Source organism: Vulpes vulpes, chromosome 10 (genome assembly GCF_048418805.1).
Source record: "Vulpes vulpes isolate BD-2025 chromosome 10, VulVul3, whole genome shotgun sequence".
Taxonomy (NCBI): domain Eukaryota; kingdom Metazoa; phylum Chordata; class Mammalia; order Carnivora; family Canidae; genus Vulpes; species Vulpes vulpes.
The window spans coordinates 35,968,380-36,256,737 of record NC_132789.1 but is presented as its reverse complement, the minus strand read 5'-3'; the positions used below and the strand labels follow the sequence as shown (position 1 = coordinate 36,256,737).

The 288,358-nt window shown below is 43.8% G+C and overlaps 3 protein-coding genes and 1 long non-coding RNA gene across 9 annotated transcripts; 1 reads left to right on the top strand and 3 right to left on the bottom strand.

Moving 5' to 3' along the window:
- Positions 1-48,840: 48,840 nt before the first annotated feature.
- PTEN (phosphatase and tensin homolog) lies at positions 48,841-137,391 on the bottom strand. Of its 4 annotated transcripts, none has more exons than XM_026014797.2 (9): positions 137,165-137,391; positions 112,668-112,752; positions 86,837-86,881; positions 81,020-81,063; positions 78,887-79,125; positions 64,022-64,163; positions 58,356-58,522; positions 55,079-55,303; positions 48,841-52,339 (listed from the first exon to the last, which is right to left on the bottom strand). In XM_026014797.2, the coding sequence occupies exons 1-9, from the start codon at positions 137,241-137,243 to the stop codon at positions 52,154-52,156; spliced, it is 1,212 nt and encodes a 403-aa protein (XP_025870582.1). In that variant the 5' UTR covers positions 137,244-137,391; the 3' UTR covers positions 48,841-52,153. The 4 variants fall into 4 exon arrangements, with proteins under 4 accessions (XP_025870582.1, XP_072579682.1, XP_072579684.1 ...); XM_072723581.1 differs by having other exon boundaries at positions 58,356-58,468; XM_072723583.1 differs by lacking the exons at positions 112,668-112,752; positions 137,165-137,391 and adding exons at positions 135,375-135,465; positions 136,081-136,292.
- Positions 137,392-149,399: 12,008 nt separating this feature from the next.
- LOC140594167 (uncharacterized) lies at positions 149,400-167,616 on the bottom strand. Its single transcript, XR_011994739.1, has 3 exons — positions 167,461-167,616; positions 150,067-150,289; positions 149,400-149,481 (listed from the first exon to the last, which is right to left on the bottom strand). It is a non-coding gene; the product is annotated as an uncharacterized lncRNA (long non-coding RNA).
- A 4,172-nt stretch (positions 167,617-171,788) lies between these two features.
- ATAD1 (ATPase family AAA domain containing 1) lies at positions 171,789-216,668 on the top strand. 2 transcript variants are annotated; one of them, XR_011994738.1, is made up of 11 exons: positions 171,823-171,892; positions 175,215-175,386; positions 188,497-188,595; positions 190,545-190,665; positions 192,923-193,123; positions 197,445-197,551; positions 203,394-203,483; positions 206,293-206,343; positions 213,039-213,172; positions 214,929-215,919; positions 216,428-216,668. XR_011994738.1 is itself a non-coding variant. In XM_026014779.2 (10 exons), the coding sequence occupies exons 2-10, from the start codon at positions 175,225-175,227 to the stop codon at positions 215,047-215,049; spliced, it is 1,086 nt and encodes a 361-aa protein (XP_025870564.1). In that variant the 5' UTR covers positions 171,789-171,892; positions 175,215-175,224; the 3' UTR covers positions 215,050-216,668. The 2 variants fall into 2 exon arrangements, 1 of the variants encoding a protein (XP_025870564.1); XM_026014779.2 differs by having other exon boundaries at positions 171,789-171,892; positions 214,929-216,668.
- Positions 216,669-220,786: 4,118 nt separating this feature from the next.
- PAPSS2 (3'-phosphoadenosine 5'-phosphosulfate synthase 2) lies at positions 220,787-269,710 on the bottom strand. Of its 2 annotated transcripts, XM_072723580.1 has the most exons (13): positions 269,557-269,710; positions 239,756-239,873; positions 236,496-236,731; positions 235,727-235,865; positions 234,852-234,970; positions 234,617-234,730; positions 232,882-232,993; positions 229,846-229,860; positions 227,401-227,606; positions 224,456-224,591; positions 223,050-223,318; positions 222,509-222,738; positions 220,787-222,102 (listed from the first exon to the last, which is right to left on the bottom strand). In XM_072723580.1, the coding sequence occupies exons 1-13, from the start codon at positions 269,581-269,583 to the stop codon at positions 221,961-221,963; spliced, it is 1,863 nt and encodes a 620-aa protein (XP_072579681.1). In that variant the 5' UTR covers positions 269,584-269,710; the 3' UTR covers positions 220,787-221,960. The 2 variants fall into 2 exon arrangements, with proteins under 2 accessions (XP_072579681.1, XP_072579680.1); XM_072723579.1 differs by lacking the exon at positions 229,846-229,860 and having other exon boundaries at positions 269,557-269,709.
- Between the last annotated feature and the right edge of the window lie 18,648 nt (positions 269,711-288,358).

Genomic DNA, 288,358 nt, shown 5'->3' with positions numbered 1-288,358 from the left:
TGTGTGAAGCACTGTGACCCCACAGGCTCGGAAGGACTTCTGCAAGTCGTAGTCAGGGCTTCGTGGGGTCTGAGAAGTGACTGGATCCCAACTCATTCTGGGAGATTGTAGGGTTGCTTTTTAGTGGATCTATTTCTTACTCATTTTGATCCCCCTCCCTGAGTTTTCTGGGAACTTCATATAACAAAGTCATTGCACTTAAGGACACCGGCGGGAGGGGTTGTTGCTCAGCAGTGGAGCGCCTACCTTCAGCTCAGGGCATGACCCGGGGTCCCAGGATCGAGTCCCACATCAGGTCCCTGCAGGGAGCCTGCTTCTCCCTCTGCCTGTGTCTCTGCCTCTCTGTCTCTGTGTCTCTCATGAATAAATAAATAAAATCTTTTAAAAAAATGCAAAGTCATTGTACTTAGCAATCATTGCTCTAAGATATAGTGCCATAAAAATAACCAAAACTTGGGGCGCCTGCGGAGCTCAGTGGTTGAGTGTCTGACTCTTGGTTTCAGCACAGGTCATGATCTCAGGGGTGTGAGATCGAGCCCGGTGTCAGGCTCCACGCTCAGCAAGGAGTCTGCTTGGGACTCTCTCCCTGTCCTTCCCCAGGCCCCACTTGTGACTCAATCTCTCTCTCTCTCTCTCTCTCTCTCTCTCCCTCTCTCCCTCTCTCTTTCCCTCAAATAAATGAATAAATAAAATCTTGAGAAAAAATAGCCAAAACTTAGAAACAAGCCAAATAATTGGGGAGAGCCCCTTCCGAGGCCAGCCAGGGCCCCTCCTCCGGGCGAACACGCTGAGCTTGTTGGTTGACGCGGTCGCGTCACGCCGCCGCGTCAAGCTCTCCAGAGGCTTTCCAACACTTCGAGGATAGAATTTAAGCTCCTCTCCCAGCTGCCAGGTGCCCTGGGGGCAGCTCAAGGGCTAACTGCCCAAGCTCGTCTCAAGCCTTTCCCGGCCTCGCTGGCTTTGCCCCAGCTCATCTCAGGTGTCGCGAGTGTCTTCAGACATGCTCAGCATTGTCACCTCAGGGCCTTTGCACTCGCAGTTCCTTCTGCCAGAAGAATCTCTATGCGTTTCCCCCTTTCTTCACAAGCCTGGCTTCTTCCTCTGATTTTAACTGAAATTTCGCCTCGCACGATGGTCATCCCTACCCATCCTTCCTAAAGCGTGCCTACCATCATTCCGTCTCCCAGGACCCCGTCCCTTTTCCACCCAGCACTGCCAGGATGGGACTCAGGGCGACGCAAGGTCCTCCTGACTTCGAACACATCCTTCTAAAGACAGTGGCCAGGAGGGTCACAGGCATCACCTCCGGGCTGCGTTCAGGAGACGCGTGATGGCAGGTGCCCTCGGCCAGCGCAGGATGGTCGGGACCCTCCTCAGGGGTGGACAACAGCCCTGCCCACCGAGGGCCCAATGACACTGAGACCCGGGGCCATGTGTGTAGCTGAGGGCTGGGTTTGGAGCAGATGACAGAAAAGACCAAATGGACTTCAAGGGTCTTTGAACAGCAGGATGGGGAGAGAGGGTCCCACCGAGGCCAAGAGGCCCAACCGCACCCCGTTTGCTGCAGGGCATCAGATTACAGGGCTCCCTCCAGTCTGGTTCCTCTTTTAAAAAATATATTTTATTTATTTATTTATTTATTTATTTATTTATTTATTTATTTATTTATGAGAGACACACAGAGAGAGGCAGAGACCTAGGCAGAGGGAGAAGCAGGCTCCCTGCAGGGAGCCTGATGTGGGACTCGATCCCAGGACCCCAGGGTCACGGCTGAGCCATCAGGGCCACAGCTCCATTTCCATGTCCGTGATCGCGCCTCCCAGGCACCCCCATCACTTGTGCAAACGCCCCATCCCCTTCCAGATCCCCCCCGGGGTCCCTGGGCCACGCTGCCTGGGCTCCGGCCTCTCGAGGAGAGACGCTTCGAGAGCGATGCCCCCCGGAGTCGTGCACTTGCCTGCTTCCTCCTTCTCCATGTCAGGGACAGGGGACAGCACCGGCCAGGCCAGGGCAGCACAAGGAGGGAAGGCCCAAAGAGGTCTCGCTGGCCGTGGAGCGGCCCGCAGCTCGGCCTTGCGATCAGACCCTGGGGACGTCTCCCCCCGAAGTCCTTGCCCTACAAGGCTTGCGGCCGACTGTAACACTGAGGCGGGGGTGCCAGTAGGGCCACCTTGCTTTGGGGGAGAAGATCACCTGCAACCCAAGATAGGCTTGGGACGGGCGAAGGTCACCTGTCCCAGAATGTTTCCCTTTCCAGGTGCAAAGGGCGTCTTTCTGCACGGCCGCCACCTGCCTGTGTGAAAGGCCCAGCTTCCTGGGGCCGCCCCCACCCCGAACCCGCACGGGGACCCCCGAATCCATGCAGGAGGGCCCCTCCTATCGCTCGGACAAGCACATCCGAGGGGCCGCTCCTGCCCCGTCCGCAGGCACATTAAACGCTTGAAACGTCTTCAAACTCACCAAACTACACCCATGAACTTGTTGCCGTGCTTTGTTTAATCTTTTTTTTTTTCCCTCAAATATTCTCGTGGCCAAAAATAGAACATTTTCCATTCTGAGGAACAAGCAGCATCCATGGGAATTAAAAGTAGTGCTTCATGCCGGCCCAGAAAGTTCCAGCCAGACACGCACAGTCATATGCGTACACGCGGCCTGCAAGTTCTGGGAGGCCGCCTTCATGGGTAGCGGCCGTGGGAGCCCCGATCCTCGCGCTCCAGTCAGTCCCGGGGGAGCACCGGGCATCTGCAAAGGCTCAGGGCGCCCGGGCCCAGCAAATTTCTGAACACAGCCCCTTTGTCCTCCATCCCCAACCAGCATCCCAGGATCCCCCCGACTCGCTGCCCTCAGCCAGGGTTCAGGGGCCCCCCGCCACACTTGCTGCCCTCAGCTAGGGTTCATGACCCCACCCACTGGCCACAGGCAAGTCTCTATGGTCACTCCCCCGGCGGAGCTGGACTGTGTGGGGTGCTGTGTTCAGGCCTCAGTGGTGAGTGGCATGTCCTGGAAGAGGCAGACGCAGGGACACCTCAGCATCCCCAGGGCGGACAGTGGGGGGCTGTGCCCTGGACCCCCCTACGGGCAGCAGGTGCGCTGCTCAGCAGGAGGAGGAGAGCCGCAAAAGGGTCATGTGGTCTCAGGACAGGACCAGTAAACAGCGGGGGTCCTAAAAGTGCATGTGGAGGGGTGGGGGGGGACAAGGAAGGGAAGAGGAAATGGGGCCAGAGGGGAGGCCGAGCGTCAGCCGTCCACCAAGGGTGAGCGCAGCAGTGGAGCAGGTGGGGGGTCCACGGGGGCGGGGGCGGGGGGGTGGCTGGACAGGCCAGCAGGGCCACAGGGACAGAAGGGACCCAGCGGGAGGCGGGGCGTGCATGCTCCTTGCCCAGCAGCAGGGCTGCCCCAGGCCCAGTCACTGCCCGAGCCTCGACCCCTTGTGTGTGGACGGAGGTCACGGCGTGTCGCGGAGGCCACCGCAGGTCACGGGGCTGCAGGCGGAAGGCGGGGCTCACCCACCGCTCCACCACAGAGCCGTGCACCTGCCGCCACTCCATGGGGGACACCGAGCGACACCCTCCCGACCTCCTGGCTCAGCCCCCACCGGCAGCGGGGAAAGAAGGAGCCCCGGGGTCACAACCCGGATGGAGCCCTGCGCCAGCCCCCACGCTGCGAGGAGAGGGCCCCGGCCGCCAGCGGGCCACGTCCACACGGGGCCACGTCGTGGGCTCCGCGCCCGGCTCACCAGCGGCCCGCTGTCAGCCAGCGCTGCAGCCTCCTGCTGGCCTGGCGGGAGCCCTCGCCGCCCCTCGCCCCTGCGCCCCGCACCGTGGGCTGCACCCCGCCACCCCTGCCCTTGCTTGTCCGCTCGAGCGCTGACACTCGCATCTCCACGTCCAGCAAACACTAGGCAGCCTTCAGGCCGGTGCGGGGGCCTGTGTGCCCCTCAGCCCAGTGCCCTGGCACGCGCACAGTGAACACATCCTGCCGCGGGGCACCTGTGCCCTCCAGGGCTGGCACGCGCAGGTACCCCGGTGCCTAGAGGCAGACATCCACGGAAGGAAGACCTCGTGAGGGACGCAGGGAGAATGTCCCGCGAAGCTGGAGGGTGACCGCGGAGGAGCACCAGCAGCCGCTGGCGCTGCGGGGAGGCACGGCCGGGCTGTCCATGGCCCCCAGAGGGCCCGGCCCGGCCAGCGCCCTGACCCTGGACTCCTTGCCTCCAGACCACGAGGCGATAAAGCTCCAGGTGATGCGGCCTTGTTAAGGCAGCCCCACCGCAACGTGCGAGGGGAGGTGCGGGAGGGGACATTGAGGCGGGGGACGGAGTGTCACCTGACTTCGGGTCCCCGGGCCTCTCACGACAAGATCTGGCTGTGAAAGGATTTCTAAACCTTAAATTCCTACAGAGCAAAGCAACCCTTTAAGGATTCAAAGTCTAGAACACAGGCAGCAAACTGTGGCTCGCGGGTCAAGTCCAGCCCATCCTGCTTGTCCCGGTAAATAAAGTTTTATTGGGACACAGCCGCACCCGAGTCGTTGATATTTTGTCTGTGGCCAAGGTCACACTGTAACGGCGGAGATGAGTAGTCGTGGCAGAGACCACATGGCCCACAAAACCTAAAGTGTCTCCTCTCTGGCCCTTGACCACAGAAGTTTACCAACCCCTGCTTGGTCCAGAAGAAAAGCAACCTCGACAGAGCCAGGGAGTAGGACAGCGTCAGTGCTGCGCTGATGCACAGAGAGCGCAGGGGAACCCAACAATGACGGGTTGCAGAGAAATCTTCACAGAGAAGGGGACATTTGGTAAATGAGGGATTTTACGCGGAAAAGGCAAAATATTTGCTCTACTCACTCGCTGCACCACCTGGACCAATCGCTTCTGCACTCCTGGCTGTACGTGCCTACAGGTTGGAGCTGGAGCCGGCCTGGCGGGAATGAGGGTGGGCGCTGTCCTCTGCACAGTGAACTGGACTTGCCAAGGGCACACCTGAGAGGACGTGTCCCACCCCAGACCCTGCTGAGAAGCCGAGGTGGAGGCACAGATTTGGGATTGGATGCAATGAAGATTGCCCAGGGGGAAGCCGGGAAAGGAGCGGAGAAGACGGTTGCCCGTGAAAGTCGTGAAAGTCGGGGGAACTTCACAGCCTCTGTGGCAGGCGGAAGGAGAGGAGGAACCCCTGAGGGAGGAGGGACAGGAGGATAGGCACAGCGGGGAGGCAGGAGGAGGTGCCGTCCTGGAGGCCCAGCCGTTCTGGGCCCCAGGAAGTGCACTCACCCAAACTGAGCCCCTGGAGGGGGCAGGTGGCAATGACTTGACCCCGAGGTGGAGGCCAGGCCTGCCCGGGAGGAGGGTGTCTCAGTGCAACCCCACATGGAGTCAGAGTCTCCATCTGCAAGGGGCCCCCTCCCTTTCTTGGGGACAGTCTCCCCAGGAAGCACGCAGCATGTGGCTTTGGTCTGGGGTCTGGGGCCAAGACCTCGAACCAAGGTATTTGCGCATCAAGATACTGTGAGGGGATCCCTGGGTGGCGCAGCGGTTTAGCACCTGCCTTCAGCCCAGGGCATGATCCTGGAGACCCGGGATCGAGACCCACGTCAGGCTCCCCGCAGGGAGCCTGCTTCTCCCTCTGCCTGTGTCTCTGCTTCTCTCTCTCTGAGTCTCATGAATAAATAAAATCTTAAAAAAAAAAAAAAAAAAGATACTGCGAGGGAATTATCCCTGAGACCTGAAATCCTCGAGTTTTCCGAATTCTCTGGGATGAGTCTGTATTATTTTAGATGAATAAAATGGCGTGTTTGCAAGGAGGCAGGGTCCTCCCTGGAGGGTTAAAGTGAATCGAGCCTGTGAATTTCAGTATGTGTACTTTTTTTCTTGATCTCAGACTTTTAAAATATATATATATGCAAATACTTCCACTTGAATGATATCACTACTAAGTAGAGAGCTTAGGTTCGTTACAAATGCACCCCCTTCGGAGGATACGCCGTGCCCACCCCTGGCGTGGGCGTGGTGGAGCCATATGGCTTACGATGGAGTTCCTTCCTCTTGGAGGACTGTCTTCATGAACCGCGCTACTCACCAGCCACCCCCAAAAAAATCAGCCTCGTTGCTTGACAACAGTACAGTGGGTGTTTTGCTTTTATTGATCTTGACCCCCCGCTCACCTACCCCTCCATCCAGTCGGATTTTACTCTGAATACCACTGAAAGGCCCAAAACATCTAATTCTTCCTCAAAGGATTACGCTTTTTTTTTTTTTTTAATTTCCTCCCTTCCTTGAGGATGTTCAAAAGACTCTGACGGCAGTTTCAAGAGAGGAGGCCTGAAACACCTTGAGGGATGACACAGCTCTGAAACAAGTGCTCGACCACCTCGAGTGGCTCCTTGGAGAAGACGAGGCTTTTTCCATAGCAGCACCGGGTGTTTGTTTAAAATAAGATCCACCACACAGCTTTTTGAGCCCCTTTAACGCTCCACATAATCCTCTAGCTGCAATGCCGTAGGTTGTCTGTCAACAGCTTCCGTTAAAAAATAACAAGACTTTAGAAGTAACTGAGTCAGACTTTGTACTTGTAGGGACAGTCCATCTCCTCCTGTGGATAAATGCCAAATGGACGTGATGATGCCACGAAAAGCCATCGAGATCCATAGAAGCTAAAGAGGGAGGGGGGGGGAAGTCGCTGGTGGAAAACTCGTTGCCAAACGATATGCACCACCCGGGATGGGTCTTCGTCTAACACCTGATAAATGGGGAGAGAGGACACTACACAGAGTGTAGGGAAACGGCTCCGTCTTAGTCTTGCAAGTGATCCCAATTCTGGGAATCTGTCTCAAGAAAATAGTCAGAACTGTGGGGAAACTTCTGTGCACAAAGATGTCATCACAGTGATACTATTTATTGACAAGGACAACGGGAAGAGGTTAAGTGCTCAACACTGGGGACATGGTTGCGTAAACTGCTACATTTAATGTTTCTGAAGACTCTATGACCATGAGGAAAAAGACTCAGCCATAGTGTTGAACGAGCTAAGCAGGATCTGTGGCTTCATGTCTGATGTGAGGTCAGCAACGTAAAAACACACACGGGCCATGTAAGCACTAAAAACCAAGAAATGTAATGTCACCAACAAGCAGGGCGTCCTAGAGTAGTGAGTTAGGCAGGGTTTCACTTCCTTCCTCTTGACTTGTCTGCGTGCTCCTGACTTGCCATAATGGAACGAAGGTTATAAACTTTATATTATGACAACTGGAGGAGGAGGGGGAGGAGGAAGACGGCAGTTGTCCCCTCGCTCTGGTCTCCGAGGTCATTAGAAATGACAGATCTGAGGCATCGTTGGAACGGGGCGCCAGGCCACTAAGACAGAGGGCAGAAAGTCAGCAGTGTGAGGAACGGACCTACATGAACACGTGAAAATGAAGGCCCAGGGGTAACCGCAATGAGAACTGGCAATCGGGGAGGAATTTTGAAAGGTTCGCCACTGTGATTTTCTTGCATTTCTTTGCACCGGCTCCTTCTCCGATTTCGTCTGCCGGGTGCTCCAGGGCACTTGTTCCGACCGTACGGAGAACCACAAGTCTGTTCTTGGCTTGGGTTTTAGAAGCCAAAGCCTCTGAGGAGCTGTAAAACCTGGACATGGAAGTAAGGAACAGGCTCGCTGGCTCTCCGGATGAGAAGGCATTGCCCACACCCAGGAGGACAGGCGAGACGGTGGAGATCATCAACGGTGGGACTGTTGCCCCACCACCTGCCCCCCCACCCCACCCCACCCCCCCGTCAGGCGAGGACAGGCCGGAGGACACGTGTGCCTCTTGCCCAGGTGGAGGCAGAGCAGAAGGGTGGCATGGCACGTGGGAGCAGCCAAAGCAGCCGTGGGGGTCCCATCCAAAGGGGTGCAGAAGAGACGCTGGATTCCCACATGTGGAAGAGCAGTGGAGAGGAGTGGACTCCCCCCAGCTCCAGACCCAGCCCCAGCCCCCAGCCCCAGCCCCCAGCAGGGGCACAATGCCCTTCATGCTCCAGAGGGCCCACTGTGAGCCCCAGGGCCTCAGCATCCGCACAGGTGAACCCCAAGCCGCTTAAACAAGCAGAGAAATCCACCCAACTCTGAAAGAGCCCCGAGGTGAGAACAGAAGGGACCCAGTGGCCATCCACGGGCTTGGTGTCCAGGGTCACACATGGCCACCTACGTGGCTGCCCACACACACAGAAAGTCACGCTCAACAAAGGCACTGGCCTCAGTCTAAACGGTGGCCATGGACAAGCCCCCAGGAAATGCAACGTCATCATGGGGCCGGGGGATGCTGAACGGACAGAAGTTTAATTCCCAGCACCCAAGGGGATGGGAACCCAAATGAGAAAGCGGCTATTTCATTGATACCAAGAAGCCATCGATTGTAAAATGCATCATTAAATTATGTACCGCTAAGGGAGAAAGATGCCAATTAGTCTATGAAACAATGCTTTCTCATCACGCAGAATTGGTATTTTATGCTTGCTGAAGACGCTTTTCTAGACTTATTGGGACATAGACTTTTATTATAGATCACCCTTGTGGACGCAGGGAAAAGAAAATAAATTAGTTAAGTTCCAGAAACCATCTTTGCACTCAGAGTTTAACCATCCTGAATCAAGGCTCACGTTTTCCGTACAGTATAGTCCTCTGTGCTGATGACACAGCATTTCCTACAAGGATCCCCACTATTGGCTCCAGTTTTCCCTTAAAGATTCCCCCCCCCCCCCCCGTCCTCAAAGGCCTCCCGCGGGTGCATTCTTGCTTGACGTGTGAGGACCGCCGATGCCTTTTTACTGACTCAGTAACAAAACCTATCAGCGTTTCAGGTAACCCGGAGCAAATCTACCCTAGTGCCTCGTATGAGCTTTTCAGTGACCCCAAAACACAAAGATCTGCTTTACGGGTATCGTGTTTACACCCACCGCCCTGCTTCCCAACCTCCCTGTTAACTCTGACGTCTCACTTCAATCCTGGAACTTGGGATGGTTGCTCTGGGAACGTTTCAAACGGTGGCGCATAGAACTCAACGGAAGGAGCAGTAAGGTGAATGCCTAGGACCGAGGTCACGCATGCCCGGGCAGCCCACGGGCCCGATCCCCTGCCAGTGGCCGCCAGTCAGCGACGCCGTCGGGGGGAGGACCGGCCTGCACAGACGCTAGCCCATGAGAAGGCAGGTCTTAGAAGGACTGACACGTGATCTTCCGAGTTAAAGAAGTATTTCAGGTACGTACCTTGCACACCTGAGCTGAAGTCAAGTCATGCCGGTGCACAGGCCTAGTGGCGGGGGACCTGGGCGCAGTTCAAGGGCACCCAGCCAGGAGGGTGCCAGCAGGCCGGCCCCACGGTGAGTTCAGGGTCCTTGTCCCCCACGCGGCCTCGGGGGCCTGGCAGGAATCAGCTCAGCGGGGCAGCAGCCCTGGCGGCGCACACGGGGTGGAGGTGGCCCGGTCCCCGGAGGAGGGGTCACACATCCTCGCGCCGGGCCCTTCGGTGACCCACTTGTAGCCCGGCCCTCACTGAGTGTCCCTGACAAGGAGCCGACCACCACCTCCCCTCACGGCGTGGCTGCAGCACGGGTAGCAGACGAAGCAAATGACAGGACACCGAGGCGGCCCAGGGCGTGACCCCGGGGTCCCGGGATCGAGTCCCTCACCAGGTTCCTGCAGGGAGCTGCTTCTGCCTCAGCCTGGGTCTCTGCCTCTCTCTCTGTGTGTCTCGTGAATAAATATATAAAGATCTAAAAAATAAAAGGAACAAGTAAGCAAATAAATGTACAATTACATCTGACAAAGTGTTCCAAATGTGGGGGAAACAAAAGGAAAATCATGATGCTCTCCAATGGGGGGAACGAGAGGCAGTCCGTGGAGAGGGAGCACCCAGGACCACCTGCCTGAGGAGACGGTGATGAGATCACTGTGGTCTCCATGCGCCTCGTCCCCTCCAGCGGACTAAACACCTTCCGACGGCGTCTGGCCGTGTCCCCATGCACACGAGCTGCTCAGTCAATTCATCCACGAGGTGGCTGCCTTTTTGTTCTCCGGAGAGCGACAGCCCAAATCTGGGTGTTAATCTGGGTGTTGACCTCGTCTTTGTTTTTCTCTTCCACCCACCTCGGGGTCCCGGGGGCCTCGCAGACAGGCTCGATGCTTGTGGTTCCCCACAAGCTGGAAGACACCGGAGGGCACTTGGTAACTGCCACCTGTTGCACGCCAGGAAGGTTGGCAGGATGGTCTCCTTGGGAGTGCTGTCCGTAGCTTAGTCCTGCTTTATCCACTGTCTTAGATCGAAAGAAAGGAAAGAAAGAAAGAAGAAAGGAGAAAGAAAGAAGAAGGAAAGAGAAAGAAAGAAAGAAAGAAAGAAAGAAAGAAGAAAAGAAAGAAAGAAGAAAAAGGAAAGAAAGAAGAAAGAAGAGAAAGGAAAGAGAGAAAGAAAGAAGAAAAAAGAAGAAAAAGAAAGAAAGAAAAGAAAAGAAAGAAGAAAAAGGAAAGAAGAAAGAGAGAAGAAAAAAGAAGAAAAAGAAAGGAAGAAAGAAAGAAGAAAAAGGAAAGAAAAGAAAGAAGAGAAGGGAAAGAGAGAAAGAAGAAAAAGGAAAGAAAGAAGAAAAAGAAAAGAAAAGAAAGAAAGAAGAAAGAAGAGAAAGGAAAGAGAGAAAGAAAAAGAAAGAAAAGAAAGGAAGAAAGAAAAAAAAGGAAAGAAAAGAAAGAAAAAAGAAAGAAGAAAAAGGAAAGAAAGAAGAAAAGGGAAAGAAAGAAAGAAAGAAGAAAAAGGAAAGAAAGAAGAAAAAGAAAGAAGAAAAGGGAAAGAAAGAAAGAAAGAAAGAAAGAGAAAGAAAAAAGAAGAAAAAGGAAAGAGAGAAAGAAAAAGAAAGAAGAAAAGGGAAAGAAAGAAAGAAAGAAGAAAGAAAGAAAGAAAGAAAGAAAGAAAGAAAGAAAGAAAGAAGAAAGACAGAAGAAGAAAAAGGAAAGAAAGAAGAAAGAAGAGAAAGGAAAGAGAGAAAGAAGAAAAAAGAAGAAAAAGAAAGGAAGAAAGAAGAAAAAGGAAAGAAAAGAAAGAAGAGAAGGGAAAGAGAGAAAGAAGAAAAAGAAAAGAAAGAAAAAGAAAAGAAAAGAAAGAAAGAAGAAAGAAGAGAAAGGAAAGAGAGAAAGTAAAAGAAAGAAAAGAAAGGAAGAAAGAAAAAAGGAAAGAAAAGAAAGAAAAAGAAAGAAGAAAAAGGAAAGAAAGAAGAAAGAAGAAAAAGGAAAGAAAGAAAGAAAGAAAGAAAGAAAGAAAGAAGAAGAAAAAGGAAAGAGAAAGAAAAAGAAAGAAGAAAAGGAAAGAAAGAAAAAGAAAGAAGAAAAGGGAAGAAAGAAAGAAAGAAAGAAGAAAGAAAGAAAGAAAGAAAGAAAGAAAGAAAGAAAGAAAGAAAGAAGAAAGAAAGAAAGAAAGAAAGAAAGAAAGAAAGAAAGAAAGAGAAAAGGAAGAAAGGAACCACGCTCAGAGTCGCTATTAGAAAACGAAGCAGTGATAACGCTCCAGAGACACAGACGTTTCACGACAAGGAAGCGTTTCAGGGGAGAATCCTGAGCTTTGACACGGGCCTGCGGCCTCTGAGCCCCCGAGAGCTGGGAAGGGCCGCAGGAGGGGCTCCTTGGGCCACCGAGTCAAGCCTCTGGCCCATGAGCCCTGATGAATCCGCGTTCACTCCGGGACTTGAAACTCCCCACGCGCTTACATTTCATCAGCTGCTTTGAGTTACTTTTAAAGAAACACATTTTTAGTGAGAATTTTTGACAGAGAACGCGGAGCAGATGTAATTCTTTGGAATAATTACTTCCTTTGTTGACAGCTTTTTCTTTTTCTTTTTTTTCTTTTTTTTGTTTCCACAGCACCCACTTGCAATTAAATAAAACAGTAATTAAAACCTCTGAATTCGCTAAGAATCACTGTCCCATTGGTCACCTCCAGAGATCCTTCAAGTGTCCTTGTGGAAAAAACGTCTTGTCGCAGACCCCGTGTGCTAGGACAGAGGGCTTGGAGTCTTCTGATTTGTGGTCGTAAACTCATAATATTCAGGAAATTTTTAACTGACTGGAAAATCATCACAATGAACGTGAAAATCCAAGGCTAGAGACCAGAGGGGAGCTTAAGTCTCTCGGGGAGGGAAAGGAGACTGGCTTGGCTCTGTTGGTTGGTTGGGGTTTTTTTGCTTTTTTTTTAATGCAAGTTTCGAGCATGGGGAGGGATGTAGTGCCATCTGTGTTAGAGACGTTGACCCACACGCTGCCCCCGGTGTAGACGGGAAACCCTGGGTCTAATTTAGCCTTGACCGAAGTGAGTCTTTTTGAGCCTCCCCCTGAGACGTGGGGTGTTCAAAGCTGATGGGAAATCGTCGGGCGAGTCTTGGGGGGTTTTAACGTGGTTCAGGCAGGGCCTCCCCTGTCCCTGCTCGCCCCGTGCCCTCCCCCTCCGAGGGCACTTCTCACCTCTCCAGAAGGCACCGCCGTCCCCTCCCAAGACAAAGCAAGCCACCCCCGGGAGCGGCCCAGGCGGCCTCCCTCCCTGGCCCACGCGAGTCACCCCGACACCCCAGCCGTGTCATCCTTTTATTAGGACAGCACCCGCACCCCGGCCTCTGACTTCCCCACCCGGGGGGCCCAGGCCGAAGCGGTCTCCTGTTCCCGTGACTCTGGGGCCCATTTGGCCCAGCCGCCGAGCCCTCCAGGATCCAGCCTCAGTTTCCCCGCCTGTCCTCGGCCATCCGTCTCCCCCGAGCCCTCCATCCTGCCACAGGGGATGCCGCTCCTCTCGGGTGCAAGCGGCCGACTCCTGTCCACCCTCAGGCCCCGTCTCAGGAAAGTAGCTCAGAAGGGCCGGTGGGGCCTCGGGGGACCCGGGACAGTCAAGCCACCGTCGGGCCCCTCCCGACAACCAGTTCCCACCTCTGTTCCCTTGCTATTCTGTTTGCAGAGCCTGGAGGGAGAGTCAGGGGGCGGCCGACCAGTCCCGGGGAGGCCCCCCTCAGGCTGCCCCACCTGCGGGGTCCTGGGGGGCCAGCGCTCAGGCCCCCCGCCCTGGACGTTCTGGCCTCGCTGTCGTCCTGCGGGTCTCCGGGAGGGCGCAGCCTGGGCCGAGGGCATGGAGCGCTCAGCGTGGGGGGACAGGTGGCCGGCGCTCCCGGAGCACCCGAGTGTCCAGATGAGGCTCCGGGATCCCAAGGACCCTGGGCACCTGCCGGGGCCACAGCCCGGAAACATCGAGAACGTGGGCCTTGCTTAGGCTTGGCCTGTATTCTTGGCACAGCTGCTCCCCTCCCCCCCACCCTGTCCCTCATCCCTGTCCCCTCCCTTGGGTGTTGAGGGCCCGGTTCCCCTCGAGCTGGGGGCTTCGGGTCCCTTCCCCACCTGCCCGGGTCTCCCCCAGACCCCCGAGAGCAAGGCCACCGGGGCCTAAGTGAGGCTCCCAGCAGCCGGAGGCGGTAGTGGCCACGGCCCGCGGTCGGGGGGCCACTCAGTGGGAGGGCTGCGGCCCGGGAAGCGGGAGGCCTGCAGGTGGCCGAGCCGGCCACCCTCCCAGCTCTGTCCCAGCCCCCCCATCCTCCCCGGGCCGCGGCCACCTTCCCACGGGGGAGCCCCAGAGAGGCCGCCAGGGCCACACACACTCCCGGAGGATGGCTCGCCGTCCGGACGGCTGAATTCCTTAAAAAAAGAGAGAAAGCAGAAAGCAAGCTGTCCCCACACGGAAGTCATCAGCCTCCATGAGGCCCGAAGGGTCGGGAGCTGCCTGTGCATGGAAAGGCGAGCCCGGGAGCGGGGCGCCCGCAGGACAGGCACCCGCCTGCGCTGGGACCCCGAGGCTCAGGCCTGGTGCAGGATTCTCGGAAATTGCCAGACATGAAGTCCTGCAGAATCCAGCCTTGCGGGGGGTGGGGGGCGTGAACTGGGCCCCGTGGCCCTTCCCGTTCAGGGCCCAAGCCGACCCTGCAGGGCCACATCCCCCCGGGGCCGGGTCAGCCTCCTGGGGCGATGCAGACTCACTGCCACGACCAGAAACCACGACAACGGCAGCGAGGTGACCAGGCCTCAGTTCCACGCGTCGGCCGTCCTCACCGGCGGGGGACGCGTCGCTCAGCGTCTTGCTTTGGTCCCGCTCTGCGGTGACGGTCGGACACGACACAAGAAGTCCAAGCGGCTGGGGAGGACACTGGCCTCTCTCCCTTAGGAAACGGACTTTCTTACTCCTCTACGTGGAGGCCGAAAGGAATTTGACAAAAACGCAACATCAACGCTTAATTCTTTAAAAAAAAAAAAAATTGCTTAGTAATGTAGAAATAGAAGGAACAAAAAGGACCCAAACGAGACAGAGAACGTGTGGGTAAAACCAGCAGCTGGTACGATACGCGTGGTGAGAAAGGGAGGCCTGTGGACATCGAAAATAACAGCGAGGCGTCCTCCCTCACCATGTTGAACGTGGTCTGCAGCGTCCGGTCGCGGAAATAACGAGGAAAATAGCGAAGATGCAGCTTTTGGGAAGGAGACAAAATTGTGGTTCGCATACAGTATCACCGCTGGTCTAAAAAACCCAACACAATTAACTAAAAAAATAAAAATAAATAAAAAATAAAACTACCGGTCTGAAAAAAGAGACTCGAATGGGGCAGAAAGACCTAAGATAGACATCGTCTTTCTCCTCGGTTCCGCGCCCTCCAGGTGCGATTAACGGTTCACGGGCAAACCCCACTCATGGACTCATGCCCAAAGGGAGGATACTTAGAAATCGGGTCCTACAGAATAGTAAGAGAATACACTGCTGTGACCGAGGACAGTGTCTCTGTGCCCGAGGTACGGCCCGTGCCTGTAACTCCCTACGTCGTAACAAATCAGAGGGACAGCACAGGCGCTGCCCACACTTCAATACGTGGTCCGATCCTCAGAGGGAAACGGCCCTAGAGAAAGAATAAAAGGACATTTCTTGACGTAAGAAAAGACACAAACGGACAAGGGAACACTGGAGGTTTGTCTGACCTCACCGGGGCTTGGGAAAATGCAACGCAAAACAATAAAAATATGGCTTCTCCCTAAGATAAAAGGAATTTAAAAGATCCATCTTGGGGCACGTGGGGGGGCACAGCGGTTTAGCACCACCTTCGGCCCAGGGTGTGACCCCAGGGTCCTGGGATCAAGTCCCGCGTCGAGCTCCCTGCAGGGAGCCTGCTTCTCCCTCTGCCTGTGTCTCTGCCTCTCTCTCTCTCTCTCTGCGTCTCTCATGAATAAACAAATAAAAATCTAAAAACTAAAAAAATAAAAGATTTATCCTATGCCAAATCAGCAAGAGTAGGACATGATTCACGACCCCTAATAATTTATAACTCTTGTTTTGTTTTCTCTTCCAGATATTTTGACCCTATTAGGATGCCCCGGGGCAAAGGCTGGTTCTCCGAAAAGCCGTTCCTAAAGTGAGGCCCTGAGAGCAACAGCGTCCGCTTCTCTGGGAAACGGGCCAGAGACGCCGATACCTGGTCCCCACCCCAAAACTAGTGGATCCGAATTGCTGGAGGTAGGGTGGGAGGCACACCGATATTTGAGAGCCAAGCACTCAGGTCGTGATCCCGGGGCCGTGGGATCGAGTCCCACATCATGCTCCCTACATGGAGCCTGCTTCTCCCTCTGCCTGTGTCTCTGTACCTCTCATGAATACATAAATAAAATCTTTAAGGAAAAAAAAAAAGAAGCGCCAAGCAGTGCCTCGATTATCTCCCTTGTAAGAGTTTTGCACAAGATCGCTTGTGGGGACTTGGAGCCCAGCGGTGTGTGTTTAACTCGTATGGCGGTTTGACCATAAAGTGTGGGACACTTTGTGCACGTACGACCTCTGGAAGCACACCCGGCACCCACGTGACAGGGCCACGCCGCACGGGGCGTTCTCGGGGCAGAGACGCAGGTCCACTCCCCGCGGGTCCGTGCACAACAGTTCCTTGAGCTCCTGTTACGGGGCTGATGGTATAGGTGACGTGGCAGGGAACCATTTCATGCACAGACCTGGTTTTTGGGTTTTTTTGTTTTGTTTTCCCCTGACTTAATTCCATGGGATGAATCTCCAGGCCTGGGATAACTGTGCGGGGCATAAAGAATAGAAGCATCTGGATAGTTCTTGCCGCGTGTCGCCGTGCCGCTTTCCAAGTGGGTTCGTCCTCAAGTGATGCCAGCTGTCCTGCGAGCCGCAGCCCCACCTCCCCACACAGGGCATAACCTTCTATTTTTATGGGCTTAATGTGTCGCCCCAAGGCGGCTCGATTCTACTTTCTTTGTTTTCTAACGAGGTCGGAGATTTTTCCCGTGTGTTCCTTCGGTGCTTGCATCGCCTCTTGTGTGACTCATCTGGGGAGGATTTCTTGATTATCAGAGATGCCACTTCAACGGAGCCTCACTCGAGAAGGTCCTGGAAACAGAATCATGTTCCAGGTTTGGTTCTAGGTGAATGGAAGCATCGGGAAAAAAAATAAATCAATAAGGAATCCCTCCTCTGGAGCATTGGCAGAGCTTCCATGGAAGGATCCGCTTGCACTGCTGCAGGGCAGCCTCTAGCCCATGGGGACGCGGCGTGAATCGGAAAAAAAAAAAAGAGGCCTCTTCTCCTAACTCTGGGAAACGAACTAGGGGTGGGGGAAGGGGGGGCGGGGGGGGTGACCGGGTGATGGGCTCAGAGGGGGGCACTTGACGGGATGAGCACTGGGTGTTATTCTGTATGTTGGCAAATTGAACACCAATAAGAAATAAATTTATATTTAAAAAAAAGAGGTCTCTTGCTGGGGCTGCGTCCCATGGCCAGGGGAGTCTCCGTCTGCACTCGCTCCCTTGCCTATGAGCTCCTGCACCCTGGCCAGCCCGCCAGCCCGACTCGGTCACCCCTGGTTCCAGCCCAAAAGCCCCCATTTTCCGAAAACCACAACAAAGCAGCAGGAGGACTTCTGCTCCTTCCTGCTTCTCCGGCCTTTGCTTCTTGCCTGGTGGTTTTGGATTTGAGGAAGGCCCCGCCGCTTCCCGTGGACTTTTCCGTGGTTTGCAAGGAAGCCCTGGGCTTACCCGGGGGTGGGGGTGGGGGCTGAGGAGGGGGTTGGAGGGCACCTCCCGCCGCTTCCTAGCAGCGAGAAGGAGGGGAGCATGTCCCTGAAGTCATCCCTGAGAGACCCCCTCCCTGCTGGCTTTGGCACCTTCGAAGAACTTTCTGGCTCTGCCTCGCCTGGTCCCCTACCGTCGAGCTCTCGGTAACCCTCCGTGTCCTTCCAGATGTTGACACTCACTCGCACCACCGGCGACACGCGCCCACGCGTTTCCAGCTCACAGGACAAGCCCCGGTTCCACGCAGCCCTTCCTCTACCGCCTGCCACGCTGCTTCCTCCCCGACCGCCGACCTTCCGAATGAACCGTGCCCACCCGTCTACGCTGCGAACCTCCCAGGTCCTGCCGAGCCGCGGGGTCCGGGCTGCAGCCCAGCAAGCCCTCCACAGCCGTCGTCACAGGCCTACCGGCTGCCTCGCCGAGCCCAGGGGACACTACCCAGTCTTCATTGCCAATGGAATAAATTAAATAATCAAATAAATAAATAAACAATACATATATGTTTGTACCACATGGAGGAGTATTCCCGCCTGCCAACGCCGGCGCTAACTCACCCAGAGTGGGGGTGACTCACCTTGCACAGAAGTCCTCAAGCCGCAGTCAAGGCCCCGGCGACCACAGCCCTGCGCCTACGCGGCCCACTCCGGCCTACGGCGCGCCCACGTGGTGCGCGATCCTAAGGATGTGAGCACTGCTGAGTTTGGGGGTAACGGGGACGTGCCACGGATCCCTGAGGGCGGTAACGGCGAGGGGCTCAGACACCACTCCCTCAATTTCACGTGTTTGCAGTTTCATGACCAAAGCATGTGAAGGCCGGTGCTTCAAAACAATCAAGTCCTGCTGGTGTTTCTTGGGATTCTCCTGCCCGTGCCCCCCTCTACTCTCTACCTTCATGCTTAAATGAGTGATTTCCTGCCTTCGTAACTTGGTGCCTCCCAAACACCTATTTAAATCGCAGGCCTCGGGCAGCCTGGGTGGCTCAGGGGTTAAGCATCTGCCCTCAGCCCAGGCCGTGACCCCGGGGTCCCGGGATCGAGTCCTGCGTCGGGCTCCCTGCATGGAGCCTGCTTCTCCCTCTGCCCGGGTCTCTGCCTCTCTCTGTGTCTCTCATGGATAAATAAACAAATAAAATCTTTTTTAAAAAAAGATAAATAATAAATAAAATAAATCTCAGACCTCCTTGCTGAGCCAGATCTGTATGGCCAACACCAAACGCGTCCTCCTGCGCCCGCTGCGCGTGTGGTCCCATGGGGAATGTCACCGTCACCCGACCCGTCACCCAAGTCAGGACCTGAGAGTCACGCTGAGCCTCTCTCACCCCCCAGGCCACGGGGTCCTGCTTGTTCCTCCTTCCCCCGTCCCCTCGCACGTCTCCATCCTTGCTTCCGCGGCCCTCGCTGAGGCCTTCACGTCCTTCACCCCGACCTCCTGTGTCCCTGTGGAGGCCCGGTTGGCCGAGCCTCGGGATTGGCCCAACTCACCAGGACCCACGCGCGGAACAGTGCAGGGTGTGTTTCTAGAAAGTGGGGATGCCTGTGCGCCTGGCAGCGCCAGCACCTCCCAACCCGGTTCCCAGGGTCTCCAGCCAGTTGGCCAAGAGGGGGAGAAGCACCCAGCCCAGCGCAGGGAGGGTCCCAGGGGCGTCACCAGGGTGCCCCACAGCTCACGCCCGCCCCACCACGGGGATGGGAGCAAGGCCACAGGCCGCACGGGCAGCTGGGGGGGGGGGGTGTCTAGCCGTGGGGGATCCTGGAAAACCGCTGGGCTCCTGGCTAAACAGCGGCTATTTGCTTGAGCTTCGCTCTGCTCCCCACGGGGTCTGACGTGCAACCTGCTGACATGTGGCAGGAGAGCGAGCCGCGAGCGACAGGGGCGTCTGCAGAGGCCTCCTCCGACCCCTCCACAACCCCGGCCTGGCTCCAGCTGCTTCCTCCAGGAAGCCCTCCCCGACCCAGGCCCAGGTAGAGGCGGCTCCCCTGGGAGCGACGTGTAGGCCCCAGCAGTCGCCTGTCTGGGGCCCAGGGCCAGCCCGGGGGCACCGCGGGGACTGTCCTGTCACCTGCCTTCCGTGGGCCGCCGCCGGCAGGTACAGCTCCGGCCGTCTGCACCTCGCATCCCACTAGCAGCTGCCAGGACACACGGGGACAGAGAAAACACGAGGAGGCAAATAGAGTTTGGGCCCCCAGGGTGAAAGGCCCCCACGCCCAGCGAGGCTCACGCGGTCCCCTCACCGTCTCCATCAAAGCCCTTACAGTGGTGCCCCAAGGTCACGGCCTCCCCGCGCCCTTGGCCTGGCCCCGGCCTCCTGCCTCGGCCTACGTGGTGCACACGTCGGGGCAGCTCCGGGCCGGGTGACAGTCCCCCCTCCGCCGGTGGCTGGTGGCCCAAGCACCAGGGTCCCCGCTCCGCCCGCCCGCTGCCCAAGGCGCCCTGGCCCTGCCTGAAGCTGGGGCCCCTGGAGCCGCACCCCATCTCTCATGGGCCCCCCTGCCCGCCCCTAACACCCCTGTTCCTGAGGAAGCAACTCAAATAGTATCTTCCTTCTGGGGCCCCTGGGGGCTCAGCGGGTGAGCGGCTGCTTTGGGCCCAGGCCATGACCCCAGGGTCCTGGGATCGAGTCCCGCACGGGGCTCCCCGCAGGGACCCTGCTTCGCCCTCCACCTCTGTGCTTCGTCTCTTGCTCTCTTGCTCTCTTTCAAATAATAAATAAGATCTTTAAAGAATAATCGTAATATCTTCTTCTGAAGCCACCCCGGCGCACAGAGGTCCTACAACCTGCTCCTGGAGGGTCGAACCCCACGGAGCTACCTCGACACCGGGTGCAGGGCAGTCCTGTTCATGCACTGGGCCTGGTGCCCAGGGGTGGCCTTGCTCGGCCCACGCTCACTGCAATTTGCAAGGAACTTGCCCCCTTCCTCCGGGGCTGGATGCGGTTGGCCCGTGAAGACACCAGTAAAGGTCCCAAAGCTGGGAAGCCAACCGAGTCAAGACACCCCCACCCCCTCCGCCCCACCCGGCCTCCGGGACGCTCCTGACAATGTTCCTTGGCCACCCCCCACCCCGAGCCCACCTCCATCCCCCGCCCAGGTGTCCCCCTGCTTCCTGCCCCCACCGCGCCCGGGCTCCTGGACCCCAGCAAGCGCCCCCCACCCCCGCTGCCCTGGGCCAAAGGCAGCTTCTGCTCCTCCTGAGCCCCGGGGGGCTGCCCAGCCCCGACAGCCCCGCTCCCCCCTCCACAGGTGACAAGTCTCCGCTGTAAATTCCGCAGGTTTAAAGTACAGAGTGATGCTGTTTGGGTGAGCGCACCCCGACTCGGCCGGACCACCTCTGGATCCAGGTGCTCGAGGCAGGACGGGGGCTGCGACCCACCTAGTAAATGCTCGTGCTGAGGGCGAGCGGGGCCTGTGGTCGGTGCAGTGGCCAGAGGACAGGGGGGTGCGGGGACCCTGGGAGCTGGGACCCTGGAGCGCCCGCCGCCCGACCCTTGGCCTTCTGCCCCCGGAGGAGCAGCGCCGTCGCAGGAGAAGCTGCACCCACGAGGGGCATATTCCTTCCCTGTGATTCACGCACCCAGCAGCCTCTGGTTTCCCGGAATTCGCGCTAAGTGGTAGCTTTCAAAGATGATGATGTTTGCCAACAATCCCTGGGGCACCACTTTACATTTTCCTAAAACAAAAAGGGGATTATTCTGTCCATATTTCTTTCCATGGCGTCCGCGGACGGCAGCTCTTCCCGCTGGCATCAGGGAACAGTTGTCCTCGGTGCGGGAGGACAACCCGGCTTGGGCTTTAAACGCCGTCAGTTAGGGTCGACAAGCCAGCGTCCCCACCTCCTCGGGCCTTCCCGCCCGCCGTCCTGCCCTCAGTCCTTGCTGGTCACGGGGAAGAGGGCAGGAATAGACGCAGGGAGCTGGGTCCTCGCCAGCTTCCCAGCACCCCATCCCAGCACCCCGTCCTAGCACCCCCTGCCCCTGTCCCAGCACCCCATCCCAGCACCCCCTATCCCAGCACCCCCATCCCAGCACCCCGTTCCAGCACCCCATCACAGCACCCCCTGTCCCAGCAACCCTTCCTAGCACCCCCGTCCCAGCACCCTGTCCCAGGACCCCATCTCAGCACCCCCTGTCCCAGCACCCCCGTCCCAGCACCCCCTTCCTAGCACCCCCGTCCCAGCACCCCCATCCCAGCACCCTGTCCCAGCACCCCCATTCAGCACCTCCTTCCCAGCACCCCCATCCCAGCACCCCGTCCCAGCACCCCCGTCCCAGCACCCCCTTCCTAGCACCCCTGTCCCAGCACCCAGTCCCAGCACCCCATCTCAGCACCCCCTGTCCCAGCGCCCCCTTCCTAGCACCCCCGTCCCAGCACCCCCATCCCAGCACCCCCGTCCCAGCACCCCTATCCCAGCACCCCATCTCAGCACCCCTGTCCCAGCGCCCCCTTCCCAGCACCCCCTTGCCAGCACCCCTATCCCGATTCTCGGCCCCACACCATCACCCGGAGCAACAAGCTCCGAGGCTGCATCAGGGACACTGAGGCCGCGACCCTGTGGATCTAATCAAGTGGAGTGGAGCAGTTCCCACTGACTTGCTGTCCCCCTCCCCAGACATGGGCTGCCCCCCTGGCCCAGGGTCCAGCCCCCCAGCAAGGCCCTGTTCCCCAAGAGGCCTGGGGCACCCTCCTGCCAGCCCCAGTGCGGCTGTCCCGGGAGCCTCTTCTCCTCTGCCTGGTGCTGCACCTGCAGACGTGGCCTCCACAGGCCCCGGGCAGGGTCCCCACCCCATCCTGTCACGTCCCGAGTAGTTACCGAGCTAATTCTTCAAGATCCAAAGTCCTCAACATCTTGCAAGCGCTGGTCCTGACCGAGCGCAGCCTCCCCAGGCCTCCCCCACCCACGTGTGTCGCCCCATGTCACTGCTGCCTTGGGAGAACTCCGGGTGATGGTCATCGACGGGAGCGTCGCTGGGCCTGCAGAGGTGAGAGCCAGCACCAGAGACCTTGCAGCCACCGGGCCATGCGCACACGGACTCAGCGCAACTGTCCCCGGCTCTGGCCGCGCCGTCGGGGCTCCCGTCGCTGCCTGACAGCAGCAGGGGCCTCCGGGGTTACAGCCACTTTCCTACCTACGTTCCCTCAGGGTCACTTCCCCTCTGGGCCCATGGGTCACGGTGGGGGAAACCTCCTCCAGCGACAGGCGCCGGCCGCCTGGCTGGCCCCTTCCACGGAGAACAGATGTGGCCTGGAGCCCCCGCAGTGCTTGTAGCACCGTGAGGCTCCTAAAACACACTAAAGGTTTCGTGGCCTGTGTGCTGGTCACCGCCCATCCCTCGAGGACAGACCGTCTCTTGACTAATATTTGACGTGAGCGTGAATTCGCTCACCTCCCCCTTGGCTTTTTTAATCATCCAACAAACACAACCTCTTTGTAGAAAGTTATATAAATAAAAGGGAAATATTAGTGATTACAAGCCCCGCCACCCAGGGTACTAAGGGGGGCAGTGTGATGAGCACTGGGTGTTGGACGTAGGTGATGAACCCCCGAATTCTATTCCTGAAACCAATATTGCACTGCATGTCAACCAACTAGAATATAAATAAAAATTGAAAACAACAAAACAGAAGGCCCCCCCAAAAAAGAAATCCCACCACCCAGGGAAATCACTGTAGTCTCCATCTTGCATCATTTTTACCATAAAAATATCTTTGTATACATGCAGATTTTCCAAATAAAATTATATTACACACGTGACTTATTTTTAGGTAAAAATGTGTTATCTAGGGTTCCATGGACTTTAAAGAGAAGAGGGGGTTTTGTTGCAAAGAATAAAATGTGTTATATATTTAAATAAATTTTATTAATTTCTACTATTCATCTGTGATCATAGATACTTCTGGTTGGGTAAAAACTCAAAGGAATCATGCTGATGTTTCCTTCCAGTTTGTTCTGATTCTTTTCCTCACTCCCCAAATAGATCTTGGGTCATGCATTTCGATGCTCAGCGCGTACAAGTGCATCGCGGTGACTCTACCGGCGTCTGTGTGTCGACAGTCCGACGGCCATCTTCCATCCTCACTGTCCCCTTTACAAGAACACAAGGAGTCATCGTGTTAAAATGGCCCATACGCGCTGGGCCTACTGTGTAGGTGCCCGGGGGACACGTGGGGAACCAGCGGGAGGCCCTGCACTCGGAGCTGAGGCCACCACCTGGGCCGGGCTTGGAGGCCCAGAATGTAACAGAGCCTCCCGGGAGCCCGAATTTGAGGACGTGGCCACGCTGCTCCCAGGTGCCATCAACCCGGTCCCTAATGCATGTGGGGCCTCTCTGGATGTCTCCCATGGGGGAAGCAGGCGGCCCCGTCCTGGGGCTGGACACCGGTCGCACGGCTCCACCCATCTGCCTGCCCGCTGCACGTCCTGGACGCTCCTCGCAGGCCCCGCGCTTGTCTGTCCCCTCAGTGCCCAGAGCACCTTAGGCTTGCCGCTGCCTCGGTCCTTGCTCCCTGGGGTGCTGACTCTGCTCCTGGGTGCTTCCAGGCTGACCTAATTTCTCCGCGGTCCCACCAGCCTTGCACTCCAGCTCACATTTCCCTTCCTCTCGCTCCCATCCTGCTGTCTCACCGTAACGCCTCATATCTCTTCTTCAGAGATACCTTCTTCTTCCCAATTTCCTCGGGGCCCTGAGAGTGTTCCCCAAATGCTCCCTGAAACGCCATCATCTTTCCTGAGATGCACCCATCCTCTGGTTCTGAGAGCCATGGCCATCCTCTGATCCTATGCAGCAGAGGGTAGTCTTTTCATATATCCCATTACTGTCTTATTCTGTGGCTATTTGCTAATTTTTAAAATCATTCATTTAATTGGAAAACATATTCATTGAGGAGCTCCAGAGGGCAGGCAACATTACCAGAAGGGTAATGCTGGAAAAAAAAAACAAAAAAAAACAAGCAGTAGCTCACAGTCTCGTTCTCTGCTGCGAAAAAGACTTTAAACAAGTAAGAAAACAAGTATCTGGTAGGAATGGGGCAAGGTATTAAAGAAAAAGAAGGAAAAAAATAAAGAAAAAGAAGGGAGTCCTACCAGCAAGAATATTGGAGAGAACCCGCCGTAGAGCGGATGACCCTCCAGACCTTTTGGGAAGTGCACTGAAGGTGAGAGACAGAAGATGAAAATGAGCAAATCCATATGAAGAAAGAGGGAGGCGTGAGCCAGGAAGGAGTGAAGCACAGCACGTGCAAATGCCCTGCGGCCTGAAACCCTCTTGCTCGTCTCTGCCGCCAACACACCGCAGCATCTAAAGTGAGAGAGACCCACAAAGCCGGGTCACGCCCAGGCTTGGCCGCTCTTGGAGATGCTATGGGAGGTTACTAGGACCTTCAAGGAAAGGAGCGCACAGTCTGACCAATGCCTTTAATCCCCTGTGGCTGCCGCTGGGAAGCACGGGGTGGAAAACAGTAGAAGCGGGAAGTCCGTTAGGATGCAGTCAGTGAGCCGGGTGAGAAATCGTCATAGCTTAGATGTCGGTGAAAAGGATTCAAGATGTATTTTGGGATCGGAATTTTGGATTAGGCAAACTGGGTTAAACGCGGTGCAGAAGGGGGTTTGTTAAACAAGAGGAAGGAGGTGCCGGGCTTTGGGCTCCAGCAACTGGGTGGACAACACTGCAGTTGCTGAGACGTGCTAGCCCAGCAGGGAAACAGGTGTAGGACTGAGAATAAGCAGTTCAGTTTGGGACAGGAGAAGTGTGTGATGCATTTGAAGAATAGACTAGATCGAGGGGGCCCCTGGGGGGCTCAGGGTTGAGCGTCTGCCTTCAGCCCAGGGCGTGACCCCGGGGTCCCAGGATCGAGTCCCGTGTTAGGCTCCCTGCATGGAGCCTGCTTCTCCCTCTGCCTTGGTCTCTGCCTCTCTCTGCATCTCTCATGAATAAATAAAATCTTAAAAAAAGAAAAAAAGAAGTCTACAGAAGACTGCAAAGAACTGAGGCGAGTGGGCCCCGGTCGGACTGCATGGGCTAACCTGTCTGTCGGTGGCTTCCGTCATTCCTTCTGTCCCAGGAAGGCGACTTTCCACTTCGGTGGGCTGGTGGCTTGGTGACCACTCCCAGTCCGCCGGCCCATCTGGAGCAGCCCCTCTGGCACCCAGGCCAGCCCCGGGGGGCGAGGCCTTACCCGCCTCCTCGTGAAACCCTGAGTTACTCAGAAGATGATCAGAGAAAATCCCCGACTCGCTTTTCACGGCCGTGAGCTCCGTGTCCTCTCCTTATTTTAGCCACACCGCCCATCCTACCCCGCAGCCCTGAGCCCGGTGACTTAACGGGGCTGAGAGGGCTTCTAGGATTTCCTTCCTTCTCTGTCGCTTCCGTCCGGTCCTGCTAGCGCCGGGCTTAATAGAAATTCTTTGAATTTTGTGGAATGTGGTTGGCACCGTTCCCCCGACTTCAAAACAGATCGGTTGGGGGTGTTTTATTTTTGTTTCTTTAGTGTCTTTCGGCCATTCCCAATTCTGAGAAAAGCTTCAGAGACTTATACATACGCCGTCATCTTGGCCAAGAGTCTGTGGCAACTGGCATGGTTCCTTGATTCCCCTAAATGTGCTTAATTCAGATCTAAATATTCTTGGAAAATGTGTTAAAAATAGGCCTTTTCAAATCCACAACCTAAAAAGGCCTTGTGTCTTGGTGTCTATTTGATGACACCGCCTGGCCCTGTACCGATGGAATCACACAACGTGAACAAGGACGTTTAAGGTTCTAATGCAAACAAGTGGTACATGCACACGATGGAGTATTATTCAGCCCCAAAAAGGACTGAGGTTTAACATGGATGAAACACGCAACATTACGCTAAGGGAAAGTAGCCAAACGCCAAAGACCACGTATTATATGGTCTCGTTTACATGAATGTCCTTTACATAGATCTAGAGAGACACAGAGAAGGCCAGCGGTTGCCAGATGTGTGAAGGGACGCGGGAGCGACTTCACACGGAAATGGGCGATGGAAAGGGTTTGGAATTAGCAGGTGGTGGCTGATGTTCACACAACTTTCTGAACATACTGAAAACTACTGATGCTTCATGGTACGCAAACTACATCCCAATAATAAAAAAAAAATTCTCATGCAACCTCCATGGGCTTGAAACCTGTCGAAAATTTTCAAGCCGGGGATCCCTGGGTGGCTCAGCAATTTAGCACCCACCTTAGGCCCAGGGCCTGACCCTAGAGTCCCGGGATCGAGTCCCACGTCAGGCCCCTTTCATGGAGCCTGCTTCTCCGTCTGCCTGTGTCTCTGCCTCTCTCTCTCTCTCTCTCTCTCTCTCTCTGTCTCTCATGAATAAATAAATAAAATCTTTAAAAAAAATAAAAAATAAACGAGATGAATGGAATAACCACTTAAAATAAATTAAAACTAAATAATCTTTGCCTACTTATGGTTTAGTTCATATTCACAAATGCAATCGCTGACTACAATTGTGGATTTCTCTATTTCTCCTTTCCATTCTATTGGCTTTTGTTTCGTATATTTGAAGCTCTGATATTACATGTACACACATTTTAAAAAAGATTTATTTATTATTTATTTGAGAGGGAGAGAGATAGAGTAAGGGGAGGAGCAGAGGGACAGGGAAAGAGAATCCCAAGTAGACTCCCCGATGAGCGGGGAGCCAGACGTGGAGCTCAATCTCATGACCCTGAAGTCACGACCTGAGTCGAAACTGAAAGTCAGACACCCGATCGACTGAGCCACCCGGGCCCTCCCGCGGGTACACACACGTAGAGTGATAATGACTTCTTGATGAGCTGACGCCTCTTACGTTAAGAAATGTCCCGGCTGCCCGGGGGGCTCAGGGGTTTAGCGTCTGCCTTCGGCCCAAGGCGTGATCCTGGAGACCCGGGATCGAGTCCTGCATCCGGTCCCTGCATGGAGCCTGCTTCTCCCTCTGCCTGTGTCTCTGCCTCTCTCTCCGTGACTCTCAGGAATAAATGAATAAAATCTTAAAAAAAAAAAAAAGAAAGAAAAGAAATGTCCCAGTTTACCCTTTGTAAGAGCCCTTGTGTTTAAGTTTGTGTTGTGTTTGCCTTGTGTTAAAAATCGGTTTTCCAATTCAACAATCGTGTTTCCCTCTACATCATTTAGCAGATCATAACATTCATACTAAATACTTTAGGATTATTTTCTATTACCTCTATTATCTCTGTTACTTCCGGATCTGGTTCTCTTGGTTACTTTTTTTAATAGCGTTTGTTAAAAAAGTAGTTTCCGGTTCACAGCAAAACTGAGGGGACATTTGCCACATGCCCCCTGCTTGGACAAACGTGTAGTGTCCTCCACGACCAACATCCTAGGCCAGAGTGGAAAGTTGGTTACACTCAATGAACCTGCACAGGTACGTCATTGTCACCCAAAGCCACAGTTACAACTAGAGTTCACTCCTTGTGTTCACGTTCTACGGGTTTGGACAAATGTATGATAATGACACGCATGTGCCTTGATACTACCAAACAAAATAGCTTCACTGCCCTAAAACCTTCCTTGCTCCACTGGATCATCCCTCCTTCCCCCTAACTCCTGGCACCCACTCATCATTTAACTGCCTCCTTATTTTTGCCTTTCCTGGATGCCATATAATGGGAATTACACAATATGTAGCCTTTCCAGCTTGGCTTCTCTCACTTGGTTCACACATCGACGGTTCTGCTATGTCTTTTCGAGGGTTTATATAGCTCGTTTCCTTTTAGTGCTGAATAATGTTCTCTCACCGTCGGGCCACAGTTGATTGACCCACCTACTTGCTGAGGGACAGCTTGGTTGCCTCCAAGCATTGGCAATTCGGGATAAGCTGCCACACACATGTGTGAGCAGGGGCTTGTGTGGCCGTAAGTCCCAGCTCCTTTGGGTAAATCCCAAGGAGCCCAGTCGCTCGATCACATGGCAGGACTGTATTAAGCCTCGTAAAACACCGCCACGCTGTCTTCCAAAGCAGCTGCACCACTTCACGTTCCCACCGGCAGCGCCTGAGAGCTCCTCCTGCTCCACATCCTCACAAGCATTTCGTGTTGTCAGTGTCTTGGATATTCCCCGTCACAAACGCGTAGTGGTGTCACATCATGGTTTTAATTTGCAATCCCCTAGACGCACATGATGTGGAGCATCTTTTCATACACTTACTTGCCATCTGAATACCTTCTTTGGCGAGGTGTCTAGTTGAACCTTTACCCATTTGATTGTTTTCTTGTTCTTGAATTTGGGGTATATTTTTGTATATTTTGGATAACAGTTCTTTATCAGGTGTGACCTTCGCGAACATTTTCTCCCAGGTTGTGGCTCATCTTCTCCTTCTCTTGACAGTGTCTTTCACACAGCGGAGGCTTTAACTTAATGGCATCCAGCTTATCGATTATTTCCTTCATGGATTGTGCTTTTGGTGCTCCATCTAAAAACCTGTCACCCCACCCACAGACATCTAGATTTCTTCCTGTTATTTTCTAGGAGTTTTACACTTGTACATTTTACACTTAGGTCTACGAACCACTTCTAGTGAATTTTTATGAAGGGTGCGAGGGATATGTTTAGATTCACGTTTTGCACGTGGATGTCTAGGATTTCAGCACCATTTGTTGAAAAGACTTTTTTCCACCCCATTACCTTTCTATCGGTTGAAAATATTCATGGGGGACTATTTCTGGGTTCTCCAAGCTGTTCCACTGGTATATTTGTTTATTCTTTCACCAACAGTACAATGTCTTGATTGCTGCAAATTTATAGTGACTCTTGAGTTTGAGTAGTACCAGTCCTCTAGTTTTGTTCTTTTCCTTCACTTTTATGTTGGTTATTCTGGGTCTTTTGTTCTCCGCATACAGTTGAGAAGCATTTTGTCAATATACACAAATTGGGATATTGAATGGTATCGCATTGAACAGCTAGACATCTTAATATTGAGTCATCCTATCTTTGAACATGGAGAATTCCCCCATTGACCTAGTTCTTCTTTGATTTCCTTTGTCAAGCTTGTACAGATCTTGTCACTATTCTTTTAGATTTATATTTAAGTATTTCCCTTTGGGGGAAGGGGGGTTGTGATGTAGGTGGTATAGTGTATTTAACTTCACTTCCACTGGCTCATTGCCAGTACTCAGGAAAGCAACTGGCTTTTGTATATCAAACTTGTTTCCTGCAACCTTGCTATAATCAGTTATTAGTTCCAGGAGGTTTTTGTTGTTTCTTTAGGATATTTTTTTAAGATTTTATTTATTTATTAGAGAGAGAGAGAGAGAGCATGAGTGGGTGAGCGGAGGGCAGAGGTAGACAGAGAAGCAGGATCCCCACTGAGCACGGAGTTTGACACAGGGCTCCATCCCAGGACGCTGGGATCATGACCTGAGCCAAAGGCAGACACTTCACTGGCTGGGCCACCCAGGTGCCCCATTTCTTTAGGATTTTCTCCATAGACAATCATGTCACCTGCAAAAAAAGACAGTTTTATTTCTTCCTTCCCAAACTGTACACCTTTTTTTTTACTTTTTTGTCTTATTACATAAGCTAGGACTTCCAGTATGATGTCGAAAAGAAGGAGTGACAGGGTTCATCCTTCCCTTACCCTTGATCTTAGTGGGAAAAGTTTTTAGTTTCTCACCAGCCAGGGATAATGTCAGCTGTAGGGTTTTTGTAGACGTTCTTTATCAAGTTAAGGATCTTCCCCTCTATTCTTTGTTTGCTGGGTTTGTTTGTTTGTTTGTTTGTTTAATCACAAATGGGTATTGGTTGATTTTTCTCCTGGTTATGGGTCATAGTTCCCTGCTTTTTGTGTCCTGACTATAATCACAGGCCTGGAGCCATACAAACAGAAGGGCTATTTGGCAAATAGCAAGCTGTCCGGGGTGACTGGAAAGTAGGATGCAGGAATATGAAATGGCAAGACAACAGCAGCCAAACCATGGAAGTATCTGTAAGCTGTGCTGATGACTTAAGGGCTTACCTGGAAGAAATACCCAAGCGTGAGTGTGTGGTCATGGGAAAAATCAAGTACAAAACGAGGAATCCTGTCATCGGCGAAGAGGGAGAGTTTGACTTCTTCTTTGCCAATTTGAATGCCTTTAATGTCTTTTTGTTGTCTGATTGCTGAGGCGAGGACTTCCAGAACTATGTTGAACAGCAGTGGTGAGAGTGGACATCCCTGTCTTGTTCCTGATCTTAGGGGAAAGGCTCCCAGTGCTTCCCCATTGAGAATATTTGCTGTGGGCTTTTCGTAAGTGGCTTTTAAGATGTCAAGGAAAGTTCCCTCTATCCCAACACTCTGAAGGGTTTTGAACACTCTGAAAATGGATGCTGTATTTTGTCAAATGCTTTCTCTGCATCTAATGAGAGGATCATATGGACCCTGAAATGTATGGTCATCTAATATTCGATAAAGGAGGAAAGACTATCCACTGGAAGAAAGAGAGTCTCTTCAATAAATGGTGCTGGGAAAATTGGACATCCACATGCAGAAGAATGAAAATGGACCACTCTCTTTCACCATACACAAAGATAAACTCAAAATGGATGAGAGATCTAAATGTGAGACAAGAGTCCATCAAAATCATAGAAGAGAACACAGGCAACACCCTCTTTGAACTCGGCCACAGTAACTTCTTGCAAGATACATCCACAAAAGCAAAAGAAACAAAAGCAAAAATGAACTATTGGGACTTCATCAAGATAAGAAGCTTTTGCACAGCAAAGGATACAGTCAACAAAACTCAAAGACAACCTACAGAATGGGAGAAGATATTTGCAAAAGACGTATCAGGTAAAGGGCTAGTTTCCAAGATCTATAAAGCACTTATTAAACTCAACACCAAAGAAACAAACAATCCAATCATGAAATGGGCCAAAGACATGAAGAGAAATCTCACAGAGGAAGACATGGACATGGCCAACATGCACATGAGAAAATGCTCTGCATCACTTGCCATCAGGGAAATACAAATCAAAACCACAATGAGATACCACCTCACACCAGTGAGAATGGGGAAAATTAACAAGGCAGGAAACAACAAATGTTGGAGAGGATGCGGAGAAAGGGGAACCCTCTTACACTGTTGGTGGGAATGTGAACTGGTGCAGCCACTCTGGAAAACTGTGTGGAGGTTCCTCAAAGAGTTAAAAATAGACCTGCCCTACGACCCAGCAATTGCACTGCTGGGGATTGACCCCAAAGATACAGATGCAATGAAACGCCGGGACACCTGCACCCCGATGTTTCTAGCAGCAATGGTCACAATAGCCAAACTGTGGAAGGAGCCTCAGTGTCCATCGAAAGATGATGGATAAAGAAGATGTGGTCTATGTATACAATGGAATATTCCTCAGCCATTAGAAACGACAAATACCCACCATTTGCTTCAACGTGGATGGAACTGGAGGGTATTATGCTGAGTGAAATAAGTCAATCGGAGAAGGACAAACAGTGTATGTTCTCATTCATTTGGGGAATATAAATAATAGTGAAAGGGAATATAAAGGAAGGGAAAAGAAATGTTGGGAAATATCAGGAAGGGAGACAGAACATAAAGACTCCTAACTCTGGGAAACGAACTAGGGGTGGTGGAAGGGGAGGAGGGTGGGTGTTGGAGGGGAATGGGTGACGGGCACTGAGGTGGACACTTGACGGGATGAGCACTGGGTGTTTTTCTGTATGTTGGTAAATTGAACACCAATAAAAATTAATTTAAAAAAAAATAAATAAAATAAAAAAAAAAAACAAAAAAAAAAAAAACGAGGAATCCCTGACCAAAGAGATGAGATGATTGAAGAAGAAAAGGTTTGAAGCAAAAGAGAGAGCATTTGGGCAAGACGAAGAACTTGGTCTTTGAAATAAGCAGAAAGTTGTCCGTTTTATTGTAACAGGAAGAAAGTCAGAGAGCGTGGGTCTGACTGTGAGAGGTCATTCAGTTCCGTGGTAGGGATGTGAGTGCTAGCACACAATGACTTCAATGCTGTCCACAAAATATAAGCTTAAGTCACTGATCAAGACTATAGAGGTTTGGGGGATCCCTGGGTGGCGCAGCGGTTTAGCGCCTGCCTTTGGCCCAGGGCGCGATCCTGGAGACCCGGGATCGAATCCCACATCGGGCTCCCGGTGCATGGAGCCTGCTTCTCCCTCTGCCTGTGTCTCTGCCTCTCTCTCTCTCTCTCTCTCTCTGTGTGACTATCATAAATAAATAAAAATCTAAAAAAAAAAAAAAAGACTATAGAGGTTTGAAGAGTGAGAAGGTATGAAGTAGTCATCCTAGAGAATGACACAGTAAAGTTGCCAGGAAAAAAAAACAAAAAAAAACAAAACAAACCAGAAGGGCTGCTGGGTGGCGGGAATGTTTGATTGGTGGGAATTACAGCCCTGGAGAGACACCAGAAAGCACAGTGGGGTCCTACCCGCCGTGTTCTGCTGCTGAGGTGCAGACACAAACGGATGATTTGGAATTTGCCGGGCAAATGACTGAGGAAGAAGGTGTCAAGGAAATCAAGAAGGTGCTACTTAAGACTCATTATAATGAAGCACACAACGGGGATGAATACCCCTAAGGACATAGGAGGGAAATTAATAATAAAAAAAAAGCGGTAGGAAGTCTTATGGAGCTGAAATCATGCTGAAGTAGGAGTGGTACAAGGATGTGTGTGTGCAAGTACTGGGATCATACAGAGCAGGATGCTTGAAACCAGAAATTTGGGCGACATTGGACGATTAGAACTAACGGGGCCAAGACCGTGATCACACGAGCGGCTGGTTGAGGCAGACGAAGGAAAACAATGAATGGAAGCGACTGGGTCCGGGAACTGCGGCTCCACGGGACTGGACAAATGATCTACCAGAAATCCCAGCAGGATGAAGGGGAGGGGGAGACAGCAGGCTGGACACTGGAACCATCAGAGAAGAAGAGCAGCAGAGCAGGGAGTCGAGGCCGGGAAGTGTTGGATTGTGTAGTCTAGTGGTATGGACTTCAGGGGGGACGGCTGTGTGTGCATGCACCCAGGACTGTGAACGTGTGTTTATTCTTGTTATTTGGGTTTTCGGACAAGAGAGGTAGTAATGAGGAGCAAGAGCCATACCTATCCCATCATCCCACCCTATAAAATCTTATAAAGGTAAAATCAGCTTCCACTTGAGACGGCTACAGGGGAAGCTGTGCCTTTGGGGCAGGGGCAGCCGGGTATCAGTTGTAAAGTACTGATAACAGTGAGTGTCATGAAACCGAAGAAATCACCCAAGCAGTCTGTTGGTACAGGCGAAAGGAGGGAGAAGGATGGAATCATGGGGAACGTTGACGTCAAGATCGTACACATAATTTTTAAGTATTAGTGTGAAAAATAACATAAGCACGTAATTTAAAACTTTAAATAATACTAAAAAGTTTACAGTAAAACAGATTCCTAGCCCTACCCCAGTCCGTGTTCTGAATGCCCTAGAAGGCCGTGCCCCATCTATTCTCGCGTATGCTTGTCTCCTCTGGTATCATCTCTGTCTGTCAAACTCGACATCCTACTTTTATCTCTTTATCCATCAATTTTAGATAGTAAGTGATAGGCCTAGACTTCCTCACGGTGGGAGGTGAGGACTCAGCTCTTCCACAACTCACCCCTCTCATCCCACCACACCACACCCCCAGCACCTCAGCAATTTCTGGTTAAATCCCTAATCGGTGTCCACACTCTAATAATGTACAGAGACGCTTCTGAGGAACCCGACAGTCATTTGTGACCATACACCCAGTCTCGTTGAACACTTCATTTTTTCCTAGAGTTGGTAATTACCGCATGTTTTCATTCTTTTTTCTTTCTTCTTCTTCTTTTTTTTTTTTTAAAGATTGTATTTATTTATTCATGAGAGACACAGAGAGAGGCAGAGACACAGGCAGAGGGAGAAGCAGGATCCATGCAGGGAGCCCGATGTGGGACTCGATCCCAGGACCCGGGATCATGACCTGAGCTCAAGGCAGATGCTCAGCCACGGAGCCCCCCAGGCGTCCCATTTGTTTGACTTTCCATGTACCTCTAACACTCTGACACATTTTTTCCAAGAGTCTCCAGCGTCTCCCTTACCCACCCCCTGGTAACTTTTTGCATGCACTCAAAACGCACTGGTTCCATTTTTCCTCCCAGAGACCCGAGTCCTGCACAGGGCTCCACATTTCGGTTTCAGTCTGGACTGGGTTTTTCTCTCGGCCTGCAGCGTAGTTTTATTTTTAGGACTTCCTTTTGCTGTTCTCCCTCCCCTTTCCCAGATCCCATGTCTTCCTCTTTCTTGGTTTACTTCTGCATTTTCCTAGAATATGTTGTCCCATTCCTTGGCAAGAAACGTTGCATAGGTGATAAAGATCCCGGATCGCTGCATATCTGAAGATTTGAACAGTCTACCTTTATACTTGGTTCGTAATTGGATGAGGTCTAGACCATTCCTAAACTGGTGTATTATTCTACGTGTCATTCTTTTTTTTTAATAATAAATTTATTTTTTATTGGTGTTCAATTTGCCAACATACAGAATAACAACCAGTGCTCATTCTACGTGTCATTCTTGAACGTGCACTTACAACTAAATTAATATGGTAAATATTGTAAATAGACAAATGAGTGCATGAGATGTGAGTCAAGGCAAGGGTAGATTCTTTTTTTAAATTTATTTTTGAAAAGAGAGGAGAGAGAGGTGGGGGGATGGGCAAAATGGGCAAGGGGAAGTGGGAGATGCAGGCTTCCAGTTACGGAATGAGTAAGTCACGGGAATACGAGGCAGAGTGTAGGGAATAGAGCCCCTGAAGGTGTCACTGTGTTGTGTGGTGACAGAAGGGTAGTGACCCTTGCGGTGAGCCCAGCATTAGGTACAGAGATGTCAAATCACTATGCTGTATGCCGGAAACTAATGTCATGCTGTGTGTCAACTATACTCCAATAAAAAAATACATTTTAAAAAGTAAAAAAAATTAATACAAAATAGAAGAGAGTGATACCCAAATAGAGTGCAAGATAAAGAAGGTTTTCTTTTTCTCCGTTTACTAAAAAAAAAAAAAAAAAAAAAAAAATTGGGAGGGACTTAACAGTATTTAATAGACTCTAGGAAATGACCCAAAGGAGATTAAAATGGCAAAAATAAGATAAAAAAGAGATAATTCAATAAGACAGGATCTAGGTCCTGGGAAGGAGAGGACTAAGGACACGGTAGAAGAGTTTGCCTTAAAGCAGAGGAAGACTGTCTCTCCTGTTACATCACAGGAGGCGGATTGAAGTAGGGAGAGTGTGGGTTGGTGCTAGAAGGACAGGAAGTCGGGAGCCTTTATTTATTCAGTAAAAGGCCAGGGTAGGTCTGGGTGAGAGAATGGAGGAAGTGGGAGGGATGGAATGTGCAGGCGGAGAGGTTTTGTGGAGAGGGAGGGAGCTGGACCCCAGAGGAGACCAGGACTGCCAGGCGGCTCTGGTTTAGAAAAACAACCTCTACCCATGGCCCAGGCCCAGCGGGAATCCTGAGCCAGCCAGCAGGCACACAGGTCAGCTCCCTGCCTCCCGGTCCCATACTGCCAGGCTGGGGTGTGCAGGGCTGCCAAGGGTGCCCCTTCGGTGGCTCGGCACCCAGGGGGTCTTCACCGTGTGTGGGGTCCACTTCCCCGCAGGAGGCTCTTCCACAGGGAGACAGATGGCTGAGGGCACCGGGCAGCATCCGGACCTGCTGCAGGGCCCGGCCCCAGGGAGCTGCTTCCAAGCACGCGGGACAGTTGGCGACCACATGCTCAACGACGTTGCATGCAAGGTATCTCAGAAAGGGCTCGCTTTCTCTCGGGACCGGTGATGTGCACGAGGGCACTGCCAGATCCGACTCGTGGCATGCCGCCTGTGCAGGGAGAGCCAGCATACTCTCTGATTGCACCTGCCCAACTCACCTGGGAGCACCTGAGGCAGCAGGTGGATAAGGAAGTCACAGAGCTAGTAAATGGGGCCCTGCAGACCCAGCCTGGGGCCTGCGCAGTCCAGAGCCTGGATCTTAAACCATCAGCCCCTTAGCCTGAAACACCCACAGATGTGGGTGTTTGTGCGGATTTGTTGGACCCATTCCTTCACTCAGTCAATGCACATGGAACAGTTTCCTGCTTGGATAAAGGAAGAGGAGAGGAAGACTCCCGTGTCCCTTTTCGGGCGTCCCTTCGGGGCCTTCAGCCTCCCTGTCACTGACCGATCCTGCAAGCAGACCTAGTGGGGCCCTAGCACCCAGGGAGACCCAGACTGAGAACACAGTACAGACCCTACCGAGTCTTCTGTGAGGCTCTCCTATCAAAACTCTGGCCCAGGCTCTGCTTGCAAACCTCAAAAAGAAAAATTAAACATAAATTTAGGTTCTGCTTCAAGTTATTTCTCTTTTGTTGGAAACTCTTAGCTTCCACAGCACTGTCCAGTAGAAATATAATCCCAGCCATACATGCAATGTTAAGTTCCCTAGTAACCATCTATTTTTTAAAATGTAGATGAAACTCATATTTTAACATAAGCCAATGTAGCCAAAGCTTATCTTCTTAACAGGTAATTGACATGATTCTGTATTATTATATAATAATTCCATATCATTCTATATTCTATATATTACATTCTATATTATTATATAATTCTATATTATAATATAATATATATAATATAGAATTATATATAAATTAATTATATAACCATATTTATTATTAACATAATTGGTATAAATATCAATGATTAATCGATGTAAATATTCTGTTATTTGATGCATTGATTAGCATGTGATTAAATTGATATATAATTGATGCATGATAAATAATTATTATATATTGATATAAAACACTGTTGATGAGGTATTTTGCGTTCTACTTTCATACTAAGTCTTCCAAATCCGGTGAGTAACTTAGGTTTGGAGCAAATCTCAGTTTGGACTGGTCCTATGTCCAGGGCTCAACAGCCATGGGCAGCACGGAATGAGGAAGGCACACTGTCCCGTTCGAAGTTCCACTTGTCAACCCTGGTTCTGCTCCACGAAGTGAGGGGTACGACTCCATCCCTTCCTTCCGGGGCCTTAGCGTCCTACATCCCAGATGGGAGCATGAAAACTGCAGTCACTTGCCCAGGGGCATCGGCTAAGTTGGCGGAAACCAGAGGAGCTCCTATCAGAGACTCAGTCCTAAGGCTAGGGCCCTCGGGGAGGCCGGCTGCTTCCTCTGGGCAGCCAGGCCTCAAACATTTCCCACCTGAGCGTGCCCTGGGCATTTTCCCAAGGCAAATTCTTCTAGTTTCCCTCCTACGTGTCCTCGGACCTGTCACCCCCGACCCGGGCACAGGGACATCTCCTCATCCAGGGAGATGTGCCAGGGCGCCCCGCGGGACCATGCACATCCTTACTCCACGCTCTTTCTGTAGCCATCCTAACACTTCAGCGTGTGGAGCGTGGTGTCAGGCGATCGCATGGGAAAAACGGAATTTGAGGTGACCTCGCAGGCCGCCAGCGTCTGCTCGATTCTGCAGTGTCCTCAAGTGCCCGCTGCGGACCATCTGGTGGTCCTTTCCGGGACTCGCGTGGCCGAAGGCATCCCTCCGGGGGCCCCGCAATCCTCCTCCCTCCCACACGTCTGAACTCTCTCCCACTTCTCCTAACGTGTCCCAGAGTACTGCGGGCGATTCTGAGAATTGTTCAAGTTCCTTAGACCCCTGAACCTTAACTTGTTTGGACCTTTAGGTAAAATCTGTCTTATCTGCTTCTCCCCAGAGCGCCCCACCAGGGCCCCCACGCCCTGTGGGGTATGGAGACTCTTTCCGGAGAACAACCAACAACAGTATTTGTTGTCGGTGATGAAATGCAAGCTTTTAAGTAAAAATTGGTATTTTAAAAAACTTGTCTCTGCTGCTATGAACTTGATGGCTTCCCAGTATTTAAAGACTTTCCTGACGAGCTCAGGGTGATATTAGCAAATTTGATTTTTCTTTTTTTTTTTACATTTACAGTGAGATGTGTCAACATCAGCGAGCCAATATTTTCCAAATAAGCCATCCATAATGTCACAAAATTATACGTGGGTAAAAGATCATTCAAAGAACAAGATACACCAGCATATTTGAATCGACAAATTTGAATACAAAAAGTTCATTGAGAGGGAAGCCTGGGTGACTCAGTGGTTGGGCATCTGCCTTGGGCTCCGGTTGTGATCCCGGGATCCTGAGATCGAGTCCCACATCAGGATTCCTGCTGTCTCTCTCTCTCTCTCTCTTTGTGTCTCTCATAAATAAATAAATAAATAAATAAATAAATAAATAAATAAATAAAATCTTAAAAAAAGAAAAAAAGAGTTCATTGAGGGTTCCCAATCCCACATTGCAAAGAACTTTTAAAACATTACAATTGAGCTTGGTAGTATCAAGTAGGAATACCTAAAATTATATAAAAAAGCTCTTAAAATACTTCTCCCTTTCTAATTACATATCAGTACAGAGGCCATGTTTCCTTCGTATACTACAACCAAAACACCATATCACAGCTGATTAAATGCAGAAGCATATATGAAAACCCAGCTGTTTTGTATTAAGCCAAGTGTTAACAGATATTTGAAAAAATATTTGTTTTTTTAAAAAGCCACCCTTGGGGATCCCTGGGTGGCGCAGCGGTTTGGCACCTGCCTTTGGCCCAGGGCACGATCCTGGAGACCTGGGATTGAATCCCACGTCGGGCTCCCGGTGCATGGAGCCTGCTTCTCCCTCTGCTTGTGTCTCTGCCTCTCTCTCTCTCTCTCTCTCTCTCTTTCTCTGTGTGACTATCATAAATAAATAAATAAATTTTTTTTTTTAAAAAAGCCACCCTTATGGCTAAAGCCTTGTTCTGGAAAGCATACTTACCTTCATTAAAAATGTTATTGTGTTAACATGTAGTGAGTTTATTGTTATTTTTCATTAATAAGTATTTCTCGGGGAATAATGTCTCAGGTTTAATTTCGAATAGGGTAAAATATCAGTAGGTATGAATAACCCACACAAACACAAGCTCTCTGAGATCCTTTAAGAGTTTAAAAGAATCCTGGGATCAAAAACTATGAGCACCACTTCTTACACCACGGTTCTAGCCGTTGCAGCTTCAAGACTACGCCCTTTAAAAGGAAAAAAAAAAGTTCTCACTTAGTTGTTACAGGAAGTAATGGGTTTACTAACACAGTACACCTCATAGTGTTTCTCCGCTGAACAGTGACTGAGCATTTCCGTCTCCCCCGATTCTTCAAAGGATGGATGTGGTTGTGCTTCCCGTCTTGGAGGAATTAAATGGCAAACACTTGTTAGACTCTCAAATCCAGAATTATCATCACTCTTATAAGAATTTGCACTACCTTTAGAGAGTAATGTGGTGCTAATGTAACAATGGGAAGTACTCGAAAGCCTTGAAATTGTCTTCCTTCATCAGGAAGTCATTTTTCCAAACGTTATACGAGTTCAACTTTTCTCCAGACTCCCCTTAATGATGTCTCATAACAGATTGCTAAGTACTCGCAGCATTAAACATTGGTTTTTGTTGTTGGTGGTATGAGATTGGAAAGCAGGTATTATGCCTACAGGATAGGCCGGGGTCCACGTGGCATCTCTGTAATGACACCCATACTTGGGGAAAGGCTCTGGCATAGAGGCCGCATCAAAGAGTCAACGTGAGCGGGCGAGCGAAGCAATTTAGCAGGCACGCACTCCGATGGGGAGCTTGGCAATTAGCTAGTGATGACTCTCTTATGTTTCAAAATCGCTTTTACTGCAGGTACGCAACTTAATGGACCCAGTTAGGAAACTTCTCTTTGTCAGTGCATGTGTCACCTTGGACGTTGCAAGCTGCACAGCGTATGTGGCATGTTTTTGCAGACTGAGCCCGTATGAAACATGGCAAGAGAAACTTTGCACGATCCTTTTTCTTTTTTTTAATTTTTTTTAAAAATTTATTTATGATAGTCACACACAGAGAGAGAGGCAGAGACACAGGCAGAGGGAGAAGCAGGCTCCATGCACCAGGAGCCCGACGTGGGATTCGATCCCAGGTCTCCAGAATCGCGCCCTGGGCCAAAGGCAGGCGCCAAACCGCTGCGCCACCCAGGGATCCCTACTTTGCATGATCCTCACGCTTGGACCTGTGGGAATGCCAATTCCTTATTCAACATCATTGACAAACAGCAGGAACGTCTTCACATGTTTCCCAGGGAGCCACGTGTAAGTACTTGGTTGAATACCACGCGGAGGCTTCCCACACCTAAATACATACGGTCAGACCCATTTTGCTTTTCAAGGCCTCATCCACCTTTAAGACTTCAGAGTTGTCATTAAAATTGGACACTTTCAAGTTTGCTGCCTCTTTCCTGTCATTTCCATTTTTCTCCTGCCCGCCTAGTGGTTTTTATTTGCAGTTCCAGATATGGGATCTTTTGCTCTATAATTTCCATGAGGCCCGTCCATCATTTGGTTCTGTGCCGAGAACTTGTTTCTGCTCAGTTCAAGGGCGTTTCTCGTCACCTCCCAGCATGTGATCATGACAGTTGCTCTTACGTCTGATATCATCCCAACACCTGGGTGGTCCCGACGCTGGCATCTCTCGATGGACTTTTCCTTGGAAATCGTTCCCATTTTCCTGGTTCTTCCCACTCCAGCAAATTTGGATGCTGGGGCTGTACCGACTTTGGGCCTTCTTAAAATTCTCTGAGAAATACATTGTTCAATCAACCCATCCAGTTGGGCTCAGATCGCAACTACTCTGTCACCTCTGTGAGTGGAGGTTCCATTTCATTTCTATTTTCTGTCTTGTACACACTAGCTCTGGGGTGAGCCCAGGACTTGGAGAAGTTCGTATACACAATGGGGGCCCCGGCCAGCTGTCCCCGCAGCGCATGCTCTGTGGCCGACGGGACATGCTTTTCCTGGTGTCCTCCGGCCAGCAGCTGCTCTCTCGGGGGTCTCAGCCGCCCGTGTCTGCAGTGCCGGGGGCCCCGGCGCAGACCTGCGAGACAGAAGGAAGGGAAGCGTCCTCATGCAGGTTGCTCTTCCGAGGGTTGAGTCTCCTTTTTTTTAAAAAAAAAATATTTTTTAAAATTTTTATTTATTTATGATAGTCACACAGAGAGAGAGAAAGATAGAGAGGCAGAGACATAGGCAGAGAGAGAAGCAGGCTCCATGCACTGGGAGCCCGACGTGGGATTCGATCCCAGGTCTCCAGGATCGCGCCCTGGGCCAAAGGCTGGCGCCAAACCGCTGTGCCACCCAGGGATCCCTGAGTCTCCTTTACAACCTGTCTGCTCGGGTTTACTCTTCTGAGTTCGGAGGTATTTGCCTTTTCTTGCATTGGGTCCGGAAGCTTTCCGTCGTCGTCCACAGCAGAAACGAGCGTGGGTGGCTGTCCCCCGCCTCGCCTGGCATCGGCAGTCATCCCGTCCACTTCTCCAGGGTTGATTTTCTCTGCCCTCCAGGCCCCTCACCGTGCTCTAGCCTCTCTTCCCGGCTTCCTAAAGCGCCGACTTGGTTCTTGCTCTTCCCTCTGCGTAGGCCCTGGTCCCCGCTCCATAGTGCAGATGACCCCGCTTCTGACCCCTACGCCACCGTCATTCCAAGTGGACACGCTAAGGGGCCCAAGCCCCGACAGAGGGCTGGTTGGCCTGCTTAACGGAGAACCAATTACTTGAAACAGCATCGTATTTCTCAGTTCAGCCTATATAGGGGACCAGTTTATTCAACAGATTTAAAACCAAACTAGCAAATTTTGCTCTCGTTCTGAGTCTTGATATAAAAACAGGTGCCAACACCTCGCCATCTTAGCCATCAAGAGCTTTGCAAGATACAGGGTTCCCTTTCATGGTGCAAACAACTGTTAAATACTTCTCTGTTCATTTGGCGGGACTTAAACCTTGTAACTTAAAATGTGCTTTTCCTCTGTCAGTAATAAGGGATATTGGCATGATTCCATTGTTGATCCGTTGTCTACACTTCTGTTGTTGGCCTTGTAAATTGGATTCTGTGTAAGAGGTAGTGTGGTATCCTAATATGGTAAAAACCATAGCGGAATGGGCTCAAGTTCAGTTCCCTACTTACTAGTTGTGAGGCCCGGGCAATTTAAATACTTTTTCCGTTTTGCATAAACCGAGGGGAAACCACCCTCCTCGAAGTGTGGGCAAGTAGGGCAAGCGTCTACCATGGCGTCTGGCACAGAGGACGGGCCCCAAGTGCCCTCCTAGCTGCCCTCCCATCCTAACAGGTAGCTGGGGCTCCCCAGTTCTCTTTCTTTCCCTTCCTTCTTCGACTTCTCTCTGCTCTGTGTTTCGGTCTCCAGGTAGGTGACTTAGCACAGAACTCCTGGGAGTTTGTATCTTCAGGTTTTCTGAGGCAAAACTGTGTAGAAATTTTCTTAAAGAAGGATTTGAGTTCTTGAAGAAAAAAAAAAAAAGGCGAGCAGCTCCGTGCCATGATTTTACCTCTGTAGATCATGAACATGGTGACATTTCTATCTTAACCTTACTGGATTTTTCTATGGAAACGATGGCTTCACGTCTTCTCCAAGGACATCAAAACACACTGAATGCTGTCTGCTGAATCTGGCAAAAGGGAGATGGCAACCGTGCCTCCTCTTTTACCAGAGACTTAAAGTTCTCCTCCCTTTCCAACATTTGCCTGATACACGGTACGCACAATCCTGAGAAGACCATGCGTTAGTCACATGCACTGTGATGGCACCGGGAGCAGAGCATTACTGGGTGATGGCTTGGAGAACACTCGCAGCTCCCTCGTTGAAGACAGATGTGTAAAACGCTGGGCTTCCCTGCCAAGGAGATCTACATGGAAATACGAACATGAAGAAGCCAGCTAATGGTCACACTCACCTGTAAAATTTAAATACATTTCTCTTCCTTACAGATAATAAGGATCGTGAAATTATGAGATCTGTAATTTCAAAAACCTGATTCTAACTGAAAAGAGAAGCATAATAATGACTCTGATTTGTTATTTTTCCTAATTTACAGGTCACACGGTGTGTTCAAGTATCAGTTGGACTGCTATAGCCAACTTTAAATTCACAGATAGTAGCATCATGCTTAGAGTTATTTTTACAGATATTTTTGATAAGCTTCACAATCTCTATATGTCACATTTAACTGAAGATTATTATTTTTTTTTAAAACCTATTCCTTTTTTTTTAAATTTTTTATTTATTTATGATAGTCACACAGAGAGAGAGAGAGAGGCAGAGACACAGGCAGAGGGAGAAGCAGGCTCCATGCACCGGGAGCCCGACGTGGGATTCGATCCCGGGTCTCCAGGATCGTGCCCTGGGCCAAAGGCAGGCCCCAAACCGCTGCGCCACCCAGGGATCCCAACTGAAGATTATTAAATAGAAAAATAAAACTCAATCTTTTTCCAAGTCAGATATTTCAAGAAGAGTAAAAACATGGCTTATTTTCTTAAAAATTAAGTATGAGGCATATTAATCATCACTATTGGAATGTACTTTCAAATTCTGATGAGGTAGGTTTAAGAGACATGCTCGATCAGTAATGTCTAAACTTCAGGCCAAGGATAAAGGATGTATGCAATATTTTTTCTGAATTTACATAACAATTTTCCTTACATTGGAGAAACCTATTATTCCACTACCTTTTTTCCTAAGGCAAAATAAAATGTAAAAAAAAAAAAAATCTAATCATACTTAGAATAAAAAGAAAATGCAAAATTGCCACAGGAAGTTGTCCTTAAAATCACTTGGAGTCATATTTTAAATTTAAATTATTAGCAAAAGCTATTAGTTGATATTTTCTTTCAAAATTTCCCCCTGATGGGAAGAAGAAGTGATCAGAAGCAAATACTAGATAATAATGCCACAATAAACAAAAATTTGCAAGTTTCTATTGTATCAAATTAACTCAATTACACTCTTTGCCCTTTACCACAAAGTAAATTTCTTGGATCTTGAAGCATGGTAGAAGGAGAGTTTCCCTTTGTGAAAAAAATTTCTTCTACTCTTTAGAAATTAGTCCTTTTCAAGAAGTATTTGCTCATGTGAGTTAAGAATTAAAGCATACAGCACAGGCCATAAATTTCACCCCTTTTGCTTCTTGAGTAACTCAAAATTTATAACTTGTTTCCCATCGATAAATCATAAATGACATTTCCTTTCAGCTTTACAGAAATGTTTAAGGCCATAACAGAACTTTAACTTCTACAGAAAAGCCAAGGTATCAAGTATTTTCAAAGCACACATACATACACACAAACACACACATTTAGTAAGAAAAATTTAAAGATGAACTCAACGCTGAAAATGAAGAGGAACATATTGATTATGTGGATTTCTGTCAGACCAATCTAGAAAACAAATTGACTTAGAACACTGTGACTACTTTGGGTGGCATCCTCAAAAATTATCCCTAGATCTACCGGTAATAATCTAAAAAACCCAGGAATCAAAAATAAAGAGTTGTAAAAGGTGAGAATAAAATCTTATGAAGGGTAACGAGTGCCCCTTGCTGACGGATAGGATGAAAGAACATTGTAACAGCACTGACTCAGGGGCTGCCCAGTCCTCACCTCCCCAGGGAGGACGGTTCCAGACCACCCTGGCCTCTCCACGCCCGACCTCCCCTACCCACCCTCTCAGCCCGCCCGTCGGAGCCCTCTTACCTGGGAGGCTGGCCTTGCTGCTTACCATGTGGCTTCCCTCGCTACAACAGAAGCCCCAGGACAGCTGGGATAGGCTGTTCGCCCGTTTCTATCTCAAGGATCTAGAACAGTGCCTGACAGATGATCAGGAACAACTGACTTGCAATTTCGTTTCTTGATTGCATCACGTCGTTGGTTTTAAGGTGTCACTTTTCCTTTTGGTTGGTTTTACATCCCGCTTCCCTGCTGCCTTCTCAGGACCCTTCCAAACCACCAGTCAGAATGTAATTAATTATGCGATGGTAACAAACCGTCCCGAAATCTCCGTCTAATTTAATGTTTGGTTTTTGCTCATGCTAATGCCTAACGTGTTCAATCTGAGTAAGTTCTGCTCCATAAAGTCACTCAAGGCTGACAGAGCTGTACCTCCTGCAACACGTCCAGTCCTTGGTCCCTGCCTGAGAAAGAAGCCCGAGGAGTCCACAAGGGATCTGATCTTGATGCCTTTCCTCAGGAGTGTGACATCACCTTCCCGCTGGCTCACTGGAATTAACTAGTCACAACAGCCCTGAGGAGGTGGAAGCCCAGGGGAGCCGATGCAGTGCTCGGGGATCATTACTAGGTCACATGCAGATCATATTTCACAGCACGTATCACAGTTTAATAAAATCTACTTCCTCTTCTGGAGTGGAAACTCCTCAAGGGCAAACATTTGTTACACATAGCAGGGACTTGATAAGTACTTGTTGAATAAAAAATTTAATACCGAATATACAGGGGCACCTGGGGCTCTGTGGTTGAGTGTCTGCCTTCAGCTCCGGTCATGACCCCAGGGTCCTGGAATCGAGTCCCACATCGAGCTCTCCACATGAAGCCTGCTTCTCCCTCTGCCTCCTGTGTCTCTGTCTCTCATGAATAAATACAACTTAAAAAAAATAAAAAATAAAACCAAATATTCAAAATAATTCACCTTTTTAATTTTTTAAAGAAAAAATACTCTCCATAGGAAAGCATTTCTGTTCTTACGTACATCAGTAACCACGTGGGACTTGGTATAAACATTTCCCATACACCAACTTTGGTTAAATATACAAGTTTGAAAATAACTCATTTGATGCACACATCAAGATGCTACTAACAGATTAATACCCAAGATTCAGCGCCGTATGTCGAAGGTCATCCAAGGTTGACATTAGTTTCATTACAATAAACTGTGAGATTCCAATCTATGAATCACACTATTTAATCTCTGGAATCTAGCACTCAAAAATTTAATTCCCCCACCCACCCAACACACATTTATAAACTGCCCAAAAGGACAATTTAATGGAGAGGAGAAAGTAAAAATTGAAAGGCATTTGTAAACATGGGATATCATTTGGACAACTGTATAAAGCAGGCAGAAAATCCTAAAGGTGCACATCAATTAAAGCCTGTAAATGACAGGCTTCAGGAAGCCACACCTGAACATTTGCAGAATTACACTGCAGTAAACAGCCAACAGCCTGCAACACTAGAGCCTTGCTCCATTCCAAAAACCTCTAACCATTTCAAGAACAGATGAGAATCCACATGAAACGACATAAAAATTTTTAATTAAAAAAAAAAGAAAAACCTAAGTCCTTGTTAAATACTTCAATTTTAAAATATGCAGCTTTATTTTAAAACCTGGTAATGCTCAACGATGGCAGTTGACTTCACTCATATATGTAAAATCGTTCTTAAAATAGCAATACATTTCTAAGTGATGTAGTGCTCTGCCACTGATTTTTTTTCACCAAAATTCTCAAAAAATTATCAAAGAAGAGTTGCATGTTGTGTTCTAAGCCCTTCATTATACTAAACATGGTCAAGTTCCAGAGCTGAAGGTGAACCACTCATGAAATACTGTCTTTGAGATGCTGGAAGTCACAGGAGCACAGAGATTTTAAGATAATTAAGTGATAAGCAGTAGCTTTTCCTTTTTTTGCAGGTGTCAAACCCATTTGGTCTAAACTGAACAACTGTTTGGGAGCTATAAAAACTGAGAAGCTTGTCCTTCTTTTCTAACCTCCAAGGACACCGAAAGGCGACAGTGAAACGAACTACTGCATGGTGTCTTCACATGTTCTAACCACTTAGCATGCAATTCCAAAATGCATGTTTAAAATGGTTCTTGAGGAGTTGAGACTTAGTGTTAAGCTTGTTTGTGCTAAATAAACGTTAACTGTCTTATTTACTTGGACACTTACCATCCTCATGCTAACAATATCTACACATCCTCATGAACCCAAGGACTTGGAGAGGGTTCTCGGTAACTGCGCTTGGTCTGTGCCTGTAGCATGAAATTCAAGTCACTGTTCACTGTCTAATGGGACTGAACACTCTACAAATACAGGTCACACAAGCTAAGCTTAAAAGTTTTGAGAGTATGCATAGTACAAATTTCATTTCTTAAAATATATAGATGAATATACAGAAAAAATGATTATATAGTCACAAGAAGTACCCACAGAGGCCATGTCTCCACGTGGTGGAACTATGAGTGATTATTCTATTATTGTTATGGCAAAGTATTCTCAAACAGCTAACTTAAGAACCAATGGGTATTACCACCAATGAAATTGTCCTTTCCGGTCTTGACGTTACCTACTTTTAAAGCCACCAACCGATATGAATTTGCCAAGAGTGGCTACCTACATTTTGATACTTATAAGAAGGAAGCTCCTTTGAAGGATGGAAAAAATAGCAAGATCATGGCTATAAGGGAATAGGCCTTCTCCAAAATTAAAATTAAAAAAGAAAAACCTAATAAGCAACTTAATCATTAGGTTTCCTACGGCTATACAATTCTATAGAAAAATCAGTCTCTAACATTTCATATTTAAAAGCTTTAAAATATTGTCCTTATACCAATTTGGGCTAATTATTTATTTCCCTTCAAAACCATTTCTCTCTGTGCTGGTTAACAGGACTGCCAATCAAAACTTATCCTTCAAGTCATTTAAGACCAAGTTTCAGATGAGTGGCTAGTTATCTGGCAGGAAAGAACAAAAAGAGTTGGACGTTAGCAGCAAATTCACAATATTTAAGGGTCTGCTTTTGGAAGCCTGCATGCTAAACACGGGTGACTTTTTACTTCCCGGTAGAAATGGTGGTGGCATTCACTGAAGCAAGCTAGCTCAAGATAGTGTAGTGAAGACACAAAAGAACAAAGTTGTCACTAAAATCCTATGTTTCAGACATTGCCAAGATCTTCTCATGAAACACAGTAACTTAAAACTCCAGGATGGCTTTCAACCATAATATACCAAACAATAAAAAAACAAAAGTGCATGTATAACCCACACACTTTTCATACTTCAGATGATATACATGATTCACATTTACTGTTTTTAAAGTCAAAATGTAAACCTGAAATGACATCAAATCCCACTGTTACATACATGGTCTGCTTTATTCTCTAAACACGCGCACAAGCTATGCTGTCACTTCCTGGATCTTCCAATGTTCTGTTTAAAGGAGGATATGCCTTCATCTTTAAACTTTTAGGAATATTAGAAATAACAAGATTAATTCAGGTATACAAAGTCTTTTAGACTATTCACAACCATCAGTTTTTACATGGCACAAGTCACAATGAGTGGATGAAGCTTTCCATATGCTGTCTACAGAATCATAAAGAATGGAAAAGTCACCAAGTTGAAATCTGAAGTATCAAATCCATGCAGGGGAATGATCTTCAGATATCTGGCTTGTGGGGGGTGGGGGGGGCAGAGAAAAAGCAATAATTCAAGAATCTTGAATTTTTCAGGATTAGGATGTTATTTAATGTGCTTGAAACAATTTATTAAGTGTTGACTAAAGCCCTAAGAAAAGTGCCTCTCAAACACGAGTAAACTAAAAAACAAAACAAAACAAAACAAACAAACAAAAAAAACACGAGTAGACTGATACTCTACTCCCGAGCTGACAAAGGCTCGTGTTTTTATAAGTGCAGGTTTTTAAGCACAGCAGGGGAAAAAAAACCCCCACAAAACTTAGAGAACTTAATCACATTTGGCTGCCCATTATTTAAAATGTTAATAAATTTAAACAATTTAAATACTCTCGTTTAATAAAACACCCACACAATGACAAGAATGAGACTTTAATCAGTTTTAAGTGGAGTTTATAACACTAAGAGATAAAGGGCTGTTAACAAACACAATAACAAATGGACATCTGATTGGTATGAGGCATTATCCTGTACACATCATATGTTTTTGTGTATCCTCAGGGCATAGCATTTACACACAGAGCCACTGCTGCACAGCACAAGAGTATCTGAAGAGGCTGAATCAGAGGAAGGCTGTTTAACAGACTGGAATTTTTAGGATATATATTCTATATGAAAACAGATTGAACTTTTGAACTGGCAGGGTAGAAGGCAACTCTGCCCAACACTGCATTAAAGCCCCCACGCAGGTGCACAGCTCCACCCCTTCCATCTGCATGCATGACACATTAACAGTATTTAAAGGTAAACGAGGCACTTTGTGGCAACCACAGCCATCGTTATGAACATATTGCACAAATTTTCTAGAACTAAACATGTAACTTGTACCCTACTTTTATTTTTTAAAGCTGAAACATTTGATGCTGCCGGTAAACTCCACTTAAGTTTATAACCTGTGCCACAGCAAAGAATGGTGATGCTATTTATTCAACTGCCCTGTAGTAATTATGGAAAAAAAATGTTTGAGGGGAGCTACAGAGGACTTGGGATGGCACAGGGCCCAACTGTAAGCTTTCTTAAAAAGTGATGCCTTCAAGTAACTTCAGACATGTAAGCGGCTGCACATCCAGAAAGTCTAAGTAAGAAAACATTCCAGAAACTCAAAGAGATTACCTACAGAATGCATTTCAGGCTAATTATGAATACTGTCATAAATAAAGTTTTAATTAGGACTCAAAAACCTTTCAGTCATAGCAATTCTTGTCAAATTCTATGGGGATGGTAACTGAAATAAAGGAGAGTAGTATGTATAATATATATTTATATATATATAATATATATATATAATGCCATATCTCCATTTCCAATGACTACACCATAAAATGTAAGCAAGGCTTCTCAAAAACATTGAAACATTCAAAATCAAAACCCTCATTCAGACCTTCACATTCCAAAGGAAAAATATAACAGTGCAAAAGCCCATTATAATGTCATTATTTATGACCTGGCCCTCCATGTTACATATTGGAACAACACAAGTTATGTTTTAATATACTGTGCCCAAAACTGTAACAAATAACAGTATTAATAACTATCGTCAAAACATGAATAGTTGATTTTCATTTTAAGTCAACAATTTTCAGCTTTTATGAAAGATAAGGTGGCATATAAATTTCAATGCTGAGATCTTAGGAACAGTTGTCTCTACCAATTTAACTTATGAGCAGTCAATGAATTCTCTATATATATCAATGTTTAAATACAAATGTGTAAATCCTAAGAGCTTTGTTAAAAATTTAAAAATTTTACTTGTTGAATGAAATGGATGAGGTATGGAAAACATGTCAACATTATTTACTAAGAGTATTTTAGATGAAGTTCTGCCTAATTTATTTACCATCAAATTCTATAAATGCTGCTCTAGTAGGTCTTATGCAATCTGTATTTGTAAATTAACTAGGTCAGACCACAGCTAGTGAACAATTTCAGCACCAATAAGTTATTGAAAATGAGATTTTACACCATTAAGAAATAAATTGGCTGGATATTTAAATGTCTCCAGGTCAAGGTATAATTTGAAATACACCAAATTTCTGTGGGGGAAAAACTTCTTTTAAATAGTATCTTCACATTAGCTTTACAATAGTAGTTGTACTCTGCTTAGAATCATATGCAGTCTGGGCATATCAAATATATGATATTTAAGAAGTTAAATTGAAGCCCTAGTCCTAACTCTAGCACTATGAAGAAATGATTCAACACTGCACATTTAAAAAAAAAAATCTATTCTTTCAATAAAAACCGATAAAAGCGTTATGTGGGACAATTTCTACTGAAAAAGTAAATGCCTTATTATTTGTGCAGTGTTGAAAATTTACTGCAACTCTAATTTCCTTTTTAACACAAATAATGTTCTTTTAAATATAAACATTATATGTATTCAGTATTCAAGTAAAATTCCCTAACAGTTAATGACATTTAAAAAATGTGCAAAACTGCAAAACTCATTGTAATAGAATGTGTAAGGTCAAAAGGGCGGAACGGCTGACAGCTATTGGATTGAGTAAGTGCATCATAAATCTTTAAAGAAAAAAACGCTTACTGTAGAATCTCAAATTGAAATTTCCTGTGCAGCATTACAAAATATTTTATATTCAATTGAGAAAAAAGAAGCTTGCAGGCAGCACATGAAGCATCCACAGCAGGTATATGATTGAAAACTAATAAAGTTAAGTGTAGGTTGTTGACTGATGTAGTACTAATAGCATCTGACTTTTCGCACTGGCCTTGATTACACAGGAGATGGAGCAGTCATTACAACTGAAAAAAATATATTTAATAGATCATTGTCAATTTTTGTAATGTTTCAAGCCCATTCTTTGTTGATAGCCTCCACATTTATATGGTTAAGTCATTGTTGCTGTGTTTCTCATCTATGACCACATTATTTTTAATATCCCTTCATTTGTGGATTCTTAAGAAGAAGTTGTGGAAGGTTCATTCCTGTACCCCAATACAGATTCACTCCCTCTAGCTGCCTTTTCTAGCACCAATATGCTTTAAAAAAAATAAAATGCACAAAACGACAAGCAGTGACAGCGGCCAATTCCTCAAATGTCCAGATTAATAACTGTAGCATGCTAAAGAAAGGTGCATGAAATAGCTGGAGATGGTCTATGGTCCAGAGTTCAGCATGACAGATCTCCCTTTCTGAGCACTCCCTCCATTCCCCTAACCCAAATACATGCATTAGAATGTAGCAAAACCCTCAAGAAACTCCTCTTAGCCAACTGCAGACTTATCTGTTGCCACAAGTGCAAAGGGGTAGGATGTGAACCTGTATATCACAAAACTCTTTAGCCACTTCAGTTGGTGACAGAACACAAAATGAGAAATCCCTACGTATACACATCAGTCTGTCTCCACTTTTTATAAAACTGGAATAAAATGGGAAAGTGCCATCTTTATTTATCCTAATTGAATTTTCAATGTCCTTTTGACACAAAAAGGTATATACATGACACAGCTACACAACCTTTTTTCAACTGGACAACAAGTGTCAAAACCCCGTGGATGTATAGGGCAAAACGAGATTGGTCAGGAAGAGAGAATTGTTCCTATAACTGGTAATCTGACACAATGTCCTATTGCCATTAAAAAAAAAAGGTCCAATTTCAGTTTATTCAAGTTTGTTTTCATGGTGTTTTATCCCTCTTGATTAAAAAAAATTCAGACTTTTGTGATTTGTGTGTGCTGATCTTCATCAAAGGGTTCGTTCTCTGGGTCAGAGTCAGTGGTGTCAGAATATCTATAATGATCAGGTTCATTGTCACTAACATCTGGCGTCACAGAAGTTGAACTGCTAGCCTCCGGGTTTGATGGCTCCTCTACGGTTTTTGTGAAGTACAGCTTCACCTAGAGAAAAAAAGGCAAAGTTTAAGTGGAAAATCCAGGAATCTGACTCATCTTAAATTACTTGGCAAAGATACATATTTTTAGCAGGTTCGTTTTTAAAAGTGCTGTGGCACACAGGATCTCGAAAAGGCAGTTGTCTTTTCAATGACCCTCTTCTTCAGTTTTCCTCTAGGTTTTCTTGTTACACACTGAAAAGATACACGAGTTAACATACTCATCTTTAATAAGCGGAAGCTGCAAGCATTAACTAATTCCACAAGAGATGCACTGAGTTCATCAACCGTTTACAAAATGTATTTTCAATCACAAAATTCAATGAAAAACAGCTGAGTTCCAAAAGAATGTTTCGCTTACTACCTGTCTGAATCTTTGTGCATTTTCTGATACAAATAATATTAAACAAATACAAGTATTATAAAAACACTGAGCAACAATAATGTTTAGGATCTCATTAGCCCTCGAGGTTAAGAACAGCATACAATGATCTAAGGGCCTCTGCAGGCGGTGCTGAGTAACCTGTCAAACAACTCAACAAAGCAGGTATTTCCATCTGCGAGGACAGGAAGCTAAGGCCCAGAAAGGCAAGTGGATGTGAGGCTTTGATAGAATCTGCCATGAAACCCCTCCCCTGTTTTCCAATAATCAGCATCAATTCCCCTCATCTTACATCCAGCATCCCGTTCCATCAGTAAATCCTTTCAGTTCCACCTGCAGAATGCCATCTCCACCCACTCTGATGGCTTCTCACTGCCCCACTAGCGCTGCCACCGCTAGTCCAAGCAACCACTATCTCCCGTCTGGAAGAGACCACTGTAGCAACTTCTTACCTCACCTCCCAGCTCTGTTCTTGCCTCCTCTCCCTAACTTTCCTCTCCAGTCCACATTTTAAAAAATATTTTATTTATTTATTTGACAGAGAGATAGAGAGCGAGCATGAGCAGGGGGGAGGGAGAAGCAGAAGCAGGCTCCCCGCTGAGCAGGGAGCCCGATGGGGGGCTCGATCCCAGGACCCTGAGATCATGACCTGAGCCAAAGGCAGATGCTTCATGGACTGAGCCACCCAGGCGCCCCTCCAGTCTACATTTTAAAGACAAAATTCAGATGACATCCTTCCTGTGCTGAAAACACCTCAACATCTTCAGACTCCGATTGCCGCGCTTTAGTCAAAATGACTGCGTATCTACTGCTCCCCAAACATGAGAATCATTCCTGTCTCAGAGCTCTCATCCCAGGTATTTGTACAGCTCACTCATCTCATTTAGGCCTCCGATGAAATGTCACCTTCTCTTAACTACCGAGCTAAAACATACACCAAGGTCATTCTCTATCCCACTTCTACTTTCTTTGTTCATAAGTACTTACCATCATATATCTGCTTACTGATAATTGAAATAGTTTTTATTTGTAAACATAAATATTTAATCTTATTAAAAAAGGAAACAAAGTAGCAGCAGTCACACTTTAAAAGCTATTAATTAAGGAAAATGCAGACTTAGGTAAAAGATAGTAATGGAAACCCACGGATTCTAAAAGATACTTCTAACCACTTAAGAGAACTGTAAGAAGTAAAGGCACTTAGTACTGGACTTACTTTCACTTAAAATATGTAGCCCCCCCCCCCCCTTTATTTTTATGATTACTTGCAAGATTCTCACACCTATCAGCTCGGGGTAGGCTTGCCGCATGTTCTAGAAAGGGAATGAGGCAAAACAAGTAAGAGAGAATGTTTGCAAAGAGAAAGGAGGAAGGTATGGTGAAAGGAAGGGGGGAGGTCAGAGAGAACAAGAAACAGGAAAGGGGAAGGTAAAAAGGACAAATTACCAGTGGAAAACATTGACAAATCACATTTTTTAACCTGGAAAATTCTTATCAATGCACAGGAATAGAAATACACACATCACATATAGACATAAGTAATGATCCAAATAATTCCATTATATGAGGAAGCAGACAGAGCTTCAGAAAGGGAGTAACAGGAGGATGATGGGAGAAGGCCTCTCAGAGCACCAGGCCTGAAGCCAGGGCTACCACATGGAAGGGTAGCCAAATGCAGGAACGGCAAGGGAACGGGGGCAGGTGGAGACGTACAGGGAGAGGAAAGGAGAGCTCAGCCTCTGGCAGAACTGAGGAGAGACCAGGATGGGTGGGTCTCAGAGCAGCAGGTCATGGCGAGAGCTCACGTAGGAGGAAGGCCTGTGCTCAGTTAGGCAGGTCCTTATAAGTCGTATCAAAAAACCACAAGGTCTTTAAAAAGTATAAAAAGGAGTGACACAATGTCTATTTTAAGATCACTTTGAGGAGTTGAAAATAAATTGGAAAGGGACAAACTCAGAAACAGTTAAGAACATCCCATATGAATCATTCACAAATGATGGAGTTCCCTTCTACCTCTTTCTTCCCCCATTCCTACTTCATATCCCATAAACTGAAGTTACCTTCCCAATCCCTGCCCCACATGTCACCAAACATAAGCAGCGAAAGAGGTTTTTAAAAAAGGGGGAGGAAAAAAATAAAATAAATAAATAAATAAAAATTAAAAAGGGGGGGGGCAGCTTTTTGACTTTTGACTCTGTGTGCACATCCTTATTAGAAACTCAAGTTATTAATACCTAAATATTGCTTCTAAATAATACTTAAAACTCACTCATTCAAGTCCTTCACCAGCTAGACACCTAAACCCCCCCCCACACACACACACAAAGAGCCACCCACCACTTCCTTAAAATGTCTTGAACCGACCTTAAAATTTGGAGAAAAATATCGGTTGGCCTTGTCTTTATTTGCTTTGTCGAGATCATTTTTTGTTAAAGTGAGTACTAGATATTCCTTGTCATTATCTGCACGTTCTATACTGCAAATACTATCAATTTCTTGATCACATAGACTTCCATTTTCTACTTTTTCTGAGGTTTCCTCTGGTCCTGGTATGAAGAATGTGTTTACCCAAAAGTGAAACATTTTGTCCTTTAAAAAAAAAAAAAAAAGACAAATTTTAAATTGTTTTGAAAGAAGAAAACATATAACCTATATTCAACATTTGCCCCAAGAAGTCAATAAAATAAGCCACGTGTCATTTGACAGTTTGAATAAAGACAAACCTACAAATACTTGGCAATCTGTGGGTTATCTGTTGCATCTAACTCACACATGTTTATTCTTTTGTTCAAATTTTAGACCAAGAATGTGATTCCACAAGTTCTAAGATAACTTACGTTTGTTTTAAAACCAAAGTAAAATATTTCCTTTCTTGTCTAATGTTAGCTTTAAAAAATGTTTTGAGTTTGTATGTATGTGTGTATTAAACAATCAGATATGGGTTTAATGCTGTTTCAACAAGTTAACCATTACAAAATTTACTTTAACAAAGGTTCTTGAAATGTCAACACAACTTCCCGAGGAAGCACGGCAGATACATTTCTACTTCAGAAGCAACAAGAACACTAGTGGCTTCAGTTCCTTACACGACAATGCATGTGTTTGAAAACATTCAGTCTTGGGAGTTATACTATATGTTGACAAATCGAACTCCAATAAAAAAATATACAAATAAAAGAAAATGTTCATAATATGGGGGAAGGAGACAAGCAATTCTGACTTTATGTTATAAAAAAATGCCTATTAAAAAATTACTTCTTATTAATAATCAAAAAAAACACAACAAATGTTCATCACTTCAAACCCTTCCTGACCAATACATAAAATGTTCTCTCTTTCTCTCTTCTTCTAATGACTGGAATTTGGCCTGTATGGGTCACCTGACAGCTAATGATGTGCAGCTTTGTGACATCTTATTTACCTGGTGCCTTAAATTGCCATTAAATCTGTTATTCTAACTTACCTTTGAGTTTTGCTATTTTCCCAGGAAGATGGTAAGACCCTTAAATATCCTACGTTTAACTGACTTTTTATCTTTTAACAGTACCTAGTAATCCTGTATGTAAGTCTTTAAAAAAATGTATTTGTTAATTTCAATTATTATAGCAAAGTCACTGAGTTAGTAACTGTACATATCTTTTACTTAGAGTCAAAAGAACATAAGCCAGTAATATTTAAATCTCCAAAAATGTGGATTCTGTTTAGGTACTGATTATATTAAACCTGTTTTTGTTTAAATCATAGCAACATTTGTAACAGGCAGGGGAAATCACATAAAATGGCAATATATGTAAAGTAATCCCAGTTAATGATATATTACAAATATTAATCTAATCTTCCATTTTACATGTATTAGTAATGTACACATGGTAACTAAAAGTGAGAACTTATACACTCCTACTAAAGATACAGGGAGACAGTGATGCAGGCGTCTGTTTTAAATATAAAATATAAACATTTTAGAGGCACCTAGCTAGCTCAGTTGGTATGTACTCTTGATCTCAGGGTCATGAGTTCAAGCCCCATGCTGGGTGTGGAGCCTAATTAAATAAATAAAAATTTTTTTTAAATAAAAAAATAAACGTTTACATGTACCAGTCTTATAACAAATAGAAAAGAAAAAAATACCTTAATTTTAAACACTAGCTAACACTTCCCGGGCTACTGAAAAATTATTTTCCAAAGTTATCAAGATATATTTAACTTTCATTTATACAGAATAGGCAGGAAATGGGTTTCTGGTGAAAAAAAAAAAGAGTTTAACATTTTGTAAATTTCCCAGCTATGTGGATTCTGGATATAGAAAATAATATTTCTTCACATAAGTCAAGGTAGAGCTTAAAATTTTTGTAATAAATGAAACTTTAAAAAAAAAAAAAGCTAAATATTGGGAAAACTAAATCAGTCCTATTACTGAGAATGTCTAAAGACTGGCAATATACTATGTGGAATGTCTATTGAGGCAGTAACAACATACAAAGCTAGTATTTTTGTTCATTACTATGCCACCTAAGGTGCATTCATTTTACTTTTATGTTCACACAATATTTTAAATCAAGAGAGTTTAAGAATTAGCTCTTGGGATCCCTGGGTGGCTCAGCATTTAAGCGCCTGCCTTCAGCCCAGGGCGTGATTCTGGAAACCCAGGATTGAGTCCCATGTCGGGCTCCCTGCGTGAAGGGAGCTTCTCCCTCTGCCTGTGTCTCTGCCTCTCTCTCTCTCTCTCTTTCTCTCTCTCTCTCTCTCATGAATAAAGAAATCTTTAAAAAAAAAAAAAAAATTAGCTCTTGAATTACCTAACTATGGCTCAGTAAGACGCAAACCTCACTTTCTAAACCTGCACATTTAATACATTTTTTCATTCTTTATTACTTCCTTTGCATACTTATCACTCTCCTAAGCTAAAAATCAAACTATTCGATAAATTTGAGGAAGCTAAATATGATATGATCTGGTCTCGAGAAACATAAACCAAAATGGGGGGAAAGTGTCATCACACAATACCACCATGGGACAGAGCTTATTTATACATAGAGACCGAATCTTTTATAAACTCAGGGTCCCTTGCTAACTTTTCCTTGGTAATTGATCATTCTTTCTCAAAGGATTATAACTTTTTAAAAAAAGATTTTATTTATTTATTCCTGAGAGACACAGAGAGAGAGAGGCAGAGACACAGGCAGAGGGAGAAGCAGGCTCCATGCAGGGAGCCCGATGTGGACTTGATCCCAGGACCCCGGGACCATGCTCTGAGGCAAAGGCAGGCGCTCAACTGCCGAGCCACCCAGGAGTCCCAGATTATAACAGATTTAATGGGGTATAGAATCTTTAACATTTTTATAAAACTTCTCTGCATAACCTAGCTTACAGAAAATTCATCTAAAATTACAATGCCATAAGGACTTTTCCCCTAATAAGATTTGTTACCATTATAATGGCTCATCAATGCTCAAGTAAGCAAAGCGGGTGCAGATCAAACAGAAAACCAATTACAATTCACCAGATGGTTAGGCACAAAATATAGCCTGTAATCTCTCCTTACAGAATGATTCCTGTCTACCTAAATATTTTAAGCAAAAGTTCTGAGGTTACTATTCAAAATACAGTGATTTGGGATATTGTTCCCAATAAAAGTACAAACCTTTTTTAGCATCTTGTTCTGTTTGTGGAAGAACTCTACTTTGATGTCACCGCACACAGGCAACGGCTGAGGGAACTCAAAGTACATGAACTTGTCTTCCCGTCGTGTGGGTCCTGAATTGGAGGAATAGATCTTCACCTTTAGCTGGCAGACCACAAACTGAGGATCTGCACGGTTAAATACACGTTAGCATCATTTCACTGGAAATGCCTTCAAATGTCAAACTGTCAAACACCATTTTAATGGTTAATATTAGCAAAACACATAATATAGTAATTCTGAGTCTTTCACCCAGATCTAAAACAAATCAATGAAAAAGAAAAGTTCGAAAATTATAATCAGTACAAAAGTTTCTCTAATTTCAATCTTCAACGTAAGGTTCTATTCACTGGTTCTACTTCACAAATACTAACTCCCCAGAGTAGACTCTGGCACTACAATAACAGCAAAACTTTAACATTAAACTGTTAAAAATCTAATATAAATTAGATTTATAATTAAAAGGCTAAAATAATTTTCTGGTATATCTATGAACTGCAAAGAAAGTAACTGTAAAAAAAGATACTTGCTGCAGTATTTTAAAGTCTCTACCATGTAACAAAACCCACAAAATACAAATCATTACATGTTCACAAGACACATGAGAAAATAATTTATAACAAGATTATTAATAAATCCTATAACCACAAGACTCAATATTCATAAAAATATCAACCATTATTTATTTTACCTATAGTTCACATTTTATTTCTTAAAGTTATTATAAAGCCATCATCCTAAGAAACAGGAAGAAAAAGATTTGAAATGTCTGCAAAGAAACAGAACAGACTCAAGCACAAACTGTAGCACAATCTTCCTCCCTCCAAAACACACTCCATTTTCATTACCAAGTATTTTGGCTGTGGCCCCTGTCTGTTTTAAAGTAAAGTAAAGGGAAGGATTATATTGTGCTAGTGATTAACCTTATGACTAAGTAGTGGGTCTTGAAAGAAATATGCCAAGACAATTAAGAAATACAATTCTAAGCTTGCAAAAAGTACATGAAAATTTTCATACATACATACATACATATATGTATATATGAAATATGCACACATTTATAAACAGGCATAAAATCCTCAACACCAAAAGGCATCATCCTTAAAGATGCAAAAAGAAGTATCACATTGTTTATCAACATGCCCAACAAGTGAGAAAAAGGCAAAAGGCTTATCCAATCTAGATGCATTTTTCAGTTTAATACAGATGTGCTGGCTCATCTGTGAAGTATCAGCATCAGCACTCACATAATAAATAGGTTTGATAACAGCCTAGTGGGTTTTTCTAATATGAATTTGTGAGGCATTTATCATGAGAAAAAGGGTACTTCAAAAAGGGGAAACATTACACTAACAATCTGTCAATCATTTTCACTTCCTTGACTCAAGGTTCAAAGTACAGTGAGCCATTTTATAAGACTGTGATTCTGAAAATTTCACTAGGAAATCTAGCTTGAAGAAGCAAACAAAAAGATATGATTTCAAAGCTTCGATAAAAATCATCCAGGATGAAAATGACTTGTAATCTTATTAATCCAAACCACACTAGTTCAGAATCTGATAATCCTGATTTCAAAACTTTCAAAAGCATATTAACTGTATAAGCCAGGTATCAATTTAACTACATCTAAACTGTGTTTCAGGAATTCTACAGTTGTATGATCAATCCATAAGCTAATTACAAATCAGTATTACTTAGAATTTACCCCAAAAACTAAGCTAAACGGTTTTAATAAAAATAAGTGGGAAAGATTTCCTCAAATCACTAGAGAAAATAATTTCCTTTACAATATGCATTTCCCATCTTAGATCTCTAAGACCTAACTAATCAGAAGTCCAACATCAGCATGGTTCTGCTGACTTCTAAGACACACAGTATTTTCTCTTTGATATGACTATGTTCTAAAGAAATGTACGTCAATACCTGATAAACAAAAATCAGAATTAAACTGTTCTGATATATGCATATTGATATACTGTATTGTGTATTGAAAGAAAATCACACTGATCATCTTTTACTAATGTTTCAACCCTTTTAGATGTAAAGAGTAAACTTTTTCTTTATTTAGGAATATTAGGACTATAATCCAGTAAGAAACCAGCTGCTGACCCCCAACAACTTTGCAGAAGCTTCTTTGTCTTCCTCACTGCTCCTGATCTTCCTCCTGAACCCAGACTCAGAACCCACCATGTCTCAGTCCTCCTGTTCTTTTTCCCTTCCCACCCTCTAGCCCCATACCTGATTAACACAGAAGGCTAGTTACTACTTTGTCTGTTGCCTGGTGCTTTCCAAAATACCAGATCTCTCTCTCTCACCCACACCTTCGAGAACCCACTGAGGATCTTCACATCAACAGCTCAACTGCACCTGACCAAAACAGGTTTAAAACCAAAAACATTCATGTCTCCAAGTCTCAGTGAGATTCATTTTTCTTCATCCCTTTTCTGAGAATTATTCACATGGCCAGAATCAAAACTGACAATATATTTAGATATAAACGGCAAAGGAAAAAGCAATCAAATCCCATGTGAATGCCTCAGCAAAGCACATCTGGCTTATGGCAAGTCCCATAACCGGAATCCTTTCTACCACTAGCCCCGCATCTTGCAACTACCACTTCCTACACAGCCAGACTTAAAACAGAGCCCAAGCCTCTAGAATGGTCACTGATGCCACAGTATCTCTCAAATCAGGTCTGATATCCCAATTCAGGGTCCTCTGACAGCCAGCCACACATCCCATCCTCTTCTGTTCTGTGTCCAGCTCATTTCCTACTGCTATGCTTTAAGTCAGGCTACTTCCTATTGCCTGTAATCCTTCAGTTTCAATGCCAATTTAACAGTATACTTCTCCACTGCTCAGTAAAGAGCTGGACCCCCTCCATGAAACTATCTGACAACCCCCAAAACTTTTATTTTTTTGAATATACCATTTATAATTTATAATATAGCGTCCCATTCAATTATGTATTATTTATAATATAGCTTCATTACATAGTATTAAATCACAGTGCATAAATGGAGAACTAGAAAATTAGTAATGGAGTTTTTTTTTCTTTTTTTGAGCCTCGGTGTCCATCGAAAGATGAATGGATAAAGAAGATATGGTCTGTGTATACAATAGAATATTACTCAGCCATTAGAAACGACAAATACCCACCATTTGCTTCCACGTGGAGGGACCTGGAGGGTATTATGCTGAGTGAAGTCAGTCAGTCAGAGAAGGACAAACATTGTATGGTCTCATTCATTTGGGGAATATAAAAAATAGTGAAAGGGAATAAAGGGGAAAGGAGAAAAAATGAGTAGGAAATATCAGAAAGGGAGACAGAACATGAGAGACTCCTAACTCTGGGAAACGAACTTGGGGTGGTGGAAGCGGAGGAGGGCGGGAGGGTGGGGGTGATTGGGTGATGGGCACTGAGGTGGGCACTTGACAGGATGAGCACTGGGTGCTATTCTGTATGTTGGCAAATTGAACACCAATAAAAAATAAATTTAAATTTAAAAAAAGAAGAAGAAAAAGTTTTCAGTAGTCAGTAATTTTTAGTTTAAATGCAATGCTAAGAGGCAAAACACAAAAACAAAAACAAAACAAAAGCCCCCAGACTGTTTAAGTATAGGCAGGCAGAACAGAACTGATAGATTTTTTGCTAGAGAGGCCAAAGTGGGAAAAAAAAAAAAAATCACACTAGATTCAAAGACGATTAAATGGAGTGTTTTTTTCTCTTATCTCCCTAAGATGTTGTACCTTTCTTTTGGCCCTTACACCTGGTACCTATCCTTTAAAACAAGCGAGAATTTTCCCTTTCTTTTTCCTTCTATGAATTTGTAAAGTTCCCATGTCAATCATCTCTGTTACTCCAGTGCCTTGCATCTAGAAGTCTTTTTGTTTATCCAAAATCTCATTATTTTTTGACATATAGTTGACACACAATGTTGCATCAGTTTAAGGGAAACAACCCAGTGATCCCACAAGTGTATACATCGTGTTGTGCTCACCAGCAGTGTAGCAACCACCTGTCACCATGGGGTACTACAACAGTGCCAGGGACCACAGTCCCTTGTACTGTGCCTTTTTATCAGCACTTTTAAAACTTGTACTGAGAGATGGGGATCCCTAGGTGGCTCAGCGGTCTGACGCCCCGCCTTCGGCCCAGGGCATGATCCTGGAGTCCCGGGATCGAGTCCCACATCAGGCTCCCTGAGTGGAGCCTGCTTCTCCCTCTGCCTGTGTCTCTGCCTCTCTCTCTCTTTCTCTCTCTCTCTGTGAATTTATTTATTCATGAGAGACACTTTTTTTAAAAAAAATTTTTTTAATTAAAAAAACTGTACTGAGAGGACGAAACCATCAATGAGGTCTCCTAGAAGCCTATAACATGCTATATTAATAAATCTGTGGCCTATGATAAAGTTGTCCAGCTCTCAGAACACAAGCAAGATACGATGAAGGGGATTATACCTAAATACGAAAGATGAAAACCACCAAGAAATTAATTTCCTCAGTATAGGTTAATTTAAGTATAGAAATTTGTTAATCACATAAATCAGAAGCAAAGAAGCAAAACTTAAAGATAAAACTGAAAATCATTAGCAAATTACAAAATCTCACTGAAATACTATTCGAGGAATTAGAAGAAATACTATAGTAGTTTCTTATCTACAAACTACAAAATTGCCTCTAAGTAAATGAAACGTATTTCTTAAACAAGAACACATGACTGATCACTGCCAGGAAGAAACTGATATAAAATTCTGTTACAGAAAAAAGCAACAATAGTCTGGTCTTTTACTGGCTGGGTATGACTTCCTTTCATACATTCTCTCTTGACTAACTGCTTTGGGTCTAGGTATCAAGTATGAAAGCTTCTATCAATCTAGAATAGAAGAGAAGCAAAACAGGACAGGGGCAACTGAGGGAGGCTCAGAGAGGTTAGGGTAAGAGGGAAATTAGTGCGAGGCAGGCATCACTGACATGACCTCTATTTAGTACATATCTAGAAAGTTTCAGATTTCAAAGTATCTTCATTTTACTGACGAGCAAACACAAAGACAGGTAGATGGTGTATCTGGGGTTACATAATCCAGTAAGGACAGAGCCAGGAGGAACTAGGATCTACATCCAGGTTGTCTCTAATACACACTTTGACTCAACCCTATTCACTTGACAGACTTCAGCTGGTCACCATGTCTTATAATTTCTTCCTCTGTATTGATTGACCCTGTCACCATTACTATCAACATCTAGTTGTCCTAAGATAGGAAGGAATTGGTCCCTGCTTCCACACCAGGAAACTAATGAATCCCACTGCCACTCTGATGCTGGATCTCTAATGGGATATAGGTTTTTTAGTCAGCTGGTTACAATTTAGGCTGCATTTGGTAGAGGCAGCAAAGAATATTTTTTTCATAAGTATAATTTAGCTTCTAAGGCATTAAAATCCATTGCTCTTGGCTTCCTTAGCCCAATGTGCTAAACTAATGAGCTACTTAGTTTGGATACTTCAGAAATATATACCCCTAGATAATTAAGTATGGTAAATTTCTTTCTAGATTTTAATGTAAACTTCTAGATATGTCTAGAAAAGTGTTCCATGTACTGGAAGGATGAAAATTTAGAGCACTTACTGCAAGTTCCGCCACTGAACATTGGAATAGTTTCAAACATCATCTTGTGAAACAACAGTGCCACTGGTCTATAATCCAGATGATTCTTTAACAGGTAGCTATAATAATACACATAGCGCCTCTGACTGGGAATAGTTACTCCCTGGTGGACAGAAAAAAAATAAAAATAAAAAAGAAAAGCCAAATTCAAAAGAAAAATTCCATTATAGTTATTTCACTAAATTGTTATGGTAACTGGGTTGTACCCACTGAAGAACATATATACATTAGAAATTTGACCTTGAATGATTAATATTTAAATCCAGCTTAACAACAGAGTAAATCAGAGCAACATTAGTACAAAGGAAAGTATCAGAGTAACTTTTCTCCCTTAAAATATAATTACTGTAATACCCTCATTTATACAATGGTAACAACAATGCTCCAACCTATGAACCCAATAAGCAAAGGCCACAGCATATCCAAAATAACTGTCAAAGGCATCTGCACTACAGCTGTGCTCTTTACACATAAGGCTTCCTGCAAAAATTTATGGACTTGTATTGAATACATAATTCCTCAAAAGCTTGGTTACTTATTTTTCAGGCAAACATGTCAGAATCAGAACACATAAAGGCAAAGTACCTCTAAGAGACAGAAATAGCAGCAAAAAGTGATGGCCTTAGACCCCCTCCCCCCAAAACAGGAATATGTAGCTGGCATAAATGTATGCAGGAGTTCCGTAACAGAGGTGCTTAAGAGATATCCCTGAGCTGCACAGATCTCTTTGCAGAAGAAAACAGGCATACACAGAATGTTTAGAGAAAATATAAGTATTACAAATGCTAAAAAAAAACAAAACAGAAACAAAAAACAAAAAAACGTAATTCATGTGCTATTAAAAAAACAACCAACCCTATCTTATCTAAAGAAAAAATCTAGTGTGTGCAGCCATGCATTCATTAATGCTGCTGAATAAATGAGGTATGAGGTCTCCTTCCCTAGGACATGTGTGATTTCAGGAAAGTGTAAGCATTTGACTTAGAGATAGAAGGTAAATAGTAACATGAAGCCATCTGACAGTTGAAAGTTACTTGCAGAAAACTTAAAAGTATATTCAAGAGAAAAAAGAATTTACAATATTTTAAAGTTATTATTGGCATGTGAATCTCTGCATGTGTTTAAAGACTCTGGACACAAATGCTTTTCTTCCCTGTAGTGAAAAGTATAAAGTATGTTAATGTGACTTTAAAGACTGATATACAGAATGGTAGGTAAAGAGGTATTCACTCTAGTATCCTTAGGTTTGTTGGGGGTTTTTTTTGTTGTTGTTGTTTTTTGTTTTTTAAGGGTAGCATGAGGGGAGCCTGGGTGGCTCAGTTGGTTAAGCATCTGCCTTCAGCTCAGGTCATGATCCCAGAATCCTGGGATCGAGCCCCACACTGGGCTCCCTGCTCAGCGGGGAGCCTGCTTTTCCCTCTCCCACTCTCCCTGCTTGTGTTCTGTCAAATAAATAAATAAAAATCTTTAAAACAATAAATAAAGGGTAGCATGATTTCATTACAATTAAAAAAATACATCAAAAACGGTATAAAAGCCATTTCAAATCAGGACAAATGAGTTAAGATTCTGGCTATAGGGCAAAGACCACACAATCAGAAGACTTGGAGTTGAAAGCTGACAGTCAAAATACCAACTCTGATTTGTTTCTTCAGGAAAATGAAGACAATACCTACCCTGTCTTCTTCACAGGATCCTTATGAGGAGTAAACAATAAATGCATTTACACAAAAGCTTGCTAAATCTACAAAATGTTACACAAATCCTAAAATTAGCAGTTTTACAAATCCTATCTACATTTGGAGTATAATTTTGGAAGAACTGGAATTTTAGTTCTGTGTACAGTATTTTCTTAAAGAAACAGTAGTAAATAGTGTTACTGTGAAAAGCTCCTATAAAAAACTAAGGTTGAAAATCATTATTAAAGTCTGAAAAGTGCTTAAACTTAAAATGACTTATTATATCACACTATTTAATACTACTTCAGTAAACAACTTATCATTCACATTAATCAAGATAAAGCACAGAATTGTAAAGCAGGTAGGGGGAGAATAGCAGATGGATGATGGCTGGAAGGAATCCTTTTTGAACCATATGAATTTATGATTTAGTCTAAAAATTAAATTAAAATTCAAGAAATTAAATCAATGGAAGTCTGTAAGACCAAGCTATCAAGTGGTCTATTGGGGTTTAGTGGAATGATAGATGATATTTTCCTCTTTATCTTCCTGGTGTAAGTTTGTACGAATAATTAAAAGGTTTGCAAAGCTTTAATTTTTCTCAAGTAGCAAGCGATTGGTAGCACATCCATAATGCAGCTATTTATATATTGAGTTAATCTCTGCCAAAAGGGCAAGGCAAATGTATAGAGAAAGAATATATGAACCTACCAGATGTCAACCCTGGATGAATAATTTGTGTGTAAATATAAACTGAACCAAATTACTGACACAATTCAAAGAGAAACACTGGAAAGTACAATTTAAATTTAATTATTTTACTATCAAAATATGCATAATTTCACCTCTATAGTTTAACTTTGCAATTCCTACCAAGCACTACCTCAAATTCCATGTATTAAACTTGCAGAAATAACAGAGTTGGAAGACTCAAATACGTATGGACCACGGGCTTCAGTTGTGTCCTTCTCTAGTCTCATCTCTCATGGCCACAATACACACTTACTAAAATTAAATTAACAGTAATAAATCACTGTTATTTAGATTTTGAAATAAAAAGAATAAAACTTCTGTACTGAATTGATATTGCAATTTTTACATTTCAAATATTTCCTGAATGCATATACTGAAAACAACTGTTTTTACCTACTGCATTTTGACGATAAAGACTAAAATCTCCTAAAATCTAAGAAATGAACATGTTAATGATCTTCAAAAATTTATTTTATACATGTGAAAAGAAGGCTGAACTTCAAAGCTCTTACAGATTAAAAGATGACTACATGTTTTCAAAATTTCCATTCTTCATTCAAATTAGCCAAGAACATTTAAGTTAAATTGGTCTGTGACCATTTCCCCAAAGTATAGTTCTACCCTCTACCACTAATGACAATCTTATATTTGTAACCTTTTTTCCTCAAATGTAACTTTTAAAACATTCTAATCTTAGTTACACTTGACATTCTTCAGGTTGACTTCACACCACCTTGCTGGCCATCATCTCAAAAAGCAGCCACTGCTTCTTTGATTCCCTCAGGTTAACAGACCAGGAGGAAAGGCCCGGGAAGATGTGTGGTGCTCCTCCCAAGGGCTACTGCCTTTACTCAGTCTCACCTACTACTTCCAATCTTTCATTTCCATACCTTGTTTTTCTGGTACACACTTATTAAACTCTCAACCGCCAGGACTGCAGCACTATGTTCACAATTTTTTAAAAAAATTTTTTATTTATTTATGATAGTCAGACAAACAGAGAGAGAGAGAGGCAGAGACACAGGCAGAGGCAGAAGCAGGCTCCATGCACCGGGAGCCCGACGTGGGATTCAATCCCGGGTCTCCAGGATCGCGCCCTGGGCCAAAGGCAGGCGCTAAACCGCTGCGCCACCCAGGAATCCCCAGCACTATGTTCAAACCACCTCTCTTCCAATCCTGTCTCAGACATCATCCTCAGTGAATTTAGCTCCTACTTTATTGGGAACTCTTGAGGTTATCCAGTGTGGATACTCTCAAAATTCCCTTCTCCCATCTTAAAATTTTTTTCACTCCTGGCCATTTTGTAAGGAGTTCATGTCAACTTAGGTTCCATTTTCACAAGTGCTCTATTAATTAACCTCTCCCTGGCATTTGTCTTTGTTCTACCTGTCTCCTTCTAATAATCAGCTCAGGTAACCCTTATCCTTTATCCAAAACAATTCAAAGACTGAAAATGCACTCTCTCTCCAAATCTCGTATCTCTCTCAAATTGTCACCCTCCTTCTCCACATAAATTCTCAAAGGTAAGCCTCTGCTCCTTAACTCACAGGAGTCTGTTATCATGAGTCTGATTTCTTAATGGTCAATAGTTCTAAATGGTTATTTCCTATTATTTGCTTAGTCCCATCCTGTACCCTTTTTCATTGCCTTTTTCATTTGCAAACAGTAAACCACTTCAACTAATAATTTCAAGCACTGATTGTATGAAAATGCCAATCAAATCAATAAATCTCTTTTAAAGCTCTTTTCCAAGGAACAAGAAGAGAAAGGGGAAACACAAATTATACATTAAGTTTGAGAAAGTTCTCTGCCTCTGTGATAGGAGATATTCTCTAAGGTTTTCTCCTACCCTTACTATCTCTTCTCATCCCTAGCTGTAGGCACAGCTCAAAAATCTGACCTGAGCAAGCCCTTCTTTATCAATCCCCTTTGTTATAGTAGTTTAATTATCAATCTTATACATTATCTCCAAAGCCTGTATCTCTCAATATGACTTTATTCCCAATTCCCAGTCCAGAATTTCTAACACTGGAATGGACATTTCCAGCTGGAAATTTCAGAAACACTTAAAATACAACATATCCAAAAACTGAAGCTTTCCTATTCTTGCATGGACCAACCTCTATTATTTATATTAAATGATATTCACTGTTATTTCCTGGCATCTGAGCCCCAAACCTCTTTGAATACCACCAGCACCACTGTTGACTGAACCATTACCATGTTCTTCACATTGTTCTCAGTACTTTAATAAATACAATTTAGTACTCATGAAGTGGGTATTATTGGTAACACCATTTTATAGATGAGTTAAGGTCACACATCTTGTAAGTAACTGAACTAAGTTTCACCCCAGTACTCCCAACTCCAGAGTTTACACTCAACCACTGATACTATCCTGCCATCTTCTTCCTGCAAGAGTAAAGGAAACAACCTGAGAGGCAACAGTGAACTACACAGGGTTACAGAAAAGAAGGGTAAAGAAACCCCTGCACTACAGCAAAGCCCCAGGCAGCAGAGTAAAGACAGAGACTGGTCAGCAGATCAACTGCCTGGGACATACACAATGCACACGTGCGCACACGCATGCACACACACACACAGGATGTACAAAATGGAAAGCACACTAGAGGTCAAAATTCATTTAGAATACTCTTAGTAGATTTCTTCACATCTATTCAGATGCCAAAATCCAGACTTTGACATACCTCTCAAAATACCAGTTCTAGTTTTGTGTGGTAATTCTAATTCAGTCACCTCCTGCAATGTTGCAATAGCCAAATGATTATCGGCCTCTGATTTATCTTCTCTCCAAACTATTTTTATACTACTCTTTGATTAACTTGATAAAAGTCTAAGATTAATCATACTAACAATTCATAATGCTATATGGTTTCTCAGTGACTACTCAAATAAGAAAATGTATCACACACTGTAATTCCAACATAAAAATACAGCCCAACCTCTTTTCCACTCATACCTCTCACAACAACCTTGAATGTGCTTTTACTTTTGACCAAACCAAAGTACTAATTTCTCCCATATCATACTTGCTGTTTTTTTTAAGTATGCTATCTTTATCAGATTAAGGACATTAATCTGCAAGCAGTTATCTGGAAGTCTTATATATTTTCTAACACCTAGACCAACTAGATAACAGAATTATTTGATACTTCCAGGCTGGATAGCAGCCACCTGAAATACAATTCTGATTAGGTACATGTTGAGGGCTCCTACACATTTTCATTGTTGGATAGTCTGCTCAAATTTTGTATTTCACCTTGAAGCAATGATGTTCACTGAAAATTGCTTATTTCCCATTGAAATTTTCAAATTCATTAGCACAGACCTAAATTTTGTTACCTCCACACTGTAGTTGTCACCTTTCTCAAACTTAATGTATAATTTGTTTCCCCTTTCTCTTCTTGTTCCTTGAAAAGAGCTTTAAAAGAGATGTATTGATTTGATTGGCATTTTCATACAATCAGCGTTTGAAATTATTATTTGAAGTGGTTTACTGTTTGCAAATTCACAATCTTTATTAATCCCTCTTTCCTACTGGTTATTATCTTAATAATCTCTAAAATATATTTGTATTTCCCCATTGACCCAAAATTATGTAAGTAACTGGCTTTAAATTTCCAAATGGTTGATTTGATTTAACTTAAAAAAAAAAAAAAAAGTCTCTAGCTGGGGACGCCTAGGTGGTTCAGTCAGTTAAACATCCAACTCTTGGTTTTGGCTCAAGTCATATCTCAGGGTTGTGGTATCAAGCCCTGTGTCAGGCTCCTCATTCGTGCAGCATCTGCTAGAGATTTTCTCTCCTTCTGTTCCTCCCCTGCTTGCATTCTGTCTCAAATAAATAAATACAATCTTTAAAAGCATAGGGAAAAAAAAACAAAATTATATATTTTAAAAAAATGTCTAGCCATTCCGAATTATAATCAAGGAATGGGGTTGACGTATTTCTACTTGGGAGATGAGATTTTCTTTGCAGCTGACCTAATGAATTATTAAACTTGGTAACTGATTTCTGGATGACAAAAAAAGAAAAAAGATACATTTTGTGGGGTATTTTTATTGTATTATTCAAGCCATCTATATATCTTATTTTGAACCTTCTTGATCTTCAAGTAAAGATTCCTATTACTGTTGCTTTTCCACCAATTTTTTTCTCCATTTCTTCCAGCTTTTGCTTACTGTATTTGATGTTACATTTAGCACATAAGAGTTCGTAACTGATAAATCTTCATAATCTGGAGTGTACCCTGTGTTAATATAAACTGACATTCTTGATTTAGTTTTATACATTTTGTTGTAAATGCACTCTGATAATGATATCCTGTCATCTTCTTTTAAAATTTACATTTGCCCGATGTATCTTAAATGAACCACTTATTTTCTAACCTGAGTTGTTCTATGTAAGTCTCTTGTATATGACTAATCTCTTTAAAAAACCCAGAAACTTAGAAGTATAGGTTATACACATCTCTCAAACCTAGAACACTGTCCTAGTACTTCCAAGCCAGAATTCAACCTGGATACCACAATACAAGATGTGAAAGGTTTTGCTCATATTCTGTACCCTTGAATCATCTTCTCTAAAATGATTACAATCCAGATTCATCATTTAAAAAAGTATTTTTCTACTTCAGTAAACTTCACTGGCACTTCCAAACTCAGAAATAATGTCAATGTTTTAAAATAATAGTGTTTGCTTGAAGCTTGAAAATCTATGTTTCAGAATGTTCACAACAAGATTATTACAGGAAAGTAATTCAACAAAGGAAGAAGTATAGCTCTTAGGAATGGTCACCATTACAGTGACTACATATAACAGTAGTTCTTATATATTAAGCTAAGTGCCAGACATTTTACATATACTAGAACTTTGTAAGACAGAGACTATCACTTCTATTTCAAGGATAAGAAAACAGTCCTGGTGCACATAATTATCCTGTTCAAAACCCAGACTTGAATCTAAATATGACTCTGATTCTAGAACTTTAAACTCCAATGTCCTGGGTTTTACTAACAGCACACAAACTTACAAGGTAATGCAAAAGAAGTCACGACCTGTTTGAGCACTGTTTTTCCCATTTATGAAGAGTCTCCAAAGTTTATTCTCGTGCTTTGGTTCCATGAAACTTATTGTAAGTAATGTATCAACAACAGTGCTGCATGAACCACAGAATCCTTCCAACTAATACAGAGCAGACCACTGGCACTGTTGTCTCTGTACCTCATCCTTTCCCCCTTGGGAAGCTGTCATTCCCCCCGTGGTTTTGTGGAGGTGGGATGGGCTCTATTCTTCAGCATCAGATATATGTCCCAAGCCTCCAGCCGGAATGTTTGGTTCAGGGATGGGTGCATACTCGAATCCAGGTAAATCAGAACCTAATCTAGGAATTTCTGCTCTAATTCTAATTCCCCTCCTACTGCAGTTATTCAAGTAGACAGAATGTAAACCTGGAACGACTAGGAGTCATACCTGGCTATTATTTGCATAGTGCCTCCCTGAAAATAAAGCATAGAGAAAATGGGAGAGCTGAGAGAGATTACCCACACCTGTTAGGCATCTACGTCTGGGCCAGAGCTCTTTAGGCTATATAAGCCAGTATAAATGTCTCCTGTGTTTATGCTCCTTTGAGTTGGGCTTCTGTGAGTGGAAACTGAAAGAGTTCTAATGCATTATAATATAACTACTTTTTTTTTTTATTTCTACTTTGGGGATCAAAATAATAAAGAGTAATAATTGGGACAAGAGAACAGAGCACTGTAGAAAGAATACTAGATTTGTGGTTAAGAGACAGTTTGAGTCATTACACAGATAGATGAAATGACCTCGGATAGACTGATCATCACAGATTTATTTGATCATTATATCAGAATAGGTCTGAACTAAATCATTGCTAAAGTCCTTCAAGATATAAAAATCTTATAATTTAATGAATATGTAAATTGTATAAGAGGCTTAAATACCATGTATTAGAGGAACACAGTTTAGCCCAAAAGAATTAATGTGTTAGAAAAAATAAGAATGTTATATTAGGAGTTGTTCTTTTTGTTTTGTTTTTATTGAAAATGAGAAGAATTAAAGTTTAAGTAAGGAGAAAAATGAGAAAATTTTAATAGGTTATCATATGGGGAAATTTAGTAAGTAACTAGAAAACATAACCTGACTATATCTATCAGGACATAAAAATTCATTCCTCAGACAAACTAGAAAATTTCCTCTTCTTGGGATCACTCAGAATAAAGTTAATATTTATTATTTCTAGAAAGTTTAAGTCTTCATTACAGATAAGCTAATGAACTCAATTACAGAGATCATAATATATATGAATTTTATCTCTAATAATTGCTTTGAAAACAAAACAAAAAAGAAATCAAGAGCTCAATTTTTTTCTCTAAGAGTTTAATCAAAGAAAATAAGTATTAATGCTTACTTTACTTGCCACCATTCTAGAAGGGTGAGGGAAGGCAACAGAAAGAGAGGAGTAGCAGAAATTCTGGGTAAGTTTGTCATGTAGAAAGTATGCCTCTTTGAATTCAGATATTCGGGGAATCTTGCCAAAATATATACTTACAAGCACTAGCAGGATGCTTTATCTCTTTCATTCAGTTTACAATAAATCCTGTGGGTTAATGATCATTCTGATACGTAAGTGTAAGTACAGACAGTGTGAGGCATAGGACTTGCAGGAACCAGCTCTGCGAGCTGCCCTGCACCAGGCTCTTTGGAGGCGGGGCGGGGGTGGATGTGTACAGGGAACTGCTGACAGTGGCTTTTACTCATAAAGTAAAAGGATCAAATCTGCAAAGGAATGACTCTTAGGGAAGTGTAACATTGTTGCCTTCTTCTAAATTATTGAATGAAAGAAGGACTCTTCCTTCTCACAAGCAGTTAGTGTGCCTTCAGAAGCCATGCTTCCTTAGAGGAGGTGTCAGTTGTGCTCTGGCTTCTGCGCAACACTCCAAACTTGAAGTATTATTGGGGTATTACTAACACAAGGCACACTGTCCGGTCCGCTGGCACCAACCACTCGGCCATCTCATCTGTACCGAGCCTGCCGAGGGAATGGCAAGACTGCACCAGATGACTCTGAGAGTCCCTGCCAAGTCGACAAGTTCTCCGCTAAAACAGGACAACCGGCTCTTCTTTCTTCAAAACAAGAGTGGGTAGGAGTAGGGGATCAGGAAGTGGGAAAGGGTGAGGGGGACAAAGGAGGGATGTGGAGAAAGAGAAGGAGGAGAAGAAACAATATCCTCCGATATCACTGTCACCAGAACACAACTTTCTTCTGAATGTTTCCCTATAGCTGAAATTAAGGATATAAGCAAAGTCACATTAAAGACAGTTTTAATAATATTAAATGCCATATAAATGGAAAAATTGATAAAATGTATGTATCTCCTATAATAATGGTTCAGTTAAGATACTTCCCTGGAAGATTTCCACAGTTGTGTAACAACAGCTTTACCATGTTCAGCTTAGCTCATTTCTCATGATGAAACTATACTTATTAAAGGTTAAAAACATATTATTTCACCAGCACCCTAACCATTAAATAAACATGTGATTTATCTGGAAGTTTTCAGAAAATTAAATTGTCAAAGATTTAAAGGACACCCACAGCACTGTATTTACAAGACTAACAACTTCAAGCTGCCTTTATTCTCCTTAAGTTGGGGCCACTAAATGCCTGAGCGTCAGTAAAAAAAAAAAAAAAAAAAAAAAAAAGGCTATAAACTGAGGAGCCTTGTCAAAATAGGCCTATTTTGGGAGAGCGTGTCCTTGTACAAGAGATTAATTCTGAACAGTCTCAAAGTTCCTTTGCAGCTCCAAGATAGCAGAGAACAAAGTTCAACAATGTGCAGGGGACTCAAATTTTACTCTGAATGCTATCAGTCACTGTTTGATTAATCCTAATCAAAGCACTTCATCTTTCTGGGCCTCTGTTTTATCATTTTTAAAATAAAAATTCCTGCCAAAAAAGGTTAATAATCTTACACCCATAATCTTTATCCCTTTAATCTAAGCTTTCTAACACTGTTTCAGCATAAAATGCAAATGGAACCATCAGCAAAATATAACCTCATCAACAGCATCTGCTCATAAATTTCTTTTTGTCTTTTTAAATATCCACAGAAATAAAGGTAGGAGCACATTAGGATACTGCTTTAGACCACAGCTGAAAAAAATTCCTCCAAAAATGGTCTGGGTATATTAATTAATCATGAACTAAAGCACAACAGATCTTAATGATTTATTTGGACTCCAAGATGCTAAAAGTGATCAATTTTGTCTAAATTACTGAACTCTGAGTCTTTATATAAGAGCTAAATAATGTAACAATTTTACTGAGTACACACAGAACTCCAACCTCTGTTAGCCTGTTATCTTCTACTTGGGGTAGATTCAAACCTATGAGAGGAAGAAGAAAGCAGTGTGCCTGAGCATTGTACAAAATACAACATCCTGCATTTGATTTTCATAAATACTTCTCTTACTATCTTTTCACTCTGGCCCCTAATACACAACAATATCCCACGGGCCTTGCCAGTTTACCAAATCTCTCTTCACCTTTACAGAGAGATAGAATTGACCATATTTGCAGATTGTGAGGGCTACAATATCTTCCCAATGACAAATTAAAATATGTCCTCACTTTTTGACTATGAAGACTTTTCTTGGATCTAACAGAAACTGCTTATGCACCATTGGGTTTTACTTATATCCCTGAAAATGATGTGAAAGACAATCCCAAGTGCTTTTTATATGGCTAGTTCCCACTATCAGAAGCATTTAGCGAACTCTCCTGAAGCAGCATCTACATCAGAGTGTGTATGTGTGTAGGTGAGTGTCTATAAGAGGGAGGGAAGGGGGGGAAAGAGAATGTGTGAGAGCACAGCACAGCTTAGTTAGGAAAGGTTACAGACTACTCTAAAAAAAAAAAACCTTACCCCCCAACTCAAAATCCTGATTAAAACACTCTACAAGTCTGTTGGTTGTAATGCCCAAGAAAAAAAAAGTTGCAGCTGAATGTGGTGAAGGCAAATACTTTAAAAATGGTCAAACGTGTGTGTAGCTTGCAACAGAAAAGTTAAGACTGTTGTAGTATCTCTAACAAACAATCCTGTGCATTCCAGAAAAACCAACCACTTTCTCTAAAACTATGAAGCAGGGCATGAAAGGACTGGAAATACCACTTCCCTTCAGTGTATGATGACAGCTTCTCAGTTTAGCCAGCTACTAGTTTTCATCAAATACATGCATGGTAACATAATCAAAGGAAAATACTTATTTTGGAGTCCTCTTTGGAAACCTGAGGGAACATTAACATCTTCAAAATGCTCCCAGAAAAGTTCTCCTGAAGAAATCTCAGTATTCTGTAGATAGAATACCTTAATGTCTGGCAAATCATCTGGTTTGGTTGCTTTGGTAAAGATAGATCTCTCCATGTCACTGTGACTCAATCCTTTGTTCATCATTATGTATTGGGGTGCAAGACTCTATCATTGATCCTGGGAGAAAGCTTATTTATTATTGTGGAAGTATTCTACTACTTCATGAGTGCCAAGCCTTGAATCACAGCCTGTACAAGAGGATTTGTCATGAAAAATCTACTGTTATGAAAATAGCCAAATTCAGGAAAGCCAAGACTTTCAATCAAGAGCTTCTCAAGAGGTTTTTTCAAGAAGTGGGAGCAATTATGAAATGTTTCGCTACACATAAGTTCACTAGTTTCAGAAGGCATTTCTACGGCCAAGATTTTAACCGCTGTTAACTGGATAAAATACAACTTCATTTACACAGTTTAACTCTTCAACCTTGAAACTAAAATATGAAGTCATAATCCCTTCCTAACATAGTATTATGCCAGGATCTTGCCAAAAATGATCTCATTAACGGCAAAGAAAATGATATAAAATTAACTTATCTGAAGAATCTTAGAGAATTCTTATTTTTTGACATAAACCTACTTTCACCTGACAAAAGAATCTATAGATTCCATTTGTTCTTTCATGAGATAGGGTTTTAAGCACTTATTTTCACCTAAAACAAAGTCAAAATGGACTGGACATCAAAGATGACATAAAAGTTGTCAAGTCAAAGACAATGGCTTTTTAGTTTTAATGTATCGTTTAAAACCTAGGACCACCTGGGTGGCTCAGTTGGTGAGGCGTCTGCCTTCAGCCCAGGTCATCATCCCAGGGTTCTAGAATGGAGGGTCGCTTCTCCCTCTGCCTCTGCCCCTCCCCCTGCTTGTGCTCTCTCTTCTCTCACTCAGTCTTTCTCAAATAAATAAAATCTTTAAAAAAAAAAAATCTAAATAATAGCAGCCCTTTCATTAAAACTTACTATTGGGCAGAACTAAACCTTAACTTTGATTAATTTGTAACCATTTAGATTTATTCACTATCTTCAAGTAGTGGCCCTGCTTTTTCCATTAAAAAAGGGGACATAATTCTTATTTTCCATGTTAAAAAAAATTTAGTGTAATTAAAAACTGTAAGGAAAATTTTATGTTCATGTATATCATGCACATTTTTAGTGAGAGACTATTTATAGCTTTCATATTTTTAGAAGGTATGTAACATAAATACTTTGAGAGCCATGGACTTAAATCTAATGTTCTGGCTCCATATTACAGAGCTTCTCTATTTTTACTTTAAATTCGTTTTACTTGATTTCTTTCCCACAACTACAATGTCTACTGCTCATCAACCCTGCTCTAAACTCCTCCCACTGCTTCAGCAATTATACTGGTTTTTTTTCCCCTTCATTCTCTTTTTCCCTGTGCTGCCCTGCATTTATTCTAAGTGTATAACAAGTGACTTTCTAAATTTTTAATCAGTAAAAGCAACTGTTTCCTCGAGATGATGAAACAATGAGCCACAGTAAACACCTCAGGCCCAGGCCCCTCTAGAATCCACTCCACTGCTATCATCCCAGGGTGTTCACAACATAAAGAAATATAAGGCAATCTATATTAATCAATATTCACTAAAATCAAGTATGAATATAATATTCAGTATTATAAACTATCGCCAATATACAGCACTTGGCATCCTTAGGTGTAATTTTAAAAAGTCACAAAGAGGGATCCCTGGGTGGCGCAGCGGTTTGGCGCCTGCCTTTGGCCCAGGGCGCGATCCTGGAGACCCGGGATCAAATCCCGTATCAGGCTCCCGGTGCATGGAGCCTGCTTCTCCCTCCGCCTGTGTCTCTGCCTCTCTCTCTCTGTGACTATCATAAATAAATAAAAATTAAAAAAAAAATAAAAATAAAATAAAATAAATAAAATAAAAAAGTCACAAAGACAAAACAAGAAATGAGGAAGGAGAAAAGGAGCCAGGAATCGATGCAACTACTCAGCTAAGATGGTTGAAATGATCACTTATCTTTGTTTTGAAGTTGAACTAAAAAGAAATCAGCCTAGGAGCACCTGGGTGGCTCAGTCGGTTAAGTGTCTGACTCCTGACCTCAATTCAGGTCTTGATCTCAGGGTCATGAGTTCAAGCCACATTTCCTTCCAAAAAGGAAGGAAGAAGTGAAAGAAGGCAGGCAAGTTATTGGAAGAAAACTTTCCTGATTCTAAACACTATGAAAACTAGAATAAACTCTGTACATAAAGTTGTGATGTCTCCCTCAGTAGCGTTCTCTAGGTGAGTTTCTCTATCTGGAGTGGTTTGGGTTTCTCCTTCTCAGAGACAGAGAAATGTACAAAATCTCTTCGCAAGAAATATAAACATATTTTGTCACACTTGCCATCCAAAGAAATGAATCCCTTGAAAATCACTGTGAAAGTTCTCCCAAGTTTACGTTTTCCACTCAAACATACTTACACAGATTAAGTTTGTCACTGATTTTCAACATAGTTTTTATTAGTCTTCTGAATAAGAGAACCTTTGACGAATCTTAATATAACTACATTCATGAATATTCATATCAAAGAATAATTTTCATGTACTTATACAAGTAAAGATCACACTTTACTAGGTAATAGCATTCAAGTTATTATCCAGACACTTTATTCTCAAGCAAGGTTCAGAAATATCAAGCTTACTTTTGATCAGTGTACTGCTTTTTTAAACGTTTTTTCAGGATTTTAGAGACCAAAATATGCTAGACAGTTAATGGGTAAGATTTACTGGCATGATATGAAAATGCTAGCATGAACAAAAAAATTAAAAGAATCAGTAATTTGCTAATATGACAGTTAAGGTAGTAAATGATTTAAATGTTCAGAATAAAGAAATAAGAGTTACCACAGTAAACACCTCAGGCCCTCACTCTAGAATCCATTCCACTATCATCCATCTTTTTAAAAAACCTGTTTTCCAATAAATTCTCCAAGAAAGAAAAAAAAAATCAAATATAACTTACCTTTTTGTCTCTGGTCCTTACTTCCCCATAGAAATCTAGGGCCTCTTGTGCCTTTAAAAATTTGCCCCGATGTAATAAATATGCACAAATCATTACACCAGTTCGTCCCTTTCCAGCTTTACAGTGAATTGCTGCAACATGATTGTCATCTTCACTTAGCCATTGGTCAAGATCTTCACAAAAGGGTTTGATAAGTTCTAGCTGTGGTGGATTATGGTCTTCAAAAGGATACTGTGCAACTGTGGTAAAAAGATAACCTCACAATTAGAAAAAAGTCTTTCCTGAACTGTTTATTAAAAGTAGGTTAACTTTAGAAACATTGCATGTAAGCTTAACAGATGTTTAAAAGAAAAACGGAACTCCAGAGAAAAATAATTTGCTGTCTGATAATTTTCCAATTTTTGAATAGAAAATAGTCTCTCATTAATTCTTAAACCTACCACTAGAGAGAGAGAGGCTAAGCATTATTTTCCCCACTTTAATGAAAGAGGAAACTTTGCAATGGAGAGGGAGCACACGTCAATATATCAGAGGGAAGAGACAAACTCAAAATGAAATGTCACACAGGTTTCCTATCAGGGCTCTCAATGCATTTTCTGACAAAAGGAGTCATAACATTTATAATACTACGTCATCACAAAACATATATTCCAGAGAAAGTATAAATAACCGATAAATCAACGATGGAAAGGATTGATTTTACACTTGATATAATAAAAATGCTAAGTGTGTTATTTAAGGATGGTCTGGCAAATGTTAGTGTTGTATACTATGGATTTTTAAAGGCATTTACAAAAGAAACTGAGAAAACTACTTACAAAAATCTACATAGTTGTAGTAAAGTTTATCTAATGAAGTTTCAGATCTTTTCATGTGGATAGTCATAAAAACCCCCAAATTTCTCTGTTCCCTATAGTCAGAGCTAAGCATTTTCTTTTAACCTGCCTAGAAATAGTTTAGCTATATATATCACTATTAAGTTTCTTCTTACTCGTCCCTGCCTCGGTTCCACTCTATTAAAATCCTTTACTGACATTTACTATATAGAATTATCCTCTGTGTCATCTAAGTATGTGAAAAGTATGCCTTCTATCTTCCATCAAGTCACTGATAATGTGGAACAGGACTCAGTTCATTAGGTCCTCTGTTGTGTTGGGTGAGCCCGGGTGGCAGATGATGACAACTATCACGAGGAGTCTCCGGGAAGGCCTGCACCTCAGCCTCGGCCCAGCTGCACTGGCATTCCATCTTCATCTCCCCAGAGGCACACAGAAACATCCCAGGAAACATTGCTCAATGTCTATTTACAGCTAGATACACCCTGACTAAAACACACTTCGCCTGGTAAGGAGCAGCCTAAATTCACAAAAAAGGAAAAATTCTTAGTGGATCTGTACTGGCTCTCAACCATTAATGCTTCTAAATTCTCAAAGCAGCTGTCGGAAAGTCCGTTCTGGATTTCCAGAAGGCATCAATGGCAAGCACATCAACATGTAGCTCACGGCATCCAGCTTCTCTTTCTGTCACGGTAGCATCTGCCGGGCTTCTCTCCACTCTCCAGGTCTCGTATGGCTCAAAGGGTTCCACAAACACAGATGGAAGTTCCTTTGTGGGCTCTCAGAGGAATTCACTATCCCTGGAGAAGAACCCATTCAAAGTAGCTCCTGCTCTCATCTGTCAAGTTCCTCTTATCCATATTTGTCACATACCCTTCTCCCTGACTGGCCCCTGTCACCGTTCCACAGTTCTTAAGTAGCTCTGCTTTCTCTTAATCTCTTACTGCTACTCTGCTCTATCTATAATTTCTTACTGTTACACCAAATGCCTCCAACAGTAGATATTATAACCCTCTCTTCATTTTATTGTTAGTCTAGACATTTTTCCTAATTCTTACAGTCTACTCTGCTATTTAGTATTCCTACTAGTACTGGCAGGTTTATATGATAATTGCTTCCTACAACACAACAACAAAATTACATTTGTTTTCCAAATTGTCTAAGACCATCTTTAAGACAAATATTTATTTACCTCACTTAATAATTGAGATTATTCATTACTGCTATGACTGTTAAGATTTAGTGTATTGGTTTTAAGTTATATAACATAATACATTACTCAGCAGTTAATACCTACCTCTGCAGTTAAATTTGGCGGTATCATAATGTCTTTCAGCACACCTAAAAGAAAAGTTTAAATGTGACCTAGTTATTTTTTGCACTGGCAAAAAAAAGTAACAAACATTTTCTGAACTGTTTTAATGGATCAGGCATCACACTGTTTTGTATTAACTATTTCTTTCAATCCTACAAATCCTATGAAGTAGGCAGTGTCTTTATCTCCATTTTACAATTAAGGAAATCAAGGCTTAAAATGTTAAGTGTATCAATCATACCTTAGCTTACACACGTGCTTAAAAACTTGTGATGCCACGAATGCACAACACTGTAAATTCAGTTGCTGCATCTGCACCTTCAAATTTCATTTATGGCATTCTGCATGCTAAGGGAATTTATTTTTGATTTCACCAAGTATATACAAACAACTATTTTCAACATTGTCTTCAACTCAGAGTTGAACATAGTTTTCTCAAACTATTATTTTAAAAGCTATTATTTTTAAAATAGTAAAATAAGAGTAAAAAAAAGTAAAAGAATCTACTCAAAAACACTCACTAAAAAATTTTTAGGCCAGACCTTTCTCTCTTTAGAGAAGCCAAAGGTCATCTTTTTCAATAATCTCTCAGGTTAACGAGTTTTAATTAAAGTCTGAGAGTAATTAAAGAGTAATAAGTAAAATAAATCTACAACAGTAAAATGTTGACTTAGCATTACATATAGAATACTAAAATTTGTCTTTTTTAATGGCAGTGACATGTTTGTCATCATGTACTGGTTCACTCATGATTAATAGGTGTATTTATAAATATTAATAAGGCTCTGAAAGGGATCCTGTACTTCAGTTTGTGGTCAGCAAAATAATGGTAACTACAGCTACTAACCAAGTGAGATGTTTTTTAAAAAATTATTTCAAATAAAAAAATTATTTCAAATAATAACTTAGCATTTTAAAGCAAATAAAGGTCTACAATCCCTTAATCTCCAATTCCAAAATCCCAGAAGTTTGAGACATCTAACATTTTATGTTAAACTATGACAAACTCAATTGTAGCAGAACCTGAGTTTATGACACTGTATGCACTCTTCATCTAATACACTTAAAGAGTCAAACACTTCATGCTAAGTACTGCTACAAAGCCCACTGCTGTGTTATGTAATACAAAGCAGTATATGCTTCCATATTACCCTTCTGCAAGGGGAAAAGTCCCGAATGCTGAAACACAACTGGCCCTAAGAGTTTCAAGCAAGTGATGGTGGTAATATATTTTACATTTAAGAAATTCTAAAAATATCTGTACAGTTCATCTACTTCAAACAGTTTTAAATCCAAATCCATATGAAAGCTGAATCATAAACAAATTAGAATCCACCAGTTTCTAACTTGTCAGACCTGAAATAAACTGACTTTCATACTATTGCTTAAAACAAAGATTTTCCCCTTTTTTTGCATATTATAATTTAGTATATTGAGTTTTGCTCAAAAAAAAACTTACTTAGTAATGCCATATGCACATTTATGTATCTTTGCTAAATAATTTCATACTTACTCATACACAGAACACGACAGGTAAGAGGAAGACTGACCAAGAAAATAGTCATGTTTTACACTTTCTTTAGTACAGATTAAAGAAGAGGTCTGATTAACAGGGAAGAATCCATAACAGAATATTTTATAAGGAATCATATAAAGATAGGATTCAGAAGGTGAGGGAGAAGGAGTAAGCTAGGAAATAATTCTAAGAAGCTGGTCTCATGGCAGCACAACAAAAAAAATAAACATTCTGACTTTCATGCAGCTTTAGTTCTCTAAAATTCCCATGCTTCTTCAGGAGCTCATGTTTGGTTTGATAAACACTGCTTAAGACTACCATCATAAACTGATTCTCAAATATTACTGGTAAGAGGAGGAAATGGAGGAGAAGTGGAAATGAGCTATTCCATGTCTACTAGATGTACACACGTTACAAAGGAGTTTCCATGTTTTTAAATTTCATAGTCACAACCATGTAACAGAAAATATAATCTCCATCTTATACGTGAGAAAGCTAAGATTTAGAAGAGCATTAAAACCCTTGTCCCAAACTACAATATGCAAGTGGAAGGGACAGGACTCAAACCCAGTACCTCTGGTTAAAAAGTCAAAGTTTTTCCAGCACTGCTCCATACTTCCCATTTAAAATAAAAAATTGCCACCAACAGTTTAAAAAAAAAAAAGCAATAACAAATTCTACTCAAAATCAGCCTTCCTACAAGAGTGGCATTTGGCACAAAAGATAGAACAAAAAGTGATCATGAAAACATGAAAAGTTTATGAAAATCTCTACAGGTATGGATACTGGGGCCAGTAGTGATGGAAGTGATCTGGAGGAAGGGTTGCTGGGGTAAGAATGATGATGCTTCTTAACTGACAAGCCTCTCAACAAGTCTTCATTACAAACCAAAATTGAAGATACATAAATGGAAAATGGGATTTGACTGAGACAAGTATTAGGTAGATCTGACCATTTATACTTCCTTATAATTAAAATTCAACTTAAAAGATACCACTTTAAAAAATCTTCACCTTATATTGGCTTACATGAGACAAGAGAGATGAAGAAGCATTGAAAGAGTTTTTAATGAAGCAGTAGACAGAGGTGAATGAAGAGAGAAGACTACTAACAGGAAAAGCTTCCAGAGAAATGAGACTTGCCAAAGACTCAGCCAGATAAGTAGGTCTCCTCTGTAACTCTCTTCAACATCACTAGCCCAGCTTACAAAAGAAAACTTAACAGGTAAAAATTAACAGCTAAAGGTTCATCACCTAATGACCGAGAGCTATATGCCAAACAGAATACACGATGATATACAGTAACCCTTTTAAAACAAATATCCAATGATCATTTAAGCTTCTCAAAAAGAAAGGCAAGAACTGTATTACACCTCTATCCCCATCCCCCCTTCCTCTACCCCCACCGGCCTAGAGGTTATAGAGAGGAACTTACAAAAATGCAATACACACACTTGCACAAAACAAACTAATTTACTAAGTATCATCATACACGAATTTAATTAATGATATGATGCTAATTTTGTCCTTTCTTAAAATAATTTACTAAATGTTTGATAATATAAAGACATAAACAGGTAGTCAATTATTAAAAGTCCGTATTAAGAACTGTTCTTCATCCACATGTTATAACTGTCATAAAAGGTTTAATTTACCATTAAATACATGTCTAGTGTACATATCTTAAGACCTTTCAATTTATATATGTTTGCAAAGGCACACATCACACGTAATTAACATCCCCAAAATAAAAGAAATAAAATAGAAACATCTGCTGCTTGCCAGACCCACCTACCCAGAGCCAGAAATACAAACAGGGTAGAAAGAAGGTGAAGAATGAAACATCAGAACTCAAAACATGCCACAACCTGGTAGTTCCAGAAACTTCTGAAGTAACATTTCCGGGAGGTTAAAACAAACAATGACAACGATGATGACAACAAAACCAGAAAGGGAAGACCGGCAGAAACAGTGAGTGGTCTGCTACCATATGTACCTGTGTGACCTTGTTCAAATCACTTAACCTCTCTATAGGCCTCAGATTCCCCATCTGTAAAATGAGAAGGTTGGACTAAATGATCTCTTTCAGGTACTTTCCAGTTCTGAAAGTCTATGAGTCCGTTTAGTGGAGTGGGGAAGGGGAGCCGAAGTATGTGTGTATATATATATATATATACACACACACACACACACACACACACCAAAAGCTACTCTCCGCTAATAACCAGTTAATTAACTCTGGGGTCCAATGTTTAGAAATACAAAAACAAACGGGCAGCCAAGTTCCCAGACTAGCTCCCGATGCCACCTTTAACATGATAATGTTAACTGAACCACAGAAGTGACAGTGCAACCCTGCGTCCTAAATTCTGGAAGCAGGAAGCCACTGAATACAGGAATGAAAATAATTTCCTTCCCTTTCTTTGGATATAATGTTAAACTTGAATAAAATTTTTAAAAAGGTAGAATTTGTCTTTGTATCTTTCTACCCTTCCTTCTGGGACTCTAAATGCCTCATCTTGAGAGTCTGAACCTGACATGACTCACTTAATGGACTGCAGCTTTTAACAGTTTTTGTCCTGTGCTTTATTTCTTTTTTTAAACTTAACTTCTGAATCTAGTTTTTCAAAAAGTATAAAGCTTTGTGGTTTTTATTTTCCTCCACGAAACATTCTGGCATCTGCAACAAGGTTTGTCAAAGGAGGTTAATCAGAATGAGAGGAAGATATATGCACGGATCATTTGGACCTGGGGCCCATCTACAGTCACGTCTCTACAGCACCTTTGTCTTTCACTTTGTTCCCTGTCACCAGCACAACCTACACACACACACACACCCCATAATCTGACCATCACACACTGATTATCTGCCATATTCTAAACACTACAACATGCCAACAAGCCTCTTCCATGCCATCCACTCTGCCCACGATGCCACCCCCTTCCCCACTGGGAGGCCTGCAGGACAGCCTCTGCAGATTCTTTCACCCCAGCTCCAACATGCCTTTCTTTATTGAAAACTTTCCTACAGAATACAAGTACTATTTCCACTGTTCTCTGCACAGCTCTCTTCTTTACAACAGTTCCTTCTTCTGCAACACCATGTCCACCTATCACATCAGACTATAAACTACCACAGACTGAAACTGTATCTTATTCACCTCTGTACCGCCAACAAGTTTTACAATGTCTACATATGGCAAACACAGCATTATGTTGCATTATGTATAATGCAGCATTATACAGCATTAATGTTTGCTTCTTTGTGAATCTATGGAAAATTAGTGAAAACTCATCAGGAGAAACAATAATGGTGTCTACCTCACTCTCAGGTTTTCTAAGGTCTTACCAAGTCTTATCAGAACCAGGCACATACAACCTTCTATCCTTTTTAGTGATGATTTAAATGCCCCATGAAGGCAGAAGAGAATCTTGCTCTTACATTGGATAAATAAATTCTACAGAAACTGTGACAGTGAATCAGGAAACATAACTTCAGATTAAAATTTTTCCTGTTGCATAATTTACAGACATCATATAGGAAAAATAAAAACCAGATAGAAAAATAACACATTTTATATATCATTTTTTAAAAGGTAGAAAATGGTTATTTTGGGAAGGAATAATAGTCTTTAAAAGGCAAAAATGATAAAAAATATTTTCTTCCCATTTTTATTTTGTTCTTTTTTTTCCTTTTCACTTCCCTACTCACAAAGTCAGAAAGAAAAACAAAAGGTTAAAGATAAGCTAGCTGTACCAAAGCAGGCAATCCTTACATCCCTGCGCCAGACAAGACAAACCACCCAATTCAACAATTTTACATAACTTATTCATGTTATATACAATTAGAGAATAATTTATGTTATGTTATATATGTCATTTCAATCAAATGACCCAAAGACATTAACAAAGAATAAACAAAACTATACCCACTCTGAAGGGTACCTCCATGGAAGATGTTACTACTGCTTTAACAGAAAAGCTCTGCTGTGAATTACACTTCAAGTTACTGCATGGTTATTGGCTCAAAGATGGGCTAGATGCCAAGTCATTTAAAGCAGATCAAGTAACTCGAATGTGTGCCAACATTGTTTTGACCTCATCACTACACTTTCAGAATGACCTAACAATGCTCTTAATCAGACTTCTTGGACTAATTGTTTTAGGAACACAATTCTGTTAAAATGTATCTTTAACTCTACCTGATTCTAACAAGGAAATAACTTTCACTTAATAGTTATTTTAGAAGATATTTGCAAGCATACAAATAAAAAACATACTTACAGATTGTATATCTTGTAATGGTTTTTATGCTTTGAATCCAAAAACCTTAAAACAAAACAAACAAACAAAAAGCCACCATTAACAAAAATGAGCTAACATTTGAAATTACATTTATACTATTGAGAAAACCTAAAAAAGATTCCATTTTTCCTAATCTCAAATACCATTTAAGAAAAATATATAAATAAATTCCAATAAATATTCCCTTCATGGGCTTACTCTAGTAATCAGGTCATCCTTAAATAATTATTACATTACACAGATTTATACAATCTGAAGTAAAGCCAGAGCTTTTCATAGAATAAATATTTTCATAACCTTCTTCTCTTCGTTCTACATTATGAGGTTGAGTATTAAGAAATAAGTTATTTAAAAGGTAGCGTTAGCACTTAGCTCAAGTTCACCTAGCTCATACAGATGTGTGAAAAACAGTCAGGTGCAATCGAGTAATCTTAAAAATAACCCTGAAAATTAAGCCATCATTTTCTTTCAAACTAGAAACCTTTTCACATTTGAAAGATGCAAGTAGTAACTATTAACTCTATACAAAGTTCATTAAGTACTTTCACATACATCTTCTCAGTCGACACTCACAAATATCTGAGAGACAGAGTGTATCCACATTTTACAAATGAGGAAGTAGGTGTCAAAGAAATTACAAAACTTGCCCAAGGTCATACAGCTAGTTAAGTCAGAGAATCAAGACCAAAGACCTCTCCCTCCAAACAGTTAAGAAACTACACCAGAGCAACAATTACAGCCAACAAAAGTACTTCCCACGTGTTTTTTTTACCATATTCAAGTCCTTTACACATATAAATTCGTTTACTCTTAGGAGGTAGGTAATGGAGGAGAGGATTAGAGAACAGAATAAAAAGACAAAAACAAAAGAAAAGATTTAAAAAGATTTAAAGTCCAGGAGTTTCAACACATGAATAGGAGTTCCAGAAAACAGAAAACATAAGGAGAAGAAATTCAAGATACAATTTAAGAATAATACCCTAAACTGAAGGAATTTCCAAAATCAAAGATACAATGAGTATTCAGCAAAAATGATGAAAATAGACCCAAATACAGGCATCTAGAGCTCAGTGAAATTTCTGAATACTGAAGAGATAAACACAGAACCCTAGAAGAAGCGGGAGAGGAAAAAGGTTTCATAAAAAGAATCTGGACTATAAATCAAGTGTGAATATATAATAAAGGCATCTTTAAATGAGAGAAGTCTCAGTAATTTTGCTGCCTACATATTCTCTCTCAGGAAGTTACTAGAAGATATGTTCCACCAAAACAAGGGTGGGAAACCATGAAAGATGACGATTCCAGGAACTGAAGAGTCCAACTCATGAGAAGGGAAAAAGGAATCCCCAGAATAATGGTGAAGGAACATCCATCCCAAGCAGACAGTCACCTCAAGCCTAGTGAACAACTGACCCAGATCAGGATGGATCAGAAGGCTCCTTCTGAAGAAGATAAAATCAACATAATGCCAAATGTGCTGGAACATGTTGAGAGATTTATACAGTTTAGGGTTAAAGTTAAGAACATAGAAACTAAAGAAGCAGAGAGAGAAGGAGAGAGAGAGAATTTTAACTCCAAGGATAACAAAATGTTCAGGAAAAAACAGTTATACTACTTCACTTAACTGTAAATAGCATTTATCTAGTAATAATCACATAAAAACCCAAATCTGATATAACCAAAACTACAATACTACTAGAAGGAGGGCTGAAAATATATATGTAGTTGGGTAGAGTGGAAAAAGAGTTCATAAATTTGGATGTGAAAAATCATGCCATACAGTAATATGCGCATTACTTGTAATTTGCCACTAAGTGAAATGATGTATTTTTAGGTCACTGTATATAACTATTGCAAATGTCAAAATTTATTTACAATCAACACTTTAAAGTAAGTCCTTAGACTATAAATAGACTTTGTTTAATGTGTTAACTATAGTATTTTATCAGATATTTGCTTTTTAATATTTTCTGTACGATTATGACCAAAATGAATGTAACAGTGACTTTCTCTTATATCAACAAAACATTCTCTAGCGGATTTAGTATGACAAGATGAGTTCCTCTTATTTCTGCAGAGTCAGGCCCTCCTTTCATAAACCACTCAGCAGTTTCTAGAACAGGCTCTTTCCTTGCACGAGCACTGTTTCATCAAGGGCTTCAGGTCACTAGTATTTTTTTTTTAATGGTATGCTTTCATGTTTTCATTCCTTGATACCCATTCCTATCAATATTATCTTTTATTTAAATTTATTGAGAACATGTATTAAGTACCTGAAATTGCTCTTGCTTCCCTAGAATAAGATGATTTATGAACTACTGTCTCTGCTGTCAAAGTAAGAAAAGAGTAATCAACTAGATTATCAGTGAGAATAAGGTTTAGCTGCAAGAAACAAAAGGGGGGGCTCATAAACAAATATGCTACTAAATATACTAAATACACTACTCTCTCACATAAATTTCAGGATTAGTAGTCTACAATTGGTTGGGTAGATTTGTTTCGTCAAGAACTGGAGCCCAGGACCCTTCTATCATATGCTCAGCCAACATGATAGGTAGTCCATGGTCCAAAACAATGTGCCATCATATACATAGCAAGAGCAGACGAGAAAGGAAAGTTCCTTCAGGAACTTCACTTCTACTTAAAAAGAACAGATCTCAAGTTATTACATTATCAAATCCAGCCACAGGGGAAGCTGAAATTACCATGGGCATTCTGGGAAAACATGTACACAGCAAACAAAACAAGCGTTCTATTAATGAAGGGGAAATGAAGATGATCACTGATTTTCTCTAGTTTTTCTATTCTCTAACTTCAATTATCTCTAATCTTGATTTCCTTCTGCAAAACAAAAACAAATGACTAATATTAGTATAACAGGTGTATTTCTAATCCTAACTTAAAATCACTCTAAGAAGGGAGTCCATTTGCCAAAAAGGGACAATGGTATAAAAGACTAAGAATTCTTGCTAGGGGCAGAGGGAAACAAAGGAAATTACTACTTTGTGGTTCTGGTGGTGGTGGAGAATAGACCCTAGAGAACAATGTTTCATTCTAATATTTCACGTGTACTTTTCTTTAAATATTTAAGGTATGTGTCACTTTTTACGATTCTTTTTTTTTTTTTTTAAGATTTTATTTATTTATTCATGAGAGAGAGAGAGAGAGAGAGGCAGAGACACAGGCAGAGGGAGAAGCAGGCTCCATGCAGGGAGCCCGACGTGGACTCGATGCCGGGTCTCCAGGATCAGGCCCTGGGCCGAAGGCAGCGTTAAACCACTGAGCCACCCGGGCTGCCCTGATTCTTCTGTTTAGCCCGCTTCTTCACTAACCAAAGCAGCACTGATTTCTGCTAAGACGACTTCGATTCAACTATGAATATATTACAGAAACAAGTGGTGTTACACACTCTTGGACTCTTGTCTTGTACCCTCTTATCAATCCCTAAGCCATTTGTACTTTGGGAATTTTTCTTTAAACTGAGATAAAATTTATACACGGTGAAAACAGATCTTAGGTATACAACCAACTCAATCAAGACACAGAATACCTCCACCACCCCAGAAAATTCTCTCACGTCCATTTGCAGTCAAACCTCACTAAGCTCCCAAGGCAGCTAATATTCCCATACATTAACCTGTCCTATTCTTGAACTTCATATAAATGTAATATATGTAATATATATGTAATATATAATATGTAGTCTTTTGTAACTGGCTTCTTTCATTTAATCTAATGTTTTACAGATTTATCCCTGTTACACGTACCAGTAGTTCATTCCTTTTATTCTAAGTATGATTCCATTGTGTGGCTACACAATCATCTGATGGATATTTATGATGCTTACAGTTTGGGGTTATTATGAATAAGTATATAAACATTCTTGTGCAAGACTTGTGGGGACACACATTTTCTTTGAGTAAATAAGTAATAACTCGAAGTGGAGTTGCTGGGTCATAAGGTAGATAGGGTAGGTGTATATTTAGCCTCACAGGAAACTACTAAAGAATTATACCATTTTACAATCCTATCTGCATTTTAAGAGTTCCAGTTGCTCCACAGTCTCATCAATATTTGGTGCACAGTCTTTCCAATGGATATAAAATGGTATCTTTCTTTTTTTAAGATATTATTTGTCAGAGAGAGAGAACACAAGCAGGGGGAGCAGCAGGCAGAGGGCAAAGCAGGCTCCCCGACGCAGAACTCAATCCCAGGACCCTGGTATCATGACCTGCACCTAAGACAGACACTTAACCAACTGAACCACCCCGGCATTCCTATAAAATGGTATCTTATTGTGGTTTTAAATTTCCTTTCCCTGATGACTGATATTAAGCATATCTTCATTTGTTGATTAGCCATTTTTATACCTTCTTCTTTGAAATGTCTGTTCAAGTCACAGGCTCCTTCCCCATCCCACCCCAATTAGATTAACTGGTTTTTTATTATTGATTTATAGAAGTCTTTTATATATTCTGGGTAAAGGTCTTTTATCAGATATACACATTGACATAAATATTTGCTCCCTATCTATGACTTGTCTTTTCATTTCCTTAATAATGTGTCTTGATAATCAACAATTTTAAATTCTGATAAAATCCAATATATTAAATTTTTCTTTTGTTTAATATTTTGTACTCTAAGAAATCTTTCTCTATCCCTAGAGTTCATAAAAATACTCTCTATGCTTTCTTCTTGAAGCTTTATCCTTTTAGCTTTTTCTCAGTTTGCATTTTAATTTGGTTCAAAATTCAAAAATTTAGATAAATGCTAAGGATAACTGGGATAACCGAGACAAGAACAAATTATCTAAAGAACAGTGACTATAAAATTCAGAAAACAACAACTCATTGCTAAATGCCATATCTTTTCCTCCAAGGGTTCTTGTTTTGGGGGGGGGGGGGGGAGAAAAAATGAATAAGCAGGAAATGATCTGCAAAACATAATTTTCTCACAGAAAGCCTACAATTTAAATGTGAGCAGAGAAAAAGGTGTTTTGAAGGATTAAAATTCACTTTTAGTTCATTCTGGGTCTATAACGTTAAGTAATCCAAATACATAAATAAGTAAAGATACACACATCCTATAGCCCAATCCAGGGAACACGATTCACACGTGGCAGGCCTGCACACATTCTGAAGTGAGGTCAAAATACCAAAATGGACACAACAGTTATCAAAAGTTCTCAGGGAGAGATGGAGGCTTTCACTATACACCTTCAACATTTCTGCAACTGTGCTGTCAAGACTTAAGTGTACACTACTTTCAAAAGAAAAAAAAGTTTCCTGTCCTACTGTATTTCCCAAAAAAATACAGAATTGGTGAAGTTATATATCACATTATTTTACCTTCAAAAAGTGGGCTTGATGAGCTTAGAAATCCAACTGCTTTTGAACAGTATATTTTAGTTTACCTAAATATTTTCATATACTATTTTTTAATTAGAAAAATATGGAAACCAGGTTTTTTTAAGTGTGAAAACAGTCCTCGAGAAATAGTTTTAATGAGATTCATGCAATTCTTGTTTATAAAGACTCACAAGGCTTTTTAAAAATTATATCTTCATTCATACTGAGCCTGTCCTGAGGACATTTAAAAAAACTATTAGCATATACTATCACAAAATCGCAAATCTGATCTCAGTGAAAAACAATGATTAACTAACAAAACAATTTGTTAAAATGCCGATAAATGCTCTTTAAATCCCTCATACAGGCACAGCCATAAAATAAAAAGCCCAATTTTTAATTCCATCATGACACTTACTGTGTTACTTCAGGTGCCTAAAATATTATATTCAAACCCAGTTTTTCATTCTCTTTTAAATTACAAGTATTATTTATTAGAGGCACAAGTGCTGAGAATTTCTGCTTCCCACTCCTACATTTTCCTACATTCCACTCATGAAGTACTGAGAACTTACTAAATAAATAGCCTTAATGATTTCTTTTAACATGCATTTTTTAAAAAAGATTTTATTTCTTTATCCATGAGAGACACAGAGAGAGAGAGGCAGAGACACAGGCAGAGGGAGAAGCAGGCTCCCTGTGGGGAGCCCGATGCAGAACTTGATCCCACGACCCCGGGATCACGCTCTGAGCCAAAGGCAGAGGCTCAACCACTGAGCCACCCAGGTGCCCCTAACATGCATTTTTAAAAAATCACCTTAATTCTAGAGGTGACCTTTCATAAAATTAAATATTGCACAAAATAATACTGATTGGTCTAGTAAACAGAAATACACTAGAAATGGCAAATAGGCAGCTAGGTGGTGGTGGTGGTGGTGGTGGTGGTGGTGGTGGCAGTGGTGGCAGCGGTGGCGGGAGTGGCTTGTTGGTTTGCAAAATCAAGGCTATAAAACAACATCCAGGTTGGAGGCTGGGGAAGAATAAGAAAATGATTAGCAATATCCACCATCAGTCGGGAAGAGAGAATATGTAAAACTTTTCACCTGTTTTTGCCATTTCTGGAAAAAAAATTAATACAAATTTATGGGTAAAATTCAGTAAAAAGCAGAATTTAAACATTATAAATTATAATTATATATATAAATATATATATATATAAATATAATTATAAATTATAAATTATAAATTATAAATTAAGTATATAAGTTTATTGTAACCAAATTACAGGTGTTAAATAAGTTGGCTCTTAAAATCTTTTTATATTGATCTTCAGTATAAATGGGTCATCTATTATAAATTTTCTTGTAGTGGCATGTATATACTTTTGACTATTACAGAGTATCTGGAACAGGAATGATCTTCTTGCTACAAGCAAATGTAAAACTGGGCAAAATGTAGGAGGTAATGATTTTAGGCACTAAACAGAAGGCAGCACAAGTTTGTGATCTTTCAGAATAAAGAAACAAGGTAACTCCCATGACTGCCTTACTTTCAGTGTTGAGGCTCTCTTCTGACACAGCAGAAGGCAACAGAACAAATGGAACAAAGGTTTCACTGAGGTAAAAGGCAGAGATTTGAGTTTGGGGTGTTAAGGCAGCTAAAGTTTGTGGAACAGAATAGTAGAGAAAAGGAATTGAATAGGAGAGCCTCAGAAGTCTGTAGAGAAATTCACCTCTAGTCCTTGGCCAAGGGTTGGGATGCATATATGCAGGATCTGAAAGCATAATGGAGAGGACACCAGAGATAGCAGAGCCAGGAGGAGACGTTTTTGGCCCAGCCAGAATGGAGAGACTTCATTTTAAGGACTCCAGGTATTCAGCTGAGACCCCAGAAAGGCCACACCTTGGAACTGAGGTTCATGCCATGCCCTAAGACAAAAGACAAAACTGAAATAGGCCTGCCTTAACAAAGAAAAACCAAGCCTGACAAAACCAGAAGATTAATCGTTAATTTAAAGGACTGCCGGGATCCCTGGGTGGCGCAGCGGTTTGGCGCCTGCCTTTGGCCCAGGGCGCGATCCTGGAGGCCCGGGATCGAACCCCACATCAGGTTCCCGGTGCATGGAGCCTGCTTCTCCCTCTGCCTGTGTCTCTGCCTCTCTCTCTCTCTCTCTCACTGTGTGCCTATCATAAATAAATAAAAATAAAAATAAAAATAATAAAAATAAAAATAAAGGACTGCCAAGGGGATCCCCTGGGTGGCTCAGCGGTTTGGCGCCTGCCTTCGGCCCAGGGCATGATCCTGGAGTCCCAGGATCAAGTCCCACATTGGGCTCCCTGCATGGAGCCTGCTTCTCCCTCTGCCTGTGTCTCTGCCTCTCTCTTTCTCTCTGTGTGTGTCTCCCATGAATAAAGAAAATCTTAAAAATAAAAAAAAAAAGGAAACAAGTGGATTCAGTCACATTAAAATAAAAAAACCCTACACAACAGACAAAAACGCAGTAACAAAAAGAAAATAAATAAATAAATAAAAATAAAGGACTGCCAAAATGAAACTCAACAACCAATCCAGACTCCCTACAATGTATCAGTCACGACATTCAACATACAATTAAAATTTATTAGACATGCAAAGCAGAAAAACATGACCCATAACCAAGAGAAAAAAGCAGTCAACAGAAACCAATTCCATGATGAATCAGATGTTGGAATTAGCAGATATGGACCTGAAAGTAGCTATTATAAATACATACACGAATGTAAAAGAAGATGATTACAATAAGTGAATGGATGGAGAGTCTCAACAAAGATACAAAAACCATAAAAGACAGACATTCTAAGCCTCACATGTTCAGTGTCTGGAAAGAAACATCTACTCTTTTAACAGAAGACTGGGGACTGCAGAAGAACAATGTGGCCAACTGCATTTTTCAAGAATGACTGCATCCTGCTTCCCACATCCCACATGGCTCTCCATTCAACCTAATTTAACACTTTTCCCATCGACGATTTTTCAAGAGCTAAGAGATCAATCCACTGAAGGGCTTTATGTAGACTAAATCTATTCTAGTGAATTAAATTCAAGTCTTACGTTAAAGCTTGAGAGTCATTCTGTTTCTTGAAGGCGAACTGGTATATCTCTGCTTGGTGCCAATACATAATGATACAAAAGCTTATATTATTAGAGCATTAGATTATTTTCAAAAGCTTGGAGAATTGATAAAAATTCATCTTACAAATATTTATTGAGTACTTCTGTGACAAGCACTACTGTAGATACAGTGTAGTACTGGCAACTACAATCATAATAACAAATGCTCCTAGCAGTTTGAGAGAAACCCAGAAGCAAAAGCTCTTTAAGGTACCTCATTCAGAAAAGAGCCTAAGAATACTGGACAGTCCCTACTAATCCAAAAATAGATAAAAAAGAAAAATACAGGGATCCCTGGGTGGCGCAGCGGTTTGGCGCTTGCCTTTGGCCCAGGGCGCGATCCTGGAGACCTGGGATCGAATCCCACGTCGGGCTCCCGGTGCATGGAGCCTGCTTCTCCCTCTGCCTGTGTCTCTGCCCCTCTCTCTATCTCTCTGTGACTATCATAAATAAATAAAAATTAAAAAAAAAATACAAATTTGAAAAGAAAAAAAAAACAAAATAGCTTATTTGCTACATTTTTCTGTAGCTAACTACTTGGCACCATATTTACTTCTGCTGTATTCATGTTAAATTAAACTTTGCTCTTAGAACTCCAATATACCTACAGCTGCTACTGCTACTACTAAAACATGAAGTTGGGTTGCTGCTTTCCTTTTCAACACAGGAGTCATCTTTGCCTTAATCCCATTAACACAGGCAAGCTCCAAACATTCTAATCCGTAACTATTTTCTCCTAGTCATCTTCAGGTTGTCAAACTTAAAATCAGTTATATATCCAATACAACTAAAATATCTTGTTAAAAATGCACTCTTAACACTTGCCTGCACAGTATTGCCTTCTCTCTTACCTCAAGATAAACAAAAAAGCCAAAGTATGAATTTTATATTAAAATCTGATCAAAGACAATGATCCCCCAGTAGGAAAGAAAATCTCTCTCAAAAGAGGAATAAAACTAGAGAGAAAAGAAACAGCAGAGGAAGTGAACTATAACCCACTGAAAAAAAATTCAGAAGGCTGTTATTATGAATAAAAAACTGCCAACCATTTCTCCAAAGAAGTTGTATCATTCTGCACTTTTACCAACATGGATTAGCGTTCCAGTTGATCTACATCCTTGCCAACCCATTAGCCCCTTAAATTTTAGTAATCCCAGTAAAATATGAAAAAGTGCCTCAGTATCTTACAATTTTCACTTTCCTGATGAGTGATTTTGAATGTATTTTAATATGTGTATGTATCATTTATGTATCTTCTCTTGTAAAGTTTCTGTTCAAATCATTTGTCCTTTTCTTCATGGGGTTGTCCTCTAATGAATTTGTAAAATTATCTTTATATTGTGTTGAATTCAAGATACTACATATTTCAAATACTTCTCCCAGACTTGCTGTTTTTTTATTTTATTAATGATGTCTTTCAAACAACATAAGCTTTAAATGCTGACTAAGTCTAACTTGTGAATTCTTTTACATAGTTAACTCCCTATGTACTAAGAAATCTTTGACTAAACCAAAGTTTGCAAAGATTTTCTTTTTTTTTTTCCACAAATATTTTCTTCTGTTTTAATCAATTAGTTCTATAGTCTTACATTTTACTTTTATGCTTCTATCTACAATCTGTCTGCATGTAACAGGAGATTTTTTATATCATGAGAAGTAGTCAATGTTCATATCATTTTTTAAACTGACATGCAGTTGTTCCAAAGCCATTTGTTAATATGAGTATCCTGTTCCCTGTGAATTCTCTTGGCATCTTTGTCTAACAATGTATGCGTTTTCCTGTAATCTCTATTTTGTTCCATTAACCTAAATACATATACTTTTTTTTTTCTTTTAATAATCTTATTAACCGAAAGACCCAGCAATTCTTTTCATGGATATTTAATTTAACCAAAAGAAATAAAAATATATGTCAGCAGAAGTCCTGGACATGAATGCTCATAGTAGCTTTGTTCATAATAGACCCAAATTTGTAACAACCCAAATGTCCGTCACAGGTGAGTGGATAAATTATATGATAACCATACCATGGAATACTACTCTGCAATAAAAAGAAACAAGTTACTGATGCAAGCAGCTACCAGGGTAATTATGCTAAGAGAAAGAAACCAGACCAAAAAAAAGTACCATACTATGTAACTGAATTCATATAAAATACTAACACAAGCAAACACTTAACTACAGTTAAGATTTAGAAACTGCCTAGAACCAGGGTTGGAGGACTGACTGCAGAGGGCCACGAAGAAAACTTTTATGGCAATAAAAATGTTCCAAATCTTGACTGCGGTGATGTATATACATGGATGTATATACATGTCAAAACTCACTGAACTATATACACTTAAAGTGAGTACATTTTTACCGCATATAAATTATACCTCAATAAAGTTGATTTTAAAAGTAATTTGAACATAACTACAAATATGTAAAATGCAACCCACCTCAAAATATGTCTAATGTATTTTGCTTAATACTAGAGATAGCATTAGAAGGAGTGTACCATCTTCAGGAGTGAGAACTTTTTAGAATGAAAAGCACAATGACACTAAGAATAACAGCACTGCAAAACAGAACTTTCCACAATGATGAAAATGTTCTGTATCTATGCTGTGTAGCACAGTAGCCACTAACCATATGTAGCTAGTGACTACTAGTGCAAATGAAAATCAATGAGTAAACCTAACTAATTTAAATTTAAACATAAATAGCTCTATGTAGCTAATAGCTAACATACTGGATAGCACAAGTCTAAAACAGGTAGATAAAAAATCCAATAGACTACAATACATATGTCTTAATAAAGTAGTGGAAATGGATATATTCTTGGAAGAGGGAATAAAATTGAAATAGGAAAGATACAGTAATAACTGGGACTTAACAACAGTCAAAATAACTACTAAAAATATTTTCAACTATATGCAGTTTTCTAACAAATTCCTGATATGTTTGATTAATTTTATCAGGAGATTAATAAAATAAAGAAGAAAACTAAAACTCTGGAAATATTTCTAACCAAGAATGAGGAACAAGTTTGAGTGGAAATGCCAGGAAACAGGGAGAAAGTGTTCATATAATTTTAGAGTTCACGTCAGACAAGGAAGGAAATACTGGCATAGTTAGATATGATACAGATCAGTAAAACAAATTTCAAAAGCTTCATTTAAATAACAGGCTATGAATTCATAACTCAAAATCTAGAAAGACTACAGAGAGACTTTATAAACTAAAATTCTATATAAACAATCACAAATGATAGTAGCTTTAAAAAGGCAAGTGAACAGAAATTATCTTAGAAAACCAATCAATACAGCTGCAGAGAATTTACTCACAAGGTTCAGATTTAAAAGCTTTACAACCAGGAAAAAAAGGGGGAGGGGAATAATCCTAGATGAATACAAAAGAGCGTAAATAAAGGGACATAAAACTGGTAAAGACAAAAGAAAGGGCTTGGAGTGAGGAAAATGTCTGGATCAAAAAGAACATTAAATGAGGTAGACTCCACAGAGTAGACAGCTGTATGACACCAGAACCAGAAAACAAGCAGAACTCCTTAAAAAAAAAAAAAAAAGTTTAGGAGCCACTAAATTCCCTTTCACTTCCATCATCCCTGTCCAGGAGAATGTTGCTCTCATTTAATAACTCAAGAGTGGGTTTGTCTGGATTAAGAGTGTTTCAACTTGCTACTTAAGCAAGGTTATTTCTTAAAGAGTATTCATTCCTTAACAAACAACTATCAACAAAATCTTTGACATTCCATGATTATACATATTAGTAAAGCATATAGTTAGCAATCAATAATTCAAAACAGGTAATAAATATATCAAGCTCTTTGTAACAGCTGCACCTGAATCTTACAGGTATAAAATTCAAAAGACTAGTGAGGTGGGGCATTATAAAATTGTCTGAACAAAGAATACCACTAACTTCCTTATTTTTCAAAGAGTTCATAAAAACCATTTAGGGAAAAAAGATATGACCAATAAACATCACAAAGTTACTTAATCTCATAATTAAAGAAATGCGATGAAAAATCATATTACCAATAAATGCAAAAAGTTTTAAGTTTGATAGTACTCAGTTTGCCAAGATTGTGAGCAGGGGAAAGACACTCTCATACAAGTTGGTAAGAACACAAAATAATACTGTTTTTGAGGGTAAAAGTTTAATCCATGGACACACTGGTCTCAGCAACTCCACTGCTAAGAATTTACCTTCAGTAAATACTTAAAAAAGGACACCAAGATACATGTGTGAAAATGTTTATTAGAGTGCTGTTTTCAATAGTAATAAACTAGAAATAGCCTATATGTACATCAGAGGGGACTGTTTATTATGGAATGATAAATAAAATGGAATAACAGCCAATAACAAAATCAGTTCCATCTCCATGCTGGTATGGAAAATTCCTAAGTATGTTAAATGAAAAAAAGCAAGATGCAGAAGAGCATGCAATATGTTCCCATCTATTTTTTTTTAATTTTTATTTATTTATGATAGTCACACAGATAGAGAGAGAGGGGCAGAGACACAGGCAGAGGGAGAAGCAGGCTCCATGCACCAGGAGCCCGACGTGGGATTCGATCCCAGGTCTCCAGGATCGCACCCTAGGCCAAAGGCAGGCACCAAACCGCTGCGCCACCCAGGGATCCCCCCATCTATTTTTCTTAAACAGTAGATAAAAGATGGAAAAAATATCTCAAAGAACACCTGGAAGTTTTAATTGTAGGTATCTTTAGGAAGAGAGTCTGAGGATAGAAGATATAAAGTAAGAGAAGTTTGTAGGAGATCTTCGTCCTCCTTAGGTTGCCCAGCATCCAAAACCATTCTAATCCAGAGACAGTTTCAAGAGATGAGAAGCAAATTCTCCCTTCCCCATCTTTCTCCTCATGTGCTCAAGCATAAGACCAATCAGGTCCTCCTGCTCTGGACAGTGAATCCCAGGTGGTGAACAAGCAAGGTGCAGAGGAGTCAGATCCCTCAAAGAGATCTCCAGAAGAGCTGAAGGCTTCCAAGCACAGTCACCAAATGCAGTCATGGCAGGAGTACTTTGGACAGTCAGTATCCAAGCAGCAGAGTCCTAAGCAGAAAGCCCTTACTGTAACCTCCTGACCAGGCCTTGCTTCCTTCAGCTTCTGCAAATCCTTCCAAGCCTGGTTCTCTTAGCTATAAGCTATCTAACATTTTACTTTTTCTTTATTTATTTATTCATAAGAGACACAGAGACAGAGAGGGAGAGAGAGACAGAGACACAGGCAGAGGGAGAAGCAGGCTTCTATATTATATACAATATATATAATCTATATATAAAATCTAGGTTATATATTCAACTATATTTTCCTAGAGTTGTTCTGCTTTATTTTGTTTTTTTGCTTTTTGGGTTGTGGTTTTTCTGTGTGTGGGTTTTTTGTTTTTGTTTTTGTTTTTGTTTTTGTTTTGAGTGAGGTTTGGTAAAATATTTTTTGTGCTCCCTTAAATACGTGAACTTTACAATTTCTTATCTAGCACTTTGGGCAACAGTGAGACTGGCAGGAGAATAAACAATCTATTTCAAAGAAAATATCACAGCATTTTTTAAAAGGGGGGAGGGTAAGTCCTCTAAAGAACTTGAATATTACTTAGGAAAACATTCACCATGGCTGCCCCTCCCACTTCCTCCTCTCTCCTCCCAAGGATTTCATGCCCACAATTGGCTCATTGCCTTATAAATCTGATACAATGGAACAGCGGAAAAAAGCAAGAAAACAGCACTTTCCAAAGGGAAATGGGAAAATTTAACTGTAGATACTTAGAAAGTAGACTAAAAACTTAGACAAGAGCAAAGAGATAATACCCTCAAAATGTGGGAAATCTAGAATACAAATCTAAGACAACTTCAAATAATTTCAATATATAAAACTCAGAATTCATTAAGACTGCTGTGAGAATAAAGTCTTTATTTTTTATAAGTTTTCACTTTCTTCAAATAATTCCTATGAGCTAGTTCTAAATAAGCTGAAAAGGTACATTTTAAATTATTTTTGTCAAAAATATATAAATATATATTTCAAAAGCCATATAAAACTTGTAATAAAAACTCAGCTGAGGGAAGACAGCAGCATAGGAATCACCAGGAATCCATCTTTGCACCTAGACAACTGTACTGGTATAATCTGACCCGTGTAACTATTCTGGAACCCTGGGTCTATTCAAAAGCTTGCAGCTTCCAGGGGAAGGCTGAGACAGTAAATCACAGTCCATTTCAGTCAATTTCAACTCTTAGTATGGAGCAGCTACCCACCCACGCCCAGCGCCCTCAGCTCCCAGCAGGCAGCCACCACACATTCCCAGCACAGCCTGCACCAGCTTATAGGACCTTGTACTCCAAATATCAGAGATCTGTTCTGATCACTGACTCCTCTGATTACAGACATGCAGACACAGAAGCAGGCCACCATTGCTGAAATCCCCACTTTAAGGCTTCCAGGGGACTTTAAGATCTAGAACCTATTTTTTTTTCCTTCATTTACCTCCCTTTTTCCTCTTTTGGGAGCCAGGCATTTAAGACATGACATCCATGCTGGTGTGAACGTAAGTTTTCAACTCTTTTGGGTAAACAAAGGGAATTCAACTGCTCGATTTTATGGAATAGATTTCGTTTTGTAAGAAACCACCAGCTCTCTTCCAAAATGGCCATACCATCTTGCACGCTGTGGCTATTTCACATACTGCTGTTACTAGAGTTTTGTATGCATAGGATTTCACCTATATGACATTCTAGAAAAGTCAAAAGGATAGAGATAGTAAAAACATCAGCAGTTGCCAGAGGCTGGGGTGGGGGTGGGGGTATAAATAGGCAGAATGCAGACTAGTGTGAGAGCAGTAAAACTACTGGGTATGCTCCTGTAATGGTGGACACATGTCATTAAATGTGTCCAAGTCCATTCGACACACAACCAAGAGTGATCCCTAATGTAAATTATGAATTTTATATGATAACGATGTGGTCAGTACAGGTTCATCAATTATGACAAACAGACCACTCTAGCAGAGGGCAATCATAACGAAGGAGACTACAGGTGTGAGGGCAGGGGGCATACGGGACACTTTTGTACCTTCTACCAAATGTAGCTGTGAAAGGGAAATGGCTCGAAACACTAAAGTCTATTTAAAAAAAAAAAAAAATTCAAGCAGCCCCGGTGGCTCAGTGGTTTAGTACCACCTTCAGCCCAGGGTGTGATCCTGGAGAACCAGCGTCAGTTCCTGCATCAGGCTCCCTGCATGGAGCTTGCTTCTCCCTCTGGCTGTGTCTCCGCCTCTCTCTCAGTATCTCTCTCTCTCTCTCTCTCTCTCTCTCTCTGTCTCCATGAATAAATAAAATCTTTAAAAAAAAAATTCCACACCATAGTTAATATGATATGCGATAGTAAAAGACAAAACCTTTCCTTCAAGGTCAGTAACAAAACAAGAAGTCTACTTTTGCCACCTCTATCCAAAAACGCATCCATATTGCAAAGGAAGAAATAAAATCGTCTCTGCAGATGACATGTTCTTATATGTATGAAACCTTAAAGATTCCACAAAAAAATGGTTAGAATAAACAAATTAAGCAAAAATTAAGCAGCAGCATACAAAATTAACATGTAAAAATTGGTTATATCTCTATGCACTAACAATGAACAATCCAAAAAGGAAAATCCCATCTATGATTAGCTGAAAAAGAGGATCTACAAATGAACTTCATCAGAAGGTGATACAGAGAGAAAACCACAAAACACTGTTGGAAAAATGAAAGACCTAAATAAATGGAAAGACATTCCACATTCATGGATTGGAAGACTTGATACTGTTAAGACTTCAATACCACTCAACAAAATCTACAGATTAATGTCATTCAAAAATTTCCAAACCTTTTTTTTCTTTGCAGAAAAAGAAAATTCCATCCTAAAATTCATATGCTCTCTCAAAGAACCCTCAATGGCCACAACAATCTTGAAATAGAAGAACAAAGCTGTAAAACTTACAATTCCTGATTTCAAAAAGTTACTATAAAGATATAAAGTGTGGTACTGGCATGAAGACAGACATATTTGGCAATGGACTAGAATTGAGAGCCCAGAAACAAACTCTTGTATATATGGCCAAATAATTTTTTGGTAAGTGTTCCAAGACCATTCCATGGGGCAAGGACAGTCTTTTTAACAAATGGTGCTGGGAAAAGTAGCTATCCACATGTAAGAGCATTAGGTTGAACCCTTGTCTTACACCAAAAAAAAAAAAAAAAAAAAAAAAATTACTAAACAGGGATTAATAATGATCTAAACAAAAAAGACTGAACATTACAAAACTCTTAAAAGGAAATATAAAAGCTTTATAATACCAGTTTAGCAATGGTTTCTTGGATGTATCACCAAAGGCAGTCAACAAAAAACAGCTAAACTGGACTGCATCAAATTTTTAAACATTTTGTGCATCAAAGGACAGTATCAACAAAGCAAAAAGGTAACCCACAGAATGGGAAAAATATATGCAAATCACATTATCTGGGATTAATACCTAGAATATATAAAGAATATATAATACCTAGAATATATAAAGTCCCAAAACTCAACAATAAAAACATAAACCATTCAGTTTATAAATGGACAAAAAACTTAGGCATTTCTCCAAAGATACACAAATGGTCAAATAAGCACATGAAAAGATGTTCAACATCAACAATTATTATGGAAATGCAAATCAAAACCACACTGAGGTATCACCTTACAACTCTCAAAAATGTCTGGAATCCAAAAGACAAGAAACAAGTGTTATTAAGGATGTGGGAAAAAAAGGATCCCTTATGTACTGTCAGTGAGAATGTGAATTGGTGCAGCGACTGTGGAAAATAGTATGGAGGTTCCTCAAAAAATTAAAAGTAGAACTGCCCTATGATTCACTAATTCCACTACGAGGTATCTAACCAAAGAAAATGAAAACACTAATTCAAAATGATACACACACCCCCAGTTTACTGCAGCATTATTTACAATATCCAAATTATGGAATCAGCCCAAGGGTCCACTGACAGATCAATAAAGAGGAGATAATACACACACACACACACAGGAATATTACTCAGCCATTTAAAATAAAAAATGAGATCTTGCCATTTGCAACATGGATGGACACAGAGATGTCAGAGAAAGACAAATACCATATGATTTCACTTATAATGTAGAATCTGATAAGCAAAACCAATTAATACACAAACAAAAAGTAGAAATAGACCCTACAAAGGGAAGCAGGTAGGAGTATGGACGAAATGGGTGAAGGAGAGCAGGAGATAAAGGCTTTGTCATGGGGATGAAAAGTACAGCACAGGGAATATAGTCAACGGTATTGTAATAGTGTTCTATGGTGACAGATGGTAGTCCACAATGTCTAGAGTTATCCAATCACTACATTATAAACCTGAAACCAATATAACGTGTGTCAACTATATTTCAATTAAAAAAAAAAAAAAAAAGATTATGTGGCAAATATTACAAAAGTAGAATCCCCAAAGACCAAAAAAATCGCTGGTCATTTTCTTGGTTCCTCTGGAACTTGCACTAAACTTGTCTAGACTCAAAAGAGGAACAGAGGGAAGGAGGGATGGAAGGTCTCCTAGTAGGTGGTCAAAAATGTAAGACACCTGAGTGGCTCAGCTAGGTTGAGTATCTGCCTTTAGCTCAGGGAGTCCCAGGTTCGAGTCCCACATCGGGCTCCCTGCATGGAGCCTGCTTCTCCCTCTGCCTGTGTCTCTGCCTCTCTCTGTGTGTCTCTCTCATGAATAAAAAAAAAAAAAAAGTAAAACTGAATCTACTAGATGCTTAAATAGGCCTTTCAGAAGGGAGACTGTAAGGCCTCAAATTTAGACTTTGGAAGTTGTCTCAAGATAATTACAGTCATTGTAAGCGTGTACGCTAAAAGTACTGATGTGTCCAATGTGCACATTTTAAACACCTGTTTCTAAAATCCTCTTTTAGCATTTCTTCATTTTTTTAAAACACTGGGCCTGGGTATATGAGAGTGGCCAAGCGGTTAACATGGATTTCCCAGAGTTCTGGTTCCTAACAAATGAAGCAATTATCAGCTATCACACTCCCGAAGTAAAAAGAATGGGAAGGGAAGATCTTGGAAAGTTTCTAGCGAAAATAAGGGTTCTTTATGCTTCGTCCTCTTCTTCTTGTTTTGGGGGAACGGGCTTTGCAGGAGAGGTCAGTTACCAAGGCTCATAGGGAGGGAGGGGTAAGTTTCCCAGGTCTCTGCTTCTATAGCTGACGTGTGCGATTTCCCCAAGTTACACTGGTTTAAAATAACGATGGGGCAGGGAGGGGGAGAGACACACAATGAGATACACTTCATACCTATTAGGATGGCTCTATTAAAAAAAAAAAGAAAGAAAGAAAGAAAGAAAAAAAAAAAAAGCCCAGAAAATAACAAGTGTTGATGAGGATGTGGAGAAATTGGAACATTTGTACTTGCTGGTGAGAATAAAAAATGATGCAGCTGTTGTGGGAAACAATATGGCAGTCCCTCAAAAAGTAAAACACAGAATCATCATTTGACCCAGCCATTCCCATTTCTGGGTATGTAACCAAACAAACTGAAAGTGGGGCCCTGTACAGATACTGATACACCTATGGTCATACCAGCATTATTTACAATAGTCAAAAGTAGAAGAAACCCAAGTGTCTCTCCCTGGATGAATAAACGGAATGTGGTATGTATGTACAATGGAAGAAAATGTGGCCTGTGAGGCCACAACATGAATACATAATGCTAAGTGAAATCACATGCTATGCTAAGTCAGTCACAAAAAGACAAATATTGCATGACTCCACTCATATAAGGTACTCAGAATAATTCCATGCACAGAGACAGAAAGTAGAACAGTGTGGTTGCCAAGAGCTCAGAGTAGGGAGAATGGAGAGTTACTACAACATTTCAGTGTGGTAGGAGAAAAAAACGTTTTAGATGTGACAGTGATGACAGCTGTGCAATGCAAATGTACCCAACACCACTGAAGTACACATTTAGAAATGGTTAAAATGGGGACACCTGGGTGGCTCAGTGATTGAGTGTCTGCCTTCAGCCCAGGGCATGACCCCGGGGTCCTGAGATCGAGTCCCACATCGGGCTCCCTGCAAGGAGCCTGCTTCTCCCTCTGCCTGTGTCTCTCATGAATAAATAAATAAAATCTTGGGGGGGGGGGGAGGTTAAAATGGTAAATTTTAGGAGCTCAGTTGACTTCAGCTGAAGTCATGATCTTCTCAGGGTCATTAGATCAAGTCCTGCATCAGGCTTCACACTGGGCATGGAGCCTGCTTAAGACACCCCCACCCTTTGTCTGTCTCTCTGCCCCATGTCTAAAAAAAGGGGGGGGAGAATTTTATAGTATATATTTTGTATGTATACATATAACCTATATATATAATTTTACCACAATAAAAAATATTATTCACTTCTAGCTCTATTCATCCTCAAACCAATATCCTCACTTCTTCCCCCATCATCAACTACTCATTTATTTTTTTCCTGGATTTAATTCAGCATTTCTATGTTATACATACAACACTACTTCTTGAAGATTTATCAATTACCTGCATAGCTTCCGCCACAGTAGATGAAGCCTACAAAACCAGTACCACCCCCACTTTTTACTTCTCTTATTCCTAACCTTAAATGGCAATACGACGATTCTGGGTTAGGCCATCCAACAGATATTAGTTATTTGCTTCCTATTCTAATTCACCTATTTTTCAAAGAATCTATTTCCCCAAACATTTCAATATCCATCTATCAGTTCAATTTTTTATTTTTTTTCCTGAAGCCCTCTTTCCTACTGCTCCCATCAGAATTGCTTGCTCTTCAGCTTATAACACAGTTGTCATCTCTCGACTTTTCTTTGTTGCTTCTGAGTTGGATCCACTGTTTACCAAAGCCCCTTCTCTTTTCTTTCTTGGTTTATTCTCTCATTTTGTTAGGGTGCACTCTATAGTGCTTTCCAAAGAAATGCTGCATGGGTACATATTTTTTGGTTGTTCTTGCATGTCTTTCTCTCCTACTTTTGCACTTGACTGATGGTTTGGCTGGATGCAGAACTCTAAGCTGAACAGAGAACTCGTACAGCACTGCTCCTCCATCTTCCATCTTTAACTCTTAGGTGCTGAGAAGTTAGATGTCATTTATATTTCTAATCCTTCTTAAATGATCCTGCAAGCTTTTGAGACATTCTCATTATTTCTGGTGTTCCTAAAAAAATGTCATAACTGCCTGGCACTGGCCTGTTTTCATTCATCACACTTGGCACTATATATCTCTTTTCAATCTGGAAACTCAAATCTTAAATAAATTTTCTGGCATATGCCTAAATATAGCATCTACCTCTGGCATATACATGTATATGGTACATTTCATCTTCTAATAGATATGGCTACTAAGAAAATCAGCTTGGGAAAATGACAGACTGGATGTGACCCTTAGCTCACTATTATCAACTGCAGCACTTGGGGAAGGTAATCTCTTTTAAACCATATATGAGGGATCCCTGGGTGGCGCAGCGGTTTGGCGCCTGCCTTTAGCCCAGGGCGCGATCCTGGAGACCCGGGATCGAATCCCACGTCGGGCTCCCGGTGCAAGGAGCCTGCTTCTCCCTCTGCCTCTCTCTCTCTCTCTCTCTCTCTCTCTCTCTCTCTGTGTGTGACTATCATAAATAAATAAAAATTTTAAAAAAATAAAAAATAAACCATATATGAAATGGGGACAGGTGTACAGTAGAGATTTTTAATACAATGAAATATGTAAACTGCTTTTGCAACAGCAGCACATGCATGTGAATAAAGTACAATGTTACCTACCTATTATTAAAATTTCAAAAACTGGATTGGTATAGATACTATAAACACTGTCCAATCCATTAAGGTTCTGCTATTTGTAATAGAACTAATAGAAGTGGGAGGCAGCCAATGGGTATAGGGTTTCTTTGGGGGTGATAAAAATGTTTTGGAACTTGAGAAAACTGATAGCTACAAAACACTGAAGATACAAAATGTCACTGAACTGTTCACTTTAAAATGATTAATCTTATGTTATATACTTTTCACCTCAATAAAGAGAAAAAAAGGAAGGAAACAGAAAGGCAATATGAAGGAAGAAGTCAAAAGTTGTTGAAAAGGGAGACTGGAATTGATACTTTTTCCTGTAAATTACTGTGAAATTTTCCTCTATATACTCGCTTTTTAATTCTTTGAACTGAGTAGCCAATAATGGCAATGTTGGGAAGACAAACACTTTTCCTTTTGTATCAAAAACCAACACGTTAAATAAAGTTGATTGAGAGATCAACATATAATTAAGAGAAGATTATCTGAAGTTTTTTCAAGAAGAAAATATGTAAAACAGGAAGTTGGAAGATAAATATATGAATAAAAAAGCTAATAGTAAAGAAGATGATGGATTAAGTCCTTTAAAAAAAAAAATCACAATATATCAGAAGACTAAGCTCTAAGCATTTCCTCACAATAAATAGGGCAATCTACCCAAATCTCAAATCTTTCCAATAAAAGGGGAAGTAAACTGTGTGCTACTGATTGCAGAGTAGGGGGAAAGAAATACTGTTATATCCACCTTTTTTCATTTTCAACATTTCCCAAATTGCAAGGAACACTGTTTAGAGAAATGCTATTCAATACAGTACAAAAGAAAAGAAAACAGAGAAGGGGTGAGGGAGAGAAAGAAAAAAAAAAAGGAACAGGAAAGCAGCATATTCGAATTTCACTCTTGAGAGATTCACAAGACACAGCAGTGTATTAAAGGTTCTGCAGTAAGAAAGCCAGTTCACTTCTATGAAACCTACATCTGTCTGATTTATTAACTACCAAAGAGTTCTTAAGCTATATCTGTCTGTTAAACACATAATGCGTCGTTTTGTTAAAGACTGCTTTGATTTATACCCGATAACATATAAATTAGGGTAACTTCAATATTAGCCCCAGGAATAAGATTACCACACATATCCAAGAATAATCAATTACCTGAATAAAACATTGTTTCAAATTACCAGCTAGTCAGAGCAAGAGCTCAGTGGCAGTAAAGGAGGGGGAGAGAAGGTGGGTATAAGAGGAAAAGAAGAAAAACAATCTGGGAACAGTTAGCTCTTCAACTTCCCTTGTTGAGATGTCCTTGTCCTTGTCCTGCCCTGTCAATTCTGATTATTAAACAAAACATTTACAGTTTAGATAGTAAAAAATTTCAGCTTAGTTCACTTCTCCCCCACTTTTTGTTTATTTACATTAATTCCTGATCCTAGGAGGTAACCTCAAAAAGAGAGGTTAAATATTTGTCACCTGAGTACCTCAAGTATAAAACTTCACGCTGCCATAACAATCCATATCCCAAAAGAGTTGAGTACTGCATAATTTAAGCATAAAGGCATATGCACTTTCAGTTTCTTTTACTCAAAGACATACAACACTAACAAAATCTGAACCTGGCACAGCATTTCTTGTCTGGGGGGAAAATCATAGAAAAAACAAGGATTTACAGAAGGAAAGGTAATTTTAAATATTCTTTAGCTATCCCAATAGGGGGCAGCCCAGTGGCTCAGTGGTTTAGCACCGCCTTTGGCCCAGGGCGTGATCCTGAAGACCGAGTCCCACGTCAGGCTCCCTGCATGGAGCCTGCTTCTCCCTCTGCCTGTGTCTCTGCCTCTCTCTCTATCTCTCATGAATAAATAAATAAAATCTTTAAAAATAAATAAATAAATAAATAAATAAATAAATAAATAAATAAATAAAGACATCCCAATAGGTAGGGCTAAGGAAAATCCCAATGGAAATACCTTTGTTAAGAGAAAACTGGTAAGGAAATAAAGAAACATTTTTTCATTGAGATGTTATCATCTTTGAACCAAAAAGGAATCACTACTGATTATTACTACTGTGTCCAATATTGTGGGAACCGATCAAGGAAATCAATCATTTAGGTACTAGAGACAGTAGTACCTAAGTCCCTTGGAGAGGTTAATCCTCACAGGAAAATTACCTGAAGGTTATTTATTTTATTTTACTTCATAGGGAAAAAGCTAGAGCTACCTTTGTGGTCACTGTTCATCCTTTTTCTTGTAATAGAAGCGAAATAGAAGCGAAATGGCAAGTGAAGCCAACCTCACTAGCCATAAATCCCCCCAGTCAAAAAATGGGGGAGGGCAAGACAAACTAAGTATATCACAGCTATTACACTCTTATAATTCTTCATTATTTACATGCTACTGCCATTGCCATTACCGTAAGGGTCACAAGATCAATTGGTCAAATAACAATAACTATTAGCTAAATAACAAACCATATTCACAAACCTTTTTTAAGGAGTAACATTTGAAAAAAATCAAAAGCTAGCTAAAATAAACTAGACACACTAAAGCAGACAGAATAAACTTCAACCCTGGTTATTGATAGCAAATTAAATGCGTGAATCTTAATTCAGAGGCACAAAGGTGGGAGATACCAAATCAGAAGATGACAGATCAAAACACTTCCCAGCACAGTATTTTCTTGGTGAGATTATTATAGTCTAAGGTCTGAAAATGAAATGTGTAGATCCAGAAACCAAACTTATTAATAACCGAAAAGACAATCAATCACTTTCAGTGACTTTTCACTGTCATAAGAGAGCAAAGAGCAGGCAAAGCACGACCAGCCCCCAGGTTAACTTAGCACAAGGATGCCCTTGCAGTGACTAGAAAACCTGTCCTCTACCCACAGTATTCATACTCTTCTTTCCTTACGAGTACTAATCTGATTTGGTTGAATTAGTACTCGGTTGAATACAGAATTATACAGTAGTAATATAAAAGAGATCAACCTACAAAATATTTCATCTAAGTCATAAGGAGGCCTGATTAAACACTCCTGCGCCACAGCAGAGAATACATGTGCAGTGACTGCACTGCTCATTTTCCAGATTCTCCCATCACCCTCGATTCAAAATTTATGCCCCTCATTCTGTTTTCCATCCCCTACTGCATTTTCTGTAGATGTGTATCACCACTGACGAAGCTGTATCATGGATCTGTGATGTTACCCATCCTTCCAACTGTGTCCTGCCCAACCATGAGAAGATACATTTATTTTCCTATTTTTACACTCTTAAATAGTACTTCTGACAGACCCATGTACCTATCATTGTAACAGAAACTACAAAGAAAGTAGTAGTTTGGGTTTTTCTGTAGTTTTTGTAGATACTGACATTTAATAATTCTGAACAGAATATAAACACTAAAACAGTCCAACTGGACACAATACTGCAAAATGCAAATATATACATCAGTTCAAGGCAAACTCCTAAAAAATTAACCACTTAGGAAAACAACTTATGGCTAGCTCATATAAGAATATAGCTAGCCTCATATGCTTAGACAACTATTATAAAAGGATTCTACATCTGCATAATGCTTTGCAAAGTGCTCTCCCATTATGAAAACATTAATTCTCCCCAAATATTTAAATTAAAAGTCTCCAAGAAAGAGATTTCTGAAAGAGGATAAAGGATATACTCCAAAAATATAAACTTTAAAAACCCATTAAATTTTCTGCTGACATTTACAGTTAATTTTTCATGCATATATATTTTTGCTTTGGAGTGAGAAAATATATTAAGACTGCACAACAGATACAAATTCCTTCTCTCATAAAATATATCATGTACTCAGGTTATAAATGTATTATATTATTTAAATTAGCCTTGAAAAATACTGTTTTGAATCAAATAATAATTATACTCAGAAAGTTACCCAAGTTTATAAAAGAGACAAAATTAGGCTTTCATTTGTCCAGCAATTCCTGTCCAGATCCTCTGTACAAAATACTTCTTCAAATGCACGGTATACTTATGGCTCATTACAAACTGTTCCATGTAAAAAATAGATGGTATCAGTTATCTCTACCTTAGAATGAATAAATTTAAGTGAATGAATCCACTCAAGGATTCTAAACCTAATCCCCAATTCTGAAATAAAAGACAAAAATCATAGTGCAATGGAATCCAGGAATTAAAATTAACTTGATAAGAAGCATTGAAAGGAGTCCACGAAACCGTATCACATACACCTGATCATGTCAAAGGTTCTTATAAAATAGGTTGTATCCCACCGAGGTCCATTAAACAAACAGAAAGCAGTTACAGAGCACCAACATAATAAAAATAGAGTTTACATCTCAGAGTACGTCATTTTCCACGATTTAGAAATCTTCTCTAAATGAAAATACAGCATAAATACATCAATATTTGAAACAGAAAATAAGAGTTCTTACCTTACTACATCATCAATATTGTTCCTGTATACGCCTTCAAGTCTTTCTGCAGGAAACCCCATAGCAATAATGTTGGGATAAATATCTGAGTATTTAAGTTAAGGAAATATCTGAAATATACAACAATGCAAACTAACACATACATGTGGTAAAACATTAGTTGATTTTAAAAATTAAATGGTTGTCCAAGGTATTTATAAACCACCATATGTAATTAAGAAACACAGGGGAGTACATAATTCCAAAAAAAGATCCTCAAAATAATCATAAGGCAAAATAATTTTCAAATCCCTCTACCTAGTACATTAAAAACACCTTCAAGGAAAAAAGCAACTTCCAATGCTTAGACATGGGTACCTGAAAAACAAAACCACAGAGCTTATAAATCACAGAACTGAAGTCACGTTGGGACACAAACCAAGCATCAAAATAAAAACAAAAATAGCTACACAACTACTCATTTTTCATAGTTATATACTGCACCACAGCACAGAGAAAAGTACAATTAAGAATTAGGAAGCCAGATTTAAGAGCTGGCTATGCCTCCATCCAGTTGTATAATTTGGACATGTAACTAAACCTTTTTAGGCTTCAATTTCCCATTCCATGCAATTAGGCTGAGACAACCACAGTGATCTCCAAGTTCTTGGTATTTGTGTCTAATACTGAACTAAGGTAGAAACTTACCATCATTTACTATCAAGGTAGTCAACACTTAGCAAGCCGTTCTATTCATTTATGTTACACACTACAGTTGGCATAAAAACAAACTTCTGTGCTCCAGAAGAATCTGTATCAAACTAACTAAAAAGAAACTATCACCAAATCTACATTCCTATGCATTTTGTCGATCGTAGCAGCTCTCATTTCCTCTTGAGTGCCATCATCCCTCTTTCTAATCTCATGATTTTGGGAACACAGACCTTCCCAAATAGCCAAGCTAATCTGCCTCAAGCCTCCTATCAACACCATCCCTGAAGTTCTCCACCTGTCTACTCCTGGACCCCCCACTCGTTCTTCAAATACAATCCAAAATTCACTAAATCCAGTGCCTTTTTCTAGATCTTATTTTTTCACTTCCTGCTGCATTCACATTATTGAGCTGATTTCAGTATTAGTTTCAATCCAAAAATAATTATCAAGTTACCGAAGGCCTTTATTTTAGTATTATTTTTTAAAAGGTTTTATCTATAGTTTTACCACACACTGATTGGATAGACCTAAAAATATTTTAAGGGAAAAAAAAAAAAAAGCCACACAGAACAGCATATACAGTACGCTAAGTTCTGTATTAAAAAAAAAAAAAAAAATGTTCCTTTGGTATAAAATGAAGAACTCTTACACATATAGTTGCTTGAATTTGAACTTCTCAACATACACGTGCATGTGCAGACACACACACACAGATGATAACTGAGAAACAAATAAAGATGATTACTTCACAGGGAAGGAGAGGCAAAGGGGAGAAGCATACACTAAAAACAGCAACAAACCCGATTAAATTTTTTTTTTAATTTTTATTTATTATTTATGATAGTCACACACAGAGAGAGAGAGAGAGGCAGAGACACAGGCAGAGGGAGAAGCAGGCTCCATGCACCGGGAGCCCGACGTGGGATTCGATCCCGGGTTTCCAAGATCACGCCCTGGGCCAAAGGCAGGCGCCAAACCGCTGCGCCACCCAGGGATCCCACAAACCCGATTAAATACCAAATTGATAACCAGGAGACAGGGCTTATCTTACAGGAGTTATTTGGACATTGCAAGTTTACTGTACTTCTTGGTAGGAAGCACTCTAAGAACAAAAAGAACTACAAAGAAAATTTAAACTTCTTCTGAGAGTTTGTTTTTACTATTTCAGTGTTGATATCCTCAAGCTTTTTTCTATATTGTAGAAAAAAACTGCTAATTATGCTAATAATTTTAAGATTCATGATTACAGGTATAAAAGAGAGACCATTATAAAATCAAGAAATCAAGTAAAAACACTAAAACATCATCATGAACTCATGTTTGTAAGAATTTATGTTCTCTAGGTGTTTTCACTGACGTGGCCTAAAAGCATATCAATCCTAGCAGTAAACAATCCCTGAATGCAGATTTCATCTCTAATATATAATATACTAAAAGATACTAAACTCCTTGGAATAACTGATGCCAGGTCTGGGGCAGGAAGATACAGGAAGATCTTTCTGTGCCAGAAGACAAGGAAGGTATTCAGAGAGTAATGGTGTCTATCAGACAGATTTGGAGCTAACAAGAAGACATCCCAGGGCCTTGCATTGTAACAATCTGAGTATCAAAGAAAAAATTTAAATGGTAGTAAATTAAAATACCCTAAATAAAATTAAAACCATTGAGTCTATAAGGATACTCAGAAGAAAAAAAGAACTAAATCTTTTTCATTTATCACCCTTTTGAAGTGGCTATTTTAACAGTTCTTTCTTTACTTTGAAAGTAGGTAAAGGGGGAGATTAAGTATTGATGCTACTTTTCTTTTTTTTTTTTTTTTTAATTTTTATTTATTTATGATAGTCACAGAGAGAGAGAGAGGCAGAGACACAGGCAGAGGGAGAAGCAGGCTCCATGCACCAGGAGCCCGATGTGGGATTCAATCCCGGGTCTCCAGGATCGCGCCCTGGGCCAAAGGCAGGCGCCAAACCGCTGCGCCACCCAGGGATCCCGATGCTACTTTTCCTGTAGGTTCTGTATTTCAGGGCAACCAAATAGCCGTAAAGATCTACTTTACAGAAAAACGCCAGTTAATAAACACAAAAGAACAGAACTTTAAAAATGGTATTTTGCAACCCCTAATAAAATTACTGATTTAGGCAAGGATCAACAACTGGTTCTACACCAACAGGTGACTGGATGATGAACTTTCTTAGAGAAACAGTAACACTGCACAAAATACTAATGTAAGGAGACAAATACAACTGAACAGCAGGCAGAAAGGGCCACCACCACCACCCAATTTCAGGGGTCCATCACCATCACCAAGAAAATTACACAGAGATCCTATAATACAATACAATACAAATACAATACAAAGGACACAGCATCATCTATAATAACTAAGGTATCTTCAATCTGAGAATCCACCAAGCATTTAGATATAAATTTTAATTTACAATAAATACAATAATTTACAGTAAATAAAACAAAGAAAACAAGCTAAATGACATGTGAGAATTAACTGGACAGATTCAAAAGATCTGTAGCACATGACCCAGTCTCTGCTCCAATGTCTTTTAAAAAGGCAAGGAGGGTAGCTATCCTTGATGTAAAGACTTAAGCATTCTATGGGACGCCTAGGTGGCTCAGTGGTTGAGCGTCTGCCTTCGGCTCAGATCATGATCCCAGAGTCCCGGGATTGAGTCCCCATATCAGGCTCCCTATCACGGAGCCTGCTTCTCTGCTTCTCCCTCTGCCTGTGTCTCTGTCTGTCTGTCTGTCTCTCTCTCTCTCTGGGTCTCTCATGAATAAATAATAAAATCTTCAAAAAATAAAAAGACTTAAGCGTTCTAAGAGCCAAGTTCATAGGTACAGTACTATTCTGGATATTGCTCTGGACAAACCGGCCATAAAGAACATTTTTGAGCCAACCAGAGAAATTTGAATATGATCTGGGCATTAGGTGAGATGAAATTTTACTGACATGGAAAAGCAGACATTACTAACAAAAAAAAAAAAAGGTTTCAAGAGAGAATATACAGCATTATGCCACACTGGCATAATAATGCATATATATCCATATAAACATGTAGATGAAAAGATCACAACTAATCATCTATAGGTGGTGGAAATATATATTTTTTCTCATTTTTGTCTTCTATTTTCTGTTGCTGATACAATGCACCTGCACTATTTCTAAAACATTTTTTGAATTGTTTTATAATTATCTACAAGTCTATTTACTGTCATAACAAAATATTGTCTTGTCCCTCATGACTTAAATTCAGCTCTGTATATAGTTTAAAAAAATGAATTTCTATCAAAATGCATATATGTATATACACATACACACAAACACACATATAATGATAAAAGACCATCTAATTTTTGTCACTTTAAGAGTACATAAATTCACCCCCAACCTCAAAGGGTTCTTTTACTATAAAGGCTCTAAAACTCTTAGGATTATCATTTTTAACATTACAAATAATAGTTGTCATCTATTATTCTCACATGAGAAAGTAGTTCCACCTAAAAATGTAGCTCAAAGACCTATGTTCAATTACCAAAATGTTTTAGGTAGTATGTCCATTCATGAGAAAAAAAAAAGAAATTGGAGGTTCAAATTAAGCCTGTAGCAGTATTAATTCCTGAAAGTGAATAATCTTTACCTTGTAACTCTGTCTTGGGAGCACCAACATATAGAAAATGAGAAATAACACTCAGGAAAAAAATGAGGCAACAGTAAACCCAAAGCAGCTGCCACCAATCCAGAATTCATACCTAAGAAACTATGAATACATGTCAGTCAAGAATATAAACTGAAGTCACCCAAGTTTTTTTTCTGAGCAATACAACAGAGAAATTTTTTATTCAAAGAAATAACAATTACTGCTACTAACAAACTTTCCAACTGAATCCTTCATTTCAGTGAAGATGCTAGTAGGATTTTAGCCTTGGAGAAAAAAGCACAGTAGTACAAAGCCCCTGGAAATGCAGTCATTTTAACTGGGACTAAACTCAAATGTAACTATTAGTTAGCACTATGAATGCTAACTAATAAAGTAAATGAGGTTGCAAAAGACTTAGTTAACTTACTTTAAAAAACCATAGGCCTATAACTATACATAAAAAGGGATGTTATGTTACACACTCATTAAACTCACTTGGCCCCCTCTTCCACTCAATTAGTCAGACACAGAGCAAGCATTCTGTGCAAGGGGCACTGAGGGTAGAAGCCTAAGTAAGCAAAGACTACTGCACTGGAAGAGTTCCTACTCTATCAGGAGAGGCAGACACATGGAGGTGCAACGGTGCCACAGGCTCTCCTGAATATAAGACCAAGACATTTTAAGAGACAAAGAGAGAGGGATGAATCCTGCAGGGGCACAGATAAAGCTTCACAAAGTGGGTGATGTTAGATAATTCTTAAGAAGTCAGTCAGACATCAGCAGGACAGGAGAACGAACAAGAGCAGTTAGAACATTCCAGGCAGAGGACAGAAGAGGGATACGGAAATACATACAACATCTGGAACACACAAGCAGTCTAGCGCGACACACACACAAGGCTGTATGCAGAATGCAGGACTGAAAACTGGGTCTAGTTTTAAGGATGCTGTGGCAGGGACTGTGATTTAACCAGACAGATAAAGAGCCAAAGGCCACAATCAGCCTGGGGGGTCTCTTACAGAGCAATAATCCAATCCTTCCTTTACACAGAACCTAGGCATTTGGTCTTTTTAAGATTTCATTTTCACAGAGGCTCTCTCACCTTCCTTATTCATAGTTTGAGCTTTTACCCAAGACTTTAGCATCCATCATAAGTTAGAAGGACACAGAGAGCATGTGCCACTGTACAAGAAATACATTCCCATTTAATCTTAAAGATCCTACAGAGTTGATACTTCCATTTCATGAATGACAAAACTGAGGATGAAAAAGACTGGGTAATTTGCACTAAGTTCCTCAGTGCTGAGGAACTTAGTACTGAGCTATGATTCAAACCAGTTAGGTACATAACCCAAAGCCCAGGCTTGTTATACCATGCTGCCTCATAAAAGGAGATGAAGGTCTCTTTTATTTCCAAATCAATAATAAAAATATAAAAATTTTCAGAGGAAGCAGGTTCAAATGAAAGTGAATCTACTAATCAGATGTTAAAACTTAAAAACTTCTTGGGGATCCCTGGGTGACGCAGCGGTTTGGCGCCTGCCTTTGGCCCAGGGCGCGATCCTGGAAACCCGGGATCGAATCCCACGTCAGGCTCCCGGTGCATGGAGCCTGCTTCTCCCTCTGCCTGTGTCTCTGCCTCTCTCTCTCTCTCTCTCTGTGACTATCATAAATAAAAAAATAAAAAATAAAAAAAACTTAAAAACTTCTAAAAGACAATACAAAACTCCACTGGCTTTTCCAGAACTGATGTCAGCAATTAATAAGCACTGAATTTTGAGACAAATATTCGTTATGCCAAGAATTATACCAATAAACACCTAATATATGATTTTTTTGCTTCCCAATGTTAAAAATTTCTGATATGCTTTTTTTAGACAATGTAAACCAAATAAAAATGACTGAGAAAAAAATATATATATACAAGATTTCTAATACAGAATAGCCTTAACCTGCACTTACTGGATATACTTTTGAATAACAAGTAGAGGGCTTCATATGAAATTCTCCTCTAATAACTTATAAATGTTGAGCATAAAAAATTAGAATAACTAGGTCACTGAAGGAAGCCAAATATTTTTACCATCTAGTGATCTACTTGCAGGCAATGTGGCACCGTGGTTAAGAACATACGCTCTAGAGCCAAGCTGCCTGGACTTGACCTCCAGCTTCATGTATTAAAAAATCTTTTCCAAGTTTACCTGTCTTCAGTTCTCTGTGTAAGATGGGACGGCTCAAAGTACTTACCACACAGGGTTGTTTGTAAGGATTAAACGCATCAATATATGGAAAACAACTAGAACATAGTGACAGCTGTCCATCAATTGAACAAATGGTACAGACCCAGACTGTAAGGGCTTACCATAACTATTTGGGTTTTTTTTTTTTTCCAATGACACTGACTTACTATTGAGTAACCAACCTAATCCTTCTAAAGAGCATCAAAGCCTAACAGAAACCTTAACTGTGTGAAATCTTAACTCTAGCAACCTGCCTTTTAAGTATTTAAATTAAGAACAAATGTAAAATATTCCCAAATTTCCCAAAGGAAAAAAAAGGTCTTCTTTCCCCACATTATCAGTGGCTACATGCAATAAGTGGAGAGGTAAAAGAAATGCATGTATGTGCACATGTGGTACTTCTTGTCATGCCTAAGGTGGATGGCCACCATTGCTACAGGAGATCTGGAGATGAGATACATGACGTAACAGCAGACAGCCTTCTTTCGCCTCCCCTTGGAGCAAACATGTCCAATTTGTTTTAATTAAGGCAAAATTTACATACAAGATCTTAAGTGATTCACTGATGAGTTTTGATAATCGTACATATCATGTTGGACAAACAGTCTTGATTTAAGTGCTACAACAATCCCATCTCACACCACAGAATACTGTAGACTGAAAGAAAAAAAAATGGTAATTAAGTTCTAAAGCCAGTCCAGAGAAGTCAATTTCACCAATAATATAACTGACATATTATAAAATAATGTGGCTACTATAGGAGATAAATAAATTTCTACTGGCTATTCTAAGCATCCAATCATGACTTAAAACGCTAGAAAGTATATTCTAAGTTACATCTAATTAACAAAATACCTTTAGAAAAAAACATGTGAGCTGAGAATTCATATCTACCTTGTCTTAAAATTTTACTTGAACCTAAATTAACGTGGTTTATGTTACAAATTTAACTAGAATTTTCAAACAGAGGATAACAAAAAATAGCTTGTTAAGCCTTATTTTAGAAATGTGTTTCTGAATATAGACTGAATTTTTAATTATGGAAAATAAAGCAGCTCTGAAGTTTCTTTGTAGTACTACTCAATATAATATACATACTTATCCCCAAACAACTTCTACACTACGATACCAGTATACAGTACTAGTATTCAAATCAGTAACACTTTTTTCTTGCCATGATTTTTAAGAAAAATTATATCCACAGATCAAATAAAGAGATTCTTTAAACTCTAGTTAGCTGGAAGTTAACAATATGAAGCCATAACATACATGGAGCATGAATGGCAAATAGAAAGGGACATACAGATTTACAGAGGTAGTGACCAAAAAGCATCAAAAGCCAATCTGAAGTCACCTGGCTCACGAGAGGAATGAACACTGAGCTTATCCGGCAGCAGGAGTGAAGGAATAAAGTCAGACCAATGAAGGAAGACACGGAAAATGAAAAGCAAGTTAGCAAATACCAGGACTTCACCATTTAATTCTATTTTCCAGGAATTTCTGGAGGTTTTCCCCTGCTTTCTGTCAGGGCTATCAACCAACAGATACTCAAGGATCAGGTGAGAGGAAAAATAATTCAGCCACTGATTCATAAGCTACATCAGGTCTACATTTTTTTTCCCGAAAATTTTTAAGAAGTTTAAATTTAACAAATAGTTTCCATGCATGTCACAGCTATATCCATAGTGTCTTTACTAATCAAATTATGCTTTAAATAATTGCCACACTCACAGACTTCTGTCGGAGTCTCATCTAATGAAACATTTTATATTTCTTACTAGATTTTATTTTTCCCTATTAAATGTGTAAAATGTTTGTATCTGGTTTCTAAATTAAAGATTCATATTGGTAGGAAAGCAGAAATAGGAGTTCCCTGAATTTTCCAGTTGATGAGGTGCTAATTGCTCATTATTTGAGAACAATTTGTCCTAACATATAAAGCATATAATCATTCCTGTAAAGAGCAAATTAATAAAGCCTAAAATCTTATTTTCTAAAATGAAATGGGTGCCAAAACTTGAACTACGGATATATTAACAGAAAGAATGCTTGAAAAATGGGGATTTTAAGAATAAAGAAGAATGGTCAGAAACACGACAGGACACAGGAATATTTAAATATTTCCTAGGTGTCAGGCCTTGCACTAAAATATGTAATGCGTAATGTCATTTAATATAGAAGACCAGAATTCCATTCTCCCCTTTCAACTTAAAAGCCTACGGACTGCTGGTAAGTTACTAAATCTCTGGGCCTCAAATATTTTTGTTTCTTCTTTCTGCAAAAATAATGATCCTAACAGCTGCTCTAACTTCTTCACTGGTTGTTTCAAGGATCATATGAGATATCTGGACATTATCTTCAATTCCATAAACTGCAAAGAGCTCTACTATTGTAATAAGACGTTATTATTTGAGGTTGCATGAAAGATGCAACCTAGAAATGCCCTGTTATTTAATTTTAGTTTAAATGTCTCTTTACAAAGCAACTTAATATGATGTTTTTATAAACAAATTAGAAAAGAATTCCAATATATTCACTTAAATTCACGGTAGCATAAATTTTAGGTTCCTTTTAACACTTCTAAATTAACTGCCCACAGTGCCAAACCAGAAAGGAAACTGACTGCCAAATAATTTATGAGCTCTACTGGAGCTTTCTACTCCTCCAAACAATTAGGAGCTCACAACTTTCTCTCAAATTGTTACATTATACCAACTTGCCTTGACAGAAAAGTTTACCCATATTTTTGCTTTAAAATGAAGTTTTAGATCTCACTTCCTAGACGTCGTCTTCTTTTTAAATTTATTTTTTATTTATTTATTTATTTTTAAACTTAGGCTCCATGCCCAGTGTGGGGCCTGAACTCACGACCCTGAGTTTAAGGGTCCCATGCTCTACCAACCCAGCCAAGCCAGGTACCCTTAGATCTCATTTTCTAAAGGAAAATATCACATTCTTCAAAGGTAACATCAAGAATTGCTAGTAATTCTTCTACTTAGTAGCAATACTATAAATTGGTTAATTTGGCAAGAAATCTGCAATCTGTATCAAAGAGCTATGAAACTGTTTTACTTTTTATTCCAAAAACTCCACTCTAATAATGTACTCTAAGAATAACAAAGTAAACTATTCAAAGATAGTCACAACCAGTGCTGTTTATAAAGGAAGAAAAGGGAAATACTCCTAACACAGTACAGTAAGCAAAGCATGGTATCTAGCTCGATGAAATATTAACTATCCAGCTTTAAAAATGACGACTACCCACGGACAGATAAAAATTAAATCGTGAACAAATACCTAAGTATGTAATTATGAGTATACATACATTAACAAAAAGGGAAAGATAATTTCCAATAAGAAACACCTGACATAGAATTAACTTTTTTTCTATTGTTTAAATGGAAGATTACGCAGTTTTAAACAAATACTTTTTAAAGGAACAATCAAGGCCTTCTGAACTTGATTTAAATTTAAGCAAATTAGAACCACATAAAAGTACCTTATCAGGTCACTGATAATGCTAGCAATACTCTAAAATCCAAAGTACAATATTTTTCATATATCAGCTGAGAGATTATTCCCCTCAACAAACTTAATCAAATTTTCTTCGGAGCTCTTATGAAATAATGCATCTACAACTGTTCAGACCTACATCTGTGAACCTCTAAAAATTTAAGTTGCCCAACTAACTGGTTTTAACGAGCATAAGAAACAATTACCTTCTTCCTAGATCTCTGGATGAATACGATAAGGCTGATTTCCTGTTTCAGAACTCTGCTGCTGTTAAAATACACACAAACACACACACACACACACACACACACACGCACGCACACCCCACCCCACCCCCTCTGGTTTTTGTTCGACTGACTCCCAATGACAAATCAAATATGGTTGTAACTTACAGAACTTTCAGAAAGATCGTCAGTTCAACGTGCATTAGACATACTTGTCAGCATTATATACCTAAACTAAGCCAAATGCTTACTCTCATTTTCTACAGCAAAATCATAATAAAATATATTAAAAAATCAGAAAAGTTAAAATTTTAACACTGATCCAGCATTACTATAAAGTACATAGGAGTATCTTTTATGCTCTGATCTTCACATTCAGTGTTAGGTTTATGTTACTTCTGTAATTTATTCCATTATAAAAGCCATGCTTTTTTATCATTTTACCAGAGACAACTATCTAAAACACTAGGTTTTGGCTGCTCTGTAAGGCCATTAACTTTTACAGAAAAAAAGACACTCAAACAGGTAAGACACAGAAGATGACAAAGTATGTGTCAACAGTTTGAGAACAAAGGCCTAATAATATTTAGCGCGAATTCACTCAATATTAGGAAAATGCACAAAAAAAAAAAGATTCCAATATTTCCAACTGTACTGATCTTTTAGATGCAACCACGCGCTAAGTCAAAAACTACTACACACATACGGTACTAAGAAAAAAAAAGTCCTAATAGAAAAATGTGTCCCCAACAAATGGGTTTTCATTTTCCTACTAATTTAAACTAAAACAATAAATCTTTACAATTTACTTCTAACAGGGATCCCTGGGTGGCTCAGCGGTTTGGCGCCTGCCTTTGGCCCAGGGCGCGATCCTGGAGTCCCGGGATCGAGTCCCACGTCAGGCTCCTGGCATGGAGCCTGCTTCTCCCTCCTCCTGTGTCTCTGCCTCTCTCTCTATGTCTATCATAAATAAATAAATAAATAAATAAATAAATAAATAAATACATACATAAATCTTTAAAAAATTTTTTTAAAAATTTACTTCTAACAATAAAATTTACCTTTCAATGAAAGCACTGCTAATTCCAACCATTTTAAATGCAGAAAAGCTCCAAACAAGTGTGTGCTAGACTGATTCATTTTATATTTGGCTCTAATATAATAAAATCCAGTCTCTTTATTTTATATCTAAGCCAGGAAATCATTTAGAAATGACTTGCTTTTTTCTTTTTTTTCCAACTGGCAAAAATAGTTTTGCCTAACTGCTGTATTTTAATCCTGGATAAGAATATAAAACTAGAAATATATGTCTATTTTAAAATATGAAGGCACACATATTAGCATTTACTACTACATTAGTAAGAATCATATTAATGATTTTAAGATAATTGGCTTCTTCTAATATTGAAAAATATGATTCATATTCCCACTGAGGGTATTTTTAATCATTGTATCAACTTTATAATCATTTGAATAATGGATTATCAAAAAAAAAAACGCTGAAATTACATTTACTAAAATACTAGTCAAAATTCATATTTAAAATTTTAATGCTATGAAATTTTTAAGTATGTTTAAAAATATAAGAGCAAGTCTACATTGCTTGGCTTGAAAAGGTTATACCTTTAATTTTAGTCAGCTACCCATAAATGCTTGTTCCTGAAGTAATACCATTTTAGTATAAATCCAATGGTAATAATTGGGGGAAAAAAGAAGTTAGTTGTAGAATCTTCATATGCAAAGGAGAATATACTAAAAATCTTGGAAAACAAGCTGAAACATGAAAGGTAAAACTAAGCAGCCAACTCTGTCAACCAGTAAAACTTTCTAAAAACATGAAGTTCAACATATAAGAAAAACAAAAACACCAACAGTGAGATGGAGGGACAGAAATGAAAGCAAGGGAAAGGAGCTCTTAACACTTCACACCCTTTATATATGATTAGGTAAACAAAAACAGGTAAAGAAAGACTTTTAGTATTTGGATAAAGATCTCACCTACATATGTGCCACCTCACTTAATGTGAGAAAGATAATTTATGTACACATCTGTCTGTCCAAAAAGGCACCATTCTTTCCATGGCCTACGGTTCAGACCTGAACAAATTCTGTAAAGTGATGCTAGTAAAACAATCTACTTTCATCAGATATGAATTTGAAATTTGCAAGATGTTTCTTACACAAAAAAATAGAGGCCCTAAACACAAAGTTGGATGTGAGAACATAAATACAAAATCATATCTAAACTGAAATACTATACCTGGTCATAGTAATCATTTGGCATGATGACAAACTCTCAATAAAAAACAAAGTCAATGTAATAAATAAAAGTATATAACTAATCAGACCCTATTAAACCCAAAATGCAATTTTGGGTTTGTACCTGGCAAGACCCTTTCAGGGGTTCGTGAAAAGGAATTATGTCACAAAAACAACTTACATAGTGGCTCAAAATGAAAAAGCAAAATTTTAAATGGGGAAACTCATTTTCTAGCAGAAAGATAAGAACTGAGTTATACAAGAAAGCAGAGGGCCTGAAAAATATTTAAAGCAAACGTTTAAGGGATACATATTAAATCAGTTCCCTGATGAAGTTCTGTAATAATGAATTCTTATGTATCAACTGCTAGGAAAATTAGAGTTTAAAACATACCAAAATCTCATATGATAGCTCAAGTTGAAACATGATGTTTCGGGATCCCTGGGTGGCGCAGCGGTTTAGCGCCTGCCTTTGGCCCAGGGCGCGATCCTGGAGACCCGGGATCGAATCCCACGTCGGGCTCCCGGTGCATGGAGCCTGCTTCTCCCTCTGCCTGTGTCTCTGCCTCTCTCTATCTCTCTGTGACTATCATAAATAAATAAGAAAATAAAAAAAAAAAAAAAACATGATGTTTCCACTTAAATATCCAAATAATCTTGTAAAACTAAATGACTAAAAGCCAGGATTCCATTACATAAGCTTTAGTTCTCAACCCTATCTTTGCATTTTTAGTAGAAAAATATAAACACTGGCATAACCACTAAGTTTTGTTTTTGCAAAAGCTTAAAATCTGATATTAGTCTTTAAAGACTGTAATTAATAGATGATTCCAAAACACAGAAATGTCAAAACCACTTATATCACTAGATTATCTTAACTTTTTCCTATATCTGAGTAACAGATGGCAAGCCTTAGTTCTTGGACACTACACAGTAATCACAATCTGTGTGACCTTTTCAGTATTAAAAAGATTCCAAATAGCCTTAATATCCAGCACCTTAGTGTATTTTACAGTATTACCTATAATCCTAATTACAGTGAATAGAAACTAGATATTCAAAACTACATCATACTTTCTCGATGTACTGGTATATTTATTTTACATAAATTTCCTACAAGTAGTCCATGAAAACTATCCAGATGTCAGATTGCTTCTTCAGTTTTCAAAAAACATACATGCATACATTCACAAAGTATTTTTATCATTAGTTTTCATTAGCACCAAAAAGGTATATACCACACCTAGATAAAAATTTCCTTATGTTTTAGTATTGAAACAATGTTATCTCACTTAGAAAATTGTTACTCTAGCAACTAATTTTGTTTAAAAAAAAGAGAAGAAAAAAAAAAGAATTTGTTTCTTCCTCAATATTTTTGTTATAAGTACATGAATTAATACATTTGTTAAGAAAAATCATTTAGCTAATAAGGTTAAAGTATCTCCCTATTTTAATATCTGGGCACTTTAAAATCTGACACTAACAAATGCCAAGTTTTGATTACAAGTGCACAGCAAACATTTCATCAATAAATATCACCAATTACTGAGGCAACTTATGCAAATATAAACTGTATCATTCAAAATATGCTCCAGGAAACAGTATCATCATGACAAGCCATACCCTTTCTGATTAAAGACAGGAAAGTGACAGAGTTGTACTGACTTTGGTATAAAATGATGTGGTGGTTTATTCAAAAATTACTTGTATATCCACTTTAATTTCAATACAATATTCCTACAATAGGAAAAGGTAAGTTTTATTTTGTCTTAAATAAATAAAATACGCTTAGATTTTAAATATGGAATAGCTTTCCTAGAAATAACTAAGGGGAAAAAAGTTTCAGGAGTCCAACATTTCAGCTTTGTGCGTAACAGATTATGATTCTGTGAATCAAAATCATGAAAATCTTTCCTAATATTTAGGTCATCTTAAATCCACTCTAAAGAAAAATCAGAATATAACAGAAAAAATTATTAGCCAAATACTGGAAAAAAGTCTAATGTGTAACAACAGGAAAACAAATATTTCTGACAACTTCACCATTTAAAATAATTAAGGCAGCTATGAGGGGCTCTGGAAACTGTTTAAAAATCCAAACACCTTTTAAATCCACAACGATGAACTACATTTTAAAGTAGATGCATACAAACAAAACTAGAAGCCAGTACAGAAACATGAAGTTTCGGAGAAGTAGGGCAATAGGCACTTTTTGAAAATTCTCCTCAGTTTTATTTTTATAAGACACATTTTCTTCTAAAGTATAGCAAGCAAATGAAGTTTATTATTCATATACTGAAATAAATACCATAAGCCTTACTCAATTAAATTACAGCAATAAATGCCATCTGTTTTTCTTAACAAATTTGAAGCTATCATATAATTAGCAGTCCTGGTTTTAAAATATTTATCAGTATCTCTGGATATCTCCTGCAATTTCCAAAAGAAATCACAACACTCAGTCAAAACTTACATTTCTTAAGAATTTTTAAAACAGGCCTGACATTTTACTCTGCTTGTGCAAAGTGAGAGGCAAAGCAAATTATAAAATCAAGCAAATAGAAAAAAAAAAAAGAAAATCACAGCAATCTACACCTAGAACACTTTTGTAATTACATTTGTCTGCCCTAAAAACAAAACAAAACAAAAAAAATTCAGAATCCACAAAGCTGTTCCCCTGTCATTTTCTCATCTCTGAACTAATCTAAAGCTCCATCCTAATTTTTTCTAAAAACGTCACATTAATACAAGTTTTTAAATTAGATAATTAAAGCCTTTCGATTCAACAGGTTGACACAGTGAAGTTAGGATGTAGAAAAGAATGTAACACATGCATCAGAGAACCTTAGAGTCAGTCCTAATTTCTTTATCTGGAACGACATGAGAAGTTTGTATAGCTTGTCAGAAATTTGTCATTTTATATCAACACATATAACTACACCATACCTGACTGTAATAAAAGCAGCTTTAGAATAAAGTGTCAGACAAAAAAAAAATGCATTAAACAACAAAAAAACAAGTACATGGGGGGCAAAGCATCTCTTAACAGCTCAACAACTACATAATTAAAGGAAACTAGCTAAAGATTACTTTAAAAACTATTGGCAACATAAAAATGAAAAAAAAAGAAGTTTTTTGTTTTGTTTTGTTTTTTTTAAATAAAGCCTATCCATCCTATTAGAGCAGTTCTACATACCTCTTAAATAAATCGTACGGTGCGTTACACTTACAAGTTTATTGAAAACATCTTCAGCCTTTTCTAAAAGAAGTTCAAAGCAAAAAAAAAAAAGAAGTTCAAAGCAACACTTTCACTACCAGCCAAATAACACATGAGCCTTCTTCAAATAAGCCTTTTTGGTTACCAGTGATACCCTTTGTGGACAAAGTTCCCATTTTAAAGAATATTCGCCTAGCAGCAGTGAGAAAACCTAGATGTTAAAAGCCTCACTCCATCATGCATTAGCAAATTGACCTTCTTAAAAGGACCTTGCCTAAGGGCAAAGGTAATGACTTTTATCAAATATTATACTTCTCTTACTACCTACCAGATACTTTATACCTTTAAAGCAGAATTTCTCAACCTCACATTACTGGTAATTTGGGCCAGATAATTCTTTGTTGTGAGAGGGACTATACTCTACACGGTAGTAGGGCTATATAGCAGTATCCCTAGGCTCTACCAACCAGAGGCCAAGAGCATCCTTCCCATATCCATCTCCCAGCTGTGACCACCAAAAGATGTCTCCAGACACTGCCAAAGGCCCAAACAAGGTGGGAGGAGGTCACTCCCAGTTGGCAACCAATATTCTGAAAACACCTCACCTATACTTCTAACAAACCTAAAAACTACCTACGAGGATCTTTACCACCATGACAGAGATGTGGAAAACAGGATTCGCTAACGTTAAGCAACATATCTTTTATTACACAACTGATAAGTGGCCGAGCAAGGAGTTAAGCTAGACTTTAGCTAACTGACTCCCAAGTCCATGCTCTATCTACCACATCATGCTGCTTTTCTAAACTTACTGTCTCATCTACATAATCAGAATAATATTTGCCAGGTTGAGCTATTTAGGATTTACAGATCAAATGAGATAATGCATGTATAAATTCTATCAACCTAAAGAAAATAACACATTAAGGATTTGTTTGATTGAAGATACCATAACACAATGGTTCACGAAGTGTGATTCCCCCAAGTGTGATTCCCCCGGCCATCAGCATCGCTTGGGAACTTCTTAAAAATACAAATTCTCAGGCTCCAGCCCAGACCTAATGAATCACAAATTCTCAGGGTGGGACAAGTAATCTACAGTTTTACAAGCCCTCCAGGTTATTCTGACACCCTCTCAAATTTGAGAGCTACTGATATAATGGGGGAAAATACTGCACCAAGAGCCTAAAATCTCTACATCCTTCTTTGGACTCAATGTCTACTAGCCCTTAACAAACTACTGATTCTTACTGGAACTAGGATTCCTATACTACAAAAAAAATAATAATAATAATAAAAGATGGTAATACTTGCCAGGCTTTTTTCTTCTTTGCAAAACCAAATGAGCTAAAGATTAAGCAAAAACTTTATGAATTAAAAAAAAAAAAAACACTAAACAAAGATAAGACACTGTTAGGATATATGCCAGCTAATTCTACTACATTAATTAAACAGGAAAAAAAAAAAAACTCCTTCTGATTCAAGTCCTCATTTTTCTCTTACTTCGTATTTCACGAATCATTGAGAATGTTAAATAAATTTTACATTGGCCAAATAAAGCCTGGCAAAACCCTGTTTTCACATTATGAGAGAAAAAAAAAAGGAAAAGCTCAAGCAGACTCAGAGTAAAGTAATTCATAAATACACATTTTAAAATTAAACACCTAAAAATCAAGCTTAGTAACATCCCCCAAACTTCATTCTAAAAGTAGAAAATAGTTTTTGATTCTTTTAATCTCCAATCAGTTCAGAATGACTATAATATGCAAAACGCATACATTTTAAAGCAGAGTTGTTTGCAACTTTGGAAACGTATGCTATATTATAAATCACTTCAAGAATACATGTGATTTAAGGAATATGTGATTCAAATCACAATGCACTTCCTAACACCTTTAGACATTCTTTTTTAAAGGTCAAAAGTATCAAACATATAAAATTGGCAGAATGCAAATCCTTGCAATTAATAGTAAAGAACAAAACCTGGTATTTTAGCCTGAAAATCTACAAAAATCAAAGGAAATAAAATTCGAAACTATCCTAAAGAGTCTTAATAATATTAGATCAACTCTAAGTTTTGGGTAGTGACATAAAGCAAAACACAGATGGCACGTGGCACAAGAGTTTCAGACAACTCAACTGTCCTATAAGATGTCAAAATGTCCAATTCTACTATCAAGACTTAGACCAAAGATACAGCTAATTTATACGATACATAATATATAAAAATCACATCATCAAATAGTCATAGATAATGAGACAGAGCACCATTCATTCTGCAACGCAAAACAAATAAGCAAAAAAACCTCATTGGAAAGCAAATGCTTTACTACTGATAGTACTGGGAGACCAGCAAAGGAAAAAAAAAAAAAAAAAAGAACCATCCCTATGCACACAAAATGGCCTTTAGCAGGTAGGTCTCAAGCTTCTTCCATCCTTCCTCCCCTGGCAAGAATCAATGAAGAAGAAAAAAGGCCCCTTAGTTTTCTTCCCGTTTCCAAGGCCTAATATTATATTGATACTCTTGATCAAATGTGAAAATGTGATGAATACAAAGGTTTAACACGAAATTAAAATTCCTAAATTATACGAATGCATTGTTGGATTACATTAAGTATAAACTGTGCTGTAATAAATCTAACTTAGCACTCAAAGTTGCATGCCTCTCCCAACCAAAAATGAACTTAAAAAGAAATGCTCACACGCCTTTATGGGTAAACTGTGTACATTACTTCTGTATTCTACATTAAAAGTTTTTTTGAGAAGATTACTTTGTGAATAAAATATACAAGTTGACCTATCTCTGACACTAAAAAAAAAAAAAAATTCATAACAAATTTATTTTAAAACGTCTACTTCATTACGCAATAATAACAGTAAGTTTTCATCTTACCTCAGTATCTCAAAGCAAACACTTTTTGATTAGCATGATTAACTTGCCTCTGGTCAACAGTATGAATGAACAGACCTTTATATTCCATTGTGATGAAACAATCAAGTCACAGACACCTACGACTTAGAACTCCTAAAGGAATACCCATATTTCAAAAAATACTCGAAATTTGGCCCAGTGAAAATTCTAACATGTCCAAAACTGAGGAAATTCAGTTACAATCACTGCTCTCATGTATGAAAATACAAATAATTTCTCCTATATGGGTAATCTGAAATTATAATTCTTTTTTTTTCTTTTTTTTTATTTATGATAGTCACACAGAGAGAGAGAGGGGCAGAGACACAGGCAGAGAGAGAAGCAGGCCCCATGCACCGGGAACCCGACGTGGGATTCGATCCCGGGTCTCCAGGATCGCGCCCTGGGCCAAAGGCAGGCGCCAAACCGCTGTGCCACCCAGGGATCCCTGAAATTATAATTCTTAAGAGCAGCTGTTACCATGTAAGTATTTACAATGTGGCAGGTAGTATGCTAAGTGAATTACTCATATTATCTCCTTTATTCTTTAAGACAAATTTTACAGATGAAACAGTTTGAGAAAGGCTAAGCAACCTACCCAAAGTCACCCAGCTGCTAAGCGGGAGAGCCAGGGTTCCAACACAGGCCAGTCTGGCTGGCTCCAGGACCTACACTACCACCCTAACATCTAAAATGAAACAATGTACACACAATGTGTAGATAAAATTAATGGTCAATATTTTAATGTAATTTAAAATAAATGTAACCTAATGTGAAAATGATAAAACAGTATCAACCAAGGTAGCCTCATTTTTTAGAAATATTACGAGCTTGCTAACTTTGTACCTACTTACACATCTACACAGAATATTCAAACACTTATGGCAGATCCACTGTCCATATCTGAAGTGATGACTATTGATGACCATCAAAGTGCATAACCACCTAAAATATGATACATCAACAGTCTTCCTTTCCACACCACGTGCACACTGTGTGCTGTCGGATGTAGCCACACATATCCACTACTCAGTATTCTCAGTACAACCAAGTGTATACCCTGACACCCTGAAGACGTCCACCTGCCTGTTAAATGCAAACTGCTGCAAATAAAGAGAATATGCCCTAACTATACTGAACTGAAATATCCCCTCTAAAACTAATTCACGCCTAAGTGATGTTTGTTCTTCTTATATTATTACGTTTCCCAACAGCCTTTATTCCAGCGCAAATTAACTTGTAAAGAACCAGATTGCTAATACCTTTTCTGTAACCAGTGAAAAAAATTTCAAAAACTTAGAGGCTAGGTGAAGAGTCAAATCCAATATGCTAACTTTACCTTTCCTGACAAAGGAAACTATTGTCCATTAGTGGGTGCAGATATCCAGTGCTTAGAAAAGCAATCATATTGACAGACCACCCAGCAAAGAATGCATGTGGCAGTAAGTGGCCTTTATAAAACAATTAAGGATATCAGTTTGCTCAGCAAATCCTTACGAACTTAAGGTTATGCAGTCTAACCTCAACATTATTGACAGCTCTGATAGCAAATGCATTCATTTCAAAGCTACCAGTCAGAAAGCCACTGTAAAACTGAATATTTACTGAAATCATTACTGACCCCTATCTCAGACGTTGATACAAATGTCTTAAGTCTCTCCATCCTTAGAACAAATTCTAACACATTTTCTCAAAGAATTCAGGTCACCAAAAGAAATCTCCAATGCTGACCTCACTTAAAATCAAAGTTTACCTAACAAAAACAGAGAGGGAGAAAAAAGGTAAGAGTGAGGTCTCTACAAGATAGAAATAGAACTTAAGAACTCATGGTCTCTAAAGGGGAAAAAAAAAATGATATCAAAGAAATGTTTTACATGATAATTAATAACATAGCTTCTGGAAGCTAAATGCTTCCTTGTACCATGACCAAGCCCAAACATTCCAAGGAAGTGAGAAACTATCATATGCATGCACACTTCTGAATCTCTCTTTACAAATTCCATTTCACATACATTATTGTAGTATAAAAACATTTCCTACACATCTGTCTTACTAAAAAGGCTGAGGTCAAAACTTTACAGTACAATGTTTACTGAGAGTGAATTAATGTTGAAACTTTGTGCACTGATTTTCCCATAATAAATATTCCTTCATTAAAAGTCACTGAAATGATTACTTAAGTGGCTTAAGATATATTAAAAAGTACTAAGCTATCACCACACAAATAAACAGCAAATGGGGCAACTCTCAAAATGAGAACATGTGAAAATAAGAATTAGAGATTTTACTTCTAAAAACCAAGGAAATCTCGAACATTAAGAAGTTTGTGTATTTTTATTTCAGTGGTTATTAGGAAAAAGCAGATACACTGTCCCACATAAAAACTAAAATATCGATAGCCGCCTTTCTCGTGTTAAAGTAAAATTCTAAAAGGTAAGGAACACCAATGCATCTTTTTCTATACTCTCTAAAAATAAATGTAAAACTACGGTGGTTATACCTCACCATATTTTATGACGCTTATTCATCTATTATTCATTAAGTGTATGATAAGCAATGTAAATCTGTACTGATGGTTGTACTCCTGTGCAAACTTTTACAATGGACAGCAATAAAATTCCTTTTTCCTTATACAAAGTCATATAAACTGTAAATTATTCTTTTAGATGCGCTCTATTCTTGAACAATCTTTATGAAAATGAAGTTTGTAAACTGTTACACAGCGATCAGGATGCCCAGTCATGTTGCTCGGAAAAGAAATACAACTTAGCAGATACAATACAGTGTAAAATAAAAACTGTGAATAGAATCTTAAAAAAACAAAACAAAAAAACACCTCACAATACAGTCACTTCAGTAATCACTGATCTTAAAAGATAATATAGTTAACTTCCATAGTCACTGTTACCCTCTACAAGTTAAAAATACTCCCTATGGTTAATATTTGAAAAGACGCAAACTTATCAAGATGTAAAAATACACACAAACAGAGCCTAAAGTTCCCATGAAATCTAAAGACACTAAATTTTTTTTTACAGTCTCATGGTCACCACCATTTTCCAGACTAACAGTCAGATGTTAACAAATTATTTTTAGGACAACTCAATTTTGCAAATAATCGTCTTCAGTTTTCCTCTGAGAAATCACTACGTTCTTCATCTTTCTTATCAGATAGAAATGCTCCAATCACTACTCTCATAAGGGAACGTAACTTCTCACAGGCTAGCTGCTGAAACAGACACTACAACCTGCCAAAGTCCTCAATGGCCACCTTAATTTCCCCCCACAATACACAGAGAACACTAAAGCGAAACCAAGCAAACCAAAGTGCACTGGTGTAATCAAAATTATTGAAAGTCCAACTAACAAAAAAAAAAAGAGCCCTTCACTGACTTTTTCCTAAATGATTTTTTTTTCATACCAATATTTGGCTCAATAAAACCACAACTCTAGAAATCAAGTGTTATTAGTCATTTGACGCAGCGTCTGACACTGCTTTCTATGCACACCCTAACTAAAGTACCATTCTAGTAACAGTCTTTAAGTCACGTAAATTTCAGGTATGGAGGCACACACCTGTGAAGTCAAAGGCGAGCTGGCCAACCAGCTCAGGACTCCTGTGTAAGAAGCCCGCAGAACGATCTGAATCTTAAAGCCCTATTTTAGAGCAAACGGGTAACGTAAAAATAAACCTACTCTGAATGATAAAAGCAATCTACCAAACAGCATCCACAGACATTGGTTTTTGCTCGGGGATTTTTCCTAAAAAGTCAAAGAAACGTGTAATCAGTTTGTTCCTATACACCCAGACGGCTATCAGTTCACACTAACGCTAGATTGCTTTTGAAATAAATTACAAATCAGAAGTTTTCCGGCAACTGGTGACCTTCTAGGCAAGCGGGTCAAGTTCAGCCTGACCAGTGTTGCAATCAATGCAGACTCCAAAACTTCTAAATATTCTTCTAATACATAATTTTTTAATTAACAGAAAACTTACGTTTTGTGTGCTAGAAAGCTCCTTCTTCGGTGACTTTTACCTTCATCTCAAAACAGACACTTGGGCAGAATTAGCTGTGCACGTTTATGTGCTGCCATGTAATCCAAAGGGAATAAAAAAAAAAAAAAACCTCTTCAGATGTAAAGCATTTTCTTCAAAAACCAAATCCTCCCCACAGTGTTTAGCAGGACATATGGATCCTTCAGCGCCACTCCACCTTTAGGCAAAATGTTTACTGGTGTTCGCTAAAAATGATCTTTATTAAGAATCCTCCAATAACAACAGATGCAATCACGTTTGAACTAAATACCGTCCACTGTTATAATTCACATCACCAAACTTCTGGCCTTAATAGAGGCCTTGTTAATAAGATGCTGCGGGCATCTCAGACCCACAAGTCAATTCTGTTTTCATGCCTTAAGACACTGGCCTAAGCAGGAACGCTGAACGTCTGTGATACTTTCCATTCTGGAAAAAAAAAAAAAAAAAGGAGGGCTCTCTGCCCCAACTCTTGATCAAAACCAGTTCATTATACCTGAAACTGCCAAGATCAATGCCTTTCAATAACCGCTATCTTTTCAGGTACAAAGGCCTAACTTTTAGGCAACCGAAACGATACTCCTGTTAAAAATTCTTGGGTTTCTGTGTCATTCAACAACCTAAGTCAGTAAATTTAAGACACTGTGTGGAAAAACAGCTAACATACCTACAGCATGCGAAGCTGGAGTGATCAGCTCTTGCCTGCGTTGCTGGTGATTAGCTGGTAAATTACACCTGACCTTACACCCGAGCCCGAGTACAATTAACGGACATCAGGAGGTGTCGGGAGTCCTGAAAGCTGGATGAGGTGAGCACCAGTTCTGGAGTCGCAGTGACACTTGTATTTCAAGGAAGAACTGAAGCTTCATGTCTGCAATCACGATTTGCTGCACATAATACCCCAGAACCCACACAACACGCTCCTCCGGAATCAAGCAGCAGTCAATCCCCACTCTGCTACGTGAGACAAGACCACTGAACAAAAAATGCGGCTGAGCTGCAAAATCTCATGCCCTGTCCTGGATCACCCCATCAAGGAAGGGGGGAGGGGGGGAGGCAAATTTCAGAAAGACCGAGCAGCAAGAGCGGCTGAGAACGTCTGTTACCTGTGACACTGTTGATCGCAAACTACACAACTTGGGAGAGGCAGTTCCAGGTTGTAATTCAACTCGGCTTGAACACATACGAACCTACTCTTTGTGCCCTCCAACGAACGCCCCGTGTGCTGAAAACGATTCTGCTTCCAAAGTTATGCAAATCAGCTCACAACTCCCATTACAAATTTAAAAAAAAAAAAAAAAGAGTCTATCCCTGCAACCAACCCAGGAAACTAAATCACTGCGAGATTCTGATGCAATCTGCATACGTGCAACGCTAATTTTCATTTTAATCTAATCTATGCCGTCGATCTAGGGGCCTAGAGCCAAGATCTGACCGAAATGTGCTCGACCTCGGAGTCCGGGCGCCGCGTCCCCTCCGCGCGTTGGGCAGCCCGGGTTCCCGGCTCCGGGTCCGCCGACGGGGCGCCGTGTCCTGCGGGAGCGGACAATGGCCCTTCGGAGGGGCGGGCGCGCGCAGGGCCGGGACCCGCCGCTGCCCGACAGCCGCGGCCGGGGCGGAGGGGCCGGGGCCGAGGTCGGAGGCCGGGCCGGGCCGGGCCGGGCCGGGGCGGCCGAGGCCGGGGCCGGGGTCGGGGCCGGGGTCCGCGGTCCGGGGTCCCGGGGCGCCCGCGGCCGCGCGGAAAGGGATACAGGTCAAGTCCAAGTCGAACCCATCCTCCTGGTAGCGCCTTTTGTTTCTGCTGACGATCTCCTTGATGATGGCTGTCATGTCTGGGAGCCGGTGGCTGGAGAGGAAGGAGGAGAGAGACGGCAGGAGCGGCGGGCGGCGCGGCCTCCTCCGCAGGCTGCAGGCGGCCCCGGGCCTGGCGGCGGGCGGCCCTCGCGCGGCCGGGGCGGGCGTCGGCGGCGGGGCCTGCGCGCGCTCAGGCGGGCTGGCGGCCGCGGGCCGGGGCGGCGCCGGGGGGCCGGGCGGCCGGGCGGCGGCGGGGGGCAGGCTCTCGGGCGGCCCGGGGCCCTGCGCGCGCCGCCGCCGCCGCCGCCGTGGTGCGGGCGGGAGCGGGGGGGGCAGCGGGGCGCCGGCGGCCGCGGCCCCCTCCCCGGAGCCGCCGCCGCCCGGCCGGGCCCGCGGCTTCCACGGTCCCCCGCGCGGGGCGCCGAGCGACGGGAGCACGGCTAGACGCGGGCGCGGGGGCGCGGGCGGGGGCGCGGGCGCGCGCGGGCGGGCGCGGGGGCGCGCGGGCGGGCGCGAGGGCGGGGGCGGGGGCGCGGGCGGGCGCGGGCGCGGGCGCGGGCGCGGGCGGGAGGGCGGGCGCGAGCGCGAGGCCGAGGCCGAGGGCGGGCCGCCCGCCGCTGCCGCCGCCGCCGGCCGGCCGGCTCCCCGAGGGCGCTGCCCCCGCGGCTGCTCACGGGCGCTGAGAGGGGCTCTGGGCCGCGGCCGCCGCCGTCTCTCATCTCCCTCCCTGAGCGCGGCCTCGCCTCTCCGCGGCGCAACTCTCAAACTTCCATCATGGCTGCAGCTTCCGAGACGAGGCCGCCGAGCAGCGCGCACGCCCGCCCCGCCGCGTATCCTGCCGCGGCGCACAAAGAGTCCCGCCACATCACCGCCGCCCCCGCCCCCGCCGCCGCCCCCGCCCCCGCCGCCGCCGCCGCCGCCGCCGCCGCGAGCCCGGCGCCCGGGAGCCCGAGGGGAGGCGGGGGGCGGGGGGCGAGGGGCGAGGCCGGGGAGGGGGCCGGGGAGGGGCGGGGGGGCGACCGCCGAGCATGCCCAGTGCGAGCGGCCCCCGGAGCTGCACTTGCCGCGGCCGCTCCTGCAGCGGCGGGCGGGGGCGTCGCGGACCCGAGTCGGAGGTCGCCGCGCACCGGGGGGCGCAGGGGGGGCGCAGGCGGGGCCAGCGGACCCGGGGCGCCCCTCTCCCGCCCGCAGCGCCCTGGGTCCGCCCCGTGTGCCCCCGCGTGTCCGCTCCCCGCGTGTCGGTGCCCCCGCGTCTGTTCCCCGTGTGTCTGAGCACGAGGAACACCCCCACTATGTCCCTCGCGTGTCCATTCCCCCCGTGCCTGCTCCCCGCGTGTCGGTGTGACCACGAGGAGCACCCCCATTGTGTCCCCACGCGTGTCCTCCCCCCGTCCCTCCCGCGTTGGTGTGAGCACAAGGAAAACCCACATTGTGCCCCCCGCGTGTCCGTTCGCTGCGTGTTCGCCCCCGCGTATCGGCGTGAGCACGAGGAACACCATTGTATCCCCCCGCGTGTCCGTTCCCCGCGTGTCGGTATCCCCCCGCGTGCCTGTCCCCGCGTGCCTGTCCCCCCGTGCCCGCTCCCCGCGTCGGCGTGAGCACGAGGAACCCTTCATTGTGTCCCCCCGCGTGTCCGTTCCCCGCGTGTCGGCGTGATCCCGAGGAACACCCCCCATTGTGTCTCCGCGCGTGTCCCCGCCCCCGGCTCGCTCCCGCCGCCCCACCCCACCCCCCGCCGCCGCGGGCCCAGGACCCCGGGGACGGGAGCCACCGCGCCGCCCCAGCCTCGCCCCCGACAGCGGGCGTCCCCTCCCCTCGGGGCGCCTGCTCCCCGCTCCGCGCCGGGCCGGGCTCCGGGCTCCGGGCTCCGGGCTCCGGGCCCGCCTGGCCCCGCCTCCCGCGGGCCGCCGCGAAAACCCGGCCGGCTGGATCGCCGCGGGCCGGCGTCGGCGCTCCGCGCGTCGGGCTGCGCCCCGGGCCCGAGCCAGGAGTCCGGGCCGGGAGGGAGCGCAGCCCGGCGGGTGGGCGGGGCCGAGAGGCTTCAAGGGGCGGCGGAGGGCTCCGCGGGCCGCGGCCGGGACTACTTTCAGCGGCGGTCACGTGTGCCCCTAGTTGGGGAACTTTCCAAATTCCCAGTCCCCGAGGAGGGTCGGGGGCGGCCGGCGAGCGGCGGGAGGGCGGGCGCGGCGCCGGGGGAGCCGGTTACACAAGCCCCCGCGTTCTCGCACGTGCCCCCCGCGGCCCCGGCGCGCTCGCGTGCTTCCCGGGCGGCCGGACAGCCGGGGCCGGTGGCCGCAGAGCCGGGGCGGCTTCGCCCTGCGGCGGCTGCGCTGCCCTGCGGCGGCTGCGCCCGGGCCCGGGGACTGTCGGATGCGCCCCGCTGCGGGCCCCGCTGGCCCCGCTGCTCGGAGGGCTCGGCCCCGGCCGGGCGGCGCCACACACCTGCCAAGTGCGCGACGGCCCGGGCGGGCGGGCCTGGCCTCGAGGGCCTCGGGGGCCGCGCGGGCCCCGCCGCTGCGCCGTGCGCTCGGCGCCTGAGCACCGGCCGCTCCCATCCACGCCGGCCCCCTCCACGCCGGCCGAGGGGGGGCGCGCCCGTTGCCCTGCTCGGGAAGCACCACCTAGCGGGCCGGTGGAGCCCAGAGGAGCGGGGCTGAGGCGCCGGCCGCGCTGTGCCTGGGTAGGCTGCGAGGATGGAGCGACCTGCGAGTGAAGGGCAGGGAAGCACGAGCCGCCCGGGGAGGTCCGCCAGGACGCGGTGGCCGTCCGGAGCGGCTGTCCCCGGCGCACCGTGCTCGCAGGCAGCCCAGGAGCCGGAGCCCCACGACGGCTTGCTGGAGGCCGGGGCCGCCCCCGAGCCCGCGACTGCTCGCCACGCCCGGGGCATTCACAGCGTTCCTCGGGTGGCCCCGGCTCCTTGACACTTGGCTCTCAGGGGAGCGCCGCAGGAGTTCGCAACCTGCGGGATCCGGGCAGTCGGTGTTGGTCGGAGGCCGTGTGTGCGGGCCCTGGTCAGCGTGCGGGAGGGAGAGGCCACACGTACAAAAGGGAAGCGGGGGGGGGGGGGGTCTGGAAAGAGTAGGAGAAGGGCTCCGTCTGGTTTCCAGAAATGAAAGCCCCGTGTGCACAGCCTAGGGTGAGCCAGAGACTGCCTTGTTTCACAACTAAACCAGGACTCCCTGCTCTCTAGCTGCTCCACCGGAGTGCATGGTTCAGGAGCTGAGCTGTGCTCCACCGGGTAGCAAATGCCGCTACCTGGTGGGGGATGGGAGATGAAGAGCAGGTTAAAGGAAGGGAGGTCGGCTGCCGAAGGTAAAACTTCGCACCTGTGTTTCTCAGGTTGCTGATCCCGTCCCGGGGTCCCTGCTATTAGTACGCCCTCCCCTGCCCCTCCCCGGGAGCCTGCCCTACCTGGGGAGGAGTCTGCGATGCTCTGAAACCCACTTCCCCGGGAGGAAATGGGCCCAGTGCTGCGCGTTGGAGGCGAGAAGAGAGGATGCTTTTTCATTCCCCTGGCACAGAGTTCTTCGGGGGGCGGGGAGGGCGCGCCCCCCAGCACTGAAGCGCGGGCCTGGGAGGTTGGCCCACAGCACTCCCGCTGGCAGGGGGAGGAAAACGGGACAGGAGTTTCCCTGCTTCTCTGAACATGAGCCCCCCTCCTCCCCAGCACTGAACCAAAGGATCACTGGTGTCGACAGACATTTGGTCAGCCAGACAGTAATAGCAGGTAGTTATCAGGAATTACTGAATTAACACCGCCCGCCCCCCCCCCCGCCCCGTATCACATAGGTTCCTCAAGGAAATTTCAGTTTTCGATTTTTGTTTCTCTTCACATCGTCCTGTACTCAGAGGATCCCCTTACCCAAGTGGTAGAGCTGAAAACTCTTAAATAGCTGACTCTACCTGGCGTACAGGTGATTTAAAATTTCAACTTCAACTGCTGACATCTGCTTGGCCGTACAGGTATTACAAGACATCGGTTTCCAGGCACTTCAGTCCTTTACCTGTCTGGATTCAGACCGCCCTAGGGAGAAACAGAAGCTTGTAACAAAGGGGGAATTATATAAAGCTTCGGGGAGGCTAACTATGCAGAATAATTAGTAAACACGATAAACCAGCTTTAATTATAGTTTCTAACAGCTGATTCCAAAACTATATTGTTACTACACCCAAAGGATGTCCAAAGAAAATAACTTTCTTATTTTCTTTGATAAATGAAATGACCAACTTGATGTGGGTGATATAAATAGTTGATGTGCTTTTTGGAGGTTCTGCTGCTAAAATGTCTTTTGCTGAACACTGATTGCTATAATGCCTTCCTCGTCTCCCACACACTGACCTTTCAAATAGAGATCTAAATCAATGGCTTTAATTTTTAAGCAATCTTTTCTATTTTTATCTGTTTAACCACTGTTTTCCTAAATAATACAGAATAGAAAAAAATATAATGATTACTGGTTTGAATTTAAACCACCCTATCCTTCCAAGGGTCCAAGGCTTTTCCCCTTATTTCATTTATCCTGATTATAAATGTCACGGTTCTTTTGAATAAAGATGCTTATTAGTCCAAGACATTTCTCCAGAAGGCACTTCTCCGGAAGGCGCTACAAGTAACCATATCCGAAAAAAGAATTTTTCCCTTCTTATCTGTCAGCCCTCCTGGAGCTGTTGCACAGGGCACTTGGGTCTCCCAGCCCGGCAGAGAGGTGTGCCCTAGGAAATGATCACTCTCAGAGAAATGAGGGTGGGGGTATTCTGGGAGAGCCGCGGAGTGGAACAGGCGCTTGCTGTGTCCAAGATGCATTCAGAAATTGTGATGTGGGCCAGAGAGTGAAGGAAGAGACCTAACGTGACAAATCCGCTTCGACTGCTTTACTTTCCAACCTAACACTGTCTACTGCACATTGTACTCGGGTCCTTTTAGTATTAACTCCAATGGTCCTATGGAATACATGTTCTGCTTTTAACTCTTCCACTAGAAAAAGGTACTAATTTGTATCTGCCAGTAGGTCTTGGGGCACTTGCCAGGTGCTTCCCAGAGGGGCCCTCTTTTGTGTAGCCACGGGATGGACATGGAGAAGGAGTCAAGGCTGCCCTGTGCTTCACTCCTACAAATCTTGCCCTTCACAGCATCCTTCTGGCTTCCGGGGCATCAGTGTTTCTGAAAATGAAGAGCACCTGTTTGAAGGCGAAAATGAGACAACTGTTTAAAGTATCTTTTTTGTCTACCTCTTTCATGATGTGACATCTTTTATCTCCATCCTTTCATTTAATTGTCCAATCAACAAATATTTGGGCTAATTATGTGCTCATTCTGTGCACAGAGCCATGACCATGGCATACAGAGTCCAGCCTTTACGGAACGGAGTCTCCGTGAAACTTGGCTTCTTTACCTGACATTGTTTCTGCCTCCTCACAGCCCATGGGAGGAGGTTAAGGCAGTTGGAAGAACCCTGACGTTTGGTAATGGCTTCAGTTATCTTTTGCTGCATGACAAGCCACCATAAGCTCTGTAACTTAAGACAACCACGACCGCTTCTTTGCTCACAATTCTGCAGTTTGGAAAGGGCACAGCTGGGCAGTTCTGCTTTCCCAGGATGGCAGTTGGGGTCAGACACGGTGGCCCGTAGCTGTGAGTTTGCTCACTGAGGCCAGAATGGCCAAGATGCTACCCCCGCATCTGACACTTAGGCTGGGCCAGCAGAAGTGGCTGTCGGCCCCCTCTCTTCATGTGATCGCTCATCATTCAGTGGGCCAGTCCCAGCCCCTTTATGCTCCCAGCCTCTTTACAGCCTGGATCCCAAGAAAGAGAAAGCAGAGGCAATAAGGCCTGCGAAAGCCATGGTGTGGAAGCCCCAGAAGGTCACCTCCATTTTATTCTCCTGGCCAAAGCCCATCACAGGGCCAGCCCAGATCCGAGGGGCAGGAAAGAGACCACACTTCCGAATGGAAGGAGCGCCTGGAATGGGAGGAACTATCAGCAGTCCTATTGGGAAACACTCTATCATATCCCACCCTTTGGCCACGACACTTCACACGCACACACACACACACACACACACACACACACCCTCCCCCCAAATTATCGTTCTGTGCAGCACTGGCTCTAAGATCCAGGATCTAATGACACACACTGGGCCCTAGGAGTGGCTGAGGCCTTTTAGATGCTGCTCCTCTTCCTCTGGAGACCTGTGAACCACACAACATACAGCGCCCAGACAGGAATGAGTCAACTACGATGGACACGTGTGTTCAGGACGGGGGAAACAAGGCACAAAGCAGCCACCATCCATAGCGGTTCTGAAAGTCACCCTCACTCTGCAGACCCAGACCTCCTCGAGGATCTGGTTCTTCTCCCTGGGAGCCGCTTCCCGAACCACAGTTACTGGCTCCAGGCTCCAGGGTACAGGCTATGACCTTCAAGGCTCCCGTTTCCATAAACAAGTAATTGCCTGCCCTCTGGCTGAACAGCTCTCTCAGGCTGGGTCCTTTCCATTGAAAGTCGGGAGCCCGGTGGCATTTTATTTTACATTCTCAACAGTCTTTTTCTTCTCTAGTCCAGGCTGGTGGGGATCTCATCAATAGAGCTGTCTTCAAAATTGTGTGGGTTTTCTGTGACTCTTAGTGAAGTTTCCTTCTTGCCCACAACTATGCCCATAAAGCAACATCTGTAATTCTTCCAAAGACAAACTTCTGGGCCTTGTTGAAGCAGCTACTGTTGGACTCCCCTGAAGATTCTTCTTAAAAGCCCTTTCGGCTAGACAAGAGGGTCTATGAGACAACATCTTAACATGTTTAGAGGCTTCAACATAGAGTCTTGATTGGATTTTTACCTTGAGGCCACATTTGACAGGCAGGCCCCTGAGGCCATTTCTTCCCTTGAAACTATTGCTGACTACAGAGAATCTCATTGGCTCTGTTTCCTCTACGTGCCACTTGAAAACGGAATAGTGCATGTTCTAAGGCGTCTCTCTTGTAACAACACCATCACACATCACTAAAGGAAGCCAACCGATACTCTGAACATGCAGCTTGGAAATCGCCTTCGCCAGATCTGCAACCTCCGTCTTCCGTGTCTCACTGCACGCAGCGGCTGCCACACATTTTGCCGCTGCTTAGCCCCACTTCTCCAGCCTCCAGGACAATTTCCTCACTACCCCTGGAGCCTCCACTGGGAGAGTCCTTCCCAGACGGAGGAGATACATCAACTAAGTGCAAACACAGGGCCCTGGACTGGATTCTGAAACAGGAAAAGAGAATCACCAGAAACGCTGGCAGAATTCATACAGGGCTGTAGCTTATGTTGATTTCTGGGTGTTGATCATTACTCTGTGGTTAATGCATTTATTACTATTAGGGCAGCTAGGTGCAGAACACACATGAACTCTGTACCATTTTTACAACTTTGGTGTAAGTCTAAAATTGTTTCAAAATAGAAAGTAGGGCAGCCCGGGTGGCTCAGCGGTTTAGCACCACCTTCGGCCCAGGCGTGATCCTGGAGACCAAGGATTGAGTCCCACGTCGGGTCCCTGTGTGGAGCCTGCTTCTCCCTCTGCCTGTGTCTCTGCCTCTCTGTGTGTGTATGTGTGTCTGTGTGTGTGTGTCTTTTATGAATAAATAAAATCTTTTAAAAAATAGAAAGTAAAAAATAACTAGTTAATTTAAAAAAGAGAGAGAGAGAGAGTTCGTTCCCTCATCACCTCTCCAACCTCTACCCAATGCTTGGTCCCAAAGCCAACGCCACGTGTCTTAGATTCTTTTTAAGCCAACACCCAACGTTCAGACATGGATTTCCGTTATTTATTATGCATAATACACCACCCCCGAAACGTGGCAGCTTACAACAGCATCGACTGTTTTCTCACTCGCCATTCTACACTAGGGACAGAACACAATGATGACAGCTTGTCTTTCCTTCATGTACTGTTGGTTGGGGTGGCTTGACTGGGGCTGGAGGACCCATAATGATATCAAGCATGGGGCTAGGGCCCAGCTGGAGTGCCTGAAATAGTGAGGGGCTGGGCCTGTCTCCCTCCTTAGGTCTCACTGCCTCCATGAGGCCTTTGTCTTCAGCACTGTTGTCAGTCTTCCTTATCATCCAAGAAAGCAAACACTAAAGTTGCCAGGTCTAGGCCCAGAACTGGAATAGCATCATTTTTGCCACATTCTATTGACCAAAGCAAGTAATGGAGCCTGTCAAGATTCTAGGGAGGAGAAAGAGACTCTACCTCTTAGTAGGAAGCATGGAGAGAAATAGCATAATTGCTGGTGGCCGTCTACCACCATGACTACACCCCACTCCCCTAGAAATGTCTCCTTAAAACAGACAATCTTCCCTGGTCAATTCTTCCTAGAACCTCCATCATTTAAGAATCATTGCTATCCGGGTGCCTGGGTAACTTGGTCGGTTAAGCATCTGACCCTTGATTTCGGCTCATGTCGTGATCTCAGGGTCCTGAGATCCAGCCCTGCGCTGGGCTCTGCACTCAGCGGGGAGTCTGCTTGGGATTCTCTCTCTCCCTCCCCTTTGTTCCTTTTCCCTATTTGTGTTCCCTCTCTCTCAAATAAATAAATTATAAAAAAAAATCATTGCTATCATGACAATTTGATTAACAACTGTTTTCTGTTTGTCAACTATCTTGCTCCCTAACCCTATAATTTTTTCACTAGGTCTCTCCTCTGTGTTACATGCATATTTCTACTCTAGGATTAATACGTGCTATAAAATTATTCATGAAAATTCAGTGAAATAAAACAGAGGTGATAATACATATATCCATGTTTGCATAAATCCATGGAAAATATCGGAAAGGATAAACGAGAAGATAACACTGCTTATCTCTGTCTACAGGATGGGGAGGGAGGGCGTCAGGGGGAGAACTTCTCTTTCCACTTCTTCCTTTCTGTATGGGTTGAAAGTCCTTTACAATGATGGCTTAGTGTTTTCATAAGTTAAAAAAAAAAAAAAAAGATTTCACCCAATAGAAGAATTGAGTCTAAAAATCAACAAATGTCCATCATCAGAAAAATATCAACTAAACCAGGGAGACAGCGCAACCCTGATTTCATTTTTAAATAAATGAGCACGCTAAGGAAGTTCTAGCATTTAAGGCTGAATGTGTGGTCAGTGTCTGCTGCACCACAGAAATACGTGAGAATATCTGTCATACGTGGTGTCTAGTGTAGTGGACATGCTGTACCTGACCCTGAGTACCCCCTCTCCACAGATCAACTGTTTCCCCTCAATCTACTCTGACTTTTCATGCTATTTAATAATAGCATGAAGCTATTTTCTCATTGCTTTGAAGCAGTTGCTCAAAGAAAATACCAGAATTACTCCTCCGGTATCACAGTACAACCACTACGCAGGGCAGTGGCCAACTATTTGAGGATCCAAGAGTATAAGAGCTAGGAGAAACCTCAAAAGTCCCTTAGTTTACCAATCCCATTTTACAAATGATGACCAGAAGCCCAGAGGGTTTATATGCCCAGATTATGTAGCTTGTCAGTGAGGGACCCTGGATCACAGCCTGGGTTAATTCGTGAATAAAGCTGGGAAGAAAACCTCATTTTGATGAAAACCCAAACACGTTCATCAGAGAGAAATTTGGCTAGAGAGAGCTTTTATTAGTCTTCTCAAGCCTCGGACAGGCGTGAGCAAAGGGAGCAAGAAGCCTCCCTGAGGATCCGAAATAGGGTCTAGTACAGCAGAGACGGGGGTGAGTAAACAATATGATTAGTGACGCTCAGGGTCTCCCCGTGAAGTGGGGCGGTTCTCTAGACCAGATCAGGGCTCCACAGATCAAACACCAAACCACGAATTGCTACACGTTGCCTATTTGCTTCTCCTCTTCATGCCAGGACCACTGGAGCATCTCCCAAGGGTGTCAGGGAGGCAGCCCTTTACATGTGGATTGAAAAACAGAAGAGGGAACGCCAAAAGCTGCCGGGAAGAGAAGGAACACCGCCACCTGCTGTAGGGCCGGCGGCAGTGTAAACGGAGCTGCTCGCAGTCAGTGCCCTCCCCCCCCCCAGCGGCTCGCACACCCCAGAACCCACCTCCCCGCACACGGGAATGCTGGATCCCACCGGGCCAGCCTGCCCCACAGGAAGGTTAGTTTGTTCCTGGTAGGAGAAACCCTGCTTGCCTCTCTCCCACTATTGACTCCTATTAGTTCTGAACTCTTCCCTAAAGCCTAAACCTCAAAATAATAAAATATACTTGGCTGAGTTTAGATAAAAGGGATATTGGGGGAGGGGGGGAGCAATACGAGCAAATTTATTCAAGAATTTCACTTGGTGCAGAATTCCCAGTGGCTCACTCACACACTTCCCCAGATAAATGTCTTTTTTTTTTTCTTTACTCTTCCCATTTCTTCCTCTTCTATTCTTTTTTTTTTTTTTTTAAGATTTGTTTAAAGGTTTTATTTATTTTAGAGAGAGAGAGAGAGAGTCAGCTCGGGAGAGGGAGAGGGAGGATCTCAAGCAGACTCTGCACTGAGCGTGGAGCCTGAGGCAGGGCTCCATCCCACAACCCTGAGATCATGACCTGAGCCAAAATCAAGAGTCAGACGCTTAACTGACTGAGCCACCCAGGTGCCCCAAGATTTTACTTTTTTAAAATAATCTCCACACCCAATACGGTGCTCGCACCCACACCCCTGAGATCAAGAGTCACACGCTCCACTGACTGAGCCAGCGAGGCGCTCCTTCCTCTTCCATTCTTACACAAATACACGTCCCCTGAAAGGACAATTGCAAGATCCTTTGTATACAGCCCTGGTTCTCCCAGGCGGCCGAGGACTGATGTTGGTGTCCTCCTCAAAAACTTAGGTTGAAACTAACCCTAAGGTAATGGTATTAGGAGGTGGGCCTTTGGGAGGTGATTGGGTCAGAAGAGTGGAGCCCTTACACATGGAGAAGTGCCCTTATTAGACGGGAGGCCTGGGAGGGCACCCTTCCCTTCCCCAGGCCAGGTGAGGTTCCCCGGGGGAGACAGCCATCCAGGATTCAGGAAGCTCGCCCTCGCCAGACATAGAACCCGATCCTGCAGGCAGGCTGATGTCGGCCTTTCGGCTTCCCAAACTGTGAGAAGCACATTTCCATTGCTTAGAAGTTACCCAGCTCTTAGTTGTCTCAGCCCCAATGGGCTACACCCTCTTCCTTCCATCCTCCTACTCTCCTTTTCCTGCCCTCTTTCTTGCCATCCTTGCCGGTCTATTTCCATTTTCCTCCGACTCACCTCTACATTTCAAGATTCTCCTTAATGGGGCATCTGGGTGGCTCAGTCGTTGAGCACCCGATTCTTGATCTTGGCTCAGGTGGTGATTTCAGGGTTGTGAGTTCAAGCCCTGGGACAGACTCCACACTGAGTGTGGATCTTGCTTAAGATTCTCCCTCTCCCTCTGCCCCTCCCTCCACTGATCTCCCTCCCTCTCTCTCTTTCAAAAAATAAAAAAGATTCTCCTTATTAATATAGTGATATGGCTATAAGACAAGTGGGAAGGTGACATTTACAGCACTGGCAAGTTCCACAGCTCCAAGGGCCGTGCTTCCCATTGTATGTTAGCCATTGCTTCATGCCCTTCGATTTTTCGACCACATTTACATTTAATGTTTTAAACCTAACCTAGTGGCCCAATGGGGGGTGGGGCGGGGGCACCATTTAATTTCCATGATTCTACTTAATGACAAAGCAGTTCTAGATCCTAGGCATTAAAGCCTTCTTGTTAATGATGTCTTAGGATTAATGAGTTCAAAAGGTACTCTCGTTGTGATTTTTTCCATCTTGCAGCAACTTCAGAAAGAACACCATAGAAAAACCTAACGTCAGACCTAGCTTAGAAGGGAAATTTTATCTTTTCTAAATATGATAGACAGTTCTCTTTGATGGAGGTTTGCTACTTAGTCACACTTAAGTGTTTTGTGCTTCTTAAAAGATGTACAGGTTTTACATTTCAGGAAGCTCTAGAGGAAAAGGAGGTCTATAAGGAACAAGTCGTGGTACTTAACAATTAATTTGGGAATACTTGAAACCCTCAACATAAGTTTTATGAAGCCTGGGAACTTGGGAGGAGGCACAAAGCTAGTGGATAGAAACAGTCTATTTTTCTAAGGAGAAAACAAACAAATCCCTGTTGACTTAGCTCTGAGACTTAAGTCTTATCTGAAATTTCTTTCCTGGACATAGTACCTTGGTCTTGGCTGCCTCGCAGGGTGCAGTGCCAGGCCACTGGCTGCTGTTGCTCATAGGACCACCGTTTTCCTTGTTCACCTGTTGAAGCAAGTAGAAGGGAGGCCTTAATTTGGATATGCCTCATTATTAATGTGTTCTTATAGACCTGCTAACTGTATAATATCTTATTACTTTATTATTAGGTCTTACCACGATTTTTAAAATAACCTTTAACTGTAAAATACGATGGTCTGCATTTCAAATCCTGTTTATTTTACAGTGTTGAGGCAATTATCCTATTAATGGCAACTTTTCTTTATGATCTGAATTTGGCCCATTAAATCTTCTGTTTTTAAAGTAGAATTCTCAGGCCCGAGGATGCCCATTATTCTCTTTTTGAGATGTAGTGTCCCTTTTAACTATATCCAGAAATTTGCCAATCAGGGAGCCTGGGTGGCTCAGTGGTTGAGCGTCTGCCTTCTACTCAGGGCATGACCCTGGGGTCCCGGGATCAAGTCCGGCATCAAGCTCCCCACATGGAGCCTGCTTCTCCCTCTGCCTGAATCTCTGCCTCTCTCTGTGTGTCTCTCATGAATAAATAAATAAAATCTTAAAAAAAAAAAAAGAAATTTGCCAATCAGAAAATCTTGCCCTAAGAATAAGCTATATTAGTAGCTCACTTACCTTGGTAGCTGGGTTGGCTTGGGTTTCCTTTGAGATGCTAGGTCAAGCAGTCCTGACCTCTAGTTCTCCCAAAGTGCACAAAATGTTTTTAATAATCTTCTCCAGTACACATCTGTTTATTTCACAATGAACAATTAAAGGCATTTCTGCTTCAGGGCACAGAATGCAAACCAAGTGCAGTGCTGTTTTTATACCACCTTGGTTGATGTGGACTAAGGATGCCCTTTAAAAGAAAGAAAGTTATGAATAAAAATACTTTCAGAGGTTGTCCCAAAGCAAATTATAGAGAGGAATTAAATGTCTCATAGGTCTCTGGTGGGTTACCACTCATTGGCCACCAGTTATTTAAATGCAATGACTGTGGATTTTCCCAAGGTTCGAAAACTCCACTGACTCACATATGGGGATCTTCAGAGGGAACTTATCCCGAGTCCTTGAGAGGCAGAGCAATGTCCCCAGCAACACACAGCGCAGGAGACTCTAACACTAGCAATTCTGCTGCTGAGTATATAAACCTCAGAGGAGGAGTTTCAAACTGTGTGAGAACTGAGGCATTCTGATGGTTTCCAAGGAGTAATTCCAGATCCTTACCTTTCATGTATATTCATACCTAAATCTGAACTAGCTGAGAACCAGTGTAGTCAAATGTGCCGTGGTTCCTAATCCCCACCTCTCATTCATAGTAGCCCTTTCTCTCTCTTTAAAAGACAAAGGCCACACCTGTCTTCTCTATCTGAATGCTTAAGGATATATTGCCCCCAAGGGTAAAAACCTGCAAGAAGCTAAAGAGACAATCTGAAATAATGAGATTAATATTGAGAAGCTGAATGGGTCTACTGACTAACACTTTCGAAGCTTAACACTTGTTCCTAGTGAAATTGAAGGAAGACCTAAGCAAACCCGCTCATTGATAAAATCATTAAAAATACACCACTAAGTGATGTGGGCCATATAATGTGGAAAGCTTTCAAATAATGAATAACATCACTAACGCACTTTTTCCAACCGTCATTTACTCATTTCTGTGAATGATATTCCTCCGTGTTTATAATATAAAAGCAAAAACTGGAGGTAAACTGACGCTGAACCTGTCTTCTTCTAGAAATTAGTAGAATTCGTTCACATATGCGAACCGATTTCTTAAAGTTCCGATGATTTTTTTTTATGTCTCATAATGATCAACATTTAAAAGCATTTAATTGGTTGATAATGAACTAAAAATAATGATAACTCAGAAAAATTTTTAACACTTTGGAGTATCGTGGTCAAAAAAACATAATGAAATTTAAGTTTATACATAAAATTTGTCATAAAGAAATCTGGTAAAGTGATCAATAAAAGACACACATAAATGTATGTTACATTCAGATTAAAACCTGACACAAGTATAAAGTTCAAGTCCCATTGTAAGAGCCTTGTTCACCTTGTTAATGTTTGATGCATAACGGTGTAGATCAGTATGGTATTTATATGCCATTGGATACATTTAAGAAATTCTACTTTTGTTTTTTTTAAGATTTATTTGAGAGAGAGAAAGAGAGAGAGCAAGGGGAGAGACAGAGAGAGAGGAAAGTCTCAAGTAGACTCTCCACTGAGCGCAGAGCCTGGACCCAGGGCTACATCCCACAACCCTGAGGTCACAGTGTGAGCTGAAAACAAGAGTTGGATGCTTAACGGACTGCACCACCTAGGTGCCCAAAGAATTCTACTTTTATTTTTTTTATTTTTTATTTTTTAGAATTCTACTTTTAAATGCTAATGTTTACAAGGAAATTAATTCCTTTGCAACAAAAAGTTATGATAGAAAGTTTGATTCCAATTCTAAAATGTGTAAGTAAGGAGGAAAAGTTTTCCCAAATTGTGAGGTGAGCTAGCAAAAGAGTTTAAAGACCCCTACTCTCCAGAAACTTTCTCCTAGGTCATACAACCACTTACAGAGGGATGGATGTTCACAGCAATATTATTTGAAGTAGCAGGAAATTAGAACCTAAATGTCCATCAATATGGATGAATAAAATGTGACATTCTCATGCAATAGATCATGTACCAAGTTAATAAGAATAAATTAGATAAATTTATCAAGATGGAGGTATCTCAAGATTTATGAGACTCTAGTTAGATGTGGTCCTCAGGAATATGGCGGGGGGGGGCTCATCTTTCTCTCATTTCCTATCCTCACAACAGAAAAACCAGTCCGGGATTTGCAGGCAGGCAATCCAGAGGCCGTGTGACATCATCCAAACCTTGACCCTGGAGCAGAGAACTTTGAATGGGTGTGTAATGTGATCATATCACGGTTATGATCTTGAAGGCTCCACAGGTGTCTGAGGCATTTTAATGACTCATGCCCTGCCGGGGGGTGGTGGAAGGGGGATTAAAAGGGCCAAAGAACCAATTAGAAGGAATAGAATTTCCTCATCATCTTTCTGAAATCTCTACCTGCCTGGAAAGAAGGAAGGTATTTAGGGTGAACAGAAGAAATATTAGTGATCTTGTAAATATCAAATGGTGAGATAAGCAGAACATGACTCTTCATAAGAAATTAATTCTACAATAATAAAATCATAGTTCACAAGTTTGTTTCTGTAGGAATGCAAAATCCATAATGCCCACTGATAATTAAGTCCCTTGCCTATTTGTGTGAATTTCATTCCTTTCTTTCTGTTTAGAAAAATCTACGTAAAATTTAAATATTTTCAAAATTAAATTCTATTTTCCAACTGTCCACAATATAAAATTAGGGACAAAAAAATGGGGATAAGAGCAATAATGATACTATCTACTACCACTTATTAACATTTGTTGATAACTTTAGAAATGCATAAAGTCATTAAAGAAATGCATGTAAATGAAGACCTCTGGCATGGTTACATTTTCTTTCTTAGGTCCCTGCAAACATGTTTTTACAAGGACAGCCCTGGGTGAGTACTATAATATGAATAATGAGTATTTATCAATAACATACTGCTGTTAGTGACCTATACAAATACATCCCCTGTATTTCTGACAACTTGATCCTATCCTGCCCCTCTACCACAAGCACTGAAGTCATCTCTCTCTTATAATAGCTGAGGCTTGGCTATCATTTCTGCACTCTTCCACCTTCAGGGATTTTCTCCAGAAGTAACCCTTTTCTGCAAGTACTCCCCCAGCAGACCCATCCCATCAGTTTAGGAGACATGCCCACACAGGTCCGAACCTCCCTAGGGACGCAGCCTTCACACAGGTACCCCTACCAAAGCAGAGGAAAGGGAGAAAACAATGTCATTGGGTTAACTGTATTCGTTCACCCCTCATAGTGTATATGTGAAAGGAGGATTCAGGGGTGTAGCCCTGTGTAACCCTGGACATAAAATTAAACTGGATTGCTACTGCTGGTAAATATTTCCAACATTTTGGTGGGCTTAACAATTTCCTGTCATTCCGTTCTTCTCTTTGGGGCACAGAATGAAGCATTTCTTGAGTCAGATATTCTTGGTATTAGTTTCCAGCAAACACACTCAACCTCAGTCACTTTCTGTGTCCCTATACACCTATCCCTCACTGCCTGACCCTGAACAGGGAAGTATTTCCCCATGTACCCTCAGACTATAAATTCCTTGAGAAGCTATCTGACATGGAGGTTAAAAGCACTGTTCCTGCAGCCAAACTGTCTGCTTTCAGATTTTGCTCCGCTTTTACCAATCGTGAGACCTCTGGCAAGTTAGTTACTCTCTCTGTGCCCCCAGTGTCATCCAGCGTATAATGGGGAAAATAAGAGTACTCACTGACGGGGTTGTTCTAAGGGTTAAGTGAGGAGATACACAACACTCAGAACAAGCCTGGCACGTGGCAAACACTGTATGAGTGTCCACTGTTTGCGGTCACAGAGTCAAGAGATAGAGCCTGTTCCTTCATACTTCCCTTGCTGCCACCTCTGACACCCTGCACGCCGTCAGCCATCTGGTAGCTTTCAGTAAATGCTGAATGGATGATTAATTATCAATAAGTGCATGATGGGAGGTGACAAGGAAACAAAGACTCCCCCCAGTCCTTTAAGATATCCCAAAAAACAGTACATTTAAAATAACTTTATGCCTTTTATTGATATATTTTATGTCATACCCATGTGGCAGTTCAGAGTTTAAATAAGCAGCATTGGCCGCTGAGCCACTGTAGAGTCAGGGCTTGGTAATCAAACAGTCCAATCACATTGACCTGCCACGTGCTTCTCTTTAAGTCACATGTCCAACATTGTGACATGAGCAAGAATGCACACAAACTCCTTTTTCCACCCATTCAAAGTTCTCTGTGGGGGCCTGGTTCAGAAGATGCCACCTCCCCCATGGATTAGACAGTTTCCTGGGTAATGTCTCCTACAAACTAGAAGGATGCTAATCCCAGCTGAACTGTACAAAGAGCAAACCAGCAGGGGCTTCCCAAGAACCTGCCTGATTCACAGCAATCAGAAGGTATAGTAACACTCAGAATCAAAATGCAACCTAGACTCTCTAGCTTACGCCCTGACAATTCCTAACTACATCGCAGTCTTCCCTTCAGTGAAACTACTCCCACATTGCACTGAAGTTTCTTGAAGGTTAGGGGGAGAAAAAAAACCCTTGTGTAAACCGTTTTATTTCTCACGATGTCTAGCACAGGTTTTTTTTTTTTTTTACACACCAGACATTCAGTTAAGTATTTATAAACCCAATGATTGAAAGACTACATACTTTTCCAATATAGGCTTAAATATACAAATACCATTTAGCAGCTGGATATCATATAATCCTTAGGTAATAATATTCATATATTACATGACATTATCATGTCATGTTATATAAACCTTTTCTTTCAATACTTTGGTGTGGGATATTATCTGGAAAGGCCTTAATCACAATTTCTATCTTTTTTTCCCAAAGGGAACATCAAGAGAGGAAATGTCTGTCTTAGTTAATATTCTGTGTCCTTACGCGAGGTTTGGAAGGGGAGGCCTATGAAACTGTCTTAATTACAAACCAAACACAGTAATATACCTTTTACTCAGCTGCAGCACAAATAATCAAAATGCCCAGAATGTGGACTCCTAATTTTATTCAAGAGGCTAAGTCTTTCTTTCAAATAGGTTTTAGTGAAATTATTTTTTTCTAATACTGCTTTTTGGATTTTCTCTAAGATGGAAGGGGCTAAATCACAGCTGAGGTTTAGTTTTACAAATTATACATATTAATTCTGGAACAATGTAATGCTTTCATAAAATGCTAGCATGTTTGTGGGGGGGGGGAACTACAGTTACTACAGAATAAGTAATGAGCTTTTATTTTCAGTAAAGCAGAGTTAAAACCATGTCTTCTTGCCAACATGGGTGGAGCTAAAGCTTGGCCCTAGGGAAAGAAAAAAAAAGCTCGGCCCTGGGGAGCAGGATGGTATAGAGAGGTGGAATAGGAATGGGGGTGCAGTAAGCATGCAAGGAAGAGATGAGAAGCCCATGAAGGAAAGGCACTACCCCCAAGGATCAGCAGCTTCTTTAGAGCCTGCTCTACTGATTAACACAAGCTTATAGAGGTAAAACACTATGGAAAGGGGAAAAAGAAAAGGGAACAGGTGAGATGGAAAAGGTAAGTGGGAGAAAAAAAGGAAAGAAAGTCCATCTGGTGGAAAGCAATGGAGCATGACCTGAAACTGCCTTAGGTACCAAGGCTCACTGATGTATTCTAGAGTCTTCGGCTCACTTGAGACAATAACCTAGTTCTAGCCTCATTCCACCCCAATTATGAGGATTTGTCCTTCATTGTTAGTGGTCAAGTATTATTAATGTTTTATTTTCACATGTGAATTTTTAAAAACTATTATCTGCCAACGACAAGCCTTTATCAAGTAAGCTAAACATAGTTCCATAGCTCCTTTGTCTTCCTCCCACTCAATCATGTTTCTTTCGCACGACTCTCATTTCTTGTATTTTACCACGCTGTATGTGAAAGAAATGGATTTGTGGGCTTCTAACCACATGTGCTTTGAAATAAGCCTCTCAAACATGGTAGAGAGATAGAGAGATAGAGAGATAGATAGATAGATAGAATGGGTCCAAACAGGACCTAGGTCATTTAGCCTTGAGATTATTTACATGAAACATGGAGTAAATTAGGTCAAGGGGACCAGGACCCAAATAATTAAGCAGCAAATTAATTCAAAACATTGACATATCAAAAAATATATTTGAAATACTATAACTAACAATAAAAAGCATTAAAGTTACAAGTCTAGTTTTAGGGGGATTATTTCCTTTTTGTCTGGAAATTCAGCTAAGTAAAAATTGTTAATAAGCCTTGCAGAAAATATGCTATGTGGAAAAGCTGTGATTGAATTGGGAAGAGTGACACAATCAATATGTAGTGCCACGAGTCTTTTTCATGAATATTTTGGCAATCGTCTTAAGTTAGGCTGGATGGCCATAACAAAGTACCAAAGACTGGGGGGCTTACAGAATAGAAATTTATTTTCTTACAGTTCTGGAGGCTGTGAAATCCAATGTCAAGGTGGTGGCCAATTCAACTCCTGGAGAGAGCTCTCTTGCTGGCTTATAGACAGCTGCCTTCTCACTCTGATCTTACCTGACAAGGAGGGTGGGGGAAGAGAGCAAGAGAGCAAGTGCACTCTGGCGTCCCTTTTTACAAAAGCACTAATCCCATCACCAGGGCCCTATCTCTATGACCTCATCCAACCCCAATTACCTCCCAAAGGCCTTATCTACAATGACCGTCACATTGGGGGTTAGGGCTTCAACATATGAATTTTGGAGGGACACTAACATTCAATCTATAGCAGCAAATAAAATATATTATTCCAGTTCTAGGTAAAATGGAGTAAGCAACTCTACCCTGTCTTTCTCACTGAATTTAGCTATAAAGGCTGGATGAAACACATGGAACAGCTATTTGAAAAGCCTAAAAATAGCAGCAGGTGAACTGAAAAAGAAGTCCAGAATTCAAAGCACCAGTGGATCAGCAGTGAGTTTTCTGTTTTGTTTTTTCCCCTACCAGAATCCCTTGGTCTAAATGTAAGACAGCCTGAAACTTGGAATGGGCGCCAGGGCCTAGAGCAAGCTCCTGAAGGAGCCCTACAGTTCTGCTCTGGCCCAAGGATCAGGAAAAGCATTCCCTAATGCTCAGAGAGTGTCAGGGAAATCTGCCAGTTTTTGTTCTGTTGTCTGTTCTCCGTTCTCTAGTGCCCCCGGCCTGAGCAATAGTAATGACTATAATGGAAGTGGGGGCCCAGAGGCACCAAAATCTCTGAGGTAGGGAAACCTTCCTCTGTGAAGAAACTGCAGTCCCAGGAGGGTGGGCAAATCACAGTTGTTGCTTTCTCTATCTCTTTCTATTGCTTGGTCCCAGATATACCACAACTCCAGGAAATAGCAGCAAAATAGGATAACTAAAGCACTAGCTTTCTGGCTATAGGACTATAAGAGGGAGTCCAAGAAACCAGAAAGGACCAGAGATCACAGAGAAGGAAAAACTCGTGAAACTAACAGATAAAATTGATTATATACTCCTAGGCTCCCATTCAAGCTACACAAGGCCACAGCCAAATCTAACCAGCATACCAAAGACTCTGAGACTGCACTAAACACTGCATGACCACATGTGTCCCAGCCTGACCACTGAGTAGGGTCACACACAGAAGAGAGATCCAAACAGTACTGCACATGCTTTGAAAACAGAATTGACACTGAAACCACAACCCACAGAATAATGGTTAGAATTTGTAGTCGGAATGCAAACACCTCTATTGCCTGCTAGCACAAAAATATCAGTATCTTGCATAGGATTTAAATAAAACCCAGAGTCTTATACTATTCTAAATGTCTGGGATAGATACAATTCAAAATTCTTCAGCATACACAGAACCAGGAAAATCCCAAGTCACATGTGAAAAGAGAGTAACAGAGGTCAATGCACACATGATACAGATGCTGGAATTAGCTAACCAAGGATGTAAAGCAGTTATTATAAAAGTATACCAAGAAGTAAGGGAAATTATTCCTAAATACAAAGAAACAGAAGATGTAAACAACAAAATTGAAATTTTGTAACTGAAAAATATAATAACCAAAATAACCCATTGGATGGACTCAATTTCAGAATGGAGATGACACAGGAAAGAATCAGTTAATTTGAAGATAACTCAACAGAAATTATTTAATCTGAACAATGAAGAGAAAAAATAATGGGAAAAAAATCCATAGTGCCTCAGAAACCAATGGGACAAAACCAAAAGATCTAATATTCACGGCAGTGGAGATCTAGAAGATAAATTGGAAGAGTATCCCTGGGTGGCTCAACGGTTTAGCGCCTGCCTCTGGCCCAGGGCGCAATCCTGGAGTCCTGGGATCGAGTTCTGCGTCGGGCTCTCGTCATGGAGCCTGCTTCTCCCTCTGCCTGTGTCTCTGCCTCTCTCTCTCTGTCTATGTCTATCATAAATAAATAAATAAATAAATAAATCTTTAAAAAAACATATTTGAGAAGGTGATTAAAATTTCCTGAATTTGGTGGAAAATATAAACTTACAGATTCAAGAAGCTCAGTGAACCCTAAACATGATAAACCCTAAGAAATCCATGCCCAAATACAGAATCAAACTGCTGATAATTGAAAACAAAACAAAACAAAACAAAAAACATGAAGCACACAGGAAAAAAAAACTGACACATTCCTTAGAAAACAATAATTCAATGACTGCAGGCTTCTCATCAGAAAGAAACTATGGAGGGTAGAATGAAATGGAAAAATTTAAAGTGCTGGATAAAACAAAAATAAAAACCAACTCTTCAACCCAAAGTTTAAAATCTATGAAAAATATTCTTCATAAATGAAGTTGAAAAAAACACATTGTCAGGGAAGGAAAACAAAGAGAATTTGTTGCCAGCAGATGTGCTCTAAAGAATTGCTAAAGGAAGTCCTTAAGACAGAAGGGAAACTATACTATAAGGAAACTTGGAACATCAGGAATAGAGGAGGAACAACAGAAATGGTAAATATCTAGATAAATATAATAGACTATTCTTCTCTTGAGTTCCTTAAAATACATTTCATGTTTGAAAGCAAAACTGGCAACACTGTCAGAGTATAAAGGGAACTATATGAAATGATGGCAAGACTTCCACATTCCACTAGAAATGGTAACATACTGATTCTATGTGGATTGTGGAAAATCGAACATTTATATTTTAATCCCAAGAGCAACTATTAAAACGCTTTTTTAACAAAAATATATAGCGAAAAACACAATAGATAAAATAATACTAAAACAAAATATTAATTGTCCTAAAATAAGGCAGGAGGGATGCCTGGGTGGCTCAGTGGTTGAGCATCTGCCTTTGGCTCAGGGTGTGGTCCCGGAGTCCTGGGATCTAGACCCACATCAGGCTTCCTACATGGAGCCTGCTTCTCCCTTTGCCTGTGTCTCTGCCTCTCTCTCTCTGTCGCTTGTGAATAGATAAATAAAAGCTTTAAAAAAAAAAAAAAAGGCAGGAAAGAGTAAAACAGAGAAATGAGGGGAAAATTTTTAAAAAGGAAACCAACAGTAAACAAGTAAATATATCAAATATCCAAAAATATCAGTAATTCCATTGAATGGAAATGGTCTTAAAATGCTCATTATAGCCCAGAAATTGGCAGAATGAGTATGAGTACAAAGGACGTGACCCAGCTATGTGTTGTCTACAAAAATATGAATTCAAAGATATTGATATAGGTTAAAAATAAAAGGATGGAAGAATATTTGCCATATAACACTAATCCAAACAAAGTTGAGTAGCTATATTGATATCAAAGTAGACTACAGAGAAAAAAAAAAGCCAGAGATTAAGAGCATAACAAAATGTATGAATTAAAACTGATACAACTGAAAGGAGAAAGTGACAAATCCACGATTATATTTGGAAATGTCAACACCCCTCTCTCAGCAATGGATAGAACTAGTAAACAAAATTGGCAAGGATATAGAAGAACCAAACAATACCACCAACCCAACTGGATTCAACAGATATTTGCGGATTACTCCACCCAACAATAGCAGAACACATATTATTTTAAACATACATGAAACATTCAGCAAGACAGACAATATCCTGGATCATATTTTTTTGCAGCCTAAAAAAATACGTGAAAGAAGTGTAATCATACAAATATTTTTAAAGATTTTATTTACTTGAGAGAAAGAGACAGCCAGAGAAAGCATAAGCAGGAGGAGGGGCAAAGAGAAGCAGGCTCCCTAATGAGCCTGACACAGGGCAATCCCAGCCCTTTAACTGACAGACCCACCCAGGCACCCCTGTAATCATATAAATCATGCTCTCCAATCATAATCAATTTAAATTAAAATTAAATAACCGAAAAAAATGGAAAGTCTTCCAACATGTGTAAACAACACCCTTCTAAATATTCCATGGTCAAAGAGGCAGTCAAAAGGGAAATATATTTTGAACTGAATAAAAATGAAAACACAACATATCAAAATTTGTAGGATCCAGCCAAAGCAGTACAAAGGGAAATTTACAGCATTAAGTGCTTAGATTTAAAAAAAGGATCTCAAATCACTAATCTTTAAAAAAACAAAAACAAGGGGTGCCTGGGAGGCTTAGTCCGTTAAGCATCTGACTTTGGCTCAGGCCATGATCTCAGGGTCCTGGAATCGAGGCCCGGGTCTAGTTCTGCACTCAACATGGAATCTGCTGGAGATTGTCTCAGTCTCTCCCTCTGCTCCTCCCCTGTTTGCGCGTGTTCTCTCTCTCTCTCTCTCTCTCTCTCTCTCTCTCTCTCTCAAATAAGTAAATAAAATCATAAAACAAACAAAAACACAAAAAAAGGAGCAATATAGACCTAAATCGAACAAAAGAGAGGAAATTTTAAAAAGCTATGGGCAGAAATAAATGAAATTGAAGCCAATAAATTAATACAGAAAACTAATAAAATAAAAAACTGATCCTTTGTGGGATGCCTGGGTGGATCAGTCAGTTAAGCATCTGCCTCTGGCTCAAATCGTGATCCCGTGTTCCCGGGGTGGGGGGTGGCGGGGTGGGGGTGGGGGGCCGTGCATTGAGCCCTATGTTGGGCTTCCTGCTCAGCAGGGAGCCTGCTTCCCCCTCCATCCCTTCCCCTGCTCATGCTCTCTCTTTCATCCTCTATCAAATAAATGAATAAAATCTTTTTAAAACCCTGATTCTTTGAGATAAATGATATTCATAAACGTTAACCAAAAAAATATACGGTCAATATCGGGAATCGAAAAAGAGGATATCATTATAGACCCTGTGGATATTACAAGAGTATTAAGGGAATCCAATAAGCAACTCTAAAAACATAAATATGACAACTTAGATAAAATAAATAATTGTTGAGAGCAAACTACCAAAACTCATCAAAGAGAAAATAGACAACCTAAAGAATCCTATAACTATAAGGATATTTTTAAAAAACCTTTCAAAATAATTTTCCAGGCCTAGATATTTACACTGTAGAATTCTACTAGATATATAAAGATGAAAGGATACCAATTCTATACAAACTATTCCAAAAAATAGAAGAGGACAGAACACTTCTCAACTCATTTTTATAAAACCAGCATTACCCTGATACCAAAGCCAGACAAAGGCAATACAAAAAGACCCCCAAACAAACAAACAAACAAAACTAACAAAAACGATAGGTTAGTATTTCTCATAAACACTGACATAAAAATCAAACAAAATCTCAGCAAACTGAACACTGAATTTTTTTATTTTTGTTTTTTTTTATTTATTTTTTTTTACACTACAGCCAAGCAAGGCTTATCCTGAAAGGGCAAGGCTGCTTCAATATTTTTTTTTAAAAATCAACAAACATAAGCTATTGTATTAGTAGACTAAAGAAGAAAAGCTACATAACCACATCAATTGATGCAGAAATAGCACTTGGAAAAAATTCAACATCCATTCGAGATTTAAAAAAAAAATTGTGAGCTAGCTAAGGAAGGGAACTTCCTCAACCCCCTAAAGGTCATGTTACAAGAAGCTAACATCTAGTATCATACTTAGTGTGATGTAAGACTGACAATTTTCCCCTTCAGATCAAGGACAAGGCAAAGATGTTCTCTCTCAACTAATTCTATTTAACATTATACTAGAACTCCTAGCAAGAATAAGAGACAAAAGGCTTGTGCATTTCAAAGGGAGAAGCGAAAACGTCCTTACTTGCAGATGACATGATTAAAACCAAAAGAAGTGACCAAAAAAACTCCCTCTAGAACTGAGTTTAAGAAGGTCATAGAACACAAGATAAAAAAAAAAAAAAAAAAAACCCACAAAGATAATCTTATTTATACCAGCAATGAACAACTGAAACTGATTTTTTTTTTAAAAAATCATTAGAATAGCTCCAAAATTATTTAAATGCTTAAGAATAGATTTAACAGGGGTATCTGGGTGGCTCAGCAGTTGAGCATCTGCCTTTGACTCAGGGCATAATCCCGGGGTACTGGGATCGGGTCCCACACTAGGCTCCCTGAGAAGCCTGCTTCTCCCGCTGCCTGTGTCTCGGCCTCTCTCTATGTGTCTCATGAATAAATAAAATCTTTTTTTAAAAAAGAATAAATTTAACAAGACAGTATGTATGGTGACGGTGGAGGGACAGTCACATAGATCAACCATCCAGTGGAAGAAAACAAACAACCCAGAAGGTGATCCTCACAAATACGGCCAATTGATTTTTGACAAAAGGTCCAAAGGATAGTCTTTTCCACAAAAGATGTTGGACATTTTAAGTAAGGTATACTTAAAAATGAACCACAACCTAAATCTCACCCTTTATACAAAAAATGAACTCAAAATGCTTCATAGATCTAAATAATAAAGTATAAAACTTGCAGAAGAAACCTTTAAAGAGAGTCTTCATACCGCAAAGAGTTCTTACATGTAACTCAAAAACATGGTCCATAAACGAAAAAAAGTGATAAATTGGACTTGATCAAAATTTAAAATTTTACAAAGTACACTGGTAAGAGCATAAAAAGATAAGTTACAATTACTAGAAGGAAACATTTGCAAATCATATACTGACAAGGCCTTGTATCTAGAATACATAAAGACTCTTGTCATAATTACCAAAAGCTGGCAACAACCTAAATGTCCTTCAGTGGCTGAACAAACTGCAGTACAATGGAATACTACTCAGCGATAAAAATGAATTCATTTTGAGGTATGCAACATCTTGGATGAATCTCAAAGGCATGCCGAATAAAACCAGCCCAGTCTCAAAAGGTCACATACTGCATGATTTAATTGATATGTCATTCTCATAAAGACAAAACTACGGTGATGGAGAACAGATCTGTGTGGTTGCCGGGGGTTGAGGAGGTAATTACGAAGGAGTCACACAAAGTAGTTTTTTAGGCTAATGAAATTATGTATCTTGATTGTGGCGGTGGTGATCATAATTCAGAGAACAGTACACACGTCCATATGTGCACACACAGTCAAGTTTGCCATATGTTAATTTAAAATAAAACGCAAATAGGATATATTGTTGCTATAATATTTGAAAACAATTTTTATCAAGATAAGATCAAGATTCAGAAGCATCCATTAAGATTCTATGGCAGTTAATATTCCTTTCAATCCTGAGAGAAAGTGATTCCTTGAAATTATAACCTCCTAAAAATATATCTAGATCTTCCCTAAACATTTCTGTAACACTGGAGCAGGTGTTTTATCAAGAGGGAAATGCATGTGTTTTATCTTAATGTTGGTTTGTTACTTCAGTGAGACAGATGTGTTCCAAACTTAACACACCGCTCCGCAGGTCAATAGTCTATGAAATTAACAGTAAATTGTACCATGTAGAACAGGAATAGAATTTCTTAGTCCTGAATTTACTTCCTAGAGAATGAGATTTTAAAATCTTAAAAAAAAAAAAAAGAAGAGGTAAAAACATTTTTTTTTCTGTTACTAAAAGTACCAAATGAACATTTAAGTAGAGATAAATCTATGTCCTTACTTCTGCACTCTTCCTCTTCATCTCTCAATTAAAACATGATTCAGGAGAATCTATGTGTTTTCAAAATTTGTTGTGGTAATCTCTCACCAACTGGGGGTGGTGATAAGTACGTTCCTGAAAAGTGTCTTGTTAGCCAGTGCTACTGCCTCTGGAGGTAAAACCCAGAAAGGCTATCCAGCATGTCACAGGCCACAGAGCTGGCCCTCTCATTTAGTAGTGTACTCAATAAACCACATCTTGCAGGCTTGAAACCATTTTGAGAGAGGCTGTATTTGTACCTGACGCTCTGTACTGGCAATGCTTTCCTTGTATCAGACACAGAGACAGAATTTGGTGATGGTCATTAAAATGAAGTATCATAGACTGCATCCCACCTTCCTATAGAATAAAGAGGAATGTTGTCCTCTGGAGAGGTTTTTACTTGTCTCCTGCTTTTGTCTATGTGTGTGAGTTCTCATGCTGGAAATACTTATGATTCACTCAACTGAAGAAATAGGATTATTTACTCTTTCCCCCTCCCACCTACAAAAAAACCCCAAACAATCACTGTATCTCGTGACTTCAGACACTACTCAAATTGTTTCCCTGTCTACCTCTGAGAGTTCCAGGAAAGGAGTGGGACACTAGCCTGTGAGGACAACATGATGAGAGACCATGGAAAACCAGTCTATCTAGCATGAGCAGGACTGAACGATGGGTGGATTGGAATGTGGAAGGTAGAACACTGTCCGGCCCGAGATTCAAGATTATCTAGACAGAATTCTCGAGTTGCTTTCAGCCAGTTAAGAATCATTAGCATCTCTTCTGCTTTTTGCACAACACCATGGGGGATAAACCACTGTTGGGGGAGGGAGGTCAACCTCATCCCCTTGTGTGGCCCTCCGTCTACCTAAGAACACAGAAGACATACAGAAATGGGTGTGGGCCAAGCCTCTGGCGCTGGGCTTCACTCAGCATTGGCGGCTCTCAGAATGGTTCTGGAGTTTAAACTTAATCAGCAGTGGACTGGAAAGGAGGAAGGTGTGTGAAATTCTAGCAGGTACAGTGTTTTGAAGCTGAGTGCGACTTTGAGCATGGCCTACTTAGTATATCTGATTTGTTTCCTGTACTTCTGTAACTCGAGTTATAGGCTTTTCTTTCTTTTCTTACTTGCACCTTTGTTTTGTTTTTCTGGTTCCAGAAACACTGACAATAAAAAGATGAGAAGGGCAATTTTAATGTTAGCTTGCCAGTTGCTGGGCCTTTCTAGGGTGATAGAAGGTCTAATATATATCTCCTTCTTAAACATCTAAAATCAGCAGGATTTGACCTTGTCTTTGCCTTTGAAAGCCATGTACTCAATCTCTAAACAGGATATCGCATTTCTTTTGCTCAGGAGAGACCCTCAATTTTAGGAGCATTTTCATGAGTTGCATATAGTGTTTTTTTTTTTTTTTAATGTGTTGTGTGTGCTCAAATGAATTAAATTTTATATGAAGAATAGCAGCTCTGATATTTGATAGTCCCTAAGTGTAATAAGAAAGTTGTAGTTGGCAAAGAAAAGATTAGACAGGCCAAGTATCAACCTTTTAAATCTCCAGTGTGGTTCAGCATCTTACCTTCACCCATTGAACTAATTTCTTTTTCTTGTGCAAAACCCACTCAACAATCTAAGGGAGGAAGTTTTCCCCAAACAAATAATAAATGGGGATGAAATATAGGATAAACCTCCAGCCTGAAAAAAAAAATCAATAGGACTTGTGAGGACTTGCATTTTTATAAGATGTTTTAGTCTTTAGAACTCCATGAGAGCAAGAACCATAAGCTCAATAAATGGCTGTTATTAGACAGATGGGAACGACAGCCAATATTGATAATGGTCTTCAGTGAACTGAGAAATATCCAGATAGCTATTTTCATGGATTGATCAATATTTTAAATTTAATTGTTGGTGGTCATAAGGATGGAGTCTTGTAGGTTTAATATAACTATCAAAAATGGTTTATTGACTATTAATCAGTAAGCGTCAGCCAGAGGGGTATATTAAGATTGAGGATCAGATAGTCAATAGGTCAAAGATAGAGGCATGGCCTCTTCCCCAGTCAGAGAAAACATTTCCAGACAAGATGCTACGGTTATAACTTGAGATGTGAAGTCTTCATGCAAATACTAAGGGAATATGAGGGAATCTTTTTCCTTACACACTTCTGGAAATGAGAGAACACCATTTGGTAGTATAATAAAAGCATCACCTGAGGTATTACAACGGCATATGCTTATTGAGCACTTGATAAATGCTACGCATAGAGCTCAGCACTTTCTTGATACTGCCTCATTTGATTTTCAGTGCAACTCCATGGCATGGCCAAATTAAAGATGGGAAAGTTGAGGCTTATCGAGCTTAATAACTTGCCCAAAGTCATAGAGCTAGTGAAAAACAGATTGTGCATTCAAACCTAGGTCTGTCAGACTGCATGTTCTTAAATCCTACAGGTACCAAGACTGATGGGATTGGTCTCTGGTGAGCACATCAGGAATGGACCTATCATGACAGGGCAATAATATACATATGTATGGTCAGTGAAATGGTTTTATTCCATGTCTCCGATCTGTGAACCATATGTCCTTCTTTCCGTTTTCTCCCTTGGCCAGGTTAAATCTGTAGGAATGGAGCCTAAAAAGCCCCATTAGATATGTCAGATTTGGGAGTGGGGAGCAGGAATCAAATAATTAAAACATTAGTTGAGAGTGGAGGGATGGATGAAATCGGTGAAGGGGATTAGCCTCCTGTTTATTAAATAAATAAGACATGGGGATGAAAAGTATATCATAGGGAATATAGTCAACAATATTGTAATAACCTTGCATGGTGACAGATGGTACCTACCCTTGCTGTGCTGAGTAGGGCGGAACGTGTAGAGTTGGGGAATCACTCTGTTGTACGTCTGAAACTAACATAACATTGAGTGTCAACTATACTTCAATAAATAAATTTTAAAGAAGCACTTGTTAAGCCCCTCCTATGTCCTAGGCATCCTCTCTTGTCTCAAGAAGTTCACATCTGATAAGAGAATACAAGAACTTAAACCCCAATTAGAATTCTGTGAGATGAATACTGTGTCAGTGCTAAGTAGAGTGAATTATGGGGGCTAACAAAATGGATTAGTGTTTAGTGTTTTTGTGCTTAGAAAATAAGAGATCTCAAATTCTTCCCATCCATTTTAGTTTCACATATGTTTCAGGGCTATAACTTATTCAGACTATAGAGAAATGGGGGGGGGGGAAAGGGGAGATTTTATGCAATCTTCATTTCTAAAATGTTAAGCACCAGCATACATTCTTTTCCAAATACTTTCAAGGGCATTTTCCTAGAATCAGGTAAATGAGAGCAAGCAAGTGACCTACTTACAGCAATAAATGCTCCAGGTTATAAAGGATGGGAAGCCAAGTGCATCCTGGAAACCACAGCATCTGGTCTTGTTTTATGCTTCATCTATCAATCTGCTGTTACAGAAATTGAGAATTAATGTTTCAACTACTGTTTCTTCAGTTTTGTCTGATGAATTCATATCTTTGTCATTCTCACTCAATCCCTCACATCCTCTCTCCCATTGAAAAAAAGCATCTGGAAGAGTATTTATGAAGATCCTAAATGAATCCTAGGGAGATTACTCTTTCATCTATGCTTTAAAACTTCTACTGATGAGTCTGTAGTGGGGTTAGCCTTCTTCCCAAGCAATTCCGTTTTAATCAGTCCTGACTTTCCCCAGTCAGTATAATTTGAGCAGTATAATTTCAGTGCCACATTAAAGCCAAAAAACAAAGCACTGTGGATTTAAAATAAATATCCAAGTTCTAGGTGATGTTTATTGCTAGCATAAACTGTAAAAAAAAAAAAGAAAAAAAAGAAGAAGTCCAACTGGCAGTCATGCTTAAGGATTATAAAACAATGTAAGATTGTGGCTTTGTGCTATGCGGATAACAATATAAAATTACATATGCACACGTTTTAAATTATGTATAAAATTCTAAAATGTAAAAGCATGAAAAGTAAATTTACAACATGTTCTTTGAACTTTGCTATTGCATGTTAGGTCTCTGTACTTTTTATGGAACGGAACTATCAATTCATCTTTCTACTCTTCCCATTCAGCCAAAATGTTAATTTTCCATGATTTTTGCCTTGATTCCATCTTATTATTTCTATTGGAGCTTCAAGCACTTAAATCTCTGTCTTTCTCGGTGCTTTTATGCCTGCAGGTACAGCTTCATATTCTTGTTTTGCTTTTTTCTCCAACCATCCTATTTAACTTGTCAAAATAATAATGAAGATTATTCTTTCTGATGAAATATTTTTAAAAGAAACAAGGCTTCTGAGTGACTATCATACTGGCATAATTACTGCTATGTGATTCTATATTATTTGTTGAAGTTCTGCTCTTTCCAAATCACTGTCAAGACAATAATTTCTAATGAGCAACGAATAGGGTCAGGTTTGGTGTGTCTACTTAATCAAAAATTTCAGATTTGTTTCTCTTTTCAAAGAGATTTTATTCTGAATCTTATCATGAGATTTCCTTGCCTTGATTTTTTGGTATATATCAGCTGACTTAATGATTTAGCTGACCAGATAGGCTTTTGGGGCTGAGACATAAGAGATTTTTACAAAAATATATCTAATATCATCACTGACTAGGGAAGTTTCCCAAAGTATGATCCCAAATGACCTATATCCAAATCATCTCAGATGCTTATTCAAAATTCAAATCTCTGGATTAAAGCCTAAAGCGGTTAAATGGGAGCTTTGAAGGCTATAGCCAGGAATCTGCATTTTGCCAACCTGTTCCAAGAGAACAGACCCACAGTGAAATCTGAGAACCCCTAATCTAAGGAATCCCTTCCCCTTCAGGGTCCAGCGCAAAATTCACCTTGGCCGCAGAGTAAGTTAATCACACTCCCATACAACTAACAAATGTAAAGGATAATTTAGTTCCATGTGGGAAGAATTACCATAAACTGTTTTAGGAGGCATTAAGAAAACACACACACACACACAACAAAACCCAAAACCCAACTTTCTATAATAAATATAATAATTATTTTTAATATCTTGATTCTAATAATTACAGAGGGAAGGCCCAGAAAGTTTACCAAAAAAATCTGTTGTTATAATTTCTCGATTAATGTTATACATCATTAATTATTGAGCCCCTACTGTGGGCCAAATATGGTGTTTTATGCTGCCAGGAATTATATAAAGCTATCCTGGGATGAAAAGCATATGTTCACTCAGCTCTATTCTGGAAGAACTTAGCTGACTTAGTGATAGCTGGAAATGAACATGCATGGTATATGGGAAGACAGTAATTTGATATCTGAGGACCCAGACATAAGAGGCTTCTTAAAAATTTGCTAAATGATGGGATCCCTGGGTGGCGCAGCGGTTTGGTGCCTGCCTTTGGCCCAGGGCGCGATCCTGGAGACCCGGGATCGAATCCCACGTCGGGCTTCCGGTGCATGGAGCCTGCTTCTCCCTCTGCCTGTGTCTCTGCCTCTCTCTCTCTCTCTCTCTGTGACTATCATAAAAAAAAAAAAAAAATTTGCTAAATGAAAATTAGGTCCAAAAGGGATACGTACGGGTACTTGGTTTATAGCCAAACCACTGGAAAAGGAATGAGCAGCAGCATTTATTTTGGGGCATGTGGACTCATTATGGCCAGTCTTGACTACTATACCCAACAACTTCTTGTACAGTCACAGTCTGTGTGAATTGTCTGGGTGAATCACAGACTAGATGTAATCATATTGGGTTTTCCACCTCATTTTAGGATCCATTTAAGATGTCCTTAATTGAGGATCAAATCCTCATGGTTTGCCTAACTTCCTCTGTTTTAGCTTCCAAAATCCTATGTTCCAAAAACCTCTGTAGTGTCAGACAATCTGAGTAGATGGGTCACCCTGGTCCTTAGCATAAGGCAGGTGAGGTCTTACTGCTGCACTTTCACTCAGTAAATGATGGAAATCCACTACCATCTTGAATTTCTTAGGTCATTTTCTTTAGTGGTGAGCCTATCCTGGTGGGCCACCTGAAGCTCTTCCTTCAGTAATCTCTACCTTTTAGCTCTGTCAATGCATGTTCCTGGGAGCATCCCAAGCAGTAGTAACTCAGACGGAGGATAGTCCCAGGGAACCAACAGAGACTCTCTTCCAAAACTCAGCAAACCGTGGTTTTGGTTTTGTAGACATCGTCCTGGTCTCGTAATCATCCTGTTTTTCCCAAAGTTCTGTCTCCCCTCTCTATACAGGGAGTCCGGTTCTCTTAAACTTAGCTTTGTTATCATGCAGCCAAAGCGCTAAATTCCATCCTGATTCCTGTTGACGAATCCACAATTTTAAGATATTTGCACACCCTTGCCGTCCCAACCTCGCCCTGTGAAGACTTCGAATTTTATCATTTCATGGTCTTCTTTCAACAAAACCTTTAAGTACAGCTGGCGTGAAATGACTATCTGGAAGAGAAAGCGTGGTGTGTACGTGTGTATGTGTAGGTGTGGCGGGGGCGGGGGGGAATCCTGTATTAAATCTGATTCCAGCGAAGCTTGCCATTTAAAGTACATACATTCGGGAAAGTTTCCCTCCCTAAGCCTCATCATTTGCTCCTATGTATTAAAACAGAAGATGGAGGGCAGCCCCGGTGGCACAGCGGAGCGTGATCCTGGAGTCCCGGGATCGAGTCCCACATCGGGCTCCCTGCATGGAGCCTGCTTCTCCCTCTGCCTGTGTCTCTGCCTCTCCCTCTCTCTATGAATAAATAAATAAAATCTTAAAAACAAAAAACAAAACAAAACAAAACAGAAGATCGCGGATGCCCTGGGTGGCTCAGCAGTTGAGCATCTGCCTTCCACCCAGGGCGTGACCCTGGAGTCCTGGGATCGAGTCCCACCTCAGGTCGGGCTCCCTGCATGGAGCCTGCTTCTCCCTCTGCCTGTGTCTCTGCCTCTCTCTCTGTGTCTTTCATAAATGAATGAATGAATAAATAAATAAATAGAAAGCATTAGATCGTGGCTACTTCTGAGGATGGATGGATAAATAAATATAAGAAAAGCATTAGATCGTGGCGACTTCTGAGGCCTGCCGGCTGGAGCGCGGGTGCGGCGGGTGGCGGGAGGCCCAGCGGGCAGGCGGCGCCCGGTGACCGCGACCCCAGGCCCGGCGCGGGCAGCACACAGCCCCCCCGCGAGCAGGTGGCGGCAGGGGGCGCCGACGCCTCCCCGAGGAGCGCCCCGCTTCTCCTTCCCGTCCGGAGGCGCCGGCTCCCTGGGGACCTCCTGGGTGACGTCCCGTCGCTGCCTCCGGGGAGCGGAAGGTGTGCAGGAAACAGGCGGGTCCCGCAGATGCAAATCGTGGCGCCAGACCACCTACGGCGTCCCGCCCGCGGGCCCGCTCGGGTGCGCCGCGCCGCCCTGTCGCACCGTTTCCCGCGCCGCCCGCAGGTGCCGGTCGGCGCGGAGACGCGGGAGGAGGGCGAGCTCACCCTGGAAACTGAAAGTCGCCCCCGCAGCCCGCGAGCGCGCGGGGGCCGCCCGGGACCCGCGCCTTCCCCGAGCCCAGCTCAGGAGCCACGCTCAGAGCGCCGGCGAGGGCCGCGGGCGGACGCCGAGAGCCACAGCCGCCTGCCCCCATGGCGGACGCCCCGGAAGTGCGCCCCGCGCGCCGGGCGGCGCATGCGCCGAGCGAGGGGGCGGGTCGCGGCAGCCGCCGGAAGCACTCCCTCCCAGGCGGCGTTTCCTTCCGGTGCGAGGCTGGCCGACGGCTCCTGCTGCCTCAGTGTCCTCCCCGGGGTGAGTAGCTGGCTCCTCCGGGGCCTCGTGGGACGAGGCGGGATGCCGCCCAGCTCCCGTGGGGAGGGGGCCGGGATCTGGGAGGCCGCGCGAGCAAGGTCACCGCGCCGCCCCCGCCCCCGGTGCCGACGCCCGGCTTCCCGCAGCCCTTGGTTGGTGTCCCGCGGGTTCACCTCCAAGGGCGTCCCGGGCCTCGGCTTGGCTTCCGGCCCGGCCTGGGCCCTGGGGGTCCCCCAGCGCGGCCCCTCGCTTGTGCCGGCGGGCGCGGGAGTCCCCGTGGGCGCGGCCCGGGCGGGCTCTGGCGGAGGACGGTGCTCGTAGTCACAGCCTGCCGTGGTCTCCGTGGCGGCCGGCGGGCCCGTCCCCGGCCGTGTCCGCGGCCGTGTCCCCGGCCCCGTCCCCGATCCCGACCCCAGGCTCGTCCCCGGTCCCGTCCCTGACCCCGGCCCCGTCCCGGCCCCGTCCCGGCCCCCGTCCCGTCCCCGGGGCTCCCTGCCTGCGGGGCTGGGCCTCCGACCCTGCGGTGAACTAGGGCGGAGAGCCTGGGTCTCGCCGGGTCGCCGTGCGCTCGCTGCCGTTTCCTGCCCAGACACGGAGCGCCGGTGAGACGCGAGCCCCTCGGGTCCCGCCCGCCGCACCTGCGGCCCCGCCCCGCGGAGCTCCTGCCGCGTTTCCTTCGCGTTGGTACGCGCACGGCTGCGTGTCCCTGTTGGTGTTTCCCGCTGGCGGGACCAGAATGCGCGGCGTCGGCCACCCGGCCTGTGGGTGCTGGGCGAGCGCACGGCGGAGCGCCTGCCCTGAGGCCGCCGGTACGAGCCGAGGCCTCGGACGGGACGGGAGACGGGCCAGTGCTCCGGGGCACCCGCCAGCGGCGGAGCCAGGCAGAGGCTTTGTTTACGGGGTCAGAACCTTGTCATCGTCGGCTCCCGCCCCGCGAACCCCAACTCCGCAACTGCAGGACAGCGTCTTAACTCGCATACCTCCTGTTTTCACAGATGAACTTCGTAGAGCCTTGGGTTGTGGCCTGCTGGTTTATTTCCATCTTTGAGTAATATCCCCGCCTAATGTTATCACATCTTACAGCTGCACTTTTTTTTTTTAAGATTTTATTTATGTATTTATTCATGAGAGACAGAGAGAGGCAGAGACCCAGGCAGGGGGAGAAGCAGGCTCCACGCAGGGAGCCCGACGTGGGACTCGATCCCGGACCCCGGGGTCACACCCTGGGCCGCAGGCGGGCACTAAATCGCGGAGCCACCTGGGCTGCCCTCCAGCTGCGCTTTCAATTTTATTCTGTTGCAATGAAAGCTAGAGAAGTCAATTTTTTACTCACAAGAAGTGGAGTATTGTTAACTCCCCTGTAGGACTCCACGCTGATGGATGAAAGCACACTTGAATTTGTTGCATGAGGAGAGACTCTCGTTAGGTGGATTTTCCTCCCTAGCTCTGTTTGTAAAGATGTAATTAATATAATAATAATAACTGCACTTTGTGTGCCCTGAGGAAAATAACTGTGTCTTAGCTATTACTGTATGCCCAGCCTATAGGAGGCATGATAAATACATGTTGGGTGGGTAAACCACTTAATGTCTCTAGGTCAAAGGTTCTTCATCTGAAATTAAGGCTTTTGATTATTCTGCTGTTGAGTATAAGTTAAATAACGTACTATTGTGAAGTAAGTGGCCCCTGGTAATGTAGGAATATGGAACCCTTAGCTTCGTCGGAATGATGGAGTGGGAAGTGTTTCTGCAGTTGCAGTTTATCTGTTAAACAGATAGCCACTGAATAGCTGCTCTTGTGTGTGACAGAAAGATGGAGGAGATATAAATCCTGTTTATAAGGATTTGACTTCTAGTTGAATACAGTGAGTATTATAGAAGTTCAGCAGTGGGGCCAAATGGATGATATAGAGCATTAACATGATCTGAAAGCTTCGATGGAGCCGCTGAAGTTGGTGTTTGAAGTTCGGATAGAATTTGACTGATCCTAATGAAGGGAAAGAAATGGCCTATCCAGGGTACCAGGCAGATACAGTGGAGGGAAGATAAACACGGCGTTGTCAGATGCCGGTGACTCCTCCAGCTGTTGACAGTTGTCTTGAGAAGTGGTGAGAAGTAAAACGCTTAGACGTTACTCTTTGGGGCTACGTTAGGATGCTCTGGGACACTTGGAAATCCTGTAAATAAAGGGAAAGCTTTGGAGTCTCTTTTATCAGGGAGAAGTATATACTCCTGAATGGAAGCAGGGAGGGAACTAAGAGGAATTTAAAAATTGTTGAAGCTATTCCAGAGGGAGGGACGTGAAGAAGATCTTTAATTGAGTAGTAGTAGGGACAAGGGAAACTAATTTTAGTGGAAGGACTCCACTAAAGAAAAAGATACTGGTTTCTGCGGTTTATCTGTTGCGGAGCCGTCTGTGCAGATTCTGGTTAATCCTTTTTACACGAGTGCAGAATACATTCTCTCTCTTTCACATAGTCCAGTTCTGTGAGAGAATAATGTTGCTGTTAGAAGCTAAGAGCCTGTCTTCCAAACTGTGACAGTCCCGTCGTCCCTAACACCCTTCTCCTGGGTAGTTACTGCCTTTGACAGGGGCATGCGTGCCTTCTGCAAACCCATATGTGACTGCCGTGGCAGCTCACAGATGTAGGGAAACATAGGCTTGCTGCCTCCTTTCTTCTCGGTCTTAGGCGAGTAGTACTGTGTTCTTGTGATTCAGAAATTTTTGAAGATTCTGTTGCTTCATGTTTAACTGGGTGGTTGGAAATAATAGGGTGGCCCAAAAAATTTAATGCCACTTGTTAATAGAGAAAACGGCATGTTTACATTTAAGCAGGCCTTGAAAACCTGAAAAGTAAGCCTGAGGAGAAAGCGAGTCTGTTCAGTTTGAATTTCACTCAAAAACTAACCTGCTGTACATTGTACGTAATAGGAGAAGTTCTTACCATCGCATTAATAAAGTATTTCAGTGATAGGCCGCCTTTTCTTCAGTTGGATCAGTGGTACAGTCATTAGATCCTTAGATTTTCTGAAATAGTTACTTAAAAGCTGTAAAAGAGTAAGTATCTTAAGATGTTGACTGCATTTTTCAAATAAAATTGTCTACTTAAATTATCTGAGCTTTCAATAAGGTTCATTAAAAAGCCTAATAAACCTCAGTTTTTAGTATGTTCATTTTTCCTTAAAACACTTTAAGGCAAGTGATGTTGAATTTGACTAAAAGTTACTTTTTCTTGCTGATTTTAAGCTGCTTATCAGTCTCCCAATTGTAATGAATCTAGTTAGTAACATTACTTAGTAACATTTCTGTTTGTTTTTTTAAGGTTAATCAAGATGGTACATGCTGAAGCCTTTTCTCGTCCTTTGAGTCGGAATGAAGTTGTCGGTTTAATTTTCCGTTTGACGATATTTGGTGCAGTAACATACTTTACAATCAAATGGATGGTAGATGCAATTGATCCAACCAGGAAGCAAAAAGTAGAAGCTCAGAAACAGGTATGACTAAAATGTTTAAGGATCATTTTTATTGTAGCTAGCTTGTATTTTCATAAAACTAAGGATATAGTAGAATTAGAAATTAATAAGTTCTCTAAGACCTATCTGAAAATGTGTTTGAACATCATATTTAAGTTTTTTTAATATACTTTTTTTTTTTTTAAGATTTTATTTGTTTATTCATGAGACCCACACAGAGAGGCAGAGACACAGCCAGACGGGAGAAGCAGGCTCCATGCAGGAACCCCATGCAGTTCCACATCGCATCCATGCGATGTGGAACTCGATCCCTGGACCCTGGGGTCACGCCCTGAGCCAAAGGTAGACACTCAACCCCTGAGCCACCCAGGCGTCCCTTTAATTTCATTATTCCTAAAAAAAAGTATTCGTTTTTCAAATTCTTTCTGTGTAACTTACCAGGATAAAAAGTGGTGAAGAATAAAGATCTTCCAGTATTTTGTTGTGAACATCTTCATTAGGATATTTTTGTCAGCTAATGAATGAGGGAATCTAGGTAAAATTTTTCAACAGACTAAACAAAAATTTATCTTTAGTGATGGTATGCATTTTGCTTTGCACAGCATTTGAAATGTGGCTAATACTGATCAGCTGTCGGTCTTATACTTGCAAACTCACTAATTTCTAATTAAGAAATTGCTAAATCTTATTAATATAAGTCGCAGGGGGTTTTTGTTTGTTTTTTTTTTTCAGTAACTGCCTCTTGTGGTCATTTTCTTATTAGGACGATATATTTGTTTGGGTTTCTGTTCTTCCTCAAAAAAGTAAAAGCCCTAAAGGAGCCTTGCAAGTTTTTCTTTCTGTTTTAGGGCAAGATGTTCATTTTCATCGATGTTTAGATTCCTTCTGTGTGTTGTGACTGTGATGCACTCAGTAAACATTTCCTGAGCTCCTAGCAAATTCTTGGTGCCAAGGATAAAAGATAAACAATTTTTTTTCTTTCAAAATGCTGTAGGCTAGTGTGGCAAACAGGAATGTAAATAAATGACTGCTTTATGGTGCTACCCATAGCTCTTAAATCAGTGAAAATCAGTTTCATGAATACTGCTTACTGTTTGTATCCAAAAAAGCAATTTGAACAGCTGTGAGTTTGTTCTCTGCATTTGATTATAAAATAGTTGACTCGGGTCTAGATGATATCATACTATCAGTCAATTTACAACTCCCTTAGAAGTCTGACCAGTGCAGTTTGTCTGTGTATGTGTGTTTTAAGTAAGTATATCCATGTGTCTTCAGAAGTGCAGCTTTTCTCACCATCTACACTATGCAAGTCAGTTTAAATCTGAGGTCAAAGTATTGATAAGTTCAAACCACTTTGAGAAGTTTTAAAAGCAGAGATGTGCCTATTAGAGAATTTTGTATTTTATTTTCTTGGCTTCTAAGAGCTCCTGGAACACACATGTTATGGAAGATATAGAAAGCCAAACAGAAATATTAAATGATAAATTAATGGATTGTTACCTTTAAGCCTTTGTTGGAAATCATATATGCAATATAGTTGTAAATATCAGGGATACGAAGCATTAGACTCAACATCTGTCCCATAGTGCCCATGGTAGGGTAAAAAGACTTGTCCATGATAATGTAAGTTTAATAGTAGCATATTCTAATTGCCTAATGAATAGACAGAAGCTGTGGCATTTAGAGAAAGCAGCAGCACTGATGATTGAGGACATTAGTAGTTGAGGACAGCTTCATGAAAGAGTCTGGCCACTAGGATAGGCAAGGGCAGTTGAAGTAGCAAGATCACGAACAGGATCAGGACAGGTGTAGGAAAAACAAGACCTGTTCTGGGAGCAGTAAACAGACTAGTCAGACTGGAGTGGAGGATTTATGCAACTAACTAATAGGACTTGGAGGAAGCAGTAAGAGATTAAAGAGTAAAGTCAGGGAAGAGACCTCTGCTTCTTTAATATGTTCTTTTTGGTGGGTGGACAAAGGCTGATAAGAAAAAATGACACAGCATTTTACAAGTCAACATTAGCCAAGAAGGAGGTGTGCTATTTGCTTGGTCAGGGGCTCTAGCTTCTCTGATAGCCTTCCTTTTTTCCCTTCTTACCTCGAGCCAGTGTTGAAGTACACTACTGACCAGTTAAAGTCTTCTGTGTAGGCAGTGTAAAACTATTACACTGTCAAACTGCCTAGTAAAGATTTTTAGTGAGTGAGTGATATGCAAAGGAATGTTTTAAGGATAGTTCACCTCACAGTAGTATATGGCAGGAACGGGAGTTAGATCTGCATAGACTTGCATAGACAAGCAGACTGCAGTAGGCCTGGGGGTGAGAAAAGGAATGGAATGGGTGAAATAGACTAATCAGAATGAATGCTAGAAGGATTTTGTGATGATATGGGGGGGAAAAAAGGACATAGTACATACAAATGAATCCAAGATTTTTCTGAGTCCTTGAAGCCTCATAGTACCTTTCATAGAGGTTTAGAAACTGAAGATAGAACAAGTTTACAGAGAGATGATATTTGATTTGGGCATATTGAATTTGTGCTGGTGGTAGGCATCCGGGGAAAATGTTCATCCAGCAGTTAATGGTAGGTCTAAATCTCAGAGAAAATGTGGGTCCTTGGAGGTTCCTCATCAGATGGTCATAAGTAGTTTGGCTCCTTAGAGAAGTGAGTCTCACTGGGATGCGGAGGCCTCAGGATTATTCTTGTGTAGATATGTATCATTTATGGGGCTTTCCCTAAACCACTCCTCCACCATCCTCCTACCACCATCAGGATTTATACATTCAAGTCTTTGTTGACAGTTTTCATGTAGTTGTTACTATGATACATGCTGATGACTGTATATTGGAAGTGATGAGGTCTCTAAAGGAGATGCCATCAAACACCGTAAATAGTAGGCTGAAGAGTAAGCCTTCATTTAGGGAACGGAAAATGAAGTGAGGTCAGTGAAGGATGAACAGATTGGTTAGGATAACTAGGTGCCCGGACTGCCCTTCCTGCTTAAAACAACTAGACGATCTAAATCGTCTTTTTAAGGGTGTTCATGAGCTAGCAAGAAAGTAAGAAATTCAGATAAAAACTGAGGGTAAAAACTGAAAAAGATAAGATGAGCCAGCTTTCACGTTGGAGGGAATTTGCTGAACCTGCTGAATTTGGACGTCTATTTTTATGGCCCAGAAGAGCTCAGGATAGAAAACACAGGACCATTCCAAGGTAGGGTATCTCATAGACAGTACTCCCATAAATCTTTGACTCCTAAAAAAGTATACCCTCTTTGGTAATTTACCTAAAGATAAAGAGAGATTTAAGCCATATACTAGTGACACATATAAATTGTAGATACAGAAAGGTTGAAAATAAAAGGGTAGAAAAATGCCTATACCATACAAATACAATGCTGGTTGAACAAAAATAAACTTTAAGGCAAAAATACCATTAGAGAAAATAAGATTCATTACAGAATGATTAAAGATTCAATTCAACAAGAAATGTAACATTTTATATTTGTGTGCATCTGTTAATATAGCCTCAAAATACATAAGGCAAAAAGCTGGTAGAACTGTAGGAAGAAATAACATATCCATCATCATGGTGGAAGGTTTTTAACATTGCTTTCAGTAATTGGTAGATGAAATATTTAAATCTTTTTTTTCCCAGTATAATTAACATACGATGTTATATTAGCTTCAGGTGTAAAATACAGTGATTCAGCAATTCTATATATTACTCAGTGCTCATGATAAGTGTACTCTTAATCCCATTCACCTGTTTCACTCCTTTCCCCACCTACCTACCCACTTCTACTCTGGTAACCATCCATTTTGTTCTCTGTAATTGAGTCTGTTTTTTAGTTTGTCTCTTTATTCACTCTGTTCGTTTGGGTTTTTTCTTATATTCCATATATGGTATTTGTCTTTTTCTGGTTGACTAATTTCACTTAGCCCTCTGGGTCCATCCGTGTTGTCATGAATGGAAAGCTTTCATTTTTTTTTTTTATGACCGAGTAATATTCTATTATTACTATTATTATTATTTTTTAAATTTTTTTAAAAATTTATGATAGGTACACAGTGAGAGAGAGAGAGAGGGGCAGAGACATAGGCAGAGGGAGAAGCAGGCTCCATGCACCGGGAGCCCGACGTGGGATTCGATCCCGGGTCTCCAGGATCGCGCCCTGGGCCAAAGGCAGGCGCCAAACCGCTGCACCACCCAGGGATCCCCCTATTATTACTATTATTATTATCTACTATCACATCTTTTTTGTTTGTCGATGGACACTTGGTCTGCTTCCATAATTTGACTATTGTAAATAATGCTCAGAACATGTAACCACAGGGGTGCATATATCTTTCTGAATTAGTGTTATTGTATTCCTTGGGTAAATGGCTAGTAATGCGATTGCTGGATCATAGGTAGTTCTATTCTTAAACTTTCTGGAGAACCTCCATACTGTTCTTCAGTTTCTGTACCACTTTGCATTCCCACTAACCGTGCATTGCATAAGGGTTCCTTTTTCCCCCCACATCCTTATCAACACTTATTGTTTCTTGTGTTGTTGATTTTAGCCATTCTGACAGTTATGAAGTGATAGCTCATTGTGTTTTTGATCTGCATTTCCCTGGTGATGAGTGATGTTAAGCATCTGGATGTCTTTGGAGAAATGTCTGTTCATGTCTCCTGTTCATTTTTTAATTGGATTATTTGGGGGGTTTGGTATTGAGTTGTATGAATTCTTTATATAATTTGGATACTAACCCTTTATCGCATGTTATTTGCAAATATCTTGTCATTCAGTTAGATTGTCTTTTAGTTCTGTTGCTTTTTTTTTTGCTGTGCAGACCTTATTATTTTGATGTAGTCAGATGAGACTTTTTTTTTAAATGGGTAAGGATAAAGCAGACTTACATAAGTAACAGCTTTATCTAGTAGCTCCACACAGTGTATTGTGCTTCAAACAATTGCAGGGTACATATCTAAAAAGCACTTGTGTACGATTTTTGGAATTTAACTATATGATAAATTGTAAAGCAGATGTCAAGTTTCTTAGCACTGGTAGCATGTTTGTTACATTCCCTGGCTCTGGTGCAGAACAGTAAGATCATTAAATATCCAATAAGTTGGAAAGTAAGAAACTCTCTAAAGAACTCCTAGGTAAAAGAAAACTAGTAGGAATTAGAAAATATTTAAGATTAGGGTGCATGGATGGCTCAGTCAGTTAAGTCTGCTTAGTGTCGGGTCATGATCTTAGCATCCTGGAATCCAGTCCCTGTGTCAGGCTCCCTTCTGGGTGGGGAGTGTGTTTATCCCTCTCCTGGACCTCCTCCTGCTCGAGTGCTCTCTCTCGTAAGCTCTCTCTCTCAAAAAATAAATAAAATCTTAAAAAATATATGATTGAATTAAGCATAATGTATTAGTGTTTAGAGAGAAATTTATAGTCTTAAGTATTTTTTTAGAAAAGAAGGTGGAAAATAAATATCAAACTTGTAGAAAATTGATAAAGTAAATATCAAACTTAAGCTCAGAAGATTTTAAATATAAACTCATGGATAATGAGAGAATGGAAATAACAGTAAGACAAATTAATGGGCAATAGAATATGCAATAGAGTGAATAAAAATCTAGAAAATGAGTAGACATAAAAAAAAGAAAATGAGTAGACAATAAAGAAAGTCTGTGAAACCAAAAAGTTGATTATTTGAATGTACAAAAAATACTTGACAGTTTTATAAAACCAGTCAAGAAAAAAATGAAGCCACCAATAAATATTACTGGGAATGATAGAGGAGACATAATGACGATGCTACAGACATTAAAAATAAGGAAAATTTATAACTACCAATAAATTTTAAGGCCTTAAGTGATATGGTGAGACTCTTAGAAAAATATAAATTGCCATAACTGACTTAAGAATTAGGCATGATGGGCAGCCCCAGTGGCTCAGCGGTTTAGCGCCACCTTCAGCCCAGGGCATGGTCCTGGAGACCCAGGATCGAGTCCCACGTGGAGTCCCCTGCATGGAGTCTGCTTCTCCCTCTGCCTGTATCTCTGCCTCTTTCTCTCTCTCTCTCTCTCTAATAAATAAATCTTAAAAAAAAAAAAAAGAAAAAAAAACAATTAGGCATGAGCAGTTAGTCCCATACCTATGGAAAAAGTTAATATTGGACATAGGTTTTGATAAAGAATACTCCAGGCCCATAGAATTTTCCTGGCAAGTTCTAGCAACATATAAGAAACAAATTAATGATAACAATTTTATACAAATTCTAGAAGAGGGAACAGTCACCAGTCCTTTTTACAAGGATAGCATAACAGTCCTAAAAACTTGTAATGGGCTGTAATTTATCCCAATTAAATGAATAGAAGAATATTAAAATACTAGCAAGTTGAATTCAGCAGGGTATAAAAAAAGATAATATATTATGATCAGTTGGATTTATTCCAGGAGTTTAAGGCTGGCTTCATTTGAGGAAAAAATATATTTATAGTGTTCTATAATAACAGATCAAAGGATAAGACTATGATTATCTCAATAAATGCAGAAAAAGCCTTTGTTAAAATTAAATATTCATTCTTTTTAGAAAAGCTCTTAGTGCAGTAGGAATGGACAGTAATATCTTTAGCTTGATAAAATGAATTTACTATAGGAAATATACTTCATGGTAAAAAATTGAAAGCATCTCCTTTATGATTAGAGCCTGTTGTCATCACTTGTGTTCAGCATTTTACTGTTAATGATGCATAAATCAAGAAAAAAGATAAGAGGTAGAAGGATTGGAAAAGAAGGAATTAAACAGTCATTATATACAGATCATATGATATTCTGCATAGAAAGCAAACAAAGTCTATAGCTAATCCATCGAGGCTAATAAGAGTTTAAAGGCTACTGGATATAAAATCAGTGTGCAAAAATCAACTATTTCTGTATATGTGTCATAGTTTGAAAATGCAACTTTAAAAAAGATAGTATTTACAATAGTATCAAAAATATACAGTAAATGACAAGTTCTACAACACATTTGTAATGAAAATTATAAAATACTGAAAACTATACTTCATGCCAATAAAAATACTGACAGGCTTTTTCATTATCTTTTTTTCTAAAATTTTTACAGAAGAATAAGAGTTTATATGTAGGCCAGACACTTGAAAAACAAGACATGTATAGCTTATCAAGCTCTTGTTACTAAAACAGTATGCTTTTGGCATAGGGATAGATTAGCAAATTTAACAGATAAGAGTCCAGAAACAGACGTAGGCATACTATAGAAACTTGATATGGAAACAGAATTGGCTCTGCTTTGTAGATTATTAAAGGATGGATCAATAAATGCTACGTGAACAATTGGTTCTATAAGGGAGGGGATAAAATTTGATTTTTATTTAATCCCATTTACAATAATCTCTTCTGTGGATTAAGGACCTGAATTTATTCATATGACAAGTATTTACTGAGCAGGTGTTCTGTGGTTGTTTTGACCTCATCTATGTATTCTAAAGATGTCTTTTTTTACCTACCCAATTATTAATAAAAATACCTTTAAAAACTGGCCAGAAAAGTAGGAATAAAACCAGAATAACATAGGGTATTGGTACTAGTCTTTCCCACGTTAACACACTTGAAGTAGACAAAATACTGCAGACTGTAGTAGCCGTTCATTGTAGTATGTCATCTAGAAGGCCTACATTCTAAAATAAGAATTGGGGGAAGTTGGTGGGTGTTGAATATAATTTTTCAAAGCTCCTCCTTACATTTCAAACCCTGTATCTGGAAAATCATTTGTCAAGTCATCAAAACCAAAGGAAGAGAATGTTGCAAAAGAGAATTTTTTTGTAAATGTTGTGTTATAAAATCCCGGAGAAAGGGAGGACATATAGAATGTAATCAAAGAAAGCAATCCATAAATTCAGTGAAATCAGAGTGATTTCCATTCACTGGGGACAGCAAGTATCATTTGAAGCAAAAGAAGGTGGTCATTCCAGAATTTGCTGGCAGAAAGGTAAGGAAGAAAAGGGAAAAGACTAGTGGAAAAGGAGGAGGTGGGGAGTTGCTACCAAAGAGGATGGAGGTAGATCCCAGAGGGGTTGGGATCAGTAGTTGAGAACATTGTAAGAAGAGTTAATTTACTCTCAGTGAAGTGGAGAGATGTTATAACTAAATGGAAATGGAGGTTTAGGACCTGCTAAGATAAGTATGTGACCGACCAGTGTTTAATGAGAAATCATTGTGGATTATGAACATTAGGGTGTAATTGAAGAAAGCATGAATTTATTGGGAATTTAGTTGTTTCGTTTTTATTAACTTCTCTGAGCATTTCTCAGCATCTTTGTAGTAGCAGATAAATGGAATGGTGGTGCGGAGCCAGCCTTGAGGGTAAGGCTGACTGGTACAAGTGTAAGGGGTTCTGAGGTTCAACAGAAGATACTGTTGAAATGATGAACTGTGGTCCAGGCCGTTTAGGAAGCTAGATATTTCCAGCTAATTACTAGATAATTAAGTGAAAGTACAGAAGGGAATTAAAGAATTAAGAGTACACATTGAGAACAAAGATCACATGTGAATGTGGGAGAGGAGGAAGGTATGACTTCTGTGTTCAGAAAGGAAGAGCACTGAATGTAGAAGCTGAGGTAACATTTTGAGGCTACCTGGTAATCCGTGAACCTCATGCAAATTTAAAGGCAGTGCAGTTGTCAGATGAAAGAGGTAAAAGATGATGTCGGGCGTTCAAATCTCAAACAGTGACTTAGAAGTAGTCTTTTTTTTTTTTTTTTTTTTATTATTTATTTATGATAGTCATACAGAGAGAGAGAGAGAGAGGCAGAGACACAGGCAGAGGGAGAAGCAGGCTCCATGCACCGGGAGCCTGACGTGGGATTCGATCCCGGGTCTCCAGGATCGCGCCCTGGGCCAAAGGCAGGCGCCAAACCGCTGCGCCACCCAGGGATCCCTAGAAGTAGTCTTAATGTTTGAATTAAATTATTTGTAAACAACTTCTAGCCTGAAGCCAGGAGAACTTCCCAGCTTGGTGAAATGTGGGGCATTTAATCCGTCATGAGAGAGGAGATGGTTTCCGCAGGGTGTCCTACAGGGACGGGGATTTTCTGGGCATCTGCTGCTGCTTGGATCATATTTAGATGTAGTAGAAGAGTTTTGATGGATAAGCCTGATGAAAGGGTGGGGTTAATTAAGATGTAGAAAAATGGAATCTCTAGGTAAGCTCTCTATTTAAGTGCTCTAAGTACAGGATGAATAGCTTAATGCTTAACTTGGTCTGAGCATTTATAAATAAAATACTTGGTTTAGGATCTTAATTAGATTGTGTAACATTTCTGAGAGTTAGACTGTGTGATATTTCTGAGATTGTAGTTTAATAGTCAAAGACCAGGAGAGACTCCCTACTGAGAATTCTTCCTACACATGAAAGTCGTGTCCTGTGACCTCAGTGGAGTTCATGTCTTCTATTTTAGTCCTATCATGATATTCTAGTCTTTGAAACTTTTAGTTATTTTGGAGAACTATTAGCCGAAATATTTTGTGAAGAGATGATATACTGAAACCTTTAAAAAATTAAAAACAAAACCTTGAACTGTCCGCTGCCTGGTATTTTTAAGAGCAGCCGTCCTCAAATGCCGGTTACACGGGGACAGCTAAAGCTTACTGACACGGGGAAGCCATCCTGACCTCCGTGATCGATCAGTGGCTCACACAACGAAGGTTTGCTGGTGCTGAATCTTAGATTCCTTGTGCCAGGAAGGAACACACAGTTAGCGCTGCCTGCTAGGCCAAGCAATAGGTAGAAGGGATGGGGACAGAAGGCAGCCAGAGACAGGAAGTCAGGGAGAGAAGGCCCTGCAGCATCGTGCTCTACGCACAAGTGCAGTGGAAGAGCACCGGAGTCGAAAGCCCTCTTACCCTACAACTTCCAGAATACACACAGTAAAACCAGAAGGCAGACAGTGCACTGACCCTAAAGGGGGAGATGACTTGTCTCCTCTAGAATTTTCATATGAGTTTATAGGAGATTATATCTAATACATAGAGCTAATCACTCAAATCTTTTGGTGTTTCCTATTTAAATGTATTTTTATGAGCTTTTTGTATCAGTGATTTCTTCTATCCACTTACAGCAGTTTAGCTATGACTTCTATGTAAAAAAATGTAAGTTTATAGTTCATCTCTGTTTTTTTCACCCTTGTTAATGCTATCTCTAACTTCTAAAAATTATTCTTCCAAAAGAACAACCAATTTTCTGGATCTTTCAGAAACTGAACGAAATGTTTCTTTTCTGCTACTCCTTTTCTCCATCTCTTCCCTTTCTAGGCAAAAAATATTAGTTCTCTATTTCCTACCCCACTTAATCTTAAGACGAATACTTTACATGGAGAAAAACAAATAGCATGAAAAGATTAAAAAAATTCTATGAAACAGTTAAAAAGAGTGTACAGTAAAAAATAAGGTTCCCTCCTACCTTTGACTCCCCTCCCCCCCAGCCCACCATTTTTCCTCCACAGTGACAATGACTTAGAAACCTGCTTGTCCCTTTCCCTTGCCTGCCACTCCGCCTACTTGTGCCTACGCCTGCTCACTCGCTCTAAGAAAAAAACAAAAGTTGGTAACTAGAAAATATAATTGTCATTGAGCTGTCTTAAATCTTAAGAGTACAATCAAATCATAATTTTGTTTTTCTTGGTAAAACATTTCAGAAATGGACTCAGTTAAGGGTGTCAGAGCTAGAAACAGTTGGATAATTTCTGGAACACAGTTTGGTGTTGGTATGATGGGTTTGGGGGTACTTTCTTTTTGTTCATTTGTTTGTTAACTGTGTCCTGCTCTCCCAAATGAGGAGTATTAGTATTTGAGCAGAACGTGAGCTTTGGAATTAGACACATCAGGGTTTGAACTCTGGAAATGCCAATTCCTAGCTCATAATCTCGGCAGTTCTTTTAATTGCTCTGACCCTTGGGCTCCTCATCTGAAAAATGAGCATGTTAATAGCTACTATCAGGATGATTTTAAGGGCTGATTGTAAAAAAAATGAAAATGAGTTTTGCCCATTAAACCTTAATTTCTTTCTTCTGTCAATGTTGTAAATGCAACCTGAAGACGTTGTTAAATTGGACTGCTTTTATGGGGAACAGATTTTAGGTAAATTGGACCATAGCATTTTCTAGCTCCGTAACATAAACAACATAGCTGATATTTGTCATTTAGGAAACCCTAGACATAAATAAAGGTTGTTACTATATAAACCAAGAGGCAGTTTTGGTCTAGAGTAAAATTTTAAGAGCAAGTAGCTAATGGGGTGGGGGGAGATCAGCAGGGTTTCTTAACTCGGCACTGTTGACATTTGGGGCCAGGTAATTGGGGAGGGGCAGGCTATGCTGTGCCTTTTAGAATGTTTAGCGGTATCCCTGTCTCCTCTGACTAAATACTAATAGCACCCCCTTCCCCCAGGTTGTGGCAGCCAAAGTATTCCCAGACCTTGCCAAATGTCCCGAGTGGCAAAATCACCCCTGGTTGAAAACCAGTGTTTTACAGCATAGCCTAAAAAGAACACGTGTGGGCTGGCTTCACATTTATAGAAGCATAATGAAAAAGAAGAGTAAATTGATGTTATTACAGATACTAAAATAGGACACCTGTCGTAGCTGACAAAAGATTTAAAGTCAGCAAAAGAGAAGATCTTTACAAGAAAGAGATTAAAGAACCTGAGAAAGGCTACTTTATTCATTGCTTCAATAATATTATAGAAGAAGGCTAAAGAAGAAAAACATTTTAAAAAATGCTACATCATAAGGATATGATTTATCTTAATTTATCCACATTTGTCCTAATCTTCTGACCAATCTCTAACTATGATGCGGTGTGATAGGAATTCCCTTTTGAACTGGCATTACCTCCTGACAAGAACAAGATCTTTAGAATCAAAAGTATTTTGGGTGGTGCCTGGCTGGCTCGCTTGGGGGGAGCATGCGATTCTTGATCTCAAGGTCATGAGTTAAAGCCCCACATTGGGTGTGGAGCCTCCTTTAAAAATATATAAAATAGGGCAGTCCCGGTGGCTCAGCGGTTTAGCACTCCCTCCAGCCCAGGGCGTGATCCTGGAGATGGGGGATCGAGTCCCACGTCGGGCTCCCTGCATGGAGCTTCTCCCTCTGCCTGTGTCTCTGCCTCTCCCTCTGCCTGTGTCTCTGCCTCTCTCTCTCTCTCTCTCTCTCTCTATCATGAATAAATAAATAAAATCTTAAAAAAATAAAAAAAATATATAATATAAATAAAGGATACGTGATTTTTTTTTAAGTATTTTAGGAGAATGAACGTAATAAAAATTTTGGTATTTATTAGAGCACCTTTATTTCTAAAAATGTTCAGTTAATTGAAATTTTAATGTGTTTTCCTTAGATTTTTTAAGACTCCTTAGTGGTCACAGATTCCTCTCTTACAGTTGAGGACAGCAAGGTCATGTGGGTGGTGGTTAGAGGATGGGCTCTGGAGTTGGGCTGCCCACATGTATATGTTGTCTTTTCCATTTGCTAACTCCAACCTAAGGCAAGTTAATTTCATCTGAGCTAATCTTTAATTTCCTTTTCTCAGTGGGGAAAAATTCTACTTCATAAGCTCACACAGGGGATTCAGTGAGTTAATCCATTTAAGTATTTTGGCATAATACTTCACACACTCAGTAAATGTTTGTAAAATCATTATTTTTAAAAATCTTAATCGAAAGCTTTGTTGCATTGTTAAAGCTCATAGGTTTTTTGTTTTTTTTTTTAAGATTTGTTTATTTATTTATTCATGAGCGACAGAGAGAGAGAGAGGGAGAGGCAGAACTCACAGGCAGAGGGAGAAGCAGGCTCCCTGTGGGAGCCGGAGGTGGTACCTGATCCCAGGACCCCAGGATCCTGCCCTGGGCCAAAGGCAGACGCTCAACCACGGAGCCACCCGGGCGCCCCTCAAATCTTTTCTTTACCTCAGGGCTTACACTGGGGAAAGATGAGATCAAGGGGCCTAGAATTTCCCTGGAAAATTCTTGTATGGCTGTTCATTGCTTTTTAGCCTTCACAGATAACCTCTTTTGGAGTACCAGTGCCTAAATATCAAACTAAAGGAAGTTGCTTGTTTTTTCATTCTAGGCAGAAAAATTAATGAAACAGATTGGTGTGAAAAATGTGAAGCTTTCAGAATACGAAATGAGTATTGCTGCTCATCTAGTAGACCCTCTTAACATGCATGTACGTATCTTTAATCTTACTTAACATGTTTTTGGTCTAGCATTTTGTGTCACAGGTCCTGAAGACGACCTGATTTGATGAATCACAGGACTCAGCAGTTTTGTGCTCACAGATATGATTTAGTACAACAAAGGGATACAAGGCAAAATCAGAAAGAAAAGAGGGACATGGGATGAATTCTGCAGGAAATCAGGCACAGGCTTCCAGAAGTTGGAATTCCCCCAGTGAAGTCACATGGGTTGCACTTCATTCCTTTGGCAGCAAGTTGTGAGAACACATGTAAAGTGCTGTTCACCAGGGAAGCTCATTAGAGATTTATTAGCGCCCAGGTTTTTGATTGGGATTAGTCATGTAGACTCCACTTCCTAACATCTCCCCAAATTCTAGCCTTTCAGAGGGAGAAGACACCTCCACCGTAAACCATTTTCTTTGCACAAACAGTTTAGGCACAGTGAGGTGTTCTTATTGGAGAGTGGTGAGAATTATCCCGAAATCTCTGCTCCCATACTCCAGCCAAAGTCCAGCCTTGCATGCAGGCCTTTCTAAGGACAGCAGTCTGGAGTCTACTATGTTAGCATATTTGGACATACGCTTGTTTAGATAACTTGTACTTTAATTCACTTTCGTGGCATGTCAAGTGTCTTAATTTAAGTTACAGAGATATTTGATTTGGGGTTTAAATGTAAATTTTCATAAGGTATGTAGACAGCATAAGATTGTGAATTCCAGTTTTTTTGTTCATGGCCTTGGCAAATTACTTCCTCTTTGAGTGTCCATTCCCTTCTGTATAATCTAGGGACCGTGTGATACCTGCTTTACCTACTTCAAACGATTGTTTGAACATCAGATTAGTGTAATTTATAAACTCTAAGATCCTGTGTGAATATTTTACAACAACAAGCGTAAATTTTGTACAGCAGATATAAATGAATGGAATGAATATTATATCCCTGTCTCCAAATCTGGAAAATAAAAGTCTATAATGTCTGTTAGTATCCATGTGCTCAGAGAGATACGTGTCCCTGGGATTAATCCTCCATTTGAATTTGATTTATAAAATTTCAGTGAGACTTTCTTGGCCCTACTTGTGTTCACTTCTGAGTAAGGCTGAACCAGCAACTCGGTTTTTTGTTACAGTGACAGTGGAAGTAGGTGATTTTTTTTTTTCAGATTTGGCTGTTTTTTCACCTTTTTTTTTTTTTTTTTTTTTTAAGTTGTAGGGAAAGTAGATCACTTGCAAACATTGCCTCTGACTCACCCCACCTCTAGTCCCTTTACTCTGCCAGGGTAGAGCTAGGTTTGATGTTTTTCTTCTTAGGTCTTTTTCAATTAGTTTATTCTCCCCTCTACCCCTCAAGCCCCAGATTTTTTAAGTTGAGTCAGAAGGCTTTAAAATACGTAAGCTGTGTTTATCTTGAAAGGATTTGTCCCTTGCTTACTATTTATAAAGATAAAAGTTTTGGCACAGTTTTACTTTCGATTAATACAATTCAGAAGTCCAGTTTTGTGTGACTATTTCTAAAACCTATTCCTGTTATATTTGACAGTATCCTGTATTAATTAGGGACACTCCTGGTAAGCTCTTCCCCATCAGCCAGTGCTGACTTAGCTGTCTGAGCTGGTTCTCAAGTCTTCTTGGCAGAGTATCTCCTTGTAAATGGAGTGAATTCAGCTTATTAGATGTTGGTAGAGTTCTGAGTACTGGGCCTGGTGGTGTTTTTTATTTTTTTAATAGTAGATTGTTGACTATTAAGTTCATTTTTGTAAATTCATAGTTTAGTAATTTCATTATTGCTGTGAAAAGACTTTACTCACATTATATATTTGTCTTTTATTATTTACATATAATTATCAGATTAAGGTTTATCATTTGGGGGGCTTTTTTTTTCTTTAACTTCATTGAGTATACACTAGGTTGTAAAATCCATGTCAACCTTACCTTTTACCAGGTTACTTGGAGTGATATAGCAGGTTTAGATGATGTCATTACAGATCTGAAAGACACGGTCATCCTACCCATCAAAAAGAAGCATTTGTTTGAAAATTCCAGGCTTCTGCAGCCTCCAAAGGGTATAGTACAAGTTTATATTTGGTAAAGTATTAAAAATGTAGGGAACATTGGAACTTTCTGCCATTATCGAACTGGTATTTTTTTGAGGGTAGTTTTCAAGAGAAAACTGAAATCTTGTGAGTTGTATAAATAGTTTTAAAATAATTGCTCATTCTTCAGCTTCCCAAATTTCAGTAAAATTTTTTCCTGTAATTACATGTCAAAACAATCCTTTTATTTCAAACTCATTTTTACTACTTCCAAGTAAATAAAAATTTGGGAAATTGAGTTTAAAAACAAAATCCAAAGCCATGATATGGGTTCTTTTGTTTTCAAAGTAAAACTTCATTTTGTTTAGTGATTTTTTTTTATCCTTTTAGTATTCTTAATTATTTTTGGATTGCAGTGATGTTTTAGAGGATATACTGAAATATGGATGAACTTAGGAGTTAAATACTACTTATTTTTAAGGGAAAGTTCTTCATTCCTAGTGGTAATAATCACTTTGAAAGTCCTAGAACTCAAGAATTGGAAATGCTTATTTAAAAAAAAAAAGGAAATGATTACAACTCCGTCTTTAAGTATAGCACTTTTATTCTTGTCCATTCAAATATTAATCATGTGTAAGTGTTGTTAAAGGTGATTCAGATGGAGCCTAGGTGATAATTGGCAGTGAGATAAACAGAGGTGTGTTACCACAGCTTCCAGAACTAACGCTGCAGCAGAGCTTTATTTCCAGCTAGTGGAAATGCAGTGGAAGCTGCTCTTCATTATATTACCAGCACTAGACAGGTTTGCTTTTCTGTTGCTAGTCAAGGCTGAAATCAAATTATTAGACACATCTATTTTATTTAAAAAATAGGATCTATAGAAATATCAAAATAGTGCTCTGTGTAAGTTATAGTTGCATATATCTTATTAATTTTGCAGTTATATCAAAAAGTACATTAATTTATATATTGAAAGTAATTGGAGCTGATATCTTTACGTTTTCATGAAGTAGATAATTTTTGCTTCTGGTAAATGCTGATGACAGTTATCACCAAAAATGACATGTTCTTTTTATTAACTGAAACAACAAAACTGTTTATTAGGTATTTTTATTTTCTAAAAACAACAAAGCTGTTTTCCCCTAACAAAAACATTTAGTTGATTACATGTTTAAAAATCCCTCCCTGCTGGCCCCCAATGAAAATTCAAATGATTTATCTGAGCCTCGATCAAAAGAGTAAAGTAAAAGTTGGGTTATTCAGTTACATTCTTTACTTCCCTCTTCCAGGATGTTGGTAGTCTGAGCCAGAAAGGACTTTTGTGATTTTTCATGTCTCGGTTTCCACAAAGTGAATTTAGAAAAGTGAGATGTGTTTTACATGCTATTAGATAAATCTCCTTTCCTCATCTGCAAGCTCTTAGCCCAGGAAATTGGGTGACTTCACCAGTTGCATTTACCCCAGTTAGCACAGTAGATACCAAATTATGATGGGATACTTCAAAGTTATGTGTAAATCTGGTGCTTGTTTGAAAGCATTATCTACAGCTAGAGGTGGTCTCTATGTGTATTTCAAATTTTTGTAAGTTAACATAAGTATCTCTTGATGATGTAATCTAAAGTATACTGTTTGAGTCTTTTCTACCTTGCATTTTTGGAAAGTTTTCTATCGGGAACAAAAATTGACTGACTTTTTGACCCTGAACATAAATTGGAGTTAGTGTACAGAAGCAAAGCATAAAGTCAGTTGCATACCATAGCCTGTTCCATTTTTGAACTGGAAATAGGTTACTTATAGGTCATTGCTTTATTGCCAATTTTATGTTATCCCTAGACAGTTCATTTGTATCTAAGCCAAAAGTCATCTCTGCCTCACAGATTACACAATGATAATTTGAGAATGACTTATAATATACTAGTACATGAGATCATATAATCACATAAAGTTGCAGCTGTCATGCCAATAAATGGTTGCGAGAACATGTCATAAAATATTAATGGTTGTATTAAAAAACCAACCCTTTGTTATTCCAGATGTTTAAAAATTGACGATTAAAATTCCATCTGAATACTTATATAGTTCTCCCTATAAATTCTAACTTCAATAATCATTATTTTGGTGTATTTTATGTTTGTGAATTTCACCATGTTCCATGTTTTGATGCATCATGAAAATTCAGGTAACTTAGGAAAAATGTATTTTGAAAAGTGATTATGTTGAGTATCACATACACTAAAGCAAATATCTCCTCTTCAAGGAAATAATAAAATCCTCTGTTAATTTCCAGGTGTTCTTCTCTATGGGCCTCCAGGGTGTGGTAAAACGTTGATTGCCAAGGCTACCGCCAAAGAAGCAGGCTGTCGATTTATTAACCTTCAGCCTTCAACGCTGACCGATAAGTGGTATGGAGAATCCCAGAAACTGGCTGCTGCTGTCTTCTCCCTTGCCATAAAGCTACAGCCTTCCATCATTTTTATAGATGAAATAGGTGTGTGACTTTTCTGTGTGAGCATTTTAAAGCACCGTTCTTAAGGGTAGTATTTAGATGACCAGATTTAGTTTTTGGTATTTATTAGGTCAAATTAATAAAACAAAAGAGGTAACCAACATCAATATATGCTCTGTATAATTTTCATATTACAGAATGAACCATAATTTGATCATTACTTGATAGTAATTTCTGTCTTCTCCCCATTACAAGCAGCATGCAGTGACACCGTGCACATGTTTCCTTACGCATGTGTGTTTATCCAGGGTAGATGCCTAAAAGTTGGGCCATTAGGTTGTGTGATGGGTCTGTCTTCAAAGTGCTTATGCTTTTCACTCTCGCCATTGCAATTTCCCTACATACTCCCTAAAATTTGTTTTTTCAGACATTATCTTGTTTTGTTTTGTTTTGTCACTTTAAAGAACATGAATTATCATTTTGTGTTTCCCTGCGGTGCTGGTAAATTTGGGCATCTTTGAACATGTTGACTAGTCATTTGGGTTTCCTTGCTTGTAAATTGTCAGTTTTTCTTTGGGGTTATTTGCATTTTCTTGTTTATTATGATAGCAGATATTTTCTAGACTGGCTCATGTTTTTACTTTATGATAGTTTCTTTTACAGAGATTTAAATTTAGTTGTATTTTTCCATCTTTTTTCTTTATGATTTATACTTTCTGTGTCTGGCTTACAGATCCTTTCACTATCATCATAAATATTCCTCTTTTTAAAATATATAGTGTGAAGTAGGAATCTAATTTCATTCTTTTCCATATGGACAGCCAACTCAAAATACATCATCTTTCCCTATATGTCAGGAATTAGTGCACCTTTTCTGTATTTTATGGATCATCAGTATTTTGTATTCCTACTGTGGTGAGTCATAATAAAGCTATGGTAATTAAAACTATAGCTTTGAGTTAATTTTAACATTACATGCCATATAGAAATAGAGAAAAATTGGTATATGTATATAGAACTTTGGTTACTTGTCTGACTTGTGTGTCTCTCATCCATTTATTACAGCAGTTTTGGAGTTTTGACGTGAATTTTGCATAAAAGCATGTAACAGCTAGATTTTTTTTTTTTTAGACAGCTAGATTTATTTTTTTTTTTAATTTTTTATTTATTTATGATAGTCACACACACACAGAGAGAGAGAGAGAGAGAGAGAGGCAGAGACATAGGCAGAGGGAGAAGCAGGCTCCATGTACCGGGAGCCCGACGTGGGATTCAATCCCGGGTCTCCAGGATCACGCCCTGGGCCAAAGGCAGGCGCCAAACCGCTGCGCCACTCAGGGATCCCTAGATTTCTTTAAAGTTTTAATCTAAGATACTTTACCTGGGAGGTATGGTCAGTTTGCCTTTATTTTGATAGCTGATATATTTAGATTTATTTCTATTACATCACTGTGTGCTTTTTATTTACCAATTTAGTGGACTTTTTGAACTTTATCTCCTTTTCCCTGCTATAAGATTAGAAGTTACATACTGTTTTTCTTTTAGTGAAACATTTAGCATACCTACTTGCTTTAAAAGTCTAGGCTAATCATTTCTGCCCTCCTCCCAAATAATACAGGAACCTTACAACTCTTAAACACTAATCATTCCATTCATCTTTTACGTGTTAACACTTTTCTCTAATTTCATATCCTCCGTACTGGTTGTAATTTCTTTCTTTTTTAAAAAATTTTTATTTATTTATGATAGTCATACAGAGAGAGAGAGAGAGACCTAGGCAGAGGGAGAAGCAGGCTCCATGCACCGGGAGCCCGACGTGGGATTCGATCCCAGGTCTCCAGGATCGCGCCCTGGGCCAAAGGCAGGCGCCAAACCGCTGCACCACCCAGGGATCCCTGGTTGTAATTTCTACATCGGCGATAGTTTCACCACACTGAAAGTCCCTGTGCTTCACCTGCTCACTCCCAGCAGCCCCTGAGCTTCTGACTATTTGCCTTTTACGGGATATCGTGATTGGAATCATACAATACATAGCCTTTTTAGACTGGCTTCTTCCGCCTAGCAATATGCTTTTAAGGTTCCTTCATGTCATTTTGTAAGTGTTCTTTGTATATTTTGGATACCAGCTTTTTATCAGATAGGTATTTTGTAAATCTTTTTTCCTCATCCTGTGGCTTACTTCTCTTAAAAGTGTCTTCCACAGAATGGAGTTTTTTGTTTGTTTTTAAAGGATTTTATTTATTTATTCATGAGAGACACAGAGAAAGGCAGAGGCAGGGACGTAGGCAGAAGGGAGAAACAGGCTCCCCGCAGGGAGCCCGATGTGGGACCCGATCCTGGGTCTCCAGGATCACACCCTGGGCCGAAGGCGGCGTTAAACTGCTGAGCCACCCGGGCTGCCCCCAGAATGGAGTTTTTAATTGTTTTTCTTTTCTTTCTTTTTATTTTTTTTTTTGTTCTTTATTCAGAATTGTTCATTTTAATAAAGTCCAACCTAACCATTTTTTTCCTTTGATTAATTATGCTTTTGGTGTTATATATAAAAACTCATCACCAAACCTTAGGTCACCTAGAGTTTCTCCTGTATTATCCTCTACAAATTTCATAGTTTTATTTTACATTTAGATCTATAATCCATTTTGAGTTAATTTTTGTGAAAAAGTATAAATCTGTATCTAGATGCAGTTTTTGCACACGGATTTCCAGTTATTCTAGCACCATTTGTCATGTATGCATTAAGTTTCAAAAAATAATATTTTTCCAACTTTTTTTTTTTAAGATTTTATTTATTCATAAGAGACACAGAGAGGCAGAGACACAGGCAGAGGGAGAAGGAAGCTCCCTGTGCGGAGCCCAATGCAGGACTCAATCCCAGAACCTTGGGATCATGCCCTGAGCCAAAGGCAGGCACTCAACCACTGAGCCACCCAGGCTTCCCTTTTCCAACTTTTTTGTTAGTATTTACATATATGTCTTTTCCATCCTTTTCAGCATCTGAGCTCTTAGGTATAAAGTGGGCCTACTGTAAACAGACAGTTGAGTTTTTAGGGTTTTTTATTAAATCCAGTCTAATTTTTCTTAACCATGTACTTGGGTACTTTAAGACCATCTACACTTAATGTAATTACTAATATAGTTAGGTTATTTATACTTATTCAGCATGTTAAGTTTTTCGTATCATTTTAAGCTGCTGTTTTGCCAGAACCAACCTCTTAGCAATGAAGATAGTTTAGGAATAATAAATAGAGTTATGGTGGTTAGGTATATGGCTGTACTTATACATACTGTCTTTAAAAAGAAGCAATTTAAAAATGACAGTATTTTCTACATCGAGAAGATGGATTAGTTTGGTACATAGCCCAGCAATGAGATAGACTTTATAAAATCAGAGCTACATAAGAAAATCCAGGACATATGTTTGCTGTCGGAAGACTGTCACCTCATGGTATTAGGTTTTTGCTGTAATAATTTTTTTTTTTAAAGCTTTGGATGGACCTTGCACATTGCAAAGCATTTCTAATTTCTTGCATGTATAGACTGACCGATTTCAATTCATAGTATCAATGCTGAAATGTAAAATGTACTCAGAAATGCCATTTATTTGAAGGGTTATAAGAAAAAATTTGAAATAGGATTATACTAGGAAATCAGGCTTTATTTTTACTGTCTTTTCTTTATTCCTAGGATGTACTGTATTCCAGGTCTTTTTATTCTAGAAGGAAAATGTTTTCCCACCTTTAAAAGTATTTCATGTTCTTTGTAGATAATTGAGGAGACAGAAAACAATCAAGAGAAAATTTGAATTGTCCTTAAGTCTATCATTGAGAGATAACTAAAGCGATTAGCATTTCGGCATACTTTCTTGAAGGCTTTTTTACATTAGATGATGTATATGCACACGCATGTATGTTTGAAACCAGGTTCTGTCCTGCATCTCCTACTTGGTAGTGTTTTGACATTTTCCAGTGTCATTTTTCTTTATTTCCAGGAAAAGTGTGTGAGGAAAAAGGATGCAGTCCCATAATTCAGAATATATAGGATGCAGGCAACCCGCAAAGTTAGGGCCGAAGCACACAGACCTTCCTCCAAGACACTACTTGCTCCTCTTCCAACCTTTTAGTACCACATCATGTACCTCTTTAGATACGTTGGCATGAATGTAATTTTAGGAAAGAGATGAAGATTGGGAGTTTTAATTTGCTCAGTTGTTTGCCAAAGTTGTATTAGATGAATGTGTGAAAAGGCATAGTTGAACCCTCTTTTTTGTCCTCTTTCACAACATTGTCAGCTTTTGATTAAGGATTTGAAGTTAAGAGTAAATAATTCAATATTAATTCTAAGGTTGAGGACTTTTTCCTTCTAGACTCCTTTCTGCGAAACCGTTCAAGTTCTGACCATGAAGCTACAGCCATGATGAAAGCTCAGTTTATGAGTCTGTGGGATGGACTGGACACTGATCACAGCTGCCAGGTGTGTGACAGAGATCTGCCGTGAGCTCATGGAGGGTGGGGGCGGGGGGAGGAGAAAGTTCACTGGGCTCCTTCGTGGGTGTTTTTAGAAAAGTTTTTTAAAATAATTATTTATACTCATTAAGTGATGGGGATCTGAAAGAACGGTTTATGTACATTTTCATCCATTTCTAGGGCTTCATGTTAAAATGTTAAAAGATTACCTAAGGACCTGAAACAAATACAGCAGAGGAGAGGAGACCGGGGTGAAGCCTCTCCTTGGAGTTTGTAGAGTCCTCCTGCCAAAGGAGAGGAAAAGGCTGTGGACACTGTGTGCATGTGTCTTTAGACCCTGCCATAAATCTATACTCTCAGCTCCTCTGTCACCATTGCATTTCATTTTGCTGTTTTCATCAGTCGCTGGAACTTACACACTTTCCCACTTGCTACCACATCCACCTTTTATGGAAGACATCTACCCTAGGCCTTGTCTTTTTGCCCTGTGGGGCAGTGAGCACCAGCACTAGGTCCTTGGTTTGCCCCGAAGGGAAACACCTATATTATTCATTTTATCCCCTGGAGTTCCCATTTTCTCTTAATTCTTCCTTCTGAATGTTCCATTTGTTCTTGTCAGGACGATAATATATTAAAAAAAAAAAAATTCACTGAGCATGTGTGTCTTTCTGCCATATTACTGGAAATGGAAGTTCTAGAACAACTTTTCTGTTTTTGTCTTTTTCATGAATCACCTATTTTATATTTCATGGAAGAGTATTAACAAGGTTAATGATCTTTTGCTGTTTTAACTTTAGTGGATATTTTCTATTTTGTAACGTTTTAGCCCTTTCATATTTAGAATCATTTATCATTTCTAGAAAATTCAACCTATATTTCTTCAAATATTGTTTCCTCTCCATTTCCCATGTGCTCTCTTTATGGAATGCCGATTGGATGTACCTTATTTATATTCCTGTGTTTTAAGTTCTCTTTCATATTTTCTCTCTCCTTTTGCTACAGTCTGTGTAATCTTTTTGCTTCTTTTAATTTGCTACTTCTAGGCTCAGTTGTATTTCTTTAGCTATTTAATCTTTTTTTTTTTTTTTTAAGATTTTTTATTTATTAGAGAGAGAGAGGGGGGCAAAGACACAGGCAGAGGAAGAAACAGGCTCCATGCTGGGAGCCCGATGAGGGACTCGATCCCAGGTCCCCAGGATCACACCCTGGGCCGAAGGCAGGCGCCAAACCGCTGAGCCACCCAGGGATCCGCTATTTATGTATGTATGTATGTATTTAGATTTTATTTATTTATTCATGAGAGACACACATAGAGAGAGAGAGAGGCAGAGACACAGGCAGAGGGAGAAGCAGGCTCCATCTCCATGTAGGGAGCCTGATGTGGGACTCGATCCCGGGTCTCCAGGATCACACCCTGGGCTGAAGGTGGCGCTAAACCTCTGAGCCACTGGGGCTGCCCAGGATCTGCTATTTAATCTTTTTATTGAGCTTGTAATTTCATTTATATTTTTCAGTTCTAGAAATTCTTTTAGACCTTTCTTGAAGTGTGCCAGGTCAGTTTTGATGGACTCTTCCCCTTCAACTCAGGTTTCCAAATGGATTAGAAAACTAAAGCCCTGGGTCAACTAGCTGTGTGATCTTGGACAACTAATAACAATCACTGTACCCGAATGGAAGGAGTACTAGCTACAAAAAGGGAAGGGTAGGTTCTACCTCAGAACTGTTTGTAGGGTTTTAAGGAATCTGCATACACCGTTCTTTTTTTTTTTTTTTTTAATTTTTATTTATTTATGATAGTCACAGAGAGAGAGGGGGGGGGAGCAGAGACACAGGCAGAGGGAGAAGCAGGCTCCATGCACCGGGAGCCCGACGTGGGACTCCATCCCGGGTCTCCAGGATTGCACCCTGGGCCAAAGGCAGGCGCTAAACCGCTGAGCCACCCAGGGATCCCTACACCGTTCTTTTAACTTGTCTTTTAACTCTGCATAAGTATTTGTTTATGATTCTTTAAATTCCTTCTTTATTTTAAATATGTTAAAATACCAATTTTATAGTCGTATTCAGTAGTTCTATGACTAGATGTCTGGTTCTTCCTTTGTTTTGAGTTGAAGGTGCTATTTCCTGTGTATTTTGTGATTTCATGGGAAAAATCACATGTAGTAGAACTCTGACTGAATTCTTGGAACCTGTGTTGAAGGTTGTAGCTCTACAAGGATTTTGTATTTGTCTTCTGTCAGATTTTTTTTGATACAGATAGGTAGATTGAGAGCTGAGGTGCGTATTAGCTGGTGAAGAATCCTGAAATCTCAGATTTTGTCTGTGTGTATGTCTAATATTTCACTGCTTTTTTCAGGCCCTACTATGTCATGAACCCCAGCTTTCTGTAGGGTGCCCTCTTATTAGCCTGTAAGGTGTCCAGTGCACAACCCACTGTCTTAAGGTCTCGACATTTCCATGTGGTGCATGGTCAGCTTCTCCCCTTGCTTACCTCACTTATGCATAGACTTCACTGCTGGCTCAGCTTAGTTCCTTTGCATTTTTGCAGATTTATTAATTAATTTGAGGTTTTTTATACTTCATTTTTTTATGTTGTCTTATAACCAGAGGGTTTAAGATCTCCTACATCCACACATTACCATAAAGCAAGAAGTTAAAACATCATCCTCAAAGAGAACGTTAAGCCATGTGTCCTTTCTACATCGCCTTTATGAAAATGCAATTTCATTTTGAGGGGAAGTTTTTAACGTTTCTTGCGTGATTAGAGAAGCACAACATAAATTAAGGTGACATTAATAGGAATAATTTTTTATTAATAATTGTGCTAATAAGGCTGTTCAATGGGAATAGTTTACAGATTTCCAAAAACTGATTATCCCCCTAAGCAACAGTACTTAAAGCACTTATTAGCCCGTGTTAGAGAAAATTGTTTCATGTTATATTGTATCAGAGTATAGTTTTTTTTTTTAAGATTTTATTTATTCATGATACAGAGAGAGGCAGAGACACAGGCAGAGGGAGAAGCAGGCTCCATGCGGGGAGCTTGATGCGGGACTCGATCCCGGGATCCCAGGTTGATGCCCCAGGCTAAAGGCAGGCACTAAACTGCTGAGCCACCTAGGGATCCCCCAGAGTATAGTTTTAAAAACCAGGGAAATGGCAGCAGTTGGATGAAGTATACTCCAGAGCATCTTCATCCGGAGCCACACAGCATGGTTCTGATATGATAGAACTTAAAACTGAGCTTTCCGAACCATAATTCTTCTACACTGATAGTATTCACTGTTTTCATTGTGATAAATCTATATTTGTAGGTGCAAATAAAGATGTGGCTTTTTTATTAAACTCTAGTAGCAATTTTTTTTATCTTTCTGTGTTTTGAGGGGATTAACATTGATATTTTTAACTTGAATATTAGTTTTAGATATACTTTCATATGAACCACTTAGCTTTTCTTTAAAATTATCTATTCTATGATTATGGATCCAGCCCAGTACCCTTGCTTTTTCTTGCGTGTATGATATGCCACGGTGGGGAAAAAAAAAATCACTGAGTGGTCCAAGTCAACCTACCACCAGCCCTGGAAATCATCCAGGCTAACTGATGACATACTCTTCATCTGCAGAGATGTGAGACATAAAAGAACAGTGTGTTTAGGGTATTCGTTGACATAGTTGAAAGTTTCAGGCATAGATTTAGATCTGGTTATTTTAAATGAAAAATGGTAAAACATCATATTTTTAAGATTCCAAAAAGTCAACTTAAAGCACTAATTTTTCTGCTTAAATACTAAAAGATTACCATTTCTTCCCATTTTGAATTTTAACTCATTTGCACTAGAGTTAATGTATTGTATACAGTTTATCCATTTTTGTCTCCTAAAATTACACCGGAAAACAACTTCTTTCAGTGAATCATTCTTGCTTTTTCATTATTGTGAATATCTGTTATTATCCTACGTGTATTCATTAGACCATGTTGTGCTAGATTTATTTAAATTCCTGATCCTAATGTTTAGCATCCCATCTTCCATACTGGCTTTGCTTTTTTGTTTTAGGTTCTTTGTTCACCTAGAATGTTTCTCAAAATACAGCCCATTTTCCAGGTTTTTTAAAGTACTGCCTCAGCCACGATGTCTTTTGTGATTCTCTACAATCTGATAGAGTCAGTCTTCCATGAGCTTCCATATTCCTTTGAATCTCTTTAACACAATATATGCTGTATTTCAAAATATACTCATTCCTTATGCAGTTAATTCCTTTGATCACTTTTAAGACTTGTTTTAGGCGCACCTGGGCAGCTCAATGAGTTAAGTGTCGACTCTTGATCTCAGCTCCATTCTCAGTCTTAGGGTCATGAGGGGTTAGGCCCTGCATTGCGATGTAGATCCTACTTGTAAAACAAGTCTTTCTTTTTTTCTTTTTAAATTTCATAGAGATTTTTACCTTATTAATTCAGTAGGGTTGTGGAAAGTCAATAAATTTGAAAAATAATAAGAACATTAATATTTTTACTTTAGGACAACTTAAATACAAAATTGCGTTATATTGTGGAGCTAACATTTCTCAAATTTGTTTGTATTTACATTTTTTCCCTCTAGGTGGCAACCTCTCACAGTTAAATTGAAAATAATTTGGCTCTTGAATGTCATTAAATGTAGAGTAGAAGTAGAATATAAAATTTAGTGGATCTTTTAACATGTTCTGGAGTTAGATAATTTCAGAAATCCTAAAACCTCTTAGGCTGAAATAAAATTATATTATAGAAAAGTTTTCTTCAGAATACCGATAAATTTCATTTTGGGTAGTATATTGGGCTGTTTTTTTTTTTTTTTTTTTTTAAGATTTTATTTATTTATTCATGAGAGAGAGAGGCAGGCAGAGATAGAGGCAGAGACAGAGGCAGAGGCAGAGGGAGAAACAGGCTCCCTGCAGGGAGCCCGATGCAGGACTTGATCCGGGGACTCTGGGGTCACGCCCTGGGCCAAAGGCAGGCACTAAACCACTGGGCCACCCAGGGATCCTCTGGGCTGTTTTTTAATTTGGGTTGATTTTTCATTTCCACATCCTTTATAAACAAAGTGATACAGATCCAGAGATTGGCAGGATCACCAGCACTTTCTTTCTTTCTTTTTTTTTTTTTTTTTAAAGTTTATTTTTTTTTTCAGTAATCTCTACACATTGGGTAGAGAACTCATGACCCAAAGATCAAGAGTCGCACTGTTCACTGACTGAGCCAGCCAGGCTCCCCATTCTTTTTTCTTTTATTTAAAATTCTACCCACTGCTTTGATTTTTGCTTTTTTTCTTGCCCTTGTTGAAAGTTTGATTGCTTGAGATTTCATTATAGCATTGAGAAGATGTCACCAGCAATGCTGATCATGTTATGAAATGATGATGTGAAATCTAGAGAGAAAACTACATGATACCTCTTACTATCACCAAAATCCTGAGACTGGGGGGAGATGTTTCCTTTATATATTAGTATCAAAGGACTTGGAAGTATCCCCCATATAGCCATAGGCTTTTAGTTATTCATCAGGTAGCCATTGAGCAAATAACAACCTTTTTTATTTTAAATCTTTATAATTCTTCCTTAACTGAACAGTATACTATTTTAGTTATGAAAAGGCTGGTGAAATGTGTCAGTCTTACCAGCTCTCTTATCATTTGATCTAGTTAGGATTAACTTTGATTTGTATTTATAAATTTTTGAGTAATGATGGATTAAAACCATTTCTTATAAAAGATTTAAACACTCCTTAATTTTTGTATCTTCGAAGCCCTAGTAATAACATCCTAAAAGGAGCATTACTGGTAGATTTAATGCCTTGTGTTTTCTTGATATGCCCAGGTCATAGTGATGGGAGCTACCAACCGCCCTCAGGATCTTGACTCAGCTATCATGAGAAGAATGCCCACGAGATTTCATATCAACCAGCCTGTAAGTGGTTTCGATTGATGATATGTTATGCACAGTTAAATACTCAGCTTTTTACGGGAAAGGAATGGTATTTTTAATAGCACTTATTTACTATTTATGACAGGCAGGAAATGAATGGGGCGAGAATCCCTGTAGGTATTTGTCCTCTCCACTCTGACTTGCTTTGTTTTCCTTCTTTCTTTCTTTACTAAGATAAGTATTTGCTTTTCTTCAAAGAATATAATTACCTCAATTTTGTTTAGCTACTTGTGTGATTTTCTTGAGAATGTAGCAAGTTATATCTGAAGGTATATAGAAAACCTAAATTCTAGTTTTGGTTTACCACAGGGTGAAATTAGGAGGGCTAACAGGAAGAACAACTGGGATTTATCTGATTAATTCCTGGCGGTTGTAGTCAGTGCTCTCCTTTGTTAGGATTAATGATTAACTGGTAGCTGAGGTGTTACACTTGAACTTAATGCAGATGTCCGTGCTTCCTTGAACCAGGGCTGTCTCCTTTCTCATACTTTTTGTTAGTCAAGAAATACCCTCAAGCAGATGATTATAACTTAGCGGTACTCTGTAATTCTTGCACAGAGTCCTCACATTTTGCATTTTATGTGCCTTTAGATTGAAGAAGAAGAAAACAGGGTTAGTAATGGAATCTGTGTGCCATATAATCAGCATGCTACATGTATAGCTGTGTAGAGGAACTCTCAGTGTCATTCCTTCAAAATTTGAAATAAAAGTATTTTAATACCACTTACAGTCTCTGGCCAAAAAATACTTGTCCCCTTGTGTAGTCTGCAACTATCCAGTTTGTGGCAGTAAACAGGGTTTCCTAAAATTGATGGTTGTGGCCTCTGTAAAATTGCTTTGATGTATTACTTTCTGCAGCTACGTCTCCCCCTTTGAGAATGTGCATAAAGTTAGCCCTCTATTAGAAAATGTACCCGACAAATCAGGGAAGACATTTTTAACTTGTTGTAGGAGACTGTACAATTTAGACTAGTGTTGAGCATTGGTAGGTGTCAGGCACCTGCCAGGCTCTGGTGAGGGGAACACGGCCCCCAGTCTCCTCTCTATTGCAGGAAGAGCAGACAAATAAATGACAGAAAATGTACTTTACAAAAGTATGTTTAAAGAAATGTGAGAACCTGAAATGATGATGAAACCTAATAATTCTGTCAGAGTAGTTGCGAATCCAGCTGGGCCTTGAAAGGGTGGCAGGAATTTCGAATGCAAGCAAGGCAGGGAAAGTCTTTTTACCTGAATGAACAAAAGCGAGAAGGTGTGGGAACACGTGTTTAATGATGGCCCCTGGGGGAGTTCATTTCGGGCGCCCGGAAAATGGAGGGCTGGAGGGCTGGAAAGGCAGGCTGCTGCCAGGTGTGGACAAACTCCTCCCTCGCCCAAGATTTCACTTTAATTTTGTTAGCAAGACAGCGGGACATTTTGAAAGAGAATTAATTTACCTCAGTGGTCGTAAAGACCAAGATTGCAGTGATAGAACCGCTGCTTGTAGTCTAGTAGGAAACAAAGGTTTCTGAGGTACAGTAGAACAGAACATAGCACTCAATAGCGTGGAAGGTTGCCTGTACTAGAGTTCTAAGTTAAATATATTAATTGTTTTAGTTAACAAAATGGTCTGTATAGTATTTGTCAAATTTATTACAAATTTGTGGACTGTAAATGTAAAAACTGGGCTTTCACAACCCCCTTTTCATTCTGTTTTTAGTGAACACACACACTTTATACTGTAATTTTTTCTTATTTTGTAACTATGATACCAAAGTATATGATCAACCTTACTTTAAAACTTCTTCTCCAAATTAAATGGTTGTTAACCAAAAGTAGTTACGGGTGATCACATTATATAGCAAATTTACCTTCATACGTAACACTCTTGAATTACAGAAACAGCAGGGTTTGGCTTTGTTTTGCTGGTCACTTGAGAGATAATTCATGATAACTAGCTCTGTTTTTAGTGGTTATGGGCATAGGAATGAGTTTAGCCATGATAATTTATTAAAGCACTTATATTTATCATCTATATAGGGTATTCCGTAAAAGCTTCTGTTGTTTGGTATAATACTATGAACCATCACGGGGGGTGGGGGGACCATATAAGTATAGAAACAAATGTACTGTCAATGCTAAACAGAAATTCACTAATAAAAACTAGCAAGTGTGGAAGTTACAAGGCCAAGTGGAGGAGGTAGGAGGGTATTGTTGCCATCTCTTCCAGTTAATGGTAAAAGTTTTACTGCAGTGTTTAAGTTTTCAGAAGTTTCCTGACTAAAGAAATGGAGACTTGCAGAGCCATGAGGGAAAGACATTGGTCATCCTAGCTGTTCATCCACTCATTCAAGAACCATTTAAGGGCATGTTATTTCTCAGACCTTGTGCTGATCACTAGGGATTCAGAATAAGAAGATGGAAATTCATGGGATGCCTGGGTGGTTCAGCAATTGAGCGTCTGCCTTTGGCTCAGGGCGTGATCCCAGAGTCCTGGGATTGAGTCCCATGTCGGGCTCCCTGCATGGAGCCTGCTTCTCCCTCTGCCTGGGTCTTTGTCTCTCTCTGTGTCTCTCATGAATAAATAAGTGAAATCTTAAAAAATAATAATAATAAGATGGGAATTCAGTAGGTCGACCACAAATGATTAAGAGTCTAAAACCTAGACCTTGATGTAGCAAATAGTTTAGAGTTTCTGTCATTTCCTGTAGGTATTGCCGGATGGTTTACAGAGCAAAGAAGAAATATTAGGAAAACTGGCTGATCCTGATTCCTTTTTTTAATTCTAACTGGAAATCATTCTGGTTTTTAGGCTCTAAAACAAAGAGAAGCAATCCTGAAACTCATCTTGAAAAATGAAAATGTAAGTAGAAAATTACAGCTTTCCCTGTCCTATAAATACATGTGTTCATGTTCATAAAACTATTTTAGAGAGAAATGAAAAAGTAAATATGAGAATAAACAGCTTTGTACTGGCATAAATCACTGTAAATCTGTTGGCCATTCATGCAACTCAGTAGCCCTGGTGCATTTGAACTTACTAAAGATGGTCTGCTGTTTTTAAAGCCCCATGTTTTCATATTTACAGATTAAAATTTTCAGGCTGTTCTCCAGTTATATAAGGTATATTTATTTTTGTGCAGTAGCATTTTTTTTTAATTTATTTAATTGCAATATTTTTTGAAATTGGAATTTAGATTTAAGAAGGTATGATAATCAAAATCTTTAATAGTTTGTATATTTATGGTCACATGCTTCATAATTAAAATATGTACATTAAATGGTATTCAGGGAAAAAGCTTGTTTCCTCTGTTGTGTTTCTTCTGTGTCCTTTCAGATGGCATTGTCCATACCAGCAAATTGGAACATGCTATTATTCCTCTTCCCTATTCTACGTAACCCATATTAATAAATTGTATACGCTGTGTTGCTTTTTTCACTTATCTTTGATATCTTTTCATATTAGTACATAGTGTCTTTGTTCTTTCTCTGTTTTGGGTTTTTTGCTTGTTTGTTTTGGATTGTATAGGATTTCACTGCATATATGGCTATACCATAAGTTATTTAATCAGTGCCATAATGAAGAACATTCAGGTTGATTCCGGTCTTTTACTATTATAAAAATGCTGCATTGAATAATAAACTTGTATTCAGGTCTCTTCACACTTGTGCAGGAATATTACTAGGGTGGATTCTCTAGAAGAGGAATCACTAGATCAAAGGGTATGACTTATATTTTGATCACTATTGCCAAATTGTCTGTACTACTTTACTGTCACACCAGCAATATTAGAGTACCTCTTTCCTTGTAGCCTCACCAACAGAATGCTATGGAACTTTGTGTTGACGTGATAGGTAGAAAACAGTATCTCATTGTATATTTAGGGATGACATGAATATGTTTAGGAGCCACTTGAATTTTTTCCTGTGAAATACTTTTTCATATTCTTTGCCCATTTTTCTATTGCAGTGCTCTTTTTTGTATCGATTTATAGGAAATCTAATACATTAGGGAAATTTCTCTTTGTTTATATGACTTGAAAATATTTTTTCTTATTTGTCTTTTTAAATTTATTGGGATCTTCCCCCTTTATGATTTCTGAGTTTTGAGTAACATCATATTCCTCACTGTCCTAAATCTCATATCTTTTTTTTTTAAGATTTATTTATTTATTCATGAGAGACACAGAGAGAGGGGCAGAGACACAGGCAGAGGGAGAAGCAGGCTCCTGATGTGGGACTTGATCCCAGGACCAGAATCACGCCCTGAGCCGAAGGCAGGCACTCAACCGCTGAGCCACCCAGGCAGGCATCCCCTAAATCTCATATCTAAATTCACCATTTGAGAGGCATCAGGGTGGCTTAGTTGGTTGGGCATCTGCCTTCAGCTCAGGTTCTGGTCTCAGGGTCTGACATTCCTGCTCCGCCGGGAGTCTCCCTCTCCCCCTCTCCCCCTCTCCCCCTCTCCCTCTTCCTCTTCTTTTGCCACCTCCCCTCTGTTCTTGCTCTGTCTCTCTCAAATAAATAAATAAATAAAATCTTTTAAAAAATAAAAAACTCACTATTTGAAGGGTGCCAGGCTGGCTCAGTTGGTGAAGCATGTGACTCTTGATCTTGGGGTCATGAATTCAAGCCCCACGTTGGGTGTAGAGTTTACTTCAAAAACTTAATTAAATAAACTCACTATTTGAACTTGTTATCTAAACTAAAAAAATGAAGATTCCCACAGTGAGAGATTCTTGCATTTCTGTGGTCTTCCTCCATCCTCGATCACACATTCTGCTCTGTCTCCACTCTATTTCCCCACCTCCCATGTTTATTTTAGTTTTATCTTTAAAAGAAAGAATTCTTTCATTTTTTGACTCAACCTCATAAGCATTGTAACACCCAACAAAAAATTGACAGTCATTTCTTATTATCATTAAATACCTCATCTGTTCACATTTCCTGTTGTCTCCTGAATGGGATGTTTGTTTTTCTACCATGTATTTGTTTGACTCAAAATCCATATAAAGTTCGTTATTTGCAATTATTTGAGAATTTTTCGGTCTCTTAATCTGTGGGCTATAGATGATTCCTTTACTCTCCTTCTCCCCCCACCTTCTTTTAGTTTATTTGTTGAAACAGCCAGGTTGGGTTTGTCCACATTTTTTCATGGTCTGGATTGTGCTGTAATAGCACAGGATTGGTTGTTCAACAGCAAGTAGGGTGAGACAGCCCTGGTCCCCCAGCTCATTTTCCTGGCTATTTTTGCTTCTATTTCTGTATGAATTTTAGAATTAATTTGTCTTATTCAGGGAAAAGCAAACACTCATATTTTTAATGGATCATAATTCAAGAGAATTAAAAAAATTTTTTTTATGTTGAAGGTTTCTGTCCAAAAGCATGTATGTCTTTTCTCCTGTATCTTTCAGTAATGCCCTGTTCCTTTTTTTTCTTTAAAACGTATCAGAGAGGGACGCCTGGGTGGCTCAGCATATGCCTTTGACTCAGGGCATGATCGCAGGGTCCTGGATCAGTCCCACATTGGGCTCCTGCGGAGAGGCTGCTTCTCCCTCTGCCTGTGTCTCTGCCTCTCTCTCTCTCTCTCTCGAATAAATAAATAAAATATTTTTTTAAAAATCAGAGAAAACATACATGCTACTTGCAAAAATTTGAAGAACCTAACAAATTACAGAGATTACTATTTTGGGGATGATAGAGCCATTTAATAAAAGATAAATGCTATGTAGTCTTTTCTTAAAAACTACATTACATGAAATATTTTGTACAATTTCAGGGAAATTGCTAAAACTTTGTGTATTCTGGGTAAAGAACTCCTGTCCTATATGAGCGAGAAATCAACCAATTACATTTTGCCTTTTAGCTGTATATCTGATAACTACTTTCAAAAGACATTGTATAGTCATAGTGCTGTTTAGGAAAAGACACTTAATTGGTAAACCTTTAATGAAGACAGGCAGCAATGAGCGGTTCAGGGAAGAAAACAAAAGAGATAAAACAATTCCACAGGTTCTTTTGAATTAGGATGGCTTTGTTGTAGCTTGAAATTTATCACGTATGAAGGTAATTGCTGATAATTTTGTAGAGACTTCAAGTTAATAAAATTATTTAATTTAAAAAATTTAATGAACGGTGGTATTACTGGAAGTTAACATGTGTATGGTTCAGTATAGATATAGATGATAGGTATGATTTACATATAGATGATGAATTTATATAAATGATAAAATTTAAGCTCTGTTTCATAAGATAGCCATACTTTACACAGGCTGTAATGTTTTCACATTTAACTTAAGAAACTCATTATTTCTAAACTTTGATTTCAGTATTCTGCTGTTTTTTAAAAAAAAATATTTATTTGACAGAGAGCATGAGCAGGGGGAGGGGCAAAGGGAGAGGGAAAGGCAGGCTCCCTGCTGAACAGGGAGCTCAACCTGGGACTCCATTCCAAGACCGCAGGGTCCGAAGGACTGAGCCACCCATGAGCCCCAGTATTCCTTTTTTTTTTCCACAGTAGCATCTTCGGAAATTCTTTAGAATTGTATTTGTCATGGATATAAGGAATTTTTTTACATTCTGTTTCTCAAAGCACAAAGAATTAGTCTCCAGTTTTAGGATGCAAAATATGAATGCTCTCTGGCTGTCGACTTGGGAACATCTCATTTCCCACTGGCTGGTGTTTATATGCTTAAAGCATATTGTTACTTCACTAGAATCTGAAAAAAATTAATTTGATTTTGTTAAGAGCTACCTCAAACAATATTCTTTTCTAGTCTTTCACATTTCTTTATTGATAGTTCCTTTACACAGTTCACTCATTTAAAAGATAGGGTAGTGATTTTGGCTTAAAGTATTAAGTATAAAAAGAATTAGAACTAAAAAAAATGTATGCCTGTGCAGCCCGGTGGCTCAGTGGTTTAGTGCCGCCCTCAGCCCAGGGCGTGGTCTTGGGGTCCCAGGATCAAGTCCCACGTCAGGCTCCCTGCATGAAGCCTGCTTCTTCCTCTGTCTGGGTCTCTGCCTCTGTGTGTGTGTGTGTGTGTGTGTGTGTGTGTGTGTGTGTGTGTGTGTCTCATGAATAAATAAATAAGATCTTTAAAAAAAATGTATACCTTATACAGGTATCTTGTCTCAGTACTAAGGAGATCAGAGTTTTCCATACATAAAGGAATCTGAACTTAGACTTTTTTCATGCACAGCAGGAGTCTTTCACAGGCATGGGCTTTGGAGACAGGATTGAGGGCCCCTCCTTGCTAGGTAACCGTGGGTAGGTACTGTTGAGCATCTCTGCCTTATTTTTCTCACTGGGAAAGTGGAGGTAATGCCAACAGTCTCAGAATCATTTTGAGAATTTAAATGACGTGTGTGAAATGCTGCGAGTGCCCTGCTTGTGCATCCTCCATGGTAGATGCAGTAACTGCTGTGCTTCCAGCCATTTTAGGAGTCGTTAATTTATTCCGGTATTGCTCCCAGGACTCAAGACCTTTTTAAACTTGGGGGCTGCCTTCCTGGTTGCCTAATAAAAACAGATTTCATGAGTTCACAGTTTGTCTGATAGCTATTACCTTGTAGAAAGGGGTTACTTATAGGGTGTATGCCGTGTGCCTAGCATAGAGGTGGGATAAACCCAGAGAAGTTATAGAATAAATTATCCAGGCTCACATAGCAAAGGATTGATGGAGCCTTCCTCTTAACACTGTGGTGCACTACCTCTGTTCATCTTGCTCCCCCCGATGACTTGAATCTTCTTTTTGATCTTTTCTCATACTTGATTTGTTCATCTTTCTGACTTTGTCACTATGTCATACACAAGACCTCCTGGAAGCTACACGTTCCTCCTTTTACTGGTACCCTCAGAATTTTTTGACATATGTACCTAAACTCCCAAGTTAACAGTATTTCTTCCCTCTTTCCAGTACTAGACTTCCGAATGCTTCAGCGTGCACGCCCCTCTGCCTCACCTGTTCTTATGTCTGTGTTCTAGTTCTACACAGTTTCTCCCAAATTGAATGATTGTTCTTACTGTTTGGATTTGAAAGCTGCTTTAGATTTACTGTGTATTGACCATTTTCTTCACTTATGACTGCTGCAAGCTCCACGCCTACCTTCTGGATTCACTTTTCTTTTTATCAGAGAAAATGACTTCTGTTTATTTAACCCCGACTTTTAGAAGTGAGAAGACTGTCGTCACAGGAGGTCACAGTCACAGAGCTGACAGTATACCCCACGTCGCCGTGTAACTTCCACATCTCTTGTCCTTGTGTAGACTTGCCATCATTACCTGAATACTTAGGTCTTCTATAGAATTTAGTAACTAATAAAGGTAGCATTTCAGGTCGGTGGGGAAAAGTAGATGTTTTTCAGACAAATGGTTAGCTGTGTGGGGAAAAGATGTAGCTGGACCTTACATCATTGTGCCCAAATCCTGGCTCTGGTAGTGACCGTGGGCAATTTATTTAAGCTTTCCAGATCTCACTATTTTTTTTTTTTAATTTTTATTTATTTATGATAGAGAGAGAGAGAGAGAGGCAGAGACATGGGCAGAGGGAGAAGCAGGCTCCATGCACTGGGAGCCCGACGTGGGATTCGATCCCGGGTCTCCAGGATCGCGCCCTGGGCCAAAGGCAGGCGCTAAACCGCTGCGCCACCCAGGGGTCCCTCCAGGTCTCACTGTTATCTGAAAAGAAAAACAAGAATACCACCTGACAGGGTTAAATGTGAGAATAGCACATGTAGGGTGCTTAGCACAGGAATGACACACAGGAATCATCCGATAGATGCTAGTCATTGTAAGTACATCTTTCTTGTTCATTTTCTCTCCTTAATCTACGTAGAGGTTTAGTGTGATTATACTGTCCCAGGTCCCTGTCTGCCCAGGACGAGGACTTACTTGGCTTGACCATGTGACCCTAGGTCGAGGAGCAAGACTGCTGGTGCTGAGTGTGAGCTAGTCGAAGAGCAAGCACTGCAGTTAAAGGGAAAGCGAGTATTTCAGTTGAGATGTTTGTGGGAATGGACTAGGACCTGATACAGGCTGTTTGCCACGTCTGTGGAATATATTGTAGGGAAGGGTCAACTCAGGACCTTCCCGAGAGCCGCCAGAGAGAGTCTGACAGTGTTTGCGCATCTGTTCTTCTTCATCCCTGTGTGGTATGGCTGGTGAGGGTTTATTTCACTATTTCAGGTGTTGTGACAACTAACGAAAATCAGATTTCAAAATTCCAGCTTTTATAGTTAAAGATTGGAAACTGATGATCCTCCTCCCCTGCTATCCCAGTATACTTTACATTTTTTTTTTTTAATTTTTTTTATTTATTTATTTATGATAGGCACACAGTGAGAGAGGGAGAGAGGCAGAGACACAGGCAGAGGGAGAAGCAGGCTCCACCGGGAGCCTGATGTGGGATTCGATCCCGGGTCTCCAGGATCGCGCCCTGGGCCAAAGGCAGGCGCTAAACCGCTGCGCCACCCAGGGATCCCCTACTTTACATTTTTTAAGAAGACTGTTGGATCTATGCTCTGCAACATTTTTTATATTCTTTTTCCCTTTTGAAGGTGGATAGGCATGTGGACCTGTTAGAAGTTGCCCAGGAGACAGATGGCTTCTCAGGCAGTGACCTGAAAGAGATGTGCCGGGACGCTGCCCTCCTGTGTGTCAGGGAATATGTGAATTCTACCTCAGAGGAAAGGTATGAGCTCTAGTATTTGTCAGACCATCTTAGAGCTTTTGCATTCATTCATTTTTCTTTACAATACCTACGCTGCTTGTGGGATCAAGGTGAACTTGAATTAATGCTCACCCCAACTGTATTAATTGCCTTTTTTCCTAAAAGAAAGTTCTTTCTGAAAGTGAATTGGAGACCTGGGTCATGAGGAGGCTCTGGAATGAAGAGGAAGACAAAAGCTGACTTTGCACCGAACGTCCAGGGACTGGGTCACCAGAAGCCGATAGGAGCTTAGCTTCCTGCCTCTGAGAGGGGAGCTTCGTTCTCCAGCGCTCCTGGCTTGTTTTCCACCTTAAATTAAATCTCTTAAATCTAATCTCATTTCCTGTGGTCTTCCAGAATTTCACACGTAAATGGGGTGAGGGCCTTTGTTGGGGGCTATACTTCAGCTTGTTCACAGGGATGTGTTTACTAAACAAAGAAGCTGTTGTCACTGCAGCAAACTTCAAAGCATCGGTTTGAGAAACTATTTGTACCCCCCTGTTTCAGCAAAGACGTTAGAAAACCAGAATAAGTCGGCCCTGATGAACCACAACCCGCACAAGGGCCAGCGGAGCACTGTGCGTCCTCAGAATACCTTCTGATGAAGAGTTGCCGTAACTCTTAGCAGACCGATGTGGGCCTGTGTTGAATGAGCTCTCCACCTCTTGCCCTTTTGTTTCTTGGGCCCCTTCCTCATTCCCCCCTGAGGCTTTCATTCCACAGGACCTGGATTTGCCTTTTATGCTGTGTTTTTAATTACAGTACATTGCCATAGTGAGCTTCACCAAAAATGTTTCCCTTGGCATAGAAAGGTTAGCCATGTGTGCACTCGTTCTGCACCTGCCTTTAGTGCTCCCAGGGGCCCCGTTATAGAGAGGGTCACTTCATTTATTTGTTGCCAGATTACTCTAGTTCCCCTAATGCTAACCTTGGGAATATTTTTGACCTCTGACTCCAGCCAAGTCTACTTTCCAAAGGTTTCTATTCTTGTGTGTGAGATAATGAAGAGAGGCAAAAAAACAACCTATGAGTACATTTTGTGTGAATAAATTACCTTAGTAATAAAAGTCCACTTTTTCTGCTCTCCTGAAGGCCTTTGAAATTTTCTATTTCAATATGAAAAATCTGGCTGATAGACTTGGCTTATCCTAAGTGTCTATAAATTACAAACAAGGAGACATTGTATATTGGATTTAGTTTTTCTCATCATTGAAGAGGGGAGGACTTAGAGTAGTTGGTTTTGTTAATAGCAAATAATTTTATTTTCAGTTTGTCCCGTGCTGCACTATGTACATGAATATATGCCCACGAATGCTACTTTTGATTTCTTGATTGGAATTCTGTTCCCATTTAGATAAACTGCACACCTGTATCTAATATTTCCCTGTTCTGCTGATACTCTGCACTCGATTCTTAGTGGGAGGTGTTTGGTTTTCAGCACCACCCCTCGGATGTGTATTCATAACCAGCCATTTTGGCTTCTGCCTCCCAGCAGTTAGTGCTTCTTAAAAATCTCTGCAGACTTGCTTCTGCCTAGAGAATTCCTGGAAGAATTCACAGGAAGTGGTTAATTGTGGCTCTCTTTGGGGGTCTTTGGTGGGAAAGAGATTTCACGTTCTGATGTTGGTAGCATACCCGAGGGAGGTGTACTCCAAAGTCATTTGACCAAAAGAAACAAAAACAAAAACAAAAAAAAACAAAGTCATTTGACCATGTGGCTGTTTTGTTTGCATTGTAGCCACGATGAAGATGAAATCCGGCCCGTGCAACAACAGGACCTGCATCGGGCGATTGAAAAAATGAAGAAATCAAAGGATGCAGCATTTCAGAATGTTTTAACACATGTTTGTTTAGATTAAGAGTAAAGATCATTTGTACAGTTCAGTGTGATCTAGTTTGATGCACTCTCTTACCTTCAGTGGAAAAAGAATGAAAAGATCAATGTTCTTCACCCAGTGAGAGAGTTAACTGTTCACAACACTGGTTTTATACTCTGAATTCTAAGTTATTGAGATATAGTTGTTATATAAGCGGTATTACTACTTGTCAGAAATCATGAGGAGGAACAATTTAATCCAGCCCGAGTGGGTGCTCGTGTTTGACCTCTGTAGCCATATGTTGCAGCCTCAGAGCATCTTGCTGGTCTCAAGGATGATGCATTGAGTCATTCAGGAGAGAGGGGGTTGTGGGTAAGTGCTGATGTCTCAACCTGTGAGAGTGTGTGTGTGTGTGTGTGTGTGTGTGTGTATTAAATGTATATATTCACACATTTTATATTGATATTCTGTAGATATGTTTGAATATGGAAACTTTTTTTTACCCCAACTACTGAATCAGAAAGTACCAAATAGTATATGGCAAAACGGAGATATATGGTTGTGTCTAAAGGTACAGTGATTCAGCCATTTCCAGTTGTTTCCATTTATTTCAGCCTTTTTTTGTTTTTGTTTTTTTTTTTTAAGTCGACCATTTCTCTGCAGTGGAATAGTTGGAGCCGGCCACATCTCCGTTTCTGGTTGTGGCTCCGTTATTATGGTCGTCAGGATAATCAAAAATACTTGCTCAGTGATCAACATCGAATGATTGGCAGGCAGTCACGTGATCAACACTGATTTCACCTCTTTCTGGAACCACACTGAGTTAGAGACATGTTTTAAATCGATGCCTACGGATGGATTGAAAGCCTTGCCCAAGAATGGCTTTGAAAACCACAGTGCCATTCAGTACATGTATGTGACTTTCCTTTCTTCGTTTCATGTGACATAGTTCTGTTGTAACCAAGGTTATTTAATGTCATTTTAAAGTTGTATGTTCTTTAATTATGGTCAAATATAATTTGGTCATCAAAAATGAAATGATAGTTTAAAACAAGTAGCTCTTACTAAATGTGCTAAAACTCATTTTATAACTTTAATTTTTAAAGTTTTCTTAGCATATTATGAATTGTGCCCTAGTTAGTACAAATATACACATCCGAATCCCCATACTGTATCCGTGGTCATCCAATGCTATGTGTCCTACATAAGAAACTTTTTTTGTCCAAAACTTCACTAACCAGAATTCTGTTACAGGCACTTAAAATCACCGCATGAGGAAAATAGCACAATAAAATCTTGAGGTGCCTTCTGTGAACCATCTGAAAGATTAAATTATGCTTCATATATTTTTGTTTTTATTGTATTTCTTTAAAAAAACTAAGTCTTTACTCATGAGTTATTGGATTAATTTATTTGCTAGGAAATCCCTCACGGAACCTGTTGAAGAGTTTATTCCATTGTGCTTTGAATGATGGGCGGGGCAGGGGTTGCAGGGACGCACTCTGGACAACAAAAAAAAGCAAGTCCTGAGGATTGTGAAGATGATCGAAAATTGGCTGCAGAACACAAGACACCAAAAATAAAATTTCGTCTCCATTTTTGATGACTGTATTATACTATTATTTTATAAATAATGCAATAAAGAGGTCTCTCTTTATCAATTTTTCTCTACTTCTTGGTTTTTTTCAGGTATGTAAAATTGGGGTGTTTTTTTTTAGTCCATAAACTTTGTCCTCTGAGTATCTTATTTCACTGTGTAGCTTTTACACTCTTGTAACGTGCGTTCTAGTATCCAGTCATTATTGTGTCTCTGTACAGGGTTCGGTAATGACTTGATTTTAATCTGAAGGCACATACTGATACAAAATAAGATGCATATCACGTCCTTTCTAAAATTCAGAGTATCCGGTAGTACAGTTTATCATGGTTTTAATCACCAAATAAAGTTAGAGAAACACACTAATTCCATCCGCCGTGACTCATGTAGGCATCTTAGGGCCTGAAGGTAATCGAGGACACTTTCTTATATCACCGTGAACTGTGCTTGTTGTAGACAGGCCTTCGACACGGGTCTTTGGGTTCGAGGTTCTTGGATACACCCTCGGGGGTGGTGGTTCCGAGTGCCGGCTATGGAGTCGGACCACCTGGGTCTAAATCCAGGCTCCCTGTTAACTAACCCTGTGCCCGTGCATCAGTCACCTAACGTCCCTGAGCCTCCGCTGCTCATTTACAACACGGAGCTACGGTGGCACCCAGCGAAGGGGCGGCGTGGGGAGATGGCGCTCCGAGGCGCTGCTCAGAGTGGGGCCCTCAGTACTGGTTGTATTACTTCTGCACACTGGTGTCTGCCAAACAGCCTGTTTTTGAGAAAGAAAACAGCCTCTTTTCAGTAACGGAGACTCTCTTTTTTAAAATTTTATTTATTCATGAGAGGCACAGAGAGGCAGAGACCCAGTCAGAGGGAGAAGCATGCTCCCTGCGGGGAGCCCGACTTGGGGCTCGATCCCAAGACCCTGGGGTCACCCCCTGAGCCGAAGGCAGACGCTCAACTGCTGAGCCACCCGGGCGTCCCTATAATTGTCTTTAGCTTCTCTTACGGTCAGAGTATGGGCTAGAATTGCGATACACCGAGCGTGCATCCGGCCTCGAAGCCTAGAGTCCTTCCATTTAGAGCAGACCCTCTGAGGACGTCTGCTGATTTGCCGTCCTTTCAGCCGTCATGGACCTGGGCAGAAGTTCGAGCCCTCTTCACGGGTACAGGAGGAATTTGTGTCCTACGCCTCACGTTCATGAAACCCCTGAGATGTGTGGCACCGATGCCGGAGGCAGCTGCGAGCAGACCCAGGGGTCCAGTTAGCAAAGTAAGAGCAAGCCTGAGACGCGTTGCTGGAGACGATGCTTCCCGCAGCGTGAGGGGTCGTTGGCAGAGTGCGGTGGGAGTGTGTGTCCGTGGCGACCGGGTATTGGCGGTTCCTCCCCCGGAGAACACTTGTACGCACCAGCTGCTGCTTTGAAATGCGGCGGTGGCGGCGGCCGGTGATGCTGGCGCGGAACGTAGCCGGGACGCCGTGTGCCGGCCTGACCGCCGGTTCCAAAACCATAGCCAAAGCCCCAGCAAGACCATCAGTGACAGCTTGGAGCTGAGGCTGCAACTCCCTGTCGTGTCCCCGAGAGGCGTAGCTTCCATGGAGCGGTGAAGATACTCGAACGGGGTCGGTGACCTGTCATCCGATGAAACAAACTCCGCAGTCGCGCCGGAGGGAGACGAGCGTTGCCTGCGGGGCCAGAGGCACAGTCTCGGAAGAGGGCCCGGGCCGGTTCTGCTGCGAGCCACCCACCAGCAATCGGGACCCCTTGAAGGCTGTGGGAGCCTCTGAGCTCAGAAGGAAGTTTAAAGAACGACTTAGGAAGGTCCCGAAGGTTTTGTAGCAGGAATTGCTCAAGAATCTTTGCCTTTCTTCCTCCATTGGATTAGGTGAAGTCCATTTGTCTTTACATTGCCCCATTCTTGAATCCTGGAAGGAGGGGTGCAAGCGCAAGTCAGAATCCCTGCTCGAGGTCCTGGGGCTGCGGGGACGACCCCCAGGAACCGTGGCCCAAACGGGGGCAGAGCGGGTACCTGGATGTCCCCACCCTCAAGGCTACATGCACAAGACAGCAGTATTTCGACCAAAGGAGATGGAGAGCGGCGGAGGAGGCGGCTGGCCAAGTAAAAAATGACAAATGACAGCTGGTCGCAGGGAGCCATATGTCGCGCTCAGTGAAGGTGGTTCTCTAACTCGCGGGCATTGCGGAGTGTGAGCTGAGCCTCCAGGGACTGCTCCGTCCCAGCCCGTAGGCCGGGGCCTTCACCTGATGCTGGAGCGCACCTGGCATGTCCAACTCTAGCGAAGTGAGCACTTTCCAATTGTGATTTATTCTGTTCCAGGTAACGGGTATAAAGAGAACACTGGGGCCCGGAGTCCAGTGTTGGGTTTTGCTTCATGCACCTTTCATGTGACGGGCAGTTGTGGCGCAGGCCTGGTGGCCCTGCTCCCGGAGGCCTGCCGCGCCGGGTCTGGGCTGCGGGGAGTCGGCTGGGCCTGTCCCCCCCACCACTGCACCCCTTCCCTGTCCGGCAGCAGCCTCTTGCTGGTGGCCGTTCAGGCGCCGCGAGGGCTCAGGTCGCACGGGCTCTGGCGGCCGGTCACCAGGAGCACGCACAAGACTTAGAGCCCCTCGTTCACCATGTACGCCGGGGGCCCAGGGAGGGGACTGTCTCACCTGGCAGATGGTTTGTGAAGGTGATGTGTCTCTAGCTCTTGCAGCTGGTTGACGTCCCTGCGTCCCCGCCACATCTCCGCTGAGGCAGGCCTGCCCTTCCACACACTACGCCAGGGGCCTTGCCCGCCGCGTACACGGGCGCCCGGCCTCCCGCTCCCCTGCAGGCCCCATCTTCCCCCTAGAGGGCAGCTGGTGAGGGGCCCCGCACCCACTCTTCCCGGCTAGCGGGAAGCATCACTTTTATTTTGCCTCGGTTTTCCCTTGTCACTCTGCGAGTGAAGTTCGTTCACGTCCTCCCACTTTCTAGCACAATTATGTGAAGTTTATTTCCAACTTTATAGGTTTCGATCCCAGCTGTGAAACTCTTATACATACATAATTTTATACGTGTGTGTGCACGCCATCTAGATCTACGGCCTGGTAGCCTTGGGCAAAGTCTGTTTCCTTGAGCACCTGCTCCCTGGTCTGTGAATAGAAATCAAACTGTGTACCTTCTGGGATCATTTTAGGAATCCTATGGAAGTGCTTTGGGAGTTAGGAAACGAATACGGCTGCAGGTGCTCGAGTGCTTAGGAAAACCCTCTCCTAAGGCCCACTTCTAGGCTCACTTTGTGTGTACGGGGGTGGGCATGCTGCATGCATATAAAGCAAGATTTTTTTTTTCCAAGTAAGTGAGAGGCCCAATAATAGTATTCATCCAAGACCCAAATGCATGCAGCGGGGAGGAAAAAGAAGTTTTCCATATCCTGATCCTTGGTACGTGCTGCTAGTGAGGACGTGCTTAGGTGGTGGAGACCTGAATCCAGCTCAGGCAAAAGGGGGCCCTTCTCCCGTCAGCCCCCCACACGCCGGAGCACTGGCCGCCCTGGGGCTGCCCTGGGGCGCCCACCATCAGGAAAGTGCTGGAGAGCAGCAGCAGCCCTGACCGCCGACACACGCAGGAGGAAGAGGAAGAAACAGACTCCAACTTGCTCTCCCCAGGGGGCCAGGATGTCTCTCGGTGCCGATAGGTTAGCAGGCTGTGCCCTTACCTGACCCAGTGACCTGCAGGGGCCCCTGGGGACGGTCCCCACCTGCGCAGCCTGGCAGCCCCCTCCGCACCTGCATCTTCATGTCCTCCCCCACTTCCTGCCCTGCTTTGTCCTCCTACCGCTCAGGAAACCAGGCAAGGCTCTGGGTGTCGGGAGGGGGCGGCAGGTGGCAGCTCTGGGCAGCTGTTCCTTGGTGGAACCCCGAGGGCTGCAGCACGGAGGAGAAGCGGCCCACGGCCCGGTGCCTGGGGGCCTGCGGGGGGCAGGTGCCCCTTCTCACCGCAGAGCACCCTCCCTTGGAGAGGGGCTCAGAGCTACACGGGGCCCTGCCTGGGGGTGCTTGGGGCGGCAGGTGAGCTTCGGTCAGATCCTCGTGCCCCGCGGACATCAGGAGCCCCCCTACCCCGCAGCCCCATGGACATCAGGAGCCCCTCCCTGGTCCCTGGCCAGGCCCTGGTCCGTGTCACAGGCACAAAAGACACCACTTTCATTTTGAGGCATTTATTAAAACAGAAGCATCACTGGTACAGAGAAATAGTCATTTGCACTAAGTGCGGTATGAAGAGCAGAAAAGCAGTTTTAAATAGATCTTTAAAAAATCACAAAATATATCGATTAAGGCACTTTGTCCCTTCTCATGGTTTCAATAAATACACAGTTCTTTAAAAAGGCAGTGAGGGCCTCCGAGGGGCCCGACTGGACTGGGAGAGGCAGTCGTGCACTGCTGTGGCCGTTGTGTGTCATTGATTTCCAGAAGAGCTTTCATTAGCTAAGATCAGTGTTTTGTTTTGTTTTGTTTTTAACTGAGAATATAACAAAAATCACAGTTTTCTCTTTGCAGTTTGTCTCTTCCAGAGAGACCTAGCTACAAGGCTACAGTGTCCTCACATGTTCTCCGCAATGAGGAATCAGGATCAGGGCCGGAGGGCACCTGCCAGGAGGTGCAGCCAAGGACGTTAGCTGTGGGCACCGCGGGAGTCTTTGGAGCAGTGAGGTCAGCAGGGTCAGGGACTCTGGGCCTGCGGCCTCCAAGAGCCTGCTGGGTACGTGCCTGGTGTGCAAGGAGCTTGGCTAAGCAACGGGGGCTGGGGCGGGGGCGGGGGCGGCCCCTGTGCTGCACCGTGTAGACGCAGCACCGGGCTGGGGACCAAGCTCCTCGGGGGCCACCAGTACTTCCTCATGACGCCAACTGAGTTTGTGCAACGTGCTCAGCGGCTGGGCCCTAGGAGCCCGGGCACCGGCCGTGGGAGGCGGAGGCCCCCCAGGAGCCACACCCCGCGTAGGGCGGAGAACGGCCCTTTGCCCTCGGTCACCTGGACACGGGAGGTTGGGCTGATGGGCTCCGCTGTGGCCGTGGGCGCGGCCCGACATACGCTTGGCGTGTTGGCCACCGAACGAGACCCGGGCCAGGGCTTTAAGGAAACCGGGGACCCGCCGAGGCCCGTGCCGTAGGGGACACACGGCGGCTGGCCCTGCAGGGCTCCCACCCCGGCCTGCCCTGCTCTGGGCGGCTCCGTCCAACCCTCGTCTCTCTGGGGCCGGCCCTAAATTAGCAGACAATCTCTAGCTCATCCTAAAACCCGCAATCAGCCACCGCGAAGCCGTTGTGCACAGAGCGTCTAATCACAGAAATGAGGGGGCGGGGGGGGCCCGGGCGCCTCAGTCGCGCTTCTCCAGGGACCGGTAGTAGTCCGTCAGCACCTTCCAGGCCTTGGGCGCCATGAAGCCGTCGGGGGGGTTCTCGCCTTCCCGCGCCAGCTTCCTCATCCGCGTCCCAGAGATGAAGTCGAACTCGTTGTGCCTGTCACGGGGGGCCACGCAGCACACAGCAGGTGAGTCACACGTGCCCCAGAGACACCCCGGGGGGGGGGCTTCAGGCCCTTCCTGCAAACAGCTGCACCTTCTGGAAGGGGCGGCTCGCTCTCCCTTGGGCACAGGAGCATGCAGAGGAGGGGACCCGGCACAGCGGGGCTCGGGGCCCTTCTGGGCCCTGCTGTGCCCACGGGGAGGGTCACCTGCCACCGCTGCTCCGGGAGCGGGGAGCTGGCCCGGCCCCGAAGTCCTGCTGCGGTGCAGGTGCGAGGGGGACGGGGAGGGAGCCGTGAGGGCCGTGGATGGACGCGCAGGGGCCCGGACCTCCGGGGGCACGAATCGGGGCGCCTGTCATGGTAGGGGCCCCGCCGCGGTCCGGGAGCCCGGAAACCTACCTCGCCGGGTCGTAGAAGTCCATGGCCTTCTTGGCTTTGTTGTAGGCCGCCACCCGGAACGGGATGATTTCCACGGAGGTCAGGCCGGGGGCCATGCTCAGGACCTTGCCCCCGTGGCTGGGCTCGTACAGGTCTTTCTTAGTCTCGGGGTGTGGCATCCCTGCGGGGTCCCGGCCCACGATGTAGAAGTTCACCCCTGCGATCATCCGGGACCTGCAGTGCCACTGGACCTGGGGGACGGCACGCGGGAGGCCGGTCACTGCCCGCCGACTCCTGGGTCCCTGCTCACAGACTAGCTCGGCTCTGCCCTGGGAGTGACCCCGGGTCCCGGGATCGGGTCCCACGTCGGGCTCCCCGCGGGGAGCTGCTTCTCCCCCGGCCCGGGCCCCTGCCCCCTCTCTCTGGGTCTGGGTCTCTCAGGAATACATGAAACCTTTTATTTTAGAAGGTTGGAAAGAGAGAGCCTGGAAGGTTCCGGCGTCTGCTCACGGGCCCTCCGACGTGAGCGGGAGCCCCCGCCCCCTGCCCCCCGGCCGCGCACCTCCGTGGGGCCGGCGTACAGCATCGGCGACGGGAAGATGGCCACGATGGTGGACGAGGGGTCCAGGACGCCCTCCTCCAGGACAGCCGCGTGCTGCTTCATGCGCCACTCGAGGGGCACGTCGTCATCCTTGGTCCAGCCGCCCAGCGGGTGCAGCAGGAGCACGGGCTGCTTGTAGCCCCGGTCCAGGAGCCTGCGGCGCGTGTCCTGCATGAGCAGGGCGTGTCCGTTGTGCACGGGGTTGCGCAGCTGGAAGGCGAACACCGCATCTGGGACGGGAACACGCGAGGCCCGTGAGCAACGCACGCGGGCCGCTGGCCGCCGCCCCCGGGAGAGCCAACCCGGCCTTGCGGCCCAAGGGGAAGGCAGAGGGGCGGCTCTGGCCTCGGGGTGGTGAGTTCGAGCCCCTCGGTGCGCGTGCAGATCACGTAAAAATAAACATCACTAGGCCACTTGCTTTTGAAAACCATCCTCGGTCTCCACCGGAGTCCCCGGGAGTTCCTTGCTTCCTCAGAGGGGCCCACGGGCGGGACACAGGCAGGAAGCCCTAACGGGAGCCAGCCCCACAGAGGAGCCCCTGGGGGCCCGGGGGCTCCCCCGCCCAGGTTGTGCTCGCTCTCCTCCGTCTCTCACTCTCTCTCCCTCCCAAAGAAATAAATATAATCCTTAAAAAAGAAAAAAGAAAGGAAGCTGCATGCTACCAAGCGCGGCTCAGGCTGAGCCGACCCCGAGTCTCTGCCCGCGACAGTCTCTGCGACCTAAAGACCTAAAAACAGATTTCACCTTCACTGCAAAAAAAAATATCTTCAGAACAACTCCGCTTGGTGGTGGGCTCCTGAGAGGCTTCATCGTTCCTTCTGGAGTCCATGAAATCTCCGTTATGGGAGAACTGGGGAATCCAGGGAAGCCCCAAAGAGGATGTAAAACACCATCATGATCCTATGATCCTATCCTGACTTTTTCTCTCCCCTTTTCAAAACTGCGTGAAAACCTTCTGGCCTCTCGGTCTCACCGTGTCCCCACGAGGCACCTGTCACCTCCGGGGTGGGGCGCACCACAGAGACCCCCGCTTCTAGACACAGAGGTACCTTGCGGTTTTAAGAACAGCTTTTATAATTTATTGTGTTTCCCCAAACTATGCTGCACCTGCTGCTCTGCAATTTGTGTTTATGCCTGATAAACACGCGGCGGGTATTTCTCTGCGTGGGGGCCCACGTCTAAGCGCCACACGCTCTTCCTGCACATGGATGTACTCCACCCTCCAGGATGCAGCACCTGGGATCGGCACGCACACGGACGGGGCCTTCGAGCCTCCCAAGACTATCGACGTGTGGTTCCTGGTGTCTCCGACGGTAATCAGAGGGTGGCGAGGAGCCCCAACCGGGACCCGGGAGCCCCCGACCTACCAGCGTTCATCTCTTTACACTTCTGCTTGAGCTCCAGGGGCGTCAGGCGGTACTGGTCCAGCCCATCGTTCCAGCGTATTCTCTCCAGCACCTGCAGGTCTCCACCAACCAGCCAATCCCCACTTTCCATCACCATCTGGAAAGACCATTGGTCAAGTTGTTAGACAGGAGTGTCGACTTCTAGTTTGTCTGAACAACGTTTCCTCAGACTTTTTGGTCTCTTGAGTCCCATATACATAATCTCCGTTTTGAGAGAGAGAGAGTGGGGGAGGGGCAGAGGGCGAGGAAGAGCCCCAGCAGTGTCCGCACGACCTGAGCCCAAACCAAGAGCAGGACGCTTAACCCGCGGAGCACCCCGGGCCGGACGCCCCGTCCCCAAGAATACCCTTGACGGAAGGCGGCCCCGGTTTCCTGTGCGAGCCTGGCAGTTAGGGGCTCGAGCCGCGCGGAGCCGGGCCGCCTGGCTGAGAAGGGGCAGAGCGGGGTTGGGGCCCCCGCCTCCCGAGCCTCCCCGGGGACCACGGCTCGCACAGTCCTGACGCAGCGGCGCTCCCTGGACTGGCCTCTTGGGCCCCGGGTGGACACGCGGGTAGGCCGGGCAGGTGGCTCTCCAGCAGGTGACGCCCGCTAAGCTCAGCCTGGAAGGAGGCGCCCACAGGTGGCTTCCTCCCTAGTTATCTCCGATTCGAACGTGCAGAGAGCAGCAGTTCGCAGCCTCATCCACGTCCAAGGTTAAGCACAGGCCGACTCGCTGAAAGCTTCTTTTTCTCGAACCGTCTTCGACTAGGGCGCCCAGACCCCTCGATGGGGAAAGAAGAGTGTCGAGGAAACCGGACGTTCACACGCAAAGGACTAGAGCGAGAGCCTTGCCGTGTAGCCTGCGAGGAAATGCACCCAACCCGGGCTAAGGCCCTGCACGTGAGCTCTGAAACCTCGAGGTTCCTGGAGGAGGGAGACGCGGGGGTTACCCCCCAACGCCCTCGCCTGGGAAGGAGGCTCTGGGGAGCAGTGAGCGAGGCTGGTGCTCGGGGGTCCGCTGCAGGTGGAGGTCATGGCCTGTGCACCTGCAGCTCCAGAATTCCCCACACAGCGCCTCCTCCCCTGGCCTGCCTTTCTGGGGGGGGCGGGGGTGGGGGTCACAGAGCCGGGCAGCCCTGATTCTGGGGACCCACCAAGTGAGCGGGCTCTGCAGCGGGCGGCTGGGGTCTCTGAGCTCCAGCCCAGGGCACCCCCGCCGCGCAGGGAAGTCCTCGCACAGCAAAGGCGGGTGGGTTGCAGGCCAGGAGCGCACTGTCCCCACAGCACCATGTCCTGACACAGAACCTAGGGGTTCGGACTGACCTTCCAGGTCATGCTCCAGGCACCGCTGGCTGAGACCAGGACAGAACACGTGCGGGCTTCCCTTGTGCCTGCCCTGGGCCCCTGTGTGTGTGTGGGGGGGCTGGTGGGAAAAGTGGGCGCCCGAGGGGAAGGGTGGGACGGAAGGACGAAGATCCCCGGTCACGTCCCAGGGGTGCCGTAACCCGTGGTGGATGCGAGGGGGCTCCCGCTATTGCTCTGTGGGGTGTGGGGGGGAACCTTCCCCCAATGTGGTTCTGCCTCAAGATGCTGAACCAATGTTTTTGGCATTTCTGGGGTGGGACAAAGGGCGTCTGTGTCCCCGGGCGCTCCAGCTGTCCCCAGGCCGGAGCTGTGGGTATAACAGCAGGAGAAATCATTGCCCGAGAGCCTCCTGAGGCTTCTCGTCCAGGAGACTGGGGGGGACGTGGAGGTCAGGCCTGAGGGTGGGAGGACGAAGGTCAGCCTCCCTTCTCCGGTCACCAACCGCAGTCAGATCCCAACCCTGTGACCACAAAGAAACACGGGCCCACCAAGGCCCAGAACACAAGTCCTCTGGCGGCCCTGGGTCCGGCAGCTTCAAGGCCAGCCAGCCAGCCTCGCGGACCACCCATCAGACGACCCGGCGCCGGTGCGCAGGGCGGGCACTGCAGCCAGCGCGGGGCTCTGTGCTCACTAACCTCCGGTGTCCGGGGCCTCGAAAAAGCCCTTCCCACCTTTGCCACACTACACGGCAGCGAGAAACAAGACCACATATTCGCTCAACAGATTCCAGTAGGTTCGTTCAAACATCCACTCTGCAGGGCCAGGAGCCGGAAGAGGTCCTGGAGTCACGCGGACTCTGGCGCCTCCTTGGACATGGCTTGTAACAGTTTCACCCTCCGGCTCTGCTCTTGGGTGGGGGACGGCTTTTCCCTTCAGTGTCACAAACTTTCCTTTATGGGAAATGAAGCGCGCCCAGCAGCCCACGATAGTCCCACCCCCACCTCCACCCCCACTGAGCAGAAGTCAGGAGGAGGTTTCGCCAGTTTTGCCTTTGGGCAGGACAGACTCAAAACGATTCCCACCAGAGGATTAGGATCTTAAACATCCACCGATGAAAATGTGATATTTCCCCTCGGAAACTCGGCCACTATCTGCGCTGGTTTTCGTTTACTGAAGGGATGTCACCAACCCCCCCCCCCCCCCCCCCCCCGAGCTGGCCACAGAGCATGCGCTTGAGTCTCTTTTGGGCTGTTGGCCGGACCCATGTCCGTATGGGAATGCGCTGCCCCAGTGAATTTTCGAGATGGAGAGCACGGCAAGCTCCGGTTTGGGGGCACAGCCGTGGCTCTGATTTCTGGTCTTTACTCAAGACTCCAGACCAAGTCACCCACCCGGGGCAGCTGTGTCCCTCCTACTGAGGGAGCCAGCCTCGCAGCATCTGGCGACGCAGCGGGTCATTCAGAGAGGCCCTCAGACGGAAACGCACCTCTACCCCTTTCTAAAACGATCTCCGAAGGCAAGGCCCGCCAGGCCTCCACCTGACCCCGGCCTTTCCCAGTCCTTCGTGATGGGATAAAAAGGAAAGAGACCAAGAAAGCCCTCCCATGGGTCTTGCCGCCTACCTTGATATGCGGGTGTTTCGCACACATTGTCCCCCACACGCGGGAACACCGCTCCTCCTTCCTGTGTTCGTAGAACTCAGGGTCCCGTAAGATAGCCACTTGCCGTCCCTCGTACGTCAGGACAAACTCGCTGCACCCCTCCAGCCGCGTCTTGTCGTCCGCAGACACGGGCAGTACGATGGGGATGCTCATGCTGATCACCCCATCTGTAGGAAGAGCCGGGTGACCAGTGACCATGGGATGCCAGGTGTGCTGTGCTTGAAGGGCGTGCACAGCGTCCATCCCAAACCTTCCCTGCAAAGGGCAGGAAGCCCTCAACCCCACACGGCTGCGTTGGCTGCACCAACTTCTCGAGAGTCTGGGATGACAAGTGCCTGAGATGCTCCTCAATGCAAGAGATGGGGCATTTGTACTAAGTGGGCTGAGTTTCAAGTCGCAGAGGTGGCTTCAGGGAGTGATCTAATTTGGGGGATGAGGAAGGGGCATCTCCCTTCTGAGTTCCCTTTTGAAAGCGTGGTCCTGACCTCAACACACCAGAGAGTGTGATGACTTTAAGAAGCCAATTACACAAAAATAAAGGCTGGCCCAACAAACCCAAACAAAAACCTAGTCTTTCTTGGAAATGAACCTTGTAAGAACATTGGCAAGTCTCTTATATTATCTCTTTAGGCTCTAATTGTGCTACTGACACACCTGTCCTGAAAGAGAAAACAAAACTCAATGAACACTAGCAGAGAGGACCCCAGGCCAGCGGTCCTGCCGGTGTTGTCTGTCTACTCTGGTCCTGGCTCAGCATCACCTCTTACACGGCACTGAGAACACTCACCTGGGGATCACAGCTCTTGCTAGCTCAACTGCAATCGAGACCCGTCAGTCAGAAAACACGGAGGGGGGAAACCATGTAAGGCTGATTTACTAAAGCTCCCGCATTGACTTGGGAGAGTGATCACACTCCTCCCCCCTCTACGCTAAGTATCTTGCTCTAAAAGGATCGTAAGTAAACTAGCATTCTGGGTCCTCAGGATACAGCACAACTGGGCCTTCCTTTTTTTTTTTTTTTTTTTTTTAGTTGCAGGAGTAGAATTCAGTGATTCATCCCTTACGCACAACCGCCAGGGCTCATCACAAGTGTGCCCCCTAATCCCCATCGCTCACCCAGCCCGTCCCCTGCCCACTTGCCTCCAACAACCCTCAGTCTGTTCTCTATTGTCAAGAGTCTCTTTCGGTTCGCCTCCCCCTTGTTTCCCCCCTGCCCCGTGTTCATCTGTTTTGTATCTTAAATTCCACACAGGAGTGAAATTGTACGGTATTTGTCTTTCTCTGACTTATTCCACTTGGCATTGTACTCTCGAGATCCATCTATGTCATTGCAAATGGCGAGATCTCGTTCTTTTTTATGGCTTTTTTATGGTTTTTTTTTTTATATTCCATTATATATGATGTGTGTACACCGCATCTTCTCTATCCATTCATCAGTCAACGGACACTTGGGCTGTTCCCACAGCTCGGCTGTTGTAGATAATGCTGCTGTAAACACCGGGCCGCACATGCCCCTTTGAGTCCGTACCTTCGTATCTTTGGGGTAAATCCCCAGCAGTGCGATTGCTGGGTCCTAGAGAAGCTCTATTTTTTAACTTTTTGAGGACCCTCCACACTGTTTTCCAGAGTGGCTGCCCCAGTCTGCATTCCCACCAGCAGTGCAGGGGGTCCCCCTTCTCCCCATCCTCGCCAACACCTGTCATCTTGTGGTGTTAATTTTAGCCATTATGGCAGGTGGGAGGTGGGGTCTCATCATGGCTTTGAGCTTAACTAGGCTTTTTAAAAGGAAAACAAGAATGATGAAAACAACACCAGAGATAAACGATACCTTCAGAACTTCACCTTTCCATCTGGTAAGATGCAGAAGTTTATGTATGTGCGTATGTTTATTCTCGGTTCTATAACTATCAATCATCATAGCCTGAAATCAAATTCATGCATAATCAAACCATGCACAATGCAGCCAGGTGCCTCCATTTAAATCGCACCTAAAATCAATTTATCCTTTGACAATTAAAAATGTCTTATAAATGCAATAGGGAAAAAAAATCCAGATTTGTGAACTGAGGACCAACACTCAGCAGAAGTAATTAGCAGAAAGGATCATGCATTTTTTTTAAGTCTCAGGGACACAATGTACAACAATAATTTAGAAACGAGTTTACTTTGTCAGCCAAATACGACATTATAAACAACAGCTGCATCTGATCCAGAAGTTTCCTGTTATTTGGACTCTAACAGAAGAATTTGGCATTATTATTCAATTATAACTGATTGGATCATGAACTGTTAACAATTTCAACTGGTTCATTTGGATTTTTTTTTAAATTATGTTGTTAACCATTTCTAATTAATGTAAGTATCTCATTATAATGATTTAACTACTTGGAAAGTTGAAGTACATACCAGGAAGGGCCATGCCTAGAGAGACACAAACACAAGAAACATGTTTTCAGCTCTCCACTGAGATAATCTTAAAGCAACAATGTCAGAGAACAGATTCCTACTACAACACGCCCTGCATATGACGTATAAGATGTCCCGGGCTCCTTGCTACTGCTCTAAAGAATATAGGACAGCAAAAAGCTAGTGAAACCAGAATTTGTACCGAATGTTGCTCAGGGCAATCCAGAAGCATGACTCTGATGATTATCTGTTTTAAAATAATTATAACACATGTCAGTAGCACCTCCAGCTTCAGCGAAGAGTCTCTCACACATATGTGATGCTACGACTACTGTTCAGTGGTCCCAAACCAGGTGAAGTAGCTAACTGCTCTGGAATGTTCTAGAATCCCAGACGTTGGATGCCCGGGGGGCTCAGTGGTTGCACCTCTGCCTCCAGCCCAGGGTGTCAGGAGTCCCCGGATCAAGTCCCACGTCGGACTCCCTGCATGGAGCCTGCTTCTCCCTCTGCCTGTGTCTCTGCCTCTCTCTCTCTGTGTCTCTCATGAATAAGTAAATAAAATCTTTAAAAAAAAAAAAATCCCAGACGTTTTAGAGGACATGGAAGTAAACCTCGCAGAGCAAGTACAGAAACTGGAACCAGAATAGCTTGGATTTGAATCCAGGCTTTACGTGAGTTACTAATATCCTCAAAGTAGTTCTATCTCTATTGAATGTGATGCTGCGTCCAACGCTGGGGTCAGAACACACTGGGGCTGAATAAATGGCGGCGGTGGATATGGGAAGTCAGCCCTGTGGGCAACTAATCGTCAAAGGGTCAGGTCTCGTGAGGCCTCCGTGTCGTGACTCTGCTTGGATGCCACCCGTCGAGAACGTGAGTTTGAGGTTCCATTTTCCATCTAGATAAGATATTCATGGCTGGAAGATGGGTGGCAACCTCCAACTATCTATCCAGTGGAAAGCAAGGTGGTGAAATGAACCAACATGAAAGTAGGTCCTTGGGTGACATCGGGACTAACATCGTGTAATCATCAGAAACACTTAAAAAAAATGTTTTTTTTTTCTTTTCCTTTTGGATTAAGTAGACTGTTTTGTTTTTTGTTTTTTTTTGCTCTTCTTTGTTTTGCTTTTTAACTTCAGGGGAACTTTTGAGAAAATTAAAACCAACAAAGTCTTTTTGGGAGACCCGGGCCAAATTTTAAAAAAGACGCTGCCTGCCGATTGCAGGTGATCAAGAACTGTGCAACTGTTTGACGGCAGATGATGCCGTGTCTGTGGCCCAAGAAACCAGATTTTCAGTTGGTGGCGACTCAAACTTCCATGAACTGATTAAAGTTAAATGGTATCCCTATGAATGAATGAGAGCTCACTCGACCTTCTGAGATACACAAATATCACTTTTTTTGGACTTTGTGTCCACACAGCGCAGAAGCCTCCAGGGAGCCGTGCCCTGGGACTGTGGCGCGGTGGGACCGGGTGGTCCCTCCAGGCGCCCCCAGGCAGGGCCGCCGTGTGGGTGGGAGCCGGGCCACGCCACCCCTCCCGGAGGAGCCCATCTTCATCCAGTTGCACGCATGCATGGCTGCAGATCTCACTGACATGACAAATTATTTCGCTTTTTAACAAAGAGGCTAAGGGGATCTGGGTGGCTCCGCCGGTGGAGCGCCTGACTCTTGGTGTCGGCTCAGATCATGATCTCAGGGTCCTGGGATCGAGACCCGTGTCGGGCTCCAGGCTCAGCGGCAACTGCTTACGACTCTCTCTCCGTCTCTCTCCGCTGCCCCCCAGATAAATAAACCACATCTTTTTTTAAAAGGCCGGACGATGACTGATGTGGGGAGAAGAACCCTGTACGGAGGCTCAGAACATGGGCCGTCCGGTGTGCAGGGCCAGTCTGCTGACACAGGGAACCTCTACTACGGGACCCTCGGGGTCGTAGGCACGGCTGTCACTCGGGGCAGGGCCCGGGGCTGCCACCTCGCTGGGCTCCGGGGCTGCTCGACTCCCTGCCACGATGTCCTGCCTCTGCGCAGACAGACGGACACACGGCCGAGCACAGAACGGTGCCTCCCTGGTGTCAGTTTCCGTTACTTGGTGTACAGAGGGGTCAGGGTGGCTTCAGGACGGCGGGGGGGTGGGGGGGCCTTGCGCATCCTCAGGACACCCGGGGCTGCCGAGTTGGGTCCCAGACAGCTGACCCCCAGCCGAGCATCCCCACCAGGAGCTGGGAGTCTGGGGCCCAAGGTGCGGCTGTCTGCTCCGGCGCACGGTGGCCGCTCGCAGCTCGGGAAGGGACGCGAGGCCGCCTGCGTGTGGTCCCGGCCCAGCAGGCAAGCGTGGGGCTCGCAGGCCCAGGGCCCCAACGTCCTCATGCGGCAGTGGGCGGGCCCCGGGGAGGCGGGCCAGAGGGGGAGCGGCCGCGGGGCCTCACCCGGGGCAGCGACACGGGGCCGGGACCTGCCTGGAGCCCGACCGAGTATCACAGGCTCGGTGTTGCCGGGCCACCACCCGCAGGGGCTCCCAACGCGCGGGCCCCGCTTGACGAGCTCAGGGTGCGGGGAGGAGGCGACCACAGGCTGTGCCCAGGACTCGGGGCCCCCTCGCACGGCCCCGGGATGCAGCCCCCATCACATGCCCACCGAAGGACCCGGGCCCCAAGGGCCTCGCCCCGGCCGCCCTGCAGCGCAGAGGGCTCCTGGCTGTCCCCTGCTCCGAGCAAGTGGAGCAGGACGGACGGGACCCCCTGGCTTGGCCTGCCATGAACCCTTGGTTTTCGGATCCTTACTTTCACCTAGAGGATAATCCTTAGAGGCTAACCAAAAAAAAAAAAAAAAAACACTTTTTTTTGCATTCCTAATGGTGGACCCTACACATGATGGAATCAGACCACCCCAAGCCCATTAAGGATCCCCACAGTAAGACTGTGAACCAAGAATCGATACCAAAAATGAACATTTCCTGTTCCCGCGAACACTGCCGATCACCAATTTTTTCCTCCAATAACGAGGAGGAAGAAATGAATAGGCAAAGCCCGTACCATCCAGCAGGGTGTCGAAGTGGATGGCCTGCAGGTACTCCTTCTCCCGCATGAACCCCCGGAGGGGAGTGGCCCAGCCTTCGCTCAACACCTGGACCCACTGAAGATCCAGCTGCAAAACACAAAAGCAGGTGGACGTTTCTATGCGCCCTGTTCCTCCGCCTTCTGGCCCCAGGGCAGGCCCCTCTCATTCCACCATCAGGACAAGGAAGGCAGCTCCGCTTTGAGGCTGACTCAGGATCTGGGGGGGGGGGGGGGGGGGGGGGAGGAGGCGGGTAGGCTGGAGTCCAGTACCTTCCTCTTGCAAAGTGAAGGTTGGGGTGATCCACCTGAACACCCCAGGGTGCACACATCCTTATGGTGTGCAACCGGGTTAACATTTGCTGTTCCTTCTTTCCCTTTTTTTTCCCCTACAAAAATTCCGGTCTGGCCACATATTTTCACCAAATGTACTAGTTAGTTGAAATTGGGAAATCACTGACTCTCAAGGTCCAAAATTCTTAGCATGACACTGAAAGCCCTTCAGGCTCTGGCCCGCTGGCCGGTTTTAGAGATTTCCACCTCCTCCCACCTGAAAATTCCTAGTCCTCCTTTAGGCCCCGAAGCATGGGTCACTGCTCTGAGGACCTTTCCTGCCACCTCGAGACCACCCCCCCCAAATTATTAGATTATTTGAGCTCCTTTTGTACCTTGTAGCCCATTTGATTGCAACTCCCAGCACTGGGATTATAATTACGTGTTGCTCATTTGCCCGGAGCATTGGAGCACTCAGCACGTATTTTGTAGGGTCGGAGGGCTCTGCTTATAAATGTCATGACTTATTAGACTATGAATGAGCTGACACAGGTTCCCAGCTTACTTCGCCTCTCATAAAAAAGTCCAGGGTTTATGAGGGATCAACAAAAAGTCATCGGGGAAGATCTGACCGCTTGGTACAGACCAATGAGTCCTGACCCACAAACAGCCAAAGGCAGCTGCCGTGCACTTGCTGGGGCTGCATCCTACACGTTCTGGGCAGTGAAACCAATGTGACCAAAGCGGTCCACACCTTGTCCTTTGGCTGGACTATGCACCCCCCCCCCCCCGTTAGGAAAGAGTGGGATTTGCAGAGTAGAAAAAGATTCATATCACTTTAGATCAGGGTGGCTCTTTCTTTTCTCCAAATTCCTCCTCGATCATCCAAAAACACACTTTTCTTTCTTTTTGTTTTTTACTTGCACTCTGGACAAACTTTTCTCAGCGGCACCAACAAATCAATACTGCCTGGTGCCTGCTGGTTAGCATGACCGAAGATGCCAAGTTACCTTCCCAGACTGCCTCTGCCCGTGGCATCGGTCAGCGACCTTGTGGCAGCTCTTGGTGAGAGATTTGCTGGGAAAGAGGTTCTAAAAAAAAAGGGAGTTGGGGGAGGGGGGGCGCCCGGGGGGCTCTGGGGTTGAGAGTCTGCCTTGGGCTCAGGGCGTGACCCCGGGGTCCCAGGATCCAGTCCCACACCGGGTTCCTGCAGGGGGCCTGCTTCTCCCTCTGCCTGTGTCTCTGCTTCTCTCTCTGTGTCTCATAAATGAATAAAATCTTTAAAAGAAAAAAAGACAAAGATGAAGTGTTTTTCTTAGGGACGTTGCATTTCCTTCATCGGTACCTTCCTTATTATCAAGAGTCACTTGAGTATCAAGAGACGGACTATGATGAGGGATGCGGGGCCGGGTTCACCCGCGGCCGGCCTGCAGCGTCCTACCTTGGTAATTGCTAGGGAAGGCAGCGCCTCGGCCTCAGCTCGGACCTGGTCAAGCTTGTTTTCAGGCACGAAGAGTTCATGGATGCCTTTCATTACAGTGTGTGGTACGATGTTCTGAAATGAAGCAGAATTAGCAACAACTTGAAAGGGAAACTGTGAAAAGATTGCTTTGGGAAATGAATGATCTTTCATGGCTTTATTCAATTAAAGAGAGAGAGAGAGAGGGTCCATCTACCTGCTCTTGCAGGAGCTCCACCACCTGCTGGACACAGTCACTCACTGAGGACAGGTTGGTTTTAAGCACAAGCTCGGGAGTTTCGGGTTTCTCATAATCAGAATCAATACCCGTAAACCCTGCAAGGCACAGGGGCAAAAACCACATTGGCACCAACAGAACAGTCTTTTTTTTTGTTTTAAGATTTTCTTTATTTATTCATGAGAGGCAGAGAGAGAAAGGCAGAGACACAGGCAGAGAGAGACGCAGGCTCCATGCAGGGAGCTGATGTGGGACTCGACCCCAGGGCTCCAGGATCCTGGGCTGAAGGAGGTGCTAAACCCCGGAGTCCCCCGGGCTGCCCATAGAACAGTCTTTTTACACAGCGAGGCCTAACCCACTTGGATTACACTGAGAATTTAGATTAGACCAGAAAGGATCACTGGCCACCCTTGACCTCTGGCCACAGGTAAAGAAATAAATAGAATGAAAAACAAGTGTATTATATACATATTTATGCACGTGTGTGTATATTCACAGCTGTGTTTTCAATATAGAAAGCCCCAGATTACTAGGTCCAAGCCCCCTGCAGCTGATCAGAACCCCAAAGGAAGACAAGAAGAAGAAAAAAACCCCTTGACGCACACTCGTGTATAGACACCGAGCTCGGAGGTCTGAAGTTTGTTGCTCGCGGCCGAGGGGACAGTTGTGGGAGAACACAAGCCACATGCTGCCGCGCCCGTGGCCGTATCGACTACATGGGGGGCCCCCTAAAGAGTTGTGTGCGCTGGATGCAGTTTGGGAGAAGGGTCTCCGAGGCTTCGGACGGGTTCCCGGGGGGACGGACCCGAGGCGGGGGGGGGGGGGGCGGCCAGCAGCTGGCCTGGCGCTCCTACCTTTGATCTCTCCGGCGCGGGCACGTTTGTAGAGGCCTTTCACGTCTCTGCTCTCACAGATGTTTAGAGGCGCATCGACGAATATTTCAAAGAACGGCAGCCCTGCCGATTCGTGGATTTTGCGGGCGTTCTCACGGTCCTGGAAGACACGCGAGGGGGAGGTAAGGCAGGGGTTTGGCCGTGGAATCCGTGGAGCCCGACGGCCCTGGGGAGCCCCCGGCACTGGTGCTCTGCGGCCGTGTGACGTCCAGGTCGGCCTCCGGGGAGCATGGGCCTCCAAGGGCCGTCGGAGGAACTCGCGGAGAAGAATCTGAGAAAGGACGGGCCTGGTGACCTGAGCATCTCATTCAAAGGGCGGGTTTGGAGCCTGTGGCGTCTGACTGGGGTCCCCCAAATGCGGTTTCCGGACAAGGGCGTCCGTGCAGCCCGTGCGACCTGGCGCTCGGGCCGCGAATGGCCGGTCCCTGCAGCAAGCTGAGCCTCTGCCTCCTGGGACACGGGACACGGGAGACCACAGGGCCCTCGGCGGGCCTTGCTGAGTGTCCTCCCTCTAAGCCGGGCCAGCTGTGCGTCGGGCCGGGCGGCGGGGGAGGGTTCTCGTCAGCTGCCCTGGCATCTGGCATCCGCTCTTTACATAAGCAACGTTAAGTAGAGGAAATGAGGCAGCGGGAAAAGAACAGGCAGGGGAAATTGAAAATACGGCGACCCGGGGTCCCCCCCAGCCCCTGGCACCGAGCGCAGGGCTCGGTGGCGCCGCCAATCACGGTACCTTCGCGAAAGGAGAAATGAAGCTGGTGATGCAGACCAGACCAGCATCAGCAAACAGCTTGGCCACCTCGGCAATCCGGCGGATGTTCTCCTCTCTGTCCCCGGGGGAGAATCCGAGGTTTTTGTTAAGGCCGTGCCGGACGTTGTCCCCATCGAGGGAGTAGCACGGGATGGCGTGGGACACCAGGTACTCTTCCAGAGCAAAACTTATTGTGGTTTTTCCAGCACCAGAGAGACCTGTTCATTATAATCATTGGACCTCAGGTCAAAACCCACCAAGATCTAGAAAGAGCATAGTTCACTACGCATCAAGTACTGGCATTTTTTTTTTTTTGAATGTTGAAATAACCATCTGTCGCCTACAAGAATTAACAGCATTTCAGAGCAAGTGGGGTTCCCAAGTAGGGGGCCCAGGGGCGGGGAGGTACACATGGTTCTTGGTGCGTCGTATTTTGCCTGCAGAGTGTTTTTAAAGATTAGAACATGGTGCGTGCAGATCCAGACAGAAAAAAAAGCCAGATCAGGTGACCATGTTCTCGTGTCCCTGTCCCGACAGCCACCAGCTGGAACGGAGGGACGGCCAGCCCGGGAGGCTGGGAAGCCACCTTCCTTAGGGAGGCTGCCAAACAACCATCTGACATCAGGGCTCTTTGGCTTCAAGATTTTTCCAAAATGACCCTCAAAACATGAAGACTGACCCCCGAGCCGGGCTGCAGGCGTGTTTCGAGCTGCCCTACATGCTTCGGTGTCCGGGGTCTTTCCATGAGAACAGAGTTGCCGTGCATTTTTCTTCGAAACCGTGGTTTCAAAGCACACTGGCGGGGGACACACTTTATAATTTCTGTAGGAGGGAAATTATGGGGAGGAAGGGAGCTCTGCAGAAACCCAGTCACCCCAAAGACCTCTGGACCTGGAAAATGTAGCATTGTGCCAAGCCACTGTCAGGCAGCCCCCAGGCGCGGGAGAGGAAAGGTTAGGGGGGCGTGGAGAAGGTGCAGAGTGTAACACAGAGAAGACGGCAGCAGGAAGGAGGGAAAAGGCCAAAAAGAGAGAGAGAAAGAGAGAGAGAGAAGCAGGGATGAAGGGCAGAGGGGAACGAAGACTTGGAAAGAGGAGCGCCTGGCGGGCTCAGTCGCTGGAGTACGCGACTCCTGATCTTGGGATTGTGAGTTTGAGCCCCACGCTGGGCGCAGAGATCGCTGGAAAAAAAGAACTATATAAACTTTAAAAAGCGACTTGGAAGGAAAGGGGACATATGGGAGGCGAGCAAACAGTCTCCACGGCGTGCGTTCGGCTCCCCGGCCATGGCCCTCGAGGACCCAGTAGAGGAAACGGCTCAGGGCTGCGCCGTCCTCCGTGGGAGTCACCGTCCGACGCACTCTTAGGTTATTTGTGTCAGCGAGTTTCATTTGAACATGGATGTGAGGGGATAAAGGCCTCTTGGGGGAGAAGAAATGGGGCTCCCGAAGCCCCTGCATGTCCTCTCGCACTGGAAAATGAGGGAACTAATAGAGATCTTCAATTTTGCTTCGGGTCTGGAACCTCAGAGCTGAATGGCAGGGACTGGATGACACCAGGCCGTCGACAGACGCGGTGCACGGCTCGGCGCGGGCGCCTCTCTCCTCTAGTTGCACCTCCATCCCCAGGGGTGGCCACTACACCCAGCTCGGCTTATGGGCAAGAAGACTGAGGCTTAGGCAGCTCAGCTGGCTTGTCCGATGTCGCATAGTCCATGCGCGTGGAGCTCGGGCTCTAAACTGCATCCCTGGACTCGAAGCGTTCGGTTTCTCCCGGTCGCCCTGCTCCGTAGCCCGATCTCCATGATGTAAGAGCACAGAATAAAGTGGGAAAAGGTGGTGGTGGTGGTGGTGGTGGTGTTTGAAGAGTAAGGAAAGACAGGGATGTCCATCCTCTAGGGTGTTTTTTTTTTCCTCTTCCACCAGTTAACCTCTTTGTTTTCGAGGCTGCTCCACACTCTATGGAGCAGCCCCCGTGTGTATGTCTCGACACAAAAATTGGGCAAACGCATGAGACACACATGTAACAGGAGGGCAGCGTCTGGAACGCAGTCATGGTACCTGCTGCCGCTTGGCAAGGCTCTTGGGCGGGCCTGGGGAGGGCCCAGGAACCGTGACGGGGGAGCGCTGCCTTCTGGAATACGGCAAGCTTCTCGCCCGCCGTGGTCCCCAGCCTGCCAGCTGGGAAAGGGTGTCGTGCCGCAGGTGTGAAACCCAGAGGCCAAAGGCAGGTGCCTCAGGCACCAGGAAAAACCCCGAATAAGAAGGAGGTGAGTGGAGACGGGAACAGGAAAGACAGGAGTAGTAAGGGTGGGTGAGGCGGGCGCCAGCCTGCCACTGGCTTCAGCATCCCCGTCGGGTTGGATAAATCAGCATTTGGGGTTTGGGTTGGTTTTTCTAAGATGTATTTATTTGAGAGAGAGAGAGAGGCAGAGGAGGGAGAGAGGGAGGGGGAGACAAAAGAGCCGGGCCTCACGACCCCGCAATCAGGACCTGAGCCGAAATGGAGAGTCGGTGGCTTAACAGATGGAGCGGCCCAGGCGCCTGCCAGACCAACACTCGTGGGCGGGCAGTAGAAGCAGCCGACCTCAGGACCTTGGTCAACACCCTTGCATCTAAGTGAAACACCGCGTCTACGACTGCTAGGCCCTCGGACCAACCCCTGCACCTTGTACTGAGGGTTAGGGTCACTAAGCCTTGGCTTTGACGTCCTGAGGCTCTAAAAACACAGGACGGGGGAGAGTCACTTGGCTGTATGCGTGGGAGTGAAGGATGTCTTGTTACAGGGGCGATACTTCCGTTCGCAGGCTCTGTTGTTGTTGTTTAATATTAAGAGAAATAGTCCCCAACCACGTAAAGACATCAGAAAACAATAGAGAGTATCTCTAAACATCCCAAACCTCACACACGGCCGAACGCTTGCTGTCAAATTAGGAAGGCCCCACGATGGCCAGTATGTGGATTTGGGCACAAGCATGAGGATCCCGGGATCCCCCAGAGCCGAAGGGGAGGTGCCTTCATCAACGCGCCGTTTCTTTCCAAAGAGGGAGACGAGCTCTGTGCCTTTGCCTTGGGCCTTCCTCGCACTGGCGCCAGAGCCGGGGCTCCTTACCCCTGCCCTCAGCCTCATTCCGACGTTGAAACAAACACGTCCTATGTGCAACATGTTACCCTAAATTCCTTAGAATCGCATGTCACACATCAATTTTCAATTAAAAAAAATCTATAAACCAACACGGCATACCCGTCAGCCACACTGTGCATCCTCGGAATCCGCCCCTGGTGCCGACCACCTGTCCTCGCTTGTTCCTGCTCACGTGGTGTGCCTGATAGACGACGTTGGTGGATTTCTGCTGGCTTCCCTACGGAACAAGACCAAGCCCAGGATCGTGTCAATGAAACAATGCAATACATAGACATGTGATGAAACGATAAAACGACAGATGGCACGAACAGTCATCCCTCGCCGAAACTCCTCTCCTAGGACTGGTGCCCAGAGTGACAAGTATTAATCAGGAAAAGATGCTGCCCTGGGAACACGCAGCATGACCCCCTGAGCATAGACCTTGGGGGAGACGGCCACTGACGTGCTGTGAGAGCCCTGGCTTGGGGCCATTCACAGGTGCACAGCTCAGCGGGTCCTCGTCTCCGTAGGTGCTGCTCTTGCCCAAATCCTGCGGATGCTGCTGGAAAACAGCCCCAGGGAGGGCAACGGTGGGCAAGCACCGCGCTCTGCTTCCACCTCCCCACGGGCCAGCGTGGGGACTCGTCTTTCCCGGAGCCCCGCAGGATAGGAACATGCCAGTTATTCGTCCCGGGGGCTAATTCGGATCTCGATTGTCTTTATTCTGGCTGTGATCAAGTCAGCCAGTCGGGGCACAGGTGATCTGATCCCGATCCCAAACTCGGGGCGCGACGCGTCTGATGAATAGAAACGGTGACACGAGCCAACAAGTACAGTTGCCGGCGGATGTGTCTCGAGCTGCGTGCTGTCCGGGGGGGTGGCGTGGGGAGACCCCTAACGGTGGCTCAACCAAAAGGTCACGAACAACTCATGTATGTCTTTGGTGTGGTGACTGAATTTGTAATGACGGATGTAATCGAAGTCCCTGAACTGTTTAAAAAAAAAAAAAATCTATGGAACCTTTTCAACACCATACATGTCAACCTATCAGAACTAAACAAAATAAAAATAAATTTTTTAAAGCATCGATATTCTTTGAGCAAGACCCAGAGAAAACTCTGGGCCACGTGTAGGCAATTTTATATTCTGGAGCCAATGAAATCACTTCTTTATGGCACCTCATTTGGGGGAAACAAAGACAGAAAAGGGGACTGTAGCTCTAAGGACCGTTGGGGGGCTTCTGGAGATGACAGGAGTGAGCGTGCTCTGTAAGTGGCCAGGGTGTCTGCAAAACTGGACGCGACGGCGACTAGGGAGCATGTACACCCGCAACGGGACGTGCTGGAGCCCGCCAGCGTGGGGCCAGGAAAGTGGCCTTGGGGTCCCGGGGTGGCAGTGCACCCCACCAGGGAGGCCCGGAGCTGTGCGAAGGCGCAGTCGGGCCGGAGACAGGCATTGCCAGGGTCAGAGGGACCCGGAGGGAGGTGCGAAGGCACAGGTGGGGCGGGCTGAGCCTGGGCGCTCCGATCATCCTTCAAGCAAAGCAGCTCGTCAAGCCGGATGAGCTCATGAGATCCTATAGCAGAAATCCCCCTGCTGAACAAGTCCCCCGACAGTCCACGCAGGCCCTGCTGCCAAGGGTGCTCTACGGCTCAGGGACAACGTCAGCGCTCCCTTGGCCTGTCGCCTGGCTCATTGCTGCCGCCCATCAAGGCCCAAAAGTTCGCTCATCTGTTCACTCGCTGATGGTCTCAGCAAATGTTTGGGTGAATGAGCCCCAACTACATGCCAGGGGCCTGCGCAGGCACTGGGAACGGAGCCCTAAACGGGGTGGGAGCCCCAGCATCATTTTGGGGGAACATACAGGCAAAAAAACAAACAAACCCCTAGTCACTGGGCCCAGCCCCCGCGGAGGATCTCCGACACACCCTCGCACACCCTAGGAGAGACCGAGGAACACCCGCAGCTCAACAATCAAATGCCCCAGAGATCCAGACGGTCACCTCGTGAAGGAAGAGGCGCAGGTGGGCAGCAAGTGCGTGAGGGCGCGACGGGACAGTCGCGGGAGAGAGCCAGGTGAGACCCGCGCGGGATGCCCTGGAAACCATGGCAGCGAGGACCCGCGCTCGCGGTGACGGCGGCGGTATCCAGGGGGACAACCATCCCAGGGAGAAGCTGGCGGTCTCTTCTAAAGCTAGATATTTACGTCCCCAACGACTTGGTGAGCGCATGCGCAGGCCTTTACTCCAGAGAAAACACGTATCCGCAAAAAGACACATACAACTTTATTTGCATAAAAACTGCGCCTCGCCAAGTAACCATCCACGGGGAAACAGGTGACACGCACCTGCACGCACACCCAGCCCGGTCAGAAGCGCACTTGTCCTTGGGGGTTTGAGGCTCACGCACTGTTTGCTTTGGTTGGATCTCACCGAACATGTACACCCATGACGGGTTTTGGGTTATATGTAAATTTTACCAAACACCAAAAAATAGAGCCATTAAAAAAAAAAGTAAGCCAGGGACGCCTGGGTGGCCCAGGCTGTGACCCCGGCGTCCCGGGATTGAGTCCCGAGTCAGGCTCCCTGCATGGAGCCTGCTTCTCCCTCTGCCTGGGCCTCTGCCTCTCTGTGTCTCTCATGAATTAATAAATAAAATCTTAAAAAAAAAAAAAAAAGAAAAGAGTAAGCCAACAAGGGAATACACACCCAGACTCACGTGCTGGAATTCTCTCGCTCAAGAGACAGGCCTCAGGTCCCACTCACCACATACCTGACGCCAGGTGTGGCTGCCCACCTGTGCACGCGAGCACCGCCCGAGCTTAATTTGTCCACAAAGGTCTTTCTTTCCCCCCCTCTTTTGGCTGTTTTCTTTTTTTTTCCCCCTCCCTATAGACAGTGATGCAGAATAAACCCTAAACTTTGTTAATCTATGGAAACTTTGTGAAGATCTTGTAAACTGCGTCCCCAACCAAGCGCTTGGTGTTCAAAACCAGGTCAGAATCCGGCGGAAGGAGCTTCTCCTATAGTGTCTAAGAGTTCGCCTCTGAACCTTTTGGGTTTTTTTTTTATTAGCGGAGTCTTCATCACAGGTGCTCGTACGGGGTATCTCCCATTCCGGCAGTGTTTATGGTTTTATTTTTATTTTTTTTCCGGCAGTGTTTAAACAAACACAGTCTTTTCAGATGGCCGGGTCCTGGGCTTTTTGGTTCCGCAGAGAGCACTTGGTTTCTTATTTATCTTATATTTACCCTTGATTCTCTCCAAAAGGCAAACACAATAGATGTTTTGAATGATATTTGAACTGCAAAGGGGCAGGGCAGCCAAAAACTTTGCTTTGCTGAAACCTTTACTCCCTCCAAGAGACCATATGGGGCTCGAAGCCAGGGAAAGACAGTGGCTGCCAGGAAAAGAATTGTCTCTATGGAAAACGCAGCCCGTGGTGAAGAATAAAAATGTTTGCGTCCCTGCGGGTGTAAACCGAGCACGCAGACCCCCTTGGCACCTGCCCTCTCTCTCAGTGTTGCTTGGCACAAACCACAAAGTTGGTGGTGTATTCCTTTCCTACGTCCCCAAATAGAATTTGGCAAAAATCCCTACCTTTTCCCAGGTCGCTGGCCCAGAATCCGCCCCCTCGCCCCCCAAGGCGTATGCACGTGTGGCCTGAGCATGGGCTCTGGAGTCCAGCAAACCTGGATTTGAAACCTGCTCTGGGATCCTGGGCAAGTCAGTGACATCACAGCCTCCCCGCCCGCTCTGTAACTCGGCCGGAACAGTCTCCTCCTGCGGTTGCTGAAAGGACTAAATAAAAGGATTTTCTCTAGAAAGGAGCAAGGCAGACACAGCACCCAGCAGGGCGCCTGAGCTCCGGGGCGCAGGTGGCACCTGGTCTACCTGGAGAGATGGGGTAGCTCGTCTCAACCGCCCAGCGTGACAGGCGTGGGGCCTGGGGCCTGGGGACCTGGGGCTCAGCGTCAAGTCAGAGCCCGCACAGCACAGTCCTTTGCTGCGGGAAGAGTCGTGCACGTAGCCCCACGCCGCCGCCGCTCCAGTTCTTGTTCCCTTCGACCTAAAACGCGGCCAGGAAACACACGTTCCGCGGCGGACTCACCAGTCACCAGCTCGAGGTCTCCTCTTTGTACCCCAGACCCCCGCTCCCGAGCTGGGAGCCGGCCGACTGGGTCATGACCCCTTAGTTTGCGGCACAGGGTGGCCTTTGCCCAGGTCTGCGTCGTGTGCTGCTGCTGTGGGACCTTGTCACACGGCCTTGCCAGGTCCTCCCCTCAGTCCCATTGGCAACACGCAGGGGGAGTGCCCAGAGAGCTCCTGGGCCCCGGGGGGTAGGGGGTGCTGGCAGGAAGCCTCAGCCTTGACGCTGCGGGACTGGAGCCAGGGCCCCACGGCAGGGTCCCCGGGTGCCTGGGCGGGGCGGGTGGGGCCTGTGTCCCGGGGACACGCTGGAAGGCGCTGGAAGGCAGGCGGTGGAGCAACCAGGAAGCAGGAAACCCGGTGCCAGGTTGGGGGTTTCCCTGAGCCCCAAGGCTTGGGTGACACTTGCACAGTATCTGTGACGAAGGACGAGCAAGTGCTTTGAATTCTACAGCCCTGTGTCCCCAGCGGCGCTTCCCAGTCCCTTTGAACTTGGCCCTGGCGCCACCGGGCTGGTGTCACGGGGGTCGGGACGGCCGGCGCCCCGCAGCTCCCCACCTGTAAGCGGGGCCCACCGGCCAGGTGACCCAGTCTCCGCACCCGGACACTGCGGCCAAAGCCCCAAACCCTGAGCAGCCGGGCTTCCTGAGTGGGGCCAGGTCTCACCCCTGCCTCCCCAGGGCTCCCAGGCCCAGCTGGGTCACTTCTACCACACGCTGCCACCTCGGGGAGGACCTCATGACATCGCACATATTGGGGCTTTGGGCGCCGCGTGAAAATGTCAGGAATTCGAAACACGGTTCTCACCTCGTTTGCATTACTTAACACGAGCAGCTTCAAATGGTCAATGATCATCAACGTGTTTCTTTCCTTTGCTATTACTCCTTGGGGCCTGTGACCCCAAATGAAACGCCTGCGTGTAAAGAGTCAACTGCGTCACAGCTCCCATGATGCATCGCCGATTCACTTTCCAGGACGACAGAGCCCAGGTACCCGGCTACCCTATACTTGCTTCCAAATAATCTAACTAATCTGTTGGGTTTGCAGTTTTACTGTTTTCTCCCCCAGAGTAGTTACCGGCAAGAACAGGCATTTCCACGTAGTAAGTCACATGTGCCATTTGTTCGCTTGTCTCTTCTCATACAAATCAACAATCTGGACGACGAACTCATTCACTTTTTCAAAATGTATTTTTGTTCTTTGTGTATTTTGTATAGTAAAAATTTTATTAATCGTATACTTTTTGTTCACTTGCTTTTTTGATGTTACTTTATCGCAGATCACGTAGATTATGACGTGTATTACCGTGCTATATCATAGTGAATGGTATTTTAAGAATATGTAATATTCCTATTGTCTTTGATGGCTTCCGTTTGATCATCGGTTACAGCTGGGCCAAACATGCTCTTCTGACTTCTACCTATTTTGATATGATTAAATTAACTATTAATTTTATTTTATTTTTGCTACATCTGACATTCGCATGGGATAGATGCTTACATGGATCGACTTCATTTCTTTCCATCATTACATCCAGTGATCTCAAGTTATAACTGATTTCCCTATTACTTTCAAAAGTTTTTAATACTGTGAACCTATTTCTAGAATTCCTGTGTATTTATAATTCTTCTATATCTGCAATTTATGTATTCTTAAGAATTTCTATGGACGTTGTCCATAGACAACGTTGGTGTTGTCACCTATGGTTCTGGGGGCCGTTGTTCTGTGACGTGTTTTAAAAATTCAAAGATAAAAATTCTTTCTTTAAAAACCTTTTCCAATGTTAGTTTGTTCTAAAATATATTCCTCCGTGGAAATAAAATCATCCAAGTTTTCCTCACAGCGTTCCAAGTGGCTGCTTCTTGCCTCGATCCGAAGAAGTCCAGGAGAGCCTGGAGACGCTTGTGGCGGGGTAACCAAAGCCCCGGGGTGGACTCACTGCCTCTCCCCCCGTAGGTCAGCCTCTCCTTTGCCATCGGAGTCCGACCTCTTGCTAAAATCCCTTGGCTTACGTGAAGGCCACAGACCTCACCCTGGGCCATGACCACTTTTCTTACACAACCTACTCCCCTCTGGGCCTTCAACCCTGTGCACCGTCCAGAACAAATCAGCCTCCTCCGAGCTCTGGGCCCGCACTGGCCTTGCTGGTCACCCCATAATGTCCTCTTCCCTGCGAGTCTGCGGACTCACCCCTGGACGTGTGGCCTCAACATAGAGCCTCTGCCCATCTTGCCGTCGGCTGGCGGGCTTTGCTCTCCCACTGACCCCGCAGGAGCCTGTGTCTGCTGACAGCGCTTCCCAACTTAATCGTAAACATCTCGAGGGGGTATTTGTTCAAAATACAGATTCCCAGGACAGACCCTCAGAGACTTGTGACTCAGTTGGCCTGGGGTGAGGCCCAAGACACCATGCCGGGTTGGCTGGTCGGTTCTGGAAGTGCTCAGATGATTGGACGCGCAGGCCAATCGCGGGAATGCTAACCTGTGTCAGAGAATCCACGGTGACCGTGGTATTTTGCCGACGCGTCCGTCTGCCTCACCCGCCTAGGAGCTGCGTGGGCGCCGCTCCCCCCTGGACCCCGTGTCTGCTCTCCTGGGGGAGCTTACAGTTCGCTGAGTGGCTAGTAAGTGTTTGCACTCAAACTAACTTGCCGTGCCCGTGACAGCTCGTGAAACGCGATTTGTTATTCGAACGTCGATTAGGGGCAAAGGCAGAGGGCCGGGCATGGAAATGCTCTCGGAAGAAGGCGGCAGCCAGCGTGGGAGGATGGGTCACAGGAACGTCGGAAATCTTTTCAAAATCTTGGCACAGTTATAGGCTGGGAGGTAGCCGCGCCGACGAGTCCCATCAGGTGAATTCAACAATATTAATGAGAATCACCCACAGGCTCCGTGCTCAGCAGGGTCTGCTTGAGGCTCCCTCTCCGTCCCCCGCTGCCCCTCCCCTGCTCTTGTGCTCTCTCAAATAATAATAAATCATTTTAAAAAAATTGCCCTATAGATAAGCAGACATTCCGGCCCCCACGAACCTCCGTAGCCGGGAGCAGCTGAAGGCCCGGTCTACAGGTGAGAAGCACGGGCTACGCGGGCAGGACTGCAGGCAGGTGCATCCTGCTGGTGCAGCTGCCAGCCACATGCCTCTGAGCGCATCACCTAGCCCCTCAGTCCTCCCCTTGCACAAGGACTGGCGTTGCACAGTTGCTGCGTCCCTGAGCTGTGGGAGGATTCAGGGAGCAAATGTACGTAACATGGCAAGGCCTGACCAAGGGTCGAGCCCTCCTGAAGGTTAGCTACGGTAAGAAGAAGAGCCGTAACGCATGATAATTAAACTAGCTATTATTACTAATAACATAATTATAATAACAATAATTAAGTGGCTGTTACAGCTCAGATCATCAAGGCAGCCCTGGGGCTTCCCCTACCACAGAACAGGGAGGCGAGGAAGAAACCTAAGGATTTCCCTGCAAAGGCGGGCGATCTCCGCTCTGCGAACCCCCCTCCTGCGCTGCCTTCCTGACCCCAAACAGCACAGGGCCCTCTCTCCTGGGCGCACATGCACCGTTGTGTCTACGCGCCGCAGCACATGTAACATGACCTGCCGTGGTCCGTCCCTTGTCACCTTAGAGCTTCTAAAGCCGCGCCCGAGCCCCACGAAACATCGCCTCATCGAGGCCACTTCACAGACGGCAAGACTGAGGCTCCGGGGCGTTCAGGGTGCTCTCTACTACTGCCAACAATGCTGCAGCGAACTGCCACACGCCTAGTCTCCCACGTGGGAAGATATGTCAAGGGGACGAAGACTCAGACGCGGGATCACTAGGCCAATCGGTTGGTCATTCGTAATATGGAGACAGAGCATATCCACGGAAGGTGTGTACTGCTGGGAATTACCCCAGTCTACACATTCATGGTCCACGCCTGAGCTCCAGGTTCCCCATAGCCCTGGCGCAGAGCATGTGATCCAGACTTTTGGATTTCCTCTAAGCTAATGGATGGATGGAAAAGGGTATTTCACTATGTCTGTACTTCGCATCTCCATTACTGTGAGTGGTGCTGCACACGTTTTATGATGTTAGGATTGTACTTCCTTTATTTATTTTTAAACTCTCACTTATGCCCTTCTTCCATTTTCCCACTGCATTTTTTTTTTGTCTTTTCCCAATTCATTTATAGGAGCTCTTTATATTTGTGGTAATCTCCCCATTCGTTGTTTCTCGACTTTATGACTGGTATTACTTGTGGCTTCCCTTCTGATGTTGCTGGCTGTAGAGTTAGTGTGGTGTTTTTTTTTTTTTAAGATTTTATTTATTTATTCATGAGAGAGAGAGAGAGGCAGAGACACAGGCCGTGGGGGAAGCCAGCTCCATGCAGGGAGCCCGACGTGGGACTCAATCCCAGGTCTCCAGAACCACACCCTGGGTGGAAAGCAGTGCTAAACTGCTAAGCCACCTAGGCTGCCCAGAGTTAGTGTTTTTAGTGCAGTTAAATTTATCAATCTTTTCTTTTAATTGATACTGTAATTTTTTGGTTATATGACAGCTTGGACACAACTGGTGGGATCGACTGTGAGCATGCCTTCAAGCAAGAAAAGTAAGAAAAGAAAAACAACGTTTTTCAGTCTTACAAAAAAAAAGTCTGAATAAAAAAGACTGGTTGGGTTTTTGTTTCTTAGAAATTTCTATGATTCATAAAAAAAGAAATTTCTATGATTCTTAAGGATTTTCCTCTGAAGAAAAGAGAATATATAACCTCAATGGTAAATAGGACTTTTAAAGCCCTTACATTCCTGAGATTCAATGGATTTGTGATTCTATTAAGCGCACTTGTCTGTTTTATCATTATATTTTGAAAAATAATAAAACATACTGTTGTAACAAACAAATAGTTCTACATGCCTTTTTTTTTTTTTTTTAATTTGAGAGAGAGAGAGAGAGCGCGCGCATGCACACACGAGTGAGGGAAGAAGCAGAAAGAGAGAATCTGGAGCAGGTTCCACGCTCGGTACGGAGCCTGACATGGGGCTCGATCTCACGACTAGGAGACCATGACCTGCGTAGAAATCAAGAGTGAGATGCTTAATGGGCTGCGCCACCCCGGGGCCCAGCACGTGCCTAATTCTGGAGAAACAGATGTTCATTAGCTTCTCATTTAGTGCTATTGTAAATGAAAGTGTTGCAATGAGTTATACATTCAGTTTCACCATCTCCAAGTCTAGGATGTATCTGGTAAAAGGAAAACCTAACCAACCCATACCTGTATTGTTTCTTAGGTCCTGAGGTCCCTAAAGAGCCCACGATAATTTTAGTTTACAGTAAGGCTCCAGGTTGTACGCATCCACTGTCCCCGTGATAAATTCAACCCGTGAGAAACGAGGGTATTAAACAGGTATAACTCATTTGATGAGAAATTTAGAACAAACTAGTATATGAAGGAGGGAAGGCGACACTGCGTCTAGTGGGGCAGTTTTAAATCAGATAATTTAGTAGATTACATCAAACTCCGATAAGACCATGTGCAATTTCCTGTTCAATCATCGCTTCTTATTGACGTGGGAGTCACCTTCCAGGTAGGTAGATGCCAGTTCCTTTACCAGGTAAGTGGGCTAGACTCGTAAGTAAGCTAACCAGCTAAGATAGGACAGTGTCAGTCACGCTCTGTGCACATACGTGAGCCTGCGTCCCGTATGACCTGGGTTATGAGCAGCATGAACCCATCACATGCTGTGCCTCCTGTATTCCTCTAATTTTTTTCAAATAGTATTCATCGAGCACCAGCTACATGCCAAAGAACGTGCCAGGGGCTGTGGGCACGACAGCAAGAGACGCGCACAAGGCCGCCTACTGAGCCTCCGAGACCACCTCCCGGCCCAACCATTGTTCAGAAAAATACTCAGAAAACATCAATTGATTGAAATCATACTGAAAATATATTGCAAACCTCATTGCCAGAGTTGCCAGATGCGAAAAATAAAAAATACTGTACGTCCCGTGCAGTATTTGGGACACACTAAACATCATTCATTGTTGGAACGCCTGAGTGGCTCAGGGGTGGAGTGTCTGCCCCTGGCTCAGGCCGTGACCCCGGGTCCTGAGATCGAATCCCGCATCGGGTCCCCGCGGGGAGCCTGTCTGCTCCTACCTCTGCCTGTTTCTGTGTCTCGCTCTCTGTGTCTCTCAGGAATAAATAACTAAAATCTTAAAAAAATAAAAATAAAAATCATTCGCTGTTCATGTGAAATTGAAACATGACTGGAAATGTTGTATGTTAGCTGGCATCCTGCCAGGGCCCTCCTTCTCAGAACACTGGGCCCGGCCTGGCACTGACCCCACAGCCTGAGCCCTGGGCATGTGTGTCCCGGCACCTCATTCCTCTACACTCCGTGCGTAAGAATCTCTTTCCAGAGTCTTTTCAAGGGAAGGCCTCGGTGGCAGCCACAGGGAGAGGGCGGTTCAGAAGCCCCGGTTCCAGGCCATTGGCTGCTAGAAACAACTAGAAACAACGGGTGGTCGGGAGCCGTGGGCATCCCCCCAGGAGATGGAGGTTTTACCAGTTCTCATGTTTTCAGACATCACAATTTTTCAAAGTTCAGGTCATGCTTCCCAGCAGGCCCTAGGAGCCCGGAGGAGGACTGCACAGCGTTGGCACATGGCCTGGAAGCTGGCTGGGGGCGGCTGGGGTGCGGCTGTGTCTGTCTGTCTGTCTGGAGTCACCTCCGAATCCAAGAGCGCGCTCTGCCCCGGGAACTGTACCTCCCCCCTCCCAGCCAATGAGTGAGACAGCTTTTCTTTTTTTTTTTCTTTTTTTTGGAGAACTGCCACTCTCCCCACGGGCAAGGCTCACAGATTCCACCGTGCAAAGAAGTGTCTGGAAGAAAAGCACGGAGGGAAGGCAGTGGCTCGGCGGCAGCCGCGCTGTGACTTCAGGGAGGCCACGGGGAGCGCCCACGCGCGGACCAACCGACCTGTGTCCACCCACGGCCGCCCACCCACCACCCTTGTCCTGAGCCGCAGGCCTGGGCCCATTGCAGAGGGTGCACTGCGGGGGCTTCGTCCTCGTGGGGCTCGTGGGCACATGTGCCCTGGGTCAGCCGCTCCCCGCCCGCGCTCGGACCTTGAGGACCCACTTGTGTCCTCCATGCACCGCCATGCATGCCCACCTCCCCACGTGTGTCCTCACTCCACGCGTGTCCTCCACGTACCGCCACGCGCGCCCTCCTCCCTGACTGCGCTCTCATCCTCATCCACGCATGTCCTCATCCTCACCCCCCACACGTGTCCTCATCCTCCCCCCATGCATGTCCTCCACCTACAGCCACACGCGCCCTCCATCCGCCCATGCCCGCCCCGTCCCTGCCCGGCCCTGCACGGCCTCCAGCAGCAGCAGCAGGCTCCTGCGACTCAGGGCGGGACGGGGCACGCAGGGTGCATGGGGATGGGCCCTTGTGCGATGGGCACGTTCCAGCCTGGCTGTGACACGGGGGCACGACCACGCGTGTCCGAGGGACCTCGGCGCCCGGCGTCCCCGCGCTGACCTGGCGGGGTCCCATGCTGCGCAGATGGCACTTCCAGAAAGCTCCATGTGAGGAGCACCCGGGGAAACCCAGAGTTAGGCCGTCCACGCAGCCAGCCTCCCCTGCAGTCCTCGATCCCTGCGGCGCACCGGGGGCTTGGTGGCCTCCCACACTCACCTTGAGCGCCCCCCCCGTTCGCTCGTGTCTGAGATGGTGGCAGGGATTTCAAAGGCAGCGCTGCGGGCCGCGGGCTACATGGGTGCACGCAGCGCGCTGCACGCTCTGGGGTCCCCTCCCCTGGCACCGCGGACCCTTCACCCTGGGACACGGCCCTGCATGGGCCGGCGGCAGCCACCTCGCCCGACCTGGTTCCGACAACCAGGACGCGGTCCCGGGGACAGGCCTGGCCGGCAGCAAGCCCCTGGGCCCAGCCACGACAACGACAACGGATGCCACGTGGCCGCACAGCCCCTGGGGGCGTGGGAAGCCAGACACGGGGTGGGCGTAAACACACAGCCCCCCGCGTGCAGCGTCCAAGCCGAGGAAAACGAATCCGTCGGAGCGGGAGTCTGTGAGCGCCGGAGCACCCGGGGCGCGGTCGGCGCCAGGCCTCACGGGTGCTGCCCACACAGGTGTGCTAGGACAGTGCGTGGGGCGGGACGGGCGACAGGCACAGGTTTTCCCATGTACGTATGTCATGCCTCAGCAAGAGTTCAGAACCGTGGGCTCGCTGCTGGGGCAGGACGCAGGGCGCCGAGGTCCCAAGGGGGCGGCCCAGCAGGCTGCTGACTCACTCCTCGGCCGGGACTCCTCCGGGCCCACCCTGCGCTGAGACGTCAGGGAGACAGAAATTCAGTGTGTCCCGCTCATGAATGGCACCTTGTTCCTGGGGTACTTTGTCGCCCTGGTGCCAAACCCACGAAAGCCACCACCACTCGCCCCGCCCCACCCGTCTCCAGTTCAGCCTCCCAAAGCCCAGGGATGCTAATTCGGAGTGAGGCTGAGCTCAATGAGAGGACCCAGGAGGGCTGGCCCCAGCCCCTCCTCCTGTGTCTGCGGGGGCTGTGTCCCGGTGCTGCTGGCTATGGCTGCACAGTGGCCTGAGCTAACCCCCGCCCCCCCGCCCCGCTGGCTCAGCGGGCTCCGCCACCAAGGCCCCCGCCTCGCAGAGCCCACAAGAGCCAAGGGTGGAGTCTGTGTTCACGATGACCTTTGATCCACGCAGAGGTCGCTGACGCGAGCCCCAGGCTTCCTAATCTGACCGATGAGTTCACTCCACGCAGCTGAGCCTCTGAAAAGCTCCACGTGTCCGGAGTTACAAGCAGCCCTCAGACCTCGCCGGTGTGGACGCATGTCCCAGCTGCAAATAAACGAGACGCCGACGACGCTTGCCAGGTGTCCTACGTCTCCGCACATCGCGGGTGGGGTGCTAGCTGCGGGTGATTCCACACCATCTTCTCAAGGCTGTTCGTAGAGGGAGTAGCCTGGATTACAGAGGGGGCGTCTCCACCCGCGCCAAGGACTAGCCGGCCAGTGCCCATCTTTAGAAGGTTCAGGGTCCCTGAGCGAGGCTTCCTCTCCTGCAACGCGACCCGCAGCCTGTGCAGGTATCCAGATGCCTCCATCACTCGCCCGGGAGAGAGAGGGCAAGGAAAGCCAACACAAGCTGTCGTCCGTACTGCCTGCTGCGCTACGAGTAATAAAGTCCCTTGTCCCTAACCTGCGGGTCTCATGTTTTCTGCCTGGAAACCACGGCAAGCTAACTTTTATTGGATTGTGAGTGGGATAAAGTTACAGACCCTTCACAGGCCTCAACCATACACATTGGGACGGAGGGAGGGAGGGAGGGAGGGAGGTATGGTTTTCTGTTTTTTCAAAAGCAGATCTAGCCAATCACTCAGTTCTTTTGGCTGGTGGCAGTGATACTTTAGTTTTCCTTTAGTTTAGCATCCTTCCGGGGTAGTCCAGGCATTTGTAACTGTAGGTGTCTTGTTTCTTTTTTCCTTTCCAATGTTACCGGGCTAGAACTCTGTTTTGCACTCTGCCCATTTTTTTTTCTCTCTTTTTTTTTTTACTTAAAAAAGTGCTCGGAGATCTTTCCATATTGGTCTATTTAGGGGATACCGCATTCTTTTTTAAGAAGTGCAAACCAGTCAGTACTACGGCTATATTATCGTAAGAAACTAGGACCGAGTATATTAGCAACGCAGTCCTTCCCTGAATTGGTATTTAGGGTGTTTCCAACTCTACAAAATGCTGCCAAGAATATCCCTGCACATACGTCAGTTTACCCGTTTGCAAGATCTCTATGGGGAAACAAGTTTTAGAATTTGACTCGCTAGCTCAAAACCTATGCTCTATTTTAATTCTCACTTCCGACCATCTCTATGACAACCATCCCAATATACACCTCCACCTACACCCTTGCCAATACTCATGTCGCCTTCAGTTTTTACCTGTGTGCCAATCTGATAGGTGAAAAGTGAAATCTCATAGTTTTAATTTGTATTTCTGCTAATGAATGAGATTGAGCACCTTTTCATATGTTTAAGAGCCACTTGCATTTCTTTTTCTGTGAATTTCATATTCTTTCACCACGTTTTTTTTCCTATTGATTGCTGATTATTTATTTATTTATTTATTTATTTATTTATTTATTTATTTTGGGTAGGAGTGCTCTAATCTAGTGGAAAGCATCCCCATGTCTCCTATGAGTTACAAATTTCCCCCCTGGGCTGTTGTCTTTTGACTGTGTTTTAATTAAAAAAAAAAAAAAACACTTTGGCATCTAATTTTAAAAATGGTTTATATTAACCTGTATTTGTGCATGAGTGTGTGCACAGTATCTGTGTTTGCATCACACTTAGAAATGCTTCCAGGTTATGAGACTATAAACGATCTATGTTTACCTCTTGTAGCTTTATGATTTTATTCTTTCATGCTTAAATCTTTGCTTCACCGAGCCTTTTCAAAGTAAGTTCTCAAATCATACCTTAAAATGTTTTATCTTTATTCATAAGGCTAAGTATAGCTAAAAAAAAAAATAATTGTTATCTCAACTTTGTGATCACATTTTTCTTATCTCCATCCTGGGCAGGGAGACTTTAAAATCAATCAGCCTTCAATATGGATTGGTTCAAGGTATAGTCCACATAGAGGCGTATAACATAAACCTCATTAGAGTTAATGTTTTCCTATAAAGAGAACAGATACGCCTCTAGTGGTAACTGGGTAAAGAGATTGTACTCTGCAATATTTTGAGATTATATCACCTATGAAAATGAAAATGGTCCAAAAGAGGCACATACAGCTTCCTTGAGGAGGAAATTCACTTGGCAGCGCTCCAGGCTGGTTCCACAGCTGGTGAGAAGCTTGGAGAATTCTCTATTCTTGTTTACCCTCCTTCCAAGACGCCAAGCCATTTGTTCTCTGTCATTTTTTTTTTTAAGTGAGCTCTATGCCCACCGTGGGGCTTGAAACTCCACCCATTGGGCCGGCCAGACACCCGTGTTCTCTACCATCTTTGGTGCCAAGGTCTCCCGACCCTCAAGAGGTGAAATTTGCTTTCCTTCCTGATGGTTGTATAGAATTATAGTAAAAGGACAATTTTTCATTTATTTTAGGCTTAGTATAGGTGAACACATAGTTTTCAGAACAGTTGCAACCAAATTCCCTTCAAAGTAAGACAGAAGGAAAAAGAAAGGTGCCGCCCTAAAGAAACTAACTGGAAAGCACCGAGCCTACCATTAACTTGAGAACTGCCTTGCGCCTGAGTCATCTCATCTCTTTAAGCCGAAATATGTGTAATAAATGTCTACTTTTTCTTTTATTTACCGCATCAAGAATGAATAATCTCTGTGAAGCTAAGTGCTAGATGGGCCACCTATCACTAATATTTAAACCTAAGGAGATAAGTAAAGTTGACCAAAATCCATACCCAGGAAAACTGAGGCAAGAAAACACACAATGGGTGGAAAAGGCTTGGTTATAAATTAATTGGATTCATTCTAAGTAATTTTAAGTGACAAGCACAAAAGACATAAAGGGACAGCATCTCTGCCCAGGAGGTACATCCACATTTTCCCCAGAGACGCTACAGTGACACTGACAACTCACCAGGCAAAGGCATTCTGGGACAGTTGTTCCAACCTGGGTTCCTAATACTCCAGTCCATCAAATGTGACAAAGGAATTCTTTTAGATGTATTTCTGGCAGAACACAAGGCTCAACGGCGAGGACCGGACACCTGACGATCCAGAATCACAAGCTACTTAGCAAACACGGGCCACTCTCTTGATTGTGATACAAGAATGGGGCAAGTTTCCAAGGATAAATAGTTACCACAGCCAAGAACAGCTGACAAAAAGATTGCTCTCCAGGTTTTTCCAGCAAGCTATCTGCTCGTTAGGTAATGGTAAAACCGGACGGGCCTGGCAAGCACTTAAACATTCCAGTTGCAATATTTAATTTTAAATATTCCACGAGGATGCACCAATCACAGCAGTCTGCCTTAGCTGGGAAATGGCCTAACATTTCTGGAGGACAAAAAAAAAAATCTGAAAAGGGCAAGTAGCATCCTGAAGTAGAGAAAACCAGACGGTTGCTAGTTAGCTGGCGGCCGGGAGGCACATCACCACGCTCCACATCTGTAGGGGGCAGGACAGGCTAGGCCATGGTTCTCCAGCCAGGAAGAACTAAGCAAGAACCTTCCAGCCGGCTTTTAAGAAACCAACAGAGACGGACTCAATCCTATCCTCTTAGAGTGGGGCCCAGGCATCAATATTTCATGCAGTTCAGCAGGGCTGTAAAAAAACTGGACAAGACAGATGTCCCCAGGGTCCCTCAATCAATTAAGGGAAACATACAGAACCAGTGTAATGATGGGGACACAAGACAGCAAAAAAACACGGGCCAGTGTAAAGAGAATTCTAGCCAGGGACTTACAACACCTGGATATTAGCACAGGGGGATATGCTCAAATGAAGCTCGCGTGGCTTCGCCGTAGGTGAACAATAAATATTCTTGATTAATCAAAACAACAACAGAACCATTCCAGGCACAGAACCATATGAAAGGTATTATGTCATTAGCCCCTGCTGGCATTTGGCCTTTTTTATCCAATTCTAAGCTTATGATATGTATATGCATCAAGCTCTGAAAATGGGGAGACGCATCTTTTTTTTTTTTTTTTTTAAGATTCTATTTATTTATTTGAGAGAGAGAGAGAGGGAAGGAGAGTGCAAACAAGCAGGGGAGAGGCAGATGGAGAAGCAGACTCCGTGCTGGGCAGGGAGCCTGACATGGGGCTCGACCCCAGGACCCTGAGATCATGACCTGAGCCCAAGGCAGACGCTGAACCAGCTGAGCCACCCAGGCACCCCCAAATGAATCTTGTTCTTAATTTAATATTTTTCGTATGGTTCCTTAAAAAACGTACAGTGGCTTGTATACATAAAACATAACAACAGCTCGTGAAGCAGAAATGGATGAGAAAGAGAAAAGAGGAAAATGCCGAGACATAAAGCAACACGGCACCACGCATGAAGCTGGCACAAAAAAAACATACACAGCAGGCGTATTTCACCTCCGTGTCTGCTGGCAGGCGTGTGTTGAGGGGAAAACCCAGAAAGTCGCACAGTTTACAGTGTCCAAAGGATTGCGCCAAAACCAGAACAAAACAAAAAAAGAGGCAAACCCCCCAGAAAAATAGAACCCAACCCTTCTGGTACTAAGGCCAGATAGAAATTTTTCCCATGGATCCCTGTAAGGAGATAAGTATCTTGTGCCATGATAAACGACCAATAATCCCCATAACATCATTATAGGAGAAATGACAAGGAGTTTCTTGAACTTCTTTAAAAGTAATTTTTTAAACAAAGCAAAGAAAAGACGCCAAACACTATTCAGCAGGGGGCTTAGGAGGGGTGGCTCGGGAAGAGTGGCTGGGCACCCAGCCCTCTGAATTCGCATTGAGGGCAGGCTGACAGGCCTCTGGCCGTGGAGGGTTGGGACCCAGCAGGGGGGCCCCACGGTCAACAGCAAATGTTTCTTAAAGGGTCAGATAGTAAATATTCTCAGTTTTCCAGGTCACGGGCCTGATTATAAAACTCATCTGTCCCAGCAACCACGAAAAATGTGTAGACGAAGGCGTGCTTCCCGATTACGATAAAGCTTTATTTATCGACATGGGAGCTTGAATTTCATATGCTTTTCATATGTCATGAAATAGAATTCCTCCTTTGATTTCTTTCTTTTTTTTTTTTTTTCTTACCTAACCGTTTAAAACCCGTAACACCCGTTCTTAGCTTACAGGCCATAGCACAGCAGGCAAGAGGCTGGAGTTGGGGCCACCGGGACATACTCTCCTGACCCCTGGCCCACAGGGCCACGTGCCCCCCGCCCCCAGGGATCTCCTTGACTCACACCCATTTCTTTCCTCAATTTCTGTCGATACCCACTGTTCAAGATAATTAACCATTTCCACATTCCTTAGGCAACAGCACACCAAGCCAAGTAGGATGACACCATCAAAAGAATGGCTTCAGGACTATACGTTCCATGGAAATAAGAACATAATCCAAGATGAATTAGAGCAAAGACATGATCTGGTTCCCAGTCTCCTTGTTAAAAATAAACACACACACACGAAGCAGAAAAATTGAATGTATAACTTTCTCCATTTGAGAGAAAGTTACAGGCTCCTGCATCTTTTAGAGACACGTGAACACACATATAATGGGCTGAATCGCTAAACGCGTGTCACGCGTGTGTTGTGGCAGTTACAGCACCAGCTCTCTCAGTGGACACGGGGCCAGGTAGCGTGTCAGGACACAGTGGCTGCCATCCGGGAAGCAGCCTTCATTCCCCACCACGCAGATGTCCCCGAGCTGCTGTCTGCAGAGGTCCCGGGGACCTGGCAGCTGCCGCTCTCGCTCCAGCCACAGGAAGGCCCGTCTTGTCTGCGGCCACAGCGCGGCTGCTCGTGCCCACCATCCTGGACGTAAGGATCAGGGGGAGAGGCCAAGCTGGGGCCTTCGGGAGCCCACGCTCACCCTCGTGGAAACACAGCGCACGGCAGATCAGAGGGTGCCCCGGACCACCCACTTCTGGGGTGCAGCCGGGTGGAGCCTCCTGAACACGGGCCCTGGGAGCCGTGGGCTGGAGGCTGCGAGGAGCGACGCCCCCGTGCTCCCACGGTTAGTCCTGCTAAAGGGCTGGGCTTGTGCATCATGAAGACTAAGAGTCTGTGCTGAGGATGGAAACGCCCGTGAAGCTTCAAGCACACGCAGAGAAGGGGCGCGGGGCTCATGAATGCGCGTCTGTGCAGCGCCTGCAGAGCGGCCGAGCGAGGGCTCGGGTTACAGGGAAGCCGTGCAGCCACTCCCAAGGACCCCTCTCCTCGAGGGGGTGCATTCAGCCCGGACACTGGAGCTTTGTGCTGCTCAAGCGAAACGCTGGCTTTCATTCCAAACGCCCCTGTGCCGCAAACTGGCTGCGTGGCCTCGTCCACACTAGACATGTGTCGCCTTGAACGGCCTTTGCTAAGCCCCGCGTCCGCTGCAGGCTCCATCACATTCCAGAAGGCCACGGCGGAAGGTCCCTTTCAAGGCACCCGCATCATCCTTTCATCCTTGTCGCCCTGTCCCCGCCTTGCTCTGCAGCTGAGAGACGGCAGGTCAGGGGCCTTCAACCTGCAGGATGCCCTTCATCGTGCCCACGGCCTCCTGGTATGCGTGACAGCCACCAGGCAGCCACGGGAAGGGACAAAGACCCGAGGGAACCGCAGCATCTGCGGCCCCTGAGGGCAAGCCGTCGGGCCTCAGCGGGCCTCAGGCTCTGGGCCACGGACCTTGGGGGACACCGGGCACGCGCGTGGGAAGGCCCAGGGGACCCAGCGGTCAGCCAGCCGCCCCCCTGAGCCCCGGGACTTCACGGCGCCATCAGCCAGTGCCGGCACGGCGAGCCCTGCGAAGCTTATTCAGAGGCCCAGCCCAGGCAACGGAGCGTCTGCCTGGGGCTTGGGACTGCTCCCGGGTCCCAGTGCCTGGGATCGAATCCCCAGTAGGGCCCCCCGCTCAGCAGGGAGTCCCCGGTGCCCTTGGCCCCTCCCTTGCTGTGCTCGCTCGCTCCCTCTCTTTCTCAAATAAAAAAATAAAATATTTAAAAAAAAGCAAACCCAACACTGAAAATAAAGTAGCAGAAACGAGGTATTCATGAGGGCCCCGATTTTGCCATCCACTCAGCGGCTGACTGCGCAGCTACTACACATCCTTTGGGACAACTGTGTCCCCGAGGTACCTGGTGCCATGAAGACGTGGATTCGGGACTTAATTTCCCCACCATCAGCACTGTGTTCGTCGAAATGCCGCCCCCTGCTGGTCTGCACACCAGGGGCGAACCGGCCTCCTGGGCCGGGTGACCCCCCCCATCTCCCTGCTGCTGTCACTGAGGAGACAGCCCAGGCCTGCCCAAGCCCTGGACTTGTCCGACCTCGGACGACAGAAGAGACCACTCCCCAGACATCTCCTCCAAACATCGTGGAAGGCGCCTTTTACCCTCAGAGTTTCTATGCTCTCCTCCTCGGCCCCTGGGGAAATCCAAGCAATCTCTAGCTGGCTGCCAACATCCGTGAGCCTCGACCTCTGCTTGGGTCAAATTTTTATTGCATGAAAAATGCACTGGTGGCCTGGTCTCCTTTTGTCGTCTACAAATCACGCCGAGTACTTGGCTCGAGTATTAGCAGCTTGTGGAAACGAGTCATTCTGTCCGCGTTTGCTGAATACTGACACAGTGGTCAAGGCTGAGCGATAAAAACTATTACCCGTACTTGCTGATCCTAAAAATGAGGAAAATTCATTTTCCAATTATTCACCTGATGTCACCGCCGGGGGGACAAAAGTGTGTCAAGGTAAAGGAGAATACGTTTGCTACCATGTGCTATTTATGCTTTTTTTTAAAAGTGCTGGGGAATATCCCCAAAGGGAATTCATTACCGGGGCGCCTGGGTGGCTCTGTCGGTTCAGCGTCCAACTCTCGGCCTCAGCTCAGGTCGTGACCTCGGGGTCGTGAGACAGAGCCCGCGTCAGGCTACATGCTGGGTGTGGAGTCTGCTTGGGAGTCTCTCTCTTCCCCTCCCTCTGCTGCCCACCCACTCACTCTCGCTCTCTCTCTCAAAAAAAAAAAATTCATTACTATTATCTTGAGATTTTAACACTAAGCAGCTGCCAAAAAATTTTACAAATGAAGCAGTAATTCTAGGTCCCTAATCTAGCCGCCCTTGCTCCTTGGTGTTAAGTCTCATTCCCTCTAAGAAATAAACAACCTGTTAACCCCAGAGGAGTCACTAAGACGTTAGCTTCTCCTGTGAGTAACTCTCTAAAGACTTCCTCTGGTCAAATGAGTTCCCTTCTGACTGCGCCCACGAGCCTGCTTCCCGGCCGAGGGCCCATCGCGAGCTGGCGCACAGGCAGGCCGGGAAGAACGCCTGCCACAGAGGCGCCCAGCGCTGCGGATAAACAAGTCACAACACAGTAAGAATTTTCTGAGAAAACATGCCCCACTCATCAAAACTCCTGATAAATATGCAAATCCCTCCGCTGGAATTTCTAATGTCAAGGTTTTATTAGCTCTCTTCTTACTCAAGAGTCTAAGGTAAACACAGTGGATGGTTATACAGATTTTTCTTTTATTTTTTTCCCATCAATACTCAAAACATAGCTTGTATTACCGACCCCATAGCCCAAGAGCTGTAATTACTCGTGTAATTTTGGAACAGACCCTCTCTCTTTGCTGGGACTATGGGCAGATTCACCTGCAGGACCAGCACACAATTATTGTAATGATAGACTTTACAGCACTTCGTAAACTGAGGGTGAACGGGGATTGCTGGATTTTGAGGCTAAGCTAGAAGTTCCAAGAAGTCCAAGAACTGAGGTTGTAGAGAGTAACTGACGAGGTCCGACTTCTACCAAAAATAGTTTCATCTCTATTACACACCGTGTAATCACTGGCATCTCTTGTTCTTTTTTTTTTTTTTTTTTTTTTTTTGGATAAACTGATTAAACCATTTGAGAAGGCTTAAGGAAGAGTTGAGTGAGGTTGAGGGAGTGGGTTGAATTTTCTAAAGGGAAATAGGCTGGCCCATCAAAAAATATTTCAAAATGGGAAACTTCCATTTTTTTGAAGGCTGCGCTTTGGTCTGTATTTTCTATCTCCGGAATGTCAAAACAAAATGCTAAAGCTAAATCGGGGTGTAATCATGACTCATTGATAATCAGCTTGGGAGCGGTTTTTGTTTTTTTGTTTTTTTTCAATCTATGCAAAATACTTCCCAGTCAATAAAAGAAGAAGCAAAGCTGTAGAAAGAAGTGGGTAGGGCCTCCTTCAAAGGGCATGTGATAGAAGCGGGGGAGCAGTCAGGCTGGCCACGGGGTGGCCCTGGGCCTCATCTGCTGAGCTCTCACAAGCTGCTTATCCATCACAATCATACGGGGCTTGTTAACATGAGCTCTTGATTTTTCTCCTGAAAGTAAAATGCTAGGGTTCTTTTGAAAATACGTTTTTAAAGTAGGAACTTAAAGCGTCTGACTCTTGATCTCGGCTCAGGGTCATGAGGTCAAGGCCTGCGTTGGGGTCCATGCCCAGCGTGGACCCTGCTCAAAATACATAAATAAGCAAAACTAAAGGAGGAACAGCCTGAATTGAAAGTAAATAATTTAAAGTTTTAGCTTAGCAGAGAAAAGGATTTTAAAATTGTATGAGAAGTCAGTTGGGAATCTTGTGGATTTGGGCCTATGGTAAGGGAGTACTGACCTCGCAGAAGGTGGAAAGAATATAAAGGCTGTGGGTGGGGTGTTGCAATTAGAAAAAAGTAAATGCTATGTTTAGAAAAGACTTAATGACAGAGTTTGAAAGGGCTAAAAAACTATAATTAGAAAATACAAGGCTTTAGTAGCTATAGTTAATTAGGGCCAGCCCAGATCCCAGGCGGGTTATTCAGTCAACACTTGTTGAGTAAATGGAGTACATGGATACCTACGCAGGGCTTCGGAACAAAAAACCAAAAAGATTTTAGAGACCTTAAGGAAAACAAAGTAGAGATCGACAGGACGAGGAGCGGAGCAGCAAAGAGTAAAGTCAGGTTTTGAACAGTAGGAAACACTTGGAAGTAAAAATCATCAGCAGTATCTTGGGTTGCTGATTTTGCTAGAAATCAGGAAGGCATGACTTATCCATAAATAAATGATGACTGGGGAGGGAGTCGATGAATGAGCTTAGGGGGATAACAGCTCAGACTTTAGCGTAGGTGATTTAGGTCTCTAACTAAAGTCTGCAAGTGATTTCAAAGCATAAGCCCAGCATACATTAAAAAGGAAAAAAGTGGGGTCCCTGGGTGGCTCAGGGGTTGAGCGTCTGCCCTCAGCCCAGGGCATCACCCTGGGGTACTGGGATCGAGTCCCACATCAGGTTTCCCGCAGGGAGCCTGCTTCTCCCTCTGCCTGGGTCTCTGCCTCTCTCTCTATGTCTCTCATGAATAAATACATAAAATCTTAAAATAAGGAAAAGAAGAAAAAAAGTAATTATAATATTACTAGGCTGGTAAGTGTAATATTACATCTATTACTATAAATGCTTGGGGGATAAACATCAAAATTTTTCATAACAAAATACGAAAGGCATATATGGTCACTAGATAATTAAAGCAAATCTTAACCTGGCATAGAAACGATCACCTTTACTGACGTAGGATTTGATTCAGTACATTTATGCAAAGCTTTATAACAGGTCAGAGCTATAGAGTTTTATTGCCAAAAGTTAATATGTGGTGCAAGACGGATTGAGCTTGCCATGGTTATGTTGCAGTCCTGTTTTCCCGGTACCAGTTATAGCAAAATCAACTTCCAGAGTAAATCTGAAATGCAGAGAGAGCGGCTGATAAGGCTTTAATGGCAGTCACACCAGCCAACTGATGGAAATCACCATGTTATCAGAGGAAAGTTAGGTTCAAGTTTTGAGACAGTGGCTCTCTTGCAGAGAAAAAAACATTCCATCTTGTGTACCAAATTATTCTAAGCTGAAAAAATTATTTCGTGATCGAAAAGGCAGAAAAGAGGGGGATCCCCGGGTGGCTCAGCAGTTTAGCGCTGCCTTCAGCCCAGGGGGTGACCCCGGGGTCCCAGCATCGAGTCCCACGTCGGGCTTCCTGCATGGAGCCTGCTTCTCCCTCTGCCTGTGTCTCTGCCTCTCTATCTGTCTCATGAATAAATAAATAGAATCTTAAAAAAAAAAGAAAAGGCAGAAAAGAGGAATAAGAAGACTGAATCCATCCAAATCCAGTGTTATGGTGAATTGACCTTCCTGGAAAATGTTATTTGTTATTTCTTGAAGGCAAAGGGTGCTACGTGCCAGTGAGCGTCTGAGAGGGTGGGTGTCCTGTGCCGGGGTGGGCCCGGCAGGGAGGGCCCGGCAGCTCTGGGGACTCTGCGAGCAGGGGGCGGCGGGCACACCTCGGATCCCGGGCAGACCCCGGAGGAAGGAGGCACGGACAGACGCCAGCAGCCCCCCGCACAGTCACCCCAGGCCAGGACGCGGGCTCCCGCAGTCCCGGGAGCCAGGGGAGCTGGGCCAGCTGCGGACCCAGGGGTACCCGGCGGACATGCAGAGTCCGAGAGAAGGGGCCTTTCAGGCCAGGATGCACTTGAACTGGACCAGTGCTACGGATGGGGCGGGCGGGGCACACCTCCCCGGGGGCCCACGCGGCCAGAGCCCACAGGACCAGCCAGCGCCCCCGCCCCCCCCCCCCCCCGCCCGAGCGTTCTGTAGGGGAAAGGATGCAATTAAGTATTTCTTTGGTAACTGTGAACTGGATTTTGCTTTGAAAATATGTGTTAATTTAGGTAACTTGCTACTTAAAGCACTAAGTCTAATAGCTGAAAAGTAAATGTAAATGATAATGACAAAATTAACTTACAGGTGCATAGTGGCGATTTTGTGTCCTGGTTTAAAAATCCAGATATCAGAATATAACTCGGATTAAAAAACCAAGTTCGTGGACTAATTAGGGATCACTTATGTGACTTCTGAGAAATGGAAACATCTTTGTTCGAGTGTGAAATTACTTTAAGGATGAGTGTTTATCCATGAGAAATTTTTAATTGATGTATTAATCATATTTTCAAAAAATATAAATAAATAAATAAATATTTCTGACTGTATTAATCATATTTTCAAAAAATAAAAATAAAAAAATAAATATTTCTGGCTGGAGAGCTGATTCAAGTTTTTAAAGCACTTCTTTTTTTTAAGTGCTCCCTTTCTAAGAATGGCACAAGTACAGAAGGTGAAGGTATGACACGAAATGTTAATGACACTCAGGGATCCAGAAGAGGCAGAGGTTTTTGTTTCCAGCCCTAACGGTCTAGCTCACATACATTTCCTGCCATGAAAACAGATAAAACGTGCAAGTTATAATAGGAAATCATCTAATTAGAAACATCAAAAGCTGACAAGATTAAAAAAAAAAAAAAAAAGAAGCTACCAGGTTAAAAATCTGTGAGGAAGTAGGAACCTAAGAGACCAGCCAGCAGGGAGGCGCTTTGTGAGTGTGAGCTGATGCCACAGCCTCACGGGGGAGCGGGATCAGAGCTGGAGCCTACAACGGGCTCCAGTGGGAAGAATAAAAAAAGCCCTTGTCAAGTGAAGCTGAGGCGTCTCGGAGTCACAGCCCACACGCAGGGTGCAGCCACCCACCTCCCGCCCGGCAGGCCGCAGGGACAGTGGGCCTTGGCGTTGAAAGTATTCATACAGGGGAGGCGGGTGGGTGTGGGAACTTGTATTCAAAGGCTGGCCCTTGTGTGCGAAATTCCAACTCAAAGTCCCATCACCTGGGTGGTCCGAGACTCTATAAAGGGGCAGGTTTAGGTCAAAGTGGTCCCAGACTGGTGGTGCCGCCAGACTCCCGGCAGAAACAAAAGCAAATTCAAATTCTACCCCTAAAAAAGGCCATTTGTCCTCAGCCTCAAAGCACCCCTCCGAGTCATTTTTCAGTGGTAATGACAAACGTCCAGGCAAAAATAAGCAAGCACACGAGAAGGGGAAAATCTAAGAAAAATCTAGATCCTACAAGAGCAGATTCGTCCTTTAGTGAATTTTGTAGCTGTTTGTGCAACTACTTCTACTCGAGCACCAGGTGTGTGCACCAGGTCCTTTGTAGGGTGCTGGGCACGGGTGTCACCCCGGCTCCCGCAGGAACAAGTCACCCGGCGGGTGAAAGGTTAGTTGCAATGACATTATATTCATGTTCATTTACCTTCGGTCTCAGTGTTTTCCTAGACTTCCCAGCACAAAGAAGAAGGAGCGCCCGTGACTATTAACGGATAGATTCTGAACATAATCTCTTGCAGGACTGAGATGGACATCCCTGGTCCCTCCCCGGGCCCCCAGCCCCTGGAGGTGGGGCCTGATGATCCCCTGAGCAAACCACAGGGCTGCGTGCAGGACCAGAAAGAGGGTGAAAGCCAAAGATGACTACCTTTCACTGTGGGCGACCACACAGATGATTCTGGGACAAGAGTATGAACTGGACAACGCTGATGTTAAGGAAGCTCTGGCAAAAGTCGAGGGCACGGGAAGTGAAGAGAAGCCGGGCCCGTACTGACATACGCAGAAGCCTTTCTTTCCTGGCCAAGCTCGTTGGCGAGACCTTGCGGATACCTGGGTTCCTCTGGTGTGTCCACACTCACGGCCCGCCTGGGTCTTCTACCCACTTTTCACAATGAGGGCTCATGTCATCCCTTCTATTCTCCTGTATCCGTTTGCTCTTATTAAATATTCTCGTGGTTCTTATTTACTTAACTTTCGGAACAGTATGGCCTGGGCTTTCTGTTCCTTGTTTGCCAAACCGTGGTAGCGTGCTGCAGTAAGAACACCCACCGCACCCACGCGCAGGCCGCTCACTCAGGGCCTGGGACCATGCAAGACACTTTTTAGGAGTTATTTACTGCTCACCGCCCAGGAAGGGGCAAGTCGGCATCACCTCTGCTTTATGGGTGGCTGCTGCGCACCACGGAGCTCACATCCTGCAGCAGACGGAGCGGGGGCGAGAGCATGAGCTTTGAAGCTGGACAGACCTGGACTCAAACCCTGACCTGCTCCCAGGATCCCCCTCCCCTCGGGACGAGGCTCAGCTTGCCCGGGCACAGGCCACCGTGTGGATGGCACGGAACACACCGGGGCCCTCAAAGTGCCGGTTTCGCCTTCCTTCCAACAGTTACTCATCTGAAAGTTCACGTCTTGCCCGAGGGAGCATCTTCAGAGAGTTTTCAAAGCGGCTACTACTGGATAAATAACGTGGTATTGTACACACTCTATAAAATAATGAAAGGTAAATAATCTCTTCTATTTACAGACTGCTTTACAGCTCCCACAGCCCTACACTCCTTCCCAACCACTGGCTTGCTTGATCCTTTGGAAAATATTTTACTATCTCAGTTGTGTTGTTGTTTTTTGTTTTTTTTGTTGTTGTTGTTGTTTTTGTTGCTTTTGTTTTTGTTTTTTGTTTTTGTTTTAGTTGATTGGTTGTCTGTCTCTAGGACATACTAACATTGTCTGAACATGATAATATTGCCTTGAAAAATGCTAATCCAGGAAATGATGCAAGAAAAAAAAAGAATCAAGCCTTTGCTTTTCCCTCCAGTCCTCTGGAGGCAGACTGCCTCCTTCCTTGTCCTGGGTATGTGTGCGTGTAGGCGGGATGTTGGTGGCCAGAGTTGGAGGTGCGGCAGTGGAGGGAGGGAGGGATGTAACCCATAGCTAGCTGTCTTTGCTTTTCATGGTCAGGATGCCTAGCACAGAAGGAATGTGCTACTTTCTCTTATTAAAGGACGTTCCATTTTCTTCTCAAGCTCGTGAGAAAAATCAACCTATAGTCTCTCTCATCCAGAGAGTGTGGAAAAAAAAAAAGTCCTGGGAAAGATGTATTCATCCCACACAGTAGGGGCACAACCAATCTTTGAAACCACTGCAGTGACCGTGGTGTACATGGACCATACTCTGGGGACGATGCAGAAAATCATGTGATGATCCCTGTGAGTCTCTCAAAAAGGCAGCCCAGCCTCACTTCTAGGATAGCTTCTGGGATCAGCAAGACCCACTTCTCAAATAAGGATTATTTCAGAGGAAGCACGTGGGGACGTATTTTGTTTGAGACCCTAACTTTTCAGAATATATTTTGAGTCAATATTTAAAGCTTGGGAAGTGTCACAGGTTTTTTAAAGTTGGCTTGCTTTGCCCAGTTGCTGGAGCTTGTTGCTGGTGCCTGGATTATAATCGTGTTGGCTAAACAAAAGTTCTGGAATCCTGCTAGCTTTTTCAACTGTTAATTTAATCCTACACAAAACACACACACGCCCCAAACCAAAAAAAAAACCAGAAGGTTCAAGACACGTAGATAGAAAAAGCAAAAAGAAAGAAAGAAAGAAAGAAAGAAAGAAAGAAAGAAAGAAAAAGAAAAAGCAGCAAAGCCTCTGGCCCTCGAATGTCTCCCTCTGTCCGACTGCACAGTGTCGGGGATCGGCGTGTGGTCGCTGCTCCTGGACCCTCCCCACTTCAGGAGCTCTTGCTGACCGGGGGCACGGAGGGAAAGACCACCTGCCCCTTCGCTACTAATGCTTGACAAAGCTCAGAACTGGGAAGAAGTCCTGAAGCAGGCAGGGCAGGATTGCAGCCCCACTGCTATGCGCAGCTGCCCAGGGCCGCAGCGTGTCCTCCCTGAGAGGACACCACTTAGGGGCGCCTGGTGGCTCAGCCGGGGATGTGGCCGCCTTGGGCTCCGGTCAGGATCCCATCCCGCACGGGCTCCCCGCTCAGTGGGAAGCCTGCTTCTCCCTCACCCCCTACTTGTGCTTTCTCTCTTTGTCAAATAAATAAAATCTTAAAAAGGAAAAGAAGATTTTACAGAAATTAATCAAATTAAATAGGCACTTCACACAAGTGATTTTCACTTAACAACATTTTTAAAGATACTACGATACCGAGTGTCTCCACTTGAACATCCCTCCTATATGTGGTAGCCGGACCCCAATCCCTCTCCCTCCTGGGGTTGATGCCACCTTTGTCCTGGACCTTCCTGGGGGTCCTGTGGTCCCCTGAAGCCATGGAGTCCCCACTCCACTGCCTTCCCCTTGCTTCTCAAGCCTCCACTGCAGCCCCAGCCCAGCCCTCCTCAGGCTTCTCCCCCCGATTCTTGGTTTGTCACCTCTCCTCCCAGCCGGCCTGGAACACACCTCAAAGACAGTCCAGTGGGGACCGTTATAAGATAATAGTAATGGCATGTATTGAGCACCTACTATGTGCCAAGTGCACATCTAAGTATATGATAGGGGGTAACCTGTTCAGTAAGGGCCACAAGCAGCCTGGGGCTGGCAGTGCCGCTGCCGCTGGGGTCTGAGCAGGGCTTGTGGGCACCTGCTGGGGACCCAGGGCCAGCTGCTCCCGGCTGCGGTCGGTGGCCACGGCTGACATGTCCAGGAGCAGGATCTCCAGGGGCCTCTCCTGGTCGGTGGAGCAACCGGCCCATGTCCGCTCAGGTCTCGACCTCGGGGTCGGGCCTTGAGCCCCTCCTCGGGCTCCACGCTCGGGGTGGAGGCTACTTTATTATTTTTTAAAACATTTTGTTTATTTATTCTTAGTGACACAGACAGAGAGAGGGGCGGAGACCCAGGCAGCCGGAGAAGCAGCCTCCCGCGGGGACCCGACTCGGGACTCGATCCCGGCACCCGGGGTCACGCCCTGGGCCCAGCGCAGGAGGCGACGCCGCCCTGCGCCCCACCCTGGAGGCCACTTTAAAAAGAAAAGGAGCCCCCGCTGCTAAGGGAGCAGGGCCGAGCCCCCTTCCCGCCGGCTCACTCCCACCGCCCCGAGGTGCCGCCCGCGGGGTCCCGAGGCCGGGGAGGGCGGGAGGGGGGAGGAGGGACCGCAGCGCGGGGAGCGCCGCGCCCGGGCGCCCGGACCACCCCGCTCGGAGCCCGAGCCCGCGGAGACCCCCGGGCAGGTGGGTCCGCGGCGCCCCGGGGTCGGGCCCTCGCCCGGGTGGGCCCCGCCCCTCCCCGCGCCTCCCCGCGCCTCCCCGCGCCTCCTCCTCCTGCGCCCCCTCCTCTCCAGGCTCCTCTCTGCGCCCCCTGTCCCCGCGCGTCCTCCCCTCCCCCCTCCCCCCTCCTCCCCCCTCCCCCCGCCCCGACAGCGCGGCCCGGCCCGCCGCCCGCCTACCGTGCTGCGCTGCTCGGCTGCGGACATGCTGGCGGCGGCTGCGGCGGGCCGGGCGGGAGCTGCTATAAGAGGCCGCGGACACGTCGCACTTCCCGTGACCGGCCCCTCGGCCCACCCTCCCGCCCCGCCCGCCCCGCCCGGGACCCGCCGCCGCGCCCGCTCGACTTCGCCCCCCCGCCCCGCCCCCGCGCCTCCTCCAGGAAGGACTCCGGCCCGCCCCGCTGCAGAGCGCGCGGCCGGCGGGCAGGGGCCTCCGCGGGGGGGGGGGGGGGGGCTGCCCCGGGTCGCCGCAGGGGAGGGCACCCAGACCAGGCTCGCAGCCCAGGTGCCCCCAGGTGCCCCCGGGGCCCCCTGCGCCCGCCCCCAGGTGCCCCCAGGTGCCCGTAGGAGGCCCTCCGAGCGCTTGGCAGCCAAGGCGGCCCCTGGGGGAAGCAGCACAAAGAGGGCTCAGGCCCAAACCCCGGGGCAGGCCGAGGCCACACTCACCCCAAAGCCCGGGGGCAGCGGGGGGGGGGGGGCAAGGAGGAGGGCGCCCCGGGGAGCGGCAGGTGCTCAGGCCATCGCGCCTCGGCCCCCTGCACCTTAACCCTAGCGTCAGGCCACGCACGCACGGATCAATAGGACAGGACCCAGCACGGATCAATAGGACAGGACCTACTGGAAAAGAAGCGTGAAGATGCCCGAGGACGCGCAGCCCCTGCAGCGCACCTGCAGGGCCTCCCGGGGTGGGGGGTCCCCGACATGCGGCCTCCCTGGTCCTACCAGGAGTATGAACCTGAAGATCTGGCCACGGCTTCCTGCTCCGTGGGGACGTGCGGAGGAAAAACACCCGGGGCGGAAGCCTGAGAAGGTGGCCAAGCTTCTGCACGGGCCCCAAATGCCACTATATATGTATTTTCTTAGCATTTCGGGTCAGCTGCCACCACCCCCTTCAACAGTGAGCAGCTCGAGGGCAAACGCTGGATGTCCGTTTCTGCTCCGAACACAAACACCCTGCATTTGCGTGGTTTAAACAGGAACACCCGTTCTGGTTTCATTGGGAAAATCCTCTTGCGGCCATGCCAGCCACGTCTCAAACCCTGCCAGATGCAGGCAAAAAGGTACACGAAGTGTGGATGGAGCAACAGCGATTTGTGCACTTGCTGTCTCTTTTTCACGTGGCCTCTAAAATAGTTGTGTTTCTGACACACAAGGAAGTTGACGACAGGTCTCTAAGGGTCCCTTCCTGGAGAAGGAACAGATGAGTGTTTGGACCTGGGGGACGTCTCAAGATCCTTTGTTGCCTCCCTGTCCACCCAATTTCCCCCGAGAGGTAACGCTGAGCTGGTGCCCCGGTAGGAGATGGACCTGGACCTTGATGTCGTCACCGGCCAGAGGCAGAGGCCACCTCAAGGCCAGGTCACAGACTCCCGCAGCGCCCTGTGACCTGAACCTCTCGGACACAGGACTCAAGATGCCCAGGAAACTGTCAGCGGGACCGTTTCTCTTGTCTTAGATTTCACGAAGCGTCAATCAGCCCCCGGAACAGACACGCTTTCCTCTTCTTGGGAAGCAGTTCTTGCAAAAGAAGAGGCCTGGCCTCCCCGGGCCCACGTGCCTGAGGACCCGAGCACGTCACAGCTTCCCCGCAGTTCAGCGGGGCAATTCCCTGCAGAGCAAGCTAATGGTTCCTTTCTACTTTCACAATTGTTGTTGTTTTCCATCTAAGGGCAGTGGCTTGGGTTCTTTTTCACCGCACGACCCACCGTTGTGGTCCTAGAGGAGGACACTTCCTTGTGGGAGCAACTAGATGCTCCACTTTTGGAGCCTGCGGCCCCAGCCCGTCAGAGCTGAAAGGAGGCCCCGTCGGAGGAGGGAGGAAGGGTCCTAGTGTGTCCCTTCACGCGGCCCCATCTCCATAAATCTCTCAGCAGCCTCCCCCCGAGACCCCGCTACAGGGCACTGCGAGCTATGCTCTACAGTTTGTAATCTTTACACTAACTTGCATGAGGGTTTGTTTTTCTTCTTCTTCTTCCTATTTACTTTTCTTCCTTCCAGAACTGACTGGGCTTAATCATTAACTTTAATGAGCTGGTGGTGACTCCTTGGTCCTTTAATTGTCTAGAAAAGATGGAATCAGCTCCCACAAATAAACAAGGGAAATGCATATACGAAGCACACCCGTGTTGGTGAGATCTTTATGCCGGAGGCTCCCCAACACATTTTAGGGAGTTTCATCACATTTTAGGGGATCTGGCCTGGAGACCAGCGCCCCGAGGACTGTTCCCAAAGGACGCAGCTACACCGCCCCCTAGTGGCTATGATGAATTTTTTTTTTAAAGACCTTCTTGTTGACACCTCCTGAACCAAAAGTGCCTTCGGGAGTTCCCTTGAGTCAAGAAGCCCTTCGAGAAAGTCCTCTAAAGGATCCAAACACTCTTCCTACACACAGGTACTCCCAAGAGAAGCAAAATGTGGTCTCTGTCCCCGAGAAACTCGCAGTCCAGTGAGGGAGACAAACTGCCGCCCCCTGCATCCCGAGCATTTCAGTCCCCTGGGCCTGGGCGGGGGAGACTCTGATCTAGTCGTTAATCCTTGATGCACAGCTGAAGGGTTCTCCGGCGGCGGCGGGTAAGCGCGCGGAGGAGTTCCCAAAAGCGCTCTGGTTAGGCATCTTCAACCATTTCCAGATTGGGATTCTATGCAGGGCCTTTAAATCCCAGGGCCCTTAAGCAACGGGAGAGGAGACTCCTTCAAGATTCCTGCTGCCCACTCCATCCCCGTTCTGTTGCACCTAAGTCAACAGGACAACTCACAGATGCGTAGCTTTCCAAGGCATCCATTGTTCTCATTGAAAGCCCGACTCTTGTTTTTTTTTTTTTTTAGGGCACTCGTGTGCTATTCATTTAAGTCACGTGGACAGAAATTACTTAATTTCACTTACAGGTACAACTGGCAGAAATAGGTTTGGGGTCAAATACTACGGAGCTCAGTACACATCAGGGAGGGGGAACGCCGGAGGGTTGTGGGCATTTCAGCGCACCCTACAATAAGAGAATGTTCACCCGGCTATCGGTATCAGTCACCTTTTCTTTTTTCTTTTTTTTAAGATTTTTTTTTTAAATTTTACTTATTCACAAAAGACACACACAGAGGCAGGGACACAGGCAGAGGGAGAAGCAGGCTCCATGCAGGAGCTCGATGGGGGACTCGATCCCAGGACCCCGGGGTCATACCCTGAGCCGAAGGCAGATGCTCAACCGCTGAGCCACCAGGTGCCCTAGTCACTATCTTTTCTAGGAGAAATGGAGGGCATGGATTGAGCCAGCCACTGTGTACAAAGAAAGGACGTCGTGCGAGTGCAGAGGAGGGGCATCCAGCTCGACTCTGGGAGACAGGTGTCAAATTTTCTTGGGGAACAAACTACATGAACTTGAGACTTGAAAGATGGATAGGCCAACCCTCCCCTCTTCTCCCCAACATGCATGTGTGTGTGTAAATGTGAAAATGTAAAGGCACAGAGCTGCATGAAATCACACGGTATGTTGAGAGAATTGTAAGTATTGGGGCTCCTGGGTAGTTTAGGTGGTCAAGCGTGTGCCTTCGACTCAGGTCATGATCTCAGGGCCCTGGGATCGAGCCCCACGGCCGCTCCCTGCTCAGCGGGGGTCTGCTTCTCCCCCTCCCTCTGCTCCTCCCTGCTGTTCGTGCTTTCTCTCTCTCTCTCTCTCTCTCTCTCTCTAATAAATAAATAATATTTTAAAAAAAGAAAGAAAGAAAAAAGGAAATTGTAAGCATGTGTAGGGCCGGGGTGGGGAGATGAAAGCCCGGTGCAGAAGGCTGTCAGGGGGCCGCGTGGGGAGGGGCCCACGTCCTCTTGCTGGAGCTTGTCTGCGGCATTGGCCAAGTGGCCTTCCGTCCGCTCATCGCAGATGGGCAGTTCCTACAGGACACTTCCTGTGTCCAAGGATGACAGTCCCTGTCCTGAGGACCCGGGCTGCTGAGGGAGATGGATGCACGCACACAATTCCAAGGAAATGCGAAGTGCTGGAATAAAGGCGCATTCAAAGCAACAGGCAGAGAACCTCGGAGAAGGTGATGACTGCTGGACCGCAGACTCTTGTGGCCATGGCCATTTAAGGCGAGTTCCCAAGAGAAGAGAAAGCCAGATGGAAAGATGACCTGCCCCCAGACTGATGGCCCAGCTGCCCAGGCCGCGTGAAGCGTCCACCCGCAGGCCCGGCCTCCTCCCACGGCCCGCAGAGTGCAGCCCCCCAGGCGGGCCGGGCCGCTCCTGCACACGGGTGCTCTCCTGCCACTCGCCGGGTGGCATCCGGTCCAAAGGTTTGGTTGCTCATTGTATTGGGTTTAAAAGAGGCACGTTTATAAGTTACACACGCGTTATGCAAAATAGAGACATTTTGGGCACTTGGGGAAACTCACTCCAAACTTTAGCAAACCTCAGGAAAAACAAGTTAATTTGGTCACTGGCTGAGTTTTCAGCCTTCAATCATTTATTTTACAAGATGCTCAGGGAGATGGAAGATGATGTAATCCCTGTCACTTGGAGGCTCTAGAGTGTTAGGGTTTCCAACCAAACTGGAATTATTTAACTATTAACTATCTAAGTAACAAATTATGTCCCTAAACTTTATTAGAAAAACGTCCAACTAACCTGAGTGAAATTCTAAGACGTATTTTAAAGGAAAGAAGGGAGAAGGAAGAAAGAAAAGAATGTGGTGGTATAATAAATTAATATTATGATTATTAGAGAACATCAGAGATACCATAAATGGATGGTTAATTTGCAAATTGGAATATAGTATGTTGAGCATAATTTACTAGTGTTTTCTAAACCTTCTAGAAGGATTTTATAAATTTCACATCATGTAAAGATAAGCAGTAAAAAAATTAATATAATATCTCTCTCTCCATATCTTTTATTTTCAAAAAATTATTTAAAAGCTTATTTTTTTTATTTATCTCTACACCCAACATGGGGCTCAAACTCACGACCCAGAGATCAAGAGTCGCACGCTCTTCTGACTGAGTCAGCCAGCTGCCCCTCCACTCTTTTAGACAAAGGTATAAAAATCCTAACTCATAGACCTCAGGCTTCCTGACAGTATTTTAAGAGAGTTTTTATGGGTACTAATCATCTTCTGAAAAAGCAATAGCTCTCTATGTATATTGCTATTTTTCAAATGTCTCTAGATGCCGCTGTAAAGAATAAAATTCATATTCATTTCTTTATTTATTTTTAAGATTTTATTTATTTATTCATAAGACACAGAGAGAGAGGCAGAGACCCAGGCAGAGTGAGAAGCAGGCTCCATGCGGGGAGCCCGATGCGGGCCTCGATCCCAGGACCCTGGGGTCACAGCCTGGGCCAAAGGCAGGTGCTAAACCACTGAGCACCCCGGGGATCCCCCAAAATTCAGATTCATTTACAATGTCATCAAATTCATTTCCTGATCTTTATGTAATATTTTCAATCATCAGATACTAAAAATACAACTGCAGTCATAGGAAAAATCAGTCTGCTAGAGAAAAATGGGCAACAGTCCTGGTACAATAAAAATCGTAAATATTGGCCCAAATCATTATATGCACGGCTAGCACACACTTACGCTTGAACTTTGAAATCCCTTTCTGTTTTCATAACATGGTCTTTTCCTTATTATATCTCCTCCACCGCAAGCCCGCGCGCGCGCGCGCGCGCGCACACACACACACACACACACACACACACACACTTGTTTTTCTTTTGCTAACTCTTGGTTTAGAGAGACAATCGTGCTCTGGGCCCGTTGGGGAGGACTTCTTTCAAAGCCCTAACACTTCGCAGACTTCCCTGCACCTCGTAACCATCTGGGGAACCACTGGACTAAGTAGATCAGAGTCGGGGGCCCAGGCATCTGTCGTTTCACACTTTTCTAAGACAATCCCGGGTTGTCAGAGGGGAGGCTGCGTCAAGGTCACCTATGCTGAGTTACAGATTGCTGCCCCCCCCACCCCCCCGCCAGTCCCCACGCCAGCCGTCAAGCTTAGGATGCAGAAATCCCACATCTAACAAGTTCCCAGGTGACGCTCATGCTGCAGGCCCAGGGACACGGTCCTGCAGATATTACCTCACATATACGACTCCCAGCTCGCCAGCACGTTTCAATTTGTTAGACGAAATGTAGAAAATAGGTGGAAAGAGGAGAAGTAGGTGTCCTGGGAACACAACCTGGGCTGACATTAAAAACCATCCCACTAACGAGAACACAGTGTCTCGCAGTGTGAACGGGAAGGCGATGGATGTTGCCAGGGGTCCCCACCCCAATTAGGACCCCCCTGGAAGCCTGAAAACTCCACCTTCAGCAGCCTGGGCTCCCGCGCTGCTTCTCAGAGCAGGGGGCTCGCACCACAATACGTCACCCCCCGGGGGGGTGTTTTGCAGCCTGTTTTGAAGCCACCAGTCCCCCAGGGAGCTTGCAAAAACCCACAGGCCCGGGTCCCCCCCTTGGAACTCCCCTGACAGGCCACCTAGTTCTGAGCCTCCTTGAGGGCTTTTAATCAGGCCCCGCCCCTTTTCCTCCAGATGCTTTGTTTATTCAGAGTCCTTTTCCTTCTCTTAGGGCTTTAAAATGAGGAAGAGAATCTAGTTTTGTTTTTCTGTTTTCCATTCTGAGCCCAGAAAGGGTCTTTTTTTTTTAAATTTTATTTATTTATTCATAAGAGACACAGAGAGAAAGGCAGGGACATAGGCAGAGGGAGAAGCAGGCTCCCCAGAGGGAGTCCGACGCGGGACTCGATCCCAGGACCACAGGATCACATCCTGAGCCAAAGGCAGCTGCTCAACCACCGAGCCCCCCAGGCGTCCTAGTATAATCCGGAAAGGGCCTTGATCGAATGGCAAGGGCCAGAATGGGGAAATATTAGGGGTAAAAATCAATAAATACCTAAAATATTGTCCCACCGTATCATTTTTCTTTTTCTGACATTATTCACTGAATAACTTACCTCTTCTTCTGTGGGAGGCTTCCGTGAGCAATTGGTGAGTGAGCTCCTCCTCCGACACCCCCAGGGAGGTCTTAGGAGAAGCAGCTCACTTACAAATTGTAACTTGGAACTTTTTCTGCCCTTTTGTTCTTCCAGACTAATGAATTATTTTATTAAGCTTCCTTTTCTGCCCCCTAAAATTATACAGGGTTTGTACTAAATTGTTAATGATGAGTTACACACTTAATTTGGGAAGAATTGATAGACCAGTCAAGTGTCTTCTGTAGCACAGGGTATCTCTGTTCTGGTTTCCTAAATCTCATGTGCACGTACTTACAAACCCATGGAATTATAAATGGAATTTCCCATCCTACCTACCCTCTTCCATCATTCTTGTTTTGAAGGAATGTTATGGGTTATTGTACTCACTTACTTCTTAAAACGTGGTTATTTACTTCATAAAACGACATTCCCCCCCCCACCTGCCCCGCAAAGTAATAGAGAGACGTTGAGAATCGGCGACGGGAAGAGTGGAATCGAGGGCCCCTCAGGAATCCTTGGCGGGGGGCTCAGGTGCTCCCAGGAGTGGTCGGCCCAGATGGGGCTCTTCGTGCAAATTGGTCTTTTGCTCCTGCCTCTGAGCTACAGGGCCAGGCCGGGGTGGCTTCAGGACAGACTTGTGTCCGAGACACAGCGAAAGGATCCTAGACTTGGGGGTGGAAGGCCTGGATTCCTATCTTTTTGTTGGTCTAGCCATTCCCTTCTGCGAGGCAGGCCTGGGCCCCGGGCTGGGCAGTCCCAGAACAGCCCTGGGACCCAACGAGTTCCGTGCCAGGATTCTCCTGTTGGAGCTTTTACTCTTGGAAGGAGACCTTCCCCTTTTCAGCTAGGAAGGGTCAGTATGGTATATATATATATATACACACACACACACATATATATATACCATATATAAGAATGCTAGTGGCCGCACCTACCCTCACGTGGAGGACTCTCAGATGGTCATAAAAAGCTGGGGAGAAGGGGCCCCTGTGGGGCTCAGCGGCTGAGCATCTGCCTTGGGCTCAGGCCATGACCCCGGGGTCCTGGGATCGAGTCCTGCGTTGGGCTCCCCGCAGGGAGCCTGCTTTTCCCTCTGCCTGTGTCTCTGCCTCTCTCTCTCTCTCTCTCTCTGTCTGTCATGAATAAATAAATAAAATCTTTAAATAAATAAATAAATAAATAAATAAATAAATAAATAAATCAAACCACCTCGTGGACCGCTTGAGCGCTGCACGCAGGGACAGGAAATTCCCAGCGTGGTAACACACGAGGCTCAATAAGTGTACCGAACAATCGAGTCAAGCGGGATGACTTAGACTTGCCTTTACATTTATGACAGATCAGGGTTTCAAGATCGATGGAAACTTTTATTATGCTCTTCAGGCTTATTTCACAGTTTTAAGAGTATAAGATAGAAAATACTGGAATCTCATCCAAAATTTGGAGCTCGGGATCCCTGGGTGGCGCAGTGGTTTGGCGCCTGCCTTTGGCCCAGGGCGCGATCCTGGAGACCCGGGATCGAATCCCACATCAGGCTCCCGGTGCATGGAGCCTGCTTCTCCCTCCGCCTGTGTCTCTGCCTCTCTCTCTCTCTGTGACTATCATAAATAAATAAAAAAAAATTAAAAAAAAAATTTGGAGCTCCTCTGAAGTATGAAAAATTGGTGGCATTTTCCGGTTATCATGCAAGTAACTATAGCCAACTGTAGCCTATATGACTTAGTGCAGTTTATATGAAACAAGTTTATTATAAAATATTAAATCTGTGCTTCCTCTGAGGTCTGTGGTTTTAATGACGTTCTGTGTGAAATGTTTCTGCGTGTTCTAACTTTGCTTTAATTCTCTGCTCGTTTCATTTTATTACATTATTTTATTACAAATGACATCTGTTTCTTCTGCTCATGCTCCATGTGACACTGCAATAATTTGGATCCAATTATTTAATTAGGTTGTCAACTAGCTCACTAGTGATGACTTCTATAGAGTTAACTTATTCTGCAAAAATAATGAGAATATGTCTCTGACATGCATCAGAGATTTTGCCTTTTTAGCTTAAAAAAAAAAAAAAAAAGAAACACACTTCCTTTGTCAGCCAGGAAACCCTGGACACAGAGCTCTTGTTTCTGCATAATATCCAAAATTTATTCCTTTGGAACAAGAGTCCGTGTTAATGGCTAAAATAATTCTGATTTCTAGACACAACCAGGAAAAAAAAAGAAAGTTCTGGCAAACAGGGAAATCATGTCCATTTCATCTGCAACCATGATCTCTAAGGTTAATGTAGGACTGACGTTGGATAAGCTCTACTTTGAGAAACGTATGTTCAATGTCCCCTCTCAGCTCCAAGCTCTGGCGCTGTGCTTTAGGACCGTCAGGGAGCTGGGCTGTGGGAGTCACGGATTGGCTCTCCCATCCTGCCTGAGGTCAATGGTGGAGCAAGGGGCTCCAAGTATGACCGCAACTGAGGAATTCTTGGCTTCCGTAGGCAAAGGCATGGAATAATTTCAAAATAACATCTCGTTTGCCTTCCCACCCAAAGAAACCTCAGAGAGTTTCTAATTAACTAATGGACTATATACCACATTTTACTTATTCTTCAGTTGTTTGGGACTTTAAATGGTTTTCAATAGACACAAGGTCATATTTTATGTCAAGTTTCCCTGGCTAGGTCTCCGGTCACCAGCCTCCAGGAGAAAATCTATTTCGTGAATAAAACACCTGAAATTTGGCACATATGCAATTTTAAAGTGGACGATAGTATCTTTATACAATGCATAAACTCAGAAATCACTCTTTTCTTCAGCTGAATGCTGAGGTTTGAGAAGTGGATTAGTTAGAAAAGGAGAAATAGCTAAGGGGCACCTGGGTGGCTCCGTTGGTGAAGCATCTACCGTCAGCTCAGGTCATGACCTCAGGGTCCTGGGATGGAGCCCCACATGGGGCTCCCTGCTATTGGGGAGTCTGCTTCTCCCTCTGCCTCTCCCTGCTTGTACACTGTCTCTCTCAAATAAATAAATAAAATCTTAAAAAAAAAAAAAAGATAGCTCTGAGCTGCAACAAGTTTAAGAAACTTTTTGCGCATTTTGAAGAATTCCCAAGTCAGTGGGTCTTTATTCTAATTCTATGGTTCTCCTTTTTTTTTTAATCAAAAGTGTATCATGTGATAAGCAGACACACAAAGAGATACTTAGCAGCACTCATCGTCATGCAAATGCAAATCAAAATCACCATGAGATACCACCTCACACCTGTCATAATGGCTAGAATCAAAAGACAAGAAATAAAAGGTGTTGGTGAGAATGAGGAGAAAGAACCTCGTGCACTGTTGGTGGGAATGCAAGCTGGTGCAGCCGCTGTGGAGAACAGTATGGAAGTTCTTCAAAAAATTAAAAACAGAACAATAGAAATACTGTATGATCTGGTAATTCCACTACTGGACATTTACCCCAAGAAAACTAAAACACTGATTCAAAAAGCTAAAAGCCGGGAATCCTTGGGTGGCTCAGTGGTTTGGCGCCTGCCTTTGGCCCAGGGCGTGATCCTAGAGACCCAGGATAGAATCCCATGTCAGGCTCCCTGCATGGAGCCTGCTTCTCCCTCTGCCTGGGTCTCTGCCTCTCTCTCTCTCTCTCTGTCTCTCATGAATAAATAAATAAATAAATAAATAAATAAATAAATAAATAATCTTAAAAAAAAGCTAAAAGCCATGTTTATTGCAGCACTATTTACAGGATATGGAACCAACCTAGTGTCCATCCATAGATGAAAGGATAAAGAAGATGTGATATACCTATATCTATACCTGTATCTGTATCTATATCATGGAATTTACTCATCCTCAAAATAAAAAGAATAGAATCTTGCCATTTGTGACAACAGGGAGGGACCTAGAGGGTATAATGCTAAATGAGATAATTTGGACATAGACAAACACTGTATCATTTGACGTATATGTGGAATCTAAATAACAAACAAAAGACAGAGGCCCATGGATATACAGAACACACTGATGGCTGCCAGGAGGGAGGGATGGAGGGATGGACAAAATGGGTGCAGGGGAGTGGGAGGTAGAGACTTCTGGTTACGGGATATATAAGTCATGGGAATAGAAGGCACAGCACAGGGAATAGAGTCAACGAGTCAATGCTACTGTAACAGCATTGCACGGTGACGGATGAGAGCTACACTTGTTAGCATAAGGTAAAGTATAAAGTTGATGAATCAAAAATAAATAAATAAATAAATAAAGTTGATGAATCATGATGTCGTACACCTGAGACTAATGGAACATTGTTTGTCAACTATACTTCAATTTAAAGAAAAGCATAAAAAAAATAAAATAAAGAAAAGCATATCACGGGGATGGAGTGATGGGTAAAATAGGTAAAGAGAGTTAGGAGGTGAAAACTTCTAGTTATAAATAAGTCAAGGGGTGAAAACTGCAACATAGGGAACATAGTCAATAATGTTGTCATAACCTTGTATGGTGACGGATGGGTAACTATACTGAACCATGGTGTCAAGTCACAATGCCATACACCTGAAACTAATAAAATATTGTATATCAACTATACTTCAATTAAAAATTTTTTAGAAGGAGGGAAAGAAAGCATATTGCCAAACACAGTAAGATATCACTTCATATTAAGGTGACTATAATATAAAAGACAAACAATAACAAGTGTTGGCAAGGCAATGGGGTCATTGGAATCCTTACTTGTTGCTGGTGTGACTGTAGAAGGGATACAGCCACTTTGGAAAGTCTGGCGGTTATTACTACTCATAATAACAAAAAAAGGGGGGGATAAGCCAAATGTCCATCAGCGGATGAGTGGATATACAAAACATAGCACATTGCTATAATGGAATATTATTCGGCCATTGAAAATGAAGTATTGATATCTGTTACAAAGTGGGTGAAGCCTGAAAACATAATGCTCAGTGAAAGAAGAGAATTATAAAAGAGGACATATTGTATGATTCCATATGCATGAAATGTCCAGAAGAGACAAACCCCTAGGGACAGAAGGTACATTCATGGTTGCCGGAGGCTGGGGGATGAGAGGACTGGGAGTGACTGCCATGGGTGTGCGGTTTCCTTGTGGGCCAGTGAAAATGTCCTAAAGTTGCATAGTGGTGCCCCATGACTCTGTGATTATGCTAATGACATTTTTTTAAGGAACTCAGTTAGGTGTTGTTTTGTTTTTTCATTGAGACATAATTGACATATAACATTGTATTAGTGAGGTGTCAACATGATTTCATGTATGTATATATTACAAACAGATGTACTAATATTTCATTGTATGTTTGATGCTGTGTAAATTTTAACAAAATCGTCGTAAAAAAAGGTGGTTCTCCATATACTTGTCAGACCCAACAATCTCATTCTTAAAATTTTACCTAAGAGAAATTAAAAATTATACTCATGCAAAAACTTCTACGTGCATGTTTATAGCAACTTTATCCATAACAACCTGAAACTAAAAACAATTTAGATAACTTTCTAATGGTGAATGGATAAACTGGTGGGTAGACAGACCACATCTTACACCCATACAAGACAGTACCCAGCAGTAAAGAGGAAGAAACCGTTGATTCGTACAACATCCTAGAATCTCAGTGACTGGCTACTGTAAGGTGAACACAGGAAGAAGCAAACACAAAAGCTGTCCTCTGGTTAGTAAGGTTGTTTCCCACAGGGATATGGGTTAGCAATTCTGAAACTATTTTATATGTGTATGAGGTTTGAGCAAAAAGGTAAATATGTTAGAGGTAACGAGAGCTAGCCTTCTCAGTCACTATATATATGAAGAGAGGGGGAAGCTAGAATGAACTTGGTGGTGTTGGGTTGGAAACAGAGATACTGGTGTGAATTCATGGGTTTTTAATACACACACATATTGGTTTGATACTGAAATACGGATGTATATCGATAAGCATGCTTACGTTTCCTAGCTCTGTCCACTGAGAGATCTAAAAGCACTGACACTACAGCAGCAGTGAGCACACCTACTGCCCAGATCTTGGTTTCTAAATGTCATTCTCCAACAAACTGAAACTGCACCCCATGGAGAAGTGGTTGAGTCTGGGGCAGGAAGAGTACAAAACGAGGCTGGAGCAGCTCAGGGCACCAGAAAGCAAGGAAGTGCTAACAAACAAAAACAAAGCCAAAAAAAAAAAAAAGGAAAGAAAGAAAAAAAAGGAGAGCACATCAGAAGTCACAGAGCCCACCTGTGAGAATTCCCAGTGGCCAATGTTGTGATGCCAACATCACCCATCCATCCTGCATGTTACTGCCTCATGAGGTGCAAAGTGGGCTTTAACAAAATGAGATCCTGGTAAATCAAGTTTGAAATAATTTAAATGGCTTATTACACGTTCTTTATTCTTTTTTTAAAGATTTTATTCATTCATTCATGAGGGACCCAGAGAGAGAGGCAGAGACCCAGGCAGAGGGAGAAGCAGGCTCCCTGTACGGAGCCCGACATGGGACTCGATCCCAGGACCCCGGGGTCACGCCCTGAGCCGAAGGCAGACGCTCCACCACTGAGCGCCCCAGGAGTCCCATTACCTGTTCTTTCTGCCCATACTCACTACTTATTTCTCTGTTCATCTTGGTATGAGAAACTTTTGTCTCTATTAACATGAGGTTCACCAAGTTGGGCGTGTTTTTTGAGCAAAACTGGAAATAAAATGCTAACACATTGAACACTTGTATACTTGCATCAGAAAAAAGCACTTTAGAATAGGAGATGTGAAATTATTATATGCAAAATCCTAAAAAGCCATTCTAATGGGAAGCAATTATTCTAACTCATGTGTCATGTTACATGCCTGGTGATGTTGACTTAGGTTGCAGAGTCGCACCAGACAAACGTTCCAAAAACCGATGGAGATATGAAAGTCCCTCAAGATAATTCGTTGCGTTCTTTAGAAGTAGACTTAGAAAAAAAAATCATCTACAGGATGCTACAGACTCTTCCCTGCCTAAAAATACATATTCTCACACTTAGCCCCAGTTATCGATTCTTTTCCTTAATCTGCCGGGCCTCAGATCCCTTTCTCCACAGTAGAATTTGGTTGAGAAAGCATTAGCTTCCCCCATCCGTGGTCTAATGACTGAACCGGGTTCCTTTACATGTAGAGACTCTGGGGTGGCGCAGCTATTGAGGTTGAGCTGTTAAGAAGAATTTGTTTTAGGCTGATGCCTGGTTGGCTAAGTCATGACAGTGAAGTGAATGCTTGACACTATCCTAAGTCCTTTATTAACTTCCTTAACTTTCGCAACAAGGAGTGAGTAATAGTGCTTCGCTCCTTTTGCGGAAGCAGAAATGAGACATAAAGAGGTTAAGTATCAAAAAAAAAAAAAAAAAAAAAAGAGGTTAAGTATCTAAGTCAATGGCAGAGCCAGGATTCAAACCCAGAGTGTGGCTCACAGGCCATGCTTCTAACGACCACGCATGTAGCCCGCCCCGCTGGTGCATGACACAGTTCTTTAAAAACTTATAAAACAGAATAATGCGCGTTGTGCTTGGAGTTATGAGTAGAAAAGTCATCCTGCATAAGTGAAAAGAGAAACTTATGTGGTTTGAGAGACTATATCAATATTTTCTTGTTCATTGCTTTAAAAGAAATGGTTTTACGATTCTTTTCAAATAACCTCCAACAGCAAGAACTAACTCCCGGCTCCCAAGTTAGGCTTCGGGACGGAGGGAGGCCTTGCTAGGGAAGGGGCGTTCGTATCTACTGGCTTCGTTCCCACCTGCTCATGTGGTGAACTTCAGAAACAGCCCTTTCTCTCATGTAGGTTTAACGAATCCTTTTTTTTTTTTTTTTTTTTTTTTTTAGGTTTAACGGATCCTTAACGGTGTGTTCGGTCAACGATGTCAATTTGCTTAGCAGACCCCTCTTTGCAGACAGTGTTTCTACAGTTCTATCATGTAATCGTCCGAGGCTGGGTAATCAGACATTTCCCAACAGTTGAGTGTAAAGGAAGTATCTTGACTTCTTTAAAAGAAAAACAAACAAACAACCAACCAACCAACCAACCAACCAAACAAACAAACAAAAAACTAGCATCAGAACATGTAGAATGTCCTTGCTCGGTTCCACGGCATAGGAAATGGACTAAGTATTATTTTAAAATCCTAAATACGGGGTGCCTGGGTGGCTCAGTGGTTGAGCGCCGGCCTTCGGCTCAGGTCAGGGTCTCAGGGCCCTGGGATCAAGCCTGCACCAGGCTCCCTGCTCAGCCTGCATCTCCCAGTCCCTCTGCCTGCCGCTCCCCCTCCTTGTGCTCTCTCTCTGCCAAATAAATAAATCAAACCCTTTAAAAAAAATCCTAAATAAATTCTCTGTCCTCTTGGCCAGGATAATAAGAGTTCTTTAAGTGGATTCTTATAAATTCAACCTAAACTCTGGAAAATGATAAAAGCTCAACAAACAGGAGGGCTTTCCAGCCCTTCCATTGCCTGTGGTGGGAGGGTGGTGATCCAATCACTTACTTTTACTCATAGTAACAGAGATTTAAAATCCCCAGAACTTTCCATCTGAGCCTGGAGGGAGGGGCTGATGACCCGCGGATGGCTGAGCTGGATCTGGACTTCACCTCCGGGGATCACAAGGTTTGCGACGCAGCCTGCGCTGTGCCCTGAGACAGAAGCGAGGCTGAGAACAATCTCCCGTCTTTTCCTTTTTTCTTTCCTTCCTCCCCCTTTTTTTCCCCTTATAGTTTCATTGAAATATCATTCACATACCATAAAACTCACCTGTTTTAAGTGTACAATTCAGTGGGCTTTAGGTATATTCACAAAGTTGTGCTGTACACCCATCACCAAAACCAAATTTAGGATATTTTTATTATCCCTAGAAGTAACTCCACACTTCTTGGGCCATCACCTGACAATTCCTGTCTTCCAGCCACTGGAAACCATTAATCTACTTCCTATCTTTCTAGATTCTCCCATTCTGGCTATTTCCTACGGCTTATGTAGACTTTCGCGTCTGACTTCTTTCATCTTTTAGCATAATATTTCAGGGTTCATCCATGTAGTGGCGTTCATCAATGCTTCCTTTTTTTTATGGCCGACAATATCCCATTATACGGAAATACAGCATTTTCTTTATCCATGACTGATGGACCTCTGAGTGCCCACCGTTCAGCTGTTGCACATGGTGTTGCTGTGAACCTTCCCGTGCCACTTTTTGTGTGGACAAGTTTCCATTTCTCCTGGGTCTGGACCTGGGGGTGGAGCTGCTGGGTCCCGGGCTAACTTTGTGTTCAATGGTGTGAGCAAGCGCCAGACTATTTTCGGACATTGGCTACACTGTTTTACATTCCCACCCGCGGTATGGGAGTTCTGATTTCTCCACAGCCTCGCCGATGCTTCTTATTGACCATCTTTTTGATCACAGCTGCCCCAGTGGGTGTGAAGCCATATCTCATTGTGGTTTGGCTTCACATTTCCGTGAAGGCCAGTGATGTTGAACAGCTCAGCGTGTGCGCAGTGGCCACTTGTAGGTCTTTTGGGGAGAGTTTCCGACCCATCGCTCGTTTCTTATCCGCTTCTGTCTTTCCCTCTCATGGGAAACGGTACTGCAGCCTGACATTCCTTCGCTGGCCCTGTTCATCTTATTACAAACCACAGGCTCTAGGAAATCATGAAAACAGATTTATAAATTTATAAACTCTTGGACTTTGGAAGCCTGTCCAACCTACAGGTCACTCAGCCTACAGTTGGGATGAATTTCAAAACACCATGGGGAGCTGTTTGAATCTTTCTGCTGTGCTGTAATATCTTCAATAAACCTTGGACAACAACAACAACAACAACAAAAGTGACCCGAGTCACTTGGTGATTACTTGCATTACCGAAGTAGTGATTTTAACGTGGCTCCAAATTTCGATGAAGACTGAAAGAGTTCAAAGTCATTGGCAAATGGGCCTCTCTCAGGGCTCATAGACTTGCTTTATCCACAGGCTCTGTTTTAACCTTCGAGGCATTTTTCCTGGACCTCTCACTCAGAATTAGGTCTGGCCACAGAAAATCAGAGGAAGCATTCAGAACAGGAAGAGCAGTGAAATTAGCACATCGCGCGACTCTCAGTCTTCCAAAACCCAATGGGCTGGCTGACCACCACGATTTGCCTGGACCGTCTTGTCTTTCTTTTTTTATTAAAGATTTCATTTATTTGTTTGAGAGAGAGCATGAGCAGAGGGAGGGACAGAGGTAGAAGCCCCCGACATGGGGCTCCGTCCCAGGACCCTGGGGATCATGACCTGAGCTGAAGGCAGATGCTTCACCAACGGAGCCACCCAGGTGCCTCTGAATTCTTTCTCTTTTTGTTAGGGACACATGATAGAACTCTTACAAGTTAAAGACATGTATGGGGTGACTCTCCTGTTTAGTATCTGCAGACAGTCCTCGACCTACAATGGTTCAACTTTTTCAACTTTACAATGATGAGATGGTGACACACTTCAGTAGAGACCACACTCTGAATTCTGAGTGTGGATCTTTTCCCAGGCTGGCGAGATGCAGTAGGGTCCTCTCCCGTGATGGCAGCCCCACCATTACGAGGGTCCACAGCCTGTGCACGTCCCCCCGTTCTGCACCCACACAGCTGCTCTGCTGGTCACTTCAGTACAGTATTCGGTACATCACATGAGAGAGTCAACCCTTTATCGTAATGCAGGTTTTGTGTTAGGTGGTTTTGCCCAAGCATGTAGACTAATGTTAAGTGTTCAGAACACATGTAAGGTAGGCTGAAACGATGCTGTCAGGTTCTGGGGGGTAGGTGTAGTAAACGCATTTTCAACCTACAGTATTTTCAATTTACAATGGGTTTACTGGAACATAACCCCATAGAAAGTAGAAGAAAATCTGTAAATTAGCTAGCAAAGGGCTAAGGCCCTAGAAGAAAAACCCTCAGATATGTCCAAGAAGAGGTCAGAGTCTCCCAAATCTTTTTGTGATTGTGGTGATTGGCAGCTCCCAGTTTTCCCCACCTGGGACAGAAGGAGTGTGACAAGAGCTCACTTGAGTTCAACCCAGTTGAATCTGAGATTTCAGGGTCTACCCTGGGGAGTAGCATGGTTCCAGAACTTGAGGTAGTTAAGAAGCTAAGGTGGGGATATAACCCCCTCCCCTCATCTTCCAACAGGAGTTGGTAGGAATAGAGCATGAGGACAGGAAAACTAAGGCTTTCTGGACTTTTCCTGCCATATAAAGTGCTATTTTGCCAATGCTATGGCTTTAGAATTTTTGGAATTCTTATTTTTATAGATCCCTTGAGGTGTCCTCCAGGGATACCTTTTAATAAGAGACAAAAATATTGGGTCAGCTGAAGTGGAAAGTCCTTATTGGTGAGATATCAAAAGATTGTTACAGGGGCCCCTGGGTGGCTCAGTGGTTGAACATCTGCCTTCTGCTCAAGCCATGACCTCGGGGTCCCAGGATCGAGACCCACATCGGACTCCCTGCATGGAACCTGCTTCTCCCTCTGCCTGTGTCTCTGCCTCTCTCTCTCTCTTCTCTCTCTCTCATGAATAAATAAAATAATAATAAAAAAAACACCTTTCTGCACCAAAAAAAAAAGTTCTGGCATAGTCTTATATTAGAATAAAGGGTGGTCAAATATGGAACTCTCTCTGAGACGCATTAATAAGTTAAAAAACAACAACAACAAACAAACCAAGGAGCAGAACAGGTGCATTTATCAACTGTGTAAAAAGGAAAAGGGGAGCTATGGAGACAAATACAAAAAACTAAAGACAAATATAGATAGGCTT

What these genes read in the sequence shown, in the direction of transcription:
- PTEN (XM_026014797.2), bottom strand. Translation starts at nt 137,243, where the DNA reads ATGACAGCCATCATCAAGGAGATCGTCAGCAGAAACAAAAGGCGCTAC. An exon ending in GTTCAGTGGCGGAACTTGCA is followed by an intron (nt 58,523 to 64,021) that starts GTAAGTGCTCTA and finishes TTAACCGTGCAG; the next exon opens with ATCCTCAGTTTGTGGTCTGC. An exon ending in ATTTTTCTCCAAATTTTAAG is followed by an intron (nt 52,340 to 55,078) that starts GTCGGTTCAAGA and finishes TTTTTTCTCTAG; the next exon opens with GTGAAGCTGTACTTCACAAA.
- ATAD1 (XM_026014779.2), top strand. Translation starts at nt 175,225, where the DNA reads ATGGTACATGCTGAAGCCTTTTCTCGTCCTTTGAGTCGGAATGAAGTT. An exon ending in AAGTAGAAGCTCAGAAACAG is followed by an intron (nt 175,387 to 188,496) that starts GTATGACTAAAA and finishes TTTTCATTCTAG; the next exon opens with GCAGAAAAATTAATGAAACA. An exon ending in TCATCTTGAAAAATGAAAAT is followed by an intron (nt 206,344 to 213,038) that starts GTAAGTAGAAAA and finishes TCCCTTTTGAAG; the next exon opens with GTGGATAGGCATGTGGACCT.
- PAPSS2 (XM_072723580.1), bottom strand. Translation starts at nt 269,583, where the DNA reads ATGTCCGCAGCCGAGCAGCGCAGCACG. An exon ending in CCGCGCCGGAGAGATCAAAG is followed by an intron (nt 234,971 to 235,726) that starts GTAGGAGCGCCA and finishes TGTGCCTTGCAG; the next exon opens with GGTTTACGGGTATTGATTCT. An exon ending in GTGTAAAGAGATGAACGCTG is followed by an intron (nt 223,319 to 224,455) that starts GTAGGTCGGGGG and finishes TTCCCGTCCCAG; the next exon opens with ATGCGGTGTTCGCCTTCCAG.